The 288358-nt window shown below is 44.2% G+C and overlaps 2 protein-coding genes and 2 non-coding genes across 17 annotated transcripts; 2 read left to right on the plus strand and 2 right to left on the minus strand.

Moving 5' to 3' along the window:
- Positions 1-23058: 23058 nt before the first annotated feature.
- Positions 23059-163879, plus strand: FAT1 (FAT atypical cadherin 1). Of its 14 annotated transcripts, none has more exons than XR_013532745.1 (31): positions 23059-23366; positions 38454-41736; positions 87583-87897; positions 109315-109376; positions 112130-112459; positions 112841-113051; positions 114214-114282; positions 115181-115320; positions 119874-120149; positions 120273-120483; positions 125394-129461; positions 129965-130161; positions 132788-132941; positions 133759-133992; positions 135332-135721; positions 136884-137098; positions 137345-137482; positions 141341-141484; positions 143639-143836; positions 144221-145022; positions 145159-145290; positions 147518-147675; positions 148506-148968; positions 150279-150432; positions 150588-150698; positions 152113-152747; positions 153478-153615; positions 156933-156983; positions 158942-159001; positions 161304-161339; positions 162452-163879. XR_013532745.1 is itself a non-coding variant. In XM_035292462.3 (30 exons), the coding sequence occupies exons 2-30, from the start codon at positions 38472-38474 to the stop codon at positions 162527-162529; spliced, it is 13392 nt and encodes a 4463-aa protein (XP_035148353.3). In that variant the 5' UTR covers positions 23059-23366; positions 38454-38471; the 3' UTR covers positions 162530-163879. The 14 variants fall into 14 exon arrangements, 12 of the variants coding, with proteins under 12 accessions (XP_035148353.3, XP_035148346.3, XP_035148355.3 ...); XR_013532746.1 differs by having other exon boundaries at positions 158942-158988; XM_035292462.3 differs by lacking the exon at positions 156933-156983 and having other exon boundaries at positions 158942-159009.
- Positions 44620-44680, minus strand: LOC118152571 (U7 small nuclear RNA). The gene has a single exon (XR_004741318.1). It is a non-coding gene; the product is annotated as a U7 small nuclear RNA (small nuclear RNA).
- Positions 163880-187628: 23749 nt separating the features above from the next.
- MTNR1A (melatonin receptor 1A) lies at positions 187629-212668 on the plus strand. The gene is made up of 2 exons (XM_002745162.7): positions 187629-187840; positions 207513-212668. Exons 1-2 carry the CDS (start codon positions 187651-187653, stop codon positions 208379-208381), a joined length of 1059 nt encoding a protein of 352 aa, XP_002745208.1. The 5' UTR covers positions 187629-187650; the 3' UTR covers positions 208382-212668.
- Positions 212669-219362: 6694 nt separating this feature from the next.
- Positions 219363-219469, minus strand: LOC118152556 (U6 spliceosomal RNA). Its single transcript, XR_004741307.3, has one exon. It is a non-coding gene; the product is annotated as a U6 spliceosomal RNA (small nuclear RNA).
- Between the last annotated feature and the right edge of the window lie 68889 nt (positions 219470-288358).

Consider the following 288358-nt stretch of genomic DNA (forward strand, 5'->3'; position numbering starts at 1 on the left):
CGCCCGGCCGATAGGTAGTATTATTATTCGATATGTCTTGGTTTGCTTTGTTTTTAGCATTTGCTCATTTTTATTTTTACAGTAAATTAATTGGACGACAGCCGGCAGTGAGTGGCAAATCAAGGAAAAGCAAGTTTGAATGTGGAAAGCAGTGTGGCGATTCCTCAGAGCTGAAAACACAGAACTGCTCTTAGATGAAGCAGTCCCATTACTGGGTATGTACCAAAAGGAATAGAAATCATTCTCCCACAAAGACACGTGTGCATGTATGTTCACTGCAGCACTGTTCACAATAGCAAAGACACGGAATCAACCTGAATGCCCAACCATGGTAGACTGGATGAAGAAAATGTGGTGCATATACACCACGGAATACTATGCAGCCATAAAGAAGAATGTGACCACGTCGTTTGTAGCAACATGGATGGAGCTGGAGATCATTATCCTTTGCAAACCAACACAGGAACAGAAAACCAAATACCACATGTTCTCATGCATAAGTGGGAGCTAAATGATGAGAACACACGGACACAAAGAGGTGACTAACACACACTGGGCCTTTTAGTGAGTGGAGAGTGGAGGAGGGAGCGGATGAGGAAAAATAACTAGTGGGTACTGGGCATAATGCCTGGATGACGAAACAATCCATACAACAAACCCCATGACGCAAGTTGACCTGTGTAACGAACCTGCGTATGTGCACCTGAACCTAAAATCAAAATTTAAACGAAAAAAAAAAAGGTTTGGGGGATTTTAGTTCCTTAGGATTGACAGAAACTATAGAAAGCCTTTGTAAAAATAAAGATTCTCTACTTTATATTTGAGAAATTCTGCTTCAGTAAGATCTGAGTTGGAGCCTGGAGAATTGTACCTTTCTAAAGCTCTCCAGATCATGCTGTGGTACAATTGGGTTTCAGAAGCAATTTTCATACCCTTGCCTTCCTAGGAAAGGGGAGGGAAGAACGTAGATAAGGTTTGGAAATAATCACACCTACCCCACCTATTCTCTTCTTGGCTTCACTATTTTAAAATGGAAGGAAAATTGGGCTTCATGTGTAAGCTCTCAAGTCTATTCAAGCATTTTTACTGAAATCAAATTTTCCAGCCAAGCAAGTGAATCTGCAGCGGAAACGGAAGAAATAGCAGGTACCGAACCCTTATTCTCCCACACACCTCAATGTCTGTGTCTGTGCTGGACACATAACCAAGCTGCAGAAGGTTCTGAATCCTTATTCGTATTGTTTTGGTTTTAATCGGTGAGATGCTCAAAACCCCAGCCTGGCTCATCTGCCAACACCAACAATTGCTGGAGCTAATAACTTGAGGGCAAAACGTCACCAAAGGAAGCTACTTTGTATAAAATGTTTCACTGTGCTGTGAACGACTCCAGTCATACAGAAAAGCCTGCGGAATGGCACACTGTATCATCCAATTTTGCCAAATCTTGACGTCTGCTCCTCTTCTTTTAAGAAACAAAACATTATAGATACGGACAAGCCACTCCTCATCAATCTCATTCTTCTCACACCCCTCAGAGATGTCACCACTTTTCTGAATATAAAATATATTAGCTCAAGCACCTATAATCCCAGCACGTTGGGAGGCTGAGGCAGACGAATCACGTGAGGCCAGGAGTTTGAGACCAGCCTGGGCAACATGTAGAGACCTTGTCTTTACAAAAAAGAAATAATTAAAAATTAGGGGTGGTGGCACATGCCTGTGGTCCCAGCTACTTGCGGGGCTAAGGCAGGAGGATCATTGAGCCCAGAAGTTTGAGGCTGTGATAGTTGCAACACCAAGCTCCAGCCTGAGCAACAGGTGAGACCATGTCTCAAAAAAAAATTTATTCTACTTACATTTTAACAATTTCACTATATAGGTATCCATATGTAATACAGAATAGTATTTGACATTTTATAAAATGATGTTTTCTCATATTGCATTTATCCATCCCCTCAACGTTGTTTTTAATACTTACATATTTTGACATATATGGCCTTTGTTCATTCAATGTAACTACCTCTTATTCCGCCATCTGAATATTCCACAATGTATGTATTCATCTTTTTCAATGGACATTGAGGTCATTTTCAAACATCGCTATTTAAGCAGCGTTGCAGTGAACTGACATGCATGAGTCAGCTTGTGCCACAGTTTACTGCAGTGCGTGATCTTGGCTCACTGCAATAGTCAGCACTGTGCCTGATCTAATGTATTTTAGTAGCAACCCTCAATTCTCAGAGGCTTACAAAACGAAACATTTATCTTTCCCTCAATGGGACCATGGTTTGGAGATAGTTCAACTCTAAAACTGGGGCACGAGGGGCCGAATGCAATTGCCAACACCTGGAATCTCAGCACTTTGGGAGGCTGAGGTGAGTGGATCACTTGAGATAAGGAGTTTGAAACCAGCCTGGCCCCCATGGTGAAACCCGGTCTCTACTAAAAATACAAAAAAATTAGCTGAGTGTGGCAGTGGTGCATGTAATCCCAGCTACTTGGGAGGCTGAGGCAGAAGAGTTGCTTGAACCTTGGAGGCAGAGGTGGCAGTGAGCCAAGATCGCCCCATTGCACTCCAGCCTGGGTGACAGATTTCATAAAAATAAAATAAATAAATCAAACTGGGGCATGAGGGAGCAGAGAAAAGGAAAAGAGAAAAACAGGAAACTTCTATGGCCTAAGAATTATGTATTCCCTTTCCTGGTCTTTGAGCAGGATTGGGAGTGTTCTCCTGGAGCTCTCTCTGTCTTTACCCCAGAGCCAGCCAGGGAGAGTGAAAGAAGGAAACCATGTAAACGCACTATCAGTTAAATGTGACTTGAACTCTGAACTTCTGTGTTCCGCCTCCTACCAGTTACTTTCCAGGACCCTCAAAAAGCCACTCCATGCATCTGTCTGACTTTCACGGCTGCCGTTCAGTGGGAGAGACCGAGCCGAGTGTGCTTGCTCCATCTTACTTGGACCCAGAATCTGCTTTCTGAATTTTAAAAAGTTATCTTGTGAATGGCATTGTTGCATGGTAGATGCACCTGACAGCAATAACGTAACATACCTGAGAATGACCCTGTATGGCAGACACACCTGAATGTGTGTGTGGAGCTCTGAAGTAAGGATCCCAAAGTGGGAACTCTAAGTTTCATTCCTCATCTATGAGGAACATCTGAGCCCCAGCCCATACCATGCAACACGGGATTTATGGGGGGATTGAGGCCCTTTGTTCTGGGTTAAATGAGGATTGCCACATGGAGGTTGCTGTGGGAAGGGTGCTAAGTGAAGGTGCTGTATAAACTATATGTGTCCTGCATGCATATAAACCACATGCTTCCTGCATTCATATAAACCACGTGTCCTGCATTCATATAAGTCACATGCGTCCTGCATTCATATAAACCACAAGCGTCCTGCATTCACATAACCCACATGCATCCTGCATGCATATAACCCACATGCTTCCTGCATGCATATAAACCACATGTCCTGCATTCATATAAACCACATGCTTCCTGCATTCATATAACCCACATGCATCCTGCATTCATATAAACCACATGCTTCCTGCATTCATATAAACCACATGCTTCCTGCATTCATATAAACCACATGCTTCCTGCATGCATATAAACCACATGCTTCCTGCATTCATATAAACCACATGCTTCCTGCATTCATATAACCCACATGCTTCCTGCATTCATATAAACCACATGCTTCCTGCATTCATATAAACCACATGCTTCCTGCATGCATATAAACCACATGCTTCCTGCATGCATATAAACCACATGCTTCCTGCATTCATATAACCCACATGCTTCCTGCATTCATATAAACCACATGCTTCCTGCATGCATATAAACCACATGCTTCCTGCATGCATATAAACCACATGCTTCCTGCATTCATATAACCCACATGCTTCCTGCATTCATATAAACCACATGCTTCCTGCATGCATATAAACCACATGCTTCCTGCATGCATATAAACCACATGCTTCCTGCATTCATATAACCCACATGCATCCTGCATTCATATAAACCACATGCTTCCTGCATTCATATAAACCACATGCATCCTGCATTCATATAAACCACATGCTTCCTGCATTCATATAACCCACATGCTTCCTGCATTCATATAAACCACATGCTTCCTGCATGCATATAACCCACATGTGTCTTGCATTCATATAACCCACATGCTTCCTGCATACATATAAACCACATGCTTCCTGCATTCATATTAACCATATGCGTCCTGCATGCATATAAACCACATGCTTCCTGCATGCATATAAACCACATGCACATGATTCCTGCATTCTTAAAAACCACATGCTTCCTGCATTCATATAAACCACATGCTTCCTGCATGCATGTAAACCACATGCTTCCTGCATTCATATTAACCATATGCGTCCTGCATTCATATTAACCACATGCCTTCTGCATGCATGTAAACCACATGGTCCTGCATGCATATAAACCACATGCCTCCTGCATGCATATAAACCACATGCCTCCTGCATGCATATAAACCACATGTCTCCTGCATGCATGTAAACCACATGGTCCTGCATGCATATAAACTACATGCTTTCTGCAGTGGCAGCAGTTTCCCATCCAGCCTCCCATCACGGCACTGTCCTGTATGTAAGTCCTCCTCAATCACCCTGTATCTAATTTCTGGCTCTGGATCTCTTCTTTGGCCTCTCAAACCTGGTGCCATCTTGCTGGAGTTAATAAACACCCAGCAAGACAATTATATAAAGAAAACAGTCAATATTCTACAAATAGTTTGGCATTTTTTGGAGGATTGCTTTGGGACCTAGTTAACAACAATTCTTGTGAAGGTTTAGATGTGTTCCTTAGAAAACAAATGCTTATTACCATCTCTTCCTCTCATTGGCTTTTATAATAACACCAAGGCTCTGTTCAGTGGTGTCCTAGAACCAGCAGTGCCCAGCTCATCGCTGTGACTGTGTGAAACATTCTTCCCAACTCCACGTGCAGATGTCACGTTGATGGCCTGAGGTCAGCCATGGTGGGAATATCTATGCCGCAGTTATGAGAGCTCTCCCTTCGCCCCCGTCTCCAGAGCTGGTTGTTAAGCATTTCCCAACACGCCTCACACCTTTTTGCTTCCAGAAATAACTCATTTTCTTCTACCCCAGCCAAGTCACACAAACTTCCCATCAATACATATTTAAAATGATAAGTTTACAACAGTAGACTTGGTAGGACGCAAATAGTGGCATTTCAAAGCCTGGTCTCTGAACCAGCAGCAGCATTACCCTGGAACTTGCGAGAAACGCAGATTGTCAGGCCCCAACCGATTCCTCCTAATTCTGAAAAACAGCAACCTGTGTTTCAACAATCCCTTCGGTGGCTCCGATACCACCAGCATAGAAGAATAAAGAATGTACAGTAATAAACACCCTACATCAGTAGTGAAGTGAGAACATATATGTGCTCCTGAATGTCCTGAAGGAAGAAAACTGAATAGATATTTATCAAACAATGGGATTCTTCTTACATTGCAGAAGGCTACATTATAAAGTATTTGCAATTGCGTGAACTGAAACATGAAGAAACCGAGAGATACTATACTACGTATTGACATCTCTATAAATAATTCTGATGGATGTGTTAGCTGAGGGGACTGCTATTAGTTTATAGGAAGATTCTACTTTGATTTATGTTTTTGTTTTATTACTACTGACCTTTGTCTGATCCCATTTTGTGACAAAGTTCTTTGGATCGGAGTACCACAATATTGGTCTCTAAATGAACACTTCCACTGAGTTCATTTCCTGGCTAATTTGCATCCAAATGGCCCTATCTGAAACACCGATAATGGGCTGAAGATAGTATAAAGACCCAAATCTACGGAAGAAAGCTTATTAGAGTTCAGCTTGAAGAGTTGTACTATGCCAGGAGATCAAATTACCTATATAACAATTGTCTAATCTATGCCTTTTAAAGATACAAAGAAGACTTTTGGGTTATTGCTCAAATAAATAGAATTTGAATACATTTGACAAGTCAACAGAATGTAACTTTCTCCATTCTTTATGTAACAAATACATAAAGAATGGAGAAAGTTGAAACCTATATAGCAGTACCTGCTGTGTGTCAGACTTTACTAGGTGCTTACACGTGTTCTGTGAATAAAAGACTATTAGGAAAATCCTATTATGAACATTTTTAGATGAGAAAACCGAGGCTCAGAACTGTTAAGTAACTTGTCGCAAGTCCCAAGTGGCAGTGTAACCTCTGTGTGTCTGACGGCAAAGCCCATGTTCTTGCCATCATCATTTGAATTCTTCAGTGAAACAATCTTTCCTTGAAGTTTCCACAAATAACTCCCCAGTACATGCATGAGAAAGGGAGTCTTGGCACACGAGAAAGGCAATATGAAGCTGGCCAAGCCAAAGTCAGGTCTGAGCCTCAACTAAACTGGTAATTTCATAAAATGCATAACAACGTTTATCATGGATCATTCGGCGTTTTTTTTAAAGTGGGTATTTCAGATTAGCTTTCTATATTCGGCTATGCAATCATGTCCAAAAATGAATCAGTGCACCATGCCAAGGTAGTGATCACAGTGACACAATTAGTTATGGAAATGCTGCTTAATGAACATGGCAAGTATTCACGGCCACTCTCCTGGATCCTGCGCCTGCCTTGCTCCTCCTCCAGAAGCGTCTGGATCAGTCACCGTGTCCTGTGTGCACGGCCTGGGCAGAGCAGCGCATGTGAGGCTGAAGCTCGGTGCTCTGAGCACTGCGAGGCTTACAGAGAGACTCTTGCTTCTTTTTGAATATTCCCATAGCTAATTGTGAATATACTGAAGTTTTACAGAATAAAAATTTGAAATACAATGCAACACGAAACACAGATGGCCCGCATAGTGGAATTCAAAAACTTCACATCCTTCTCAGAAGAACATTCAACTTAACAAAAAAAGAATCGTGAAGATTTTCAGAAATGGATTCAACTGACTTGGCAGACTAAAGTCTACCAAAAGTTATCCCTCCTAATACAATCACTATATTTAAAACATACATTAAAAACCACTGTCCAAAATAACTATCCAACAGGACATATCTGGACATACAGGGAATCGAGAACGTTCCCACGGCTAAACCTGTTCCAAACACATCCACACAGTCAAAAGGCACGTTGGATCCGTTTTTACCCAAATAGGGTGCCTCAGAACTAGAACAGCTCTAGAAACTGGACGCCTTTTAAATATATTTATACGGCCTTTATTTCAGCCTCCAAAATGTACAACATAACCTCAACATTGCCTCTTCGCAACAGAAATGAACCAGAGATGACATGCGTACGTCCAGAAAGGAATGAGGACAAATAAAACAGGTAGGCCGTTTGGGCTTCTGCAGCCCAAGGGCTCGACTCATTTCCAGAAACTTTCATTTCACATCCAAACGATACGGTATCAGAGAGCCACTGCCAAATGAAGCACGCGTAAACAGGTTTTATGGCTATTTAATGGAAATGCGGTTTACCTCAGAGAGGCATTAAGAGACATGATTAGAAAGGCTTTCAAAAAAAGTCAAGAAATACTAAGAGTGAAGAAACAGAAGCTTTTATTAAACTAAAGATGAAGCCATGAGGTTTTGATGGGTTTATCTGCACACGTGCTAGGCCCATGTAGAACGCATTAACTACTGAGCCCAGGCCGGGGCGGTGCTCACATCTGTAATCCCAGCCCTTTGGGAGGCCAAGGTGGGAGGGTTGCTTGAGTCCAAGAGTTCGAATCCAGCCTGGACAACATGGCAAAACCCTGTCTCTACAAAAAAACATAAACATTAGCTACGGGTGGTGGTACACGCCTGTGGTACCAGCTCCTTGGGAGGCTGAGGTGGGAGGACGGCTTGAGCCCAGGAGGCAGAGGCTGCAGTGAGCCGAGACCACACCGCTGCACTCCAGACTGGATGACAGAGAGCGAACCTGTATCAAAAATTCATGAATAAACACTGAACCCTAAGAAAGTCGTCATTTCTGGGAGTCAACTCCAAGGGGTGGCAGCAGCAGTCCTGGAAAACTATGCTGAAAATATTTAAGGGGGGTCCTATTTTTCACGAGGTTTTTAGCCGTGATGTGAAATGCAGAGGACTTTAGGCAACTGCTGCTGGAGCTCTGACAGCCTCTCCCCAGTGTGGCGACAGGATCCGCCTACGCTGTAGGGTTGTCATCTCCACCCATCCCCTTACATGGAAAATCCTCTTGGAAGATGAAAAGCGTGCCCCTCCTGACGATCACAGTTTCAGCTACTTGGTATTAATGAATCCAAACAACTAACACAATGAATGCTCATCCTCTCAATAATCTATCAAGCGATTTCTTGATCTTAAGGTACCAGATCCCAGCCTACCTTTGCTTTGTTATTGTGACTAGAATAATTATCACAATCATTTTGGGTTTTTTTCTCCCCTCATTACGAAACGTGGGGAGGGTATGGGCTATAGGATTAGATGATGGGCCGGGCACGGTGGCTCATACCTGGAATCCCAGCACTTTGGGAGGCCGAGGTGGGTGAATCACCTGAGGTCAGGAGTTCGAGACCAGTCTGACCAACATGGGGAAACCTCGTCACTACTAAAAATACAAAAATTAGCCGAGTGTGGTGGTGCATGCCTGTAATCCCAGCTACTCTGGAGGCTGAGGCAGGAGAATCGCTTGAACCCAGGAGGTGGAGGTTGCAGTGAGCTGAGATTGCGCCATTGCACTCCAGCCTGGGTAACAAGAGTGAAAGTCTGTCTCAAGAAAGAATTAGATGATGATCTCGTTAGCACGACTCTCTTCAACAGGATCCCTCAGTTCATTAATCTGTTCCAGAAAAGTACTCTGTTGAGAATATCGTTGAAACAGCCTTGAGTCACTTAACATGACGGCACGATGATCCCCTGAGACTCGCCTCGTAGGACATTCCTCCACAGGAAGTGTGTTTTCCCTGGGCGTTCGGCTTCCCTCCCAACTTCTTCCCCATCTGCAGCAGGAAATTCCATTAAGACCAGCCATGCGACTCAGACGGTGCCATCCCAGCATGAGAACAGAAAATGGGATGAGCAATCAGTTTTTGTCGCTGTCTCTGGTGCCACTGCCTCACCCTCGACTCCCAACCTTGAGCGTGGGCTGCTAAACCAAAGGCAGGGATGGTAGGGATGGCACCTCCTGCTTGCCTCTACCTCCCACCCTTCTGCAGTCCACTCAGCAGATGGAGCTGCTCCCATCAATGCACCTCCTGCCCTTCCACGCTTCAGTGGGAGCTCAGACGAGAGACGGCGGGAGGGAGGCTAGAGCTAGTGAAGACATGGTGTTTGTTCCCCGGGAAGCTACCTGAGGCTGGCTGTGTCCTTCAGGGCACAACGCTGCTTTCTCAAGGGGGCGTCATCTGACTTTTTCTTCCCGGGTTCTGGGAACGCCTCCCTTCCCTCATCCCATCAGACTGTGTTAAACGTTCAGCAGCCACCAGCATCAAGATGCTGCCTGTTCCTCCCAGTTTCCCGGTGCTAATGGTTCTCACGCCGTGGCACTTACCAGCACCCGAAGGGCTATTAAAGCAGGTGGTTGCCCCCCACCTGCAGTATGTGGGATTCCGAAGGTCTTGGGCGGGGTCTGGATATTTGCATTTCTCACAGGTCTGAGACCACATTTGAAATTGCTGTGTTCTGTAGACACCTTTGGTTACAAGGAATATAGGCAGAGAGGGGATGGCAACTGCTGCCCAGAAGCCACGCCCACAACTGCCGAGGGCTGCTTTGGGACAGATAATTAATAGGCCTGCTTGTATCACTTAGAGTCCCATCTGGAAACAGATGGTGCTCTTCAAACAGGGTAATTCCCGACAGCCAGTCAGTGAATGTGCAAACCTCTCCAGGCCCTGGAGTTTTGTACGAAAGACCCGAGCGCACCGGTAAGATTTGAACTCTGCCCACCTCCACTCACTGAAAATAGCTGCCACAAGGCAGGTGAGCAGGTCACGTTGCTCTGCAGGCTTGCTAAAAGGCCCGAGCAGGTGTTCCGGCTGCACCCTCTGCAACTTCTGTTTTTTCCCTCCAAGAGCACTTGGTGGCCTTTCCTTCTTCATGGCACTGATTCATCTTTACTGAAAGCGTGACTCGTGACGTTAAGCAGCTAGGAAAGCCTTTTTCGTGATGGATAAAACGTTTACCTTACCAGCCCTCTGACCCATAGCCCGTTTCTCCACACCCACTCTAACAGCCATTCCACTTCCACACACGTGCAGAGCAGTCTCCCTTCCATTTCTGTGCTTGAGATTCTATCCATTCTTGCCACTCCGTTTCTTCAAATACTTGTCAAAAGGGTGTCAAACTGACACACTGATAGCTTTCCGGTTACAGATGATTTCTATGTGACTCTGTCCAATTTTCCAGCATTCTCCTTTTGTTTTTGCTTTGAGACAGAGCCTTGCTCTGTTGGCCAGGCTGGAGGGCAATGATGCGATCTCAGCCCACCGCAATCCCCGCCTCCCGGGTTCAAGCGATTGTCCTGCCTCCCCCTCCCAGGTAGCTGGGATTACAGGTGCCCGCCACCACGACCGGCTAATTTTTTTGTATTTTTAGTAGAGACAGGGTTTCACCACATTGGTCAGCCTGGTTTCGAACTCCTGATCTCAGGTAATCCATCTGCCTCGGCCTCCCAAATTGCTGGGATTACAGGCATGAGTCCCTGCGTCTGGTCTTGTTTTATTTTGACATTAGATATTTTAATAGTGATAAATATTTCAAATAACTTATATATTTTTAAGTAACGTACAAAACACCAACTACTAGAAAGCATTCCCCATCCCAGGACTAGAGTATACCCCCTTCCTGAGCATCTCTCCTCATCCTTTTAAAAAGTGAATATGCTATCTCTTTTGTACATTTCCCTAAGCAACATATTGTTTAGTTTTGCTGGTTTTGAGCACATTTTCTGGAATTTGTATTTTCCACTCCATTATATTTCTAAGAATTATTCATACTGTTACACGTAGCAACAGTGCATTCATTTCCCGTGTAAATTTCATAATGGGGATATGGCATAAATTATTCATTTTGTTGCTAGATACTTGAGTGTTTTCCAGTTTTTGTTATTACAAACAATGCTGCTATGAATTTTGTTAGAGGTATTTCCTGGTGTTCATGTTTTAGAGTTCCTCTTGGGTCTCCTAAAACAGTAGCAGAATTGCTAAATTATAAAATACATGCAGACCCATCTTTATAATGTAATATCAAATTGTTTTCCAAAGTAGTTTCACCAGTTTCCAGTCCCACCAGTATTGTATGAGTTCCTGTTGACCCATACCCTCACCACCTATGACAGGATCAGACATCTTGATTTTTGGCCAATATACTTTGTGTAAAAGGATATTACATTTCTCTAATACCTAGTGAAATTAATTATCTCAGCCAGACTTGGTGGCTCGCACCTGTAATCTCAGCACTTTGGGAGGCTGAGGCAGGTGGGTTGCTTGAGCTGAGGCATTTGAAACCAGCCTGGGCAACACAGTAAAACGCCATCTCTACAAAAAAATATAAGAATTAGCCAGACGTGGTGGCACTCACGTGTAGTCCCAGCTACTCAGAGGCTGAGGCAGAAGGATCGCGCAAGTCTGGGGAGCTGGAGGCTGCAAGTTAGCAGTGACTGGGCCATTCCACTCCAGCCTGGGTGACAGAGTGAGACCCTGTCTCAAAAAGAAATCATTTCTTCCTACACACTATATTAGTTTCTCAGGGCTGCCATCACAAATTAGCACAAGCTGGGTGGCTTAAAATAACACAAATGTATTCTCTCACAGTTCTGGAGACGAAGAATCCAAAATCAAGGTGTTGGCGGGGCTGTGCTTCCTCTGGCGGCTCTCAGAAGACTCCCTGCCTGCATCTCCAGCTCCTGCTGGTGCAGGCGCTCCTGGGCTTGTGCCTGCATACCTCAGTCTCTGCCTCTGCCTGCCCGTGGCCTTCTCCTCCTTGTGTCTCTCCCCTGGATGACTCTTGTAAGGATGCTTGTTATTGGATTTAGGACTCACCCAAATAATCCAGGATGATCTCCTTTCAAGATTCTTCATTTAATTACATCCGAAAAGCCCCTATACCCACAAAAGGATTACAGGTTCTGGGGATGAGGACACGTCCCTACGTGTTTGGTGGTCATCATCCAACCCACTACAGGTACAATGCCTATACATATTTCCTCTTCCTGAAATATAGGTTCATGAATTTTTCCATTTTTCTATCCAATCTTTGCCTGTCTTTCTTTTTTTTGAAATGGAGTCTTGCTCTATATCACCCAGGAAGGAGTACAGTGGCACGATCTTGGCTCACTGCAATTTCTGCCTCCTGGGTTCAAGCAAGTTTCCTGCCTTGGCCTCTGCAGTAGCTGGGATTATAGGCACCTGGCACCATGCTCAGCTAATTTTTGTATTTTTAGTAGAGATGGGGTTTCACCATATCATCCAGGCTGGTCCTGAGCTCCTGACCTCAGGTGACCGGCCCGCCGTGGCTGACCACAGTGTTGGGATTACAAGTGTGAGCCACCGCATCCGGCCCTCTTTTTCTTTATCTTTTCTTTTTGTTTCTTTTGCTGCTACCAGGTCCCAAACAGCAGGTTTCACCTGGCACGGGGTCCACTTTTCTATTTAGTCTTTCTTCATATTACAGACAGTCATCTTTGAATCCATTGTACTTATTAAATGAATATTCTCCCGGTCTGTATGTTTTCACATTTTCATGGTGTCTTCTGATAAACAAAGGTTCTTAATTTTTATGTAATTTGTCAATCTTTTCTTTCATTTTAAAAACATTTTGTGTTTTACATAGAAACCCTTCCATAGTCCCAAATATATTATTTTTTTTACATTTTCTTCTAAATAATTTGGCAATTGGCCTTACAGTTTTCATCTTTAATTCATCAAGAAAATTAAAGTTTATCGTGTGCAGTAATGATGCAGTTCTCCTTTTTTACCTGAATGGAGATAACCTATGCCCTCATCGTGCCTTGATGGATGTCTGGAGCAGCTGTAGTTATCCTGCAGTAACGTGACTGCAGGCTTGAGAACAGAGCCAGGGCTTGAGCTGACTGAGGGATGGGATGCCCTCAACACTGGTGTGACCATTAGCTTTATTACAGAGCACAGTTCAACACAGATCATTGTAATTCCAGCACTTTGGGAGGCCGAGGGGACGGATCACTTGAGGTCGGGAATTCGAGACCAGACTGGCCAACATGGTGAAACCCCATCTCTATAAAAATACAAAAATTAGCCAGGCATGGTGGTGGGCACCTGTAATCCCAGCTGCTTGGGAGGCTGATGCAGGAGAATCGCTTGAACCCGGGAGGCAGGGGTTGCAGCGAGCTGAGATCACAACACTGCACTCCAGCCTCCTGGGTGACAGAGCAAGACTCTGTCTCAGAAAAAAACAAAAAAAAAGAAAGAATAAGCAAATCTAGATCAACCTCCCTACTCTGCTTACCGAATGAAATACGTGCTGTCTTAGAAGGCCTAATACAGCTTTGCATATACTGAAGTCTCTCTCCAGTCAAGTTTAGCTATAATCACAGGTAACTTAGTGCCATTCGCTGTATTTTGTGTTGCATATTTATCACATGACATCATTGAATAGAGTGTTGCCAATAAGCCCTCAGGTTTTAAATCTCTCTCGTCCACCAGGTGGATGAATCAGAGTGCCCAGTGTGGTTAAGGAAATTGTGGGCAAGGCTGCATTGCATGCCTCTTCAATCAATCATGCAAATTACCCAGTTACGTGAGACAGTCCATTGGGTCCCTAATTTCATGTCTGATAAATTGAACATGTACACACGAAGAGAAATCTGAGGTCTCAGAAAACCCAGTTCCACAAAATGCATTGTTCTTTTTTAAAAAGGAAGGAAACAATTGTTCAATGTAAGTCAATCCATCACTTCTGGACCTCATAAATAACACGAGTCTTCCTTTAGAAAAGTCACAATGGGAGGAGAATACATGCCCACAGCTGTATGGACTGTATTCCCACTGACCAGATTTCGCAAGTCATTTGTTGGCTTAGAAAGTCTCTAGACACGCTCTGTCCAAAAGCGTAGGCGTTAGCCACATATTACTATTTAAATGTAAATGAACTAAAATTAAAAATGAGAAATTCAGGTCCTTGTTTTGCACTAGTCACGTGTCAGGTGCTCAGAAGTGCCATGCAGGCCAGCGAGATGGAACATTCCCATCATCGCAGAGTCTTTGGATACAACTGCTCTATATATTTCCTTCCGGTCCATGCACAGGGTTCTAACATTCGTGGTAGTCCTCAATGGTTTACCAAGTGTTTTCTCATCCTCATAACATTATTGGTAGAAAGCCAATAATATTTTATTAATAGCCAATAACAATTTATTCCAAATTTCTTTATCCATTGCTGAGTAGCAGATTCCCTCAAAACTTAGCAAGGTAAACAACAAACATGTCAACTCACATAATTTCTGATGGTCAGGGGTCTGGGCAAGGTCGGCTGCGTGTTGTGGATCAGGGTCCTTCGTGAGGGTACCAGTAAAAATGTCTGTTGGGGCTGCAGTCATCTGAAGGTACAGCTAGCGCTGGGGACCCACTTTCTAGCTCACTCATGTGGCTGTTAGAAGAAGGCTTCCTTTCATCATCATGTGGGCTTCTGGCTTTCCCCAGAGTGAATAACCAGAGACAATGAGAGTGAGGGCGGGGAGAGACCTCAGTGTCTTCTACAATCGGTATGGCTTGAATGTGCCCCCCAAAGCTCAGGTGTTGAAAACATGATCCCCAGTATGGTAGTGCAGGAGGTGGGGCCTAGGGAGAGGCATTTGGCCATGGGGGCATCACCCTCATGAACAGATTAATGCTATTATGGAGGGAGTGGGTTCCCTACAGAAAGCCAAGTTCAGTCTCCTCTTGTTCCCTCTTGCCTTCTCTCACCCTCTCACCTTCCACCATAAAATGCTGATGAAGAGAACGCCCTTGCCAGATGCTGGCCCCTCAGCCTTGGACAGTCCCAGGCTCTGAGAGTGTGAGCCAATCAGTTTCTGTGCATTGTAAATTACCCAGTCTGTGGTATTCCATTACCGCAGCACGAAACGGACTTAGACAATAACCTAATCTCAGAAGTGACATCTGTCCTTTCTGTATTCTTCTATTACACAGACAGAGGTGGATAAGAGATGAGGGAGGCGACACCAACGTGTGAGGATCAGGAGTTAGGATGGCTGAGGCTTGGTTTAGCCTTTCGGCTAATCACGCTTTAGCTAATCCCATTACCACTTAATAAGTCAAGTAATTTGCGGAGTTTACGCAGCCGGTAAATGCTAGAGGCAGAAGCCTAACCTCAGTCCTCTGACTTTTCACTCCTTTCCTCCACAGCACTCTGCCTTTACCCCATCTAGGTACCACCCCCATCCCCTCAAACAATTTGGCTTTCTAATAAACCGGTGACACAGACGGATAAAGTTAACCTGCAAATGTTCCAGCGAAGATTCAGAAGGTCTCAGAAGCTTGATTAACAACGAATGTCCCTCTCCGTTTGGCCTTTCCAGGACAAACTAATTATAAGAGAGTAGAAAAAACAGGAAGAGCTTGCCACTGACAAAGACTTTCTCCTGAGCCTGACTTTAGTGGGCTCCTCCAAGCCCCCCAGGCTGTGACCTTGGTGTCTGCCCCCGTTGCGTCTGCGCTGCCTGCCTGCAGCACGAATCCTGTGAGTCACTTTAAGCGGAACCCCCTCACTCCTGATGCATCTTCGTTTTTCATCCACAGACCCTCCCCACTTTGTTCCCTGGCCCTAAGTCCCCAGTTCTCCTGGCTGTGTTCGGAGTTGAGTTTCATCTCTCTCCCCACCGCAAGACGCAACTGCAGTGGCCTACAGCTGTCTCAGCAGGACCGAGCAGAGCCTGCCTTCCCATTTTCAGTCTATTTTGGAACAAATGTTCAGCAGAGGGGAAAAAAATAAGGGAACTGTTGCTCCTTGTTCTTGGTCTTTTACACACCTATCCACACAGGAGAGGAAATATTTCACAAATCGTTGCATAGAAAAGGATGGAGTGAGGCCGGGGCAAACCATGTTCTTTCCTAAACATGCAAAGCGACCAAGCCCACTTAAAGAATTTTATCCTTAACACAAGTGTTTTTTTTTTTTTTTTTTTTTTTTTTGAAGCAGAGTTTCGCTCTTGTTACCCAGGCTGGAGTGCAATGGCGCGATCTCGGCTCACCGCAACCTCCGCCTCCCAGTTTCAGACAATTCTCCTGCCTTAGCCTCCTGAGTCGCTGGGATTACAGGCACGCGCCACCATGCCCAGCTAATTTTTGTATTTTTAGTAGAGACGGGGTCTCACCATGTTGACCAGGATGGTCTCGATCTCTTGACCTCGTGATCCGCCCACCTCGGCCTCCCAAAGTGCTGGGATTACAGGCGTGAGCCACCGCGCCCGTCCAACACAAGTCTTAATTTGTTTCAAATGATTCTATTTCAAAGAAAGGACACAGTGTGAACAGAGTGGACCATATCACCAAATACAAGCTGACTTAGGTTTTTGGCTTGGAATTTGATATTGACAGTCAGAGGTACAAAGAAATTCAAATTCCAAATGTTCACAGAATTGAGGACAGTGGGCGCTTCCAGCTGACTAGTTTGTCCTCTGGTAAATATTGGATATCTGGATTTGGTTAGTATTCGCTGTAGAGTCTAAAAATTATTCTGGGATTATAAAAAACTGGAAAATAGACTAGAAAGGTTTCGGGTACTTGAGGAGAGAGCAGTATCAGTGGAGAAAAGTCTTTTGGCTGAACAAATAAAATTTCACGTTCTTGTTTTTGTCTGCCACGATGACAGAACAATACTCTACAGGACTGAAGAATTTTGCATCTAAAAACCTCTTTCTCATCGCTATAGACTGGATCTTTCTTCCATCTCCCAATTCACGCGTTGAAGCCCTGACCCTCAATGTGACCACATTTGGAAACAGGGCCTTTAAGAGGGCAATTCAGGTTAAGTGAGGTCATAAGGTAGGGCCCTAATCCAACAGGACTGGTACCCTCCTAAGGCAGACACCAGAGCTTGCTCTCTCTGCATGCACGGGGCTAGGCCATGTAGGACATAGAGAGAATGTGCCACCTACAAAGCGGAAAAGAGGTCACACCAGGAACAACACTGTGGGCACCTTGATCTCAGTTCCTAGACCTCAGAAACACGAGAAAATACATTTCTGTTCTTTAAGCCACCCATTTGATGGCATTTTGTCCTGGCAGCCTGAGCAGGTTAGTGTACTCACCATGAAGAGAAAGCTTCCAGAATCCTTCAATCTTATCACTGGAGTTGGGCCCAATTTCTGTTGGCCAATGAGCTGAAGTATATCAATTTATTTTTTCTTTAAAATAATTCCCAGGATTTTTTTTTTTTTTTTTTTTTTTTTTTTTTTTTGAGACAGAGTGTTGCTCTATCACCAGGCTGGAGTGCAGTGGCGCGATCCCAGCTCACTGCAACTTCCGTTTTCCGGTTTCAAGCAATTCTCCTGCCTTAGTCTCCCGAGTAGCTGGGACTACAGGCATGCACCACCACGCCAGGCCAGTTTTTTGTATTTTTAGTAGAGACAGGGTTTCACCATGTTGGCCAGGTTGGTCTCGATCTGTTGACCTCATGATCCGCCCGCCTCAGCCTCCCAAAGTGCTGGGATTACAGGCCTGAGCCACTGCGCCCGGCCATAATTCCCAGGATATTTTAAAACATGTTGCTTAGTTGAAACAGATGATGTCAACTCCAAGTAATGCTAATCCCAACACCACTCAGATTAAATAATATGGAAACTTACGTTCTCCCATCAAAGGAAAAAAAAAAAAGGTCTTTGGTTAGCATGGATCATTCAATGTCATCAAGGACCTTGATCTGCCTTCCTCGGTCTAGGCCTCATCCTCACTAATCAAGATAAGTGCTGTAGTCCCAGCCGTGACATCCTTATTTTTGTCTGCCATTATGATAGAACAATAGTCTGCAAGACTGAATCATTTTGTATCTTAAAACTTCTGTCTCCGATAATCAATCTCTCTTGTGGTTCTTTCTTAGGAGGGAGGAAGCTTTTTTTCCAGAAGCCTCCAAGAAAGTTCCTCTATCTCACTGACTACCCTTGATCAACATGCCCAGGACAAGAAATCTAGAACTACCCTGGCTGGTTTAGATAATGATCTGTTAAGGAATGGACGTTGGGAATATATCACCATACCTCATTAAAGTTTCTACATTACATCAGCTTTTGTGACTAAAGACTTCTGCCAGGAAAAGGGATGAGATTTAATAGTAAAAAAGTATAGATAGAGGAAATATTCCAAGGTTAAAATTACTAGTTGTTATGTGTAAAGCATCAATGGAGAGAAAGGAGAACTGGAGAGAGAAAAATAACAAGACAGTAGTGGTTCCAGACCCGGAGAGAGAAGAGCGAGGTCTGAATGGAAATGCTGACCATGCCACCATGTGACATCATCCTTGTCAGAATTCATTGAGAATCACTGGTGTGTATTTTTCTGCTGTTCAGCGTAAACAAGTTAAAAGCCAGATTACAATTTTTGAATCGAAAAGCAGTGCGTCTAAGCGTATGCATATATGTATGAAAACATGTAATCCAAACAAATAATGGGCGTAATTTATGTACGTATTTGTAAACACCGTCACTGATGCTCTCATTCTCATTAAAGGACCTACTTTTACAAAATTGTTTATCCACATTCGTAGCTGCAACAAGAGAGCATTTTCCTGCAGCTATTATTTGAGAGTTTTTTGATCCCCTCCTAGGCCAATTCTTAAAGCACAGGGTTGCTGACCATACTAGTCAGGATGGTCTCCATCTCCTGACTTCGTGATCCGCCCACCTCGGCCTCCCAAAGTGCTGGGATTACAGGCGTGAGCCACCTTGCCCGGCTAGAAATGTATCTTTACAGAGGAAAGTGAGGCTCCCAAAATTCGGTAATAACCAAATAAATTCAAACTGCATGTGTCAAAGACAAGATTCAAAACAGGTCTTTTAACCTCAAGTCTAATGCTCTTTCTACCGCGTAATTCTATTGAGAAAGCGCCTTACCCAGCAGTTGCTGGACAATTTGCTGCTTATTGCTCAAAAAGTTACACTCAGAATCCTTCAATTACTGAGCTGGGAAAGCATCACAAAAATCATATTTATCTTACAACATCTGTTCCCAAACTACCTGGGGATGTTTATCTTACATTCGAGGGACAGCAGGTCTACAGCCACCCCACTCCACTATGTATCTGTCTTTAAAATGGAAGTACACTTTGTACCTTTTTAAAAATGGTTAGCCATTAGTAGGTGGTCTGTAATACCTCCAAATACTTTCCCAAGTGACTGGTTATGGCATCGGAAATCTCATCATCGGAATAAAATTTTATCGTTTTAAATGTAGCTTTGCCAGGTGCTGTGGTTTACGCTTGTAATCCCGGCTCTTCGGGAGGCAGAGGTGGGAGGATAGCTTGAGCCCAGGAGTTCGAGACCTGCCTGGGCAATATAGCGAGACGCAGTTCTCCACAAAAAGGAAAAAAAAAAAGTGTAGCTTTAAGAAGGCCCTTGCTATATGGGCTGAGTGTGATGGCTCACTCCTGTAATCCCAGCACTTTGGGAGGCTGAGGTGGGCGGATCATATGAGGTCAGGAGTTCGAGACCAGCCTGGCCAACATGGTGAAACCCCATCTCTGCTAAAAATGCAAATATTCGGTGGGCGTGGTGGCAGGCGCCTGTAATCCCAACTCCTCAGGAGGCTGAGGCAGGAGAATGGCTTGAACCAGGGAGGCGGAGGTTGCAGGGAGCTGAGATCATGCCACTGCACTCCAACTCCAGCCTGAAGGACAAGAGAGAGACTTCATCTCAAAAAAAAAAAAAAAAAAAAAAAAAGGAAAGAAATCCCTTGCTAATGTAATGCCTGGGAAACCAGGAAGGATATTATTATAACATACTCCTACCCATAGCTAACCAGCACTGATTCTGATCGGATTAACTAGGTGTCTCATGTTCTAATGGCTCCCCTGGAGAGGAGCTATATTTGAATGCAAAGGGTAAAATAATTCCAAGGCATGGGGGGTGGGGTGGAGAGGACTGACACTTCCTCTGACCTCCAGGAAGGGGAGGCCACAATGGGCACACCAGCAGAGGAGAAAGCAGCAGCAGAAGAGAAAGGAGTGAAAGGAACACATCCGGGGTGGGAAGCCAGGAGTCAGTCAAGCCTGCTTACAAGTATTGGGTCCTAGGGCTGTCCCTGAAAATGACTGAGAATTGTTTCTTGCTTTAAATCTATGATTTCCCCTGGTTTCATTAGTCAGCAATGACAGAAAACAACTAAAATGCCGTGTTAATATTTCTTAATCCCTGAACCATCATTAAATCTTGAGTCTTACATACTTTCACTCTGCATGTTGTTGGTACTTGATAAACATTTGCTGAATGAATGAATCCTTCCATGATTCTGGGTCCTCCCTTATACTTCAGAAGTGACTCAGCATTGGTCACATTGTAATTTTAATACTTCATGTAGCCTTCCATAAAATAGCAGCATAAAGGTCTACACCAAGGTGTCCAGTAGAACTGTCATGATGAAATGCTCTTTAATCTGCTCTGATCAATACAAATACAGTGGTCCCTAGCCAGACGTGGTCATTGAAAGTTGTACCTAGCAAGACCAAGGAAGTCATTTCTAGTTGAAATGAAGGTAGCAGCCACATGTAGCCAGTGGCTACGTACTGCATTAGACAGCACAGCTATAGAGGTTTTGTTAAGTTTTCTTTTTCCCATCTCACTTGGAAACTAGCTATTTTGATTAATATCATCGTTATTCATAAGTTCCTATTATTTGTGATGTTTATCTTTTTGAATAGAAATAATTTGGTTTATGACAACTTATAAATTAGTATAACAAACCAAATGGACTTGAACCAGAAGCCTCTTGGGGTGAATTTATTGTGAATCATTTCGAGGACGTGCAGTATGTGGTCTATTTCTTTTTTCTTTCTTTCTTTTTTGAGACGGAGTTTCGCTCTTGTTACCCAGGCTGGAGTGCAATGGCGCGATCTCAGCTCACCGCAACCTCCGCCTCCTGGGTTCAGGCAATTCTCCTGCCTCAGCCTCCTGAGTAGCTGGGATTACAGGCATGCGCCACCACGCCCAGCTAATTTTTTGTATTTTTAGTAGAGACGGGGTTTCACCATGTTGACCAGGATGGTCTCGATATTTTCTATGTGGTCTATTTCTAATTTCAGCTATTGACACAAAAGGAGCGAGCCTGTGCAGTTGAAACGGTGAAGCAGGCGAAGTCTGCTAGGCACTGACAGGTGGGCCTCTCAAGCCAGCCTCCTTCCTCCTCAGGAATCTGGCACCTCCAGCTGCCCCTGGGGTCTGCAGGAGCTCTAAAATCCCTTCCCATACCCCTCCATGTCCTAACTCCCTAGAACCTCTCCTCCCTTCCAAATCAAAATGTACCTTGAAGGGGAGGCTTAGGCAGGAGGCTCTCTTGAGCTCAGGAGCCCTAACTTGAGTCTTGAGACCTGGGAGAACCTCGAATCGGTGGTGACGATGCTGATTTTATGGATTAAAACCTGAGACATTGCGAAGGACGGAGCAGGGGATGGCAGGGAAACTAATATTGTTTAAGTACCTACTATGTGCTTGCCAGACACTTCATATGACACTCAGTAAAAATGCTGTGCCTGCGTGAATAACTTACCTCCCTGGCAAACAGAGTTCAGTAAATTTTTTTTTTGAATGGATGAACACTTGAATACATTTTTACCACATAAAGCAGATATTAGTCCTATATCACAGATGAGGACACTGGCATTTAGATAAGAAGTTAGGACTTCAGGGCTAAACACACACAACACTCCAGTCACCTCATCTCGTTCTCTCCTTGCTGTTTAGCTCCCTGCCCGGTTTCCTCTGTCCTCAGGATTTTGCTTTTGACTTTTGAAAATCAACGACCAGCTAAACTGATCAACATATTTATACCAATGGATGCAAATATACGGACAGAACGGCCCCCTCGAACCCCCTTTTGCAGGGATCTTGAATTTTAATGACAATCTTCTGGGGACAGTGTCAGCTCACAGAAATGGCTCCCTCGGAATTTCACGCTGTTCAGGAGATATTTTATTTTGGTACTTTAGTGGCATTAAAAATATATTCCACAGCAGATATTTTCCTGGAGGCTGGACAGTCACAGAGAGACGACGCATTCTTTATAAACTAAGCCTCAACAGTGTTTGCATTTATCTAAGTAGACAGCATTTCGAGGAGGAGACAGTGATTTGAGTATCGCCCTGAGCACCGCGGAGGATTTGTAAGACACCTTAGGAACTGGCTCCTCCCCTATCCTTTCGCCCCCTCCCCTCAGAGCCTTATAAGCTTCCGAGTGCGGGCAAGACAGGAGGAGGGAGCACTGGGAAAGAATCTGAAAATAAAAACACAGCCCCGCGATTTTCAACACAAAGACCACGAAGAGCATCATGAAGTCGTGAAAAAACGTCGCATCCAGAAGTTGGGGGGGCCGCAGGGTACAAGCCGTCCAGGCCGTTCTGCAGAGACCGTTCCCGTTTCCGCTCCGCGACAGTCTGGCCGGCGACCCGCCGCGAGGAGTCCCAGCTGCAGCAGGGGAAGAGCATCACCTGCAGTCCGCGGCGTGGGAAGCGCTCGGCGAGCCGGGGAGGTGCGCGCGGGGGGCCCCGGGCGGCTCCGGAGCTGGGTGCGAGGAACGCCCGCGCTCGCCGGCGCCGGGAGACGCGGCCGAAGGAGGACGGCGGGCGTTTCACCCTCCGCTGCTGCAGCTACGGCCGGCCGGAGACTGCAGAGGCCGGGGACCCCCGCCGCCTCCGCGCCCGAGGCCACCGAGACTGCCGGGGCGGCGCGCGCAGCGGGAGAATCCGGTCCGCGCCCGGGGCGGGGGGCGAGGCGGGGCGCTGACGTCACACACACACACCCCCACCGCCGGGAGGAGGGAGCGGGGAGAGGGGCGGCGAGTCGCCGCAGCCGCAACTCCTCCACTCGGCGGCTGGCTGCCCGGGCGCGTCCCGACAAACTTGGCCGCTCCCGGGCCCCCGCGCCTGCCCCGCGCACTCCATTCTCGCCTCCGTTCGGCGCTTAAGTTTGCCCGGATCGGGAGCCTCAGGAGATGCGGCCGCCCGGGTCCCGGCGGCACGGACGGTGGCACTCGGGTTAGGGACGCGCTGAAGACCCCGGGGAGGCAAAGTTGGAGCTTCACACCCGGCTCTTAACGCGGATCCACGTCGCGCGGGGGACGCGGAGCTGCCGGGGACTGCAGAGCCCAGCACTGAGGACTCGGCCAGACCGGTGAGTTCTTTGTTCGAATCCTGCGTGCCCTTTGGCATTGAAGTTTAAACGTGAATGGTACTACCTGGGATGTGTGGCTCCAGGCGAGTGCGGGGAGCGTGTGAGTCCTGCGGGTTCTCCGCTCTCTGAGCTGCGCATCGCTCTGAAAGATTCGTAGGAATTCGTAAAATGCATCCAGGGCACTGTTCAGAAGAACTTGAGGAGCGATGCTGTTTGTGCATTATTTTGAATGTAACTTATTATAGCAATGGTGCCCGGGGAGGGTGTACCGGGGCCGCGAGATCTGCAGGGGCGCAGCGCCCTCTAGTCCGGGCAGCTGGCGCGGCGCGCTCCTTCCTGGGCTCTGCGCGGAGGCGAACCTGGACCTCCCGGCGCCCGGCGACGTGGGCGCTTGCTCACCCCGGTCTTCACTGGTCACCCGCCCGGGCCCGTTCTTTATATGATTTACGAAAATCAGCTTGGGAGGACTGGATGCAGAGGTCGTGCTGGAGGAAAGCGTTTCGTTTTGGGAACTGTCCCCCAACCCCCTCCCTAATTTTCCCGAGCCTTCGGGGACCGGGTTCTTAGGAAGGGTCGATTATTTAAAGAACAAATGTGGAAGCTGAACCACATTTCTGTCTCATTTGAACATAATTCGATGGTAGATAGCTAATAGGCACGTCCCTATTAGCTCTGGTGGCGCTTAGGGATCGGTAGCGTCGTGGCAGAGCCGAACTCTGAAATCTCCATCCCTGGCTCTCGGCGGCGCCTGCGGCGACGAAGTGCAACTTCTTTCAGGCAGTTAGATTTCTCGGGGGGGGGGGAGGGGGGGCTGGAACATCGGGATAAACAGATGTAAAACATCTAGTGAGCCCTAGTAAGCGTTATTTATTAATAAATGGTAATTTTCTCCAGGAATTCTTTTGTGCCATTAAAAAAAATCCCGTGCTTTTGTGTCAGGGAACGGTATCTTTGTACTTTTTACTGTTTTTCTTTCCTCTTTTGGCACCACTCCTGCTCCCTCGCTCCCAGGAAACCGCTCGAGTTCCGGTGTGGTTGGGTTTTGCTGAGAGTTAGAAATTGGCAAGCGGCAAAAGCCGGTTGGGCTTGGGGATCAGGTCACCCACTTTCGAGGTGTTCCATATATGAAATTGACCTGTAACTCCAGAAGCACTTGGAGCAATGATGGCGTTGGCGAACACGTCTTTGGCTGATGGCGTTCGTGTTTGCTGCATGTGTGAATCGGTGTGTTTTCTAACTGGTGGGCAGGGAATATAATACAGGGCTACCAACCGGCACACTCATCCTGCAGCTATTATTTTTCCTTCTCAGCCATCACCTGCTAGAAACCTTAATTTTTTTCCCCCAGTCACCTTTAAGATGGCTTAAAAGGTGACTGCGTTAACTTTGAACCAAGGAAATTCCGTCTTTCACACTTGACTGCCCCGCCGTTCTCCTCCCCGCCAAGCTCCCTCCACGGGTCCCAGGGAAATCGGATCTCTTTGTCTTCCCGGTGTTAAAATGTCTGAGTCGCACAAACTTTCCGAGGTCAAGTCCGCCCTCTAGTCCCGGCTGCGTCCAGCGCCTGGAGCCCTCCGGGCTTTGGCCGAGGACGCCCTGCGCCGAGCCCGCCGCTGGAGCTCTGCCCGGGCCGGGGATGGGCTCCGCGCCCGAGACGCGCAGGCTGGACGCCCGGCGCGCGGAGTTCTCGGAGCCGGCGTCTGGGCGCCGGGGCGACCCCCCCTGCCTAGGAACGTGAAGTTGTCGGCCTGGGGTCAAGCTTTGCGGGTCCCTGGGGCCGACTGCCGAGCCAAGAAGCCCGCGGGACGCGGCGGGGGCCTTTTGTCCCACAGGCCTGGGCGCCGGGGGTGTCCGCGGGGGAGGCTGGCGCTTGCAGCCGGCGGCGGGGAGGGCCTGGGGTCTAACTTGGCACGAAGAGGTCGCGGGGAAGAGTTTTCATTTTCTGGGGACTCCGTGTGGATGGAAGGAGGAAACAGAGGCCGACCTGGCTGCATTCCTTCGGAGACCTGGAGGGCGGCTGCAGCCCACCAAAGCGCCGCGGACCCGGAACCGCGCCATTGAAACGCAGATTTGGGGACTCCTCGAGGGCTCCAAAGCTGAGGGGCTGCCTCTGTGAGGCTCTCTCTTTAGGCCCCAGCTTTTTTTTTTTTTTTTTTTGAGCTTAGCTAACGTTTCCCTTTCCTGGCGGGCGCATTCCCCTGTTCCTTGCACCGCGCCTGTGGCCGGCGGTGACTAACCTCGGCCGCCCTGCCCCTCCGCGCCGCGCTAGACCACCCCGGGCGCCCTCTAGTCTCCCAGTTCGGAGCCGGCGTTCGCAGGGACTGGGCTCTTTGATCCCAGGCGGGGCGGCGTGGCCGGACCGCGGGCCCCGAACCCGCGGCGGGGGAAAGTCTGCTCGAGTTTCCGCGCCCGAGAAACGAGCGCCGGCGCCGGCGGGCGTGGCCGGGGCGGAGGGATCCGGCGCGCGGGGAGCGTGAGGCGCCGGCGCCGAGCTGGACGGCCGGGAGCGGGCGCGGGGAGCCGGGGGCGGGCGCGGGAGCCGAGGGCGGGCGCTGGCGAAGGCACAGGCACCATGTGGACGTGCGGCCTGGGCGAGGTTCCCCGCAGGCCCAGCCCCCACTCGGGGGCGCGCTGAGACGGCGGGCGAGCGCCCCGAGAACGCCGTCGCCACTTGGGGCCAACTTTGGGTGAGTTCGGTGGGGCGCGGGCTGGGGCGCGCTGCGCGCTGCGATGCCGGATCCGTGGGTGCTCGCCGGGTGCCCGGTTCGGGCCCTGGCACTCCCGAAAACGGATGAGCGCGCGAGCTCCCGGAGGTGGCGTGACTCGATCCTTCCCACTTGCGAAGTTCGGCGCTGGCGGGGGGTCCCGGCGGCTGAGCGGGAGGGGGCGGCCGCGCGAGGCTGGTGCGGAGCCATCGCTGGGGTCCCATCCTTGCTGGCGCTCCGCCTTCCCTCCGGGAGCTCGCCGGGCCGCGGCGGCCTCGCGGTCTCCTGGCGCATCCCGCCGTCCGCGAAGGACCTGTCGCTGAGCGTTGCACGCGAGAGGCCCGCGCGGGGTCCCTGGGTCCCTGGGTTCCTGGGTGTTTGCGCCCTGCAGGAGCGCTGCCCTGCGGTGCAGAAGCAACCGGTGGACTGCGGGTGAAGGGCTGCGAGGATACATTTCGGGGCGAACATCTGCACAGTGTGCGGTTTGTCAGTGTTTTCTGTCTTCTCTGGAGGAGAAACTTTTAAGATCTTTTCGAAAGACAGTGGTTTTGGTTCTTCATTGCCTTAAACAAAACCCCAAAACCTTGGCGCTTTCTTTTAGAGAGCCAACTTTCTGTTGTGTGTTAGATTTTTTTGTTCCCACTGATGTGAATTTCAAGACTCTGGAAACAAGGAAGCATTGTATGAGTTAGGAAAGTAAACTCATAAATATTTTCTATGCAGTTAAGATTTTTTTTTTTTTTCGTGTGTCTGAACTGTGGTTTCATTAAGTGGCTTTTGTTAAGCAATTCCAGGGTGCCTGAAAGAGGCGATTTTTTTTATAACTGGATATTTACAGTGACTGTTAGTATGAGAAAAGATTGAAAAGAAAATGACCTTTAGTTATTCATTTCTTTTTCAAAAGCAGATTCTTAATGCTTCGTATGTTCAAGTACAGGTTTCCATAGTTGAAGAAGGCATCTGTGTGTGAGAATTAGGTAATGGTGGTGTTTTGCCCACTGTCCTTACTGAGTTTCCTTATGCTGCCCAACACCTCTGGTTTTTACAGGGACGTTTGAAAAGGTGTTTCTCCACTTAATAGTTAATTGTCATATTTGTCTTTGCCTTTGTGTCCTGGGAGGACAGCTCTGATTCCACAATTAGAATTATTCCTATGTATTTAAGATGTAAAAATACTGAAAACATTATGTAAGTTTTAAAAACAACAATTGGTATAAGCCTTGAGTGATGCTAAACGTGGCCTTTAACAAGCTCAGGGTAAGGTTTGATTTGAATGAGGTTTCCATTTGTATACCCCCTTTTTTGAAAAATGTGTACGTTAAATGAGCCAAATTCTTTGGTACTGTGAAAAGAAGTGAGGTTGTTAGAGGACTTTATACAATCATTTTGGGTCGCCTGTATATATATTCATTTATCTCTTTAAATTAGTCACTAGAAGTAGTATCTCTGTTGGGTTGTTATCATCTTAGTAGATCATTTAAATCCATGGTCTGGTCAGTTACCCAAAGAGAATCTTTAAAAATTCTGCTTTCATTGCCTTGACGGTCCTCTACCTTTCCAGCGCCTTTCCACTTGGCTTGGAGGCCCCTTTGAAGCAGACTTTTCTTTGAATGGTAGTGGTGGATAGGATCTTAGAGAATATGTTTTAATGCTTCACCCACTTGCTTTCCACCCAAGTTTGGCTGATTTTACGTAGAATCAATAAGGCACATCAAATTAGTACATTATTATTGCACTAAATTTTGTCTCAGTGGCGTAACTTGTAGCCTAAAGGACCTGATTTAATAGCAGGGAGCCATAAGGCTAGATGTGCTGTTTTATCTTCATGAGTAGGGATTTGCAGTAGATACGTGTTCTTTTGACCAAATTATATAGAAGTTGAAGCCAAACTCTTATCTTTTGGTCTCACTTAATTGTTCAATTTGCGAGTGTTAATTTATCCTTAAAACACTAGAGAAGAGTTTTTGAAATGAGTGATATAGGTCAATTAAGATTAGGAAGTTGCCATATCTGAGGGGAACTTTCCATTTCAAAAATATATTCTCATGAGGAATCCGCATATTTTACTTTTTCAAGTTTTTAAAACCGTCTTTCTTTTTTTGTAAGTCCCAGATTTAAATACATTGCTTGAATTCTTACTTAATTCTAAGGGTTCATTATGTATGTGAAGACAAGTCTATAAAGTAGTAATAATAAAATCTTCTATACACTGCTTAGGAACATCAGTCATCATTTAATCTACATCCTTCATAGAATATTAAAGTTAGAGCTTCATGATAATCTGCAGCACAGACCCTGATCTGGCATCATCTATAGCCAATTTCCAAGCAGCGTAAGGTGGGTGGTGACTTCTTTCTGAGCTGCTGGAAATAAGCTCTCTGCAGAGCAGCCATCTGCGGTGTTGTTACTGGCCTGGTGGTTGCGCTTGGGTTTTCTGTTAATTTGAGAAGGAAGCATGTTTATTTTCCTGCGTTATCCCTCTCTACATGTTCTCCCCTACACAGTCTTGCCTCCCATTCCCCCCTCTTAATCCTTCATTCTTCTGTCCACTCACCAGTCAAACAACAGTGGACGTCCTCTGTGTCCAACATTGGACCAGACACAGCATCTAGTGCTGAGCAAATCATGTTTCCTGCCCTCAAGCAGCTTATAGTCCAGCGAGGGAGAGGACAAGCGAACAGTCTCTTATAGACCAGTGTGATAAGAGATGCATTCAGGTCAAGGTAGTTCATGGCAGCACCTCAGTGAGCTGGGGAATCTGGGGCAGGTGGATTTAGGACAAGGTGAGTTCTGAGGGAAGCCTGGATTGGAGGGGAGCAGTTCAAGCAGAGGAAATGATGTGTGCAAAACAAGTTCTAGAAAGCATAGTGTGGCTTGTAGGGAGAACGTCTGGGGACCTCAGCATACCCTGTGATCTTAAGAAAAGGGTTAACGGGCTGGGCGCAGTGGCTCATGCCTGTAATCCCAGCACTTTGGGAGGCCGAGGCGGGTGGATCATGAGGTCAAGAGATCCAGACCATACTGGTCAACATGGTGAAACCCTGTCTCTACTAAAAATACAAAAATTAGCTGGGCGTGGTGGCGTGTGCCTGTAATCCCAGCTACTCGGGAGGCTGAGGCAGGAGAGTTGCCTGAACCCAGGAGGCGGAGGTTGCCGTGAACTGAGATCACGCCGTTGCACTCCAGCCTGGGTAACAAGAGTGAAACTCCATCTCAAAAAAAAAAAGGAAAATGATCAGCTTCTTTCTTCGTCTAGGTGGAACATAGATAATCTTGACTGTGACTTAGATCATCTCATTAAAAGAGGATGATTTTTATGAGGCAGAAGTTAAGGAGAGAGAAAAAGAAGGAAATTTTAAAGAGAAAGGTGAAAATAAGCTGTTTGTGAGGAGTGGCGGGCAGGAACAAAAGAGTGATGTTTGCATTATCTTTTGGGAGGGACGAGGTGGAGATGATCCGTTAGTTTAGAGCCTGCACCACTAGGTGGTGCTATTGGCTCAAGACAGCTTGGTTGCTGGACTTGTTGCTGGTCTGTGGGAAAGTATACCTATTTGGTTTGAAATAAGCAGTAGTGTTGGCCGGGTGCGGTGACTCACGCCTGTAATCCCAGCACTTTGGGAGGCTGAGGTGGGTGGATCACGAGGTCAAGAGATCAAGACCATCCTGGCCATGGTGAAACCCGTCTCTACTAAAAATACAAAAATTAGCAGGACGTGGTGGCACATGCCTGTGATCCTAGCTACTCCGGAGGGTGAGGCGGAAGAATTGCTTGAACCCAGGCGGAGGTTGCAGTGAGCCAAGATTGCGCCACTGCACTCCAGCCTGGCGACAGAGTGAGACTCCGTCTCAAGAAAAAAAGCAGTAGTGTTGGGAAATTAGATTAGGAAATTAGATAGAGGCCAGATTGTCAAAGATCTTTAATACAAGGTTAAGAAGAATATACTTAGCAGGCTAAGGGGAAGTAGCGAATATTTTCAAACTAGGGAATAATGTCCCAAAGAAGTTTGAATAAGTTGCCTGGGATGGGGGGCAGAAAGCAGGAAGACCGAAAGACTGTGAGAATACTGTGTGTGAACAAATACACGTACGAACTAGGTGGTAGCAGCAGAAATGCAAAGGGAACAATTTTGAGAAATTGAGAAAGAAAAAAACGTCAAGGCTGGACAACTTCTGAGACAGGAAGGTTTGAGAGGGAGCAGGCTGTAAAGGTTTTAGTCTATTCTTCAGTTTCGCAAATACATGAGTCCAGAGGATTAGGCGAGTTCCTCGAATTCCCACAGTTGATTGGTGACAAAGCTGGAGTGACGGTCCACATTTGATGTTCTCCCAACCCCTTCCTTTGTGTTTGTTTTGCTGGTTGCAAACTTGGTTGATCTGGGAAGCGGTGAGATGGGAAGATGCACTGGAAGAGCTGTTATTCTGCCATGGCCAACGGGTGAAAAGTCTGTATAGTCGTCCCTTGGTATCTAAGGGGGATTTGGGGTTTTAGACCCAAATCTGAGGATGCTCAAGTATCTGATATAAAACGGGTGCTCTTTGTATTTTTACTGTTTTATTGTTTGTTTATTTGAAAGATGTTCCCAACCTGGGGTTGGTTGGTTCCATGGATGCAGAGCTCTCGTGTAGGGAAGGCCAGTCCCGTAACTTAGGTTTGTTGCTCTGTCAGGAGGAGTGTTATGAGGACTTGAGAGAGGTTAGAGCTGAAATTGTAGATTTTCTTTTTTTAACTGCATTTTAGGTTTTGGGGTACATGTGAAGAACATGCAAGATAGTTTCATAGGTACACACGTGGCAGTGTGATTTGCTGCCTTCCTCCCCATCACCTATATCTGGCATTTCTCCCCATGCTATCTCTCCCCAACTCCCCACCCCCCGTCCCTCCCCTATTCCCCCCAACAGACCCCAGTGTGTAGTGCTCCCCTCCCTGTGTCCATGTGTTCTCATTGTTCAACACACCCTATGAGTGAGAACATGCGGTGTTTGATTTTCTGTTCTTGTGTCAGTTTGCTGAGAATGATGCACTGATCCTTCATGATCTGAGCAGAGTGGATGAGATCTTTAGGGGTGGTAATAAATGCCTGTGGAGGAAGAGGTGGAAGACAGAAGGTTGTAATGCCAGAGTTTTAGGTGAGTCAGTGTAGAGTATAAAAAAGTATTGAAGAGGATCAGGAGGCTGTAATTCATTTTTCATGCCTATGGATTGCCTCTTTGTTTTTGGGGACTGTGACCCTGTGAATGATCTGGAGTGTTGGGGAGGGGAGTGAGTAATGTCAAAGGTGACATGAAGTCAGGGAGGATGAGCGCTGAGAAAAGGTCACTGGCTTGACATTAGCTTGTGATGCCATAACAGCCATTCTGCCAGGGTGGACTGCAGGACCTCCATGGAGCAGCGTTCAGCGGAGAGGGAGTTCTAAGGGAGTCAGGGGGGTGCTGCAAAACTACTTTTCTTGAACTCTTTGCCACTGTAAGAAAAGACAAGAATAAGGGTGTTCATTTGAAAGAAGCAAAGGTTTGATTGAAGTTTATTTTTTAAATTTATTTATTTATTTTTTTGAGATGGAGTCTCGCTCTTTCGCCCAGGGTGGAGTGCAGTGGTGCGATCTCGGCTCAATGCAACCTCTGCCTCCTGGGTTCAAGCAGTTCTTCTGCCTCATTCTCTGGAGTAGCTGGGACTGCCGGTGCCTACCACCACACCTGGTTAATTTTTGTATTTTTTGTAGTGACAGGGTTTTGCCATATTGGCCAGGCTGGTTTTGAACTCCTGACCTCAGGTGATCCGCCCTCCTCGGCTTCCCAAAGTTCTAGGATTACAGGGGTGAGCCACCGCGCTGGACGAGTTTATTTTTAAATAGGGGAGAACCTGTGTGTGTGTATGGATTCAGCACTAGGTGTCAGGAGTGGGAGGAGCTGCGGAAGGGGCGGGATTTTATGACATCAGAATATATTTGCTGCTAGGGTGGGTGGCATCTCCTCTTCTGAGGTGTAAGAAGAGAGAACAGGTGAAGAGAATATTTTAAGGAGAGGAGGGAAGATGCAGGACTTTTCTCCCTAAAGATTTCCGTTTTCTTGCTAAACATGGAACATTCACTTTGCTGGTCCATCATTTAGAGAAGGGTTGACCCGAATCTAATGATACAGGGAGCCCAGTTCAACATATAAAATAAAGGCTTACCAACTTGGGAGTGGAAGAAGTGGCCAGTGCTGATTACTGGTTTCTCTGCCAAAATGTCATTTAAATTACTTCTCTTTGTGGAGAAAAATACATTAGATGAGATGACCTCGGCTCACGAGAGGTAAACAGACTGTTTCTTGAGCTTCTCCTTGGGAAAGTTCGTCCTGGAATGTGGATGAGGAGAAGGTGGTTGGAGGATAAGGAATATAGAGGGGAAAGAAGAGAATAGCACAGAAACACCTCACCCTGCCAGAAGTAGACACACAGCCACGATTACCCGTCCTGTCTCGTAGGTCCCGGGAGCGCAGAACAACTAGAACCGGTCATCTTCGTAATGCCAGCAGACGTGGTTTAGAGGTTCATGTAGATAAGTAGCTTTTATAGAGGCTGCTTAGAAAACAGGACGTCTGTTTAACTTTGCTCAGGGCAAGCACACTTCAGGAATCTTATCTGGGATTGATGAAATGATGTCCATGCTGAGGTGTTCTGAAAAGGTCAGATTGTAGTTCCACAGCCACTGTCAGTAAAGACCATTCCCGGGGTTAAACTGGAACCAGTTGCTGATCATCAGAAGGCAATATTTAAACTCTGTCTTGCTGGAGTTACCAGATTATCCCCAGTCAAAGCCAACAACATATAAATGGAATTAGCAGAAATAATTAAACGACATATACCAAGGTTGCTGCTCAGTTTCTAGGGTCACAGCTTCCCCTGTTCATACTGAAAATCATAAGAAGATGGGTTGAAAGAGTTGGTACGCACCCAGGAAACACACAGGAGCTGCTCATTAGTGTTTCAGTGTAACCGTGGAAGCTTTTAAAAGTACTGACGTGGCTAGGATAATTGAACTAGAAAAATTGAGAGTTTATTTTCCTGTTGTAAATTTTATCTGGAATGTCTGAAATTTTAGAAATTATTTAACATTTTATTTAACATACAGTATTTTTTTTAAAGCCATTTATGCTGGGTGTGGTGGCGCACACCTGTAATCCCAGCACTTTGGGGGGCGGAGGTGTGTGGATTACTTGCAGCCAGGTGTTCAAGATCAGCCTGGCCAACATGGCGAAACCCTGTCCCTACTAAAATAAAATTAGCTGGGCTTGGTGGTGCATGCCTGTAGCCCTAGCCACTTGGGAGGCTGAGGCATGAGAATCACTTGATCCCGGAAGGCAGAGGTTGCAGTGAGCCAAGAATGCACCACTGTGCTCCAGTCTAGGTGACAGAGCAAGACTCACAAAAAAGGTAACTTACAATGTATAATCTCTGGACAACTTTGTGACATTGCTCTTAAAATGTCTTTGCCTGCCGGGCACAGTGGCTCAATGAGTTAAATTTTGCTGCTGCTTTCACCATGTAGATAGAAAATGAGAGTGGAGAAGAGCGTGGTGAGGAGAGCACAGAGTTCTCAACTTTAATAATTTTGTGTTTTTATCATAACGTGGAAGGAAAAGTTTAATAATGTTCCCCTGTTTCATAAAGGGCTAGAGCGATTGCTTGTGCTTTTAAGAATTGCGACCTTGCAATAAATATACAGCATTATAAACCGTTCTGTTATTAAGACACATGTACACGTATGTTCACTGCTGCACTGTTTACAACAGCAAAGACCGGGAACCAACCCAGATGCCCATCAGTGATAGACTGGATAAAGAAAGCGTGGCACATATATACCATGGAATACTATGCAGCCATAAAAAAGAATGAGTTCACGTCCTTTGTAGGGACATGGATGAATCTGGAAACCATCATTCTCAGCGAACTGACACACAAACAGAAAACCAAACACAGCATGTTCTCACTCATAGGTGGGTTTTGAACAATGAGAACAAGTGAACACAGGGAGGGGAGCATCACACACTGGGGTCTGTTGTGGGGTGGGGAGGTTGGGGAGGGATAACACTGGGAGAAATGCCTAATGTAGGTGACGGGGGTTGGGGGGGGATGGAGGCAGCAAACCACCATGGCATGTGTGCACCTATGCAACTGTCCTGCATGATCTGCGCATGTACCCCAGAACCTAAAGTATAATAAAATAGTATATATAGCATTGAACAGAACTGATGTGCTGTGTGATGCAGTGACCCACATAATGTCCTGTCTCTGTGGCATGTGAAACCCATCTTGAGATTTGAGCTTGAGGTCATCTAAATACTTGAATATACACAGTTACCTTCTTGGCACAGGGCCGTGCTCTGTTTTGTGAAGAATGTGCAGTCACGGTCATTGAAGCCTTTTACATGAAGGTCTCCCTAATGAAAATATGAAGATATTCTGATTTTTACTGTAAAAGTTATTTTTCTCCTGTATTTATAGATTTTTCAGAGATCTGTGCTAAATATATTTAAGCTTTGGACTGGGAGCCCTCCCTCAAGGCTGAACTCTTTGTTTTTGCTTTGGAAAATGCATTTTAGAAATCCTAAATTACAGTGAGTTTACGTAGTGTGATCACCTTCTAAATATCAGACAAATATCGCCCTTGGCTCGATGGTCTTTGGAGTTTAATTTCTGTAAATGGAGTCTAGGTGCTAAGGTCCTTTTTAGATGAAATGGTGTTTGAGTCTTTCCCCCCTTCAGCTTTCCTGTTTGTTTTGCATAAGAGTCACAGCCGTTGTTTTGATCAGAGTGGCTTTTATAGTAAAACCCAAGTTCATGGTTCTTGCTCACATTACTGCAGAGTTCACAGTATCTCCCCAAAAGTATATTTTTTCATTTAATAATTTATTCTAATCACAGTAGCATTCTGTTAGCCAAGTTTGCGGAGTACATTCAGGGTTTTCAAAGGTCTCAGTTATGAATGTGGACCACAAGTCTGTCCCGGCTGTAACGTGTCCCATGAGAACTGGTGAGTAGGATGTGGAAGGTAATTGGGTATTTGGGAATCCAGTTGGGGATGAGTGGGTGGATGCGAGGTCCATGGTGGGACTGAGCACCTGGGACACCATGGAGAGAACAGCCACAGCACTCTGAGTCTGGAGATAGAGATTTCTTTTTTTTTTTTTTTTTTTTTTGAGACAGAGTCTTGCTCTGTCGCCAGGCTGGAGTGCAGTGGTGCGATCCCAGCTCACTGCAACTTCCATTTTCCCGTTTCAAGCAATTCTCCCGCCTCAGCCTCCCGAGTAGCTGGGATTACAGGCACGCACCACCACACCCAGCTAATTTTTTGTACTTTTAGTAGAGACGGGGTTTCACCACATAGGCCAGGATTGTCTCGATCTCTTGACCTCGTGATCCACCCGCCTCGGCCTCCCAAAGTGGATAGAGATGTTTTTAGTTATCACAACCGGGTAATGAGGGGGATGCCACAGGCCTCTAACTGGTGGGGACTGGGAATAACACTGAACACTCTGCATTGCCCCAGAGAATCTAAGAGTTTCTGCCCAGCATGTGGCCAGTGTAAGCACTGACCCTTTGAACTGAGGGTTCCCTCTTTTCCTTCAGGCTCCTGACCATGGTCTCTTTGCCCTGCTTTACTTTCTCCTTAGCACTTAATTATCAGCACCAGATACACTCTGTTCACTTGTCTGTCCGTCTCTGGCCAGGAAATGTATTTTCCCTCAGGACTTGTTGGTAATTTGATTTACTTTTGAATCCCCAGCACCTAGAACTGCACCTGTTACATAGTAGATAGATGCTTATTAAATGTGTAAAAGGAATTAATGAATGAAAGGGGTGAATGAATGATAAAGATAATGCATACTCATGCTAAAAAATTCATGGTAGAGAAAAATGCCGCCGTAATCATTCCCACAGCTGCCTGTTTCTCTGCGGGTTCTCCGGAAGTTACCACGGTTAACAGTTGCTTGTTTCTCTAGAATTTTCTGTTCATTTTAAAGTATATCCATGGGCACATTTTATCTGCCCCTTCTCCTCTTTTTTTTAAGCAGACATAAATAGGGTCAGCTTACTTCTTCCAGCTAATAAACTAGACATATGTCAACGAAGAGAGAGCTATTACCTTTTCAATGGCTGCCTGATACTTTATATGTAGAATAAGCGAAAATACTTTAAGTGTTTGCAACAGAATCCTGTATAATACTTTGTTGCACAGTGTATGGTGGTAAAAATGTCTCCTAAAACATAATGTGTCTCCTAAAACAAAAGGCACTGCTTGCTAAACATCATCTAAGTTTTTTTTTTTTTTTTTTTTTTTAAGTCGGGAGTCTTGCTCTGTCACCTGGGCTGGAGTGCAGTGGTGCAAACTCGGCTCACTGCGTCCTCTGCCTCCCAGGTTCAAATGATTCTCCTGCCTCAGCCTCTGGAGCAGCTGAGATTACAGGCGCGCCCTACCACACCCTGCTGATTTTTGTATTTTTTAGTGGGGGTGGGGTTTCACCATGTCGGCCAGGCCAGTCTTGAACTTGTGAGCTCTGTGGATCTGCCTGCCTTGGCCTCCGAAAGTGCTGGGATTGCAGGTGTGCCTCACTGCGCCGCATCTTTATATGTATTTTTATTTCTAGTTGGTAAATCCCTTGGGATTGGGATCTTTGTCTTTTATTCTCTAACACCATGCAAGGTTCTGTCTAATAAGGTTCTCCATACCTATGGGTTGAATTGAATTTTTCGTTTGTTTTGATAAAGTTACAAGATTATTTCATAATACTCAGATTTCCCTGAATATTAGAATTGTTAATTAAATGGAGATACTTAAAGAGATAGTTTTAGGAGAAAATTGTTTTCTTATTTTGTTTAAATGATAATTGTTCTCCTGGAAGCCAAAAATGTGTCTAATTTCTGACTTTTATCTGGAGAGGAGAAGGCATCGTAGCTAAAGAACAAGTTAGGGCGGCCGGCTTGAACGTGATTCAGTAGCAATTAAGCTTTAATTGCTTTAAGCATATCAGGTCTTTTTTCCCCCTGAGGCAAAGACTTGTGGGGCAGAGTTGGCAGTAGCTAAGTTAAGATACTCTAAATCAGTGTTGCTGTACCAATTTCAACGGGGCTGTCAAACCCACCCTCTAGTTTGCTAGTCATTTACCTCTGGTGGCATTCACATTTTGTGAATATTGGTTCAAGAGTTACTTTGCAAGATTATGGCGCTGTCTTCTACCAACAGTGCTGGGGCGTTTTGTGAAGCTGCACTGATTTACAAGACGAATTTGTTGGCGAAGGGGAACAGTTGATCTCAAAATAACCGTCCTGGTTCTCTGGCCAGACCTCGGCCCTGTGGACTTCGCCCACCTTTGCATTTGTTAAAGGCAATGATTTCTTCATTTCCTCAGTTTCCCTGTCCTCCCCCAGTCACCCAGGGACTCTCCTGTAGGGTCTGCTCGTATGCTTATGAATATGTTGATTTGACCCTTCACATGTGTTAGCTTAAAAGAGTTAGCTTTTGTGTGTGTGTCTTGTCTTCTCATGGAGGGCCCCTGGGTGACAGGTGATTTGGTCAGATAGGAGACATTCTGTGAACAGCCGCGGTGAGAAAACATTGATGTAGTTGGTAGGATTTGCTTCACTGACTTAGAGAGGAAGAATGCCTTTTGATACCAGGCTGCTGAATTCTGCTTTTTTTCTGTAAATTGCCTTTCTTTGGGACTCGTGTTGGTGATAAGCATCAGACTTGATGATGTAATTATTTTAATGCCTTTAAGTCATCATGTAGAGCTAAATGAGACAATAAACCCTTATATTATGTAGCGAGTGAACGTAACCATTCCTACACAGAAATGATTTCAGGATACATTTTGAAATGAGGTTACTAGCTGTGGTTTTGGGGCGGCATGTAAAACCACTGCTGGGTTTTGTTTTTCTCTGAATTAGTTGTTAGAAGCTGTGCATTCTCAGAAACTCTATAGGGGCATTCAGTTTTCCAGGTTTTGATCATTTAACTCCTCCTGTGTAAGGAAATGTAAACAATGTTGTTACTTCCCTTTTTCACAGTTGCTTATATTTGCCTTAAAGATTCAAGTATAAAAATGTAACTTGGTTGCTACAGTTAGTAGTCTTTAATTTGATACTCTGATTTTTGAGTCATTGAAATGTGAAAGGTAGGAGTTGTTAGAAAATGAAAAGGAAGCTTTTGTTAAGTTTGGTTAATTCTAGACATGTTACAAGAATGTTGATACTTAGATTGGAAAACATGAAAAAAACTGTTGCATTTATTTATATTCCACGTATATGGAAAATACTTTTTAAATGAGAGGCTTGAAACAATTTACACACTTGGCTTGTTTTATTTCCCCAAAGTAATGATTCTGATGTCTTCTGTTTCAGATTCCTGAGAGTTGAGCGATGGGGAGACTCTTGGCCTCGCTTCTGCTTCTGCTCCTCCTCCGCCAGCATTTTGGAGCCAGTCATGGAAGCCAAAGACGTGAACAGACTCCTCCACAGTTTACACACCTCCAGTACAATGTCACCGTGCACGAGAACTCTGCGGCCAAGACGTACGTGGGGCATCCCGTCAAGATGGGCATTTACCTTACAGATCCGTCATGGGAAGTAAGGTACAAAATTGTTTCCGGAGACAGTGAAAACCTGTTCAAAGCCGAAGAGTACGTTCTTGGAGACTTTTGCTTTCTAAGAATAAGGACCAAAGGAGGAAACACAGCTATTCTTAACAGAGAAGTGAAAGACCATTATGCACTGATAGTGAAAGCAGTTGAAAAAAACACTAACGTGGAGGCCCGAACGAAGGTCAGGGTGCAGGTGCTGGATACAAACGACCTGAGGCCGCTGTTCTCACCCACCTCATACAGCGTTTCGTTACCGGAAAACACAGCCATAAGGACCAGCGTTGCAAGAGTCAGCGCCACAGACGCAGACATAGGAACCAATGGGGAATTTTACTACAGTTTTAAAGATCGAACAGATATGTTTGCTATTCACCCAAGCAGTGGTGTGGTGGTGTTAACCGGCAGGCTTGATTACCTGGAGACCAAGCTCTACGAGATGGAGATCCTCGCTGTGGACCGCGGAATGAAACTGTATGGGAGCAGTGGCGTCAGCAGCATGGCCAGGCTGACGGTGCACATCGAGCAGGCCAACGAATGTGCTCCCGTGATAACAGCCGTCACACTGTCACCGTCAGAACTGGACAGGGACCCAACATACGCGATCGTGACGGTGGATGACTGCGATCAGGGTGCCAATGGTGAGATAGCGTCTTTAAGCATCGTGGCAGGTGACCTCCTCCAGCAGTTCAGAACTGTGAGGTCCTTTCCCGGGAGTAAGGAGTATAAAGTCAGGGCCATTGGTGTCGTCGACTGGGACAGTCATCCTTTTGGCTACAATCTGACACTCCAGGCTAAAGATAAAGGAACTCCTCCCCAGTTCTCTTCTGTTAAAGTGATTCACGTGACTTCTCCGCAGTTCAAAGCCGGGACAGTCAAGTTTGAAAAGGATGTTTACAGAGCAGAAATAAGTGAATTTGCTCCTCCCAGCACACCTGTGGTCATGGTAAAGGCCATTCCTGGTTATTCCCATTTGAGGTATGTTTTTAAAAGTACACCTGGAAAAGCTAAATTCAGTTTAAATTACAACACGGGTCTCATTTCCATTTTAGAACCAGTCAAAAGACAGCAGGCAGCCCAGTTTGAACTTGAAGTAACAACAAGTGACAGAAGAGCCTCCACCAAGGTGTTGGTGAAAGTCTTAGGTGCAAATAGCAACCCCCCTGAGTTCACCCAGACAGCGTACAAAGCTGCTTTTGATGAGAATGTGCCCGTTGGTACTACTGTCATGAGCCTGAGCGCCGTAGACCCTGACGAGGGTGAGAACGGGTACGTGACGTACAGCATCGCAAATTTAAATCGCGTGCCGTTCGTCATCGACCATTTCACTGGTGCTGTGAGTACCGCGGAAAACATGGACTACGAGCTGATGCCTCGGGTTTACACGCTGAGGATCCGTGCGTCCGACTGGGGCTTGCCGTACCGCCGCGAAGTCCAGGTGCTTGCCACAGTTACTCTGAATAACTTAAATGACAACACACCCTTGTTTGAGAAAATAAACTGTGAAGGGACCATTCCCCGAGACCTGGGTGTGGGCGAGCAGATAACCACGGTTTCTGCTATCGACGCCGATGAACTTCAGCTGGTGCGGTACCAGATTGAAGCTGGAAATGAACTGGATTTGTTTAGCCTGCACCCCACCTCCGGGGTGTTGTCTTTAAAGCAGCCGCTGACAGACGGCTTAGGTGCAAAGGTGTCTTTCCACAGCCTGAGAATCACAGCTACAGACGGAGAAAATGTGGCCACACCCTTGTACATCAACATGACAGTGGCCGCCAGTCGCAAGCCGGTAAACTTGCAGTGTGAAGAGACTGGTGTCGCCAAAATGCTGGCGGAGAAACTCCTGCAGGCAAGTGAAGTGCAGAGCCAGGGAGAGGCCGAGGACGTCTTCTTCGATTCTCACTCGGTCAATGCTCACGCGCCGCAGTTTAGAAGTGCTCTTCCGACTGCTGTTCAGGTGAGGGAAAACCAGCCTGTGGGCTCCAGTGTGATTCTGATGAACTCCACTGACCTTGACACTGGCTTCAACGGAAAACTGGTCTATGCCATTTCTGGCGGAAACGAGGATAGTTGCTTCATCATTGACATGGAAACTGGAATGCTAAAAATTTTATCTCCGCTGGACCGTGAAACAACAGACAAATACACCCTGAATATTACTGTGTACGACCTTGGGATACCCCAGAAGGCCGCGTGGCGTCTTCTAGACGTCGCGGTTGTAGATGCCAATGATAACCCACCCGAGTTTTTACAGGAGAGCTATTTTGTGGAAGTGAGTGAAGACAAGGAGGTCCATAGTGAAATCATCCAGGTTGAAGCCACGGATAAAGACCTGGGGCCCAATGGACGTGTGACATACTCATTTCTCACAGACACAGATGTGTTTTCAATCGACAGCACGACCGGCGTTGTTAAAATCGTGCAGCCCCTGGATCGCGAAGTCCAGCCTGTGCACTACTTAAAGATCGAAGCCCGGGATCTAGCCAGAGAAGAGCCCCAGCTGTTCTCCACTGTAGTTCTGAAAGTATCACTAGAAGATGTTAATGACAACCCACCTAAATTTATTCCACCTAATTACCGTGTGAAAGTCCGAGAGGATCTTCCAGAAGGAACCGTCGTCATGTGGTTAGAAGCCTCCGATCCTGATCTAGGTCAGTCTGGGCAAGTGAGATACAGCCTTGTGGACCACGGAGAAGGGAACTTCGATGTGGACAAACTCAGTGGAGCGGTTAGAATCGTACAGCAGCTGGACTTTGAGAAGAAGCAAGTGTATAATCTCACTGTGAAGGCCAAAGACAAGGGGAAGCCCGTTTCTCTGTCTTCCACTTGCTATGTTGAAGTTGAGGTCGTTGACGTCAATGAGAACTTGCACCCACCCGTGTTTTCCAGCTTTGTGGAAAAGGGGGCAGTGAAAGAGGATGCCCCTATCGGTTCACTGGTCATGACGGTGTCGGCTCACGACGAGGACGCAGGAAGGGATGGAGAGGTCCGGTACTCCATTAGAGATGGTTCTGGTGTTGGTGTTTTCAAAATCGGTGAAGAGACAGGTAAATGTTTTTATTGCTCTCGTTCGATACCCTCTTCCATTTTTTATTTTTTATTTTTTTTACCACCTGCCCTGTGACAGCTCCTTCACAATTCCCGGCTGCTCTTTGGGCTCGCTATAGAAATGCATGTGGATATTTTCGGGCCTGGCTACTATATGTAGGTGTGTTTATTTGTAGTAAGCCACGAAGATGGAAAGAAAAGGGCCGGAATAATTATGTGGCGTCAAGTGAGTAAAAGCACAGGGACACCCTGAAATCGTTACCACTGATTCTGATCTCCAGGTTTGTACTCTGATCAGAAGCGCCGTCATGGTTTTGTTGTCGTGCTGAGAAACCTTCCCAGCATTTTTCAGTCAGTGTATTTGCAGGCTCATGCTTAGAACAACTGCTGCTGTCATCTGGCACGCCACTCAGAGGTGGCTGCACACCTGCAGAATTATCCGGTGCCTCAGAGATGTGTCCTGATGAAACTGCTGCCGTGTGATCTTGACTACTTAGTACCTCATCTAGGTTTTGGTGGAGAGGTGGAGGCAGGGGAGTGGCATGTTGAACTGAAAAGACCTGGCTTGCAATCCCAGCCCTTCTAGTTGATAATCGATGATCTCGGACAAGCCAATTGCTCCTTTTTTTGTTGTTTTTGTTTTGAGACGGAGTTTTGCTCTTGTTACCCAGGCTGGAGTGCAATGGCGCAGTCTCGGCTCACCGCAACCTCCACCTCTTGGGTTCAAGCAATTCTCCTGCCTCAGCCTCCCGAGTAGCTGGGATTACAGGCACGTGCCACCATGCCCAGCTAATTTTTATATTTTTACTAGAGACGGGGTTTCACCATGTTGACCAGGATGGTCTCGATCTCTTGACCTCGTGATCCACCCGCCTCGGCCTCCCAAAGTGCTGGGATTACAGGCGTGAGCCACCACGCCCGGCCTGCGAATTGCTTCTTACGGCTAACTTTGCCCTCTGCTATGTGGGGACACTTAGAATTACTGCAAGGTCTAAGTGAGGATAAAGTGAAATAACACGGGGAAACTCCTAACGTGTGTTAGGGTGATTGATGGCAGCAGTGCTTTGTTATAATACTGAAGCTTCTGAACCCGGGACCGCCGAGGCAGCGGTTCAAGCTAGAATGTGCATGTTTTGCCCTTTGTACATACCTTAGTCTTGCTGTACAGATATGGTAGTTACATGTCACTGTGACCTGACAGAGTGTGAGTTTTCCAGGGCAGGCTTTAGCTCCTGCATCTCTCTCTGTTGGCACCTGGCAAAAAGTGCCTGGCACACAGAAGCTGTTCCATGAGCGTCAGAAAACATTATGAATGTATTGGCTTTTCATGTCCTGCCCTCTGCAAATGACGGTGGAGACAGAAACAGGGTAATCACAGCACTCATCAGCAGTGGGGGGGGGGGGCGGGGGCTCAGTTTGTTTACTAATGTCATCCATGTTTACAAATCTGTGCATTTTGAAATGGACCTTTTAAAAATTACATTTAACTTTATATATTCAGGAATACCGCACACAAAAAACCCAAAAAAGTCTTTAATCATCCCTCACCCTGGGACCCATGCCCACGTTTAATAGGTGTGTAGCACATGAAAAAATGTAACTATTGTTTAGAAATTATTTTGGGCTGGGTGCAACGGCTCATGCCAGTAATTACGGCACTTTGGGAGGTACAGGTGGGAGGATTGCTTGAGGCCAGGAGTTTAAGACCAGCCTGGGTAACAGCAAGACCTCATTTCTACAAAAAAAAAAAAAAACAAAAAAAGGAAAAAAACAAAAGCTGGCTGGTGGCACACCTGTAGCCCCCAGCTACTTGGGAGGCTGAGGGGCGAGGATGGCTTGAGTCCAGGAGGTCGAGGCTACAGTGAGCTGTGATTGTGCCATTGCACTTCAGCCTGGGCAACAGAGCTAGACTCTGTCTCAGAAAAAAAAGTTATTTTGGAGGTTATAATATATTTTTGTGCTTTTATTAATGCAAGGCATTCTTTTTCTGTTGGTTGCATGCCACTAGCATGTGGCATATTTATTAAGTCTACAGACTACACATCACTATCTAAAATACCTGTAATTAGTTTGTTTCAAGAGAAGATAGCAAAATCAACAGCATTTGATAATCATCTGAAGAGTAGAATGTCTTTTTTATCATGCTGTCCAATATAAGTTAGAATTTTCAGATAGTTTCAATATGGAAAATTACCCCAAATTTAATAACTGAAGCTGAATGAAACTGTTTCTGTAAAATTTTTGAAGAACAGTTGTTTCTACTTTTTTTCCTTCTCCAGAGTAGATTTCAAAAGAAGAACTGTTACAAGTTAAAGTTGACACAGAAAATGGAACCGAAATCTTAATTTAAATTCTCTTTTTACTTTACATGAACACTGCCTTTTGGGTTTTTTCTTTCAAGTGAAGAGTATTTTTATTGTTGCTTTTTAAGGAATCATTTAGAAACTAGTATTTTTCAACTATAAATTTAAGAAATTGGGTTATTTTTACTACCAGGAAAAAAAAACAAAACAAAACATCGAAAGAGGTGGTGTCCCAAAATAGATTTATGGTTGTTTCCAGAGCCAAGGGCAGCGCCAGACGGTTCCAGCAGTGATTGGGGGTGCGGGGGCGGGGAGGTGCTGGGATTATGGGTAGGGGGGTCGGTAAGTCTGTAAGAAATGGTTATTCATTTGTGTAAATACTGAGATTTAAAGGTGAGAGAGAAGCTGGAAATTTGCAGGTCATTTATTCTGTGGGTCTTGCTTTACAAAGAAAATAAGTAGTATACAGTAGATTTATGTTTATATGCTTTTGAAAATGAATAAAAGTGATAGCATAATATTTATACATTGGACCTTGTATTCATTGCAAGATATATATATATTTAGGGGGGTAGTGGTGGGGGCTTTCCGACAAAAATTGGAAAGCCTGCTAGACAAATTCTAAAGAGCTGTAACACTTACAAAATACCTTTTTGACAGAAGAACTATCAGCCCAAGTTATTTCAGAGATTCCTGGCAGGACAGTCGGTATCACAGTGCAGAGCTTCTTTAGGAAAGAATCAGTATATTTTGTTGGCTAAAATTAGACATGCTAATTGTTCGCTTGGAGTGTTCTTAACTAATTTCTAGGGCACAGCGGAAGATATGTGTCCGGTGAAGAAATGGAGGGGCAGTTTGGGGACACCTGTGGGGCCCATTGGAGACCGCGTTGGAGTTCGCCCAGCTCGGGCCAGGTGCTGCTGCTGGATCTTCACACTCTGCTCATTGCCCGTTTCCACCAGGCTCTGACTTTGCCTAACCTGGGCACATTTAATATCGGGCTAATTAATATGAGCCTGTGCAGAAGTGCTGTGGCCCGGGGACTGACAACCTGTCCACGTTAACTGTTTGCTTCTTGCCTTTGACTTAAAGCTATTAGTGTTGGTTATTATAACCAAAAAATTTTTCTTTGAGATGGAGTCTAGCTCTGTCAGCAGGCTGGGTGCAGTGGTGCAATCTCAGCTCACTGCAGCCTCCGCTTCCCGGGTTCAAGTGATTCTCCTGCCTCAGCCTCCTGAGTAGCTGGGATTACAGGTGCACATTACCATGCCCGGCTAATTTATTTATTTTTTTTCTAAGTAGAGATGGGGTTTCACCATGCTTTGCAGGATGGCCTCGATCTTTTAACCTCATGATCCACCCACCTCGGCCTCCCAAAGTGCTGGAATTACAGGTGTGAGACACCGTGCCCTGTCTGTTACCAAATTTTTGTCATGTTTTACCTATTTCAACCTTGTCCAATATGTATATCATTTATATACTTTTAACAGAACAGAGAACCTATCCAGCAAGCTGAATTTAGTTCTATTTTAAGAGCTTTCCTTTTCTTCTTTTCAAATCTGGTTAAATTGGAAGCATCCTCTGAAAAGTAGCTTTCTGTTTTGTAGAAGCAGAAATTCTGTGGCTCCTTAAAATCTGTCACCAAATGGACAGTCCTGTTCTACGTTTTGTACACGTTTTGCAAACGGCTTTGCAGCGAGAGAAAGTGTAATGGCAGAGTGGGGCTGGCTGGTGTGGACTCCTGCAGGTCTGGCTGTGTCACTTGCCTTCCTGGAGAGGCTTCTGGGTGTTGGTGAAATGTTCGGACAGATCCATGCCACGCGACTGCCCTTCCATGTGACCATTTGTGAATTATTTGGAAAGTCGGTCTTTAGTTAGAGAGTCAGTCTCCAGGGCTCTAATTGAGATTTTCTCCTGAAATTGCTCTCCATAAGATGTACGGTGAGGGTTATAAAGCAGATTTAACAAAAGTGTTTAGTGGGGTAAAAACCTCTGAAGCACGTGCGATTTCACGTTCAGGGTTTGGTTTCCCCGACATGCTTCTCGGCACCCAGCTGCCTTAGGTACCTCAGGTGCGTTCCCTATTGCCTTGGAAGCTTCAACAGGTTTTCCTGGAATTGAAGGAGAATAGACTGGACTTAGTGTTTGTAGCTGATGGGTACTTACCAAGTTAATTATTACTGGAGCACCAAGAAAATGCGGCAGCTTTTTGTTAATGTTTAAAACTAAGGTAACGTCTAGAGAAACTCCTGGCTGGAAGGTTTTGTAGCGGTTGTTAAAGCACGTTTGTGTTGAAATGGTGTTGTCTGTTCTCTGTTGTGTATATTGTGTACAGGAGGCCCTGAAATGTGTTTCGCCTTCAGTCTGAAGAGCTTGGTTCCATGTTTGGCTGTGAGAATACAAACCAGCCCAGGAAGAGGGTTTCCCCTTCTGACTCTACTTATTTGGGGAGACCATGTTTTTTGTTAAGATAAGAGCAAATTTCTTTTTTTTTTTTTTTTTTTAAATTGGTAATTTCCTTTTTTTTTTTTTTTTTTTAATTTTTTATTGGATTTTAGGTTTTGGGGTACATGAGCAGAGCATGTAAGACAGTTGCGTAGGAACACACATGGCAGTGTGCTTTTCTTTCCTTCTCCCCTTCACCCACATTTGGCATTTCTCCCCAGGCTATCCCTCCCCACCTCCCCCAGATTTCTAAACATATTAGTGCCGTGTTACTTTTAGAATCCCAATCCTGGTTTCAGGATTGAAATTTACGTTTTGATGAAAAGACTGGGAGTGAATTAATATGGAAGGACAGCTGTTGTCACAAGATAAGTCAGTATTCATGAAATCCAGAAGGGGAGATGAGGACATTTTTCTTAGGAGAAAATGGCTGCATTCACGCGATGGGACAGGGAGAGTGTTGGCGTGCCCTTCCTGTGTCACCTGTTTGGAGGTCGGCCCTCGGCCTCCCCAGTTAGGCGGACACAAGGTGAGTGCATGTCTGCGGTGCACGCAGAAGGGCATTCTGGCCCAGGCTAGCCTGATTGCTGACCTCAGTCGGGGAAAATGTTTCTGGAGCTTCTGTGTGGTTCTGCAGAAATCTGAATATTTCAACTATTTATTATTCATTCAAGTGAACCCTTTCTCTGATTTACAGGAGGGTATTTTTACATACACCCTGGGACCCCTGTTCCTGCTGCATGTCCTCTTGTGACAGGAGATGGGATGTGGAGGAGGCTGATGGCCGGGGATCCTGACTGAAGGGTCTGCAAGTGCCTGGAGCTGGCGGCCGCTGGAAGCCTGGCCTGCCGTGGTGGGACCCCATACTGCTGTGGGAGCTGGGCTAGAATTCCTGGCAGCAGGGACTTCCATAGCGACGACGGGTGGGAGGCCTGGGTAGGGAGTTAAAAAATGTGCTGGTGAAAGGGCCTTTGTGGTGCAGGCTCCTCCCTGAAGTGGCAGCAGCTGCTGTCCCCTTGGCTCTTTTTGTTTTCTTCGTAGGAAAGCTTAAGAGAAAAGAAACTTACTTCGCAGCCGCAGGGAGACTGGAAGTTGCGTCTCGGCGGAAATGGTGTTACCAGAGTGTGCTGTTGCCGTGTTCTAGGATGATAAACTTGTGTGTGTGTGATTCTGAGTCGAGGCAGGACATGGTAATAATTTCTACCAGGGAAGGGATCTTTCTTTGAAGCAGGAAGACTTTAGGGTAGAAATAGGATCTAGCAGAAATCCTAAGGAAACTCCCTTAAAGGAAACAGAGACTCCGCTTTTTTTAGTTATTTGTATTATATTTCACACATTGATGCTTTAACCACTGACTGAGCAAGTCTAGTCCGGAAAGGCTCTGGATGTAGAACCTGGGATTGTGACTCAGCGCCTTCCGTGTCGAGGAGCAGTTCGTGATGACGCTGTGCAGTGCTGGGATGTAATTCTCAGCCCTGTGCAGGGCCAGGACCCGGAGGTGTGGGGTGGAAACAGCTTATGTCGGACAGGCTCGCTTTGTCCTCATGCTGTCAGTGGTAATGACACCGGTGATAAGTGTCAGCGTAGTCAGAATCCGGACACTGAGTGTCGCAGCTGGGTACTGTGCCCAGCATGCTGTGTGTGCCAGGGGGACTCCTACCCCTGCGTGACAGGAGGAATGTGTATGAGAGGTTAAGCAATTTGCCCAGGACTTCTTGGGTGCCACTCTCACTCTCTCTTTCTTTCTTTTTTTTTTTTTTTGAGACAGAGTCTCGCTCTTGCTAAGGCTGGAGTGCAGTGATGCCATCTTGGCTCCCTGCATCCTCTACCTCCTGGGTTCAAGCAGTTCTCTGCCTCAGCCTCCTGAGTAACTGGGATTATAGGCACCTGCCATCACACCAGCCTAATTTTTTGTATTTTTAGTAGCGACGGGGTTTCATCATCTTGGCCGGGCTGGTCCTGAACTCCTGACCTCGTGATCCACCTGCGTCAGCCTCCCAAAGTCCTGGAATTACAGGTGTGAGGCTCCGCGCCCAGGTCCTCTCACTCTTTTAAGAGTGATCTACAGATGCTATTAGGGAGCCTCTTCAAAAACTACTAGTTAAGTGGGTTTCTGTGCTAAGCTGGGTTGGGCCGGGCTGGAGAATTGAATCCTAGATGCAAGGCTTGGTGCCAAAGGAGTCTTGAATGGAAGAATTTTCCAACGTTTTTACTCTGAATGACATGTTGCTATTCAGCACAATTAGGAGGACAGGATTTTGAATTCCATTACGGTGGCATTAGACAAGATCATTGGAGCGAAGGTGTGGGTGAATCCAGGCGAGTGCTGGCAGATGTGCCGGTGCCGTGTTTGTGTGTGCAATCATGAAAGTGTGATCGCAAAACAAATTAAAAAGTATGTGATTACTTAACTATATTCTTACCCCTGGTCACCTGCTGCTTCCTAATCATCAGTAAAAATGCCACCTGTCTGAAGTGGACAGGCGGTTAATTGTTTGAAGGCTTTCCTAGTGGCACCAGGTTTTAGGTGGTGGGTAGGGTCCCCGCTAACCTTCAGAGGCAGCGTCATGCCCGCATAGCCGAAGCTAACCTGATTCCTACTTCCCTCCGAGTCGAGTTCCATGAGGTCATCGACCCCGTACATTGCCCTTCTTGGTGCCCGGGCGGCAGCAGCTGTCCTCCTGCCGTCTGGTACACGGTGAGAAAGCCAGAGCAAGCATACTCACCATCCCTTCTCCAGGGAAGTGTGCTGTGTTCTAAGGATGTTTAAGGATTTGGTGTTTGTAATTTGTTGGATGGCCTGTGTAGAGAGGCTTAATGTTCACTTAACATCTGGTCGTTTCTTTCCATATTTACCTACCATGTACAGGTATGAAACTGAAAAGATCTCAAACTTCAGGTGTCTGTTTAAACGTTGGAGTTTCTCTTATCATTTAGTCCCCACTGTTTTTACTTTTTGGATAATTTTAGTTCCCAGGGCTGGATCTGTCAAGTTTTTGTTTATTAGCGTTGTTTTATGTACTGTGTTGTTTCACAGCTACCTTTGTGGCATTTTTCTTCTTACACAGCTGACCATGTGGGTTATAAATAGTGCATGCTCACCATACAAGACACAGTGCCGCAAAGCAGTCCTTTATGTCTTTGTTACTGGGAATAAATGGACTTGGAAAGATCGCTGTTCAAGGGCACATGCCTGGGCCTGTTGAAGCGGCAGTTCTCCAGTTCCACAGCAGTGACAGGCAGTCTAGGAAACCGTGCTCATGTATACTTCAAGGGCCAGTCTTATCAATTAACTTGCCTTGCCGGTTAAGCAATCCCGTATCTCCTTGGAATACCTGATGTCTAGGTCTCCAAGTGGCTCAGCGTGGTGAATGGGATTCTTTAGAATGTCTTACCATTTCATGTTGGGGAGAGTCTGTTCATACAGTCTTTTTAGTTTTAAACCAATTGGTTTTTTAAAAAATAAAAGTTCCTCAGCTATAAGACTTCTTTCTAGTTTGTGATAATTTAACCGTGTAAGTAAGCTTTTTCTGCTTACTCGTGATCAGCATGTAATTATAGTTAACGTTTAGTGAGTACTTTCCGTGTGCAAGCCCTGTTTTAAGCTCTTTACGTAGACCGTCTTGCTCTTTACATGACTGTCTGGCTCATTAGATTGTCACAATAGTTAGTAAAATTAGGTGGTGGTATATTCTGTTCGTGTCGTTCATGTCTGTGCTCAGTAATGGAAATTATAATGCACACCCAACTTTGTGCTGTTGGATTTTGAAATACTCTTGCATTTTTTTTTTTAAAGTGCGGTGCAAGTGGATGCTGAATTTTGAAATACTCTGTTGCATTTTTTTAAAAAAGCAGTGCAGTGCAAATTGATGTGTTTAAAGTGTGATACCTTAGAAGGTATTCTAATAGTACAGACCTGATTCTTGAGCTGAGGTGTTCCGTCTGTCACACAACCCTCCTTAACCCATTTCCCTGTCTCCCGTAGCACAGAGCCCCGTCCCTCCTTAGCGCTGCCCCAACAGGCCTCCCCGCTCTCCCAGTTACCCTCACTCGTGCTTCCCTCACTGTCTCCTGTGCAGCCCTGGTGCTTCCGCCCCTGCCCCGTGCACCCCTCTACCCCCAGTGCCTCGTCGATTTCTGTCTGCCTGCCTTGTATGCAGCTTGTATGAGCTCTCGTAACTGCTTCATAAAGCTTTCTTGACAAGCCCTCTTCATTACATGGAGCTGATTCTTTCCTTCTGTGTACTTAAAAATATTATTGCAGTGTAACTCTAGTATTATTGTTCATTTACACATTGACACGCTCTTTTCCTCTCGGTTCTCAGCTCTTTGTGGGTGCCTTCTAAATCTGTTAATGCTTGAATTATGTCACAGGTGCTCTGTGAATGCTACAGTGGCCTTGTCAGCCATCGTGGGCTCTCCTGGGAAACGTTTTTCTTAGAGCCAGGTCATCTTTGCTTGTCTTTGCTGTGGGGGCACGCTCTCTATGTCCTTCCGTGTAGCCCGACTCAGTGGTGTGCGGCTCATCTGTGACTTAAATCTGTCCCCATGAGACTCGAGGACAGAGTCCAGCGTGATCCTGTCTCTTCCCTCTTCTGAACATGGTGGCTCATAGAGCAGTAAGTGGCCCTCGCTTGTTCTCCGAGCAAATAGGTTGTAACATACCGTGATTGTAGTTGTGCAGGTGAGGGAAGCCTCTTTTCTGCCACCCTGGACCGCTGTTTGTAGGCCTCCAAAACAGTGGTTCTTAATGGTTTTGGCCTCTTGGAAATGTTGAGGATCTGTTGAAAGTTGCATATTCTTTCTGCAGAGAGACAGTGAGTTGGTTCAATACCACAGGTTTCAGTGAAGTGCGGAACCCATGTTCATGGACCGCCAGTGTTCTTGGATGCCTGCGTTTGAGGCCCCCCGTTCTAGAGGTTCGAGTGGTCAGTCCTCATGGTTCTCATGAAGGAGGAGCAGCGGGTGAGGATAATGGTGATAATGATGACGATGGTGGTAGTGACGCTTTACAATCTGCAGGTGTTTGCACATACATGATATGCTGCTAAATCTAATACAGAAATGTAACCTGCTCTATAAAAATCATTATAAATGAGCTAGATCAACCTTTGCAGTGGACAGATCGCTTTTCTATATATGTGTACATGAGCCTGAAATGCTTTAGGAGAAACTGTCATTCAAGGATGTTTCCCAGTGAAATAACCGCTAGTCGTTTACACACCTGTTTCATCAGACTTTCTGCCTCCCGCTGAGGTATACAACATGAATCAAATAGAGTAAATAGCATGCAGCCATTCCTCGGCGAACACGGGGATCGGTTTCTGCGCCGCCCATGCACACCTGCATCTGTTCACACCCGCATCTGTTCACACCCGCACCTGTGCACACCTGTACCTGTTCACACCTGCACCTGCGCACACCCACACCTGTTCACATCCGTACCTGTGCACACCCGCACCTGTTCACACCTGCACCTGTGCACACCCACACCTGTTCACACCCACACCTGCACACACCCGCACCTGTGCACACCCCACCTGTTCACACCTGCACTTGCGCACACCCACACCTGTTCACACCTGCACTTGCACACACCCACACCTGTGCACACCCCCACCTGTTCACACCTGCACCTGTGCACACCCACACCTGCTCACACCCGCACCTGTGCACACTGAAGTCCCGCAGCCCACCTCCCACAGATGCTGTGGTTTCACGTGCTGTTAGCACTGGGTTTTTGATCTGCCTTCAGTTGAACTCGTGTGTAAGTGGAGCTGTACAGTTCAAACTCACGTTGTCCACAGGCCATCGGGATTCTTATTTAAGTTACATGGTTTTCTAGGCAGGCTTTAGATTGGCTGGTTTACCATGGAACCCCCTTGTCCCACCACTGGTATTCCTTTACTTCTTAAGGTAATCTGTCAGCAAACTCAGGCCTCTAATAATAAAGTTAGCTTCCTTGGCAGACACAAGTTTTATTGATTTATTTATTTTCTGAGATGGAGTCTCGCTCTGTCGCCCAGGCTGGAGTGCAGTGGTACAATCTCGACTCACCGCAACCTCCGCCTCCTGGGTTCAGTAATTCTCCTGCCTCAGCCTCCCGAGCAGCTGGGATTACAGGCACACGCCACCATGCCTGGATGATTTTTGTATTTTTAGTAGAGATGAGTTTCTATCATGTTGGCCAGGCTGGTCTTGAACTCCTGTCCTCCAGTGATCTGCCCACCTTGGCTTCTCAGAGCACTGGAAGCACAGGTGTGACCCACTGCACCTGGCCCAGTATTTTTATTTAAATGGACCTGCAGTATGTTTTTTGACCTCTGTGGAAAAACAGCCCTGCCATATGTTCTTAGTTAAAAGATTCTCCAAAATGCATTTGTGGGTCCTGGTTTGCTTTTAGCTTTCTGTTATTTTTCTGTCTGCCTCTTTATTCTCAGGGCTGCTTGTCATTAGGCTGCCTCGGACGACTGTGTTCTTATCACAGTGCTTGGCACACAGCTGGTACCGAGTAACTGCCTATATAGGGGTGTTCATCTTGTAATAGATCCTGCACGTGTGTCATGTGATGCTGTTCTTTTGATTTGTTGCCCAGCTGAAGGTGGTTACATATTTAAGTGAAAAAAGCTGAGTTTGTCATGTAAATACCAAGTTAGTTTGTTGGTTGAGGCAACAGAATGGAAATCAGTTATTTTTTAAGGATCTAAAAAATGTTTAAAAGAAGTTTTTCTTCAAGTGTCACAAGCTCATTTAGAAGATGGACGCTGATGAGGAAAGCATGAACATGAGTAATATCCATATTTGGTTTTAATTGGCTGAATGTTGGTTTCAGAAAGAAGATACACTAAATATCAGATCTACAGAGGATAAAGTGTAGCGTTTAAGGTCAGTGATTGTTAAAATATGTGTTCTACAGCTAGGCGCCATGGCTCACACCTATAATCCCAACACTTTTGGGAGACGGATGTGAGCAGATCATCTGAGGTCAGGAGTTCGAGACTAGCCTGACCAACATGGTAAAACCCTGTCTCTACCAAAAATAGAGAAATTAGCTGGGCTTAGTGGTACACACCTGTAGTCCCAACTGCTCCAGAGGCTGAGGCAGGAGAATTGCTTCAACCTGGGAGGTGGAGGTTGCAGTGAGCTGAGATTACACCACTGCACTCCAGCCTGAGGGACAAGAGCGAAACTCCATCTAAAAAAAAAATAACATATGTATGTTCTATGTATAATATATATTAAAATTATTTTAGCGTGTTTGAAAAATCTGCTTTTGCCATTTGACTTCCACCAGAATTTAAGCTTCTTGAGGGGTGAAATGCGCCTCTTTCCCGGTCTGTATCTCCTGCTTAGGAGCTGAGCCTGGCAGGCAGGCATCCAGCCAACACTTGCTGAATGTGTAAAATTTAAAATTGAGATGGATTGTAACAATATTAAAGGGAAACACTTACCTAAATACTCTTGTTGGGAAAGACCTTTTAAATTTGTTCTTTTTAATATAGTTAAGGCTGTTCTTCCACTTAGACACCCTCTTTTCCATGCCTTCCAAAATTACAAGAATAAGAACAGTTAAACCATTCAGTAGCAGTGCAGATTCCTTGTTTCTGTTTTGCCTTATCTAGAAGCAGCCTCATTTGTGAGACTGAGTATCTAAATTCTGAGGTTTTCCAGGTGAGTATACCTGAGTTACACATTGTGTTCTCGGGCTGTAGAGTAGTGATATTGCCTGTATCATCCTTCTGGATTGAAAAGTGTTTCTTTTATGTGTAAAAGATGAGTATCCATTATTCAGCAAAATCTTGAACTCTAAAAAACGTTCAGATTAGTAGAATCTATTTTTGTTAGTATCTTTATTGATGAATTTCTTAAAACTTAAGGAAATAGTTACTTCTACAGATTCAGAGTATTTTTGAAACTGTTCATTTTCTGGATTCAATTGAGCACACTCATCTGTCCTTTAAAAAGCCTGTTTTGTATTTTTGTTTTGTTTTGAGATGGAGTCTTGCTCTGTTGCCCAGGCTGGAGTGCCGTGGCATGCTCTCTTTTTGCTGCAACCTCTGCCTCCCGGGTTCAAGCAATTCTTCTGTCTCAGCCTCCCAACGTAGCTGGGATTACAGGTGCCCACTGGCTAATTTTTATATTTTTGTAGAGACACGGTTTCACCATGTTGGCCAGGCTGGTCTTGAACTCCTGACCTCAGGTGATCTGGCTGCCTCGACCTCCCAAAGTGCTGGGATTACAGGCAAGAGCCACCATGCCCGGCCTGTTTGTATTTTAAGTGTCTTGCTTACTTCTGTTGATAGGTGCAATATACTTATAAGCAAACCCTTTCAAAGCCTGGTTGAATAATGGGGGGAAATGTAGTGAGTGGGCTATTTTAAGAAAATAATATGTAGGTAAACTAAAAGTAATCTTCTTATTTTAGTAACTATATCTAAGTAACAGTTTTTTGAAACTCATTTGTTCTTTGTCTCCTTCCTTGCTACTTAGGAACTCTGATTCTAAACCTTCCGCTCATATAAATAGAAACTTAGCAGCAGCTAGTTCCCTTATCTTCCTTATTCTAATTTAAAAGTAACTCTTTAGGATGATTAAAGGGAGGAAAGGAACCGGTTGTGGAAGTTATTCACTGTGTATTGACTAAAAACCTGCTCATAACAAGTTGTGTTTGAGAGAGGCTGAGTGTTGTGAGGACTGGGGGGATGGTGGTTAGATGGGAGGCAGGTCGAGTTTGGAAGAGGGTGAGTGTTATGAGGAATGGGGAGATGGAGTTAGATGGGAGGCAGGTTCAGCTTGGGAGAGGCTGAGTGTTGTGAGGAATGGGGGGATGGAGTTAGATGGGAGGCAGGTTCAGCTTGGGAGACGCTGAGTGTTGTGAGGAATGGGGGGATGGAGTTAGATGGGAGGCAGGTCAAGTTTGGGAGAGGCTGAGTGTTATGAGGACTGGGGGGATGGTGGTTAGATGGGAGGCAGGTCGAGTTTGGGAGACGCTGAGTGTTATGAGGACTGGGGGGATGGTGGTTAGATGGGAGGCAGGTCAAGTTTGGGAGACGCTGAGTGTTATGAGGACTGGGGAGATGGTGGTTAGATGGGAGGCAGGTCGAGTTTGGGAGAGGGTGAGTGTTGTGAGGACTGGGGGGATGGTGGTTAGATGGGAGGCAGGTCGAGTTTGGGAGAGGGTGAGTGTTATGAGGACTGGGGGGATTGTGGTTAGATGGGAGGCAGGTCGAGTTTGGGAGAGGCTGAGTGTTGTGAGGAATGGGGAGATGGTGGTTAGATGGGAGGCAGGTTCAGCTTGGGAGAGGCTGAGTGTTGTGAGGAATGGGGAGATGGAGTTAGATGGGAGGCAGGTTCAGCTTGGGAGAGGCTGAGTGTTGTGAGGAATGGGGAGATGGAGTTAGATGGGAGGCAGGTCGAGTTTGGGAGAGGCTGTTATGAGGACTGGGGGGATTGTGGTTAGATGGGAGGCAGGTCGAGTTTGGGAGAGGCTGAGTGTTGTGAGGAACGGGGAGATGGTGGTTAGGTTCGATGAAATAGATGAGAAACTCAAGTGGAGTAAGTGTAGGCAAATCCAGAGCTCAGTGTTTTATTGTCTCTGGGCCAGTGTAAAGGATTGTGGAGGAAATAGCAGAGAATGGTACTTGGCCTTTTGTTGGGAATCAGACCATCCTAAAACCTCGTAGCTTAGAGCAGCCTCTGATTACTTGGGTCGCAGTTCTGTGGGTGGGCGACTTGGGCTGGGCTCAGCTGGGTGTTTCCATGGGCTGACTCATGTTTGATCAGTTGCTGTGGAGCTTGAGGGCCCTACCTCTGGGTGCTGGCTGGGTGTTGGCCGTGGGCTGGAGCTCCTAGGCCCTGGGTCTGTCGTCATCTCACCACCTGTCCTGGACTCATTCACGTGGTGGTCTCAGGGTTCTGGGAGTTCATGGAAAGCAGCACGTCCTCTGGACCAAGGCTCAGAACTCATCCACTGTCTTCTCCCCCATGCTGTGGCGCAGGTGGTTCCTTCAGCCACAGGTGGGGAAGCAGGCTGCCTTGCTGAGAGGACTGCAGAGCGTTGTGTTCACGTTCCTTCTGCCCCTGGAACTTTTACCTGACCTTGTTTCCTGTTGAGGGAATTCCTTCTGAATGTTAAATGTACATAACTATTTAAAGGCTTTTGAAAATTGTGAAAATATCGATGGTGTCTTAAAACTTTTCTGTCTTACATAGTCAGCTGTACTGTAAGTTTTTAATACTGTTCAAACATGTAATGGCATTACAGTATATCTTCAAGTTATTTTTAGCACATTTCCATTTAAGCTGGAACCTAAGCAGAGATACCAGGGGTATGCATGAAGTCTAAGGATAGGAAAGCAGCACGCCTGCATTTTCTCCCTGTTTTATTTTCTGTCGCAAAGACCTCTGAAGTTTCTTACCCCCAAGGGAATGTGAGAGTGTCAATTATTGTGCTTGCAGAGTGAAAGGCAGAGGGATTGTCCGGTGAAGGGCGGGAAGGAGTTCTTCACAGTAGACTTCGGCCTGCAGATGTTAGTTTTTCTCATTAGCACCACTTCTTGCTACTTAATTTGTCACAAACTATCTCATTCATTTGTTGCAGTGCCTTAGAGAGAGGAGTACTTGGGGGAAATGGAATTGGAAGTCCATGGAAGACTTTGGGGCATGGAAATAGACAGTGCGACGAGGAGAGGAGATAGGAGTGTTGATCTGGTATCTTTAGGTTTCACTCACCCCTCTGGGGTCTCTGCTTAAGTTTCAGCTTAAATGGAAATGTTTTAAAAACAACCTAAGATGTATTTTAATCCCACTTGATATTATGCTACATTTAGCTGATATTAGAATTGTTATGGGACTTATGTGCCACAGTTAATAGGAAAGTGCTCTGTGGTAAGCTGAAATAGAAATCTTAGGGTTGGAGACAAACTTGTAACTACATTGACTCACCAAGCATTTTGACATGACCTCTGTTTGGAAATTTGGGGAGTGGCTGTCTTTGAACACATTGACATATACATAGGAAACAAACTTGTGGCTGCCTTTAACAGAGATTTTTAGAGAAGTAATAATTAAGTCCCAGCTGCCATTCTTCTCCTCAGAGATTAGAAAAAGAACCTGCAGAGGGTTTAAAGCTTACTTCCAGTGTACAGGCTTTTTCCAAACAGCTGAAAGACGATGACAAGCTTATGCATCTCCTGGAAGTAAACAAGCTAATTCCTCTGTGCCAGCAGCTCCAGACAGTAACTAAGACTTCTTTGCAGAATAAAATATTTCTAAAGGTTGACAAGTGTATTACAAGACAAGATCCGTGACGGCGCTCTTAGTCCACCTTCTTTCACTCTGTTGTAAACTGCTGAAGAAGCCTCAGATGGAACACAGCACGTGGGTCTCAGTTAGGAATAAGGACACCATGGATGGTAAACGCTGAGAAGATTGTGGAGTCAGACCTCTGGAACACCGTGTGGTGAAGGTGACCTTTTTAGAAAGCAGATGACCCTTTATCTTTTCAGAAATTCATAAATTTTATAAAGAAAACTTGAAATTTTGCGTTATTTTCTGATCATGAAACTGATTGTGAAGCTTTCTGACAACTAGTAAATGCCATGGTAATTGCTAAAAAAAATGATTATTATAGGTTGAAAAAACAGTAGCCACTGTAAAGTATATCCATTTATTGCTTATTCCTTGTAGAAAGATTAAGCGATCTTTTTTCGTTTTTTTTTTTTTTTTTTTTTTTGAGACGGAGTTTCGCTCTTGTCACCCAGGCTGGAGTGCAATGGCGCGATCTCTGCTCACCGCAACCTTCGCCTCCTGGGTTCAGGCAATTCTCCTTCCTCAGTCTCCTGAGTAGCTGGGATGACAGGCACGTGCCACCATGCCCAGCTAATTTTTTGTATTTTTAGTAGAGACGGGGTTTCACCATGTTGACCAGGATGGTCTCGATCTCTTGACCTCGTGATCCACCAGCCTCGGCCTCCCAAAGTGCTGGGATTACAGGCGTGAGCCACCGCGCCCCCGCCCAGCCTAAGCGATCTTTAAATATCAAAACAAATTGTCTTGTTTCTGTTTTTTAATATTTTATTTTTATTTAGAGATGGGATCTCACTTTCTCAGGCTGGAGTACAATGGTACAATGAGGGCTCACTCACTGCAGCCTGCAACTCCTGGGCTAAGCAGTCCTCCCACTACAGCCTCCTGAGTAGCTGGGACTATGGGCAGATGCCACCATGCCCAGCTCATTTTTAAACATTTTTTTTTTTGTAAAGGCGGGGTCTTGCTGTGTTGCCCAGGCTTGTTTGGAGCTCCTCATCTTAAGCAATCCTCTTACCTTGGCCTCCCAAAGCGCTGAGATTACAGATGTGAGCCATCAGGCCGGTCACACCAGGCTGAATGGTCTTGTTTCTAACAAAAAAGTTCCTCATGAAATGATGTAAAGATTCTGTAGCAAGTTAGTTGACAAACTTTGTTAGAGACCGAATGTGGAGATGGTGACTTAAAATGTTATAATTTCATAAACAGTAAGTCTTCAATGTAATATATAGAAGATGATCTTAGTTAAGGAAATAAGAGTCCTAAATTGTTTCTTTTGGTGTTAGAGATGGTTCTGCATGAGGGGCACCTACTCAGCATGGTGCACTCCGTATAAACACAATGGTTCATGCCCTAGGGCAGACCGTGAAACAGACCGCTTATTAGAGATATTCCAGAGCTTGGTGTTTTAGGTACAGGTGCTCATATATGAAAGGTGAACTGATTTTTACAATTTATATTAACACAAATGTGTAAATTCTGCCACTTTTCACTGTCCAATGATAGTGTTTGTGAAATTCCAAGTGAATCCTATGTCTTTTTGAGGATTAAACATTTGTCATTGAAGTTGCCTCATTTAAATAGCTTTTTGGGGGACATCATTTGGATTGGTGGCATAATTCTAATTCGATTTGACGTACTAGATACAAATCTTTATGTGAAAGTATGTGACATTTTACTGTTATTTGTTACTTTTTAAATCAGAGGTGTTAGTTTAACAGGTCAAGGGAGCATTGCTCAACGGTACCGTCTCCATATATAATTTTACATATTTTAGTAGCCACAATAAAAAAGAATGTAACAGGCGAAATTAATTTTAATAATATATTTTGTTTAGTCCAACATATCAAAAAGTACAATTACAGCATTTAATTAGCATAAATATTAACGAAACCTCTAACATTCCATTTTTTGTGTTAAGTCTTTAAATTGGTGTATACTTCATATTATGACATATTTGAGTTTGGACTAGCCCCATTTCAAATGCTTATTAGCAAGTTTAGAGATTTATGTACAGTTTAACTGCCTTAAAGATATTTGTGAATTTAAATTTGGATGGTGGGCTACTAGATTTTTTATTTTTTTGAGGCAGAGTCTCACTGTGTCGCCCAGGCTGGAGTGCAGAAGCGTGACCTCCGCTCACTTCAACTCCTGGGTTCAAGTGATTTCTCCTCTTGAGTTCATGCGATTCTCCTGCCTCGGCCTCCCAAGTAGCTGGGATTACAGGTGCCAGCCACCACACCCAGCTGATTTTTCTGTATTTTTATTACAAATGGAGTTTCACCATGTTGGTCAGGCTGGTCTCGAACTCCGCACCTCAAATTACCCGCGTGCTTCAGCCTCCCAAAGTGCTGGGATGACAGGCGTGAGCCACCATGCAGGCCACTAGATTTTCTTGTGTGAATGGCACACACGAAATAATTGACCTAGAGCTACTTCTGAGATTAGTCATTCACTGCGATTAGTTACAACTTTCTGCAAATCACGTATCCTGGAATCTTTTGGGGTGGGTGGGGACGGGTTTCTTGCTGATTGTCTTTACTTCCTCACCTCTCCTGAGATTACCAGCATTCTAATGAATAGCAACGTTGAGATACCTGCCTCATGCCTAACAAGTATAATTTATCTCCATAGTCTCAAGTATTTGCTTTTGTTTTAAAATGTTTGTTATAGAGAAATGGACCTTTGAATTCTGCTGCACTTTCCTATAACGCAGTGCAGTAACCTGTTTTTCCGTATTTATAGCTATCCTTAGAGTTAGGGAAAATGTTGTTGAATAGTAACTGAGGAGGAGGCCACTAAAACCTGAGGGAATAAAATGGTAAGAAAGCTCCTCTGTCCCTTCATGTGGGTGATGGGAAAAAGTAGGTTTGAGATCTTCCAATGGGCTGGTGACTGCGATAGTCCTTTTAAAGAGTCAGAAGCCCATGTGGTGTCTCACCTCTGTAATCCCAGCACTTCGGGGGGCCAGGGCAGGCGGATCATGAGGTCAGGAGTTTGAGACCAGCCTGACCAACATGGTGAAGCCCCGTCTCTACTAAAAATATAAAAATTAGCCGGGTGTGGTGGCAGGTACCTGTAATCCCAGCTACTCAGGAGGCTGAGGTAGGAGAATTGCTTGAACCCGGGTGGCAAAGGTTGCAGTGAGCCGAGATCACGCCACTGCACTCCAGCCGGGGTGACCACGTAGACTCCGTCTCAAACAAACAAAAAAGTCACATGGTGCGTTAGTTCTGCTGTGGATATTAAGAGACCACCACCAAAGCAAGGCTCAGTTGCCCAGGTGAGCTGATGTGCTGGGGTCTAATGGGGCGGCGCCTGTGTGCCCCGTGTGGGAGAGGAAGAGTTAAGTGGTTCTGTGTGGGATTAGCCTGGTGTGGGTGGGTGCCAGATACCCTGGGCTGAGGGCATTCAGTGAGGACATTAAAAGCCTGTTATGCTGGTGTTGCTAAAAGTTTATTTGTTGAAGAGGCTGGTGGCCTAGATCCTGGCAAGGTTTTAAAAATGTTACAGTGAAGCAGTTCGCGTGATGTTGAGTGTCTGAGCTCATTTTGCATCTTTTGACTCGGATTCTCTCTTGCTTTGTGTTAATTAATGTGGAAAAACGTTCCGGAAGTTAATTTCAAATCAGAACTTTGTTTTCAGTTAAAAATTGTCCATGATAGGTCATTGGATGTGAATACAAGGAGAAAAAACAATGTCCAGTGATAGCTTTTGTAAAATTCTGAGTGAATCCTATGTCTTTTTGAGGATTAAACATTTGTCGTTGAAGTTGCCTCATTTAAATAGCTTTTTGGGGGACATGATTTGGATTGGTAGCATAATTCTAATTTGATTTGATGTATAAGATACAAATCTTTATGTGAAAGTATATGACATCTTAAAGTGGTATTTTACAGAGTGATTTTCCAAAAGATTTATGTAGATCAGGTCTGTCATTTCCAAGTGAAGTGAAACCTTTATTAATTAACTGTGAAGTTCCTGTGGGCTTCCAAAATCGCCAACATGTATAATTAATTCAAAACCAGACTTTCAGACTTCTTTGTGAAAAGTGGTTGCTTTTTGAAAACTTGACCTTTCTGTTGTTTCAATGGTCTGTTTATTCTTTTCAGAGTTAAAAAGGTCATTTTCAGGTTTAGAGAATTTTCCACGTAAATTTTGGGATCTGCACGCTGGGGTGATTTTTTTTTTCTGTATATTTATTTGTTAGGATGCTTTTCGTGTCGTTGGGTTTAAATGAACACAGACACTGCATTGTCATTGCTGCCATTGTGTGTCACAAATCTACCTGCTTCATTTGGCCTTGGTCAGTTTCACATCAAGAGTAGTGACTGATGTGACTAAGTAAATATGTTTATTTTGTGCTGGCGCTGGCCGGAAAGTCTGCCACAGCAGCTGAAGGGTGTGCGTTTTTTTTTTTTTAAACTCCTGCTGGGTGAACCATCACTGTGACAGGTAAATGGAATTCCTCAATAAAGCTTGAATTCCAACCCCCTTCATTTCTTCAGAGCTGTTGAATGTAAGGATTGTCTTGCCTGGAACCCTATTGATTAGGTCACGGCGTGGTCTGCAGAAAACAGAGCTGCCCTGGGGCCATCTCACTGCAGGGGATTTGCTAAAGCCCCTGTGAAAGGGCCCCGTGGGGTCTCTCGATTACCTTATGAACAGGAATCCGTTCAGGGAGCAGATACATATTAAGGACCTATCGACTTCTGCGGGCTTCTCTTTGAGTTGAAAAGCACTGGCGACCGAAGGAATAATGAAAGGAAATTATTGCCAAAGCCACGAGGTGCATCTTGCCCTGTCTCTGTGGGTGCGTTTGTTGAGTTGCAAATGTGTTTCCTGCTGGGCATCTGCTTAGCTTTAGAAGTCCCACTTAAGGTCATGAAAAGTGAATTGGGAAATGATTACATAGTGTTGGCTTTTTTCTTGAGGCTTTGAGACTTTCCTTAGCTTTTGGACAGAATTAGTGAGCTCCCCTCATTAAAAAATTGATCTTTATTTCCAATAGAAAAGCAGTATATGGTCGTGAGAGAGGCCTGGGAAAATGTAGAGTACGGTAAAGGAGAAAGCACGACGGGCATCTGCTGCTGAGAACACTGGTGAACTGCTTCCCTCACTCGTGTGTGCACACACAAACACACTTTCCCAGTTCCGGGCACTGGATTTACAGAAACGGTGAACATAAAACATATACCGAACGTGTTATTTTGTTCACTGCTTTTGGATATATCCAGAACATTTTCTGGTTGGTAAGTATTCTTAAAGAATACGACTTTTAGTAATATGGGCTGCCAGCGCAGAGGCAGACTAATAGAAATTGAGCATCTTTATCTGAAATACTTGGGACCAGAAATGTTTGGGATTTCTTTGGATTTTGTGAGATTTGCATTATCCCAGTTGAGCATCCGGAATCCAGAAATCTGAAATCCACAGTGTCCAGTGCATCGTGTTGGTGCTCAAAAGTTTTCAGATTTTGGAGCATTTCAGATTTTTCGATTTGGGACACTCACCCTGTTTGTATAGTAATACTCACTTTTTGAACATTTAAGTTCCTTGTTTGTGTGTATCTCTGTTGCCTTAGCATAAATAACAGCAGTGAAATTGCTGGGTGAAAGCTAATGAAATTCTTAAGAACTCTTTTTTGTTAATGAGAAATAAACACCCCGTCAGCAGTTTGTGAGTGCCCATTTCTCCGCATTCTTGCTGCCACTGAATATTTGGATTTAGAAACGAAAACCAAAATGATGGCAGATTTGTAAGTGAAAAGTACTGCTCAGTCGGGGAACTGTCATAACTGAAACAGTGGTTGTTAGTTTTCTGGCTGTAGTTCTGGTTGTGTGTTTAAAAATTCTGGTTTTTATAAACCAGCTTTTCGGGATCATAGTCTCTGATTTAACTTGCTTTTTCTAGATCTTTGTCCCCATTGCATATTGAGGCTTATTTCTTTACAGTAATTATTGTTATTATTATTTTTTATTATTTTTTGAGACGGAGTTTCGCTCTTGTTACCCAGGCTGGAGTGCAATGGCGCGATCTCGGCTCACCACAACCGCCGCCTCCTGGGTTCAGGCAATTCTCCTGCCTCAGCCTCCCGAGTAGCTGGGATTACAGGCACGCGCCACCATGCCCAGCTCATTTTTTGTATTTTTAGTAAAGATGGGGTTTCACCATGTTGACCAGGATGGTCTCGATCTCTTGACCTTGTGATCCACCTGCCTCGGCCTCCCACGGTAATTGTTTTGTTAAAAAGTGTCTCTTGTATGCCAGGTAAGGTTAATGGGGGATGTACAGACTGTAAAATGTGCTTTCACTTTTCATTTCATTGGCTAGACACTGCTTACTCCATAAAATCGTAAATAGTTGAATTTTTGTTTTGGCTGCTATCAGGCTTGTCAAATTAAAAAATGTAATTTTGCTGTAGAAACCAAGTATGTAAGTTCTCCCTTCCTTCCCAAGTGTCCCTATGAATTAATTCACTCACCTGTGTCCATGGTTAGTGTGTGATCAGCAGTGTAGTGATTGGAGCCAAACAGACAGACTGTTTTATGGGATTGTCTGAGAACAGGTTATCAAGGATGTGACAGGCAATAAACAGTTCCTTGCAGCTATTAATTAGGATGTTAAGAACTTGGAAGAGAGTACGAGGCAGATAAAAGGCATAGGGTTCGTGCGCAATGCAGTTGGGAAAAGAACAATTTAAAAAAACAAAGTGTTACGTAAACAGGTTTAAAGTTGGTCAGTTTAGGCAATAGATTCAAGAATTAAATATTAAAATGAGATTTGTAATTGAGGCAAAGGGTATGTTTCAGCAGATGAGGCCCAGATGTTACGAGATTACTGTATTGATTTAATTATGCTGAGGTGATTTCATTGAGCCCTTGGAAAAAAGAACACGCATTCAAATATTGACAGATATTTTATTCCTCATTAGTTTCATGTTGTGTACTTACATAATTCTGGTAGCTCATGAAAACTGCAGTGTAGAGTCTGTGATTACCAATAAAATGGTGAATGTGGAGGAAGAATGCAGGGGAAAAAAAATCCCTGCATGTTTTCTTCACAATTTGGGGGTAGGGGGATGAAAATTCACAAATAATTACGGTGCACAAGCTTTCTGCCTTCCTGCACCATGGGGACTCATTCTAAAGGCCACAGTACCAAATGGATGCCTCTTTAATCATCTGGAAGCAGAAATCCGTTATTTTTCTAAGCCACACAGTAGTTGTCTGTTTCAATGGAACAGTTGGTTGGTTACAGCTTTTCAGGCCTTTATTTGCTTACTGCCCATAGATATTCGAGTTCCAGCTTCCAGGACTGTCATAAGTGAGTCAGAATCAAAGAATGTGGAGTAGGAATCTGAGGTTGATCAATTTGCTTTGGTGTAGAGAGTTTCACAGAGGGAAGGTGTATTTCTTTATGGCAGATTCTCACAACCGGTGTGCTTACAGCTTGCTGGCCGCTTAGAGACGGACGGACTCGTCCACAAATGCATAACGTTATGGGCAGCCTCCCAAATAGAATAAAGCTCAGGACCTGCCAGGATTCCCTTTTTTAGTAGAGAGAACAGTGCTCACCTCAGTCTCTTACAGATGTCTTAACTGTCTTTTACAGTAACCAAGTGTATGTTGGTGTTATAGAAATCAGAGTTACGTTTTAATTGTAGAATATCACATACAGAAAGCGTTATGCAGGTTGAAAATAACCAGTGGCTAAGTGCTTCGAGGAGTTAAAGGAACCTTTGAGATACAGTCAGAGGAAAAGTTAAGTAGCATCAAAAAATACCGACCGCACAGTCTTTACCCAAGGAGTGTGATCAGAAACACTAAAGCAGTCCCAGGCCATCTATGCTGGTTCAAAGATCTGCTGTGACTTTTAGAAAATCTTAGTGAAGATGTTTCAGTTGAGGTGGGAATTTTTAGCCGCCTTGTATTTTACGGTCTCACTGGAAGACAGGGGAGTTTGGCTGAGTTGCTCTCATTGAAGTGGTCGTTTGACGTTCCCTGCAGTTCTGTGTACACTCAGCTGTTTGAAATTGTATTTAAGGACACAGAAATGCTTCGTTACAGCTTATTCATTCATGAAATGCCAGGCTTCTTCCTCGCCCTGTGAGAAGCGCCTCTGCCCCTGTGGAATGCGTTGTTTCATCTCGGTTTCGTGCCCTTGGAGTGCCCTTCCTGTCATGAAAGAAAGGTGAGGTGAATCAAAGGAACGCCAGATAAGGCAGGAATGTGCGCTCCTGGTTACTCCTCTGTCATTCCAGCTTTGAGACCGGGGCTGGATACTTTACCTTTCTTGCCCGAGGGGTTGGCGAGGGCACTGGCTGACTTTCTTCCTCTAGGTAAGGTTTCATGCACAAATGGGACTTGCCTGCCTACTTCCTGAATTCATGACTTCCTCGCGGGCGTAAAAGGAGTTGCCAAAACAATAAGCGATGGACGTTTGCAGTTAGTCAAAACTAAACACAGAACAGCGGATGAAAGCCACGCCTCCTCTGTTTGATGTGTGCACCCTATCGAGAGGTTACCCTTTTTGTTTACATTTGCTAAATTAAAGAAAAAAATTGTTACCTGTTTGTATTATGTGTCTGAAAGTATCCCACTGTGCTGCCTTAATACCGGTGGGGTAAAGGGAGTTGGGCTTTCTTTTCCCCCTTGTTATCCCCAAAGTTAGTTATCAACGTACAGTCATTTACTTGTGATAGGAATGTTAGTTGCTTTGGAAAATACAGGACAATCATTTAAAGTTTCTGCGCCGGGTGTGGTGGCTCACGCTTGTAATCCCAGCACTTTGAGAGGCCAAGGTATGTGGATCATGAGGTCAGGAGTTCAAGACCAGCCTGGCCAATGTGGTGAAACTCCGTCTCTACTAAAGATACAAAAAATTAGCCGGGCGTGGAGGCTGGTGTCTGTAACCTCAGCTACTCGGAAGGATGAGGCAGGAGAATCGCTTGAACCTGGGAGGATGAGGTTGCAATGAGCTGAGATTGCGCCACTACACTCCAGCCTAGGTGACGGGGAGACTCCATCTCAGAAAAGGGAAGAAAAGAAATGGTTACCCTGTTTGTATTATGTGTCTGAGAGTGTTTCACTGTGCGCCTCAGTACTGCTGGGGTGAAGGGAGTTTGGGTCTTTTTGTTTCTTTTTCCTGTTATCCCCAAAGTTAGTGATTAAGAGACAGTCATTCACTTGTGAGAGGAATGTTGGATGATTTGGAAAATACGTGGTAATTATTTAAAGTTTCCTAAAGAAATGCATAGCTTTTCATTCTTTTGAAAATGGGCTAAGCGTCAGTGCACAAGTCATGTTCAGGTGTGGGAGGCAGGTGCATCCCAGGGATTAGCGCAGTTCACGGCTCTAATAAGTCTCCTATGAGAGCCGGCAGGAAATTGGCAAGAGTGATTCACCCCCTCGCAGCTACCGGACATCCTGGCCTTTCTAAAGCATTGACTTCCCAGGGTCCGGCACGGCAGCACTCATGTAACGGTGCAGTGGATCCTTCATCTGGGATTGGATATAGTTATAATTGGAGACGAGATTCACTCTAGATGAGACATGAAAAAATAAGAGAATGTAGTTTAGTATTGTCAGATATGCATTGTTCATCATGACCTAATTGAGTGGGTAGTTAAGGCTCCCATGTAATTGAAGAATTTCTCACAGATTTAATACATTCTTCGGTAAACAAGAGAAATCCTGGCTTATTTTCTTAAGAAGGTAAGCATATGTTTCTAGTTCTTTTTTTTTTTTGAGACAGAGTTTTGCTCTTGTTACCCAGGCTGGAGTGCAATGGCGCGATCTCGGCTCACCGCAACCTCCGCCTCCTGGGTTCAGGCAATTCTCCTGCCTCAGCCTCCTGAGTAGCTGGGATTACAGGCACGCGCCATCGTGCCCAGCTAATTTTTGTATTTTTAGTAGAGGTGGGGTTTCACCTTGTTGACCAGGATGGTCTCGATCTCTTGACCTCTTGATCCACCCACCTCGGCCTCCCAGAGTGCTGGGATTATAGGCGTGAGCCACCGCGCCCGGCCTCTGGTTCTATCTGAACTGTTAATTTACGTATTCAGTTTTTTGCGTAAGTGAATTAGGTAGTGCCTGTGTGTTGGCTTGGTGGATTTAATGAAGCAGCACTGTTACTTTTCTGTAACTATTGAAAAATAGCTGAAAAGCTCAGTTTTGTTAAATATTAGGTGCAATATTCTGTGAATAAAAAAAATTCCCTCTGAAGATTTTTGGAGGGGTCACTGAGTGAATTTAGCCACTTTTACGATTTTCGTAGGGATCTCTGATACCTGAGAGTTTTAGTAACTCCAGAGATAGTAGAATGAAGCTGTCCATTCTGGTGGTCCTTGGTGGGCCCGTGACCATGGGGAGAAGTCGTTGGACTAGTGTAGGAGGAGCTGTGGAGAAATGAGAGTGGGAGGGAGAAGAATGGCACATGTACCTGCTCCAAGGGACAAGGCTTAGGAGAGATCGCCAGTGGCCTTTGAAAGCGAAACTTTAGGAGAATTTCAAAGAGGCAAGATTTCAGAGGGTGAAAGGCGGCTTCGGGGAATGCCCTTGGCATTCACTCACTTGGCAGTTGTTCGACATTTATTGACCGCCTCTAGAATGCTCAGACCTGCTCTAGGTGCCCAGGACTCCACAGTTTGCAAGGTAGACGGTGCTGTGCCCTGCCTGGAGCCTTCCTTCTGGAGAGAGGAGACATGAGGCAGGGTGGAGACGAGGAGAAAGGCACACCCAGTTTCAGCTGAGCCGTGCTGTGAAGGAAGCCAGGGCAATGTGCTAGTGGATTTTTGCAGGGTGTGCATGGCCTCCTTGGGTGGAGTGGCCACCTGGATGACAAGAACAAACAGCCAACTATTGGAAGGCCATTTTTAATCAGGGAGAGTAACAGTGGCCGCGAAACACAAGCTTGCCTGTGGCAGAAGGTCTGAGATGAGGTAGGTAAGGTGGGCGCTGGCCAGGACACGAAGCTGTGGGCTGTGGCTGAAGGTGAATGGTGGGAACACCAGGGCAGTCAGTCCAGGGCACCTTACACAGGAGTGACCCTGCCTTAACCTTGTGGGGGGACGGGGGACTCTCTGTTTTGTGGCACACGCTCTTCTTTTTTCCTGCCGCTGACCGTCCTGCTGTCCCGGAGTCCCATTGCTAGTTTTTATCCCCGTCCAAGCTTTCTGCCTGGTTCCCCCCTGGAGCCCTCAGTGATGTTTGTCATCAGTGATGACAAGGAGGAAAGAAGGAAGATGTTCCTCTGACTGTCGTGCTGCTCCTGTCAGTGTCCCCATCCTGCCACACCACTGTCCTCTTTGCTGACAGACTTTTCTTTTGGATGGAAACCCTTGTAACAGGATTGCTGTTGTAACGACGTTAGAAAGAAATCTTGAAAAGCAGTGTTTTCTTTCAGGAGTATGTTTTTATTTCCAAAGAGTCTGTCTTCACGCATGCGCTTCACAAGAAAATCGTTTAGAAGTGTTTACAACTTTTAGCAATTCAGAAGATGAGGAATAATATTTTGAAAGAAATCTTAGGAGGCGTCTGATTTATATTCCTGAATCTGGGTGGGAACCTAGGTTTTCTTTCTAGCCGTTACGTAAGGAGATCATCCAATGTCCCTTATCTCCTCTATGTGACAACTAATAATTTTATATATTTGGTGACTGAGGACAAACTATTATGCTTTCCTTTTATTTTGGTGATCGTGACATATTCTAACAGTGACTTCTGTTCAGCTTGGTTAGTCTGCACTTGTAAATCTGTAACCACGTCTGAAAAACTAGTTGTGACAAAACGTGATGTAAATAAGAGGGGCCGGGTGTGGTGGCTCAAGCCTGTAATCCCAGCACTTTGGGAGGCCGAGGCGGGTGGATCACGAGGTCAAGAGATCGAGACCAACAGGAGGTCAACATGGTGAAACCCCGTCTCTACTAAAAATAGGAAAAATTAGCTGGGCACGGTGGCACGTGCCTGTCATCCCAGCTACTCAGGAGGCTGAGGCAGGAGAATTGCCTGAACCCAGGAGGCGGAGGTTGCGGTGAGCCGAGATTGCGCCATTGCACTCCAGCCTGGGTAACAAGAGCAAAACTCCGTCTCAAAAAAAAGAGAAAATAAGAGGGGAAAGGTAGTCATGGGGGCAAAGTTGGACTAATGTTCCTTTCTCTGTCCTGGACATTTCTGATTTGATTTTTCCTAGATTATATTTTCATTTCGTATTAAACTTTGAAATGTTTCATAAAAGTAGGTCTTCATTTTGGGCTTGAGGGAAGGTTTATGGCAGACCTCACTGCCGCTTCCACGGTATTGATGCAGCCTGTGCACATTAAACGCTTTTTATCCTGTCGACTGAAGTAACTCGTTATGTGTCTCAGTGAAGAACGTCGCCACAGTATTCTGAATTTCCTTTGTGCTGCACGTGTGTATGTCACTGGAGAGCACTGCTAAGGCCAGTGCCTTGTCTTTATACGTAACGGTCACTGGTCTTTGCTCTGAGTGAGTCTAAGTTCTGTTCTGAACACTGCCTTTTATAATAACGTGGTTTCTGTTTCTGCTTGAATAAGAGCATCCTTGTAAATACAGAGCTTAGGGATTAAGGTGTCTTTCCTCTTTTTTGTTTCTTTTTCTTTTTGCTTAGAGATGTAGTCTCGCTCTGTCGCCCAGGATGGAGTGCAGTGGCTCGATCTCGGCTCACTGCAACCTCCACCTCCTGGGTTCAAGTGATTCTTCTGCCTCAGCCTCCTGAGTAGCTGGGACTACAGGTGCCTGCCACCCCGCGCAGCTGATTGTTTGCATTTTTAGTAGAGACGCGGTTTCCCTGTTAGCTGGGATGGTCTCAATCTCCTGACCTTGTGATCTGCCTGCCCTGGCCTCCTGAAGTGCCGGGATTTCAGACGTGAGCTACTGTGCCCGGCCTAGGTGTTATACCTCTTTAAGAATCTTTCTAAATCTTGGTTTTGCTTTAGTTTCTCAAACATCAAAATAGACTATAGATTAAATACCTTTATTGTTATAATAATTCTTATAACCCATAGCTGCACTTTTAGGCCAGAGGAATAATTTAGATATGAATAGTAAATACAGAGAGGGGTAATAAGTTGCTGAAGTCACATATTTATTAAAGTGCTGAGTCGGGACAGTTAACAGGCATGCTCTAAGGATGATTGATGATTCTGCACGAAGACCATTACTTTGAAGTAACAGACTTTGAGAATAAACCTATATTCCCTCTCGTTTCCCTCTCCAGCTCTGAGATAATTCAGTAATACTCTTGACTAGTGATTCGGATGTGTGACTGAGTCAGTCACTGATACCTTGGTAAGGTAGGGCTGATTTGTTTTTTAGCTTTCTTAGAATTTTGTTGGCATATCATTGACTTTGAGATTGTATCATTGACTCTTGGTTTTCCTAATGTGAGTCATTTCCCTCACCAATCAGAGGAACTGATCTCAGTCCTGTGAGATTGGGGTTAATGCAAGCATGCACCTCTCCAGTAGGGGCTACTCTGGAACGTAGGCTGAGGTTTCATAGGTTACCAGGTTGATTCAGGCTCTGCAACCTGGTAACCTATCAAGTCATTTGTTCTCTGGACCTCGGCTTCCTTACCTGTAAAATGATAGAGGGGTGCGCTGGATGATCTTTATTGCTCTTTTAACTCTTGTTCTTTCCTGGTTCTTTGGTTTGATCGTTTAGGACAACCAAACGCCGTGCTTTAGAACTTACGTTGGTCTTGGGACTTGATGAGGTGGTGTTCATGTATGTCACCTGCCTGCCACGTGTGCCTTTGTAAAGGTATTTGGGAGTGTTTTTCTTCCCTTCCAGAGGTAGGGGGGCAGTGGTGCCTAGGGAGATAAACCTTACGGAAATGATAGTGTGTAATGAAAGCCTGTTCAGTGTTTCCATGGTGGTGTCACCAACAATGAGAAATTCAGTCGTAGTCAGCTTTGTGGTTGTGTTACATGCTGTATTCCTAGAATTTATCTGATTGAAGAAGTAATAGGATGGCTTAGGCCTTGCCTCTCAATTCTGGTCCCTCTTTTCATGTCTCTTCTCTTGAACAGATTAGGCTAGTCTGTTGAATTGTATTTCTTTTTTAAAGAGGATAATTAAAGCCAGGCATATGCCAGCATGATTTCAAAATAGGCTTATCAAGTGAACATCTTTAAAATTTCTTCAGTGTTAGGTTAAATTAGCCGAGGCCTTAAATTTACAGTCATCCTGGGATTTTTCCCCTAATCATGTAATGAAAGCATTGGAAAACATTATCTTCCATTAACGGGTATAGTTAGCAGTAAACGGGTTAGGTTACTGGGTCGGTGAATTACGGGTACTTGAGAATTTGTAAAGTTATGAAGTGGTTGTTCAGATGGCACCCTTTAAAAAAGTTTTTGAGTTTCAGATTTTAATAAACAGCCTGTTACAGGAAACTAATGCAGTAAAATAAATGAAAAAAATATACGATTGCTTCACCACTCCTTTCATAAATTGCTGAAGGAACAGGCAGTTTAATCCAGGAGAACGATTAATATTCCTTTGGGTATATACCCAGTAAGGGGACTGCTGGGACAAATGGTATTTCTGGGTTGAGATCCTAGAATAATCGCCACACTGTCCTTCCGCCAACACTGTAAAAGTGTAAAAGCATTCTTATTTCTCCACGGCCTGACCACACAGAACCCTGTAATTTCCTATATGCAGGCCTACCTATATGTATTTATGTATATAATATCTATATAAAAGTAATATATTAATATGTAATACATAATCATGTTACAATATCAATAATAAACAATGTTTTTAATATGTGTAATCTATTTATATATCTATAAATGTATACAATAAAGTGATAATGGAATACATGTGTATATTACATATGCTATAATATAATGTTCTCTTACATTAATTTATAAGATACATATGTATTACTATATTATGATAAATTAATAAACTAGGTCAGGCTGGCCTCCAACTCCTGGGCTGAAGGACCCTACTAGGTGGCCTCCCGGAGTGCTGGGATTACAGGCATGAGCCACTGCGCCTAGCTGTTTATTTATCCTTTTATCTTCTCTGATACATATATTTTAGTAACCACCCTACTAGTTAATTACGACTAGTATGTTATAACGAACGTTTGTGTATTTTTGAATTTGTTTTTTCTAGTGGTTAATTTGAGTAAACGCTTTTCAGACACCTGCAACAGCTAGGTACCCTGTGATGTTTATTTTCATCCTCTGCATCCTCTGCTGTCACTTTATTAACACTGTTAAAGAAGACAATGTCACTTTCAAATGCAATGTTTATTGCTACTTTGTTAAAGAACAGCTCTCTTAATTAACAGCCTTGCTCTCAGAGTCAGTTAAGGGCGGAGATGATAGAGCTTCTGCAGTGATTCTGTTTTTCATTTTCTCTTGTTTCAATTCTTTGCCTTAATTTTTAGTAACATAGACACATGACAGTTACTTGAGACTTGGTAATCTATTTTTGTATAGCCTTTTAATGTCTCCAGTAAGAATCATGTCTTCATAGTCTCTAAACTGATGAATTAGCAGTAATCCATTTTCCACCTGTTTTAATTCTGTTTCAAAGTACTTTATGAGGCTCGTTTCCTGTTTGCTTAAAATAGTGCAGATGAGATACTTTATTTATCTGCCCCACAGTTTCCCGCAGGAAATCTTGTTTGTGATTGTTCACTTTGTGAGAAGATGCTGGGTTTTGGAGGAAGTTCATTGAGTTTTGATGCTTACCTCTCAATTTTAGAATGCTGATACGTACAGATGTACCTTTTCTTTTATGATTTCAGAAAAATGTATAAAATTAGAAGTCTTCAATTATATAAGTACGTTACACTGTTCTTCATAAAAAGAGTCTGAATTTAAAAAACAGGTGAGTTACAGGATTATATGCATTTACAAATTGATGTTTTGCCTTAACAAAGATTCTTAGTAAGGTTTAACATCCAATCTTGCCTTGCATTTGGATTATTAGGTAGGAGTGTTTGATTTAGTATGAAGTGTTAGCATAAAAGGACATCCCTGCCGTTTCTCCTGGGTGACCAGTGTCAGTGAATCACTTTGTGTTTAGGTTAGCTTGACCTAACTTCAGTTTCTGGGTTCTTACAGGTATTGGATCTGGCAGCAAATCGGGTATTAGAAGTAGCTGAATATTGCTTGTAAATAGTTCATATTGAGTTTGCAATTTTTAAAGTTTAATGATTTGAATTAAAATTTAAGAGCTACTTTGTGTTTGAAATAAAATTTAATGGAAAAAGAAGTTTTTAAAAATTTGATAAAAGCAGAGGCTGGAGTAAAGGAAAATGCTACTTGGGAATGGCTGTCGAGGGGGCAGTTTATGCCTACGGTCCATGACCACAGGGACCTAAAATCTACGTGACTTTTCTTTGCTTCAGGTGGCAATTCAGTTCCTGTAAAACACACCTTCCATTTTGTAGCATTGAATTGCGTATGATTCTTAGGTTTTATTTTGAGAGCAAGAGTTGCGGTTTTCTGTATTTATCATTTGTTTACAGGTGCCTAAAAAAAACCTCGGAAACAGGAAAGCTGGCTCTTCTACCAGCTGTGTGCATTCTAGGACTCCAGAGACAACGGTCTCTTTGGAGAGCGCTCTGTTTATACAGTGGCCAGTCTGGTACTTGACTGCAGCAGCAGGACTCTCATTCCATTCCTTCTTTAGCAAGGGAGTGCTTTAAGGAGTTTGGCTTGTGGCTCAGTCATTTCAGCTGACATTTTAATCACTGAATAGGGCCTTGTCTTCATGCTGGAACACACTTCGCAGTATGAGTGCTTGAGGCACTTGTTCTGCAGCCTCGGAAAACCTGTAAGTCACTCTGAACTTTTAAAGGTTGCTTTTGCATTTCTGAAATTCCTTAAGTTTTCCTCATATACTCTAGGTTAACCCTTTATACATGTCGGTTTAAAAATATTTTTTTGTAATTCATATACGTTTCTTCTAGAAAAATTAGAAAATATTAGCAGGAAGAGGGTAAAATTCACTCATCCATGTAACTCACCATTTTTCCTGTAGATCCTGTTCGCCCTTTTTCTCAAAGTGAATTGACATTTTTACTTTTAAAATCACTTTATTACATGTTGCATTGTAAAATGCAGGCAGGAACTCATAACTTAAGAAAGGATTTTATTTGGCCTTTGTATAAGAGATACTTATACAATTAATGGAAAATAATTATTGAAGTACCCACTCTTAAAAGACTCTGTTTCCCTTCTGCAACAGGTGCCCCTTCTTTTCCTTCCCTCCCTGCTGCTCCAAGGAGTAAGTTACTCTTTTATTTAACTGTCTTCTTGCAAGACCCATTTTTACTTTTCTTTTTGTTTCTTTTGCACCTTTTAGTGTACCTGGCACATGGTAGGAACTCATTCTGTGTCGAATGAATTAAAACAGGTGTAAATCAATAATGCCAGGTTCCAGATTAAGATCCAAGCCAGTACAAACAACATTAATCCCTTGTTGATGAAGAGGATATTATAAGGTACATTTTATTAAAATTGTGCGTGTGTGTGTGTGTGTGTGTGTGTGAGTGATTACAGTTCACTGCAGTATCGACCTCCCGTGGTTGGCAATATTTTATTTTTATTTTTACTAGAGACAGAGTTTTGCCATGTTGCCCAGTCTGGTCTGAAACTCCTGGGCTCAAGTGACCCTCCCACCTGGAACTCCTAGAGTGCAAAGTGGTGAAATTACAGGCATGAGCCACTACATCTGGCTATGCTTTTTCTTTCTTTCTTTTTTTTTTTGAGACGGAGTTTCGCTCTTGTTGCCCAGGCTGGAGTGCAGTGGTGCTATCTCGGCTCACCACAACCTCCGCCTCCTGGGTTCAGGCAATTCTCCTGCCTCAGCCTCCTGGGTAGCTGGGATTACAGGCACACGCCACCATGCCCAGCTTTTGTATTTTTAGTAGAGATGGGGTTTCACCATGTTGACCAGGATGGTCTCGATCTCTTGACCTCGTGATCCACCCGCCTCGGCCTCCCAAAGTGCTGGGATTACAGGCGTGAGCCACCGCGCCCGGCCTGTTTTTTCTTTCTTAAGACAGGATCTCACTCTGTTGCTAAAGGTGGAGTGCAGTGCTGCCGTCAGAGCTCGCCGCAGTCTCCAACTCCTGGGGCTCCGGTGGTGCTCCCCCCTCAGCCTCCAGAGTAGCTATAGGACCACAGGGCGCACCACCACACCTGGCTATTTTTTTTGTTTTTAATGAGACTTCTTTCCTAAAGAGGGGTGTTCCTTCAAACATCGGTATTGATCTGCCACAAAACTTTTACAGCTGATTTCCAGTTTAGAACTCTAGATGTACCATATTGTTAATAACAGTGTTTAAGACTCAGTTATGATGTTCTCACAATGATATTCAGTATTAGTATAATGCTGTATGCCTATTTATACCTAGTGTATTTCAGTTAATATACATTTAGCCTATGCATTTTTTTTTTTCTTTTTTCGAGACAAGGTATCACTCTGTTGCCCAGGCTTGAGTATAGAAGCACAATCTCGGCTCACTGCAACCTTGACCTACCAGGCTCAAGCGACCCTTTTGCCTCAGGCACCCAGGTAGCTGGGTCTACAGGTACCTGCCACCATGCTTGGCTAATTTCTGTATTTTTTATAAGGATGAGGTTTCACCTCGTTGCCCAGGCTGGTCTCAAACTCTTGGGCTCAAGTGATCCACCCCCTTCAGGCTTCCAAAGTGTTGGGATTATAGGCGGGAAGCACTGTACCTTGCTGCATTTTAATACATAAAGATGATGAGATAAACACAGTAACTTCCTAAGTAAAGATCAGTGTTGGATTCTTCTTTTTATATCCCTTCTTCCTTTTCTGTCCTAAGTGGATCTGGTCACATGGAGTTCATGAACTTTGTGCAGGGATCTGTTTGGCCTTCCTTTACTTGAGTTATAATTTAGGTTACGTCACTCCTCCCACCACAGGCAAGTGCACCTTGGTTGACGTGCTGACTGTTTTTCCACCAAACGGGGTTGATGGATGAGAGTCAGACCTGGCGGTTGAATCACAGCTCTGAATCCCATAGAGATAGCACCCTGTGGCTTTATGTGTGGGCTCTGGCGCCAGTCAGCCAGGTTTGAGGTTCTGGCTTCTCCGCTGCTTTTCAGGCAAAAGTTATTAGATGCAAAGCAGTAAGACGACTAACTGGTAAGGTGATTCATTAAGGCAGTGGTTAATCTATTACTGTTATGATGATGGGTAGATAACTGTAGACCAGTGACTTCTGAGCCTTAAGCCTCTGCTTCTGAATATGGAAAATGAGGAAGGACCCCTGAGCTAACAGATGAATTGTGAAGATTAAACCATATGGCACATTGAAGCTTTTGCTAAGTCTGCATCCAGTCAGTATAAGCTGGGAAGAATAATCAACACTGAAATTGTTTATGTTCTAAAATTTAAAACAAACTTCTAGAAACCTTGCCATTGGCAGGTTAAATATATCCTCTCTACCTTAGTGCCTCCAAAGGCCGTCTTGTATATGTGGTTTTATCCAATCAGTAGATGTCCAGATGATAAGTTGTGATACCCAGGGATGATCCTCTTTAAAAGGAGAGCTTATCCACAAAAGCCATCATTAACAGTATTAATGATTCCGACAGGGAAATCAGAACTTGGAGTCATTCCTCAGCAAAGCAGGACAACATGGTTTAGCAGAGCTTGCCCTGGAATGACTCTTTGCAAAGCTAAAGAAATCCCTGGGCTTGAAACATGATGCTTAAAATCTGATTATACACTTAATTAATAATATGTTTTAGTACATTTGCAAGTCAGAAAGCTTCCTCAGCTAATTTTAAAGTTACTGCAGCAATTTTAATGAAAAGAATTGATAGGTACATATTTTAATTTAAACGATCTAATAGGCAGCCTGAATAATGCAAACAGTGACAGTTGGGTTTTTGCTTTTCCTTTTATCATTAACCTGTGACCTAACTCTGGGCAGTGTGATTACAGAATTTCCCAGACCTAGTGCTTTGTGAGTAGTTACATATATAAATACTTTTGTGTTACCGAAGCTGCCAGAATGTCCATTGTCATACATCTCAGATTGAATGAAATAGAAATACTTAAAAGTGAAAGTACATCTAAGATATTTACAGAAAAATAAAACAGGAAGATTTTACACATAGAACCTGCTGATACTGGACTGCAGGTATTGTTTTATTTGACTTTTTATTGTATACATTTTAAATACAGATTTTTAAATCTATCGTTATAGAATGTACAGATTAAAAAAGTTTCTGTTCACTGGATTGATTTTATCTCATCACCTTGTTTATTTCAGATCTTTTTTTCTCTGCTCATATAATTGTGTTTGTGTGTTTAAAGTTTTTCTGTACAGCAATAACATATTTTATACTTTTATGCATTTATATTTTTCAATTTCTGTATCATGGACACTCTTTTGTGGAATTAATATACATGTCTTCTTGCTTAAAGCTGTGTATGTACCATCGTATATGAAGCCCATTCCTTTTCCCTCCTGATACAGTGAAACTCACTTTAGCCCAGGTTTTCAAATGCTGGGAAAACAGCATCTGGCAACTACATTTCTGGATCACATTCAAGTCACAACTTCTCTGCTGAAATGTGCGGCTTGTACTCTGTTGCCCCTTAATCTTCCCTCCAATTGAGAGGCAGCCAGGGACTCCAAAACATTTAGTACGCTTGTCTGGAAGCTGACTTTTAGGGTTGAATCCCAGTTCCCCACTAATGAACTGTGTGACTTCGGGCAGGTTACTTGTACTGTGTCAGTTTCCTTTCTGTGAAATAGGATGTGATGATGCTACCTACTTCTTAGGGTTGCTGTAAGGAGTGAATGAGCTGATGTGCAGTGAGTTCTTCTCTGCTATATCACGAGTAGGGCATATATGCTGTGATCATACTGCCATCACCATCGGTCATTATCAGGCCACTGAGGGTGCTCAGAATACAAATGACTTCTCACAAAATGCCACTCATGGCACAGCATTGATTTTTAAAGATTAGTCATGGTAGTCAGTAACGTGGCTTCAGTTAAACTGGAGAGAGAGAAATTACACATGATTTGCTGTATTTTTATCTGTAAGTGGGGGGCACAGAGGTGTCTAAAGTCGGCTAGTATGCCGTCCAGCAGCTTGGTTGGCCCATGAGGGAGGCTTCTTGGTTGACTTATTTTCTTTTACTTATTTTGTCTTATTTTTTTTATTACCAAAGCGTAAAATATTTATACAAGTGGTCTCTAGGAGTTAAAATTTTAGTTGTTAACATACGTACACACACATGGAACATTCTCTTTTTAAAAGTATGGAACTCGTTTTTGTTCTTCCTCTGCAAAATAAACCATTAAACATTGGTCTTTTACATATTTCTTATGTTTCACAATAAGCAACACCAGAGAAGTAAATAGTAATAGGTTATAAACCTCAGGTGAAAGGAAAGTGAGAAATGTTGATTTTAGTTTTCAGAGCGTTTCCTCCGCGTCATTCGCTGAGCAAGTAGACTGAATCACCATTTTAGAATCTTAAATGCCTTCAGCCCAGAAGACCCCTCCGTTTCTTTTCTTCCCCTGCTCTAGTCCACAGTAGTAACATACCTTTGCCTACTGATGGCAGAAGCAAGAACATTAGATGCGAATTTAATACACACGCACGATCTACTGTGTTTTTTCTAATAGAATCATAGGTTTGGATTTATGAGATAATACTATATGTCAAACTGGTAGAGTTATTTTAAATTGCAGACATGTTGCTTTTTATATTAAACTCGTTTTACAGCTTTTCTTTGTATATAATAGGCAAAATAAGTAATCTTAATTTACGGTAACTTATATTTTGAATTAGAGTATTATTTAAATCTTTAGCCTTCGGCATGTAAAGTTTCTTATACACACATTAGGCTCTCTCAAGGTATCATTCAGTTGTGGAAATATTAACATTATCAGTGTAAATCTGGTGTTGAATGAAAATAAGATTAAAAACAGGTAAGTTCAAAAGTGTTTTTAATTGAAGGATGGAAACAATCTACATATTATGAGCTGTGATAGACACCCTTTTTAATTTTTTTTAATTTTTTTGAGACGGAGTTTCGCTCTTGTTACCCAGGCTGGAGTACAATGGTGTGATCTCGGCTCACCTCAACCTCCGCCTCCTGGGTTCAGGCAATTCTCCTGCCTCAGCCTCCCGAGTAGCTGGGATTACAGGCATGCGCCACCATGCCCAGATAATTTTTTGTATTTTTAGTAGAAACAGGGTTTCACCATGTTGACCAAGATGGTCTCGATCTCTTGACCTCGTGATCCACCCGCCTTGGCCTCCCAAAGTGCTGGGATTATAGGTGTGAGCCACCGCGCCGGGGCGACACCCTTTTTTTTTTTTTTTTTTTTTTTAAATAAAGCATTGCAGAAAAATGGAGCAGGAAGTAGAGTTCTCACCTAACTCCCTGCCCTGCCCTGCCTTCTCCTGTTGTTGGCGTCTTCCATTGCTGTGGAAGACGTTACAGTTAAAGAATCAACCCTGCTACATTGTTACTAACTGAAGTCCATAATACAGGCAGATTTTCTTAGTTCATACTTGAGGTGCGGTCTGTGGTCTAGGCTCCCACATGACATTATTTGTATCTCTCTGGGCTCCTCTTGGCTGTGACTGTTTCTCATCTTTCCTTACTTGTAATGGACACCTTTTTTTAATACCTGCTTATGAAGCACTCACTGTTGACCCGGCTTGAACCAAACACATAACAATTCTTTGTCCTTAAAAAGTTTGCATTCTAATAGGAAACTTATAGTCTGCTTTTAAATTTAAATTTTTTTTTTGGAGAGGGAGCCTCGCTCTGTTGCCCAGGCTGTAGTGCAGTGGTGCGATCTTGGCTCACTGCAGCCTCTGTCTCCCAGGTTCATGTCATTCTCCTGCCTCAGCCTCCAGAGTAGCTGGGACTACAGGTGTGTGCCACCACGTCTGGCTCATTTCTTTGCATTTTTAGTACAGACGAGGTTTCACCATGTTGGCCACGCTAGTCTTGATCTCCTGACCTCGTGATCCGCCCTCCTTGGCCTCCCAAAGTGCTGGGATTATAGGTGTGAGTCGCTGCCACTCAGCTGTAAAATTTAACTTTAAAGAAGAATTGATGTCTTTCAGCTATTAACATTTAATATGACAATTCTGAGATGTTTAATCTTTGTGTAATTAGCAGGAAAAATTGAATAACCATTTATAGATTAATTGTGGAAACACTGATAGTAGATCTCTGGTGTGTTGATGGTATGTCTATTCTTTTTAAGTACTGTTTTTATATTTGGGAAAATGCTTACTTTCAAAAGAGTTACTCTGTTTATGAGGACATTGAATTGGAGAAAACAGTTTCTAGTCTGTTGTTGCCTGTAGGGAAAATATCATTAAAATCATATCTCATGTTCAGGTTTTTCTTGTGATTGAATAAAGCAGCTTTTAATACAATTGCTGCCTTAAGCAATTGTATGAAAAGTTTAAAAAATTATGTATGTGATATGTTATGTCAGAAAGGAGAGTAGCATTATGTTGCTGGGTCCTTGCTGATTTTAAGTATTTTTGAGCTGGAGTAGCTGAAGAATCAGAATTAACAAGGCTTTGTTGAAAGCTTTGGCATTAAGGCTTGACCTGGGGCCAAGGCCTGTTAAACAAAGAAAATAGGAAAATTCTAGGAGGAAAGATACTCTGTGGCCATGGGAGTTTGAATCAGTTAAATTATTTTTAGCAGACATCATAGCTGTAACCTTTTGCTTTAAAAATTACTGTGTTGCAAGCACCCTGCCCCCGCCTTGTCAGCTGGAGGAATGCTGGTCTTTCCTTATCAGGGACAGTATTCCTTAACAGCAGCAGCCAGGGCAGTGGCCGGGGCTAAGAGCTATTATTGGAAACCTTGATTTACTTTGGGACCATTTATTAGAGCAACCCTATAACCTTTGACTAATCAGGCTGTGGGAAGACAACATCAGTGTCTGTTTAATTGAATAAGTGGACATTAATGAATCCTTCCATAAAGAAGTTTTGCTGTGAAACATCTTTCCAACTGTACTGGTCAAGCTCTTTTGGAAATTACAGTTTTTCCCATTCAGTCTAGTTCTTCCACTGTATGCATATTTAAAATGAGTTTCCATAGTGACATCTGGTGGTGGTTTTGAAATCCTGGAGCGTATGTTTGGAATGATAAATATTCTTAGTTAATCACTGCAAATTTCCGGCTTCTTTCAGATTTTTCAGGTTATTAACAACTTCATTGTATTCTTGAGGTTGGAAAGCGAGGCATTCATTCCTTCTGTAATGCTTCTTTCAGGTAAAGGAATGGTTTTTGATGGCACTGCTGAGTGATGTACGTATCAAGCCTGTCCAAGCCTGTCTTCTGTGCTCCGGATTCGCGTCATAGCATCACGCAGCGGCATCGTGACCGCTCTGACTGCGTGAGCAGGGCACCCTCCTGATGGGAGTGGCCCAGTTTCCCTGTCACCCCTGTCACAGCTTTGATGCTCTTGGCGTGTGGCTGGAGGGAATCTTGCGGAAGGCCTGGGCTGTACCCCCCACCCCCACAGCCTGGGCCCGGGCACCTTCGCTGCTTGCTGCGTTTGCTTTTAGAAAGGTAGAAGGGAGGGAGCCCCGAGAGGAGGAGGGAGACCACAGAGGAGAGTTTGGGGGTGGATATACGAAGGTGCCCAAAAGACGAGTTAGTGAGTATGTGCAAATAGAAAGATATCTGTAAAAACTATGGTTTGTGTTGGTTCCTTTTGTCTCCAGGGAGAGTTTATAACCCACTCTCTAAAAAAGTACTTACTGAAAGTTGCTCGGTAGAGTGGATTAAGAGAAATAGACTGCGGTAGAGGTCTGAGAACAGCACTCTTGGATTCATATCCGGTGATATCTAGGAGTCTTCAGTTGTATTTTTGTTTTTACTGTGTTTAAGGCACCAGTTAGAAGTCTAATTAGAAGTTTCATGATGGAAATGTGAAAATCTGTCTCTCTTTATGGAATTGAGGTAACTGCTAACACTGCAAGAAGGAATCAGTCTGTAATCTGTAAATGCCAGTTGTGGCTTTAGGAAGAACTGGTGAAAGGACCTGGAGACAGCTGGTGTGTCGGTCCCTGCACAAACCAGGACTCCCTTCAAGAATGGTTTGAATCGTGGTGAACCCCCGATTAAGGAGGTTCTTCACTCTGGATTCTGAACTCCACCTGTTGGAGGTGGACAGATAATGTCAATGTTCTTTAAGAACAAGGGAGTTGAACTGGAGAGTTTTGAAGGCGTTCCCAGTCTGACTGTTGCTTCTGTGGTGCCGAAGGCTGACTCTGCCACTGGCCCTTCTCTGCACATCGGCTGGACCCCTCCTCGGCCGTCCTGGACCTTCGTTCTGCCCTCCCTTCAGGAGGGGAAGCTTCAGGGCTTGGCCTAGAGATCTCGGGTTAGCGCTGTCCACCCACTTTAGAAGTTTCTGCCTGGGGCTCTTGAGGTGTGTATCTTGCAGCTGGGTTGACAGATTAAAAAGCAGAAAACAAAATAACTTGGCATGCCTAAGGCTTCCTTCTACCCACTTTGTGCATATACGAAGGTTTTCTGTGCTTAGTTGCTGAACCCCAAAACTGACCGAGCAGAGTCCGCAGATCCTCTCCCTTCCATTATTCTGCATGCACAAGGAAGACCCATATTTTCACACTGGGAAAGTGCCTGTGGCCTTTCCTCATGGTCATAGCCCCCAGGTCCCCAGCACCCTTGGTGTCCGACAGTTGATTGATAGTGACGCCGGCACACCCGATGGGGAAGACCTGAGGTCCGGAGTCAGACAGTCTGGCTCAGCTCCGGGTCCCACCAGTGAGCTGTTGACCTGGTCCTGTTTCCTAATCACTCCAGGGCTTAAGCAAGTTTCGTAGTTGATCTAAGCTTCTCTTTACTCATGTATACATGATTTTAGGATGAAAATCATGCCCCTTCCACATTCTTTCAGTGGTTTAATGCGTGTAAAGCATCTAGTGAGGTAATTGGTGCACACAAGGGATCTGAGGATTTTGGTTGGAAGACGGGATTCTTCGGCGTGCCCTCCTTTCTCTTTGGGAATTGAGATTTACTTTATTTTACAGTTCTCCATATGTTGTATGAAATAACTTTTTATCTTACAAAGAGGTACTAATTGCAATACATCGAAGCAGAAGCGTATTTCAGCAGTCACGACGGGCATTATGAAAGTGCACAGTCATTAATTCGTGAAATAGAATATCTGACATCTCACTCATTCATACCTGACATCTCACTCATTCATACCTACTATTTTAATTGCTAATTCCACAATCGTAGTTTTTTTCCCATATTTGAATAGAGCCACTTTGCTGCCTTACTCTGAACCTTTAGTAATATCTGTAGATTACCAGGGGCTCTGACAATCCCCTCCCGATGGACTCCGTTGTCCCCCACCCCCGGCTGTGCAGCTGATGGGAAGGCAGAAGCCATCTCAGAATTGCACACTGCAGTCTGGACGATTTCGGACCAGACTGGAAATAGGGCACGAAATCATAGCTGCTTCTCTCTGTGATTGCAAACCTCATATGTGATGGTGATATATTTCCCTTTTATGTATTTTTTTCCCTTGAGATTAGAGAAAGCCGTTGTGTATGAGTGAACATTAATACAGTCCTGCTGAATACTGACAGATGAAATGCGAAGTTTGCCTCATCTTTCTGGAATTACCACGTGAAGTTTTGTTTACGCTTTTGTCATAACAGCCACAGGAGTAACAAGGAAATTGCTGACACTGAAGTCAGAGATGTAGTATCCACACTCCAGATCTGCCATTTGCTATGACCCTGGGAAAGTCCCTCATCTCTCTAAATCAGAGTTTTTCATCAGTGAAATGGAGTTAATAGCATCAGCAATCAGGACAGGCTGGATGTAAAGATTATATAAGATAATGCATGCAAGACACTTAGCATAGGGCCTGGCATTTAGTAAACACTGAGCAAATTGTTTCTGTAATTATCACCGTTTTTCAACGCCTATATGTCACATTTAGAGGGGCACGTTTTAAAACAGAAGATAGAAGCATGAATTACTGGAGGATTAGAACTCCAAAGAGATGGGTGAAAGAAAGCATCATGTACCTGTCTTCTTGAAGCTTTCTCATAATACTTCGCCTGTCAAGTGAATTTTGTTGCATTTTAATGAAGTGGCGGCACACAGGAGGAGCTGTGTGCATTTCGTTAATGTGTAATCCTCCTGGAGAGAACATTCTGTTATCCCCTGACGTCTTCGTTTCTGTGGATAGATGTGATGAGTAAGAGAAACTGGGAAAGGTTATTATTTGAGCCTACAGACAGATACAATTTTACTAATTTAGCAGACGGAATGAGTGTGCGTAGATGATGCTTGGGTTAGAGAAAAAGGGAAACCTGTTTAGTTCATCTTCAGTTGTCTGCTGTATGGGGGACCAGTGAGCTCCTTTTTATTTGGTTCTGAAGTTTCTTCCGTGTTTCTGGGAGTATGAGACACCCTTTCTGAAGGTTCAGTATGAATTAATGAAGCAATGACACATCATTGTACTGCTTCTGAATGTCAATAACGATTCATTTTATAATTTCACATTTTATTTACCTAAATTTTCTTTTTTTTTTTTTTTCGAGATGGAGTCTCGCTGTGTCACCTAGGCTGGAGTGCAATGGTGTGATCTGGGCTCACTGCAACCGCCACCTCCTGGGTTCAAGCGATTCTCCTGCCTCAGCCTCCTGAGTAGCTGGAATTACAGGGGTGCGCCACCATGCCCAGCTAATTTTTGTATTTTTAGTAGAGACAGGGTTTCACTATGTTGGCCAGGTTGGTCTTGAACTCCTGACCTCGTGATCCGCCTGCCTTTGGCCTCCCAAATGCTGGGATTACAGGCGTGAGCCAGCGCGCCCAGCCTAAGTTTTATATTTTTAAGTTGTAAGTCCTTTTGGGATATAATATCCTGTTAGATATAATTATCATCCATTTAACAAGTGAGTTTTTCTGATATTAACCTCAAATGAGTTAATGTTTACATTTGTGTGATCGATGAATTACCACAGTGTATTTTTCTCAACCGGATGTTTCCTGGCTGAGCACAGGTGAAGCTGGCCATTTGTTATTTTTCTCACAGTATTTTGCGTTTAAAGGGAAACTTCAGTGATTCCAGAGCGTCATCATTTCCAGCGTCCAGCCTGCACCGTGGTGTAGAACTCTCAAAAGTATCATTAGTTCAGACTGATCAGTGCATGAGGAAAAGGGCAGTCACATGTTTTTGGTAGACAAAGGGGGAGATTACACCATTGAATAAAAGGTGGGACTCGTCAAGAGAAATGGATATTTCTACTTCTTATCCTGCGAGGAGGTAGATCCTGGCGTGAAGGTTTGACTGGTTTCAGTGGCTGGACCAAAACATTACAGATACTCTAACCCTCTTCTGTGTAACCTATAATTTCATCTCTTGCTAGTTTACTTATTAAGAAATGTATCCTAGTGTGGATCCCAGTTGAGGACTTTTCTGTACCAACCCTGTTTAAGATAATTAAGTAACACATTATTGTGCTTTGTGTAAGGTGCTGGGATACTGGTATTTGAGAATGATGTGGCCTCTGCCCTTTTGGAGTTTATAGTGTAGTTAGAAAGTTTATATTTTTGTAGCACACGGGTTGTCTCTCCATGTGTTTGAGGTGATTAAAAGAAAGAAAAGGACGTCAACGCGCAGGAGACCGGAGCAGCACTGTGTTGTGGACTTCGAAGGTCACACTTTCTTCCTCAGCCGCTGTGAGAAGGGGTGTGTGTGCAGACCAGGCTGTCCGGAGGGTGCTGCTCCTACCTCTTTCCTTAGACAGCGGCCCCCACAGGGGTGCAGTGTAAGGCGGGGCTGCTGGGCTGTGGGGTCTCAGATCTGCGCCATGGTTCTGCTGTTGTCCCTGGCGTCCTGAGTAGCCTCCAGGAAAGTCAGCACATCTCTCAACAAACCGTAAATTTCACCAGTGGAACGATAAAGGGTTGGGTCATTAGATCATCTCTCAGTGCTCACCTGTTTTGAGACTTCAATGAGATAATATATATATATATATAATTTTTGAGATGGAGTTTCGCTCTTGTTACCCAGGCTGGAGTGCAATGGCGCGATCTTGGCTCCGCAACCTCCACCTCCTGGGTTCAGGCAATCTCCTGCCTCAGCCTCCCAAGTAGCTGGGACTATAGGCACGCGCCACCATGCCCAGCTAATTTTTGTATTTTTAGTAGAGATGGGGTTTCACCATGTTGACCAGGATGGTCTCTATCTCTTGACCTTGTGATCCACCCGTCTCGGCCTCCCAAAGTGCTGGGATTATAGGCGTGAGCCACCACGCCTGGCCTAAAATTTTTCTTTTTCTTTTTGGTTAATCAATGAGAGCTTGTAAAATTGCTCAGGTTGGCCTTGACCTCATGGCCTCGCCTCCTCAAGCGCCAGGACATCTGGCCGGAGCCACTGCGGCCCCCGAGATAGTATTTTTAAAGTGTTCCATATAGTGCCTGACCCTAATTCTAATAACAAATACTTTCATCGCCTCTGTTACGTGCCAGGTGTTCTAATCATTGTATGCATGTTCGTTTAGTTGAACATACTATTATCTCCATTTTAGAAGAAGGGAAACTGAGGCACAGAAAGGATAGTCAACTTGCTCAAAGTTACGCAGCTAGTAAGAGGTGCGTGAAGCCCTCAGTGAGCCGGAGTTGTTGACACTTTCCCGCAGGGGCAGTTTTGGTTGTCAACATGCTGCTTTACGTTTTCCTTTTTTCTCTCTAGGTGTCATAGAGACTTCAGATCGACTGGACCGTGAATCCACCTCCCATTATTGGCTGACAGTCTTTGCCACCGATCAGGGTGTTGTGCCTCTTTCCTCGTTTATCGAGATCTACGTAGAGGTGGAGGACGTGAATGACAATGCCCCGCAGACATCAGAGCCCGTTTATTACCCGGAAGTCATGGAAAACTCTCCTAAAGATGTATCTGTGGTCCAGATCGAAGCATTCGATCCAGATTCGAGCTCTAATGACAGGCTCATGTACAGAATTACAAGCGGAAATCCACAAGGCTTCTTTTCAATACATCCTAAAACAGGTATGTGTTCATGCCATTATATGAAGTGCTCATGCTCTTCTGATGGGGGAAAAACTAAGAATTTGCATTTTTGTCTGTTGCATACTTTTGTTTTTTGATAAATTGTTTAACTTTTGCATTTTTCTTAATAAGCCTTTATTTTGGATGAGAATGTAGTCTAAGTGTTCTTTTTTAACTTTGAGTTTGCTTTTATAAAGCTGTTTTACAATTTTGCTAATTAGCTTTTTCACTTTCAGGTTAAAAGCAAACATTGTTATTTCAGTGGTAGCCCCTGAATTAGTGACACATCTTAAGCTCACAGAAAATTCTGCTGCTGCTAAGAATTTGAATTGTCCCGAGTTGGCTTTTTGTGAAGAATATCGAAAGTTTATTTCACAGTTCACTAGGTTTTTAATGTTTTCGGTTTTTCCCAAAGAACAGTGCTATATCTGCAAGTGGCAAGGGATTGGAATTAGACAGTTTTCTGATTGTAAGTGACACCCTAGGCCTTTTGCTTTTTTTTTTTTCTTTTTGAGACAGAATCTTGCTCTGTTGCCCAGGCTGGAGTGCAATGGCGTAATCTTGGCTCACTGCAACCTCTGCCCCCAGATTCAAGCAGTTCCCTGCCTCACTCTCCTGAGTAGTTGAGATTATAGGCATGTGCCACCAGGCCTGGCTAATTTTTGTATTTTTAATAGAGACGGGGTTTCACCATCTTGGCCAGGCTGGTCTTGAACTCTTGACCTCGAGATCCACCTGCCTTGGCCTACCAAAGTGCTGGGGTTACAGACATGAGCCACTGCGCCCGGCCGGCCTTTTGCTTCTAACTTTTTTTTCCACTGATGTCTGTAACTGACTCCCCTGCTTCTAAGAAGATAGCTCCTTGACCTCAACATCCTCCTCCAAAATTTTTATGAACTTCTAATGTTTGCTCGTTTACTGTGCAAGTGGTAACTACATTCACCCTCCTTTTCTTGTGAAATAAAGTAAAAGATCTAAGAACTAAGTGCTGAAAAATTAGGCATTGTGAAACATGAGAAAGTCAGAAGTGTCTAAGAATTGTGAAGATGAACTGGAAGTCCAGAAAGTTCGCCTCTCCAGTGGCGGCCCCAGACCTTGGGAGAGAGACATCTAGAAGTAAAAGCCTTGATTGAGATAATGTGTGAACAAAAACACTCAAAGAGATTTTTTCCTGTCCCCTTCCCAGACCGCAGCAGTCGTCACCACAGAAGAGTTCTGTGGACAAGTGTGTGTTTTGGAGGGTCGGGGGAAGATCCCTGCACACCAAGCAGTGGACACCTGGGGTGTCCTGTAATTCAGTTCTGACGTTTTTACCTGGAGACAGTCTCAGATTCTGCAGGTGAAGGGCTCAGTTCCCAAGATGGTTCCCTTCCTCCCACCAGTTACAAGCTCAGGCTTCGGAAACTTCCCACCAGCTCCAGGTTAGGGTTCCCATGACCTGTTTGGGTTCTATTAACTTATTAGAGCTGGTCACAGAACTCAGGGAAACACTTCCATTTACTGTTTATTACAAAGGAGATTTAAAAGGATGTAACAAGTGAACAGGGGGTCAGGGTCTGCCAGGATCCCACGCACGGGCACTTCTGTTCCAGTGGAGCTGGGGGAGGGGCCGCCACCCTCCCAGCACCTGGGTGAGTTCTTTTTATTTTGAGACGGAGTTTCACTCGTTATCCAGGCTGGAGTGCAATGGCACGATCTCGGCTCACCGCAACCTCCGCCTCCTGGGTTCAGGCAATTCTCCTGCCTCAGCCTCCTGAGTAGCTGGGATTACAGGCACGCGCCACCATGTCCAGCTAATATTTGTATATTTAGTAGAGACGGGGTTTCACCTTGTTGACCAGGATGGTCTCAATCTCTTGACCTCGCAATCCACCCGCCTCGGCCTCCCAAACTGCTGGGATTACAGGCGTGAGCCACCGCGCCCGGCCGCCTGGGTGAGCTCTTGTTTACCTTCCCAGCAGCCTCCACGCGTTCGGCGTCCAGACGCTCTGAACCCTGCTTCCTTGAGCCTTTTCTGGAGCCTTCGTTGCCTAGGCGTGATTGCCGCATGGACAGCTGTGTCAACACGTTGACGAAGGCCTGTCTCTTGAGATTCTTTTGCTTCTCTCTGCAGCGTTTCCACCTCCAGGGTATGGAGCGGGTCCCTGTCTGGAATGAGGGGCTTATGACCCACAGTCAGATTGGCCTGTGTGTTGGCAGGTGAAAGAGAGTGGCACATGTTCCAGAGAGAGATTCGTTTCCTGAGGCAAAAAGTGCCACGACATCAACAAAAGACTGTAACAAGGGTTATGGGAGTTAGGAGCTAGGAACCATGGACCTAAACAAACACACACCCCTCCCCCAGCACACATGTATGTCATATCACAGGTGGGAATTCAAGACCAGAACCTACCCCTGTGTTAATTTGTTTGCTGAGTTTGACTAAGCAGTATTTTCATTATTCTGTGTCTTCTGTCTTTTAGATTAGATTAAGTCCTCTGAGAAGAGATAGAGGAGCAGGCAGCAAATGTGCTTTTGGGTGTCTGAGCCCATGGCATAGGTCTGGGTATAACATATCATTGAGGAGTAGGAGGAGAGAGAAACCCCGAGGAGCTTAGATAGCCTGGTGTTGCTGTGGGAGCCTTGAAAACCCTCAGTTCTTCCTGGGGCTCAGAAATGCTGCTGCTGTGAGGTCAGGATTAATATAACATTGCCTCTCCCTTTTAAATCTCTCCATTCTGACAACACTTAAGAAAAGATGTTTGCAGAGAGCTCTGTGCTGTTGCCATCAGCAGGAAGAAACCCTCTCCAGGTGTCCACAGCCAGGACTCAGCCCTGATGGGGGCACAGGCGTTCGGCTGGCAGGGCAGCAGGAGGACGGTCATTAGCGTGTGCACAGAGGCTGTCTGTTTTTATGAGTGGAAGTCGGATGCTGTTGTTGGCACACAGCAGTATTGATTGTGAAGCATGTTAAAAGCTATATGGTTAGCAAGGACGTCTCAGCATTCCATAGACCACCTAAAGTTGCAGAAGATGAAGAAGCAGCCATGTTTTAACGTGGGCACTACTAAATAATACAGTAAATATAGCTTCATAAGATCTGTTTCTAGATGACTCTCTTCCTGCAGCTCAGCAGAAAACTGGGGTGTGATCCTCAGCACCCAAAGTGCACATGCCTTATCTTCTCATGACCTTTAAAGCAGGCTGAGTTTTCACAGGTAGGTCAGTGTCATGGTGGCCCTTGATTGTGAAAGCTGACGAAAGTCTGTCTGAAAGGAAAAAGTGCTTGTGACTTACTGACCCGTCTCCCCATCTGGAGACCCTAAATCATGTTACTTGATGAATGGCTGAGCAAGAAAATCACTGGGCTGGAAATCAAGAGATCTGGGCCACAGTGAGGCTTTCCCTCTGGGGCCGTGGGGAGAGCAGACTCCCAGGTCCTTAGATTTTGTGACTTGCGGTGTTCCTGGACTCCTGTTAGAGCTTGCGCGTGTAGAGTGCAGGAGCGCCCAGAGTCGCTCCCAAGACAGGTGCCACAGCCGCTCCCCTTGCAGGTGTTACAGCTGCTCTGCTAATATAAGACAATCAAGATTCTAGCAGATTGATAAATTTGTGCCTTTGGATAAACAAATTTGATAGAGTAAAGGGGGCTGCTTGTTTCTTAGTGGGAATATACATCTGGGACCCTGGTGATTATCCTAAATGTTCAGCAGGCTGCAGAGTCATCGTTTAAAGCATCTGTTTATGCATCAAGTGCAGTCATGCGTTGTTGCATGCCAGGGATGCATTTTGAGAAATGTGTTATCAGGCGACTTTGTCATTGTATGGACGGCATAGAGCGTACTTACCCAAACCTAGATGGTCTAGCCTACTGCACAGCCAGGCTGTATGGGACAGCCTGTTTGAGTCTACAGCCCGGTACAGCATGATCCTGTACTGAGCACCGCAGGCACTTGTAACACACTTGTGTACCTTAACATACCTAAATGTAGAAAAGGTGCAGCGAAAATATGGTATTAATCTTTCGCAACCACAGTCGTATATGTGGTTTGATTTTATATGCAGTCCGCAGTTAACTGAAAGGTTGTTACGCAGTGCGTGGCTGTATTTATTCACCAAACTCTATTCTTTGCAAGTTCGTAGTGTACAAAAGCGACATAACAAAGAGGAACAGGTGTGTGCAGCAGTGTGGCACAGCCTGTCACAGGTCTGGTGGGAGTAGGAAACTGACGGGGTATGATCGGGAAGATGAGGCCCCTTGAACAGTGGCTGGGCAGATCGAAGGTGGTGGCAATAGACTGCTGGAGAGGAGGTGGGAGATGTTTTCATGCTGGGGACAATTTGAAGGAGTGGTGAGTTGGAGACCAAGAAATGAATGTATGGGAGACAGCTACACTTGATAGAAAGCCTCAAACACTAGAATAAAGGTTATTAGTCGTTATTTTTATGAGTAAAAGTGACCTCTTTTTGAGAGTCGGTATACAGTACCTTGCAACATTTTGGGTAAACTTAAATTGTTGCCGGGTTTTGGGGTGCACGGGAGAGCTTAGCTCCCCTGAGAGGAGGTTTTTCCAGGCTCTTTGTCTCTCACTCACCCAAGAATGGAAGAGGGGACCACACCAGGTATGGTCGTAAATACTGGTTGTAAATATTTACAGTATGCTCGTAAATACTGGACCCCAAAAAGTTTTTGCCGAAAGTGATTTATTTAGGCAGAGGAAGAGAAAAAGGAGATAGAAAAGGATGAGAAAATCTTCCATGAAAAGTGGGGATGGTGACCCAAGTATGGAATCCAGGAGGGGAAGAGCAGCTTCCGCGAGAGTGGAAGGGGACCCCACAGGGGGTAATCCGCCAGGATGAGGGAGACAGGGACTTGGAACCTGGGAGGAATTCCCACCTTCTCCAAGCCCCCTGGCCAGTGAGAAGAGTTTCTTTAAACTTCTGCTGCAGTGATAGACCTTTGATTTTTTTCCCCCGACACCCGCGAAAATTAAAACAGAAATCACTAAGTCTCCTGGATGGAGGCGCATGGGAGGGGGCATGGCGCTGGGAAGTTCTTGCCCTTAAAACTACGCCCCCTTGTGGACCCGGAAAGAGAGAGAACACATTCCCTAAAAGTCTTTTTGGAAAAGAGGAAGACATCTCTTTATTACCTTTTTCTGCTTCTCCGTTTGTCGTAGTAGAACACAGTATTTTAAAAGCCACAACCAAAATCCTTCCCGGGAGTGGGTTTAGTGAGTGCTCTTACGGATTCTGTGCTTTGAATGACAAGTCTGAGAGACCTTTTTTGAATGCTTTTTCTCTTCAAGGTTTTTACGCTTGGCGATGGTGCCCAGCAGTGTCTTTCTGCATTTCAGACCATTCTTCCTGTATTGTTGATAAGAAGTGTGGCAGCGGGCTTTCATTTTCCAAACATGCAAGTGAAAGACCATACCCATTTTCCTTTTGTGATAGATACCCTTCTGTTGACATCCCTCGTTTTTATAACATTTTTTGTTTGACTGTGTCCATTATCAGTTAGGGTAAACTTGCTGCTTGTAAGTTGCGTGCTTGCTCAAGGTGGAAGAGAGGCAAGAGCATAGAATTCAGATTGTGAATTCAGATTGTTGGAGCCTTGGCAGCCCCAGCGCCTGCAAACGAAGGCATCAGGCTTTGTGGTATGTCAGGGACGGAGGGGAAACGGGGTCCTGAACAAAGGGGGCCAGTGTGAGCTTCTAAGTCTCATTATCCGCAGACAACCTCAGGAAATCGACGCCACCCTTGCAGAGAGTTTTTTTTTCTTTTTTTTTTTTTGACACGGAGTTTCGCTCGTTACTCAGGCTGGAGTGCAATGGCGCTATCTCGGCTCACTGCAACCTCCGCCTCCTGGGTTTAGGCAATTCTCCTGCCTCAGCCTCCTGAGTAGCTGGGATTACAGGCACGCGCCACCATGCCCAGCTAATTTTTTGTATTTTTAGTAGAGACGGGGTCTCACCATGTTGACCAGGATGGTCTCGATCTCTTGACCTCATGATCCAGCCGCCTCGGCCTCCCAAAGTGCTGGGATTACAGGCTTGAGCCACCGCGCCCGGCCTGAGAGTTTTCTTAAAGTTATTGCTTTGAACTTGGAGGAGTTGATACACAACTTACAATCAGCATTTGTTAATAATTTTGAAGTGTTACTTTTAGACACGTGCATGCTTTAGAAGAGACCGCAGTCTTACTGTCTTATCTGTATGTTTGGTATTGTTCAAGTTTTTGCTACAAACCAAGTATTGCTCTTTATTTTTAAAAAACGATTTTGAGGTGTAATTGACTTACAGCAAACTGTACATATTTAAAGCCTGCAATTTGGTAAGCTTTGACATAGCTTTTACACCTGAGAAAGCATCGCCGCTATCAGGCAGTGAACGCACCCATTATTCCAAAAGGTCTCCACACGCTTCTCTCCACCCCCCGCCCTCCCTCCATCTCTAGGCAACTGCTGGCTGCCCATCACTAAATAATAGTTTGCATTTCCTAGAATTTCATATTAACGAACTCACGGGGCACATACTCTTTTTGATAAGGCTTCTTACACTTGGCATGTTTATTTTGAGATTCATGCATGTTTTAGTGTGTATAAGTACTACGTTTCTTTTCACTGCTGCATATCCTTTGTGTAAATATTATAATTTGTTTATCCATTCACCTGTTGATAGGCATTTGCATTTTTGGCTGTTTTTGGCTGTTTATAAATAAAGCTGCTGTAGGCGCTGAGTGCAAGTCCTATGTGCACAGACACTCCGTGTCTCTTGGACTTCACATAGGAGCGCCTCACTGTCTGGAAACTGTCTCGAGGCAGTGAGCTGCTGTGATCATGGGCCTCCCCTCGTCTGTTTCTGTCTCCCGGGGACACTGCCTTTCTTGGCCTGACGTCTAGTGTCCTGTAAGCTGTCATTGCATGTATTTTGTCTCCTCTACGTGGTTTTATGTTGAAGTATAAATCTGATCCCCTTACTAGAAGTGGAAGGCCAGCTATTGGTTTTAAATCAGAAAAAAAGATGCTTTTTTAAGTTTAGAAGTGCCATCAATATGTACGCATTGTAAACATCTTTAATAAGCAGTGAATCTTTTTAACCAGGGTTTTTGTGTCTTTAAGGAGTAAAAACTGAATTTCTAGGTTTAAGTGGAACCCTGGCAATATCCTGCGTGTGTTTCTGGAGTCTGTGGAAATACAGGGGCAGAGGCACTTTCTGTCCCTCCCAAACTGTGCTGTTTTTTGTGCCAGTAGCCGAATGGCCCTCTCAGTCCTCCTTCCCAGAGTGCCTTTCGTCGTCAGTACACTCTGCTCAGCAGGACCGGAACGCAGACGTGTGTTTGTGATGTATACGCACGTGAGGGTGGCACACCTCGTAAGTTCGATCACATGTTTTAAATAGGCCACGCAGTCACGTGGCACAACATTCAAAAGGTACAAAAAAATACCCACTGAAGTTTTACTTTTACCCAGCTCCCCAGACACTCAGCTCCCTTCCTTGGTGTGTTCATTGTTTTCTCCATCCTTCATGCTGTGGCATCTCGGCCCTCACTGACTGGGGAAGGACTGCCCCTTCCAGAGCGCAGGATAGCAAATGGCTGGTGCCCGACTGTGCCTTTCATTCGCAAGCTGACCAGTCCAGAGACTTACTCCACAGCACTGCCCGTGTCATGCCCAAGTCATCTCAGAGCCAGTGCTGGATAGCTGGGGACAGCTATGCCCCAGAGCCTTTGAAATTACCAGCCAGTCCTCTGCGTGTGTGCTCCGCCTCACCCTAGCCTTTCTGTGAGATCCTCAGTCAAGCTATCCCGGTTCCTTCCACCTGCATCCGACCTGCAGACCGACCCTGTGTGGTCCAGCACATCCTTTTCCACGTCCATTGGGGGCAGCATGGCCTCGTCTTGGGAAGTAACAAACTGTCTTTTCACCATCATACCCCATCTGTTGCCTCATACGTGAATAATAAAATCTGCTACTTAAAGGCAACTAGTGTTTGCATTTTCTTTCTCTTGTATACAAGCAAGAAAGAGTATGTTGGCTTTTTTCTCATCTTTTTTACACAGATAGCATACCATGCACGTGGATATGCATCTTGGGTTTTTCTGTAACACTCATAGATGCTGTGCTTTTAAGATCACCTTGGCCAGGCATGGTGGTTCACGCCTGTAATCGCAGCACTTTGGGAGGCTGAGGCTGAGGCTGGTGGAGCACTTGAGGTCAGGAGCTGGAGAGCAGCCTGGCCAGCATGGTGAAACCACGTCTCTACTAAGAAATGAAAATTAGCCAGGTGTGGTGGCGCATGCGTAGTCCTAGCTAATTGGGAGGCTGAAGCATGAGAATCACTTGAACCCAGGAGGCGGAGGCTGCCATGAGCCAAGATTGCTACACTGCACTCCAGCCTAGAACAAGACTCCATCTCAAAAAAACCAAAAAGTCACCTTTTTATGGTTACCAATGAATTTGCTGCATGATTATAGGAAGGTATGTGCATATCTGTGTACCCTTCATTCTCCATTTCACTGATCTACTGATTTTACCTTGTCAGTGTTTACTTTTTTTTTTGAGATGGAGTTTTGCTCTTGTTACCCAGGCTGGAGTGCAATGGCGCGATCTCGGCTCACCGCAACCTCCGCCTCCTGGGTTCAGGCAGTTCTCCTGCCTCAGCCTCCTGAGTAGCTGGGATTACAGGCACGCGACACCATGCCCAGCTAATTTTTTGTATTTTTGGTAGAGACGGGGTTTCACCAAGTTGACCAGGATGGTCTCGATCTTTTGACCTTGTGATCCACCTGCCTCGGCCTCCCAAAGCAGTGTTTGCTTTTTACCTCTTCTTATTCATCTTCCTCTTTGAGAACAAAGACAATAAGAAAGAATTTATTCATGACTAAAAATAAATTTATCAGAAAAGTTTAGTAGGTAATGGTATAGGGCATCCTCTTTGAATATATGCATGTGTTTGTGTCTGTGATTTCTGTGTCTACAAGTGCATCTTTAAAGGCTCTTTGATATCTACTAAGTGTATTTCTATCCACTTGAGATTTTAAATAGGTAATGCGATCACTTAATACAAAATTCAGTACTCATAGACCATAAAAATCTTATTTGATAAATACTGAATCTTCACGGAGCTTTCGTGTTTTGAGTTTGTTTCAGCTTAATGTTTCATAGGTTTTCCTTCATGAGTCCTGTAGAGTGACATTTTTTTTTTGAAGACAGGGTCTCACTCTGTCACCTAGGCTGGAGTGCGGTGGTGCAGTCGTGGCTCACACAGCCTGGAACTCCTGGGCCCGAGTTCGTTCTTTCTCAGCCTCCTGAGTAGCTGGGACCACAGACCTGCACCACCACACCCAGCTAGTTTTTATATTCTTTGTAGAGGCAGGGGTGTCACCATGTTGGTTGGGCTGGCCTCCTTCCGATCTCAGATAGCCCTCCTTTCTCGGCCTCCCAAAATGTGATTACAGGCATGAGCCCCTGTGCCCAACCTGTAGAGGTAAATTCCATGTATTCTGGAGGGTGAACCTTTCACAAAATCGCATCTCATTATAGTGAAGCACACTGCACTGTTAGAATCTTGTTGGTCCTGCTGGTTCATTCTCTTTGAGCAGATTTCCATCAGCTGTCTCATGCCTGCTCCAAGGAGACAGCCCGAGGGAAACCAGCAAAGCCTAATTTTCCTTGTTTTCCCACTTTCTGTCTTATTCTCTCAAGTCTTTCTTCATACCTCTCTTCCACCCGTCTGCTGTGTCTTAGCACACCACTTTGGGATGGGGCTGGAACAGAACTTTGGTTAGGAGTCAGAGGAACAACTGTGTCTCGTCCATTCGAGGAGCTTCCACAGACTTAACATTTACCGGAGTCCTGTGAGTTGGTGACTACAGATACCAGTAGTCTGCTGTGGTCCTTATTTACGTTTTCTTCATTTTACAGGTAATTGTAAGACTTCACAGAGGTTAGAGCTGCCGGAGGTCAGGCCACATGTGAATTCCCTGGCGGCCGCGTCTTGGTACACAGTCCCGCTGTCAGGCCCCGTGCCTCCGTGTTTGGATGTAAATATGGTTGTGGAGACAGTTTTTCTGTGTCTTATCTACTGTTTGTATTGAGGGATTCTGTGTCATGTAATAGTGGCTTTTCAGGCTAATCTTATTTCTGTGGTACCATCAGACCACAAATGGGAAACTTTCAGTGACACTAGGTGTTTAATGAACTAGTGTTTAGTTTCATGAACCATGTACTGCAGGGGTCATTAAACTGTTTGTGCAAAGGGCCACACAGGCTTCCACACCACTCCGCCTTGTCACTGTAGCCCAAAGCTGCTGTAGATGTTACAGAAATCAGTGAGCATGACCGTGTTCCAATAAAACTTTATAAATAAACAAAATAAATGAATTCAATAAAATTTGAATTTTCTGTCCTTTTCCTATATCACAAAAGCTTTTTTTCCAACCATTTAAAAAAGGTAAAAGCCGCTCTTCACTGGCCAGCCGCACAGAAACAGGTTAGGTGTGGTTTCCTGACGCCTGATGAGTCGATGTATTTGCTGGTGGGTCTAGTTAAACAATGTTGCTGGTTGTTAATTTTTTAAATTCTTTTGAAGGGATGGACTTGTATTCCTGAAGTAAAAATTGACTCCCTCCCCGCCCCGCCCCCTGCCACTGCTCTAAACAAGAATACTTAGAAAGGACTGTTTGTGTTTTGCTTCTCTTGGTTGTGAATAAGAAAATTCTTCTTTAAAGAAGAGCAGTTGGCGTATTCGTTGTCCAGACTGAGATCTCAGATGAGGTTTCACAAGCTGATTAGTAGACCGTTTAGATCACTCCTACATTGAGAAGTCATTGTTTCTCATTCGAAGATAAGTTTTCCTAGATTTTGAGTTTTTTAATACTTTTTTTTGTTGATGTGTCCTGGTAAAAACTTTTCAGACCTCCCAATTTCAGCTCCGACCATTGGCTGTGAGTGTGCCTAGCAGGTCTTCGTCATTTCCTCCCTTCTGCTTATTCTCTTCTGTGCTGAGATGTCATCCTCATGCTCAGTTTCCATTTCCCATGCTTTAGAGGACAGTGTTACACAGAGGTCTGTGTTCCTAGTCGCTTCTTGACATGTAAGTGTACAATTATTTTATGTTCGCTGTAGGAAATGTGATTTGTGACTGCGGACGGATTGGGTGGAGATGTGCAGTTTTTGTGTGGTAATCCCCAATGCATGCAGTAAAGTGACAAAATGCTGTAACAGCAAGTAGGCGTACTGGGCACGCAGCACGTGTCGGTCCAGTAACACTTTACAACGACGGTTTTCTGAACCACAGTAAGTGGCGTTTTATTGTGGCTGGAACGAACACTGAACAAGTGCAATAGGAAATAGCTGAAGCTGCAAACAACTTCCAGGACTTTCCGGTGACATTCGATAGCTGCAGAGGAAGGAAAGGACCGGTCGTCACATTACAATGGCAGGAATTCATTATTAAAAAAAAAAGTTTACCTATTCGCAGTCTCTTTGGCAAGATATGCAAATATTTTAAGGAGGAATCTATAGATTTTTTTCCTACCCCTTTCTCATGCTCATTATTATTTTATAAAATAAGTGAAGTATATTATCCCTGAAGTTTGCAAGAAGTCAAATTTCCTTCAGTACATTTCTGCCAACGTAGATGCTGACAAGCTTTTTCCTCCTCAAATCGGTTAGTTTAAATCTTTATGGGCCGGGCACGGTGGCTCAAGCCTGTAATCCCAGCGCTTTGGGAGGCCGAGGCGGGTGGATCACAAGGTCAAGAGATCGAGACCATCCTGGTCAACATGGTGAAACCCCATCTCTACTAAATATACAAAAATTAGCTGGGCACGGTGGTATGTGCCTGTAATCCCAGCTACTCAGGAGGCTGAGGCAGGAGAATTGCCTGAACCCAGGAGGCAGAGGTTGCGGTGAGCCGAGATTGCGTCATTGCACTCCAGCCTGGGTAACGAGCAAAACTCCATATCAAAAAAAATCTTTGTGATAAATTCTATCGGGGCATTTGGTTTTTTTATAGTTTCTGAATATTATTTGCTAAAATTACAGGAAAGATTTTGCTTTTGGATGCCTGAGACGAGTCTTTTTCTGTCCACTTGATTTAACCATGTGAAAGGGGTTGTGTACCGTCACCCTCTTTTTGTGACCCTGCTGCATCCGACATTTATGGGATCACTGAAGGCACTTCCCTGTAAACTGAGTTTTGCTGTCGATCTTAACTTTTAATGCCATCAATTTTCAACAGGAAACAGCTAGTGAGATAGAATTAAAACCGGAAGACACGCCTGAAGACCTCAGGGTACAAGCTCCGTGTTATGACTCCCTGTGTGACTTCAGGCCAGTCATTTGATTAATTTTATTAGTGTTTGCTTTGGAACTCTGAAAGTTTGAACCAAATGAGCTCTGAACTGCTTTCCAGCCTTGCCGGTCTATGAATAGAATTCCATTTTTGGCTCCAAGCCTAATCCTGCAGGCACCGGCACTGTAGTGACAAACAATAGCTGTTCAGAGGGCCACAGCCGACAAAAGAGCGCGCAGAGGCTGTGGTGAAACGCGGCCTTAGAACACCACCCAGATAAAGACAGCGCAGAGCAGCGGAGGATCTCCGAGCTCACAGTCTAGAGCTCTCGGGCTGGATGCTGAGTGACAAGTGAAGGAAAAGTGGTGTGTTTGCTCATGGCCCACAGGGCAGTCTGTGTTTTGCAGGAACAGAGGACGCCCTGCTTCCTTGCTGGTCCTCTTGTCTGTGTTTCAGGGGGATCCAGAGTTGGCTCAGGTCCTCATGGCCCAGGTCCACCCTTGTTCATTATTCTATCCAACAAAGAACCAGGCATGATAGTAATGAGAGATTTTTTAAAGCAGCCACATTTGGAGCGTTTGCCCTTTCACCCATTGGAAGAGAAGTCGTAGCCCGTTCAAGCAGATAAACACTGGCCTCGGTGTAGTTTCTGTCCCTCCATGCTTACCTGTGCCTTCTGCCTGCCCACTGCACAGCCCACTGTCTGCCCACTGATGGCCCACTGCCTGTCCACTGCACGGCCCACTGCCTGCCCACTGCACGGCCCACTGCTTCCCTACTGCATGGCCCACTGCCTGTCCACTGCACGGCCCACTGCCTGTCCACTGCACGGCCCACTGCTTCCCCTCTGCACAGCCCACTGTCTGTCCACTGCACGGCCCACTGCCTGTCCACTGCACGGGCCACTGCTTCCCCACTGCTTCCCCACTGCCTGCTTTCTACACAGCCCACTGCTTCCCCACTGCCTGCTTTCTACACAGCCCACTGCTTCCCCACTGCACAGCCCACTGCCTGCCCACTTGTCCATTCCTGCCTGTGTCATCTCAGGCCTGCACCGCCATCTCTGAGTCGCCACACACAGCCTTGTTCTGGGCCAATTTCATTTTATTTAAGCAGGTTGGGTACAGATCCGTAGACAGCAGTGTCCCATGGATGACGTGTTTACAGAGGGACAGTCAGGTGCTTCCTGGAGTTCCACAGTTACAGTCTGTTATTTCTGTATCTCATGGTGCTTTGTTTTACTTTAATACTTCATTTTAAAAATCAAAATAATGGGCCATAATGGGCTGGGCGCGGTGGGCCACCCCTGTAATCCCAGCACTTTGGGAGTGCCGAGGCGGGCGCATCACAAGGTCAGGAGTTCAAGACCAGCCTGACCAACATGGTGAAACCCCGTCTCTACTAAAAATAGAAACATTAACCAGGCATGGTGGTTGGCACCTGTAATCCCAGGTGCTCGGGAGGCTGAGGCAGGAGAATTGCTTGAACCGGGAGGTGGAGGTTGCAGCAAAGCGAGATCACTCCACCGCACTGCAGCCTGGGTGACAGAGAGACTCCGTCTCAAAAAAAAAAAAAAAAAAAAAAGAAAAGCAAAATAATATTGAATTATGTTGCCCTCTTTGTTTTCCATGCATCTGGTTGGTGCCTGCGGTTCTTCAGTCGCTTACCTAACTCAGAGCAAGCTCTTTCAACACTGAGCCGCAGACATTTAAAAACACTTCTAGGAGCCCAGCACACCCTGTAAAGTTCTAAAGCACTTTTACTTAAACCTCCGACCGCTTATATCTTCCTTATCTATGTACTTTATGTTAATTTTTCCTGGTGTTAGGCCTTTTTACTGTTCTTTCTTAGCTTCTGTATAAGAGAAGTTAAAGGTATGGTTAAAATAGGACAGTCTGGGCAAAGGCAGGGTGAGCGCAGGTAAGTTTAGCTGACTCAAGATAACATTAGGTAAATTAGTTTTGAAAAAACAAAATGTGATTAGTCATTGTACCCTGAGACCCGTGGTGCTGGTGACGTGAGCTCTCGAGGACGGAGAGGCTATTTTGCTTTACTGAGAATCAAAGAGTCTGTTCTGTCTTGGTCCTTAGTGCAAACAGCTTTATAGGTGGAACTTTGTGTGTTACAGGCGTTAAGATAGAATTTATAATTACGAATAGAGTTAATAAATATTTAGGGAGCTTTTCTTCTATTATGGAGGGGAAAGAAAATGAGAAATAACATACTCAGATAGAACTGGTATACAGTTTGTGTCATATTTTATGTATTCACAAATAAAAACAGAAGACATACATATTTTATGTATTCACAAATAAAAACAGAAGACAGCCCAGCTGCGGTTCCTAGACAGAGATGTTGAGGAAGTCCCATTGCAGAGCGAGGCCTCCTGCCTTCTCTGTCTTCTGAGGGAAAACGTGGCTTAACTTGGGATTATTTGTTTTATCCCAAATCGGCTTTGGGCCTCACTTATTACAGAAAGTAATAAAACTGTATTTAAAAGTATTTAAAATTGGGTTCTTCAGTGACATTAGCCACATTTCAAGCACATAGTGGCCACATGTGGCCGGTACTACCCTATTGGACAGTGCAAATTACAGAACACGCAAATCATCACAGACATTTCCGTTGGACAGTGTTTTCCTAGAACGTTCATGGCTGTGGTTCATGGATTACTGTAAAATAGAAGGGTGGACACGCCGAAATCACCGTAGGGTGGAAGAAAGCGACCAGAGTAAAAGGAATTGCCAGGTGACCCGACTTCTACATTTTCCCGTGGTCGTTTCCCTTCCTCTGCTTATTCTCTAATAGAGCAATTAAAAAGTGGTTCTAGGCTGGGCACGGTGGCTCAAGCCTGTAATCCCAGCACTTGGGAGGCCGAGGCGGGTGGATCACGAGGTCAAGAGATCGAGACCATCCTGGTCAACATGGTGAAACCCCATCTCTACTAAAAATACAAAAAATTAGCTGGGCATGGTGGCGCTTGCCTGTAATCCCAGCTACTCAGGAGGCTGAGGCAGGAGAATTGCCTGAACCCAGGAGGCAGAGGTTGCGGTGAGCCGAGATGGCGCCATTGCACTCCAGCCTGGGTAACAAGAGTGAAACTCTGTCTCAAGGGGGAAGAAATAAAAGTGGCTCCAGGTAAACTTCCTGCTGGGTGACGTGAACACGGCCGCAGACTTTCCTTCCTGCAGACCCGGGACTCTGCCTTTTTACAGTGCGGGGTCGTCCGTGACTCTTACTGTGGATCCCAAGTGCTTGCTCTCTCGTTGCAGATGGACCTGAGTCATATTCAGAAATCCTATTTTTTTTCCTTCTCTAGCTACAGTCTTTCTTGTTTATTTATTTTTGAGACAGTCTCACTCTGTCGCTTAGGCTCAATTGCAGTGGCTTGCTGTCAGCTCACTGCAACCTCCACTTCCCAGATCCAAGTGAGTCTCGTGCCTCAGCCTCCCAGCTAGCTGGGATGATGAGTGTGCCACCACACCCCACTAATTTTTGAATTTTCAGTAGAGTCGGGGTTTTCTCCATGTTGACCAGGCTGGTCTCCCAAGTCCTGGCCTCAAGTGATCCACCTGCCTCAGCCTCCCAAAGTGCTGGGATTATGTCACCTGTTTTTATCTACAGGGCTGATGTTGGAATTCATTTTTTACAGAACCAAAGTCTCCTGGTTTCTTTCGCTTTTAATGTAGACTCGCTAGATTTATTGAATTTCCAACTTCAGTACTTTGCTAAATAACGTTGAGTAATCAACTTAATCTCTCTAAGCCTGTAAAAGTGGAGATCTCTCCTCATATTTGCATATACATATGTGAAGATATGTACATATATATGTGGAGATAGCTCAGTTTTTTATAGGCTTAGAGAAGTTAACATATATATGTAATAAAATATTAAAGCATAGTACCTTGGCTAACAAGCTGTCAGACTTGAGTGGCTCCAAATAACTGTCCGAGTTTAAGGTTCTGTAAATTAGGGCAGTCGTGCTCTTGCCCAGGCTTGGCTGCTGGCTGGTGGGTCCTCAGTGGCCTCACTCACGTGTAGGGCGATGGTGGGTGGGTCGTGTGCTGGAGCAGCACAAATGTCTTCTCATCCAGTCACGTCCACACTTTCCTCCAACAGAGAGTTGCTGGGAAGAGCCTTTGCTTCCCGTTCCCTGTTTTCTGTGTGTGGCTCCTGCACCGCCATTTTTGTCTGCACCCTGTGCTCTAGTCTGTCTTACTGTTTCTCACATGTAGTCTTTGCCAGCTTCTGGCCTCCATCCTGGTTTCCTGCAAACAAGACCGTCTTGCTCCACTTTCTGAGTGGACAGTACCACACAGGTGACCGAAGGCATACATCGCTCCAGCCGTGTGGACCGTCTCCCATGACTGTCTTGCCCTCCTGGCCCCTCGACGTTCACTTTCTTGTCGACCGACCTACTGTGCGAAGTCTACTTATCTCTTGAATTTTGAGACGTTTGGAGATGGTTTTGGTATTGATTTGTAAGAAATGTCAGAGTACAGTTTTATACTGAAGCAGTATAGCTGATGTGACATTCTCTCTGTTCTAAATGAACTCATCTCTAATGTCTAAAGTGGCACTGAAAGGCCGTGAGTGGTTCGTTAATGGTGTTTATCAAGTGCAGGAAGTTTGCTTCCTTCGTCGTGCATACAATTATGGGGTGAACTGGTAACTGCTCATTGGTGAGAATGTACTGTGGCAGCTCTCAGCCCACCTACCTTTATCATAGTTTTATTATATAGAATGCAATATTTTTCTGGACCAAGAAAAGAACGTTTTTCTTCCTTTCTGTTTTTAATTTATCAGCGCTTGCAGAAGAGGAAGATAAAACACAGAAAAGAAAGCAATTGCATGTACACTTTTCTGCCTTTGCCTCCTCTTTTATCTCCTGACTTGCTTCTTGGGACCTATTACATGACATGATGAATCATTCCTTTTTTTTCCCTTACGATTTGTGAAAGTCACAGTTCAGAGTTCATGGAGAGTTGAAATACTATAGAGCAGCAAATTACACAGTTAAGTGTGATGGAGAGAAAAAAATGCTCACCTGAGTCTCAGGGGAACTAATCCTACTCCTGGCTTTGCTAACGGCTTGCTAGTGGCCTTGGACAAGAGTAACTTCTCTTTGGTTCAGGCAACTGAACTTGATAATCTTAAAGGTTTCTCTCTAGTTCCGAAGTTCTGTACAGTTTCTTTTTTCTTTTTTGAGATGGAGTCTTGCTCTGTTGCCCAGGCTGGAGTACAGTGGTGCAATCTCAGCTCACTGCAACGTCTGCCTCTGGGTTTGATTTCCTGCCTCAGCCTCTCCAAGTAGCTGGGACTACAGGCACACACCACCACGTCTGGCTCATCTTTGTATTTTTAGTAGAGACCGGGTTTTGCCATATTGGACAGGCTGGTCTCGAACACCCTAAGTATATATCTTTCTGGGATTTGGCAAAAAAAAATTGCAGATGAGCACAGATGTCAAAAATGAAAAAGTGGATATACTTATTAGGACACTTCCTACCTGCCAGGTTAATAACAAGTAGTGGGTATATGGGACAGTGGTACTTTGGAATTATGTTTGAAGTAGGTGTTTCAGGAGGGCAGGGTGGGGTAATGGTGAGCGGGAGTGAGACGCACACAGAGGCGTGAACGAACGTGAACACAGAACACATTCAGTAGATGGCTTCACGTGGCCAGAGTGCAGGGGTTCAGGTAGGTGGTTAGGCACTCAGTGTGGTTGATAGGTGTAAGGTTAAGTTCACCTCTGAAAGACACCCCAAATGCCCAGTATTTCATTGCTTCATCAGGAACTTCTGTTTTCTGTGTTCTTTGTATGAAAATCTCATGAGGAGCCCTAATTTTACCCCTTTGCAGAGTGGGTGCGCACCACCTGGTGCCGGCCCAAAGGACATTCGTGCACAGCCTCTCTCTGGAGGTGGCATTAGGGGAAAGTGCAGCCTTGCTGAGATTCTTTTTGCTAAGAATGTCGTGAATGTAGAAAGAAAGTTTTCTTGTTGCTGTTACTTGTTTTGTCAGTCCGACCTATCCTAACGTGTTCTCTGCAGGTGACCCCACCTGGCAGGGTTTCCTGCAGGACCTCGCTTTGCCGGTTGTCTCCTGTGTAGGTGGCGATGGTGGCAGAGCTTCCTGGGCGGGGAGCGCGTTCTGCGTCTGCCTTGCTCCTTGCTGTCCTCACCGGCCCCCCGGGGCTGTTGCACCCTGGAAATTTGGCTTAGTGTGATTGAGAAGCTGAAGTGTAAACCTTACTGAATTTTCATTAATTTAGATTTCACTGGCCTCGGGAGGCTCATGGTGACGATTTGTTAGTGGAGGTTTAGGTCCTCCTCCTCTCTCCTGTTTACAGTTGCACCTGAGACAGTCTCTTCCTAAAGGAAATACTTCTCCCTGTCTGCTTCCTGCGTCACTCTCTCTTTCCTTCCAGGCTTCCCCGAAGGATGTCCTCCTTAAAATCCTCGCCTTCGGCTTCCAGGACACCAAGCTTCTCTTCAGCACATGGCTTCCTAGGCTGAAGACTGGCCTGCTCTTTTCTTTTCCTTTTTTGTAGACCTACTGTTCTTTTTAGTTTCATACTCACTCCTGTGCCTGTGGTCTGAGTCACACCTGTCTGTGTGCCCACGACTCCCTCCCTGCACTTCCGACCTGTGCTTCTCAGTACCTGAGGTTCTGCCGGCACCTGACCGCCCTTCGCGGCACCTGCACACCCTGCCTGGAAATGTGTACTGACGGCTTCTCATAAGCTGTGAATTTATATCATTTCTAGGTGTAAAGTGGTTTACGTATCTCTCTTACTCTAGCACATATTTTTAACTATGGTCTTTCATAGTTTCAAGAAATTCGCATGTTCACACATTTAGGTGTTTCTTGAGGATGAGAGAGAGCTGCATGGAAAGGTGTACGAGAGCATCAGTCTCTGCCCTCAGGGGTTTTCAGGGTAGGAAAGGGACTTATTTTTAAATGAGGGGCTTTAATACCGTGGATAATGTATGATAGGAGGAATAGTAGAGTTGGAGAATCCAGCAGCAGGAAGCCACACCGGCCCCACTGTGAGTTTAACCCACTTCGTTTAAGCTAAGGGGTGAGGCAGTGACACAGGGCAGTCAGGCTGAAATGGAAAGAAAGGGGCATTACTGTTCATTGCATTGGGATGGAATTAATTTCAGTTAACGGAAGAGAAGAGAATTAATTTGAGATGTACAGAACATGCAGATAATTGCAGACCCAGGAAGGAAGGAGGTAGTCAGGTAGCCTTTGGCTTTATGTGGATTTTTTGTTTTTGAGACGGAGTCTTGCTCTGTTGCCCAGGCTGAGTGCAGTGGCACAATCTCGGCTCACAGCAGCCTCCTCCTCCCAGGTTCACGTGATTCTCCTGCCTCAGCCTCCTGAGTAGCTGGGATTACAGGTGCCTGCCACCATGCCCAACTAATTTTGTGTGTTTTTAGTAGAGACAGGGCTCCATGTTGGCCAGGCTGATCTGGAACTCTTGACCTCAGGTGATCCACCCGCCTTGACCTCCCAGAGTGCTGGAATTGCAGGTGTGAGCGATCATGCCCAGCCTTTTTATGTGGAGTTGGTAGTGTGGACATAGGTGCGGCTTTTGTTAGCCTTCTTGTGTGCTGTAAGTAAATTGTAAAGTGGGGAATTGTATTTGCTCACAACTATTTTTGCGCGGTGCTGTTGGTGCGTAATTAAGTGCTCTGTAGAATATGATTTTGCAGTGAACTAGCTGCTGTTCCGGTGATACTACCATTTATCACACCTTCTTGGTGGGCACATCACAGTGATCAGATAGGGCTGATCAAGTGGCTTCTTGTTCCTGAACTATTTAAAACCACAGTTACGGGAGGGTGGTACATTTTTGATAGGGGGAAAAAGGGATTAACTTAAAAGGTTTTCGACTAATGAAAATTAAGCTTGTGCCACATTTCAGCATCATTTTTATACCCTTTAGCAGTGTGAAGCATTTTCCTGGGGCCCTTTTAATCTGCAGGTATGGGTTGCGAAAACCCCAGTGTGGAGCTGTGACATAGTCTCCTGTTGTTTTTGTTGAAAAGAGACTGTTTCATTGAACTGTGAGGAAAATAATGTTGATTGAGATTCTTACTAACTACGTAAGGAAGAAAGAAACCTTTGAATTAAATGAAAACACAAACCTTTCGATTACAACTGTAGAGAAACATTTTGAATAGCCCTTAACTGGTAGTTCTGTGAAATTAGTTAAGATTAGAGGAGAAAATAAATTAGATTAATAAAGTCTATTCTTAAACATGAATTATTTGAGGAAAAAACCGCAGCGCTGGCAGGAGAATGTGTGGCCCTGGCAGTCATCCTGCCACGCAGGCCCCACCTGATTTAAGGCCGGAGGTGCAGCCTCCCGCCAGCACCTGTCCTCCATCAACATGGATTGGGGGCAGCATTTTAGTGGTCAGGGGAATGTCGTTTGTATGTTTGGTGAAGCACAAGAATATATTTTATAAATTGTAATTCCTTCGGGTTACAGCATATGCTGACCGTTTAGTAGTTATTAAAGTTCTCAAGAGAGGTCAAAACTCATATACATATTCTGGTTGGATAGAAAAAAATTTTTTTTTTAAGAATATGGAATTTCTTTGAGAATCATTTATTTTCTTTCATGGAAAATTAAATGAGCAAGATCACCTGGAAAATCGCATTACAATAACAGTTCTTTATGAGAGTGGATAAGTCAAAGGTAATCAATTAGAGTTTTCAATGGCCCTTTTTCATGTGGCTCTAGAAGTTTTTGTCAACTCTCCATTCATTATCTCTTGAACAGTTAACGGAGATGGATGAGATTGAAATCCTGGATAACTTCATCTCACTTTAAAAAAAACCTTTTCTGACAAAACATATATTGAAACTACTAAGAAATAGAAACTGAAACTGATTTGAGTTTTTCCACTTTAATATTTGTCCTGTATGGAATATGTTTATAAGTCATGAAAGTGAGAAAATAGGAAGTATGTTGTTTGTAGATAAAATAACTAACCATACCTGGAAATCAAATTTCTTTAGTAATCTTTGTTTTTCCCCTTGAGAAGAGTGTGGTTTTTATTGCAGTATTTTGTAATGGACCTTATTTTGTGAGGATTAACGGACTGCTGTCATTTTACAGGTCTCATCACAACTACGTCAAGGAAGCTGGACCGAGAACAGCAAGATGAACACATATTAGAGGTGAGTATTTTTTTTTATCTTTAATACTTAAAGATTCGTAGTTGTAAGTATCATGGGAAAGAATAGTCTTGTTCCCATTAACTGGTATTCTTAGCTGTTAACATTTTGTCATATTATTACCTACTGGTTATTAGGGAAAAGGAATATAAAGAAATTGTTAACGAATATAGCTCGTGTTCCCTTTACCCCCCGTGCCATTCCCAGAATACACAGCCACTGTCATGGGCTCCATTCACGTCTTTGTACATTATGCTCATGCGCACACAGGGAGCAAACACAGCTGTGGATAGTGTCATTTGGAGTTCACCTGCATTTCCATACGTGATGTTTTTCTGTAGACATCTTTTTTTCCCTTTAGTATTATGTTTTTGAGATATGCTTATGTTGGTATTTGTACTTCTAGTTCAACCTTTTTAACTAGAGGTGACTGTTTCCAGATTCAGGTTTTTTTTTGCTCTTAAACAGTTGCATTATTTTTGCATTTTAAACTGTAAATTGTTTAGTTTGTGCTTCTTAAATGCCTCAAAAGTAAAAGTAGATTGAAGTCTCAGATGTGCTCTTCTAGAAAGTTCTAATAAAGCTTCTCATTCTCATGGGTAATTTAAAATGCCTTCTGGTCCTTAAAAAACCCACAGCTTCTTATCATTTATTGGTCACCTGGGTTTTGGCTAATTAATAGTTAATAACATTGCAGAAAAAGACGATGTGTAATTTGAAGAGGGGAGGCGGCGTGTAACGTCGACGTAGATTGGTGAGATCACGGGGCGTGCCATCAGGAAGCAGCCAAGAGACGGGCAGCCCGTGGGGCGGGTCTAGAGACACCCCGTGTCCCCTGTGGAAGCTGGTGTTTATTATCAAAGCCATACTCAAAAGGGCCACTTGCTTTTGTTTAATTATCATTGCTCGTTTCTAACAGTTTTATACTTTTATAGACAAAATTCTAAACTGTCATTTTTGAAATCCTCTTCTTATATTGCTGTTTATGACGCTGCCTGCTTCATTTCATTTTATCCTTATTCAGATTTTCCTAACTTGGTCAGTCAGTCGCTTTCATAGCTGTGCAGTGCGTGTATGTCTGTGTGCATGAATTGGGAATACCCTCTAGAAACGGTGGTTTCACAGACACAGTGCGTTCCCCGTTAGGAATTTCTTCCCATATTACATCTAAGTTTTTAGTTCATAGGGTGTGTAGTTCCCTTGAATTCATTTTCTTTGTGCTGGAGCAGAGTTTTGAATTTTCATTCTGTCACTGCAAGGATTGACAGAAGGGGTGAATGCTGTCACTGACAAAAATAAACAGATGGCAAAGAGGCGAGCAGCAGTTCAATTGACATTTTGCTCCGTTCCTTGCAAATGTCACATTAATGGCATACCTTGCTCCAGAGCCCTCTTTTCTTAGTGCATATCAAAGGCTACGTGGAAGCAGATACCAGATATGTAACACTTTGAAAGTAGTATTTACACATTGATGAGACGTTTTCCCTCCAGCGTTCATATCTGGTGTATTTTCCAGTAGGGCCCTTTCAGGGTGGTGATTTGAGAACCGGTGGCATCGATCTGACTGTCTTAGAGGTAGTTTGTCTCCACTGCATGTTGAAAGCTGTGACTAGCTACTGGTCTTGAACCCAAAGTTGGGAACAATTTGGTGATCAATGCCAAAGGAAACACAGTGCTTGCTCGTGTTTTTCTTTCCTGTGTTTCTAAAGCTCATATGCAAACTGATGAAAAGGAAATGTTTTGAGAGTTTAAAATAGTAAAGCTTGGTTTGTTTTATTTTGAAAAACCTTAGGCGGGTAAATAATACAAAGCAGGACAGCCACTGAAATACTTTTGACAAGCACCGTGAGGATGTAGTCACACTTTCCTAAGCAACAGGATTTACACCTGCCAGGCTTCAGTCTACTGTAGTGTTTGTCGTATTTGGTGGTTAATTTGGAAGGACGGTGGGGCTGTGGGTGGGGGGAAAATAAGTATTACTAATATCATTACGTTTAATCTACCCATTGATATAAACATGAACCCTGGATTTAAGGGTGAAACGGTCTCTTACAAATGTAGAAACAGTCATCAGTGCGGTCCTCAAGACTCTCTGATATTTTTTCCTAAACAGAATATAAGAATATATGGATAGTGTACTTAAAATGAAAGTTATTTTACCTTCATTTTACTGAAAATCTTATTTAATAAGTTGATCTTAAATTTAAATGTTTATGTCCACTCTCCTATAAAACGTCTGTAGAGGAAAACAGCCACAATAAAACGGTGATTACTAGTATTAAAACGTGTACTGTTTAAAGGACACCTTAGCATACTTTATTGATGAGTTTAACATTTTTAATGTGACGTATGGAAATTTTATTTTTAAGTACATAGAATATATATTGTTTTTAAGAAGACTCTTTAAATGTGTAAAGCAGAATCTTCCTGTGTCTCTTCCATGACCTAAAGGTACTAAGTTTTTAGTAGCTTAGCATCCAGTTAGAGCAGTGCGAGGGGAGAGCCTGCTTGGTGAGGAAGGAGCTCGAGGGCATGGCTGTTTCTTACCCCTGCCGGCCCTTGACTTTCCCTGTAGAGATGGGAAGCCTCACCTCCGTGAGGCTGTTGTTGGAATGAGCAGGTGGTGTGTGTGTGTGTGTGTCCTCACGCTGCGCGAAGTGTAGAGCTTTACACACCTGCCAAGTAGCATTAGGAAGAAGGGCTCAGTTTTTATATAGGGTATCTTAACATGTTAATCTGTTAACTTTAAAATGCAGGTTACTGTGACAGACAACGGTAGTCCCCCCAAATCAACCATTGCCAGAATAATCGTGAAAATCCTTGATGAAAATGACAACAAACCTCAGTTTCTGCAGAAGTTCTACAAAATCAGACTCCCTGAGCGGGAGAAGCCAGACCGAGAGAGAAATGCCAGGCGAGAGCCCGTCTACCGCGTCATAGCCGGCGACAAAGACGAAGGCCCCAACGCAGAAATCTCCTACAGCATCGAGGACGGGAACGAGCTCGGGAAGTTTTTTATTGAACCGAAAACTGGAGTGGTTTCGTCCAGGAAGTTCTCAGCAGCTGGAGAATATGATATTCTTTCAGTGAGTTCAGATCGTAGTCTTGTAATTTCTTGTACGTTTTGGCTATAAACCTCATTTTGTGCTTCTCCTCTAGTGACTTTATTTCTGTTTTGGAAGCGGCAGAAGTGTTTGTGGCTCACCACCCCGTTAGGCAGTGCGACGGGTCACGTTTGGGAAGCATGGGCTTGTTTCCCTTTTCATCTGTCATTCAGGGAGCTTATTATTTATGTTGAATGTGGTCATGAAAGGGTTGTTCTTTTATCAGGCTTTCAAAACACGGTATACAAATGTTAAATGTCTGAAATCTGCTCAGTTTAAGACCACACCAGTCTGTGCTTCCTTCATTTCTGGCCCGTAATTTCCAATCTGCTGTTTTTAATGCCCTCTGCCCGTATTTTATAGATTAAGGCGGTTGACAACGGTCGTCCTCAGAAGTCATCAACCACCAGGCTCCATATCGAATGGATCTCCAAACCCAAACCATCCCCAGAGCCCCTTTCATTTGAAGAATCGTTTTTTACCTTCACTGTGATGGAGAGTGACCCCGTTGCTCACATGATCGGAGTGATATCCGTTGAGCCTCCTGGCGTACCTCTTTGGTTCGACATCACTGGTAAACATTCCTCCTGGTTTCCATTGTCCTTAGGGGTTATGCTGAGGAGAACCTGCATATGGTTTGATGAGTTTTGTGCACGTTTCAGGATTTAAAATTGGGAATAAGATCAACACGTGGATCATTTGCTTTAAACTATAATGTTTTGATTGCAAAAACTTTTTAACAGTATGCAGCATGTATTGTTTCAAATAGGTGCTCTATTCTACCAGGTTATTAAAGATTTTAGAAAGTACATCACAGGCAGAGTTACAGACAAAGCCCTGAATGTCTTGGTCCAAAAGCACAGTTTCTTAATGTTTAATTATTGGTATACAACCTACGGCCTGTTATTACTTTTAGTGAGTACGATTGGGAACTTTTGAAGTGACTATGCCTGTGTGACTCTCACATGTGAATATTTAATGAGGAATAAGCTTACAGACTTTGATTTGTATACACTTAAAGTTATTGCGCCAGTTACGAATTTTTAGTTTTATTTACCCCATTTTCAGTAGTAAGAAGGATTCATTAGATTATTTCCTCCTCCAATAAAGTTTACATGTTAAAGCCATTTCTTATTTGTCATGTAGTTCAGATGAGACATTGAGTGTAATACCGTATGCAACGTATTTTTAAAGTCTCACGTCAGACTTCGGCATCCTAGATTTCTTTCTGTTGTTTCCTTGCATATCAGTTACAAGGATGTTTACAAACGGGAATGTCTGTTGCGATTCATTCCATCTAGGGGGGACTTTATGTCCATTTTTCCTCTTCTGCTCCTTAGTTATGTTACCTCCAAGCCCCCAAAAGTTGCAGCTGATGGACCCAGACCACTGGGTGAGTCGGGCCAGGCCTTGCCTTTGGAACTTTCACGTGACATGGTTGGGCTGTTTTCCCAGTTTGGTGATTGTATGAAATTGATGGCATCGATGCCTATGAAACCATGACTATGAACATACTTTTAAGGGAAGGGGGAAAAGAGACAGTTTTCATCGTTAGCTCTAATCCCAATCGTTTGTTTGCTTTCTGTTAATTTTTATCACGTTTCCAGATGGACAGGCTGCTGCTGTGCAGTACTGACCTCGCCGTGTCACCTTGCTGTGCTTGGACCTGGTTTGATTGATTGCTCTTATTCTGTGCTTGCTTTCCATGTGTGCGTGCTGCTTTTTGGCTGTGCCAGGAGACACACTTGCTAGAGAAGTTTTTTACGTCTTTCAGATGACTTGTGACCCGAACTGTACAGCAGAAGGTATCTGCTGAGATCACATAATTTGCCTCAGATTATGAGATCTAAAATAAAAGCCTTGTTTTTCCTTTAAGTTTTTTTGTCTCCAGTGACTCTTCCGTTGCTGTTCCTTTTCATAGTGTACGCATGGCCACCCATCCCACCTGCCAACGTGTTGACACGTGAAGCTTACCCAGCTGCATGGTTTCAGGTTGCACTTAAGACGTTGTGTGTGTTTTGTTTCTTGGGTAGATGTAGTTAGATTTTATCATGACATTAGACCTCTCTTTTCATCCCATTTCATTTCATGTCTCAAAGTCAATGGATTTCAAAAGAGTTTTGTCAAAAACACACCTGACGATGCATTTGGACAATCTCAGTAGGATAGGAACTCATTTCATCAAGCTTTGCGTTTGTCAGAAGTGGGAAAAGAAATTCTTCTCAGATAGTTTACAGTCGCCAGGACTAATTGAAGTTAATGACCACTATTTTTTTCCGGAGTGAACACTGATTTTTAATAGCTACTTTGTTAGGGCAGTTCGCTCAAAGTGTCAGAAAGTGTTGTTAGTAAGTAAACTTTTAAATGGCCAATGATGGTTCGTATTACCACTGAGATACAAATGGAGGAGAAATTCAGAACCCCTGAAAAAGCAAATGGACAGTAACTCATTCGCAGTATTAGCAACGTCTTTGTTTTCAGAGCCGCCTTGCTTGCTGTCAGGTGGTCTCTTGCCTTACCCAGCATTGTCTTTGTGATTGGCCACTCTTCTCTTCTCTTTCAAGATGCCCCGCCTTGGAAGCTCTTTGCTAGTATATTAGAAGTTTTTCTCAGTGCCATTAAGTATTAGAAAGCTACCAAATAAACTACAGACGGTCATCCTGTGACCTGTTTTTACTTTTTTTTTGTCCTAATTTAAACTAGGTGGCAATTACGACAGTCACTTTGATGTGGACAAGGGGACTGGGACCGTCATTGTTGCCAAACCTCTTGATGCAGAGCAGAAGTCAGACTATAACCTCACAGTCGAAGCTACCGATGGAACCAACACTATCCTTACTCAGGTAACGGAACGGCTAATGATGCTCCTGTCAGAGGAGGATTGAGATCACGTGCCGACTTGGCTCCACAGGCAGTACGAGCAGTGGGTTCTGCCCTGCGAGGTTCTCAAATCAGAAGTTCCTGTGTTTGTATAGTTTAGGCACGTACGCGCTAGGAATTTATGTTCAGGGGAAGAAAGTTGATTGCAGATCCCAATTTAGGTTTTGCATATGGTTAAGCAGTTTCGAGAATTTTGAAAGAAGACTTCGAAAACCAAACCAATGTAGTCATACCATAAACATCTAATTTTGTACTCATTTTAAACTATATTAATGTAAACTACATCACTGTTGAGAATGAATTCAGTCATTTTCCGTAAAACTGGCTAAAGTCATGAATCTTCTAAATCGCTTTTTTTGGTTCCCCTTGGTTGCCTTAAAGAAGGCTGTATAAAGTAACTAATAAGGTTCTGATAATTCCTTTAGCACCTTTATTTGTTCCTATATGATAATTGAGGTGGCCAGATTACGGGGATTTCAAACGTAAGTGTTAAAATCCTGTCAGTGAATTTTTTGTATTTTTTTTAGTAGACATGGGGTCTCACCATGTTGACCAGGATGGTCACAATCTCTGGACCTCGTGATCCACCCGCCTCGGCCTCCCAAAGTGCTGGGATTACAGGCTTGACCCACTGCGCCCGGCATGGTGGCACGTGCCTGTAATCCCAGCTACTCAGGAGGCTGAGGCAGGAGAATTGCCTGAACCCAGGAGGCGGAGGTTGCGGTGAGCCGAGATCGCGCCATTGCACTCCAGCCTGGGGAACAAGAGCGAAACTCCATCTCCAAAAAAAAAAAAAAAAAAAATTCCTGTCAGTGAAATTTAAATTCTCTTCTTTCTTACTTTCTTTGTTTCTCCGTGTGGGCTGTTTGCAGTGTACAGAAGTATTCCTGGAGAGAATCATCCTGAGGTGTCAGGAGGGAGCAGAGTGTCGTTCATTCATTCATTCATTCATTCAACAAGCATTTCTTGCACATTTGTTACATGCCGGGCACCGTTCCGGAAGCTGAATAGTCAGAAACAAAACAGGCAACAGTCTTGCCCTGCTGGAGCTTACACTGTGATGCTGGAGCTGAGGGCTTGTTTATGACCTACTGTGGCCTAAATGAAAAGCAAAGAAGTTAAATGTCAAAGAATGAGACGCTTCTGAGTTTCGATATCGGGAGTTAGATTATGCTGTTTTAAGTCTTAAGATAAGAATTATAGTCTGATGTCTTTTCAATTAATAAGTGGGTAGATAATTTCAAGCCATTTATGAAAATATTTCTCCAAATGCTTGTGTTTTTAGTGTCTGTAAAATTGATATATGTACACTCTATGCCTTGGGTTATTCTGAGATTATCTTGTAAAAGTTCTAATGTGTTAAAATGTCACTTTTGTTGGTAGCTGTTCTCATTCTAGAGAAAAGTGGAATCTATCGATTTTCTCCCTTTACACTTAAGCCCTTGTAGTAAAATTTTAGAGCAGGAGAATGAGAATCAAAGCATGATGAATTGTGATAAATCTTAACAGGCTAATTCTGAGAGAAGGATTTAAGGGCTGTAACTGTTGACCTGTTCACAGAATCGACTACCCAGAAATCTAACAAAAGGAGCTTTGTAAACAATGGAAAAGGCCCTGTGTGCCAAGCGGTCTCATTACGATCTATCTATGAATAATTAACACTGCTCCTCTTCCCACTAATTGCATTCTTAATTAGTGCAGTTAAAAGTTGAGCATGAAATATGACGTACATCAACTAAAATTCCTATAAAACCAGGAAATACATTCTAGTTTTCTTTCTTGGGGACACAAAATATCTTACATTTCAGCCTCCTTTATACTTCTCTAACTCATCTGGGGCCATCCTCAGAGGATCTTGATGCTGTCTTAATTGCTGGCAGAGAAAGGCATTCGGACTATAGGAGAACAGTGAGCCCAGGTTGACCTGTTAAGGTGTTGGGCAAAGGGAACGATGTGTGTTTACATGATTTTTCCTCTTGAGCTGAATCTGGGTGGGCCGGCGGGGGAGCAGCAGCTGCCGTGGGGAGTAGAGCACAGAAATCAGCAGGGCGCTGAGGCACTAGGATACAGCGGGGATGAACTGAGACATGGAGGTAACGCTCAAACATCGGCACAGCAGGTTTTGTGTATCCAGGTCACGGGCCGCAGACACAAGTTTGAGAAGATTTAGGTGAGCATTGGTGGGTCAGGCAGGCAGCCTCCAGCAGAGGCATGCGGCGGGAGGCTGTGAGAATTGCCAGTGCCCTGTGTAGACGGCTCTTCTGGCTTTCCTGGCCTGCGTGTGCTGCTTACAACACTGACCGGTATCGACTCCACTCACATCGCTTTGTCTTGTGTCTCCTGGTAACTGACCAAATCCAGTTACCTTTTTCTCTCTTGCATTCAAACAGCTTTGCTTTCCTATCTTCTTCCCCTTCCTCTCGAGATCAGCGTGGTGGCCTCTGGAGCAGGTCGCTCAGTTAGAATCCTGGCTCCACCTCTTATGTACGTCTCCACAGGCAAATAGCTGTAACTCTCTGTGTGTCCGTTTTCTCATCTGGAAAGTGGGGCTGGTGGTAATCATCCTCTTGGAGTTTCCAGAAAGGTTGATGAGGTGACACGCAGGGCGATTGTTCTCCACGTTCTGAGAGCCTGTTACCCAGAGAGCACTCAGAAAGCCGTAGTTGTTGCACGTGAGCACTGGGTTGGGCTCGTGTCCCGCGGACAGTCAGTTCACCTTGCAGTCGCCTTCCTTCGTCCCTGCCGCTCATCTGGGAGGTGAGATTCTTCCGACCAAGGGCAGCTGTGTAATTCTCCCACATCAGTTCAGGAGTCAAGGCTCTGCCTATTTGAGTCTGCCTTCTTCCTGCTCCTTTACTGCATTACCCCTTAGTTCCAAGTCCTCTCCAGCCTCTAAAAGGCAGGGTAGGATATTCCATTCCACTGCTTGCCTTCATGTCCTTGACGCAGCCCTTCTTCGTACTTGCTCACCTGCCAACCACCCTCTCAAGAGCTTTCTGAACATCTCAGCCAGTCTCTGGACTCTTAAAAACCTACTCAATAATATACCAGGCATGCTTAGGCTCTGCATGTGCAGAACATTGCGTGGTGAGCCTGGTGGCTCCATGAGGGCAGGGACTGTTGCAGGCTGATTCCACACCCCCCTGTGTTATGTAGGCAAGTGTTGGACATGGAAATGCACAATCGGTATGTGTCAGTGGAATTGCTTTTACTTTCAGTTTTTTCTGCTTAATAATGGTTGAGCTTGGAGCAGGATTAAACTTCTTTGCCCAGTATCCACTATGTGGGAAAAGTAATGTTAAAATTCATAGTGGAAATGAAAGTGTAATCTAATTTATGGTATTTACCTTTATAACCATCGCTTCTGGATTATCACAGACCTGTAAAAGTGAGGCATCTGCAGTTTTAAAGGTTTACATAGCCTTCACATGAAACCTTTCCGTGGCTTGGTGGATGCATTTAGAATTCATACAAAATGTAATGTTAACATTTTATCTGACTCAGACATCCATGCTGCCTCGGTCTTCTGTGGAGCACTGACATAGCCCTCACGGAAGGCCTCTGTTCACGGCCCGCGCCGTGCACGCCGCAGCTCTGCCTGCACGCTCCTGGGACTCCGGCCTCCTGTGCCACTTGGACCAGCAGATCCCTTTGTTTCGTATGCCCCCACAAAGCTCAGCTTTCTTCTTCAGAAACTCTAAACCATGTTTTATCATTGGCAGGGATTCCCACTGTGCCACATGCATACGTCTTTTCATTATGAAAATTAATCCTCTTGCTGTCAGTTTTGTTTCTAATTTAGCTTCGTACCAAGTTTCTACGCATTTGCTTTTCTTCATCTGAAGGTTGTACTTCATGTAGACATAGTTAGAGAGTTTATTTTTTCAGTCTATTTATATTGCTTTTAGGGAGTAAATATTTGTATTTACTACATACATGTGGGTTTATGATCACAGGAATACAGGGATTTCTAAAGACATTTCTTATGTTTTCTTTTTACATGTTAAGAAAAACCTGTGATGGGGGCTTGGGATGTCAAGGATGAGAATGAGAAATTGACATAGTAGGACGGTCTGTCTTACCTCGGTAGGTTGGTAGTTGCAGATTCAAATCTGATTTAAGAAATTAGTCTTCTGTAAATTCTGGTAAAGTAAATTGTTACCTTTACATGAATATCTACAAATACCTTCTCTGTAGAGTCATAAGAGAAGTTTAGCCTCATTTCCGAAAGGCATGGCAAGTGTGAAAAGTATACAATGTTGTGTACTCTGGAGAGAGTTCGTTTCAGGAATTTGGAAAGGTCATCATTATCTTACTCGTGTTCAGATAAGTAATGCACCAGTGAGAAGTGTTGTGAGGAATCATTCTTGATTTTTGTTGCCTTTCTCCTATTTGCATTTTATTTGGCTACAGTGTCATTTTTTTTTTCAGTGTACATGACTTTTTTCATGGTGCTTTAAGTATTAAAACATCACAATTGGAACTATTGTCTGAGTCCTTTTGTCATCCCTTACAGGTATTCATCAAAGTGATAGACACAAATGACCATCGTCCTCAGTTTTCTACGTCAAAGTACGAAGTTGTTATTCCTGAAGATACAGTGCCAGAGACAGAAATTTTGCAAATCAGTGCTACGGATCAGGATGAGAAAAACAAACTCATCTACACCCTGCAGAGCAGCGTAGACCCCTTGAGCCTCAAGAAATTTCGTCTTGATCCTGCAACCGGCTCTCTCTATACTTCTGAGAAACTTGATCATGAAGCCATTCACCAGCACGTCCTCACAGTCATGGTACGTTCTGCCTGCTCTCCTGCCAGCACGTGGTCCTGAGGCCTTTGTGTGTTTGAGTGTGTGATTCTTAATGAGTTACAAGGAAAACACCAATGGGATTTGATAATGTGTTGATTCTTTCAGGTCCGAGATCAAGATGTGCCTGTAAAACGCAACTTTGCAAGGATCGTGGTGGATGTCAGCGACACGAATGACCACGCCCCGTGGTTCACCTCTTCCTCCTACAAAGGGCGGGTTTACGAATCGGCAGCCGTGGGCTCCGTTGTGTTACAGGTCACAGCTCTGGACAAGGACAAAGGGAAAAATGCTGAAGTGCTATACTCGATCGAGTCAGGTATTTCTGGAGCGTTCAGTGGAGTTTTAGATTGGCAGTCGTTAAAAGTCTGTTTCTGCTTTTCCACAATCAGTTCTGGTATTGAAGCATTTCTGTGTATCTGCAAAAATTGCTTAAGTTGATCTCTAGATGCAGCTTAGAGAGTTTGGGACGTTCTTGGGGACTTCACCACATTAGCACAGTTCAAGGCTCCGAGAAGCTCCGGAGTAAAGGAAACCTTATTTGACCAACTCATATTTCTGAAATTATTTTAACCACACTTTCTTCCATAAACACACTTAGGAAGATGCGTGCCTGGTAATTTAACATTTTACTTTGGGGTCAGAGAGTATTTTCTCTTGAGCAGAGCAGGAAGTTCCTTGATGGTGTTGACTCATCTCGTAACTGGCTCAAACCTCAGAAAGGTGTGTCATGCCCTTCCCACCCCTTCCAGATTTACCTCGATTTTCGCCACTCACCTTTAACAGGTGAATTATGCTCATGGAATTGGGTTGAGGACTAGACCCCAGAGCTGGGGCCTGTTGGGGTGGGGTTTGAGGCAGCAAGGGCAGAAAAAAACCAGCTGGAGTTGTGGGCCTGGATGGTTCCCAGACCCAGAGGCCAAGAAATCCAGAGTCGGGGTAACAAGGGGGGTCACCAGGGAGCAGTCCTGCCATAGCAGGATGTTTTTGGTCTCTTCTGTTTTCCGCTGCCATTCCCTCATTCATTCCCTCATTCATTCATTCCATGGGCTGATGAAGCTGGCTTCATGTGCCAGGTGCCCTGTTGGGAGCATTCATCCTTGTGCACGGTACTTGGGGTCGCCATTGGGTCCACAAATGCATGTCTTGTGAAAGTTCCACGCCTGATTGAAACGGCTCTGCTTTAAAGCATGTGATTTGTACAGTCAGTCACATGGTTTTAGGACTCTCCTGTGCGTAGCAATGAAATGTTGAGAAGATAGTTTACAGTTTTCCATTGTCCTCAGTGCCATTGTTAGCACAAGGAATATAGTGCCTTTCAGTCTTCTTTGCAATGAGTTTAGATAATTAAAATCTGCCATTGACCTTGTGTATTTTTTTAAGTCTGTAGGTCTGCATATTTAGAAATTGTCTCTCGGTACAGGTATCGATTAACTATAGATCATGTAATCAAAATCTGAGGAAATGGAGAGTAATTTTTAAAAACCTACTGATGTGTTCTAAGCGGTGAAACTATGTTTATTTAGCATATTTGAAATTTCATTTATTTCCCTTAAAACAACCAAATTGAGTTGATGAGTCACAGGTAAGGTCTCATGCAGTGCCTGTGATTGCAGTGTTAAAATGTCTTGTAGTGTAGTTAGGGCCTTCAGTAAAGATGAAGTGTTTTTCCACCAGTTCAGAAGTTTGCGGTTAAGAACACGATGCGTTCCGTTGGTGCGTGCCTGAGGACTTCAGTAAAGGAATTCTGTCGCAGACACAGTGACTGGGTTTATGTGGGAGAAGATGTTAAACTTACCCTTAGCTTTCACATAATTTTCAACAACTGGGTGGTTAACATATTATTGTTGGTGTCTGAGGAAAAGCATGTGCATTCTTTGAGTGCCTCTAATGACTGATGGGATTAGTGATCTGGTATTCTGAGAATGGACTCTCTCCTCAATGAATAGATAATACCAGTGGCCTATTCTGGTGTAGAATTCGGACTCTGAAGAAGCTGTTTTTATAGCTTTGGTAATATAAAAGGACATTTAGGAGACCAGTGCTATTAAAATGCAGTATTGTGTGGAGGGTGTGTGTGGTGTGTTGGGGATGCAGGTGGGCATCTGTTGGAACAGGACAAACTATAAAATGTTCATACAAATGCCGTTCATTTAAGTCTGTGCACAATTACCTGCTTCTAATTTGTGTCCGATTACATTTAAAGTTCAAAAAGGCTAGTTATAAATTCAGTACATAACCCTGCATATTTAATGAGCAGCAATTAATTGAGCAAAAGGTTCGGGCTGATTAGGAGTCTTCAGGGAAAAAGGAATTAATTAAGAGATATTTTCAGTAACAGTTGAGTTACGTGCTAGAGACACGTCAGTGCCATACCCTGGTCTGTGTGGTGTTTTCTTCCTTGTATGTTTGTTTAATGAAGTAGATTATTAGAGTACTTCTTCAAAACCATTTTCACACCTGGAAATAGAAGACACTCCATAAGTAAATAAACTTACTGATTAGAATTGGTTTTCCTCCTCAAACTTAAGTTAATATAATTGCCTTGAAAGTCAGTAGAGGGTGCCGTGCCACTCTGCCAGTCAGCGGGTCCTCACTGAATGTCCATGGTGAGTCGGCAGGGAAAGAGACAGACCCCTTCACGGTTCTGTGTAACACGCTTAAGAGCAAAATTAGCTCATTTGTCTAGATAATTGCCCTGTTCACATATAGAGAACAATTTAAAGTTGTTAAAAAATCACGGGTATTGTAGCTGAAGTCAGTGAATAGTCCCCAGCCTAGTACAGACCTTTTCTACCAGCTTATGAAGTCGCTCATCACCACATGTGCCTCAGCGTTTGGTGAATGCACCTGTCGTCAGGCCAGGCAGGGCACTCTCTGCCACTCAGCAGCCCTCCTTGTTTCTCCATGTCAACATGGTGTTGCTTTCCCATCTGCAAATGTGATGATTTCTGCCTGAATCTACATGTATGTGGGATCCACATATCACATCACGAGCTGGGTTCCTGTTTAACCTTGTTACCGGCGACATGCTCCAAGCTGTGTTTATCAGTCTGATGCCCCAGATAATAAAGGATGTTTCTGAATCTCGCGTGGCTGATAGAGAGCAAGGTTGTAATACATGCTGTAGAGGAAACGCAGGGTGATGAGACAGAAACAGTCGTGCCCAACAGGGAGGCCAAGGAAGGCCTCGCCATCACACTCTCAGCAGAAGGCATTCGGACGAGGCCTGAAGGAATGGATGGGTGGAGAAGCAGTAAGGATAGCGGGGGAAGACTCTTCCAGGAGAGGACGTGTCAGATGCTGGGGCTCTGGGATGAGTGTGCCCTCAGGATGGAGGACGGAGAGGATGCCCGACTGGCTGGAGGGCAGGGAGCAGGTTCTGTGGTTGATTCATTCCTCCACTTGAGCCTTGAAGCTTCATTGGCAAGATAAGATTATCCTGTACAAAACAAGAGAAAAATAGTTATAGAAGAATGAATATGAAGTATTTTGGGTCAGCTAGTGAAGACAGACCGAGGGAGGTCTGAGGGGCAGGGATGAAGACAGTCGTCGTGGCTGCCACAGTCTCCTGTGTCAGGCTGGGCAGTCAGCCAGAGTTTTAGAAGGTGAGGGTGATGCACAGGTAGGAGGAGAAAAGGATCCTGGAGTTCTGACGGCTGCCGAAAACGCAATCGGGAAGGACCTGGAATCACTGACTCATACATGCAGACAGGCTGGAAATCGGTGTCTGAACAGCCTGGCAGAGGCAGCAGGACCTGGGTTCCACTCAGAGCTTCAGGGCCCCACAAAAGCCTGGGCCTCTGCCCTGTTGCAGACTGAGGCACTGGGGCCTAGACACAGAGCCGGGAAGGCTTAATGAAAACCAGGCTGGATATGGTCTCTGAAAAATGGCCGTGGATCTTTGGGAAAATGTGTTAAAGGAAGGAAATGAAGACTGTGGAGGAAGTGTTGACTGCTAATGATGTGGAGAGAGAAATGCTTGGTCAATCCCCTGGTTTGCAGCCCACACTCAGTAGCTGTGGTCTGTGAAATGCCACACTCGTGGCAAACCTAGGGGAAGAGTTTGAGAAAGCAGTTAAGTGGCAGCTGAGCTTTGTTTTGGGTGAGTGTAATAGAATAGTTCATTTGGGAAAAATGAATTCTGTGTGTGACGAGGATGATGAATTCTGGATGCTTGTTTATGAAACAGGAAAAAGGATGGTGGGCTCGTGGATGGATTAAACCTAAGAGCCTACAGCACCATCCTGATTGATTTATCCAAAAGGGCTGTAGAGAGCTACTCATTTCTTTAAAGATTCAGTCGATGATACAAAATTATAGGTTATTCTGGAGTTGTGGTTGCAGCTAAAGATATGTATAGTGTAGCCTGAAAAGGTCCAAAGAAAAGGAGGTGAAACACTCTGCTTTCGAGCAGCGTCTCAGCGTCCGTGCTGCTGACACTTGGAACCAGATGTTTTTTGTTATGTAAGCCTGTGCTGCGCTGTGCACTGTAGGGTGCTTAACAACCTCCCTGGTCATCACGAGATGCCAGGAGCGCCCTCTTTCTGCAAGTAGTGACAACCAGAAATGTCTGCAGGCATTACCGGAATCTCCTTGGAAGCAGAATCCCCCCTAGTGGAAAACCACTGACCTGGAGGATGAATTGACCTGAAAAAGATCAGAAGGGAATGTGGTTACAGTCTTCAAAACCTATAAAGTGGGGTGGGTTACACACATTTATTCATCAGCAGACAATTGTCTCTTGAAGCTTGATGTAAATTTCTTACTGAATTGAAATCTTTCACAAGGAATGTAAATCTTAAGAATTTTTAAGTCGTAACTGTTGAAAATAGATGCGGTCCAGAACTGTTTTGAGGGACTCCTGGACGATGACTGAGTCAGCTGCTTTATGGAAGGATAACCTTCCATGACATATTCCCGTGCAGCCAAGAGAGAGGGAGGTTTAGCTTTAAGAGCAGAGTGATATTTCTTCTGTTTTTTTGTTTTTCGTAATTTATAGACAAAATTCTGTAAAGTGTACGTGGTTTTAGATGGATAAAAATATACCTGGTTTTAGGTGGGTAAAAATAAGTTGAAGGCTCCATTCAAATGTTGGTATCCCCTGAGTTTCTGCTTAATTTTGGAATCTGATTTTTGAGGATACCTTTGTTTCTGTTTCTCTAACTAAAATACTTCTCTTTCTTCTTGTATTCTTCTCTAACATGTATTTTTTTCCTCTCCTTGCAGGAAATGTTGGAAATTCTTTCATGATTGATCCTGTCTTGGGCTCTATAAAAACTGCCAAAGAATTAGATCGAAATAACCAAGTGGAATATGATTTAATGGTGAAGGCTACAGATAAAGGCAGTCCACCAATGAGTGAAATGACTTCTGTGCATGTCTTTGTCACAGTGGCTGACAACGCCTCTCCTAAGTTTACATCGAAAGAATATTCCGTTGAAATGAGTGAAACTGTCAGCATTGGGAGTTTTGTTGCCATGGTGACAGCCCACAGTCAGTCTTCAGTGGTGTACGAAATAAAAGATGGAAATATAGGTGAAGCTTTTGATATTAATCCACATTCGGGAAGTATCATCACTCAGAAAGCCCTGGATTTTGAAACTTTGCCCATTTACACACTGATAGTACAAGGAACCAACATGGCCGGTCTGTCCACTAATACGACAGTTCTGGTTCACCTGCAGGATGAGAATGACAACTCGCCAGTGTTTGCGCAGGCAGAATACACAGGGCTGATCAGCGAGTCCGCCTCAGTGAACAGTGTGGTCCTGACAGACCGGAACGTCCCGCTGGTGATTGCAGCAGCCGACGCTGATAAAGACGCTAATGCTTTGCTTGTTTATCACATTGTTGAACCGTCTGTGCACAGCTATTTTGCTATTGATTCTAGCACTGGTGCTCTTCACACGGTGCTCAGTCTGGACTACGAAGAAACAAGCATTTTTCAGTTTACCGTACAAGTGCATGACATGGGAACCCCACGCTTATTTGCTGAGTATGCAGCTAATGTCACAATCCATGTAATTGACATCAACGACTGCCCTCCTGTGTTTGCCAGGCCATTGTATGAAGCATCTCTTCTGTTGCCGACGTACAGAGGAGTGAAAGTCATCACGGTAAATGCCACGGATGCCGATTCGAGCGCATTCTCACAGCTGATCTACTCCATCACCGAAGGCAACATTGGGGAGAAGTTTTCTGTGGACCACAGAACGGGTGCCCTGACCGTGCAGAACACGACTCAGTTGAGGAGCCGCTACGAGCTCACCATTAGAGCTTCCGATGGCAGGTTTGCTGGCCTTACCTCCGTGAAGATTAACGTGAAGGAAAGCAAAGAGAGTCACCTCAAGTTTACCCGGGATGTCTACTCTGCGGTCGTGAAGGAGAATTCCACGGAGGCCAAAATGTTAGCTGTCATCACTGCTGTTGGGAATCCAATCAATGAGCCTTTGTTCTACCAGATCCTCAACCCCGATCGCAGATTTAAAATCAGCCGCACTTCGGGAGTACTGTCCACCACTGGCATACCCTTCGATCGTGAGCTGCAGGAGGCGTTTGACGTGGTCGTGGAGGTGACGGAAGAACACAAGCCTTCCGCCGTGGCCCACGTTGTCGTGAACGTCGTTGTGGAAGACCAAAATGATAACGCGCCGGTGTTCGTCAACCTTCCCTACTACGCCGTTGTAAAAGTGGACGCCGAGGCGGGCCACGTCATTCGCCACGTCACCGCCGTCGACAGGGACAGTGGCAGAAACGGGGAAGTGCACTACTACCTGAAGGAGCATCATGAACACTTTCAGATTGGACCCCTGGGTGAAATTTCACTGAAAAAGCCATTTGAACTTGACACTTTAAATAAAGAATATCTTGTCACAGTGGTTGCAAAAGACGGAGGGAACCCGGCATTTTCGGCAGAAGTCATCGTGCCGGTCACTGTGGTGAATAAAGCCATACCTGTGTTTGAAAAACCTTTCTACAGTGCAGGGATTCCAGAGAACATCCAGGTGCACAGCCCTGTGGTCCACGTGCAGGCGAACAGCCCGGAAGGCTTGAAAGTGTCGTACAGCATCGCAGACGGGGACCCTTTCAGCCAGTTCACCGTTAACTTCAACACCGGTGTTGTCAGCGTCGTGGCTCCTCTGGACTTCGAGGCCCACCCAGCGTATAAACTGAGCATACGCGCAACTGACTCCCTGACGGGTGCTCACGCGGAAGTGTTTGTGGACATCGTGGTGGAGGACATCAATGACAGCCCTCCTGTGTTCGCTCAGCAGTCTTACGCGGCAACCCTGTCCGAGGCATCTGTCGTCGGAACGTCCGTCGTTCAGGTCAGAGCAACAGATTCTGATTCAGAACCAAACAGGGGCATCTCATACCAGATGTTTGGGAATCTTAGCCAGAGTCATGATCATTTTCATATAGACAGCAGCAGTGGCCTTATTTCGCTACTCAGAACCCTGGACTATGAGCAGTCCCGGCAGCACACCATTTTGGTGAGGGCTGTCGATGGTGGAATGCCCCCACTGAGCAGCGATGTGGTCGTCACGGTGGATGTTACCGACCTCAATGATAATCTGCCACTCTTTGAGCAGCAGATTTACGAAGCCAGAATTAGCGAGCATGCCCCTCACGGACATTTTGTGACCTGTGTGAAAGCCTACGATGCAGACAGCTCAGACGTAGACAAGCTGCAGTATTCCATTCTGTCTGGCAACGATCAGAAACATTTTGTCGTTGACAGTACAACAGGGATTATCACACTCTCAAACCTGCGCCGGCATACCTTGAAGCCGTTTTACAGCCTCAACATGTCGGTTTCCGATGGAGTTTTTAGAAGCTCCGCCCAGGTTCACGTGACCGTAACAGGTGGCAATTTGCACAGTCCTGCTTTTCTTCAGAATGAGTACGAAGTGGAATTAGCCGAAAACGCTCCTGTGCATACCCTGGTGGTGGAGGTCAAGACCGTGGATGGGGATTCTGGCATTTACGGCCACGTGACTTACCATATTGTCAATGACTTTGCCAAAGACAGGTTTTATATAAATGAGAGAGGACAGGTATTCACTTTGGAAAAGCTGGATCGAGAAACCCCAGCGGAGAAGGTGATCTCAGTCCGTTTGATGGCCAAGGATGCCGGAGGAAAAGTTGCCTTCTGCACCGTTAACGTCATCCTCACAGATGACAATGACAATGCACCACAGTTCCGAGCCACCAGGTATGAGGTGAGTATCCGATCCAGTGCCGCTAAAGGGACTTCAGTCATTAAAGTTCTCGCAAGTGACGCCGACGAGGGGTCCAATGCCGACGTCACCTACGCCATTGAAGCAGACTCTGAAAGTGTAAAAGAGAATCTGGAAATTAACAAGCTGTCAGGTGTCATCGCTACAAAGGAGAGCCTCATCGGCTTGGAAAATGAGTTCTTCACTTTCTTTGTTAGAGCTACGGATAATGGGTCCCCATCAAGAGAATCTGTTGTTCCCGTCTATGTTAAAATCCTTCCACCAGAATTGCAGCTCCCCAAGTTTTCAGAACCATTCTATACCTATACGGTGTCAGAGGACGTGCCTATTGGAACAGAAATAGATGTCATCCAAGCAGAACATAGTGGGACGGTTCTTTACAGCCTAGTCAAAGGGAATACTCCCGAAAGCAACAGGGATGAGTCCTTTGTGATTGACAGACAGAGTGGGAGACTGAAGCTGGAGAAGAGGCTTGACCACGAGACAGCTAAGTGGTATCAGTTTTCCGTACTGGCCAGGTGCACTCAGGGTGACTACGAGGTGGTGTCTTCTGTGGACGTCAGCATCCAAGTGAAAGATGCGAATGACAACAGCCCGGTCTTTGAGTCTAGTCCCTATGAGGCATTTATTGTTGAAAACCTGCCAGCGGGGACGAGAGTAATTCAGATCAGGGCATCTGATGCAGACTCAGGAACCAATGGACAAGTCATGTATCGCCTGGATCAGTCACAGAGTATGGAAGTCGTCGAATCCTTTGCCATTAACGTGGAAACAGGCTGGATTACAACCCTAAAGGAACTTGACCATGAAAAGACAGACAATTACCAGATTAAAGTGGTTGCATCAGATCATGGTGAAAAGATCCAGCTATCCTCCACGGCCATTGTGGATGTCACCGTCACCGACGTGAACGACAGCCCACCACGATTCACAGCCGAGATCTATAAAGGGACAGTGAGTGAGGATGACCCCCCGGGGGGTGTGGTTGCCATCCTGAGCACCACGGATGACGATTCTGAAGAGATCAACAGACAGGTTACTTATTTCATAACAGGTAAAAAAAATTCAAACCAAATGGGTTAATTTAAAATTGAATTATTTTTAGAAGTCTAAATTATAAGATGTATCGTGTGGGAATTGAAGGGGGTGTAAGGGATGATTTTAGTTGAAAATATCTAAAATAATAAGGAGAAGTCACGTCTGTTGTGCCTCATTTCAAGCTTGTTACCTGAGCAGAGCTCCCAATTGTGTCGTGAGACTGTTTTTTATTTTTGTGATTCATTCTTTTGAATCTTAGTATATAACAAGTATAATTAAAAACATCTATAGTTTTAATGCAGGCTGAATTATTGTTTGGTAGTAGTAATGCTATGTTTATACATTTTGATGCTGCTTTTGTGGTAAATTAGAAAGCCCATATATGCCAAATCAATTATTTTAATATTCAGTTCTTCAGAACAATAACATTTTACATATTTTGTGCAGTTTATTTTTTGAGTTACTTATTTTTCTCCTTTCGACAAATTTGACTGTCATCTTCCTCCGTTGATTTAATAGGAGGGGATGCTCTGGGGCAGTTTGCTGTTGAAAATGTACAGAATGAATGGAAGGTGTATGTGAAGAAGCCTCTAGACAGGGAACAAAGGGACAATTACCTTCTGACCATCACCGCAACTGACGGCACCTTCTCATCAAAAGCTATAGTTGAAGTGAAAGTTCTCGATGCAAATGACAACAGTCCAGTTTGTGAAAAGGTAAGCAGCTCTTCCCTTCAATTTGTCTGTTAGAATTTAAATTTCTCCTTTCAATAGGAGCATCGTTTGGCGCTGTGGTGTAATTCGCGTGTGTTTTATAATTGCTTACTGATTGAGCAGAGGTGTTAAATGGTGTAGGACTTGGAAAAGCCTCAGAACTGTTTGGGGGAATGCCAAAGAGATCAGAAACCTCATTCTGAAAAGCTAAGTCATGGACAGGACTATAGTTGTGTCTAACACTGAAAGTGCTCTGTGAACTTTTCCTGGGGGGACTCTCTTACTGTGGGGGTACACCTGTTTTGGGGGAAGGAACTGACCGGAAACAAAGTGCTGATTTTCCATTAGACACTGTTTTGGGGGCACCTGCTCTTCTGTACACTAGAGAAGCTAAGAGGTGGACAGCGAGCTTCCTGCATCTGCAGGGCTCACCTTTTAATAAGAACCAAGCGTAGACATAGGCAGGGCTGCCCCCTCCATGGTGAGGGCCATGTGGCTCAAGCAGGGGCGGTCCCTGGGGCCAGAGAAAGGGCCGGCACAGCTTCGGGGGCTGGTAACTGGGTTTCTGGAGTGGGTGGGGAGGGGCTGTGTGGTTTGAGGACAGATTGTGGGAGTAGACACTGAGTTTACCAGAAGTGGAGAATACCCCTTCGGAGTCATAGAAAAGGGTGAACTGGATTATAGCGGGCGGTGGCGGTTGTCCCAGGGGATTTGAACTCTATCCTAGAGGAAATAGGGACATTGGAGCCTTTTATATTGGTAAGGCAGAGGTGACATGAGCCAGGAGTTCCTTAAGAAGCTTAGTTTGGAAGTATAGTGTCCATTATTTAGATAGGGAAGAGGGCGTGCAAGGCGGCCCTGGAAAGGCAGAGGCGGCGGAAGGAGTGAAAGGACCAAAGCCACCTCGAGGAAGACCATCTGGTGTGACAGCCAGCAAGCATGCCATCAAGCCCAACTCTGTGTAAGACTAGGCGGGGTGAGCAAGGCCATGGCAAAGAGGAGTCTGAACAGGCACAGGTTTGAGAGGAGTTCCATGCTGAGTTCCACTTCCAATTGGCTAAAGTAATGGGACATTCAGTTGACTGTTTTTTTTAGACATTGAGAGATGGCGAGATGTTGGACGCGTATTAGGGAAGGGTGAGGAAACTGGGCAGTGTCTCTGGATAGCTGAAAATTGGATTCATTTAAGAGGATACTAACAAAAAGGGAAAAAAAAGAAGAGAGATTTTCTAAGGGCGAAGGGGCTGAGCTGGAAGGAAGAGGAGGACACCAGTGCAGTGCCACCCAGGGCTGGGGAGAAGGGGACTCTGGGGACACAGGGTGGCTAGTGGAGCTGGGACGTCTGGGATGTGACACAGACCATTTGGGTCCCGCGATGGTGTGCAGGTGGCGGTCTTGGTAGCATGATGTGAATGGACGCCTCGTGGCAATTCAGAGAGTGCAGCAATGAAGAAATGACCTGGCCAGGGAAGAAGGCTGAGAGTAAGGAGGGAGGAGGAGTGTGCTGGGCCAGGGGAGGGCGGGGTAGAGGATGTGATTGTGAAGAGGGTGGAGGAGTTGGAACTCCGCAGATTCTGTGAGTCTGAGATGCTTGTGTCTATGGAAGGTGATGGGGCTCTTCTCAGGGAAAGACTTTTAAGATTGAAGAACACTTAAATTCAATCAGGAGGGCAAGTGGAACTCTGAAGGTTGAGGAGTTAATCCCAGTTCTTATTTGTACTTTATATTTTGAGGTGGGGTGAGAGATTCTGTGTCTTACAGCAACTGTCTTTGGGTTTTTTTTTTAGCAATTTCATGTTGAGATGCGATGCCGTGTCATCCTCGGGAATAAGACGGGGACACTAGATCTTTTCAATTCATCGTGTTACGAAATACCCCTCCCAGGGTCCTTTTTCACGGAGGCCTTTTCCAGCAGTACTTCACCTGTAGTTGAGTTCAGGTTAAGAACATCAACAGAATCTTAATCTTTTTATCTTAGGTTTTAATTTATGGCATGGAGTTCTAAATAATTGGAGCTGGAAACACATGTTCACTGTTTTTTAGCATGGGGGCAGATGTGACAGAGAGGGCACCAGGATCGAGCAGGGCGGTGGAAGGGCCCGAGCCTTCACGCTCCCTTCCGTGACCTTCGGGAATCTGGGCTTTTTTCCCATAACATGAAACTTGCTTCTCTCCCAACTGGAATTATTTATGGTAGGAACACTAAAAAAAAGTAACACAAAAAAGTAAATTCCTGTATTTGGAAAAAAGGCAGATAGGATATAACAGGTGTTTATTCTCTGCAATGTTTAGGTAAATATGGAGTGCTACTTACATTTTCCATTACTGCTTAGATTTTCTCCTAGGGATCTGACTATGAAATCAGCTTAATGACGTATGATAGCATTTTATAGGTTAAACGTCCGGTGAGACTCTTTGAGGGACGGAAAGTTGGTGACTGCTCCACAGAGCCTCCTTGTTTCACATGTGTTTTATGTTTTATGGGAAAAATCATTTAAAAGCTCTTTTTTATCTTTAGTCCTTTCCCATGTTTTCTGTGGTCAAAGATGATTTCTTTTCCGTTGTTCCCTTGACATTCGTGCCGCCTGCTAATGTTTTTATGTAACGATTTTGTTTAAACTCTTTGCAGACTTTATATTCCGACACTATTCCTGAAGACGCCCTTCCTGGAAAACTGATCATGCAGGTCTCTGCTACAGACGCAGACATCCGTTCTAACGCTGAAATTACTTACACGTTACTGGGTTCGGGTGCCGAAAAATTCAGACTAAATCCAGACACAGGTAATGGTGGAGTTTGGGACAAACTGAATTGTGTATTCCAACAGTATCATATATGTGGCAGATTTTAGAGCACACACAAAATGTGAAATTACATCTTGCCCTTTTCAAATTTATTCTAATGCTCTGAAGTTGACAGACCATAGAAATCTTAACAGCAGTTTAGTGCATGAAGTTTGCGGTGAGATTTTTTTAAAAAAAAACAGCAAAAAATCACCTAATTGAACCAAGGATTTAACATTTAGAAGGCATTTATACCACTTGTTTAAAAAGAAAACCTCAGAAGTTAAATTATAACTCAAGTTTTCTGCTTTATCCATTTTATTTAAATAGCCTATTTTCTTGATCTTGTGACCATAAATTTGTAAGTTAGCATAATTTGTAATTTTCATAAATAAAATGATTCACGATATCTCATTTATTTCAAAATAGTTGTTTTCCTCTTGTATTTTGGTAAAATTGGGATCAAGGACGTTTTCTGTTAGGCCTTTTCATTTTCCTCCTAATGAACTAATTGTGAACGTGAATCTAATTTTTGAGTCGATTTAAGCATTTTTTAAATTTGGTAGATGAGGTAGTTGTGTTTTGCCTGTGCAATCTCATACACACGGTGAGAGGCCCTGGCCTCAGACCTGCAGGGCCTGAAGAGCCGGAGCTCACTACCCCTGGCAGGTGTTGAATCTGCCATTGATGATACTGGTCACAAGAGGAAGTCTCTTACTCAGACTAAGCAACTGAAAGAGAAAAGGGGAAGACAGAAGACGTACAACCACAGATCACGGCTTAAATTACAAGTGAGTCCATTGGTTTTTGTTTGCAGGTGAACTGAGGACGTCAGCCCCTCTTGATCGTGAGGAGCAAGCTGTTTATCATCTCCTCGTCAGGGCCGCAGACGGAGGAGGGAGATTCTGTCAAGCCAGTATTGTGCTCACGCTAGAAGATGTGAACGATAATGCCCCTGAATTCTCCGCCGATCCTTATACCATCACCGTGTTTGAAAACACAGAGCCCGGAACCCTGCTGACGAGAGTGCAGGCCACAGATGCGGACGCAGGTAGCTTCGGGGGATGCTCTTGCTGTGCCCGTTCACCGACATCCCAGGAGCCTGTTTCCAAACACATCCCAGATGCAGCCTGTGCCACGTTAGCACTTGCATATGATTAGGATGCAGCACTGTATCATCCTCGGGAATAAGACGGGGACACCAGATCCTGTAAATTCATCATATTATGAAATACTCTTTTTTCTTTTTCTTTTTTGAGATGGAGTTTCGCTCTTTTCACCCAGGCTGGAGTGCAATGGCGCGATCTCGGCTCACCACAACCTCCGCCTCCTGGGTTCAGGCAATTCTCCTGCCTCAGCCTCCCGAGTAGCTGGGATTACAGGCACGCGCCACCATGCCCAGCTCATTTTTTGTATTTTTAGTAGAGACGGGGTTTCACCACGTTGACCAGGATGGTCTCGATCTCTTGACCTCGTGATCCACCCACCTCATAGCCTATCCTTGTTGTGGAAGGAAGTCTTTAGAATAATTCATTAATTTGTGATGAGTACTTGAAGTTCCAAAGTTGCGTGTGCCCAGTGAACCTACTGCTGGCTGTGAGGTTATCTGTGCTGTGACTAAAATTCTGGTTAGTGACTATATTAACTGATCTTCATATCCCATTGAATTAATTACTGATGTGTTATTTTGTAAATAAACCATTAGTGACAGAGAGAGGTTTTAGCACCATTGGAACATAATGGAAGCAAATGCTTCATTATTATAGGGTTACAAATCTTTCCAGATTTTTTTAGAGAAAATTGGAGTATAGAATATTTATAGAATTTTGATAGCAGAGAGGAATTTCTTCAGTCATACCACAGGTTGAGTATTCCTTATTTAATGTATTTGGAACTAGAAGTGTTTTGGATTTTTTTATTTTTTTCAGATTTTGGAATATTTGCATTATGTACTTATCAGTTGCATTTTTTTTTTAAAGTGTCAGGTCTGCACTCAAAAAGCTAATAGATTTTGGAGCAGTTCAGATTTTCAGTTTAGGGTTACTCATCCATCCTGTGATACTGAGAAATTTCAGAGGAATAGCAAAAACGTTGCTTTTCAGATCTTTATCACTGAAGCTAAAGGACAGGTTGATTTGATTTTAAAGGGTTAGGTACTGTACTGTTGGCGCCTATATAAAATATCTAAGAAGCCAGATTCCCATGACATTATATTTACATTTGTTTTAACCAAGGAACTTGTTCATCCAAAAAGTTGTTTTGAAGATCATAGTCAAACAAATTAGCATTTTCCCTTCTAAAATAATTTCTGTGTGTTTGCCTTTTTTAAAAATAATGTGTTCAAATTTTTTTAATTTAAAGCCCTTTGACACGAATTTATGTCTTGATAGGATTAAATCGGAAGATTTCCTACTCACTCATTGACTCTGCTGATGGGCAGTTCTCCATTAATGAATTATCTGGAATTATTCAGTTAGAGAAACCTCTGGACAGAGAACTCCAGGCGGTGTATACCCTCTCTTTGAAAGCTGTGGATCAAGGTTTGCCAAGGAGGCTGAGCGCCAGCGGGACTGTGGTTGTATCAGTTCTAGACATAAATGACAACCCCCCTGTGTTTGAGTACCGTGAATATGGTGCCACGGTGTCTGAGGACGTTCTTGTGGGAACTGAAGTGCTTCAAGTGTATGCAGCAAGTCGGGATATTGAAGCCAATGCAGACATCACCTACTCTATTATAAGTGGAAATGAACATGGGAAATTCAGCCTAGATTCCAAAACAGGTAACCTACCGTGTGTCTGAGAGGAAACCCTTCATTCCACCGAAAACACTAGACTTGCCTGTCACACGGCCTTATGCTAGTGACGCTGTGTTGTCGGGGTGTTTTGAAAAGGTAAACCGAGTTTTCTTTTAGTTTACAGTGGGATTGGATGTTGTTTGGAAGACTTCAGATCGTAGTTCTACTTAATACATTTTGGGCACGTTCATTAAAATACAAGCACATTAACTTAAAACGGAAAACTAAAGCGTCACATTCTAATAGTTGAGTTGAGATGGAAGGTATCCCAAGTGAGTAAATGTAAGAATGGAGGATCGTGGAGGTCCCTGTGTGGTCACACTCACAGAAGGTGCTTCCCAAGGGAAATAGCAATTCCAGCCTCTTGGATTTTAGTTTCTGTCGTGGGCCTCTGATAATGCATTAAGCGGACTTCTTTGTCCTGCTGGTTGTCTATAGCAGTTGGAGCATTTGAGTCACGTGTAGGGAAAGGCTGCCAGCAAGCTCAGGAGGCGTGGAAACTCGTGACTCCTGCTGCGGGGATGCTTCAGAGCCTCGCTAACCTGTGGTCTAAGATAGTCCTAAGTCTTCAAACGCTGTAAAAAGCTGCTCCATTCAAATGGTCTGTATAATAAATATTATAAAATTATTTTTAGGACTGTAGGACTATAAGGATGTGAAAGGAAATATGTTAAAGGAATTGTTAAAAAGGGATCTTTAAAAATGATAGGACATAAATAAGGGTTATCTAGAAATTAAATGAAAGGATATAAATCTCCATTTTCAAAATACAAGAAAGAAAATGAAACTAAAAGACACCGTAGAGTTTTTATGTTTTTATTTTGTTAAAGTAGAGTGAAGTCTAGTGAGCTATGATGTGGAAGGGAGATACTGCAATCATTTTTATAATAAACAGCTGTAGGTAGTGTTGACTGGGAAAGCAATTTAAATATGAAGAATATCATCAAAATTAAGATAAATAAAGATCCAGGGATGGGCAAATTCACAGTTTTTAATTGTTGAGTTAAGAAAATAGGAAACATTCATAAATGGTAAGTAAACTTTAGAAGTGAAAACTAAATGTACTCACACGTGTTCACCCGTTTCAGTCATGGTAGGAAAATGTGGCATCACAAAACGCCGAAAGTAGTTTTTATTTTCTCTACAGGGGCCGTGTTTATCATTGGGAATCTGGATTACGAAAGCTCTCATGAATACTACCTCACGGTAGAAGCCACTGACGGAGGCACACCTTCACTGAGCGACGTTGCCACCGTGAGCATTAACGTGACAGACATCAACGATAACTCCCCTGTGTTCAGCCAAGACACCTACACGGCGGTGATCAGTGAAGATGCCGTTCTGGAACAGTCTGTCATTACGGTGTGTTTTTATCCCCTTACCATGAAAACTACATATCTTCTGGATCTTTGCGAAAGATTGTAGTAAAATCAATCTAGTTTTTGTAGTGGACTTTGTAAATATTTTGGAGATTCGAAAGTGTCATTTGTTAGGCCGACCAATTGCTGACTTTCCTGCGGATAATTGTGTTAAAACAGCTAAGCTTCGTTCAGGAGGCTTGTTGCCCTTCCTTCGCTGCATCCTGAACAGGAGTGTGCTGTGTTCTAGGTCATGGCTGACGATGCTGATGGACCTTTGAACAGCCACATCCACTACTCAATCATAGATGGCAACGGAGGAAACTCATTCACAATCGACCCCGTCAGGGGAGAAGTCAAGGTGACCAGACTTCTTGACCGAGAAACAGTAAGTGAAAAAGTTTGATTCGCATTGTTTACAGATCATCGATAAATAGAAACGCCTTGTGTTCATGTCTGCTGGACGTGGTGTGACGTAGGACTGACCTTCTCAAGAAACGACAGGCAAAATGTAAATACTTGAAAGGCGGGGTTACACCACGAAGGTCTCAGTGTGAGAAATGTGTTCCATGCTAGTATGAAGTCTGCGTAATAAAGCTTTGTATTCAGGAAGAAACTATTATTGGTTCCATTGTTCTGAGACACTTCATAAAGCTAGAAGCTGGGTTTTAAGTAATATTTGGAAAACTGTAGACGTTGAGAGAAGGGAATTTCCTATGAGGAGCTGCATGAACACAGGCATGCAGATAGAAGCCAAGAAATGTATTTAGGGAACTTTACCCAGTTGTCTTGGAGTAATCATACCAAGAAAGAAGAGTGAGATAAAATAGAAAGGTATTTTACACACAGGTTATGGGCCGCATAGAAAACCAGGACCAAAGGTTTGGACCTGGTGCCACAGGCAGTGGGATGGGAGTGTTTGTGAGCTGAGGAAGGATAGTCGCTCTTCTGTATCTGCAGGTTCTGTATCCTTGAAGTCAACCCACCATGGATTGAAAAGTATTACAAGAGAAAAATGCAGGGTATGGTGGCCTGCTCTGATAGTCTCAGCTGTATGGGAGGCTTAGGTGGGAAAGCTTACTGAGCCCAGGAGTTTAACACCAGCCTGGGCAACGTAGTGAGACCCTGCCTCTAGAAAAACAAAGTAACACAATAAAAGATAACGATACAACAATAAAAAATACAAAAAAAAAACCCTACAATATAAAAACCATTTACATTTCATTTATATGAGGTACTATACGTAATCTAGAAATGATTTAAAGTGAATGGGAGGGTGTGCACAGGCTATATGCAAATGCTACACCACTTTATATCAGGGACTTGAACATCCGTGGATTTCGGTGTCTAGATATCAAATGAAGAAACTATATGCAAAGGAAAAATTAGAATCCACAAAGCTCAGATACGGCCCCACATAAAAAGCAGTGGTATCAGAAGCAGCCCGATTTCTTGGTCTTTCTTTGACTGGGTGGTACTGTTAAAGAGAAGCGATGAGGTAGAAACGTGGAAGGAATGGGAGAGGCTAATGCATGTGGTTTTCGATATGCTGGCTTTTAAAGGGAAATAGCATATTCAGGTGGAATTACTCAGCCAGTATTTAGAGATTTTAGTCAGATTTAGAAACTGGTAAGCTGTAAATGTAGATATGGTACTTGCCCTTGGAGATGATGATAGAAGTGACATGAGGGATTGAGATAAATATGAACAAATGAGGAGAGGCAGCAAGGCTGAACATCTGTGTACCCACCCACCCATTTATCCAGTTATCCATCCATCCATGCATCTATCCAGTCATCCATCCATCTACCCATCCATCCATCCACCCATCCATTCATCCATCCACCTATCCATCCGGTTATCCATCCAGTCATCCATTCATCCACCCATCCATTCATCCACCCATCCATTCACCCACCCATCCATTCACCCATCCACCTATCCATCCATCCATCCATCCATCCATCCAGTCATCTATCCATCCATCCATCCATCCATCTACCCATCTATTCATCCATCCATCCATCCATCCATCCATCCATCCATCCAGTCATCCATCTACCCATCCATCCATCTATCCATCCATCCATCCATCCATCCATCCATCCATCCATCCATCCAGTCATCCATCTATCCATCCATCCATCCATCCATCCAGTCATCCATCCATCCATCCATTCATCCATCCATCCACCCACCCACCCATCCATCCATCCATCCATCCAGTCATCTATCTACCCATCCATCCATCCATTTATCCATCCATCCATCCATCCATCCATCCATCCATCCATCCAGTCATCCATCTATCCGTCCATCCACCCACCCGTCCATCCATCCATCCAGTCATCCATCTACCCATCCATCCATCCACCCACCCACCCACCCGTCCATCTACCCATCCATCCATCCAGTTACCCAACCATCTATCTAGATATTCATGCAGTTATCCATCCACCCATCCATCTCCCCACCCATTCACCTACCCACCCATCTGTAGTTGTCCATCCATCCACCCATCCACCCACCCATCCATCCATCCAGTCATCTATCTACCCATCCATCCACCCATCCATCCATCCATTTATCCATCCATCCATCCATCCAGTCATCCATCTATCCATCCATCCACCCACCCGTCCATCCATCCATCCAGTCATCCATCTACCCATCCATCCATCCATCCATCCATCCATCCATCCACCCACCCACCCACCCATCCATCTACCCATCCATCCATCCAGTTACCCAACCATCTATCTAGTCATTCATGCAGTTATCTGTCCACCCATCCATCTCCCCACCCATTCACCTACCCACCCATCTGTAGTTATCCATCTATCCATCCACCCGTCCACCCACCCATCCATCCATCTACCCACTGACCTATCCACCCATCCATCCATCTAGTTTATTCACTCACCCAACCCCACATCTGTTCACTTACCCATCCATCCACCTCACCCGTCTATCCATTTATCTGTCCATCTACCCATTACCCATCTCTTCAGTTAGCCATCTGTCCATAAACCCACCCACCATCCATCTAGTTATCCATGTACCCATCTGTGTAGTTACCCATCTGCTCATGCACTTACCCACCCACCCACCCACCCATCTATCCACTTGCTCATCCACCCAACTGTACAGTTACTCCTTCATCCATTGTCCAGCCATTCATCTATGCAGATTCACATACAGGAAGGGAAGTTGGGCAGGAGCTGCCTCGGAGAGGTAGGCATGTGAAGGAGAATCGAAAGAAGCCTTCGATTTGGGAATCAGGACACTGGGGATGAAGGAGAATGAAATGTCAGAATAATGGGTGTATCTAAGATTAAAGGAATTCGGGGAGAGAGTGATGAGATATCTTACTGAAGTCTCAGTTCTTCAACTTCTCTTCTGATGTGTGAATTTTGAGAAGGGACTTTCTAAGGATTTGGGAAGCATGCTTAGGATTGCAGCTGTGGGGCAGAATAAATGTAGTGTCTTTGACTAAAGACCCCAGATCCTTTAATTTACTTCTGTCCATTGTGAGATAGCAAGGGAGCTGGCCGTGGCGTTTCCCAGGCTTATGTGCCAGCAGAACTCTGTGGTCGGAGCGTGTTGCAGGGCTAGCATTCTGCAGAACACTCTGGGATGGAGCCTGCTTTTCCTGGCATCGTCCACCACCTGTTCTGGGAGACAGAGCTTTATAGGGAACTGCCCTGAAAAAGAAGCTATCTCACTTGACTTTATTTCTTTGTAAGAGACCACGACTTAGATAATTCTAAGGGATTTAGACAGCTGAGAGTGTGAAATTGAGGGGGAGGGTGATTGGGAGTGTCCCGAGGCTTTGGCTCCGGAGGCAGCTCCTGTCTGTCTACTCCCCTGAGAGCAAACTTGGGGCCCTAAAGAAGGCCGCTGCCATATTACTGAAGCACCAGCAGTTGAGATGTATTAGCTTTCTGTTCTCATCATTTGTATGACTTCTATGTCTTAATACCCGTTAATAGAACTGCAGGTTTTTAAAGATAACACACTTGTACAAAACAAGTACGTTTTCGGGAGGCATCCGAGGATCTAATCATTATTGGCAATTCTTGCTGTTGGGAAATGTGTGTGACTTGCAGTGCACTCACGTGTAGGAAGTTAGGGAATCACACACGTGCAGGGGGATCTTCAAGACTCTCAGGAGGGCACTCCTGATCGGAGCTCTGTCCATCAGCCTTGGGAAAATGAACGTCCATTCTGTCTTTTCCCTGGAAAGATTTCAGGTTACACGCTCACGGTTCAAGCTTCTGATAATGGCAGTCCACCCAGAGTCAGCACAACGACTGTGAACATCGACGTTTCTGATGTTAATGACAACGCGCCAGCCTTCTCCAGGGAAAACTACAGCGTCGTTATCCAGGTGGGCTTCCGGTGCCAAGGGGGGCTTGCGGTTCTTTGAAAGGAGCTTTTCCATTGGCCTCTGTTGCTTTTCTTTCTTATCCAAAGATTTATTTTTAGAAAAATGGGAAAAGTACAATTCAAGGAGTCTCTGTGAATAATAAAAGATGAGTGATTTAAAGATAAAAGCAAGCTTCCGTCACTCCTCTTCCTGCGCTTTGATTTTTGAGGTATTCTCACTGCTCTAGGATTCCTAAGAGCTTATTGCTGAGTGAGACCTGCTGCTGCTGCTGCTTTTCCTCTGCACTCTCCTCCCCCTTGGCCTTCCTCTTCTCTCCTGCTCTTCCCCTAGCCCCCCTCCCGTCCTTCCTTCCCACCCCATCTTCTACTCCACTTTCACCCCTGTTCTTCCTCCTCCCCACTTCTCTTCCCTCCACTTCTTCTCCACTCCTCCTCCTCCTCTTCCTCCTCTGTACTCCTACTTTTCCCCAGTCCTCCCCCACTCCTCCTCCCCACACGTTTTCTCCACCCCTCCTCCTCCCCACTCTCCTCCTTCCCCCCCTCCTCTCCCCTCCTCCTCCCTCCACCTTTTCTCCACCCCTCCTCCTCCCCACTCCCCTCCTTCCCCTCTCCCTCTCCCTCCTCCTCCCTCTACCTTTTCTCCACCCCTCCTCCTCCCCACTCTCCTCCTCCCCACTCTCCTCCTTCCCCTTCCTCCTCTCCCACCTCCTCTCCACTCCTCCTCCCTCTACCTGTTCTCCACTCCTTCTCTTCCCAAATCCTCCTCCTCCCACTCCTCCCTACTCCTCCTCCTTCTACATCCTCTCCCTCCTCCTTCTCTCCGTCCTCCTCCTCCCCCTCCTCCCTACCCGTCCTCTTCCCTCAGCCTCTTATCTATTCTTCCTCCCTCCCACTTCTTCCCCCACTCCTCCTCCTTCTCTTCCTCCTCCGCACTCCCACTCCTCCCCCACTACTCCCTCCACTCCTCCTCCCCTTCTTCTCCACCTCTCCTCCCTGCCCCCATTCCCCCTCCCCACTCCTCCTCACTTCACCCCTTCACTCCTCCTCCTCTTCCTCCTCCTGGCATCTCCCGCCTCCACCTCCTCCCCCCACTCCTCCCCACTCCTTTACCTCTTTCCTCCTCCTCCTCTTTTCTCTTCTGCCTCCCTACTCCTTCTCCCTCTACCCCATCTCCACTCCTCCCCGCCAACTCTTCCTTTTCACACTCCTCCCCACCACTTCTGCTCTCCTTATTCCTCCTCTGCCCCCACCTCCTCAGCACTCCTCACCCCTTGACCTCATCTCCACTTCTCCTCCCTCCACCTCACCTCCACACCACCCCCTCCCCAATCCTCCCCCCTCCTCCTTCCCACACTCCCTCCTCTTCACTTCGCCTCCTCCCCACTCCACTCCCTCTGCATTTCACTGTCTCTACTCTTTCTCCTCCTCCCTCCACCTCATCGCCACTCCTCCTCAGCATTCTTCCTCCTCACTCCTCCTCCTTCCTCTCTTCCTTTTTTTTTTTTTTGAGGCTGAGTTTCGTTTGCTCTTGTTGCCCAGGCTGGAGTGTTATGGCACGGTCTCAGCTCACTGCAGCCTCCACCACCCAAGTTCAAATGATTCTCCTGCCTCAGCCTTCCCAGTAGCTTCGATTACAGGCTTGCACCACCATACCCAACTAATTTTTGCATTTTTAGTAGGGACAGGGTTTCATTACGTTGGCCAGGCTGGTCTTGAACTCCTGATCTAGGTGATCCACCCGCCTCAGCCTCCCAAAGTGCTGGGATTACAGACTTGAGCCTCCGTGCCCGGCCTCCTCTCTTCCTCTTCTCCTTCAGTCCTCTTCCTCTCTTGCATGCCTGCTCCTTTCTGCTCTTCCTCCTGTCCCCCTCTCCTCCTCCTTTCTGCTCCCCCTATTCCCCACTCCTCCTCACACAGACTTTCTTACTACATTTCCTTCCTAGCCTCCTTTTTCTTCCCTTTTTGCTCCACCCTTTTCTCCCTCTTCCCCACCACCATGCTCCCCTCTTCACCTCTCTTCCCTCTTCCTTTCGGATAGAGGAAGTAAGGCTTTGTTTTGTATGTATTTTATATGATTGGAAACTCATGTGTCCGTGCCATATAGATTTGGTGTGTTCCAGGATTTGTGTTTAATTCTGTTTCTGATCTCGTGCAGGAAAATAAGCCGGTGGGCTTCAGCGTACTGCAGCTGGTGGTAACAGACAGGGACTCTTCGCATAACGGTCCCCCCTTCTTCTTTGCTATTGTCAGTGGAAATGAGGAGAAGGTGTTTGAAGTTAACCAGCAGGGAGTGCTCCTGACTTCAGCTGCCATAAAGAGGAAGGAGAGGGATCATTACTTACTGCAGGTTAAGGTAGGAGTGTCTTTGTGGTTTGGTTGTGCATTCACGGAGAAGAGCTGTGTGGCCTGGTTACCTCCTCCTGCGTGAACAGCTTCCATTTCATACAGAAATCCATGGAATCGGGTCCTCGTGTTTTTCCACCCCTTCATGTTTATCCTGCTGCGCTCTGAAGGAGCTCATGGTCGATGTTGTCCTGGTCACTGACAGAGCTAGGTTTCGGCGTGAATCAGTGACGTGCTATAAAGAAATCTGTCCTTTTCCTTGATGGGTTTCTCGTGGAGAAGCGGGTATCTACTAGTCAGTCATTTTTTGGGAACCTGAGCAATATAAATGTTTTTGTTAAGAAGTTATAAACAGTGCCGTAGACAAAGGTGATCTTGTTCCCTTTTCTCGTAGGTGGCGGATAATGGAAAGCCTCCGCTGACGTCTTTGGCGTACATTGGCATTACGGTCATTGAGGAGAGCATCTATCCACCTGCGATTTTGCCCCTGGAGATTTTCATCACAGCCTTTGGAGAAGAATACTCAGGTGGTGTCATTGGGAAGATTCACGCAACAGACCAGGACGTGTATGATACTCTCACCTACAGTCTGGACCCGCAGATGGACAAGCTGTTCTCTGTTTCCAGCGCCGGGGGCAAGCTCATAGCACACAAGAAGCTGGACGTGGGGCAGTACCTTCTCAACGTCAGCGTAACAGACGGGAAATTCACCACAACGGCGGACATCACCGTGCACATCAGGCAGGTCACACAGGAGATGCTGAACCACACCATTGCCATCCGCTTTGCCAATCTCACCCCGGAAGAGTTTGTCGGTGACTACTGGCGCAACTTCCAGCGAGCCCTGCGGAACTTCCTGGGCGTGAGGAGGAACGACATCCACGTCATCAGTCTGCAGCCCTCGGAGCCTCACCCACACCTGGATGTCTTACTCTTTGTGGAGAAATCAGGTAGTGCTCAGATTTCGACAAAGCAGCTTCTACACAAGATTAATTCTTCCGTGACAGATATCGAGGAGATTATTGGAGTGAGGATCCTGGATGTGTTCCAGAAACTCTGTGCGGGACTGGACTGCCCGTGGAAGTTCTGCGATGAGAAGGTGTCTGTGGATGAAAGTGTGATGTCGACACACAGCACGGCCAGACTGAGCTTCGTGACTCCCCGCCACCACAGAGCAGCCGTGTGTCTCTGCCAAGGTAGTGCACGCGAGCGTGTGAACACCGGTGTCACCGACTGCTTCCTACAGCCTTCGATGGCTACACATGAAAAGTCATTTTCCTGAAATTGCTATTAATTATCTTTTCCCTTTCTCCCTTCTTATCTTTGAAAAAGAGGGAAAATGCCCACCTGTCCACTACGGCTGTGAAGATAATCTGTGCCCTGAGGGATCTGAATGTGTGCCTGACCCCAGGGAGGAGAAACACACCTGTGTCTGTCCTGGCGGCAGGTTTGGTCAGTGCCCAGGTGAGAGTTGAATGGTGGGGCATACTTTTATTGTTAAAAGTCAGATATATTGGCCAGGCGCAGTGGCTCACACCTATAGTCTCAGCACTTTGGGAGTCTGAGGCAGGCGGATCATGAGCTCAGGATTTCGAGACCAGCCTGGCCAACACAGTGAAACCCCGTCTCTACTAAAAATACAAAAATTAGCTGGGCGTGGTGGCAGGCGCCTGCCATCCCAGCTACTCTGGAGGCTGAGGCAGGAGATTCGCTTGAACCCAAGAGGTGGAGGTTGTAATGAGCTGAGATTGTGCCACTGCACTCCAGCCTGGGCAACAAAGCTAGACTGTCTCTCAAAAAAAAAAAAAAAAAAGAATACAAAAATTAGCTGGGCTTGGTGATGTTCACCTGTTATCCCAACTATTTAGGAGGCTGGGGCAGGAGAATGGCTTGAATCCAGGAGGGCAGAGGTTGTAGTGAGCCAAGATCGTGCCACTGCACTCCAGCCTGGGTGTCAGAGCAAGACTCTGTTTCAAAAAAAAAAAATCAGTTTCATTGTTTCTTATAATTTTTCTCTTTATTGGAGTCTAAAAATATTGCAAAGTCTGTTTATTGTAACAGGTCAGATGTGGAGATGAATAAAGAATGGCAGTCGTAATTTTTGATTCCTCTTTTCACAGCACATTGTTGATACTTGTTCTTCCCATACCTTCGATGATTATATAAATGTATAGCTGGCAACACAGCCCCATACGTAGAAGTTTAATTTTCCTAGAAACTCAAGAGTGGTCATGTCGCACACAGTTCTCTGCCTCTCTCCTTTCCCTCCACTTAGCAACATGGTAAAGCGCACCTTTCATACCATTCCCAGCCGGTGCCTGTAACCCTCATTCTTTTTGACAGCTGGAGAGTGTTTTCTGGCATGGCTGTGCTTCTTCAGCATTGTTCTTATGTATAAAGATTCAAGCTGCTATGTTTCTTTCAGTTAAAAAAAATCTTTATACATGTACTTTACATATAGATGCTTTCATTACGGTGGATTATAAAACTAGAACTTGCTTTGTCAAAAATTAGTGACATTTTAAATTTTTTGATACCACTGTATTAGTTTCCCAAAATGTTGTATTAATTTCTATTTCTTCCAGTTATGTAGGAAGGTCTCACTCTCCATTCTCTCGACATCATTGAACATTTTCAGTTATAAAACGGATTCCTGCCATCTACCTGATGGGTGTGAAATGATATCTAATTATTATCGTAATTTACGTTTCTCTGGCTGCTCTGAAGGTTTTCGTCTTACTTGTTCATTTCCTATCAGTTTTGCCTCTGCTGTGGCCGCGTGTGCCTGTTGTTTGATGGTTGGGGTTAACTGTTCTTAGTATCAATGTGTAGCGTTACCTGTGCATTAGGAGTATCAGCATTCACAGTGGGACAGTCTCCTCATCTTTATGTATTTATAATGATAGTATCTTTTGATTAGTTAAGTATGTCTCTTGTCATTTTGAAATTCAGTTGTTCCTTAGTTTTATATAATTCTATTTGCCATCTCTGGAGATTGATAAGATGTTCATCTTCTTTGGGGAATGGGGATTGTTTTATTTTCTTGAGAAGGTTTCTTTCTTTTTTTTTTTTTGAGATTGAGTTTCGCTCTTGTTACCCAGGCTGGAGTGCAATGGCGCGATCTCGGCTCACCGCAACCTCCGCCTCTTGGGTTCAGGCAATTCTCCTGCCTCAGCCTCCTGAGTAGCTGGGATTACAGGCATGTGCCACCATGCCCAGCTAATTTTTTGTATTTTTAGTAGAGATGGGGTTTCACCATGTTGACCAGGATGGTCTTGATCTCTTGACCTCGTGATCCACCCGCCTCAGCCTCCCAAAGTGCTGGAATTACAGGCTTGAGCCACCGTGCCTGGCCGAGAAGGTTTCTTAAATCACCTTGAGGCTATGTATAACTATTTTCTGAAATTTTCTCCTAATAATTTTATACTGAACATTTTTATATTTAACCTTCCATTATCTTAGAATTCATTTCTCTGTGATGCACTAGTCAAATTTATTCTTCCCAAATGGAGAGCCAGTCATGCTGTGCTTCTCATTAAGGAAATAGACATTTTCCCACAGAACTGGGTATTAAAATGTTATCATCTTAAATAAAACCTTCAATCAGTCTCTAGCGGTGCAGCGGAATTATACTTTTAAAAATATGCTTAAACTTGGTTCTGATTTATTTTTTCCTCTTTGTGACCCACAGGCAGTTCGTCTTTGACATTCACTGGAAACAGCTTTGTGAAATATCGTCTGATGGAAAATGAAAACAAGTTAGAGATGAAACTTACCATGAGGCTCAGAACATATTCCACGCATGCAGTTGTCATGTATGCTCGAGGGACTGACTACAGCATCTTGGAGGTATGTTTCTATACAGTGTTGCATCTCAGTGGAAGACTTAAAAAACATAAATTCCATTTTGTGTTCAGATTGTTCATTTGAAAAGATAAAGTAAGTGAAATGGTTGAATTCCACATTTAAATAGTTCATTGACGCCTGTACAAGTTTTAGACTTTGTGGGATGAAGAGTTCTTTTTGGTCTGCCACGACACAGAGATTTAGCTACACATGGCAGTTAACATTAATAATGTTGGCTGGGCACAGTGATCCACGCCTGTAATCCCAGCACTTTGGGAGGCTGAGCTGGGTGGATCACCTGAGGTTAGGAGTTCAAGACCAGCCTGGCCAACATGGTGAAACCCCATCTCTACTAAAAATACAAAAACTTAGCCAGACATGGTGGCGCGTGCCTGTAATCCCACCTACTCTGGAGGCTGGGACACGAGAATCGCTTGAACTGGGGAGGCAGAGGTCGTGGTGAGCTGAGATCGCGTCACCGCTCTCCAGCCTGTTCCAGTGATATTTACCTTGCCCACCTTTTTTAAAAACACAGTTCAGCTTTGACTTTTGCTATTACCCGATACTGTATGTGTTCAGTTTATAGTTAATGTTAATTATTCGCTCCCATGATGCTTTGTGGATGTACGTTGGAACTAGAACTTGATATCCCTAAAAGAGACATTTTATTATTCATGCAGTGGACAAATGAAGCTGTGCTCTGCAGTACTTAAGTGCAAGGCCTTACCTTTCTGCCCCCATTCCCAAACATACCTCTCCCATTGATTTGCGATCAGGTGCCGTACTTGAAGGTTCTGTGAGACTCATGCGAAGAGTAATTGTTTTCATCCTAGATTCACAATGGAAGGCTGCAGTACAAGTTTGACTGTGGAAGTGGCCCTGGAATTGTCTCCGTTCAGAGCATTCAGGTCAATGATGGGCAGTGGCACGCAGTGTCTCTGGAGGTGAATGGGAACTATGCCCGCTTGGTTCTGGACCAAGTTCACACTGCATCGGGCACAGCCCCAGGGACTCTGAAAACCCTGAACCTGGATAACCACGTGTTTTTTGGTGGCCACATCCGCCAGCAGGGAACAAGGCGCGGAAGAAGTCCCCAAGTGGGCAGTGGTTTCAGGGGTTGCATGGACTCCATTTATTTGAATGGGCAGGAGCTCCCTTTAAACAGCAAACCGAGAAACTACGCGCACATGGAGGAGTCGGTGGATGTGTCTCCCGGGTGCTTCCTGGCGGCTGCAGAAGAGTGCTCCAGCAGCCCCTGCCAGAATGGAGGCCTTTGCCACCCGTCACCTGCTGGAGGTGGGCCCCGTCATGCTGTCCTCTTTAAAGTGCTGCACATGTATACATTTAAGGGGAAACATTTTCCTGACTTGGGCTAGCATGGTCCCTGAGGCAGGGGAAAGGAGTGTGGCGGCCATGCCCTGGCTCCTAAAACCCCTGGCCCAGGGCACCGCATTCCTTCATCCTGAGAAAAACCCTCAGCCACGCTGGCTTTGGAGGGGCGGGGAGCACTGTGCTGTGGCGTGCGCCCAAGGCAGGCAGCTAGAAATGGCCTGCCACAGACTTCACAAAGTACAGTTGACATTCTTCATACTGCTTTGGACAGACGTCATGATCTCCTTTTTTTTTTTTTTGAGATGGAGTTTCGCTCTTGTTACACAGGCTGGAGTGCAATGGCAGGATCTCAGCTCACCACAACCTCCACCTTCTGGGTTCAAGCAATTCTCCTGCCTCCGCCTCCCGAGTAGCTGGGACTCCAGGCACGCACCACCGTGCCCAGCTAATTTTTGTATTTTTAGTAGAGACAGGGTTTCACCTTGTTGACCAGGATGGTCTTGATCTCTTGACCTCGTGATCCACTGCCTCAGCCTCCCAAAGTGCTGGGATTACAGGCGTGAGCCACCGCGCCTGGCCGATCTCCTTTCTTAAATCTTTACATGTTTGAGAGGCTGAGGCAGGAGGATCGCTTGAGGCTGGGAGTGAGGCAGCCTGGGCAATATAGGGAGACCCCATCTCTACAAAAACTTGAAAAATGAGCCGGGCATGGTGACGCACATCTGTAGTCCCAGCAGCTCAGGAGGCTGAGGTGAGAGGATCCCTCAGAGCCCAAGAGTTTGAGGCTGCAGTGAGCTGAGATTGCACCACTGCACTCCAGCCTGGGTGGCAGAGCAGGACTCCATCTCAAAAAATTTAAAAATTAAAGGATAATTTGTAGTCTTCAAAGTGCTTTTCACATTCATTATTTTCTCATTTAATCCTTAAATGCTTGTGAATTGTGAATAAATTGAGATGTTAAGTGGGTGCTGAGTACACGGTCACTCGAGTAAAGAACCGTGTTTTCCTTCTCTGCGTGTTTCACCTAACGATCTTAATGCACATCATGATGGACTAAAGGTGAGTGAGTTCGCTCTTCAGTTCTGTGCGCTTCGGCTGTACCAGCAGTGGAAAGCTTGTTGATGTAGCCAACATTTTCCCAGAGAGAGTGAGAATCTTACTAGCTCTTACAGATCTTGGAGAACTAAATCTTAAAGTTAAAAAGCAATGTAATTAAGACCAGGTCTCTGAGTCATTGAGTGACAGGGCTTTCGTGTTCCTTTTTGCCAATGTAGGTTATTACTGCAAATGCAGCGCCTTATACATAGGGACCTACTGTGAGATAAGCGTCAACCCGTGTTCCTCCAACCCTTGCCTCTATGGGGGCACCTGTGTCGTCAGCAACGGAGACTTTGTTTGCCAGTGTAGAGGGTTATACACTGGTCAGAGGTATGTGTATTTTCCTTAACTTGCGTAGTTATCTGTAGTATAGAATTCTTTTTAAACATGTAACAAGTCTACGCGTTCATTTGCTAATGTCTGTTCTGCTGTATTTCGTAGCGACAGAATCCTGAGGTCTGTGTCTGCTTTTCCTCACTCTTCAGGTGTCAGCTCAGTCCGTACTGCAAAGACGAACCCTGTAAAAATGGCGGGACATGCTTTGACAGTCTGGATGGCGCCGTCTGTCAGTGTGATTCGGGTTTTAGGGGAGAAAGGTAAACGGTTTCTTCCAAAATTTAGATCCGTGCCTTTTCATCGTGTCCTGTTGACCGGCAGATGAAACAGACCCAGTGCTTTGAACTACGTTGCTTCCAGTTTTGATAATCCTCGTATTGGCTACTTATATAGTTTATAATCTTTTCACTGGTTAAAATGAAATATCAAGCACAGGAATATAGTATATATAGAATACTTGAAAAAACCTACCTCTGTACTTTAAAGGGACAGTAAGGAATGGATGGGTTCTGGTAGACGTGAATATTTGTGGGAAGAATGAGATGATTGTGTTTTCAAAGTGGCCGTCTTTGAAGCTGAGTCCGTCCACCTCTCAGCGGTAGCAGTGTTTCCTCTTTTTCATAACAGACCATGGCTAACATTTATGTCGAATCTAGAAATCTTTTTTACCTCACTCGTTGCCTTATGTAATCTCTATCATAATCCTCAGAGGGGGTTGTTATTTTCCAAGCGAAGACATGAGACGTGGGGGGTACTTGATGTGCCTTGGAAGAGGTGGATGAGAGGTTTCAGCGTCAGATGCCATTTTTACCTTAGCCTTTTCACCAGTTCCATTAAAACATTGCTCAGTGTTACCTGGGCCTCGTGCAGTGCACCGAGACAGACCTTCAGCATCAGGCTTCTCCGAAGGCCTTTGGTGTGGCCTGCTTGCAGGGATGCCCATGCAGTTTTGCTCTGAGAATGGTGGTAATCTTGAATTTTGCCATCAGTCACATGGCCTTAGTTCATAAGTTGATTTCCCTAATTCTAGTCAGTGAATTCTCTTAATACATTTGACAAAAACATATTAATAACCAGAATTTTCATGCGAGGTGGGTGTGAGGGGTGGTAAGTAGATAACTTTCATTAAAGGTGAAGGAAGGATTTGAGGGACACGTGGACCTGTACACGTGGAAAATATGCCCCTGCTTGGAAAGGCACCGAAGGGTGAGGAGTCCAGGTTTCCAAGACAGAGTAACATTTAAAAACGGAAAACATCGTTTACTGTCATATTACCGAACAGGAAAACCTTAGAAATTTAATCCAGGCTATTGGAAGGGTTCACAGCACAGCATTTATGAAAGCACACATTCCAAGTTCTGAATGATGGCGTGGTTATCAGAACTCAGTGCAGACTACTGTGTAGCCAGTGGGGTTGATGCAGCAGTCTGTAATATTGGCTCAATACGTTTCCTTCCCAAATACACATCAAAAGCATATTGTCACATGATTAGTTTCTCCACCAGAGGTCTTCTGTCGTGGTGGTTGATGGTACGTTTTTTAGTTGTTTTGTATCTGAGTTTGATTTTCACAGATCTTGTCAAGGAGGGATTAGTCTTCAGTGTCTAAGGATTAAGCCTGGTGTGTGCGCAGGTGCCTAGGCAGGTCTCTCCTCATTCCTGACTTTCTTGGCAGGTGTCAGAGTGACATTGACGAGTGCGCGGGAAACCCCTGCCGGCATGGGGCCCTCTGTGAAAACACACACGGCTCCTACCACTGCAACTGCAGCCACGAGTACAGGGGCCGGCACTGCGAGGATGCTGCGCCCAACCAGTACGTGTCCACGCCATGGAACATCGGCTTGGCAGAAGGAATCGGAATCGTCGTGTTTATCGCAGGGATATTTTTACTGGTGGTGGTGTTTGTTCTCTGTCGTAAGATGATCAGTCGAAAGAAGCAGCGGCATCAGGCCGAGCCTGAAGACAAGCACCTGGGACCCGCTACGGCTTTCTTGCAGAGACCATATTTGGACTCCAAGCTGAATAAGAACGTGTACTCAGACATACCACCGCAGGTGCCTGTCCGCCCCATTTCCTACACTCCAAGCATTCCCAGTGACTCGAGAAACAATCTTGACCGGAATTCCTTCGAAGGATCTGCTATCCCAGAGCGGCCCGAGCTCAGCACCTTCAACCCCGAGTCTGTGCACGGGCACCGAAAAGCAGTGGCCGTCTGCAGCGTGGCGCCAAACCTGCCTCCCCCGCCCCCTTCCAACTCCCCTTCCGACAGCGACTCCATACAGAAGCCCAGCTGGGACTTTGACTATGACAGTAAGAGGCATTTTTGCATCTCACTAAAATGTCACTTGAGGTAAACAGTGAGGTCACAAGTTCTGCTCAGTCCAAATGTGGACTCTTCATTCGAGACAGCCAGGCTCAGACTGACCCCGTGCTGATTCAGGACGCTGTTTGGATGTCCTCAGTACTGGCTGAGCACTGTGGCAATTATTTTAATTAAGAAATTGAATCTAGTCATGTTTTAGTTGATCTTCTGGCGAGATCATTTCATTTTATAATTGTTAAAGGTTCTTGTCTATAATTTTTTGAGCTTATCTATATGTCAAAAAAAATCGGGAGCCGTTTAATGTTAGGATTTTTAAAACGATGGCCAGGGGAGGTGGAAATACTTACGTTAGTGGCCTAACATATATTCGATGCTTAAAAAAAAAAAAAAAAAAAAAGCTGTGTGTATTATTTTAAAACAAAATTTTAACACCCTTTCTTATCTAATGACATTCATAGGCATGCTTATGGGGAATTTCTGTTTCATGAATCTCGAAGACGTGTAGGTGTTTCTGTTTGAGGTGTTTTTTTATGTCTTCATTTGAGTTTTTAAGGTTTTTCTTTCAGTCATTTATTAAATAAACCTCAGGCTGTCGCTGGGTAATGCGTGCTGTGTGTCGGGATTCAGCGGTGAACAAAACAGTTTTGGCCTAGGGACATACTGTTGGTCATCCTTTTCTTTTCTTTTCTTTTTTTTTTTTTTTTTTTTTTTTTAAAGCTAAAGTGGTGGATCTCGATCCCTGTCTTTCCAAGAAGCCTCTAGAGGAAAAGCCTTCCCAGCCCTACAGTGCCCGGGAAAGCCTGTCCGAAGTGCAGTCCCTGAGCTCCTTCCAGTCCGAATCGTGTGATGACAATGGTGAGTCCTCCGCGGAACCGCTGTGCCGTGCGTGCTTCCGTTACTGTGTTCTCTCACATGGGGACGCGCTGGCACCCTCGGGAAGCCTCGCCGTTTCCGTTTTACTCGGACCCCTTTTAAACAATACCGTACATACGTGCATGAATGTCTGCTGGGAAAGGGCTGGACTGTGGTTAATGAATAGCTACTTGCACTTGTCAGTAATGGAGAAGAACACGCTCACTGAAGGATCATTTCTGATTGATTAACCTCGTCTTGGCTGTTTTTCACAGCAGTAAACCTTACCCCAATTTCGTGGTTTTCAGAAGTCCTCACAGCTTTTTAACAGTGCAGCGTGCACGTGCACGCGTGCGCACACACACACATGCACACACGCCCGTCTAAAAAGAGGTGATAATCCGAAAGAAATGTTGGTTTAAGTAGCACCTTTCATATTAACTGAAGGATCATTTATTGCTAATTGACTAATCTTGTATTGAGTTTTCTTCACAGCAGTAAAAATTACCACAGTTTTGTGGGGTTTTGAGAACTCCTCACAACTTTCTTAACCATGCCACACATACACACACACACTCTCTCTCTCTGTCTCAGACACACACACTGTCTGTCTCTCTGTCTCAGACACACACACACACTCTCTCTCTGTCTCAGACACACACACACTCTCTCTCTGTCTCAGACACACACACTCTCTCTCTCTCTCTGTCTCAGACACACACACACTCTCTCTCTGTCTCAGACACACACACTGTCTCTCTCTCTGTCTCAGACACACACACTCTCTCTCTGTCTCAGACACACACACTGTCTGTCTCTCTGTCTCAGACACACACACACACTCTCTCTCTGTCTCAGACACACACACACTCTCTCTCTGTCTCAGACACACACACACTCTCTCTCTCTCTGTCTCAGACACACACACTGTCTCTCTCTCTGTCTCAGACACACACACACTCTCTCTCTTTCTCAGACACACACACTGTCTCTCTCTCTGTCTCAGACACACACACACTCTCTCTCTCTGTCTCAGACACACACACACTCTCTCTCTTTCTCAGACACACACACTGTCTCTCTGTCTCAGACACACACACACTCTCTCTCTGTCTCAGACACACACACTGTCTGTCTGTCTCAGACACACACACACTGTCTCTCTCTCTGTCTCAGACACACACACTCTCTCTCTCTCTCTGTCTCAGACACACACACTCTCTCTCTCTGTCTCAGACACACACACTGTCTCTCTGTCTGTCTCAGACACACACACACTGTCTCTCTCTCTGTCTCAGACACACACACACTCTCTCTCTCTGTCTCAGACACACACACTGTCTCTCTCTCTGTCTCAGACACACACTGTCTCTCTCTCTGTCTCAGACACACACACTGTCTCTCTCTCTGTCTCAGACACACACACTGTCTCTCTCTCTGTCTCAGACACACACACACTCTCTCTCTCTGTCTCAGACACACACACTCTCTCTCTCTGTCTCAGACACACACACTCTCTCTCTCTGTCTCAGACACACACACTGTCTCTCTCTCTGTCTCAGACACACACACACTCTCTCTCTGTCTCAGACACACACACTGTCTCTTTCTCTGTCTCAGACACACACACTGTCTCTCTCTCTGTCTCAGACACACACACTCTCTCTCTCTGTCTCAGACACACACACTGTCTCTCTCTCTGTCTCAGACACACACACTCTCTCTCTCTCTGTCTCAGACACACACACACTCTCTCTCTTTCTCAGACACACACACTGTCTCTCTCTCTGTCTCAGACACACACACACTCTCTCTCTCTGTCTCAGACACACACACTGTCTCTCTGTCTCAGACACACACACACTCTCTCTCTGTCTCAGACACACACACTGTCTCTCTGTCTGTCTCAGACACACACACACTGTCTCTCTCTCTGTCTCAGACACACACACTCTCTCTCTCTCTCTGTCTCAGACACACACACTCTCTCTCTCTGTCTCAGACACACACACTGTCTCTCTGTCTGTCTCAGACACACACACACTGTCTCTCTCTCTGTCTCAGACACACACACACTCTCTCTCTCTGTCTCAGACACACACACTGTCTCTCTCTCTGTCTCAGACACACACTGTCTCTCTCTCTGTCTCAGACACACACTGTCTCTCTCTCTGTCTCAGACACACACTGTCTCTCTCTCTGTCTCAGACACACACACACTCTCTCTCTGTCTCAGACACACACTGTCTCTCTCTCTGTCTCAGACACACACTGTCTCTCTCTCTGTCTCAGACACACACACACTCTCTCTCTCTGTCTCAGACACACACACTCTCTCTCTCTGTCTCAGACACACACACTCTCTCTGTCTCAGACACACACACTGTCTCTCTCTCTGTCTCAGACACACACACACTCTCTCTCTGTCTCAGACACACACACTGTCTCTTTCTCTGTCTCAGACACACACACACTCTCTCTCTCTGTCTCAGACACACACACTCTCTCTCTCTGTCTCAGACACACACACTCTCTCTCTCTGTCTCAGACACACACACTGTCTCTCTCTCTGTCTCAGACACACACACACTCTCTCTCTGTCTCAGACACACACACTGTCTCTTTCTCTGTCTCAGACACACACACTCTCTCTCTGTCTCAGACACACACACTGTCTCTGTCTCAGACACACACACTCTCTCTCTCTCTGTCTCAGACACACACACTCTCTCTCTCTGTCTCAGACACACACACTGTCTCTCTCTCTGTCTCAGACACACACACACTCTCTCTCTGTCTCAGACACACACACTGTCTCTTTCTCTGTCTCAGACACACACACTCTCTCTCTGTCTCAGACACACACACTGTCTCTGTCTCAGACACACACACTCTCTCTCTCTCTGTCTCAGACACACACACTCTCTCTCTCTCTCTGTCTCAGACACACACACTCTCTCTCTCTGTCTCAGACACACACACTCTCTCTCTCTGTCTCAGACACACACACTCTCTCTCTCTGTCTCAGACACACACACTCTCTCTCTCTGTCTCAGACACACACACTCTCTCTCTCTCTCTGTCTCAGACACACACACTCTCTCTCTCTGTCTCAGACACACACACTGTCTCTCTGTCTGTCTCAGACACACACACTCTCTCTCTCTGTCTCAGACACACACACTGTCTCTCCCTCTCAGACACACGCACACACGCGCCCTCTTAAGAAGAGATGTGATATTCTGAAATGTTCGGGTTCAGTGGCACCTTTGTTATTACAAGGTTTTATTTGTCTCCTCCCCAACCCCACTGCGGCCCAGCTCCCATTTGGATCGGAGCGTTCTGACAGAGCACAGTTTAAGAGACTGCTAGTAAGTCTGATTATATTTCTAATGAAGAAGGTTTGGCAGTGGGATCTTTGCTACCAGTTCTGCTGATCTGCTTTCCCGAGGGTACATCGCACTGGTGACTAGCTGTGCCACGGGGACACATACCAGCAGAGAAGGTTGTCAATATTCAGTAGCACGATGGCGTATTTCGTGGAAATCTTTGAATCTCAGAATTAGTAAATTTAATGATCATGTTTTTTCTTGCATAAACATGCTACATGTTTACGCATTTCATATATTTTGTTGGCGGAAAAGGTAACCCACTAATGATTATTCAATCCAGAGGAATATAGTCCACGATACATTACATACATAGTCCATAAATCCATGTGGTTCCTTATCTGCTGCAGAGTCCTTTTCAAACTAAAGATAGTTGTAAGTGTGTGCTGCTGTTTCTAATTTCAAGCTCATTATATACGGTATCAAAATATGCCTGTGTTTGTTAGGGTGGGAGTAGTACATGGACATAGCTTTGCTTGTTAAACCAACAAGATAGAATTATGTCTTTTATCAGTCTTAATTCTAAAAATTCTTGTTTCTGGTTTATCTAATAATTTGTATCTTGGCCCAAAATGCTCTTTATAAATACATTTCAGAATTTTACCAGCATTTTCTTTCTAGTTCTTTTTGTTGAAACATCAGTCTTCTTACTAATACTCCCAAGTGCATTTAATAAGTTAGGTCAAATTAGCAATGAAAAGTAGCTTCCAGATAATACAATGCAGAGAGAAAATGTATTTTCCTCATTACCATAATTTAGGAATTATCAGTCATAAACTTTTGAAAGTCTGCTGAGAGTCTCTTCCTGCATGTATTCCTAGTTTCCTGCGGCCATTGTTACAGGTCACCACAAACTTTGTGGCCTAAAACAGTATAGACGTGTCTTCCTGTAGTTCTGTGACTTAGAATCCAACCCCTGGGTGTCACAGGGCTAAAATCATGCGATCCGTAGAGCTGCACTCCCTCCCAGAGCTGGAGGGAAGAACCCGTCTTCCTTCCTTTCCTGGTTTTTCGAGGCTGCCGCGTCCGTTGGCTCTTGCTTTCTTCCGTGTCTGAGAGACAGCAGTGTTGCCTGTCACTGAGCATCCTTCTGTCCACACTGCTCCCTCCAGCCGTAACTGGGAAAGCCTCAGTTCTGAAAAACTGCCCTTACGATGGCACTGGGCCCACCCAGAGAACCCAGGAAATCCCGCATCTCAATTTCCTCACCTGAGGCACGTCAACAAAGTCCCTTTTGCCACGTGTGGTGACGTAGTCACTCGGACGTGGACTGTTTGAGGGCCAGCCTCTACCTGCCACGTGCCCACATATTTACCTTGGCATAGTTCTGTTAAACTCATCTCATACACAAATGAAGAGGGAATTGACACGGGAAACAGCCGGGTAGAGTGTCCTCCTCTGCTGCTGTGTTAGCTCACCAGCCATTAGTCCGTCTGCAAACAGACAAGACGTTTGCAGGGAGAAGAGTCACAGCAGGGACAAAACCATTTTTGTTTTGGATTGCATATGTTTCTCCTTAAATTTCTTTTTTCTGGGGACAATGTATGAGTGATTAAACAGCCTGAAGAGTGGCATACCAAAGACTGTAGCCTTTGAACGTGAAATCTTGCCTGTGAGATATTAAAATAAGAATTGTCTTGGCCTGACACCATCCGTAGTTGTAATTGTGAAAAAATTTAAAACTAAAAATTTTTTTTTGCCTAAATGCCAATGAAATATGTTTACATTATTCCTTTGATTAATAATAAGGAAGATACAGCTTGATTAGAAAAGTCTGAGGCATACAGCTCACGGTGAGGGGGTCATGCATCGTTATGTCATCACGTTAAAGCAGTTCTGAGTTGAGGTACCAATGGTATAATACAGCTTTCTCTTTCATGCACTGTTTTCTAACTAACTGAAGACGTTCCTAATTGACTGCTTTTGTGCCTTTTTGCAAGCTTCCGTAGTGACCGTAGTGCACCTTGTCAACGCTGTAGTTGACACGGTGAGCACAGAAGGTACAGTTGTAAGTGCCCGTGCTTCGTGTCTCTGTCTTGAAGCAGCCTGTCCTAGAGCACTGCCGCCTTGCCTGTTGTGGTGTCACAAAAGCCAGTTTGTGGTTTTGAGGGGGTTGAGTTATTTTATGCAGGTGTGTTGGTTCGTAATCTGGGTGCTTTGCAAAGGTATTTCCATGTATGTTACGTCTTTGTTACTTCTTACCAGTCATGGTGATTTACACCGGAAGTAACCAGGAGATCTTGAGAGCGTATCTTTAGGTATAAAAAGTTCAGAAGTCATTTTAACTACCCCAAATTTTTTTGAAACAAAAATTCTTCTGTATATGAACAGGAATAAGACTTGAATAACATAAAGCTGTCATAATTAACCTGTAACTGACTCTTTACTTTTGAGTTTTCCCTGAGTATGATCAAAGAAAATCAAGGCGTATTTTCATATCTGCTTTAGTGAAAGTTATTTAATGTGAAGCTTTATCTGCTTAGAGTTATAAAAAAGGACATTGACCACCTTCCCCAAATTACTGTAAATTAAAACAACGCTTTATCAGTGCACAGAAATGAATCACATGGGAAAGGCACAGGCTAGTAGTTCTCACTCTGTGATGTGGATCAGATCACCTGCAGGGCAGTTAAAAGCCCAGTTGCTGGTTCTCAGCACCGGCATTTCTGATGCAGCAGGCTTGGGCTGGGACTGGAGAATTTGCATTTTTCAGCAGTTTGCAGTTGGCTCTGGTGGCACTGGCCTAGAGACCCCACTTGAGAACTGCTGACTCACACGGGCCATCGAGTACACAGACATCGCCGTCACAGCGCTCAGGGGTCCCTTTTGCTGGGACAAGACGCTGTCGAGGTTGAGGAGGAGGAAGGATAGAGCACTTGGCCCCATTTGCTCTCAAGCGGGAGAGGCTAGCTGCCAGTGTCTATCCTTCAGTTACCGACGATGCTTTTCCTACGAAATACCATGTTTTTACTTGGTGAAGAAGAAGCTTACCTCTATTTTGCCTAGTGAATTTTTAGTTTTAACCCAATGACCTTCCAGCATTTTAAATATCGATGGAGTTTAAAGAAACAGTGCTTCAACCGTTCCTTCATGCAGTCTCCTTCACTGAAGAGTATTTTTTGGCATATCCAAGAAGTGCACCTTGAATCTCAGGCTGCAAGCTGGTACTCGTGCCTGCGGAAGAAACGTTGGTGATCCTTTTTGTTTGTTTGTTTAAAGGGATTGCTACTTTTTCTTAGCAGACTTGAAATGGTTCTGTAGATACATGTTACCTAAATGCTGCTTTATTCCGTTTTTAGAGCCATCACAGTCTTTTAAAATGACTGAAATTTCTAGAGGTGAACTGTCAATCAAATATTTGTCCCAAATTAGTTTTGTATGTGCCTTTTGAATAACACTTGTTATTCAAAACACTTGTTGAATGCATAGAGAGAGGGCCTTGTTGAAAAATCACTGAAGTGACCGTTTTTCTGCACGGTGTCTGCTTTCAGTTACAGACAGTTTCTAACGGGGCTTGACCTGCATTATCCTGCTGAGTCCCTGCAGTGGCCCTCTGGGATTTTCACCCTGTTTCATAGAGAGGACCTGAATGCTAGCGGGGGCCAACACAGGTGTCTCATGGTCCTGACTGACAGTGGGATTTACAGGCACTGGGTTGCACTTCCTGCTGGACCTCTGTGTGTAGATGACGTGTCCTGGCAGAGCAAGTGTCATTACAGACGGGGGATAAGTGCAGCCAAGCTCTCTCTAGGGAATGGTTAACAGTGTAAATATTAAATCATGTTCAAAATACATAGTTTAGAGAGATTTTCAGCTTGGAGATCCGTCTTTAAGTATCTAAGTTTGCCTATGAATTCCTCTGAATTTAATGTCCTCTGAAGGTCGCAGTATGCTGTCAAGTACGTGCGTTATGTAACTGTAGATGGATTCGGAGTATCACCTGTGCAATCTGGTCAGTTTATATTTTATTAGAGCCTGTTTGTTTCACTTACTCCTAAGAAAATTCGTGTTTTCAGGCTTTGATTGTGAGATGCAAGGAAAAGAAAGTAGTATTTGATTTTTCTGGCCAAATCTCTGGTTCGTCATCACTCTGTCTCCTTCCTCCACCTCCACATCCCGTTTTATTTGTGGTACAAGCATGTCTCCGCCATTTGGGATTTTCGTAGACCGTGGGCCGTGCTGTGTGGCTGACTGGGCCTCTGTCAGTAGTTTACGTTGTTCTGTGTACGTACCCTTTGTTGCCTTTTCAGCTGTCTGTTTTAATAACAAATGTTTTCTTTCTTTCTATTCTGCCACCAAAAGAATCTTTGGCTGCTCCTGACCTCAGCAAGTCAAGAGGTGACTTATGCATGCCAGTTATTCATTGACACTCACTAAAAACAATGGGGCAGGCTTTGCCCCAGGGCCTCCCGACTGCACTTGGTTGCCCAGCGTCTGCAGCAGTGACTAAGTGTGTGTCTGCATGTGTGTGTGCATTCTAAGCCAGGTTGCCTAACCTTCTCCCGCCTCTCAAAGGATTTTTTAAATCCTGAAGAGAAAGAAAAAAAAAATTTCCAAAATTGGAAGTTTTTTTTTTTTTTTTTTAAAGATAAATTGTGGTGCTTTATACAGTCTAAAAGGATCCCAGTCCTTTTGGAAAGTAACACAGATTGGTCGTTACGTGTGTCAGAGGCTGTGTTACAGTCTTGTCATGCTTGTTCAGTTGTATTTTGCTTGATTTGGGGCATGCTTTGAGGCATACCTATATTAAAATAATTTATTGTCTGGGGGATGATGAAAAATAGTAATGTTAATATTAAACTCCCTACATTATTATGAAGGAAGCTTATTTTCTAAACTTTAGCATGTTAAAGGTTACGTTGATTACTTAAAAAAGTTGCATTGGCTGGGCATGGTGGCCTGTACTCCTAGCACCCTGGGAGGCTGAGGTGGAAGGTCGCTTGCGGCCAGGAGTTTAAGACCAGCCTGGGCAACACAGAACCTGACTCTACAAAAAATAGAAATGAAACAATGTTGTAAGTTGCATAATCAGTATTTTTTTAATGAGAAGTAGTGAAACTGGATATTTCACTGATGTCCTGAGACTAGGTCAGTGCTTTATTCCTGCATTACAGAAGAAACGTTAAAAGGATGGTTAGAACCGCTGGTAGAAAGACGTGTGTGATTTAGAGGCTGCCATTCCCCTTCCCTCAGGACCCCTCTTGTTTCCTCGAATGCTAGTTGTGTACATGAAAATGTAAGTCCACATTTTAGAGGTAGAGCCTAGCTCATGGTGTCTTTAAACTGGAAGGGGTCCGGGGGTGCCTTCAAAGGAAAGATGAATTTCTAAGGTAGGGAACTCTGAATGGAGGCATCAGTGCATTTGCACCTTTCTTTGAAAAACTGAGCTCTTTCCACGGCACAAAAGCTTAGGAGAAAACACATTGACATCTGTTTTCTTTTCTACCCAGGGTATCACTGGGATACATCAGACTGGATGCCAGGCGTTCCTCTGCCCGACATACAAGAGTTCCCCAACTATGAGGTGATTGACGAGCAGACACCCCTGTACTCAGCAGATCCAAACGCCATCGATACGGACTATTACCCTGGAGGCTGTGACATCGAAAGTGATTTCCCTCCACCCCCGGAAGACTTCCCCGCACCCGATGAGCTGCCACCATTATCGCCAGAATTCAGCGATCAGTTTGAATCCATCCACCCTCCTAGAGACATGCCTGCCGCCGGGAGCTTGGGTTCTTCATCGAGAAACCGGCAGAGATTCAACTTGAATCAGTATTTGCCCAATTTTTATCCCCTCGATATGTCTGAACCTCAAACAAAAGGCGCTGGTGAGAACAGTACTTGTAGAGAATCCCATGCCCCTTACCCACCGGGGTATCAAAGACACTTCGGGGCGCCCGCTGTCGAGAGCATGCCCATGTCTGTGTACACCTCCACGGCCTCCTGCTCCGACGTGTCCGCCTGCTGCGAAGTGGAGTCGGAGGTCATGATGAGTGACTACGAGAGCTGGGACGACGGCCACTTCGAAGAGGTGACAATCCCGCCCCTGGATTCCCAGCAGCACACAGAAGTCTGACTCTCAACTCCCCCCAAAGTGCCTGACTCCAGTGGACCCTGAGATGATGTGATGACCCGCGCTGTTTGCAGCAGCGCCGCCGAGCTTTTTTTTGGCGAGCTGATGGGCATGGCTGCGCTGGGTCCTGCACCTCGGGACCCGCTCCTCATTTCCGCTGTCCTAACTCCCGTCATCCGTGAGGTTTTCATCGGCTGTGCCATTTCCCAGCGCCTTTTGGGATTTACATCTGTCCGTGTTAAAATCATGAAACGGAAGTCAGGTCTCTCATCTCATCAGCATGATTCATGTATTTATAGAGATTTGACTGTTTTAATTTTCCTGTCTCTTTGTTTTGTAAATTTTATGTACAGATTCGATTTCTCATGGTTTTAACTAGATTTCCGAGATGTTCTGTGCATTTGTTTCAACTGAATTTTGGTGGTGTTAGTGCCATTATCTGGCACCCTGATTTCTTACTGTAACCAGGGTTTTCCTCTGTCTTTTTCCATACTGCGTCCTCTGAAGTGTGACGCTTCGTTAGTACATTTCAGTATAGTCATTCATTTCTAGCTGTACATAGGATGAGGAAGAGACCTGACACATGAACATGTCTTACATGGGTTGCTGTATTTAGAATTATAAACATTTTTCATTATTGGAAAGTGTAATGGGGACCTTCTGCATACCTGTTTAGAACCAAAACCACCATGACACCGTTTTTCCAGTGTCTGTATATTTGTGATGCGATGGTCTTGTAAAGGTTTTTAATGAAAACTACCCTTAGCCAGTCTTTCTTACTGACAATAAATTATTAATAAAATACTGGAGCTTTACTGCCTGCCTTTCCTTTCCACTTATACTCCTGTTCAGGATTCAGTGGCTGAATTGAGATAGAAAGATGGATACCGATGTGTTTGCTTTTAGTGCACAAGGCGTAAATGTGACAATTCTCTCTACGCTGACCAAAGCCACGCTGTACATGCGGAGGGAGCCACCAGGGGGCAGTATACCGCAACTTGATGGGGCTCAACACTAAGCCACAGAAGATTTTCAAACAAAACCAAGAAAAATTTAGATATTTTCAATTAGTATGAATTTATTGGTTATAATTTTACTGCTTACATGTTTTTCACCTTTGCCAATGTTTTGTATCAAAAACAGTTTCTACGAAGCTTTATACCTTTGTGTTGTCAGCTTACACAATGCTAAATGATTTAATGTGAGCCCCGGAAGCTACTTTTTATATATTTTATGCAGTTAAAATCCACCCCTACTTCCAGCACCTTTGTTGAGTACTTACTGTGTACCACAGAGAATTAAATTTTCCTAGAACTTTGGAGAAACATGTTTTCCCTTTAAGTAAATGCCTTTATTTTCATCAAATAATATAAATATGTAGTTTAAAAACATCAAAGAAAGCTAAAATGTACACCACAACAGCAGTCCCATGCAGTCTGCTGTGCCCACTTGCAACTCTAAGCTGTTTTTCTCAGGCTTCCTTTCACATGAGGATTTGAAATGTATGTATTATGCTTTCTGGAGTCAGTAAACCTAGAAATTGCCTGTTGTGATGCCGAGGAAGACCATCTCACCTGGTAGACCCCCACTGATCTTGTTTTCCTACCGTTAGTTACAATATCATTTTCGGATTAATGCACATACAGTGTTTCCATCGTTAACAGTGTTCACTGCGGTGCCAAGTAGTGTATGTTTATTCTCATTTACTTAGCAACTTACTCTTTTTTTCTTAACAATTGTCTTTTTATTTTACTCATTTTTTAAACTTCTGACTATTAATTTTTTCAGTAAACATTTTTCGTTCAATAATACTGTATCATTTTGCCTGAACAGACAGGCAAAAATCCTCTGCCATCTTAGAGATTGCATTTGGTGGGGACAGGTGGTAGGAGGAGATGATGGAGAAATACACAGGCGTGTTTAGAGTAGTGAGTGCTAAGGAGAGAGATGGTGATTGGGAAGGAATGTGTGAGATTGTGATGGGAAGGGGCGGGGAAGGGGGTGCGATGGGAAGGGACATTCTGAGAAGACAGGAGGCCTCAGTGGCAAGCAGCATTTGAGTCCAACCCTGAAGCTGATGAGGAAGAATACCACGTGGTTCTCTGGGGAGTGAGTGTTCCAAGCAGACAGATCAGCCATTACTGTAAAGAGGGGGGTGTGAAAACCCCACAGGAAAAGCGTGCAAGTGCAGTCTCTTCCGTGCGTGGTTAAACCGAAATCAGCTCCTTTTCTTCCCCTTGGACATTCTCCTCAGAGAGAGTCTCAGCTTGGTGGCCCAGTCTCCATTTATTGTCTTCAGCATCTACAGTTCTGGAATATTCCCGTTACCATGGACTCCATCCTCTTCCTCTGACCTGACTCTTATTTTGATAGAGCATATCCTCTTATTTTTTGAGAAAGAGTTGAATGGGAAGTGATTTTTGGTGACTGTGTTTCTGAAAGTGTCTTTATTCTACCCTTTTTTTTTTGATGGAATTTGGCTCTGTCACCCGGGCTGGAGTGTAGTGACACAATCTCAGCCCACTGCAACCTCTGCCTCCCAGGTTCAAGTGATTCACCTGCCTCTCAGTCTGCTGAGTAGCTGGTATTACAGGTGCGTACAACCACGTTTGGCTAATTTTTGTATTTTTAATAGAGATGGGGTTTCACCATGTTGGTCAGGCTGGTCTCGAACTCCTGACCTCATGATTTGCCTGTCTTGGCCTCCCAAAGTGCTGGGATTACAGGCATGAGCCTCCGTGCCCAGCTCTATTCTACTCTTATACTTGATAGATTGGGTGTGGATTTCTGGTTTGGAGGTAAGTTACATTCAGAATTCTGAATTCATTGAAACACTGACTTCCAGCTTCAAATGTTAACACTGAAAAGTCCGGTGCCATTCCTCGTTCATAAATCTTTTGGGATATTCTTCTGGGGACATGCTACTTCTCCACATCATTGTGAGGTTTCCTGGTGATGTATCAGCCTGGGCCTTTTCCAGGGATTGCTGCTCAGTTTTTACTATGGAAACCCATGTTGTGGAGACCGTTCTTGTGCTTTTTTTCTTTAATCATTTCTCCCCCTCTGCTTCCTCAGTTCTCTTTTTAATTTCCAAAGGAGGTGATCTCAGTTCTCTTTTCAAGGCACGTAACTAGAGATTGCGTGACTTGCAAAATGAACCCTCTCATTTTTTATTTAACTCCTACTGTCCGTCTTTGTTTGGTTCCTCTCCTGGGATTCGTTCCACTTTTATCATTTGTTCTTTCTGTTAATAGTTTTATTTCTGCCGTCCTCTCTAGTGTTTAAGAGTCTGGTCTGGTCCTGGTTGTCCCTTTTCCATGCTATCCCGGCACTTGTTCCTGGTGCGGAGTGCCCCAGTGTCTCATTTTTGCTAACTGTAGTATTCTAGCATTTCGCCTGGTTTTCCCGGGTCTGCTTTTAAATATTCCTTTGAGTGGGCCTTGCTCTTGTTGACTTCCGTCTCATGAGGCACTCACGCTGATCGAAAGCCTTCACTCCTGGATTTCTCCATGACATTGTGGGCCAGCTTGCTGTTTCCATGTCTTTGTCTTGTCTTTATATAGAGAGTGTCAGTTTCTCCCAAGGAAGGACCTTCTGTTCCCAGCCTGGGAAATACTGCTTTTATTTTGAAGTTGCCAGATAAGAGGACTGGGGATGTGTCATTATTCCCTTACTCCTCTGGCTCTGGGTTATGAGAACATTCCTGCTTCTTTCTCTTTGTGTTTTATCTCTGAGGCTGCTCAGGATGGAGCTGAGAATCTGCATTCCCACAGCTTGAACACACACGGTTTAGACTCAGCATCCCTGCCACTCACCGCATGCTTCATTCCTTCCCTGGTAACAAAGGGGCTCGTTCCCGGGGCCTCCAGGCTCTGCTGCCCAGTCCTTTTCTGCATCTGCTGTAGCATTGAAAATTGAGTTGCTTTTTAACGTTTCCCCCTTTTCCTGTTTCCGATTCATTTTCCTTTTTAAAAATCATGTTTTATTTACTTTAAACAATATTTATCGTTTGCTTGATTTTCAGAAGAAAGGGGTCAGAACATAGCACTCCGCCATTTGAACTTGGAAGCCTGGGATGTACTTGCAACCACTGGTCCAGTGTTTGGATGGACCGACGTTGGGATGTCCGCGTTCTGTTGGTCCACAGCAAGTGACCAGACATTTAGTGGCTTAAAATAAGCCCCAGTGATTACTTCTCATTCTGTAGATCAAAGCCCCCAGGCATGGTGTGACCAGTTCTCTGCTCAGCTTCTCACGAGGCTGGAATCCAGCTGTCGGCTAGACTGTTTTCATCTGAGGCTGGGGGCTCTTCCACGCTCAGGAAGTTCTTGGCAGAATTCAGTCCCTGCAGTGGGAGAACTGGTCTCGTTTTCCTGCTGACTGCAGGACAGAGGTTCTCTGTTTCTTGCTGGCTGTTCGCACTTTCTTGACAGTTTTTCTCGAGTCAGGTCGTAGCTCCTCAGCCCTTTCACATGGTAGCTGCCATCTTCACCTGCTCCCAATCTCCTGACCTCAGCAAGGGCCCGATCCCTTTCTAAAGGCTCAGTGATTTCGTCGGGTGCTCACCCAGGACATAAAGTCTCCCTTTTGAGTAACTGAAAGTCAGCTGGTTGGTGACCTGGCCATGGGAATTCCCATCACATTCACAATTCACATTCACCATCGAAGGGGGTTACACCGTGTTCCCCAGGATGGGACAGGGTACTTTGGGGCCATCTTAGAATTCTACCTGCCCGGACTGGTACTATTTGTTGGTTCTTATTTATTTCTAAGGAAGAATTCCCCTATTTAGCAGAATTATTTTTTAAAAGTTTAAGTTTTTAAAATGCCTTGGGTCTGGGTACAGTGGTTCATGCCTGTAATCCCAGCACTTTGGGAGGCTGAGGGGGCTGGATCACCTGAGGTCAAGAGTTCAAGACCAGCTTGGCCAACATGGTGAAACTCAGTCTCTATTAAAAATACAAAAAATTATATTCACCTTAGTGGCATGCGCTTGTAATTCTAGCTACTCGGGAGGCTGAGGCAGGATAATTGCTTGAACCTAGGAGGTGGAGGTCTCAGTGAGCCGAGATCGCGCCATTGCACTCCAGTCTGGGCAACCAGAGCAAAACCCCATCTCCAAAATAAAATACCTAAATATAAATGTTATAAAAGATTTAAATCTCTTTAATCCCTGGGGGGAGATGGGGAGATGTTGATTAGAGGTTACGAACTTTCAATTACAAGAGGGACAAGTTCTGATGTCCCTGAGTTTCTCCCGGATTCTGTGAGGTACGCACGCACTGGACTTCAAAACCACTTCCTCTTTGTCATAATCTTTATTTGCTACCCTTGGAAATTACAGTGCAGCTTAAAAGAAGCCATGCACAGGTTAAATGTCCATTAGAAAGAATGCTAATAAATATTTGACCTTTTAAAGTTCTATTTTTCTTAATTCTACCTCTAAAATTTAGGGTTTTGTTGCTGTTGTCGCTGCTGCTGTTTGAGGTGGAGTCTCGCTCTGTAGCCCAGGCTGGAGTACAGTGGCGCAATCTCAGCTCACTGTAACCTCTGCCTCCCGGGTCCTGGTTCAAGCAGTTCTCCTGCCTCCGCCTCCCAAGTAGCTGGGATTACAGGCACATGCCACCACGCCCAGCTCATTTCTGTATTTTTTAGTAGAGACGGGGTTTCATCATGTTGGCCAGTCTGGTCTTGAACTCCCGACCTCATGATCCGCCCGCCTCAGCCTCCCAAAGCGCTGGGATTACAGACGTGAGCCACCGCGCCCGGTCTGTTTTTTTGTCTGTCTGATGGGAAGAATACATTTAAGTGATTGTGCCTGTCACATTCATTTTCATTATAGATGGTGTGGAGCCATCCTACTCAACCTGCTGAAAAGTGAGGTAGATTTTCCTGGTGCCCAGAAACAGCAAATGTTTTTCCCGAAGCTGCATTAGCCTTTGGGGGCCACTGTTAATACCCAGAAGCATTAAGACTGGACGCTGTCTAGGGCTGAAGGCACTTTCCCAAGGAAGCTAAGCGTCAGCCTGGGATATGAGGGATTCATTCTAAAAGGTAGTGCTGGAAGAAGGCTGTACCGGGCCTTCATTGCTAATGTGGATGACATAAACTCAAAAGCTTTGGTTTACCCCTTTTAAGGAAAACACTGGAATAAGCTCTAGGAAAGCAGGGATTTGAGTTGCCAAATGAACTGTCATAGAATTCCGCCTACTTTAATGCTGATATGAATTGGCAACTAAAACCTGAAATAGGGGCTGGGCATGGTGGCTCATGCCTGTAATTCCAGCACTTTGGGAGGCCAAGGTGAGAGGATTACTTGAGGCTGGGAGTTTGCAACCAGCCTGGGCAACACAGTGAGACCCCATCTCCAGCAGAATTTTAAAAATTAAATTTCAAAAATTAGCCGTAATCGGCCAGGCGCAGTGGCCAGCACTTTGGGAGGCCGAGGCGGGTGGATCACAAGGTCAAGAGATCAAGTCCATCCTGGTCAACATGTTGTAACCTCATCTCCACTAAAAATACAAAAAATTAGCTGGGCATGGTGGCGCGTGCCTGCAGTCCCAGCTACTCAGGAGGCTGAGGCAGGAGAATTGCCTGAACCCAGGAGGCGGAGGTTGCAGTGAGCCGAGATCACACCATTGCACTCCAGCCTGGGTGACAAGAGTGAAACTCCATCTCAAAAAAAAAAATAGCCGTAATCCTCAGACATATAGGAATCAGGGCTATTTAAAAAATATGACACGAAAATAGTGTGCAGGGTATCAACAGAGATTACAGGAAACTGAGCATGTGGATTCTTGTGATACCTGAGAGTGTAAGGAAACGCGGCGAGTAAGCCGAGCTGTGAAATGCCACCCGCGGGAGCTGACTGAGCACCTTTAGGGAGCTCCCAGCACGACACCGAGGTGCAATCTGAAGTCCCGAATCTCGAGATGGGGTGGCAGAAAATTAGTCTCACCGTCTCCTGCCAGAAGGAGAAGGAAGGGTATCGTGGGAACTGAGGTGACAGGAGTGGAGAGGGCGGAGTTGGTGGCACGGTGGCCGGGCTGCAGGAAGGAGGGAGGGGTGTCCACTCTGCACGGGGCTCGGTCAACGTGAGCAAATCACAGGCCTGCGTGGCTGCTTGCTAAAGTCAGCAGCAAGTTAAGCCAAGCATGTTGCTGACAGTGCCTCTACGTGGGTGATTCAGTGGGAAGGTTTGTGGCACGTTGGTCCCCGCATGCTTCCTTCTAGCAGGAGGTCACCGGACCTTTACCCCGGGCCAGACACTCCCTCCCCTGACCCCTCTCTTCCTGGTGCCTTCTAATAATTGGGAGATAAATCTCTTATTAAGCAGATTTTTTTTTCAAGTTTAGAGTTCTAAAATATAACCATTATAAGAGATTGAACTCTGTCATCGCTGTGGTAATGGGGCGATGTTGGTTAAAGGATAAGACGAACAGGTTCTCAGGTACAGCATAGTGATTACACTTAGTAATAATGCATACTTGACATTTACTTAAAGAGTAGATCATAAGTGTCTTCCCCACGGAAAAAAAGGTAATTATGGGAGGGGATGGGTATGCTAATTACACAGATGATGTCATCATTTCACAACATATATATATATATATACACGTTTAATATAAAAAAGTATATATACATGTTTTATATATACATTTTATATAAAAAGGTTTTTATATAAAAAACCTTTTATATCTCATGATGGAGCAGGCATGTTGTCTCTTCATTTTGTCAGTCATCTGCCCAAGAAGAAGTCCTTGGTGGTGTTGTATATATTTTAATTTTTATAAAAAGGACATCCATACTGGATTCCCGAAACATGTAATTTACAGACATATAAAGTAGGAACTAAATGATTAGACACATTTTCTTAAGATTTCTGGAATACAAGCAATCCTACGTTTTAAAACTGCCATCTAATAAATTATCACGTTTTTATTTTTATATTTTATTTTATATTTAAGTTGAAAAAAGTAAACTATTTTGAAAAATACAGGATAATAACCCTATCACCTGGAAACTTTATTTTGCATGCATAATCTGATTTTATTTTCTGAATGTGGTTTACAAAATCACTATCCTGTATCAAATTTTGTGCTCTGCTTTTGTCACTTTAAAGTATGTGTCCTTTTCAGAGAAATGCCATTTTAAAGAGCTGTATAGCATGGACACAGCGGCTCACATCTGTAATCCCAGCACTTTGGGAAACCAAGGTGGGCAGATCACGAGGTTAGGAGATCGAGACCATCATGGCCAACACTGTGAAACCCTGTCTCTACTAAAAACACAAAGGGTTAGCCAGGTGTGGTGGTGCATGCCTGTAGTCCCAGCAACTCTGGAGGCTGAGGCAGGAGAATCTCTTGAACCTGGGAGGCGGAGGTTGTTGTGAGCAGAGATCGAGCCTCTGCCCTTCATCCTGGGCGACAGAGTGAGACTCTTTCAAAACAAAAAAGATAAATACATAGATTCCTGAATTCCAAGCATTATCCGATTATCTCAAGGGCTAATATAAAATTCTCAGAATGTCTAATGACTATCCCTTTGCTTGTTTTGATGTTCATGAGCACCACAAAAGTTTCGGGATAAGGGGAGAACACGGAGAGGAACAGGTACTGGACCCGGAGGGAGCGTTGCCCTTCCTACCTGTCAGCTCGGGACACACAGTTCCACGTCTTCTTCAAATTTGAAATGTTAGCGCACCTGCAAATTAGGATTACAAACATCATCTACACTAAGTATTTCTCCTAACGCTATCCCTCCCCAATCCCCCACCCTCTTCTATCCCTCCCCTAGCCCCCCCCCACCCCCAACAGGCCCCGGTGTGTGATGTTCCCCTCCCTGTGTCCACGTGTTCTCATTGTTCAACTCCCACTTATGAGTGAGATCATGTGCTGTTGGTTTTCTGTTCTTGTGTCAGTTACAAACACATTTTTAAATGGTGCTCCTGTTTTCTGATTGTGTTCTTAAAATTTTTATTTTAAATGAGGATTTTTCTCTTGAAAGAAGAGAAATGAAAATACACTTTTAAAAATTAGACATATTTAAGGTATATGTGATGTTTATTTACATATATACACAAACACGAAGTGAAATGTTGACTTCAGTCAAGCAAATTGACATGTTAATTACCCTTTTTGGTGTGTGTGGTGAAAGTACCTAAAATCTACTCTCGTGCTAAATTTTCAGCATACATGATGGTTTGGTTGAGTATCTCCACCCAATCTCACCGCAAATGGTAAACTTCGGTGTCGGAGGTGGGGCCTGGTAGGAGGTGACTGGGTCATGAGGGTGGAGTTCTCCTGACTGCCTTAGCACCGTCCCCCCTTGGTAGTGTATAGTGAGTGAATTCTCTCAAGGTCTGGTTGTTTAAATGTGTGTAGCGCCTCCCCCTTCCACCCCGCCTTCCTCCGGCTTCAGACATGTGAGAAGCCTGCTCCCCGCTCACCTTCTGCCACGGCTGGAAGTTTCCTGAGGCCTCCCAAGAGGCAGAAGCTGCCATGCTCCCCGTACAGCCTGCAGAACTGTAAGGCTATCAAACCCCTTTTCTCCATAACTCACCAAGTCTGAGGTTTCTTTACCGCAGTGCAAGAACTAACTAATGCACATGACAATTCTTGTTGCCCAGGCTGGAGTGCAATGGCACAATCTTGGCTCACTCAACCTCCGCCTCCTGGGTTCAACCGATTCTCCTGTCTCAGCCTCCTGAGTAGCTGGGATTACAGGCGCCTGCCAATATGCCTGACTAATTTTTTGTGTTTTTAGTAGAGACGGGGTTTCACCATGTTGGCCAGGCTGGTCTCAAACTCCTGACCGCAGGTGATCCGCCCACCTTGGCCTCCCAAAATGACAATGTTTTTAACTGTAGCCTTCATTCTTTAGGTTACATCTCCAGGCTTACTGATCCTACCTAGTGGACACTTTGTACACCTCAGCCTCCGTCTCCTCATTTCCTGCCACTGCCCCGCCCCTCCACCCCCCACCGAATGGTCCCAGGTGGCCACAGTTCTGCTTTTTGTTTCTGTGTATTTGACTTGTTGTTAGTTTGTTTAAATTTTATATAAGAGGGACAATGCGGTATTTTCATTAGTGGGTCTAACTTATTTTGCTTAGCACAATGTCCTCAGGTTCATTCTACGTTGTACTATAAATCACGGGATCTCCTTTCAGAAGGCTGAACAAACATTCCAGCCTGTACACACACCGCAGTTGCTCTATCCGTTCATCCATCATGGTCACACACGTTGTTCTCACATCTTGGCTCTTGTGAATGCTGCCGTGATAAACAGGCACAGATGTTTTGAGGAGGTGATGATGTCATTTTGCAGAGCGGAATTGCTGGGTCATGCGGTTGTACTATCGTAACCTCTTTAGGAGCCTCCATACCGTTTCCTTAATGGCTGCACCAATCTCCAGTCCCACCAGCGGCGTCCTAGGTGTCTGCTTCCTCCACACCCTCACCCACACTTGTTATCAGGTCCTTTTTATCACAGCCCTTCTAGCAAAAGCTGATGTGGTCGTAATCTGCATTTCCTGTGTGATTACTTGTGTCCAGTGCCTTTTTATACACCCATTGGCCGTTTTCATTTCTTCTTGGAGAAATGTCTATTTAGGGTCTTTGCCCATTTTAAAGAGGGTTATTTGGTATTTTGCTATTGAATAGTACCAGTTCCTTATACTTTTCAGATATTAACCCCTTATGCAATATTTGGTTTTACAAATATTTTCTCCCAATCTGTTGGCTAGGTTTTCATTTTGTTGGTTATTTTCTTTGCTGCGCAGAAGCGTTTCCTCTGATGGAGCCCTACTTATTTAAATATTTTCTCTATTATTGCCTGTGCTTTTGGCGAGATATCCAAAAAATCCTTTCAATCTCAAGAAGCTTTCTACTTATGTTTTCTTCTAGGCGTTTTATGATTTCAGGTCTTACATTTAGGTCCTTAATCCATTTTGAGTCGATTTTTTTATATGGTATAACATAAAGGTGTATTTTCATTCTGCCTGTGGATGTCCAGTTTTGCCCTTCCCATTTATTGAAAAGCTCATCTTTTTTCCATTGTGTCTTCTTGGTTGCTTAAGTGTACTTCAAAATAGATACTTTAAATTAGTAACGGACAAAAGAAAATTTTATTCATAAGCCTTATGAAAAACAATTCTCCTAATTCAATAAACTGAATAATTAAAACACAGGAATTTGATCCCCCTTCACTAATGGTGAACAGAATGCTTCACAGTAGATACTTAGGGAGAAGATTTTGAATGTCTGAACAGCAAGAGTCATTTGTGACCAGCACCAACTAAAAGCTCTTACTAAATAGAAATTGTTTTTAATAATAATTTCTTCAAAATGCTGAGTTTTGGCCGGGTGCAGTGGCTCACACCTGTAATCCCAGCACTTTGAGAGGCCAAGGCAGGTGGATCACAAGGTCAGGAAGTAGAGACCAGCCAGGCCAATACAGTGAAACCCCATCTCTACTAAAACACAAACATTAGCTGGGCGTGGTGGTGCACACCTGTAATCCCAGCTTCTCGGGAGGCTGAGACAGAAGAATCATTTGAACTGGGAGACAGAGTTTGCAGTGAGCCGAGATTGTGCCACTGCACTCCAGGCTGGGTGACATCATCTCAAAAAAAAAAAAAAGCTTTTAACTTCTAGTCAGTGGGGAATTTCACAAAATTTAAAACTACATAGAGGTCCTTGAAAACTGAGATCATACCATGTGCTTGGAGCTACCACTCACACTGAATGCAAGGCAAGGTCTGTTCTTTTTGTTAAAATCTCAACAACAAACTCTGTTGAGTCTCTGCACACGCTCTGTTCAGTAATCCTTAGCTGCAGCCCTTCCTTGGGGGTCTGGTGGCTGAGACCACGCTCTTCACCAGGTCTCTCTGCTGTGCCTGGTAGCGTCCCAGGTCCACTGCTGAGTTGGACTGTGGCCACACCCATGTTTGGGTAGCTGCAGTCTCTAAGTTTATTTCATGGATCAAAGTTTATTCCACTCTCCCTGTTGGCCAGGGTGATGCTTTTTAAAACCATGGACCCTCAGGGTACACTTTCAAACCCCCAGGCCTTTGGGCACCAGTGGCAGACAGGGACAGCCGGCTAAGTTCAAAATTAACTAAGTTCATAATTAACCTATGTTCAAAATTAACTATTGAACTGTTGTACTCTGCAGTCATTTCTTAGCTGGGAGATGTTGAACCAACTCAGTTGGTTAGCTCAGTTTCCGCAGCGGAAAGGAACATCACTGATACCTCACAGGACTTTTGTGAGCAATCAACACTAAAGATCTCATTGAGAGCTGTTCTCTTCTTTCTCTCTCCCCCCGACCACCCTGTGCTTTCCTCCCCCACCCCTTTTCAGACAGAATCTGGCTCTGTCACCCAGGCTGGAGTGCAATTGCGGCATCTCGGCTCACTGCAACCTCCATCTCCTGGATTCAAGCAATTCTCCTGCCTCAGCCTCCCAAGTAGCTGGGATTACAAGCCCCCATCACCATGCCCAGCTAATTTTTTGTATTTCTTTTTTCTTTTCCTTTTTTTTTTCTTTAAGAGAGATGGGTTTCACTCTGTCGAGCAAGCTGGTGTGCAGTGGTGCCATCGCGGCTCACTGCAGCCTCGAACTTTTGGCCTCAAGCAATCCTCTCACCTCAGCCTCCCAAAGAGTAGCTGGGACTACAGGCATGCCGAGCTAATTTTTAAAGTTTTTTTGTAGAGACAGAGGTCTCAGTGTCGCTCTGTTTCAGTGGCTGATCTGAAACTCCTGTGCTCAAGTGATCCTCCCACCTATGCTTTCCAAAGTGTTGGGAATACAGGCATGAGCCACTGTGCCTGGCCGTACGAGAAGTGTTCTTATGGAATGCTTATTACATACTAAGCGCCCTACAATTGCTAACTCTTTTAATTCATCCGGAAACCCTCTTCAATATCCCCCATTTCCCAGATCAGGAAATCGAGGCACAGAGAGGATAAGACTTTTGGAAGGTCACAGCAGAGGTCAGTGTTGACATTGAAACTCCAAGCTCTGGCCCTGGCCTCAAAGGCGGTTCCCTCAGCCCTCCACCAGGGACAGTCCCTTGGGCAGTGAGCCAGAGTGCAAAGGCAGAGCCCCTCCCACCAGGGACTTTATTGCAAAGTAGATCTGCGATAAACGTTTTACCATTTCGTTACTGTTTTCCCCCAACCCCAGCCCAATCTTCAAACGTGAATTTTAATACGTATTATTAAACATTCATTTTAATACGTGCATTTTAAAACACGCATTTTTAATAAGCATTATTTAAATGTGTCCTAAGAATGTTTGTTTTGTGAGTGCCCTTTCAGAACGCCGCACTTTTGCATTTTCCAAGCGGCCGGTTTAGATCACTTGAGGAATCCTTCTCTGGTCCAGAGGGGCCTGGGCACTGAGTGCTTATTATTTCCACCCAGTCGGTGCGTCCACACTGGAGATTAGACGCCCTGTGGGGTGCGATGAAGGCTCAGGGTGCTGGTCACAAGTGACTCTTGCTGTTGATTCAAAATCTTCTTTCTGAGTATGTACTGTGAAGCATTCTGTTTGCCATTAGTGAAGGGGGAACAAGTTGTCCCTGCTCTTTATGAGGACTAAGATGAAGGTGTACAGGGTCAAACTCACCACGTCGTAGGGTAACAGTGAAAAGGAGGCCGGGCATGACCAACTCCATTTGCTCCTCACCCGCCTCGCCCTGCAGTGATAGCTCTTAGGCGAACTGCTTTTGCTGATCCCTGCACATAGGCCAAGCTCACTGTGGGAGAGACGGCGTGTACAGTTTAACATGAAAGCAAGGCTGCTAGGAGCCTTCCCAAACTAACCCCTGCAGAGATGAGGAGGGCTACGCACACGTAGCAATGTTACATTAAGGATTTACAGGTGCCAGGGTCAGGCTTCACACTCCCTCGGACCCTCGCTAGTGCCCAGATGTTTGTGGTCATTGGTCACCTGTTGGCCTCAGCTCCCTCCCTCTTCTCCCTCGCCCTAACACAAAAGGAGCCTGAAAATTCGCCTTCACTCCAAATGGTTCTTTTTTTTTTGAGACGGAATCTCGCTCTTGTTACCCAGGCTGGAGTGCAATGGCGGATCTCAGCTCACCGCAACCTCCGCCTCCTGGGTTCAGGCAATTCTCCTGCCTCAGCCTCCTGAGTAGCTGGGATTACAGGCACGCGCCACCATGCCCAGCTAATTTTTTGTATTTTTAGTAGAGACGGGGTTTCACCATGTTGACCAGGATGGTCTCGATCTCTTGACCTCGTGATCCACCCACCTTGGCCTCCCAAAGTGCTGGGATTACAGGCATGAGCCACAGTTCTTTTTTTAAAAAATTTATTTATTATACTTTAAGTTCTGGGGTACATGCGCAGATCGTACAGGTTTGTTACATAGGAACACACGTGCCAAGGTGGTAGTTTGCTGCATCCATCACCCCGTCATCTACATTAGTTATTTCTCCTAATGTTACCCCTCCCCCCGCTTTTGTTTCTTTTAGATGGAGTCTCGCTGTGTTGCCCAGGCTGGAGTGCAGTGAGCTGTGCGATCTTGGCTCACTGCAACCTTCACCTCCTGGGCTCAAGTGATTCCTTCTGCCTCAGCCTCTCAAGTAGTTGGGATTACATGCCTGCGCCACCATGCTCAGCTAATTTTTGTATTTTTATTAGAGACAGGGGTTTCGTCGTATTGGCCAGGCAGGTCTCAAACTCCCGACCTTGTGATTCACCCACCTTGGCCTCCCAAAGTGCTAGGATTACAGGCATGAGCCACTGCGCCCGGCCAGATGATTCTTTAGGACAGTAATCCATCATCTTCCCAGTTTGCTGACAGTTCCAAATGAAGTCGCCTCCTGGGCCTCAGTACCCTGCCTTCTGACTTGCTGGCTGTCATGCAGACAGCAGTGCCAGCCTGGACTCCGTGGCACTAGCCTGTGCCCTCTCATTCTCTCACCAGCTTCATTCAACAAAATCAAAATCACACTCTCCTCTGCATCTCGGCTCAAGGCGCGGGTGCTGCTGAGGCCCCGACACTGTTCCTCCCTCTGCACCTTGTCCCATCCCCTCGTTCTTTCATCCAGTTTATTCAGTTTGGTTTATTCTGTGGGTTGCAGTGATGAGGGATTAGTTGAGCTCTGCCCTGTGCACGTAAGAGTGAACAAAACTGTGTTAGCAGCAGACATGCCCTTTAACTGAGAAGCAATGGTTGGGTTTGGTCAAGGAGTGACGCGCGAAGTAGCGATAGGGTTAACACATACTGAACTGTGGTGTTTACGGCTTTTTTTCTCCCCGCTCCTAAAAAGCCCTCACATATGTAAGTGCTGAAATAACAGTTGCATGATTGGAGTAGCAGAGAGTAAATCAGAACCAGAACGTCTTCCTAATCGCTTACGAACTTCCCCGACGCTAACTGGAAATGAAAGCAGCAGGATTCTCATCAGTCCTGCACAACCTCAGGCGGGACGGGAATCTGGGGCAACTGAAATATTTGTGAGTAATTTGCAGTTCCAGATAGAAAGACAAACACAACGTCTGCTCTCATGGATTGCGGAAGCTCTCATGCCTTCACAAAAAGGAAATATGAAGGTAGAGCGAAACCACTCCTCCTTCAGTCAACATGGATAAAAGAGGCAAGGTTGACAGGCTTGGCATGTGAACGCCTCATCAGAGAGGCGGACGGGGAAATGATTGTCCGTGGGAACTCCGCCGGTCGCGCTGTTCAGGCATTTCTAGCTCCTGCAGAATTTGCATGTGGCGAGCGCCAGATAATGAGTGCCCTTCTCCAGCACAGACACACACGTTGCGATTCAGATGCTTCTCTGTGTGGGAAAACCCCTAATCCGCGCACTCCCACTTCCTGGGTCCCTAACGTTCCGACTTACTGAAATTTCCCAGAAATGCTCAGTAAATATTTGATGTGAAATCACTCTCGCAAGACAGCTTGGGGCCTGATACCAGCTGTGGACTGGCGTCCCTCACTGGGGCTTGAAGGTGAGTTCTGGGCCTCAGGACATGAACGCGTGGGTCGTATTCAAAGTGACTCTGAGGAGGACGAAGCTGATCTAACTTTTGACAAGTCTAAATCCCTATGGCTCTGGGCTATGGGCTTTTCGCTTGTGTGCGCTGCACGTTATTATTGGGGTACAGTGACAACCCTCACAGTTGATTGTAGCACCCTCTCCTAGATTACAGTAAAAAAACAAAAAGTCGTGATGTATTTAGCTCTTTTGTCAGTAATGTCTTTGAGGAGCAGCAAGTCCATTGATGAAGAAATCAGTCAGCTAATTTTCCACCTCTACTTGAAAAACACATCCCTGACTACCAGTGGACAGTGACAGATTAGTCTCCCTCTCCTGCTGGGACCACCTTATTCCTTTCCCTGCAGTTAAAAAAAAGTTCTTGTAAAGGTGGGGTCTTGCTATATTGCCCCAAGTGGTCTCAAACTCAGGCTCAACCAATCCTCCCACCTCAGCCTCCCCAGTCACTAGGAGGACTGCAGGTGCACACCACCACACCCAGCGAATTTTTAAATGTTTTTGTAGAGATCAATTAATTACCGACAGTAATGTGCTTCCTATATCATGTTCTTTAGGGATGTTAAGTGTGATCTATTGTCTTACAGTTTGGACCGCAATCTTCAAAACCAAGAAAAATCCAACAGGCTTTCCACGATTCGTACCTTCTAAGGCAGATTTTAAAGGCCACTTCCACATGACATCTTATTCTGCTGGCATCAGCCCTGCACCCACACTGTGGGCACAAACACGGAGAGGGAAGGAGGGAGAGAGAGAGAGAGAGCTTGCACCCTACACATTTTGACGTGTGGCATTTTCATTATTATTTCGTGATTATTATTGTTATTTCAATAACAAAATATTTTCTAATTTCTGCTGTGTTTATTCTCTGACACAACGATTATTTAGAAGTGTGTTGTTTAATTTCCAAATAGCTTGGATTTTTCTGGTTATCATACCTTTATTTTTTCTAATTTGATTCCACTGTAGTCAGAGACTATGTTCTGTATGATTTTTTTCTTTTATTTTTCCTTTCATCAGACATGTTCTCACTGTCACCCAGGCTGGAGTGCAGTGGTGCAGTCCTAGCTCACACAACCTCAACCTCCTGGGCTCAAGCAATCCTCCCTCAGTCTCCTAAGTACCTGGGACTTCAGGTGCATAACATACTGCCTGGCTAACTTTCAAATTTTTTTGTAGAGATAGGGATGGAACTCCCTATGTTGTTCAGGCTAGTCTTGATCTCCTGGCCTCAAGTGATCCTCCCACCTTGGCCTCTCAAGTTACTAGAATTACAGACATGAGCCACCGTGTCTGGCCTGATTTCCATGAAAAATTTTTTATTTTTATTTTTTGTAAAGACAGGGTCTCACTATATCATGTTGCCCAGGTTACTTTTAAACTCTTGGCTTCAGGCAATCCTCTAACATCGGCCTCAAAGTGCTGGGCTTAGGGGCATGAACCAACATACCTGGCCCATTTAAAAATCTTTATTGAGACATTTTTTGTATAGTCCAGCATATGTTTCTTCCTGGTAAATATTCCAGGTATAATTGAAAAGTCACACTGGTTGACAGCATTGCTCAGCTCTTCTATGTCTACTGACCTTTTTCTAGTTTTCTATGATTGCTAGGGCAGGGATGTTATACTTTCCATTTATGATTGTGAAAGTGTCTATTTCTGTCTTATATTCTGGCCATCTTTGCTTTATGTATTTGAAAGCTTTGTTATTGAGTACATACAATTTTTAAAACGATTGTTCCTTCTTGTTGAATTGAACCTTTTAACATTATGGTGGGTCTCTCTTTGTCTCTGGTCATACATTTTTATTTAAGATCTATTCTACATCAAGATCCATTTTCAATCTGATACTGATATAGCCACTCTGGCCTCTTTGTGCTTCCTCTTTCCTTTACATATCTTTCATATGGTTGGAATTCGTGTCTCTGCCCAAATTCATGCACATTTGTAATCCCCAGTGTTGGAGGTGGGTCTTGGAGGGAGGCGATTGAATCACGGGAGTGGACTCTGCTGTTTTGATAGAGTTCATCTATCTTGTTGTCACAGATCTGGTTGTTTAGAAGTGTGTAGCACCTCCCCCGATGTCTCCTTCTCCTGCCTCCCTTCACCTTCTGCCATGATTGTAAGTCTCCCAAGACTTCCCAGAAGTCGAGCAGAAGCAGCCATGCTTCCTGTACAGCTTGGAAACCGTGAGCCAGTTCAGCCTCTTTTCTTCATAAATGACCCAGTCTCTGGTATTTACGGCACTGTGAGAACAGACTAATGTAATTACATTCAATTTACCTTTGTCTCTAGAGCTAAAGTTCATCTCTAGAGATGGGCTATTGCAGGGTCTTGTTTCTTTGTCTTTGGAGTGTTTTGCTCCTTAATGATTAAAGTAATTATTGATAGAGTTGAGTGCAGGTCTGTCGTTTAACCATATTTTTGTTCTTTTGTTCCTCCTCTTTCCTTGACTTTTACATTTTGTTTGATCTTTATTTTCTTTTTATTTTTGAGACAGGGTCTGACTCTGTCACCCAGGCTGGAGTACAGCAGCACAATTACAGGTCACTGTACCTTGACCTCCTGAACTCAAGCAGTCCCCCTGCTTGCAGTCCATTACGGCTATTACTATACTTCTTTATATAAACCACAGAAATTATGCAACCTTCTAGGCCCACCTCACCATGCTTTATTGTGGTTATATTTAATGTATGTATATACATTAGGAGCCCATGACAATGTTATCATTTTCGTTTTTAAATATTGTGTAGTTACAAAGATTCTAAGAGGAAAAAAGAAGAAAAATACTCAGATATTTAGCCTTTCTGGTGCTCTTTATTAATTTCTGAAAGTCCAAGTTTCCAGCTGGTGTCCTCTCGTTTGGCCTAAAGCAGTCCTTACACTGCAGGTCTGCTGGTGACAACTTTTCTTTATTTTTTCTGCAGATGTCTTTATTTTGTTTTTGTCCTTGAGTCATATTTTCACCAAATACAGAATTCTGGTTTGACAGATTTGTTCTTTTACTACTTGTTTCTTTTAATTTATTTTTTATTTTTGTAGAGACAGGGTCTCGCTATGATGCCCAGGTTGGTCTCAAGCTCCTGCCTCAAGTCAGTTTTCTGCCTCAGCTTCCAAAGTGCTGGGATTACAGCATAGGCCATTGTGCCTGGCCTCTTTTATCACTTTAAAGATGGTGTTCCAGCCGGGGGCTGTAATCCCAGCACTTTGGGAGGCTGGAACAGGCAGATTACAAGGTCAGGAGATGGAGACCATCCTGGCTTACACAGTGAAACCCCATCTCTACTAAAAATACAAAACATAGCTGGGTGTGGGTGGCACCCACCTGTAGTCCCAGCTACGTGGAAGACTGAGGCAAGAGATTCGCTTGAACCCAGGAGGCGGAGGTTCCAGTGAGCCGAGATCATGCCACTGCACTCCAGCCTAGGTGACAGAGCGAGACTCTGTCTCAAAAAAAAAAAAAAAAAAAGACGGTGTTCCAACTTCTTTTGTCCTCATGATTTCTGTTAGTAAGAGTTATGACATGGCAAATATGTCCATGCCCTAAGACTCAAACCTGCGAAAAGGTTACATCACATGGTACAATGGTTTGGAAAGTGTCTCCAAAAGTTTATGTGTAGGAAACTTAATCCCCAATGCAACGACATTGGAAGGTGAGACTTTAGGAGGTGATTAGGCCATGAGGGCCCTGCCCTCATTTATGGATTAATGTCATTATGGAGGGAGTGGGTTTGGTCACAGGAGAGCAGGTTTGTTACCACAGCGAGTGTGGCTCTCTTCCTCTCTCACATCTACTCCCTTGCCTTCCGCCTTCCACCATGGGATAACACAACAAGAAGGCTTTCACCAAATGAGAATTGGATTGGTGACCTTGGATTGCCCAGCCTCCAGAACCATGGGACACACATGCCTCTTTCCTTTGTAAATTACCCAGTCTGTGGCCCTTTGTTATAGCCACACAATGTGGAGTGAGACCAATGGCAAAAGGGAATGTCGGTTATAATTAAGGCTATGGACCTTCAGATAGAAAAATTAGCCTGGGTTATCTCGTTGGGCCCAATCTAAATACATATGCCCTTAAAAGAGAGAACTTCCTCCAGCTAGAGCAGGGGGGAGGAAGAAGAAGATAAAGTCAGAGAAATTTGAAGTGTGAGTGGGACTCTGCCCACCATGTTGGCTTTGAGGATGAGAGAAGGGGTCATGAGTCAAGGAATGCAGCCAACTTCTAGAAGCTCACCCTTACCACCATGTGACACTGGATTCTGCCAGCAACTTGAATGAGCTCAGAAGAGAATTTACCCCTAGAACCTCCAGAAAGAAACGGCTCTACTTATTTGAGGTTTTATCCTCATAAGACTCTTAAGCAGAGGGCTCAGCTGGGCCGCTTTGCACCTGACTTCTTGTCTATTTAACTATGACATCATAGATGGGTGTTGTTTTAAGTCTCTGAATTCATTTAATGAAGGTAATTCGTTATGACAGTAATAGAGCAGTTTCTGATGAGAAGTCAGCCATTAGTTGGATTAACTGCTGAGCAGCACGTGATATGTGACTTTAATTGCTTTGGATGTTTGGCTTTTAGCAGAGTGACTCTCGTGTGCCTTCGTGTGCTTGTTTTTGCTTATGCTGCTTAGGATTCATTTTCCATGTGCAAATTTATGTCTTTCCTAAAATTCAGGATAATTTCAGTCATAATGTCTTCTAGTGTTTATTCCTACAGCTAGTATTCTAATATAATCTATAAGAACTGTAAGCTTTGTTCATTTTCAAAAGCATCTTTTCTCTGTGTTTTTCATGTCGGGCAATTTCTGTGGGTTCATCTTTCAGTATACTCACTCTGTCATTTCCCTCTGGCTGGGAAGCCCACTGAGGAAAGATTTCATTTCAGAAATGGTATGTTTTTAAGTTCTAGAATTTCCCCTTGGTTCTTTTTCACTGTTTCTGTTTTTCTCATGAGGGTTCCCATTTCTCTGTTGAGATTCGTTAGTTACAACATTTCGTTCATTTAGGGACTGGATTTCATTGATTTTATTGTATCTTAGTGTGTTTCAATTAATAGATAGGTAGACAGATGATAGATAAAGAGTTGATAGACAGATGATAATGTTTTATATTTTTAATACTTTTGAGTCCTACCATGGACATTATGGATGTTAAACATGATGGATGTAGGTATTCCACATGCTATTATTTTTCTCCATTGAGGACTCTTTTCTTTCTCAGCAGGTCGTGTTCTTGGCTAGGCTTGAACTGTAACTGTTTTCTGCGTGGCAGCTCCAGCCTCAGCTCAGGCCTTGGGCTCTAGTTGCTTCTTTTGGGTCTATTCCTCGGGTGCTGGGCTCAGGGACGCTGCAGTCAGTCTGGGCATTCCCTCTCGGGTCTTTGTTTTCTGGGATTTCCCCATTATTTTCAGTGTTCATGGCTTCCCAGCTTCCCCTTTCTCATTCCCCAAGGAAGAAAGATCAGGAATTGTGTTAGGTGCACCCCGCCGTTATGTATGCCACCCCTTCTGTGGGAGTTCGCCATCTATGGCTTTGTATTACATCTACTGATTTCACAAATTTGTGTATCAAAACCCCAAGTACAACAGGCTTACCTGTGACAAACAATGAAGGGAGAAATAACTCTGTGTCCTGACATACGTGGACACTTGTCCAGTTGTTTTCTATTCGTAAAATGACTAGCACCGGGTGTGCTGTTTTAAAACATTCATATCTAGTGCCCAGGAATGCTTTATCTCCACATTTCAAACCACTCCTGGTACTACCAATGTTTAATGTTTTCTAAAGTGACAGCTGGAATGGACACTCTCTTTTATTTTTAATTTTTTTACTAAAAGAGGTTACATAGAAATTTTTAGTTTTTGTCTAATTATGACCTTTAAATAGATTTCTATTTTTTTTCCTGGATTATTTGAAAAATTACTTTATATAATTGTCTTAGTCTGTTTTCCATTGCTATTAAAGAACACCACAATACCTGGGGCTGGATTATTTTATTTTATTTTGAGGCAGGGTCTCTTTCCATCGCCCAGGTTTAAGTGGTAATTTTTTTAACAAACCCACTCTCACCTTGACTAATCCAGTCCTAGGAGAGCGAGAACTCACTCATGCCTGCAGAATGAACCCAGTCAGACAGAGGGTATAACCCTCTTGACCTGATCACCTCTGAAAGGCCCCACCTTCCCCTGGGGACCAAATTTTACACACATCAATTCTGGGGACACACTGAAACCATGACAAAAATGAAGATCATTAATGCTTTGTCTCTTACACATGTCACAAATCATTTCCCCAATTTATCTAGCTTTCACTTGTGTGGTATTTTTTGAATATAGGACTTTTAACATTTCGTTTTTTTTTTTTTTTCTTTTTTGAGATGGAGTTTCAGTCTTGTTACCCAGGCTGGAGTGCAATGGCACGATCTCGGCTCACTGCAACCTCCGCCTCCTGGGTTCAGGCAATTCTCCTGCCTCAGCCTCCTGAGTAGCTGGGATTACAGGCACGCGCCACCATGCCCAGCTAATTTTTGTATTTTTAGTAGAGACGGGGTTTCACCATGTTGACCAGGATGGTCTCGATCTCTTGACCTCGTGATCCACCCGCCTCGGCCTCCCAAAGTGCTGGGATTACAGGCATGAGCCACCGCGCCCGGCCAACTTTTAACATTTCTATAGTCAAATCTATCATGGCTGAGAAACTTAGAAATGAGGTTTCTTGCTTGGCAGTCAGAGAGCCCAGAGTTCAAATTCTGCCTCCACTTACTACGAGCTGCATGAGTTTGGTGCACTGCTTAACCTCTCATCCATAAAGTGGTCGCAGCAGAGTCAAGCTTTGTGGAATTGTTAACACACGGTACAAACCATAGGTGTCAAATCCGGATGCCAGAGATGGGAAGTGAGAAGCGTTGTCAGTGGTGCTGTCGATGGCAGCTGCTACCTGTTCTTTCCATGGTGAGGATTATTTCCTGCCTGCCTTTTTTTTTTCATGCTCAGACCGTGCTTCTCCACCTCAAGTGCTTTGTGTATTTACCTACATTTTCTTTAGCGCATTTCTATTTTCATGATCTACCCCAGTCCCACTGAAGTGTTAACTTTATAAAATCTTTATTTTATGCGCTTTTTCAAATTCTTTATGAGCTCAGTGCTATTTTAGTTAGTTTGTTTGTTTGAGACAGAGTCTTGCTCTGTCTCCAGGCTGGAGCGCAGTGGCACAATCTCTGCTCACTGCAAACTCCACCTCCTGGGTTCAACTGATTCTCCTGCCTCAGCCTCCTGAGTAGCTGACTGCAGGCAGGCACCACCACGCCCAGCTAATTTTTGTGTTTTTAGTACAGATGGGGGTTTCACCATGTTGGTCAGGCTGATCTCGAACTCCTGACCTCCTGATCCGTCTGCCTCAGCCTCCCAAAGTGCCTTTTTTTTCTGAGACAAGATTTTGCTCTGTCACCCAGGCTGGAGTGACTGGTGCACTCATTGCTCATTGAACCTCAAACTTCTGAGCTCAGAAGATGCTCTCACTTTGGCTTCCCAAGGTGCTAGCATTACAAGCGCGAGCAACCGTGCCTGGCCTACTTATTATAATTTTTAATGCACATTTTGATAGTGGTAGGTCGTACTTCTATTCATCTTATTAAATCCTTTTCCTGCACTTTCTTTTTACTCTTTCAGAGGGACTTCCGGTTATTGGATAGTTTTCTTGGGCTGGCATAAAGTATATGAGGAAAACGACAGTTTCAATCTTTGAATCTGGGAACACTGCGGGTCTCTCCGTTTGTTTACATGTCCTTTCACGATTTTCACGAAGTTTTCTCTCACTGCACACAGCGGGTTAAGCCGTTCCCTCGCACTTTTACATTGCTGCCAGGTATCAGACCCATCTGATGGCGCATTCTTTCTCATTTTCACTGGTACCTAAGAAAGTACAGACATTTTTATCAGCTGCAAGTATTGCTTTTTACATTTTTTCTTTAAAATCTCATTTCACCATCGGAAATATCTAGCACCACGTTAAACGGTGCAATACACAGCAGAAGAGCGTCCTTGATCTTTTCACGTTTTACTCATTATGAGGCTAACGAGGGAGACAGTATCTGTTCCCATTTTGCAGATAAGGAAGATAAGGGAGCTGGGGCACCGGTGACTGGGGAACTCGTCCCAGTCCCATGTCGGATTTGAGCCCGGGCAGCCTGGCCCTGCTGGGTGAAAAGTCCCACTCCAGAGAAGAAACACAACGGGTGGTCGCGCTGTGCCCCCACCGCGAGGAGAGGCCTCTGGGTCACCGTCCCCGGGGCGCGGCGGCTGGGCCCGGCTTCCCGCAGCGGGGCGCTGTCGGCCCGTGGTGCGGGGTTCGGGCCGCGGGCGGGGAGTCCCGGTGGGCTCGCTGCGGGCACCAGTTGTTCTCTGGCCGTGGCGCGCGGCGTCCAGGGGCGCGGCGTGGAGGGGCGCGCGGGATGGGGCGTGGGCGCCGGGAGCGCCGGGCGGAGCCTTGAAAAGCTCCCGGGAGGCGGCGGCCCCGCGGCCCAGACGCGCGCAGGGACCATGCCTGGCAACGGCAGCGCGCTGCCCAACGCCTCGCGGCCGGTGCCCGGCGGGGACGCAGCGCGGCCGGTGCCCTCGTGGCCGGCATCCGCGCTGGCCTGCGTCCTCATCTTCACCATCGTGGTGGACGTCCTGGGCAACCTCCTGGTCATCCTGTCTGTGTATCGGAACAAGAAGCTCCGGAACGCAGGTAGGGCCCGCGCCGCGCCCCTGGTTCGCGCCCCGGACGCCTCGGGCGGTTCCGAAACGCCGCGGGCTCGGAGTCGCTCTCCCTCCGGCCGGCCCGCTCGAGTGCCTTTCGGTGACCCGGAGTCGCGGCCCTGCGAGGTGGGACCCTCCGCCGGAGCCGGGCCCTCTCCCCTGCGGGGACGCCCGGGTCTGGTGTCCTGTCTCGGGTTTACCAGAACGAGACGCGTCGGCTCCAGGCTGCGGGAAGTTCCTCAACAGCCTCTGCAAGGTTCGAACCGACCCGCGGCTTGGTCCGACACGTGGTTTACTTTTCCTAACTTTGTTGAAATGTGGAAACGCAGAAGCGGGCACCACGACGGAGCAGCCGCTGCGGTTTTGCCGCTGGGAGTGGTCGGCAGCCACGAGCCTGCGGTGGAAGGAGGCCCCGAGCAGGCCGGGTACGCGGGGGACACTGTGGACGCAGAAGCTGCACTGTCTCCTGTTCTGTGTGACAGGAGGGGCTGCCCTTACGCGGAATATGCAACTACCGATAATTCTGTGCTTGACTTAAACTTGCTTTTTCCTCTGAGCAAGGAATTGAACTGGTTCGTTCTGGTGGGAAGCTGGGGACACTTTGCTGTTAGGATACCGGATGTTCAGACTCTGGGTGATGATTAGATGCTCGGCTCTCTGAAGAAACTAGTCTTTTATTTGGAGAAACCTTTGGGAGAAGGGGTGGGAAAGAAAACACGCACTTAAATGTCTGCCAAGATCAATATTTTTGTTCTAAACAGGGAATTGAGAAAAGCTCTCATTTTGTTGAGCTCCTTTTGGGGAGGCTCAGCCTTGCCGTTTTTCCCTGTAATGATCTTGCCGTTTTCAGTTTGAAAATTAGTTAATAAGCACCTAGTGATATGAATTGAGTTTGGGTTAGTAAATTGAATAAGCTCACTTCGTAGGTGATTGACTTAAACTGGAGGAATTCTGCCTTCAAGAAGAGGCTCATTCCTTCCTAGCAATAAAAACGGCTTTCTTGGCCGGGCGCGGTGGCTCACGCCTGTAATCCCAGCACTTTGGGAGGCCGAGGCGGGTGGATCACGAGGTCAAGAGATCGAGACCATCCTGGTCAACATGGTGAAACCCCGTCTCTACTAAAAATACAAAAAATAAGCTGGGCACGGTGGCGTGTGCCTGTAATCCCAGCTACTCAGGAGGCTGAGGCGGGAGAATTGCCTGAACCCAGGAGGCGGAGGTTGCAGTGAGCCGAGATCGTGCCATTGCACTCCAGCCTGGGTAACAAGAGCGAAACTCCGTCTCAAAAAAAAAAGGCTTTCTTTGGACCAAACAGATTGTGAGCACTGGGATAACTGAATCCCAGGGCCGCCTCGTGGTCTGGCGCTGTTGTTAACTCACCTTACAGAGGAGAAACTGAGGCTTCACGTTGTTCACAGGGACTGGAAGTGCGAGCAGGGTTCAGTTCCTGGAGCGGATCTCCGGGCTCAGCCTCATTCCTCGCTGGTCTCCGGGCTCAGCCTCATCCCTCGCTGGCAGCACCTGCAGCCCTTGGGAAGTTTGAATCCTGCAGAACGTTTCATTTAAAAAGTGTCCACAGCCGGGCACCATGGCTCCTGCCTGTAATCCCAGCACTTCGGGAAGCCGAAGCGGGGGAATCACCTGAGTCAGGAGTTCGAGACCAGCATGGCCAACATGGAGAAACCCCCGTCTCTACTAAAAATACAAAAAAATAGCTGGTGTGGTGGCGCACACCTGTAATCCCAACTACTTGGGAGACTGAGGCAGGAGAACTGCTTGAACCTGGAGGCACAGGTGGTAATGAGCTGAGATTTTGCCTATGCACTCCAGCCTGGGCAACAAGAGTGAAACTCCATCTCAAAAAAATAAAGTGAAATAAAATAAAAACCAAAAGTGTTCACGCCTGAACAGTTTTACTTCTTGTGTTTTCTGAAGAAGAACTTAAGAAAAGGGCTCCTTACACACACTTTGTATTTTATTTGCTAAGGCATATCCTTAAGAGGACGGTCTATAACATACTTCATTCCTGTAGCTACCTGGAAGACCCTTAGTGAGCTTAGTGAGCTTTAGAAGCTCCATATTTTTATAATAGGGACTTTTCGTTTATAGGTACAGCTGCAGCCGTTTGAGGGTTTCAGAATGGATGGTGATTTGGAAAGTCGTAAGGGTAGCTGATTCAAATGTAAGTTTCGGCAAAGCTTGGTAGAAGTTTGCATGATTTTTCAGCTGAATTAATTTAGTTGGTTTTAAGAATGAAGGGATGGGAAGAAGAGAATGGAAGAAATGAGAATGTGAAGGCATCTACAGTTTGAGCTCTCACTTTCCTTTGGAAAGCCCGGATAATTGCAGTGATTGATGCCACCTTCCTCCTCTCAGGGGAATGTGCTGACATTTGACTTCCCAGGGAAGAAATGAAAAATGGCTATCAATCTGTGTGTTGGTGACACTGGACAGTCACAGCTGAGGCAGGCTGCAGACAACCACTGGCATCTGTGGTGCTGACAGAATATTCACTCAGCCCTTGTCAAAAATGTGATAATAGAATTTATCTGCTATGTCACGTCTTCTGAGTAAGTTTGATAGCATAGTGGACGATTCTGGCAACGCAATGCTAGGACTCGGTCCTTGCTGTGCACCTTCTGATTTCAGAAATCAGTGAAGCTAAATACGAAACTTCATTCTCCCTGCCGAATTACAGATGATACCTGACTGTTTAGCCTCACAAGACTGTTGCAATGACTTGAGTGAAATGGCGCGTATGAGAACACTTTGAAAAGGACAAAACAAGTAACACCGTGTCGGGGTGTTTTCTGGGTACACCTCACAAGGGTGTGCTCTGTTTGTTGGAAACCATTGTGCCAAAGACCTATGATTCGTGCACTTTTCTATATGTACATTATACTTAAATAAAACTTATTTTAAACAGTGTCAGGCAAGAGTACAATACCATCTTGTCTATTCAGAATTCAATTATCTGGCCATCTAATGGAAGTAGAATACAGCCAATAAGTGGAAATTAGCAAAAGTGACAGGCTCTCACCCACAGCTGATTTGTTCTAACTTTGAGTCCCATCAAACAGTGATACCAGTGTCTAGGTCCCTGTAGATTATGAGCAGGAAATTAGGAGGAAGATTGGCACATTTAAAGAAATGGCATATAATAGCAAGCAGCATGGGTTGAAATAGACTCATTAAAAGCAAGTTTGAAACATAGAACAAGCACGACCTTCTGTGCTTACATTGTGAAGATGCAAATAACCCTGCTCACGACGAACGGCAGTGCAGGGCACTGACATATGTATTAATCGTCACCTGATCCATCAGGGAGAGGTGTCATCGTGTGTGGTGTGCTCTACTTAAGACAGAGGTATAATACATTTTAGAAAGATACCTGTCAAAAGCAGTTTATTATTATTTAATCTGTAGGCACAGGAGGGTTAAATGTCAGTAAATGTTAAAAAAAAAAAAATTGTTTCCCAGAACGGTCCTCTGGCTGGGTGGCTGACACTGGGCCTGTGCTAAGCCTCTCTTACACAAAATTCAGGTCTCTATAGAATGTTATATTGATCCATTCTACATTACCAGAATACACAGAGTATGGAGCAAATTTGGACTTTGGGCCTCAGATCTGATTCAAATCTTGAATGTACCAGGGCTGTTTTAAGATGCCACTAGAAGGATAAACTTAGATTCTGCCCATCAGTCTACCTACCTACCCATCTACCCACCCATTCATACACCCATCCATCTACCCATTCACCCACCCATCCATCCATCTATCCATTCATCCACCCATCCATCCATCCATCCACCTATCCTTCCATCCATCCATCCATCCACCCATCCTTCCAAACATCCATCCACCCATCCATCCACCAACCATCCTTCTATCCATCCACCCACCCACCCATCCATCCATCCACCCACCCATCCATCCATCCTTCCACCCATCCATCCACCCACCCACCCATCCATCCATCCTTCCACCCATCCATCTATCTACCCACCCATCCATCCATCCTTCCATCCATCCACCCACCCATCTACCTACCCATCCTTCCATCCACTCATCCATCCATCCACCCATCCTTCCATCCATCTACCCATCCTTCAATCCATCCATCCTTCCACCCATCCTTTCATCCATCTACCCATCCATCCATCTACCTATCCATCCATTCATCCACCCATCCATCTACCCATCCATCCATCCACCCATCCTTCCATCCATCCATCCTTCCATCCTTCCATCCATCTATCCACCACCCACCTACCTACCCATCTACCCATCATTTTGAGGTATAAATAATAGTATTATGATGTTATTACTAGTATGCATCTGGTGATTTGTTCTTTTTAGGTTATTTTTATTTTTTAAATGTTCATATATTTTTAAGTGTATGTTTTTTAAAAACCAAGTAGATGATGTGAATGGGAAGAAAGTGAAATCAGCCAGAAATGGTTTAGAATCAAATTCCCATTTGTGACATTATGCAAAATACACAAAATATTCCTTGTCTGAGTTTTCCCTTTTGTAATAACCATTATCTCTCTGCAGAAAGTAAGCTTGAGATTTAAAGACTTATTATTTCAATATTCAGCTGTTCTCTAACTTTAAGTGAATCAACTCTAGACACTGCAGTAGCTTTCTTGGGCAAGCATGTTGCCATTCAAAACCTTACGACGTACCTTGTACTGTAGAGATGTGGACGATGGTTATAAGCTGAGCCCATGCTTCATGCCATCTCCAGTCTGAGATTTCCTGTTGGCACTGTTGCAGCTTCCCGCCTGTAGCTTTCCACACTATTTGATATTATTGATTCAAGGCCATTTTTTCCTTTTAGAGACATTTTATTGATTTTCCCCCCTTGTATGCTTAGCTGTTCTTCAGATTTCTATGACTTTTTATCCTGGTTTGTATAGTACATTATTACGGAACCCTAAGTTTTTACAAATGTGTCAGAGTAATTCCCAGAATTCCCCGTAAAGCTTATGACAGTAGTTTCAGACTCTCAAACACATGATTGAATTTGGGTCTGACCTTTGGTTCCTCCAGCTATTTATTTCATAAGAAAGTGTTTCTGGCAGGAATTTTCAATGTTAAATTAATCACAGATAAGATAGAGTTTATGTTCACTGGCTTCCAGCATCATTTTTCTCTTGGCAATTTTGGAAGTTAACCAAGGATAAAATAGTCCTAGATTAAAGCTCCTGCCATTTGATGGTTTTGTTTTAAAAATATCTGCATTGAAAAGTATCATGCCTTGGAAGTCACTTTAAATCTTCATAGAGTCTTTGGAGCTCATTCTGCTCCTTCTTCATTAGCACCGTTTCAAAAGAATAACCAGTACCATGCTGTTTTGATTACTGCAGCCTTGGATAGTTTGAAATCCGGTAGTGTGATGCCTCCCACTGTGTTCTTTTTACTTAGAATTGACTTGGCTATGCGGGCTCTCTTTTGGTTCCATATGAAGTTAAGGTGGTTTTTCCCAGTTCTGTGAAGAAAGTCAATGGTAGTTTGATGGAGGTAGCGTTGAGTCTGTAAATTACTTTGGGCAGTATAGCCATTTTCACGATATTAATTCTTCCTAACCATTAACATGGAATGTTTCTCCATCTGTTTGTGTCCTCTCATATTTCATTGAGCAGTGGTTTGTAGTTCTCCTTGAAGAGGTCCCTTATGTTCCTTGTGAGTTGTATTCCTAGGTATTTTATTCTCTTGGTAGCAATTGCGAATGGCAGTTCATTCTTGATTTGGCTCTCTTTAAGTCTGTTATTGGTGTATAGGAATGCTTGTGATTTTTGTACATTGATTTTGTATCCTGAGATTCTGCTGAAGTTGCTTATCAGTTTCAGGAGATTTGGGGCTGAAAAAATGCTCATTGTCACTGGTCATTAGAGAAATGCAAATCAAGACTACATTGAGATACCATCTCATGCCAGTTAGAATGGTGATCATTAAAAAATCCGGAGACAACAGATGCTGGAGAGGATGTGGAGAAATAGGAACACTTTTACACTGTTGGTGGGAGTGTAAATTAGTTCAACCATTGTGGAAGACAGTGTGGCGATTCTTCAAGGACCTAGAAATAGAAATTCCATTTGACCCAGCAATCCCATTACTGGGTACATATCCAAAGGATTATAAATCGTTCTACTATAAGGACACATGCACAAAAATGTTCACTGCAACACTGTTTATAATAGCAAAGACCTGGAACCAACCCAAATGCCCAATGATGATAGACCAGACAGAGAAAATGTGGTACATATACACCATGGAATACTATGCAGCCATCAAAAACGATGAGTTCGTGTCCTTCATAGGGACCATCATTCTCAGCAAACTGACACAAGAACAGAAAACCAAACACCACATGTTCTCACTCATAGGTGGGTGTTGAACAATGAGAACATATGGACACAGGGAGGGGAGCACTACATACTGGGGGTCTGTTGGGGGGGAATAGGGGAGGGACAGCGGGGGGTGGGGAGTTGGGGAGAGCTAGCATGGGGAGAAATGTCAGATATCAGTGAAGGGGAGGAAGGCAACAAATCACACTGCCGCGTGTGTACCTATGCAAGTACCTTGCATGTTCTTCACATGTACCCCAAAACCTAAAATGCAGTTAAAAAAAAAAGAATAACTAGAATAGCTGAAGTGAATGGAGCATCCGTACAAGGTGCCTGGAGTTTTCCCTTTCTTCCTAAGTATTTGTAAGTTGCCTCACCGACAGAAATACCATGTTTTTCTAAAAAGGAAATTCACATACTTTAGAATTTTCTAGTACCAAAGAGGCGATGAGTGGATTGTTGTTAAAGAAGCGATTATGCACGCACAGAACTCTGCCTGTTTCATTGGTGCCCTCTCTGCTCAGGAAGACAGTGCCTTAATCAGCAGCCTCATTTCTGCCCCTCTCAAATAATCAAGTTGACCAGAGACCTGAGGGCTGTATGTGACATCTCAGTGATTTTTAGTGTTACAGTGTGCAGATAAGAAATAAACTGGATTTTTCTGAATGAAGTGCTCAAATACTTGTCTTTCTACAGAGCCGTGCGCTGTTGGCAATCAAATTGGAGGAATCAGTCTCAGAAGAACAGACACAAATGAAATGCAGCCATGGTGCTGAATATTACTCCGGTTAGTGGAGGCGAAATTGAGTTGTTAACGATTTAAAAGCGTGCCCAGTTGCTTTCATACCGAGTAGTTCTGGTGCTTATTGAACTGAACATTTATTTGGGTAAATACTTCCTGCATTCCTAATGTATAAGGCAGAATGTAAATGGTTGGTAAATTTTTGAGGGGTTGTCAAAATCCAAGGTCCTACGCTGAGCTTGGGTCAAACGTGGCACCTACTTTCAAAGAGATTACTTTCTATCAAGGCACTTTAGAAATTTGTGTTCTTTTTATTTCCAAACAAAGATAAGACATGGAGTACAAAGGTATGAAAATAGGAGCATATTTACATAGCAGAAAACCTTTTCAAGCGAAATGCAAAAGTTGGTTGGTAGATGGTCGCTGGAGCTTAAAGCAATCATAAGAAATTTTTAAAGTTGTTATCTTAGGATGAGAGAACAACATAATACTAGGGAGGTGTGGAAACTAGTCCACATGTGAAATAGCAGCAGACTGAGACAGAATCAGTGAGGGAATTTCAAGGAAACTGATCAGTGATAGAGACACAGCATAACTATGTGAGAGTAACACACGGGCATTATGTGTTTTGAAGAAACACCTGCTGGAGAACTAGCTTGCTAACTTACATTTTTGTTTTCTCACAGTTATTAAGTGGTGGATTATAAAAATGTATGATCAGTAATTAGTATTTCTTCTTTGATTTTCCGAACACATTTAGGAATATGAAACACCTGTGGTCTCCAAAGGGATAATGTGCTTCCATCCTTCATGTGTTCATTCCCTTCTTCTTTATTTAAATATCGGTTGGTTGCCTCCTGTGTTCGTCTATAGAGTAAGGAGCTTAGGACACGATTTTGTTTCAAGAGAAAATTCTGGTTCATTCATTTTTATTTTAAGACATAGTTTAAATTCCAACTTTTAGGATTTTTTTGCCAGTTAGTTTTCATTCTATGTTTTCCTTTTATTTTCACTTTTCTTTTTAGCTCCTTTAGTTGTTCCCTCTGAGTTTGGAGTACTTTCAACAATTCTCATTTGTGTTATGTCCATGTAGGTATTATATAGTCTTTTACCAAGTACGTTTTTTAAAAAGATTGTTTTACGTATATATAATAGATACATATCCTTATGGATGAAGCATTCCTTATCTATGGAAGATCAGTGCTGTTATGGATAATGTTTTTTGGGATATGTTCCCTCTGAAGCACATGGCCTCTGGAACCAGATGCCTGGAGTAAACCCCTGGCTCTGCCACCCCACTGGTGTGAAGTAGGGCACGTGACCTAAGTTGTTTAGTTCCCTCCCTTGTTAATTTGGGACAATACTGATATTGTAAGGACTAAATGACTTGCTGCATACTTAAAGTGAATTATGACTTAAATATAACATTCCCAGAGGCAGAATGAATTCTTTTTGTTATTTAGTATTCTTCGTGTAGAGTTATAGTTCTGATGGGTAACTATATTTTTATTTTTAAGATAGAGTGCAATATTTCACATTTATAGGTTTTTTGTTTTTTTTTTTAGCTAGAGTTTTCACTCTTGTTGCCCAGGCTGGAGTGCAATGGTGGGATCTCAGCTCACTGCAATCTCCGCCTCCTGGATTCAAGCAATTCTCCTGCCTCAGCCTCCCAAGTAGCTGGGATTACAGGCATGTGCCACCATGCCTGGCTAATTTTGTACTTTTAGTAGAGATGGGGCTTCTCTATGTTGGTCAGGCTGGTCTTGAACTCCAGACCTCAGGCTATCCACCCACCTAAGCCTCCCAAAGTGCTGGGATTATAGGTGTGAGCCACTGCGCCCAACCTGTAGGTATTTAAATACTCTAAGTACATAAAAATAGAGTTAACATATTTAACTTTTTAAAAACTACTTTTATGAGAATATTATTTAATACTTTTGCAGTGTTAACTTCTTTTCCTCTCATTAATTTAACTTTGATATATAAATAAGCACTATTATGATTGTACCATTTTTACTAAAACTCTTTTGGATTTAGCAATTTAGCATTACTGTTTAGTGCAATTAATCTATTTATTTAAGAGTGTTTTCACTGAGTCCTTCAAGGTTCAGAAAAGTGCCTAGGGAAAAAAGACTCCTACCATAAAGAGAGTTCATGTAGGGTTTTTTGGATTGCCCATTAATGTGGCTGAAGTATTATGTTTTTGTTTTTGTTGAAGTTTCATCCTAAATTCTCTAAGATGAATAAATGTACAGCATGAGTAATTCGTCCTCAGTTTAAGGGTGAAGGCGGAACCAGTCAGGCTGTACTGCAGTTGTTTGACATGTTACAAATGCCTCATTAAACCGCCCTTCTCAGAAGGTAGTAACCACATGTAGAAAATAAGCAGAATTCTTTGCAGGATGTTCACCTTTAACACGGACTGAAATCCAGACTGGAAGAAGCAGGGATGTGTATGTCTTAATATGATGCTCCAGTGTCCTTGGTCTCTTGTGTATACAGTGTATACACAACACAGTGTACAACGTCAGGTGTGCAGGGTATAATACTGTGTGTGACATAAAGCAGTGCTGATTCTATTAACTTTCTCCACAGCAGCAGATAGTCAACACTCAAATGAGAGACCAGGATGGGGGCCTGGAGACATAGAGGGGTGGGGAGAGAGGGAAGAGCCAGGAGGACACGTGGAGTCCAGGAGGCAAGGGAGTCCCGAGGTGCTCAGATGGAACAGTGTGTTCAAACAACAGCGAGTCCCATGAATCAGCAGTGGGGAGACAGCGTGTCCCGTGAACAGGGTGTGAAGAGAACAGTGCATCCCGTGGACAGGGTATGGGAGGACGGTGCATCCCATGGACAGGGTGTGGGGAGGACGGTGCGTCCCGTGGACAGGGTGTGATGCTGATTGTCACATGAACAGGAAGCACTGTGGATGGTGTGTTGTATAAACAGGGTGCATGGTGGGCAATGTGTCCCATGAATAGAGTGTCATGTGGACGGCATGTCTCATCAGTGGGGTGTGATGTGGACAGCGTGTCTCATCAGTGGGGTGTGATCTTGGTGGCCTGTCACATGAACAGCATATTATAGTTTGGAAGGTTTAAGGAGTGAAAGGCCGGGAGAAGGGTCACCGAGAATGTCACTGAATCCTGTGGAGCTGCTTAAGCCTGGATATTGCAGGGGGATGAGTTGTCACGTGTGGCTGTGGAGAGCCATGTGTGGAAGGTGGAGGGGAGCAGTGAGGCTGATGGCAGGAGAGGCAGGGGATGAGAGGAGGTTCGTTGGCTATGGAGAGACACCTGACTTATTGCAGGGATCAGGGAGGATCCTGCCTAGCCAGGACGTCATGCCAGGGAGGAACCTTCCATGAGGCTGCACGTGTGGTTACCAACACGGGAATAGAAATGAGACACGAGGGAGTGACCCTGCAAGGGAAGATGGGCCACATGCTCTCAAATCCTCACCACGGCCCTAAGCAGCTTGGTCTAGTCCATATTAAGTGACTGCAGCTGTGAGAAGCTGTGACTTACCCGAGGTCACCTTAGCAGGTGGCACGGCCAGGATTTGACTTGGGGTTTTGTTTCGAAACTCATAGTGTACGCTGCTTCTAGTAATCTGAAAAGACAAGTTTCTACAGGATAGTCCTTTTACATTGAAGAATCTAAAACACTGACTGTGTGCTTTGATGCCTCGAAGGGAGGCTCTTCCCTTTCCCTTGTCCTGCCAGAGAATATTCCATACACACCTGCAGTGCTCAGCTTTCCATGGTCATACAATTAACATGTATGCACATGGAATTTTAAAAATTACAGACCACGTTTGTAAATAGTTCTTTATTAAACCAGACTGGTCTTGGGGCGAGTGATGCTTCAGTTCAGGCACCCTCAGTTTCATTTAGTCTTCGTGAACAGGAATTCAGGGGGCCGCTGATCTTGCTTTCCCCAGGCTTAAAGTCCAGGCTGAAATAGGAGTGCATGAAGGAGGAGTGAATATTGGCCTACTGAGAAAACCAGCCCCTTAGTGGATACGAGCAGAAATGCAAGCGATTTCTGCTTCTCTGAGGGTGCAGTTCAGAGGCCAAGGGTACATGAATTCATTCAGGAAACGATTCCCAAGCACCTGTTATGCGCCAGGCTCTGGGCTCGCCGTGGGAGAGCAAAGGCTCATGTCCTCAGTGAGGACCTTAGTCTCAGAAGGAGAAAAGCTGCCAGGCACGTGTGTGTGGTTTCACGTTGCTTTGATATTGGGAGCAGATGCACACGTAGTGAGGATGGAAGCACAGAAGAGCAGTGCCAGGAAGCACCTACAGTCTGTGACCCCCACCCAGTACAGCCGGCTTGCTTCTCTGGAAGGCACCATCATAAATAGCTTCTTTTTCCCATCAAGAAGCCAGGAGCTCTTTAGGAAACCACCCAGCTTCATTACAGAGCCGAAGGTCGGTTTTAGGTTTGCTGGAAGCGGAACTCGAGACAGAGGCTCCTGCTTTGCTTTGGGAGCCCTCTCGGGGGAGCTTGTAAGAAAAGAGAGAAGCAGACCAGGGCAGGGGAAAGAATCACTTAGGGATGGGATCTCAGGTAAACCTAGACTTGGCCTGATCCATAAGTTGGGGCCTCTGGGCATCAAGCCAGCAGAGTTTCCATTGCTTGAGGCGAAGGGACAGGTCATTTCTACCCCTGTATCAGTGGCTCTTTGTCACTGAAGGCATTCTCTGGGGGAGGGTGCTGTCCTTGACAAATGCAGATGCCCAGCACTCACAGCCACTTTCAGGAGACATTTGCCAGCCTGGTGAAGGCAGCCTGGGCCAAGCATTAGCAGTGTCTATGGCACCACACCTGAAAGGCAGGGGATGAGCAGAAGCCGCCTGGAGCCCAGGCTTGCTGTGGTAATGGGCTCTGCCAAACCTGAAGTTCCAGGGAAAGGAAGCAAACATTTCGGTAGGCTATCCCCAGGGTAATTTGAGAAGGTAAGCTGCCATTTCCACCTGTGATTTTCTGATCCAAGAATCCTGGCCATGGGATGAACAACTCTACATTAAGCACTGACTTAGAGAAGGTACCACACGTTAGGGGTCTGTACCCTAGGCTCACCCACCTGCTGCCATAACTGAACCTTCAAAAACCATTCTACCGATCTGCCAGGTCAGCTATTTTGAGATGGGAAACCTGTTAAGTGAGTGAATTCCGAGGACATAGCCCCGTTACTATACTTCATTTGCAGTCAGATGAGTTCCTTAGTCAGAAGCGATACTATGAGGAATACGGTAATAATGGATAAGGCATCCTGTCAGTCTATGGATGTTAGGAAGACTTAAGGGCTTGTAAAGGTATACAAGGCAAAGCCATATTCAGAGTCTGCTTCTCTTCCAGTCAGAACAAACCACTGCTTCTTTGATGATGGAAGTGGTATGTAATCCAGCCACCAGCGGCATCTGGCTGATTTCCCCTGGGAACGGTGCTCTGTTGGTGTTGATCTGCACTTTTGGCAGGCTGGACACGCAGCAGTGCGGCAGTGGCTGTGTCTGCATCAGTTTTCGTGAGGAGTAATCTGTTGCTGAGCTCGTGATAACTTCTATCCTTGCTGCTGCGACAACTTTGTGAGCCCATTGGTCCAGGGCTGGTGGCCAAGGACAGATAACTGATATCCACAGGTTGTATCATCAAGACACAAATACTGTCACACGGAGTGTCCATTCTGAGAGGTCTGCATGCCTATGCCTTCTCCAGAGCCCAGTAACCGTTTATCTAAGCACATTTCTTCAAAGTCCTTGCCCATCTAGCTCAGTGGTCCCCAACCTTCTTGGCACCCAAGACTGGTTTCATGGAAGACAAGTTTTCCACAGGCCAGGGTGGGGGAATGGTTTCAGGTTGAAACTGCCCCACCTCAAATCATCAGGCCCTAGTTAGAGTCTCATAAAGAGAATGCAACCTAGATCCCTCAGATGTGCGGTTCACATAGGGTCACACTCCTATAAGGCTGTAATTCTGTCTGATCTGACAGGAGGGGGAGCTTAGGTGGTAATGCTCAGGCGCCATTCACCTCCTGCTGTGCAGCCTGGCTCCTGACAGGTCACGGACCCGGTCTGTGGCTAACGGTCAGCTGGATTAGGCATCCCCAACCTGATCAAGCTGACCATTAGCTACCACCCATGAATCCAACTGAACGTTAAGCCACTGTCCCCATCAGGCTGGGGACCCCTGATCTAACCACTGCCGCTTAATCAATGCAGATCTGAACCCATGGTGTGCTCTCCTTCCAGGAAAAATGAACAACCAGCGTGAAGTTCTGTTTCCTGGGAGGGTCTTCCTCCATCCTTGTTTTTTCAGGGCCATATTGGATTGGGTCTGTAGCGTTGAAACCGTCCAATTTCAGATAGTGTCAGTAGGTCATGAAAAACCAAATGGAAACCGGGCAAGAAAGTTTCTTCTTTCTTATTCAGCTGATCGGGGGCATGTCCCCATGAGGCCATAGGAGCATGCTGAGGGAATGAGGCAGGGTGGTGGGAATGTGGACCATGGGCCTCTGAGCCACTTGCTCATGTGTTTCCCTGTGCCTCCATGAGCTGCTGGAGCCAGGCCTTGGATGTACAGCTTCTGTTTGATGCTGTGATGGGGAACTTTATGATTTGGTAGGTCACCAGCACCTGGTCCTTGAGAGAGCTTTCAGATCACATGGTCACTTGGTGGACCGTGTTCAAGCATTCAGACTCTACTAAGGCCAAGTAGGAAGTAAAACATTGTTTCTTAAAAGGGGAATCGTTATCAGCCGAGGACAGCACAGATTTGCTGAGTCTGTGTTATGAGTCGTCTGAATGTGCCTGCTAATGCCTCCTTACAGCCTTCCTAGCTACTGCAGTGGCCCCTCCATACCTGTGGCTTCCACATCTGTGGATTCAACCAGTCATGGATTGAAAATATGATATGTGAGGAATGTGCAGCTCAAAGATATAGAGGGCCAACTTCACATATTCACAGGTTCTACAGGGCCAGCTGTGGGACTTGAGTGCATCATTTGACCATGTCCCCACTCAAATCTCATTTTGAAATCCCGTGTGTTGTGAGGGACCTGGAGGGAGGAATTGGATCATGGGGGCAGGTCTTTCCACTGCTGTTCTCGAGGTGGTGAATAAGTCTCACAAGACCAGGTGGTTCTATAAGAAGGAGCTTCCCTGCACAAGCTCTTGCTTTCTTTGCCTGCTGCCATCCATGTAAGATGTGAGTTGCTCCTCCTTGCCTTCTGCCACGATTGTGAAGCTTTCCCAGCCAGGTGGAACTTTAAGTCCATTAAACCTCTTTCTTTTGTAATTGCCCAGATTTGAGTATGTCTTTATCAGCAGTGTGAGAACGGACTGACACAAGCATCCATGGATTTGGGTGTCTGTGGGGAGCCTGGAACCAGTCTTGCTGATACCAAGGGGCAACCATATGAACAATTCAAGCACCATTGGTGTCTTAGTCGGTTCCTGCTGCTGTAACAATCTAGACTGGGAAGATGTAAATAACTGAAGTGTGTTTCTCACAGTTCTGGAGGCTGGGAAGACCAAGATGAAGGCACCGGGCCATTTGGAGTCTGGGGAGAGTTGTTGTCTGCTTCCAGGATGGTGCCTTCTTGCTGTGTCTCCTGGCGTGGATGAATGCTGAGTTCTGACATGGTGGAGGGAAAAACAGCTCCTGGCACCTCTTTTATAAGGGCACTAATTCTACCTGTGAGGGCTCCACCCTCATGACTTAATCACTTCCTGAAGGCCCCACCTCTCAATACTGTCACACTGGTGATTAAGTATCAACACATACATTTAGGGGGAGACGTATTTAGATCATAGCCATTGGATAAGGTGGCTGAGCAGCCTTCCAGGCTCCAGTCAATGCCGACAGTCTTTTGAGTCACTCAGGAAATGGGTTGGTTTGGTACGTCTTGTCCCATCATATGGGACCAACCAATCATATGGTTGGTATTATTTTGCTTTTTGTCTCAGTGGTTGGAGAGGATGCAAAGACATCATTTCACCTTGGAAGGTGGGTACAGGTGTCTCAAGGAATTCTCTTTCCCCTGCAGACTGACTACCAGTGTCCCTTAACCACTGGAAATAGGGTTTCTAATACTTTAAATTTAGTCTATGACAGAACCAACTGCAGGTAACCCAAAACCAATACAGAGAAATCCTCCTGAAGGTTCTCGTTGGTCCACTTCCATAACCAACTTCTGTATCTGTCTGGGTTCAATTGATCTGAGAAGCAACATCGCTAGAGCAGCTGTGTGAGCTGATTGAATAGTGAATTTGAGGCTGTTGCTTCTGTCTGTCAGTACTTCTAGACTGTCTTCTCCTGCAGTCTAGAGTCCACGGAGTTGAGAAGGAAAGCCACATGTCAGGGGAGACGCAGGGGAAGCTAGAACCTGGGAGGAAGGACTGGAGCACTGGAGGATGGTCAGAAGTCACCTTGTGAATTGGCCTCTCACTTCTTCCAAGCTAGGAGGAGGTGCACAGGAGATGGAGAAGCTGTGGGCACACTGCTGCCGCCCACCGTCCTGCCGGGCAGTGGATGAGCCCAGAGTGCTGGGCTTGCAGTGGCGTCTGGCAGTCGACACAGACATTCTGAGCACAGACGACGCTGCTGCTGCCCTTCCGCCTCCAACATCTCATACGATTGCCTCTTGTGGGGAATGCTAACCCAGAGCTGAGAAACGAAAGTTGACACAATATAAATCCACTGTACATTTATTAACCCTTGGCCGGGTACTGTTCAAGGTGGAGGGAGGTGTCTGGGACAGGCAGCGTCCTCACCTAGCTGAGAGCCGAGAACTGGGAGATGGGGAGAAGTAGACATAATTGCAATAAACAGAACAGCAGTACCGCGTTGCCGTGGTCATTGCCAGAGGGGACTCACAGGGCCAGTTCTGAGGAAGGCACTCCAGGCAATCTGGCATTTCAGTTGTTTGTTAACTGATTTTATTCATATCTACGCCATGTTTAACATCCGATTTAAAGTTTTATTCCTGGGAACAAATATTTACTATGCATTCTACAGGTGGTGCTTGAATCAGCACGAGGCTGGTGGCTATTCATCTTGTTGCCAGCATACTGCCTTCTAGGTGTTTTCCTCCCTCATCTTCTCTTTATAATGTTCTAGTTCTAATATGCTTTTTAGAATTATGCCTGGGGCGGCCGTAAGCCAGGACTTAGCCACAGGGCTCAATTTCTGAGTCGCATGTGGACGTAGGAGTACAGGAGCTTTCTCAGGGAAGTAACATCGAACAAAACTAACCAGTTCACAGCACTGGTATAATCTCGACTCTCATCCAATTTAATTCTACGCTTTTCTTTTCTCATCTTTAAAAAGTAGGAATTATCCAGGGAGGTCACTAACACATCTCTCAATCTTAACATCGTACGATTCCATGATTCTGCCACAGTAAGGATTGGAACTAAATCCAACAGAGAAGAAATGAGTACCCATTAACAGACACTATTTTACATTTCAGAATGCATTATTAAGCTTATTGCTTACAGTCCTGGATGACTGTAAAAATGGGTGCATTGTCCAAATGTCTCGAGTTAGATAGATTTGAGGATGGGATAGATGAAAGTATAATGTGTATGATTACGATTAGATGATTTAATGACTCTTATCTGGTGAAGTTCCTAAAAGCAAAAAGGCAATTCCCTTTCCCCTTCTGCCCCGGATGCCACACACACCCCGGACATGCACACAGAAGCATCTGCTAAAGCTTTATGTGAGCCACCTGACAGCTGCTCCTGGGTGGAGGCTGTGGCTTCATTCATTTCCACCAAGCATTTGTAAAATGGGATTAATTCAAAGAAAATTAAACTAATAGTTTAATGAATGTAATTACTTGAACAGTAATGCAATGTAATTACTATAAAATAAATGAAGGAGAGTATTACAGCCACGAAAGAAATTTATGACCTCATTTGTGATTTTATTTTTAAGCTCTTTCAAAAATAAATCTCTATTAGGGCCAGTTTGTCATCATGACACTGTGGGCAAAAATGTGCGGTTACAATGACAGTTTAATTTGAAACAGATTTTCACATATTATAGATACTTTCAAAGCATTAAACATTTTGAGCTGAGAATCTATTAAAATATGCCTCTTAGGAATTTAAATGTTTCGACGCTAATTGAAAGTGATCTGTGGGAAAAATAAACTTGCCTTCGTAACTTTAATTTGGATGAATACAACCGATTTTTAAAGAATTTGCTTTTATAATACTTTATCTGAAATTCCTGACTGAATGGCACAAATGTTACCTTTCTTTCCTCATGACTGCTATGGGCTGTTTCATTTCACATGTTGAGAGGTGACACTTTAACTCATCAAGGGTATGAGCAGAAGTCACTGTATTAGGTACAATCTAGGAGGCAAATATGAGGAAATGTACTCAGGGTCCACAGTCCGGAGATGCAGGGAAGCCTGGCTTTCAGGTGAATAGGATAGGGGGTGAAAGCTACTGTCCCTCCCCCTGGGGCTCCCTCCATCCTTGTCTAGCGCACCCCTTTCCTCACTGCTTCTAGCTCTGTGTGTACTCTGGTGTTGCTGCTTACTCTAGTGTAATATTTTTGGCACTTCCTGTCTCTCAATTCCTGTTTCCCTCCTCCTGTGTGGAGGCTGTGGCTTCATTAATTTCCACCAAGCATTTGTAAAATGGGATTAATTCAAAGAAAATTAATATATGCATTTAATATGTAAGTTGAATTGAATTTATTATAATTTAATCTGAGTAAAAAGCAGTATATAAAGAGCTTTCAAGCTCTTACCACTAGGTGAGCAAATGAGCAAAGGCTTCTGGTATTTCTATTTGAGATAGACTTGGGAGAACAGGCAGCATTTAGAAAGTTGCTGTGAGGAGCAATTGGAGGCAGAAGGAATAGTAAAAAACAAAGGCTGAAGAGCCTTGAAAGAAAAAACCGTCTTTGAAGAACATCTCTTAAAATTGGACTAATGTACCTGGGAGCAGTGGCTCACAGCTGTAATTCCAGTACTTTGGGAAACTGAGGTGGGTAGATGGCTTGAGTCCAGGAATTCAAGACCGGCCTGAGAAAAATGGCAAAACCCTGTTTCTACAAAAATACAAAAACCAGCTAGGTGTGGTGGCATGCACCTCTGGTCCCAGATACTTGGGAGGCTGAGGAGGGAGGATTGCTTGAGCCCTGGAGGCGGAGGCTGGAGTGAGCCAACATCACAGCACTGCACTCCAGCCTGGGTGACAGAGTGAGACTCTGTCTCAAAAAAAAAAAAAAAAGAAAAGGTGACTAGAGTTATTTTTTCTATAATTAAATATGTGTTGTCATATTAATTTAGAAAAGTATCAAATAGACCAGGGTTTAAGTTTTGTAACATAAGTTCTTCATAAAAATCTAAAGAGAATTTCTGCATTTTCCTTTGGTCCAAGGTGGGGGAGTTGTAGAACCTGAACGTTTCTATGGTGTAAGCCACTGTCCATGGTACTGGTCACAGATCATGACATCTCACGCTCAGCACTACCTGCGGAGGAAGATGCTCATTATCCCATCGTCTTGGCGAGGAAACGGAAGCTTGGTGAGGTCAAGTAACTTGCCCCAGTTAGACAGTCAGTAAGGAATGAAGCCACGTTCTCATCCAGGCGGCTGACAGCAGAGCCCTCTTTCTCTCAATTCCTGTGTGTGGGATGATCAGAAGCTAGAGGCCCGTTGAGAGCTGCTGAAGAACTAGAGAGGGAGTGAAGACTTGGAACTTAAGGAAGTTGTGGCTGGCTGAGAAATAATGTGATATGAGATTTCTCAGGTGTAGAAGGCTCCAGAACAACAGATGGAATGCAAGTATTCTGATCTCAGGACTTGTAATTCAAGAGAAGAGAAACCAACCTTTTGAAAGATAGCCGTTTTGAGCCTGGAACAGGCCGTGTTCTGGGGAGGTGGGAACGTGTGAACCTGGGACTTGATATGATGGGTGGTAGTGGGCTGGCTTCCTGCTGGAACGGCCTCCAGTTCATCTGCAGAGCGGTAGCTGCTGTGACATCAGGTCATCAGAGTTGCAGGGGTAGTTCCTTGTTTAACAATTGTAACAGAAAACCCAGTGTGAACTGGTATTCACTGCATTTTCTTTTTTGTTTCTTTTTAATTTTTATTTATTTTTTATTGTACTTTAGGTTCTGGGGTACATGTGCAGATCATGCAGGATTGTTGCATAGGTACATACATGGCAAGGTGGTTTGCTGCCTTCATCCCCCCCATCACCTATATCTAGCATTTCTCCCCTCATTATCCCTCCCCACTCCCTGCTGTCCCTCACCTAGTCCCCCCCAACTGGCCCCAGTGTGTGATGCTTCCCTCCCTGTGTCCACATGTTCTAATTATTCAACACCCGCCTATGAGTGAGAACATGCGGTGTTTGGTTTTCTGTTCTTGTTTCAGTTTGCTGAGAATGGTGGTTTCCAGATTCATCCATGTCCCTAAGAAGGACACGAACTCATCGTTTTTTATGGCTGCCTAGTATTCCATGGTGTATATGTGCCACATTTTCTTTATCCAGTCTATCGTTGATGGACGTTTCCTAAACATTTCTCTTTCAGGAAATATCTTCGTGGTGAGCTTAGCGGTGGCAGACCTGGTGGTGGCCGTTTACCCGTACCCGTTGGTGCTGACCTCGATATTTAACAACGGGTGGTACCTGGGGCCCCTGCACTGCCAAGTCAGTGGGTTCCTGATGGGCCTGAGCGTCATCGGCTCCATCTTCAACATCACCGGCATTGCCATCAACCGCTACTGCTACATCTGCCACAGCTTCCGCTACGACAAACTGTACAGCAGCAAGAACTCGCTCTGCTACGTGCTCCTCATCTGGCTGCTGACGCTCGCGGCTGTCCTGCCCAACCTCCACGCGGGGACCCTCCAGTACGACCCCAGGATCTACTCCTGCACCTTCGCGCAGCCCGTCAGCTCTGCCTACACCGTCGCCCTGGTGGTTTTCCACTTCCTCGTCCCCATGGTCATCGTCACCTTCTGCTACCTGAGAATATGGATCCTGGTTCTCCAGATCCGACGCAGGGTGAAGCCTGACCACAAGCCCAGGCTGAAACCACAGGACTTGAGGAACTTCGTCACCATGTTTGTGGTGTTCGTGCTCTTTGCTGTTTGCTGGGCTCCTCTGAACTTCATTGGTCTGGCTGTGGCCTCCGACCCGGCCAGCATGGTGCCCAGGATCCCAGAGTGGCTGTTTGTGGCCAGTTACTACATGGCGTATTTCAACAGCTGCCTCAATGCCATTATATACGGGCTGCTGAACCAAAACTTCAGGGAGGAATACAGGAGAATCATAGTCTCGCTCTGTACAGCCAAGATGTTCTTTGTGGATAGCTCCAATGAAGTGGCAGATGGGGTTAAATGCAAACCATCTCCACCAATTACCCACAGGAATCTGGTAAAGGTGGATTCCGTTTAAGAAAGCACCCCCTTCCTGGCCAGACGCACACGCTGCTGGAGGCCTGGCTCCTCTCCGCCTTTGCTTTCCTGTTGACAGAAGTCTAGGAAAACAGAGTGATGGAGGAGACTTCCAACCTTCACCTGGCTGCTGCCATGGTTTCTGAGTTAAAGTGCTGTCCGCTTTCTGAACACATCTCCAGTCTGCCGGTCAAGACGGTTACATGTTGACTGAGGAATGATTCAGGGCTTGGGGGAGAGTCAGCCGCTGGATGCATTCAGGTGAAGGACTGTGCGGACATATATCGGAAGTGCCACAAATGGGCAGTTGCATTCTTCTCCACTTTATGAAGATTTCTAGTGGAAAAATGAATAGAGAACTTTATTTATAAATGGATCAATTTTTTTTGTAAATGAGACAACAAAAGGAAAGGCTGAACATAAATCAGTTAATGGCTCATCAACGATTACAACCACAACCAACACCACAAACTCTCGGTTGGCAGAATTAGCATTGGGTAGCTATACCTGTGCTCATAAATGTTTGCCGCTCTCTGATACAAGTTGTGCATGCAGCCAGATAAATAACTAAATTATGGGCTGAGCATGGTGGCTCACACCTGTAGTCTCAGCACTCTGGGAGGCTGAGGCCGGCAGATCACCTGAGCTCAGGAGTTCCAGACCACGCTGGGCAACACGGTGAAACCCCGTCTCTAATAAATGTAGCAAAGCTGTCACATACGGGAGCAAATTACTGATTTGCAACTATATACATAAAACAAAAGTTAACTGGATATACTTGCTAATGATTCTTTTCATTAAGCATATTTGGAAAATACCAAATTATGGCTGGGATGTGTGTGTGTGTGTGTGTGTGTGTGTAAGTTGCCTACAAAACTTTACCCAAGTTCTAGTTCTTATCAAAATCAAACTTACATAGTAAAGGTAAGATTTAGGCCAGTGTTGCAAATTTCAGATACCCAAACCCTAAAAAGTGAACCAGGCTCAACTGAATGCTTTCTGCAGTTTATTTTATGCTCTTTTCTTGATGCTTGGTATGAATTGCTGTGTTGCTAAGTGTACACAGTGTGATTCCTTTGTTCTTTATGGAATTTTATTTACTTATTTCTGTATTGTACTATGTTTGAATTGTATGTCAGCAGACATAGTGAATCGAAAACTGTGCCCTTCAAAAAGTTGCCAAGAGTATCTTACTTGAAAATCAAGTGTGTAACTTTAAAATATTCAAGTGATTTTTCACTATCATCAGATAGTTAAAATATTGCCAATGTAACAGCTACTCATAAAGACCAAAGTCCCAGGTTTCCCCTACTAGAATCCCCATGTAGGAGTCTCCTAATCATTCATTCAAGGTATTGTCTCTGTTCCTCCCTGTAATATCAGAAAGTAGAGTGCCCTTAGCTCTGTGTTTCTTTCCTCTTGAAAAACTTAAATGTGTAATCAGTTGTGCTTGATATTTTTAGTGTATAAATTATTCTGTAGTCTGTTTGGAAGATTAACTCTTTCAAGACCATTAGATTAGGACTTATCAAGTGATCTGTTGTGTAGTTCCAGTGGGTACCTGGGTAGTATCGTGTAGTATCGCTGGAGATGTGCTCCTTATTTAAGGAAGCAGACTGTTTCATGAAATCTACTAAGCTGCATTAATCAGCTGTCAACCCGTACTAAGTATCTGCAGTCTGTCAGAGTCGCTTGTTTCCAGCGTAAATATCTTTGTCAGTCTCCCCTCTGCCTATGGGAATACTAGTGGTGATGTGAGGGTTGACAAGAAGATAGTGACATCTGCCATGGCGTATTTGCAAATTCTAGGATGATTTGCACTTGTCTATAGCTGGGATTTTAATGCCTAGACTGGAGGCTTTGTGAGGCCAAAAATAGTACCTGTGTTATAACAGAGAAAAATGCCCCTTTTCAAAAGCACTCAGTGGGATTTGAGACTCTGGCTAGGCAAAGCCTATGCAAGGCCACTTGATGTGGAATAAGGCTCAGCATCTCTTACTGTCTTGTCTTTTATCAGTTGCTGAATCCTGTGAAATTATAAGCATTCCATAATTTAAATACCTACATTAACATCCAGTTGGATTGCATAGATGGAAACATTTCACCATTCTAATTTACATAGATTATTTGAATATTATCACTGGAGAGCTTGCTTCAGCCATATTCTCCTATGGAAAATCTAAATCACGTAGGATTACCTTCTTTTGCCTTTAGTGAATGTAACTTTTAAACACATACTGTTATGTTTTTCTTATACCTGTTGGAACAGATTAACTGGGGACATACTCACTATACCACATTATGTAAGCTTCATGGTCGTATAAAATATGGTTTTTCTTTGTTTAAAACTAAAGCGTTAATAGATACTATAGATTGAAGAACAGAATAACTTCAGGTTGCTCTGTTGTGGGTCTCATTCCCAAGTATGTGTGTATGTGTAAATCACTGACATGCATAAGCAATCACATATTTTTCTGACAAAGCAGCAGAGCAGCTTGATTTTAAATATGCTGGGAGGCAATTTGACAGGATAATCAATCGTAGATCTTAAACCCATAGTTGCTTAGTGACTAAACACATTCAACGTGAATGTCACGTAATGAATTTCGGTCATGTTTTGGACTACCTCTGATTCATCCCCAAATACTTCACTGTGAATAAGCAAATGCATTTGGAATATGCTTTTCAGTCAGTTTAAAGGACTGAGTTATTATATTTGGGGATTATGTGAACATTATAAGCAGTACAACATAATTTTCAAAATTTCTTGTTCCATCCTTTTACTTTTTTCTGCTTTTATGCTTATAATTAAAGTATCTCCATTAAAAAAGTGACTGTGTACAGTATAAAAAGTCCTCTAATCTCGGCAACGGTAGCACCTGCTTTGCTATACTGATTACAAGTTTTTGGAAATCTCCAGAACTGTAGGGGAACATTTAGGGAATAAATGAAAGTGATTTTAGTTGTGTCAAATATTTATGTTGCTGATAAGTGCATACCTATTTTACCAAAGGTCTTTAGAAGACCAAAGATTGAATGTCAACTAAATTTGTAAAATACAGGAAAAGGCCAAAAGGGAGAGAGAGCTAACCAAATTCTTACTATCCACATAATGTAACGATAATTAACAAGGTAAACAGTTAGTAATGCACTAAATGATTACCAAGAGACTGTTGCGGTGGTTGCAGTGTTTAGAGGCCTGTGATTGCAGCTCCTGTGCTGTCAGCGTACTGCGTTCAGGACATCCCTAACCGGGGTCACTTCGCACTTGTCTACGCCCAGGAGAACAATGAAGCTAAGTGTGCCGCACCTTGCTTGAAAGTGGTAAAGGAAATTTTAAATCAAAGGAACTACAAAATCATAAAAAAAAAGCTAACGATTTTAGAATCGTGACCCCTAATCATATATATTACTGTGTTTCTTTCTTCTTTGGGACAGAAACAGTTTAATAGAAACAACTATTTAGGATTGCTTTTTACTGTTACAGAGTTTAATGTGAGAGAACAAATTTGTGTATGTTGCATGTGTGTGCGTGTGTGCATACTGTGTATTTTAGCCAGCTGCTTTTTGTTTCAGTTGCAATGTTGTTGATCTTAGGGAATATGAACAGCCTTTGAAGAGATAAAAGATCATTTAGATGCTGTGTGTGTTGTTAGTAATAATGAAAAAATGCATTGTTCCTAGAAAAGAGTACCTTTATTATGAGGACACATTTCTATGTTCTGATTACAGGACAATATGAACACGCCTGTTTTAAAACAATTGATTACCATTGCTTTTAGAAGGAAACACTTGTCTTTGTCCTTTTTTGTGATTATCTGGTGCTCTAATTCCCGATAGAACGGTTATATTGCAGTGTGTGAAGCAGATGTGTCTAGTTCAGTAAGGAGAAGTGGAGAAAATTGCTTAGAATTAAGAAAATGAATGGTACCTTTTCTTTCTATCATGATGTTCAGCAAACCCGTAAGAACTCTTGAGTTTTGGTGCACAAAGGGACTAGTGATTATCCACCACGCACCATCCTAATCAGTACTGGATGAGCCTCAATGCTTACGACACAAGAGTAACAATCAATTCAACTGCTCAGCTTGCATAGGAGACCGTAACTGATTTCCACCTAGAAAACTGTATCTCCCTTAACTCTCCAACCGTTGTCCTAGAGAATGTGTTTGCTTAGACAATGTTTGGAAAACTCAAAGTAGTTAAATATAAGATGTTAACTTGAATTCTGATATTGTTTTACACTGGTAACTATTTTCTTGCATTCTGGATATAAATTTTAATAAAAGGTGAGGAAGCTTGTTTTTACAAAAGATGATTTAATTTTGTATTTTTGAAAATATAGCCCATGGTGTAGTATACTTGCATGTTTTTACCTTTTTTTACTCATATCTGTACCTTGTTACTGCCAAGGATGAACTTTAATGGGATCTTTGCTTATATATTTTTGTTCTAATAAAAGTTCTATGTGTATGTATGTACACAAGTGTACACATAGAAATTATAAATATGATTTATGTCATTATTTTCAAGGTGGACAATTTGTTTTTCCTCTTATTTGTTGGAAATTAAACAGAAGTTGGTTAAGAATGGAGGGTTGCTGTGTGGTGGCTCACACCTGTAATCCCAACAAATCGAGAGGCGCAGGTGGAAGGATCTCTTGAGGCCCAGAATTTGAGACCAGCCTCGACAACAATGAAACCTTGTCTCCTAAAAAGTAAAAAGTGAGCTGGTAAAGATGAGACACACCTGCAGTCCCAGCTACTCAGGAGGCTAAGGCTCCCTGCTTGAGCCCAGGAGTTCAAGCTACAGTGAGCTATGATTGTACCACTGCACTTCAGCCTGGGCCAGAGAGTGAGACCATGTTTCTAAAACAACAGCAACAACAAAAGGGATGGAGAGTGGTTTTATAATTACTTCAGCTACGCATCTGTTTATAGACAATTGGCCTGTCTCTTTGGTTTTGGCATTTTTCTCAGCAGAATTTAAATTAGTTATTCATATGTGTTCAGATACATACCTACATTATTGGAGGATTCACTTAAGGTGGTAGCAAAAATATTAAAGGAAAAATAGCAGAGAAAGTTATGGAATATAGTCTCAAACTCTTTCAGAAGGCTTAAAGGTTTTTCTATAGTTCTTGGCTGAAGGCAGCCAGAGTCTCTTTGCAAGAACCAGAGAGATTAAGGCACAAGTACAAAAAAATGTGAGGAGTTAACCTAATGAACTTGTCTACTCATGTGGTCTTCAAACTAACTTTTGAGCCAGATGGCTCTCTCGGGGGAGATCGACCAAGGATATTACCCGCTAACAGTGTTTGCTTTAGGCATCAGAACCTGTCCTTCGATCTTTAACCTCTAGTGGTGTTGACTCAAGCCTTTATCAATTAAAATTTACTGAATAAATTTGAGTCTCACTGGCTGGTGAGGGCCAGTGGTTGCAACTGTTTACAACACTCCCCAAGGAGTCTGTAAGCAGCCACAGACACTTGGCTGAACTAGCAAAGCATCATATCTGCATGTCAGTGTTCTTTATTCACTAGTCACTGAGTCAAGGTCTGCAAGACAGACCCCTGAAAGTAGTGACCCCAACACATTATAATAAATATGTATATATTATATTGTTATATTCTAGTCCATCATGGAATAGAACTGAATATAATTGAACGTTGCTCCATTTTGATATAGGTGACCAACAAATGCTATTCTAAGTACAGATGTGTTGCACAAATCAAATTTTGTTTCTGCAAAAAAACAAAATCCCCCCAGAAAACATGATTTCTTGGTCAGTGTGTATGCATGGGATGGAATTCTTTATTTCTTGCAACCTCTGGAAGAAAAAGACAGGCTATCTTCTTGACCTTTGCACAATCATGTTGTAGAATCATTCAGGGGACATCAGGGGCCATGCTAATGCCAATCCCTTCATTTTATAGACTGTGAAAATAATATTCACAAAAATTAAGTGTCTTGTCAGTGATCTCTTAGAGTTAGTAGAAGAGATAAGACTGAACCATGAACTCCTGTATTCACTAAAAATTAGATAATATTGGATCCCTCAGTTTTCCAGAAACAGTGCTAGGTAATGGGCAGAAAGTGATGAACAAGCATTTGTTGTCCCAACTACTTACCATGTATCAGGAGGGGGATAGAACACCCGTAATTAGAATGCAGTGCACCTGCTAACATCAGCAAAAGAGACAGGTAGATACAAACACACACCACCATCTAGGAAGTAGTCTTCCCTTCCTAAAACTCAAGTCTGAAGCTGATTTAACTAGAAATTTTTGGGAAATGCAGGGATCAAGAAAGCATCACAACATCACAGGAGGCAATCAGCAAAATCCAAACTCTACCAAAACCTTTAGTACAAAGGAACCACTCTCACACATATTTGAAGGAAAAAAGATATGGGGGGACCAAAGATTAAGAGATTTGTCAATTACTTTGTAATGAATGAATGTGTTTAAGACAAGCTATGCTTTTAAATATTATATAGGGGCCAGGTGCAGTAGCTCAAGCCTGTAATCCCAGCACTTTGGGAGGCTGAGGTGGGTGAATCACGAGGTCAACAGATCGAGACCACCCTGGTCAACATGGTGAAACCACGTGTCTACTAAAAATACAAAAAATTAGCTGGGCACGGTGGCACGTGCCTATAATCACAGCTACTCTGGAGGCTGAGGCAGGAGAATTGCCTGAACCCAGGAAGCGGAGGTTGCAGTGAGCCGAGATTGCGCCATTGTACTCCAGCCTGGGTAACAAGAGTGAAACTCCATCTCAAAAAACAACAGCAAAAAAAAAATTATATAGTACAGAGGAAAGTGCAAGTGCTAAATATTGACAATAATATATTATTATTAGATTTTTTTAAAGAATGTGATAATGGTGTGTTTTGGTTAAAACCAAAATGCACTGTCCTTTGGAGACACATAATGAAGTATTTGTGCACAGATGATACTGCATCTGGGATATACTTCAAAATAATTAGGGTGGAAAGGTGAGGTGGGTGGGTTGATAGAGGAAACAAAATTTGCCTTGAGTTGCTTATTTTGTAAAGGGGTAATGAGTGCGTGGATGTATATTATATCTCTGGCTTAATGACTTGTAAATTGCTTCTGAAACCCTGCTGTTGTTACTCAAAAAGCCATTAAATTTTTTTTTACAAAAGAATCTTTTCAATAATTTTAATGAAAAAATTGATGTGTTCCATCCCAACTGAAAATACCAAGATTATTAGTATTAAATGGATGTAGATTTCATGACATTATCCAATTATTTATCAATCGTGGAAATGTTTCAGATTTATTAGTTTATTATTCATTATTGTATTTTCGTATATTTTCTGGCTGCCTTTTTTTTTAATCTCAAAAATAATCACAACTTGGGTTGTCAGTTTCTGTGAGAAGGGTTTTTTCTTTTTTTTTTATTTATTTATATATATATATTTTTTTAATTTTTTATTGGATTATAGGTTTTGGGGTACATGAGCAGAGCATGCAAGACAGTTGAGTAGGTACACACATGGCAGTGTACTTTCTTTTTTCTCCCCTTCACCCACATTTGGCTTTTCTCCCCAGGCTATCCCTCCCCACCACCCCCTCCCACTGGCCCTCCCCTTTTCCCCCCAGTAGACCCCAGTGTTTAGTACTCCCCTTTCTGTGTCCATGTGTTCTCATTTTTCATCACCCGCCTATGAGTGAGAATATCTGGTGTTTCATTTTCTGTTCTTGTGGCGATTCCTCAAGGCCTTAGAAATAGAAATTCCATTTGACCCAGCAATCCCATTACTGGGTATATATCCAAAAGACTATAAATCGTTCTACTATAAGGACACATGTACACGAATGTTCATTGCAGCACTGTTTACAATAGCAAAGACCTGGAATCAACCCAAATGCCCATTGCTAACAGACTGGATTGGAAAAATGTGGCACATATACACCATGGAATATTATGCAGCAATCAGAAATGATGAGTTTGTGTCGTTTGTAGGGACATGGATGAATCTGGAGAACGTCATCCTCAGCAAACTGAGAAGGGTTTTTTCTTAAAGGACCAGAATAATTTTTTTTAAAATAAAAGTTTAATTTTATTATTTCTAACACTTAAAGAGTTCTTAAGTTTCCTTGCTAGATTTATATTTATATGTGCTTACCAGTGCCCAGAAGACCAGCTTAATAGGAATTCCTTTAAATTTAAGACTTTATTTACCCTCTCTAGAAGTAGGTGAAAATATACCAATCAGCTTTATCAGAAAATACTTCACATTCGCACCACAAACTAGTCTCATTCAACTTGTAGGCAAACTAGGGATCTTTGAGAAGGCTCTTCTCTGCAGGTCATACATAAGCCATCTTCCCAGGGACTGGCTTCTTCATCTCAGTACAAAAAGCCACCCACAAATACAGTACAGACAGCAACTCCAATCAGGGATCAAAAGTAAACACAGCTATTCATGTGAATAAAACTCCTGCATGGAAAACCAAACTAAGATGAACCTCTTAGAATTGACAGTTGCTTATTCTAAGCAATTTTTAGAGTCTTTTAGTATTCTTCAGTTATAACTGTTGCTATGTGCTGTAACTTTCTCTCCCACTTATTGTAGTATTTTATTTATTTATTTATTTTTAAATTTTTTATTGTATTTTAGGTTTTGGGGTACATGTGCAGAACATGCAAGACAGTTGCATAGGTACACACATGGCAGTGTGTTTTGCTTCCTTTCTCCCCTTCACCCACATTTGGCATTTCTCCCCAGGCTATCCCTCCCCAGCTCCCCCCCCCCGCTGGCCCTCCCCCTTTCCCCCCAATAGACCCCGGTGTTTAGTACTCCCCTCCCTGTGTTCATGTGTTCTCATTTTTCATCACCCGCCTATGAGTGAGAATATGCGGTGTTTCATTTTCTGTTCTTGTGTCAGTTTGCCGAGAATGATGTTCTCCAGATTCATCCATGTCCCTACAAACGACACGAACTCATCATTTCTGATTGCTGCATAATATTCCATGGTGTATATGTGCCACATTTTCCCAATCCAGTCTATCATCGATGGGCATTTGGGTTGGTTCCCGGTCTTTGCTATTGTAAACAGTGCTGCAATGAACATTCGTGTGCATGTGTATTGTAGTATTTTATAGCTTCCAACGAAAGGAATGACTTAAAGAGTCACCATCAAACACCTACAAGCCCACCATTCGGCTTCACCTTTTTACTGGTTTCACAGACTTTCAGACACAAGCAGTGGTGCTGCATCTGGGGTTGCATGAGTTTGCTAGGGCAGCCACAAGTGTACAGATTGGTGGCTTATGCAATAGCCATTAACTTTCTCACAGTTCTGGAGGCTAGAAATTAGGGCATCAGCAGAGCTGATTTCTCCTGTTTTCTTGGCTTGTAGACATTCTCTTCTATACAGCATAAAAAAAAAGACAAAGTACTGTTATCAGTTTAAACATCTGGGTTTAAATCTATTTTAACTGAAAAAGGATGAAAAGATTGGTCTTAAAGGGTTTTTCTAAAAATTAACCAATGAAATGAAATGATTGGTCTTGAAGCCAAAAGTGATGCTCATCATTTCCATCCTTCACCACTCATCCTAAATCCCCTCACCTCTGGGCAGCTTTGGCGCTGATTTAGGTTTGCTTACTTGGCAGAAAAAAACAATATTCGCCCCTGATTACCAGGTCCTTGTGAGACTAAGGTTGCTGCAGTTGAACATTTATGGTTATTAATGAACATGCAGCAATAACGGGTTCTCTGGCGAATATCCTAACTTCCAGATTTTCTCCTTCCAGCCCAATTTTGTACCAGTGGCTTTGTTCCCACATGACGGAGTCAGTAAGACCCTACGTATATCGTAAGTCATTCTGTTGCCTAATGGTCTACTGGTATGAGGAGCTCCAAATGACCAGAGAACGTTAAGTCTGGAAGAACTTCTATGTCTTTCTACGGCGAGCATCTCTCTCCTGGGCTGTCGTGCAGCCATGCCTGAAATTTCAGCATGAGGAGCACCAATTCCCCGAGTGGGTCTCTGGATCTAACCATGAGAATGAACATCCCTCTTTCACTGCTGGCTCCTGTGCTGTCGGGGTCGACAGGCAGACTCTGATCTTTTTTCAATCTTCTTCAATCTTTTTCATTGGTTAATTTTTAGAAAAACCCTATCTCTAAACTGATTATATATGGAAACTGAACAAATGGGTGTCCTATATTTGAGATAAAAGTAATTTTTCATCTTGTAAGCTTGTGCTTTTTCTCCACTGATATGTAATGAATGCCACCTGGATTTACTGGTTGCAAGCAGCACACTTTGATCCGTTCACAGTCCTGTGGCTCGGGAGTTCAGGTGGCTTAGCAGTGTCCTCTGGCCCAGGTTCTCTACGAGGCTGCACTCTACGAGATGGCCAAGGCTGCGGTCGTCTCACAGCTGAACATGGGGGGTTGGGGGACACGTGCACGTCCAAGCTCACTCATGGGACTGGTGACAGTTTTCTAGTCCTCTCTGGCTGGTCCAGGGACATCATTTCATTGTCATGTGGGTCTCTCTGGAGGGTACTCACACCCAAGAAAAAACCACGTTCTTTTGCAATCTGCCTCAGGAGAGACCTTACTCTGCCATATTCTGTTCATTAGAAGTGAGTCACTAGGTTTAGCCCACACTGGGGGAGGAGCTCCCACAGGAGCTTGACTCCCAGGAAAAAGGGGTTACTGGGAGCTCACTGAGAAGCAGCCTACTACATTTGTTCCTACTTTCAATGCCTAATGAATCATGGATCCGTCAATTCTTCAATTTCAAACATTTTCCTTTAATCACCCCTTACTATCCATTTCACTGCCAACACCTCCATCTCTGTCTTCCCCACCATGAAATAGATTAGTACCAACTTCCTTAACTCTCCACGAGCCCCCGCATGGCCCTGGTTCCCTGCTGCTCCCTAGTATTCCCGAAACACCCCGTACCCTTTCCTGTTCTTATTCATTCATTTACTTATTCGGAACACTTCAGGAATCTGCAGGCCATCCTTGCACAGGGGCCCTGCCCATCTTCCCTGGACCGCTCCAGTTTTAGTGCATGTGCTGCAGAAACAAGCAGGCTTCCTGTCCTTGCTCAGGAGCGCTCGAAGGCTCCCTGTTGCCTGCTTCCAATGGTGGGTCATGCTCCGTCCAATTCATGCCTCCCATCCCAGCTGAGTGGGGCCTTCGCCGTGTTCCCTTCTCAACATGGCGAGCTTGGGCTGTCACGTCGCCTTTGCCTTTTCCTCTCTGCTCGCCACCTTCTCAGTAGAGCCGGCGCTGCTCACTATCGCCCCCACTGGTTGCGTTGTGCTTCAGTCCCACAGGCCGCTCGAAGTCACGTTTACATCCGTTCTGGCTGCTTTAGGGGTTCGAATCTGCCCATGCTTTTCTCCCACCAGGCTGCAATCTATGTAACTTCCTGTATTTCTGTCCATCCGCGGCATCTAACAATACTGAGCACATGGCGATTCCTCAAATACTTGCGACTTCAGTGAAAATAGAGCTCTGCACTTCCTGGCTGCTTCAGCCAAAACAAAGCAAAAAAATTAGCAAAAAGCTTGGAAGGAGAGGCAACATCAAAGCCAAAAGAAGGACTATTTTGAGATATTTCTGATAATCCTATCTCAAAATGTACAGATGGACATATTTCTAATAATCCTATCTCAAAATGTATAGACAGACTATGGTTATTTTTAGTAAGCTCATGTTTTTCTATTATTTCTTGTTAGTCATTCTGTTTCGATGATGGACATAGAGAATGGTTTCCCAACAAGAGATGATTTTTGTCCCCAAAGAGATATTCGGCAATCTCCAAAGACATTTTTGGTTTTCACAGCTCAGGGGAGGAGGGTTGCTCCAGGGACCTAGTGGGTAGAGGTCAGGGACACTACAATGTACAGAATAGCCTCCAACAGCAAGTAATTCCTTGGCCCTAAATGTCAATAATGCGGACATTGGAAACTCATCTTTATCTTGAGCACAGGAGCAGTGTAGCAAAGGCAGGGCGAACCTGGATTCTGTAGCCACACTGTTTGTGTTCAGATCCCAGCTGTGCCGTTCACTAGCTGCGTGACCCTGGACAAGTTACTCAGCATCCAGCTTTCTTCATGTTTAAGCGATGGAAGTAATAGAACTCACCCTTAAGTGTTACTGAGAGGGCTCGATGAGTTCATAGTTGCGGAGTCCTTCAAGCAGTGTCTGGAACATCATAAGATCTAGAAAACCTGAGCAGGTTCTCATGGGCAGAGTGGAGCCTCACTTGCCTGCAGCGATCCCTTGTGGCTGAATGACAAATTCATTGTTATTACCGCTGGTACTCACCAGCATCTGCAAGTTGGAAATGGTAGCTATTTTCATTCAGCGTTAATGTACCGACTGAAATTTTGGCCTTTCTCTGAGAGGATTTAATTTATGTAAAAACAAGGAGGTGAACTGATTCTTTTAAATAAGAGCAGACATGTAGGTGACTAGCACGCTCATTAGATTTCACACAAGGAGAGCCACACCCATCGTTGGTCACAGGCAGCCAGGTCCAGCACAATAGAGAGACCACTTAGAGGTGGCCGCACCATCAGGACAGGAGCAGGGCAGAAAAAAGACACTCCATTCTGAAAGGGACCATGTTCTGTGACTTGCTCCAGATTTTTAATTTACAAAGCAAATTGTGTGTGTGTGTGTGTGTGTGTGTGTGTGTGTGAATTACTCAGGTTAACTTAACATCTGAATTGCAGTCCGCATTGTGCTTTTGCAAGTAGATGAATTTCCCCTGTATCATAACAGAAATTTTTTACGTGTATGTTTTATGTTATGATTCTTTTTGGGAGTTATAATCGTAGGAAAATTGGGAAGACTAAATCTAAAAGGTGTGTTAAAAAGTAGATAACTTGCATCATTTGGTAATATATCTGGTTACATCTTAGTCTCTTCTAATTCAATGTAAGAATAAAATTGTAAAGTAATTGGCACCTGGCTGCCTCTGCTTTGCATTTAAGTCTCTGTGCTAGGAGACAGGATGGGTATATAATTTACACATAGTTAATTTGCTTCTTAATTATTTATATCAGTTTCCCACTGTCCGGTAGAAACACAGAGAGACTCTGGGTCCAGCTAAAGTACGTCTGACTCCTGTCAGAGTGCAGTGAGAAGAGAGTGTCCTGTGTGATGACGTTTATTATTTACTGGTTTAAGGAAAGCTGTCCTTGGCATTTTAGTGCATAAGCACACTACAGCATGACTATAATTATCTTTAAAAGCATATATTGTTATGTGATATTGGAACATCAGGACATTTTGCTGTCATAAGAGTTTGTCCTCACAGGCATTAAGTGGTTTTCTCAGCTATGAAGATCCTATGATCATGGGTGGAGACATAGTTTGGCTGTGTCCCCACCCAAATCTCATCTTGAGCTGTAGTTCCCATAATCACCATGTGTCATGGGAGGGACCTAGTGGGAGTTAATCAAATCATGGGGGAGGTTACCTCCATGCTGTTCTCGTGATAGTGAGTGAGTTCTCACGATATCTGATGGCTTTATAAGGGGCTCCCCCCCGACTTAGCACTGCACTTCTTGCTGCCACCATGTGAAGAAGGACGTGTTTGCTTCCCCTTCTGCCATGATTGTAAGTTTTCTGAGGTCTCCACATCCCTGCAGAACAGGGAGTCAATTAAACCTCTTTCTTTTATAAATTACCCAGTCTAAGGTATGTCTTTATTAACAGGGTGACAACAGGCTAATACAGGTGGTAACTGGCAAGGAATGTGCCTCACTAGTTTTAAGATGGAGTTGATTTTAAAGTGGTGTCATCCAGACTCTCCAAAGCTTCTGTTTCCCTAACAGTATAAAATAAAATATCTCTTGTACTCCCAAATGCCCAGTCCCATTTAGATATAATCGCTGCAAATAGTTTATTGGGGATTTTAAATACATTTCTTGTGGATATAAACTACATCCTTTTTATAAACATATACATTCATAGGGATTGTTGAATATCCGTTGTGTCACTTGAGCCATCTTGAAGCGCATTCCCTATCGACATAGACAACTACTGCATTTTCCAGTGGACACCTAAGCTTTTCATTATGTGGATATTCCACGATTTTAAACCAATCCTCTACAAACAAAACTTTAGATTTTCTTCTGGCTTTTACAATTACTAAAAACGACACAGTGACCTTACTTGTACCTATTCCTTTCCTGGCTGCGAGTGTATATGTAAGATAAATGTGCTGAAGTAAAGTCGTATTTGAAGTTGGAAATGATAGTTTTATTCAGCATCGTATTCAAGTTTCTATGTTTTACACCTTTGTCTACACATCAGTCTTTTCAGTTTTTGACCATGTGATCTGCAAAGACGTGTTAATGGCAAAAACCACAATTACTTTTGCACCAACCGAATGCATCGTTTTTGTTTCCATTTTAGTTTACACAGAATCCGTCCACATATTAACTAGCCATTTTCATGACTTAATTTTCTGTTGCATTTTACTTTTCTAAATTAACACTTTTCTGTCACGTGTTTCAAACTTAAGAGAAATGTTATGTTTCGCTTCATGTGTGTCCAGTGCGTGTCTTGTCTGCCCTGCTATCTTTTCCTTCCAATGTCTTTAATCTTTCTGCCTTTTTCTTCTTTGCTAGTATTTCAGGTCTCCGCTCTCTGACACTGATTTTGCTGGCAGCTGATCACTCTGTTCACAGCTATTTCCAATGGCGTTTTGTCCTTTTCTTTCCTCTTCAGTTTCCCTTTTGACCTATTTTATCTTTAATTTTTGTTTGATTCCATGTTTTGTTTAATTTCTTTCAGAGCGCAAAACGTGTTGAATATAAATTCTTTGTAATTTGTATATGATACTCCTTCCTGCAATGTGTTCACATATATACAAGAAGCAATGACTCTCTTGTCCTGCTATTTTTCCAGAGTCTTGCCGTATCACCCAGGCTGGTATGCAGTGGCGTGATCTTGGCTCACTGCAACCTCCATCCCCCAGGTTCAAGTGATTCTCCTGCCTCAGCCTCCCGCGTAGCTGGGGTTTCAGGCACACACCACCATGCTCAGCTAATTTTTTATATCTTTTAGTAGAGATGGGGTTTCACCATGTTGGTCAGGCTGGTTTTGAACTCCTGAACATGTGATCCACCTGGCTTGGCCTCCTAAAGTCTGGGATTACAGGTATGAGTCACCATGCATGGCTGTCCTGCTAGTACTTTAAACCCAGCAGCACAGCAAAATTGCCCTGGAAGAATATCTATCTATCTATCTATCTATCTATCTATCTATCTATCTATCATCTATCGAGATGAGACCTTGCTATGTTGCTCAAGCTGGTCTCAAACTCCTGGCCTCCAGCCATCCTCCCACTTCAGCCTCCCAAAGTGCTGGGATTACAGGCATGAGCCACCATGCTTGGCCACCTGGGAAGACTTTTAAAAAACGCCAGTATCAAGGGCCCATTCCAAACCTCACCCTGATCAGGCATTACCTATAGCTGAGTTCCCTCTGGAGACTGAAGCACGGAGAATTTTGAGAAGTTTGCCTTGGCACCCTGGCTATGCTACTACCTTGCCAGCCCCATAGTGCCATGACACTGTGCAGATAAATCTTGTGTTGTTCATTAGCAGTTTAGCTTTATGGATACGTTTTCATTTTGGTGGAAAAATACTTAGAAAAGGAATATCTATCTGAAATCTTGTGTCGTTCATTAGCAGTTTAGCTTTATGGATACGTTTTCATTTTGAGGGAGAAATACTTCGAAAAGGAATATCTATCTGGCTTGTGTAATAAGAGTATTTTTAACTTAACACTAAACTGCTTATTCTGTTCCCCCAAATTATTGTATCATTTTATGTCTCATTTTTCTTAACACAAGTTTACAAAGAGTTTTCGTTTTTTAATTCTAGAAGATTTTATAATTTTAGGTGTGATATTATGCTAGTTGTCTATTTTGAGCTACATTTTGGATACAGTACAAGGTAAAGTCCACATAAATGTTGGAATCCAGCTTGTCATTTTCTACCAAAAAAAAAAAAAGCCTTACTTGGATTTTCATTGCTTTTCCAGTGAATCTATAGATCAATTTGGGAAGAAATAAAAGTTTAACTGTATTGAGTCTTCTTATTCATGACATGGTATTTAGCTTTGTTTTTTATGTGTGCTTTAATTTTCATCATCAATATTCTGTAACTTTTGCAATATTATATACACATTTATGTTGGATTTATCTCCAAATAGTTCATGCTTTTGATACTAGTGTAAATGATGTTTTCTAAAATTTGGATTTCCAATTGTTTGTTGCTGCTACATAAAAAGACATTTGATTTTTATATATTGGCCTTGACTTCTACAACCTTGTTAGATTCACTTATTCCAGAAGCATTTTTAAAAGATTATTTGGAATTTGTATGCAGTCAGGCAATACATGTAGTTTTGTTTTTTTTAAGTCCATGTGTTTTTCTTTTCCTGTCTCTTGCCTCATTTTACTGTTTAAGTTTTTAAATACAGTTTGAAATAGAAGTGATAAGAGTTGATCTTCTTGTCTTGTGCTAATCACGGTTATTTTGAAGTTCCTGTTTGATTGTTTTAGCATCTTGTTCATCTATGAGCCTTATTCTGTTGATTGCTTTATCCCTTGATGGTAAGTTGGTAAGTTGGATGTTTTCTTGCTTTTCACATCATATGTATGTATTTTTTAACTGCCCATCAGACATTGTGTGCAGAAGAACAACAGTTAAAAAGAGATGTTTAAAATGTTTTATGTCCAGAAATAGGCATACTTCTTCTGCCAGGTCAGAAGAAGGTGGGGAAGTTTGGTGTGATTTGGATTTGGGTTTTGTTGCTGCTATAATCACAGTTAGTTCAAACGTTAAGTTCTTTCAATGGTGGGCTCTGCTACCTTGTACTAGTGAAGGACCTGGTGTGCTGGAGAGTTTTTCTCAATGTTATTGTTCACCTTCGTCTTTTGGCAGATGTCTCTCTTTTCATTGGGTTCCTCCCTCTCTCCCAAGGGCAAACTACCGTTGTTGCTTATTTTCCCACAAAATATTTGAGTTGTGGAGGGGACGCTTTTTGTTATCCTGGTCCAGCCTCAATCTTAGGCTAGCCCTATTAGCCTGGACCTCAGAAATGGGGTTTTCTCAGTATTTCTGCCTTTGTCTCATAGTCAAACTCTGCTTGCATCTGTGGGGGTTCTTTGGATAAAGCTTCCTGCTCCTCACTCACTAGCAGCAGACCTCTGTTTTATATTGGTGCATGATCCAGGAACAAATGGCTTTTGCTTTTAACCACCCTACCCCAAACAAACAAACAGAAAATCTTTTCACAAGCCTTGGGGAAAAAAAGGATTACCTGCCCACCCACAGTGGCCTAATGCTTTTGTGTTGTATGAAAAAGGCCCAGAAAAGAGGTGGGGATCTATGTCTGTGTGCTACCACATGAAGCTCGCTCTCTGCTGTTCTGCCATGTACCATTCTTCTCCATAAGCCCCCAGTGGATGCCCATTAGGAAGACCTTGGGAGTGAAGATTCCTCATGTGTATGGGCTCTGTTCACACGAATGAAAGGCAACAATTCTAAAAATGGATAACATCAACCCCAGCACTTTGGGAAGCCAAAGAGGGTTGCTTGAGGTCAGGAGCTGGAGATCACCTTGCTACAGAGTGAGACCTCGTCTCCACAGATATAATTTAAAAAGCTTAGTCGGGCATGATGGCATGCACCTGTAGTCTCAGCTACTTGGGAGGCTGAACTGGGAGGATCACTTGAGCCTTGGAGGTTGAGGCTGCAGTGAGCAATGATTGATTGTGCCACTGCACTCTAGCCTGGGCAATGGAGCAAGACCTTGTCTATAAAAATAAATGAAAATACAAATAGGTGATACTAATTTTGTATTTATTATAACAGTTACTATTCGAAGGCTCTATCTGTATTAGCTCTCACAGTAACCACATGGATTAGGTATTACTGTCATCAGTTCCCTATCTGGAGTTAGGCCAAACTGCAGGTTAAGGACACAGTTCTCTACAGGACTGTCTTCACAGCAGACACCAGCTGCAAATTTGGGGCCTCCAGAGCCATCCTAACTTCTAACCAGCTGACTACCAATTCATGGGTCTCTACAGACTCCCTGAGGTTCAGCAATTTTCTAGAACAGCTCATGGAACTCAGGAGGGGACTCTACTTATGATGGCAGTTTTATTGAAGTAAAAGGATGTGGTTCAGAACCAGCGAAAGGGAGAGACGCACAGAAAGGGATCAATGAGGGTTCCAACTGTGAGGCTGCCCTTGTCCTCAGGGATATGACACTCTTCCGGTTATACTCATCAGTGTATGGCAATGCACAGAGAAAACTGCCAACCAGGGAAGCTCCCTGAGTTCTTGTGGGTTTTATTGAAGTTTCATTATATAGGCATGATTCATCGAATCATTGCCCATGTGTCTTAGTCTTTGGCCCCTCTCCTCCTCAGAGGTCAGGCCACTGAAATGTGGTTCAAAGCCCGTAATCCACTTATCACATGGTTGATCTTTCTGTCTTGACCAGCCTCCATGCCAAGTCATCATGTTCACATAAACTATCAAGCGTGGTCCAAGGAACCCACCATGGATAGCAAAGTAGTGAAGATGGTGAGTTAAATATTTAAGGAGAGAAAAAGGGTTGGAAGTAGAGGTAGACATCGAATGGAGAAAGAATGATTTTTTAAGAGAGGTTTATGGGGAGGCCTGAGGAGAACAAACCAGCAGAGAGGAGAAAGAGGGTTAATGGGTTGAGTATGATCCTGGAAGATGGTAAGAGCACAGGAGGGTGAACAAGGGCAGGGGCCCATGGAGAAGAAAGAGGGCAAGGGGAGTGTGGGGGCAGAAGCAGGAAGATCTCTCTGACCTCCCACTGTTCTACTCCAAAGCAGGTCCTAAAATAATTATGTGACCTTCCTCTAAAACAGATCGTTAGACCCCTGCTCCAGTGGGTCCTCCCCCTACACCTAGAGAAGAGGAATGAAGACCCAGAGATGCCAAGCAGAATATGAACAAAGTGGCCTTGCTAAGGTCTCCCCAGGTTATGACATGAGCTCATGTTCCCTTTGTCCAATCATCCTTCTACAGGACTGTCCACTCTTCACCAATCCTAAGCATAAAAATACGGTTTTCCCTGTTTCTTTGGGCCTTCATTTCTAAAGGCTCCGGTGTCATGTAAAACTTTGGTTGAATCATGCAGATTTCTGCATGATTTTCTTTTGCATATCAGTCTTTTGTAATGGGGTCTCAGCCATGAATGTCGTGGTGGGTTAGGAGAAGATATTACTTTTTCTCCCATACAGAAGCTGAGCAAAAACAGATAAATGAAGTCAGGGGTGAAGGCCTGCCCAAGGTGAACAGCACAAACACAAGGGCTCTAAGGACGACTGTGGATTCCTTGTCTGCACCGTGCGGCACAGATGGTGACTACAGGCTTTGTCTCCACTGCACAGGTGTGAGAAGACTGGGGGACTGTTAGGGCAATAGAGGCTGGGGGCAGTGGCAAAAAAGTAACTCAAATATGGGGCAGGAAAATGTAGTCAGAAAAAAGCTAAAATGCTAGGGAACAGTGGAGTAGATTAAAGTTTTTAGAGACGTAGAAGAGAGAGTGAATGGCATGAGAAAGCGGTGGGGAGGAAAGAGTGGTGCAATTTCAGATTTCACTCGGGGCCAGACAAGGTGGCTCATACCTGTAATCTCAGCACTTTGGGAGGCTGAGGTGAGAGGATCAACTGATCTCAAGAGTTTGAAACCAGCCTGGGCAACATGGTGAGACTTTGTCTCTACAGAAAAGGAAAAAACAATCAGTAGGAAAATAGTTACTGAAACACCAGGGTTTGGTCTAGGTCCTGCTGCTCACTACACAGAAAGCCAATCCCTGAGGTGATGAGTGTTGCCAAGGAAGAAGGCTTTACTCAGGTGTGCAGCCGAGGCGATGCCCGCAGAGTCTTAAATCCATCTCCCTGACTGACTAAAACCAGGGGTTTATGTAGCAGGTGAGAAATGTAACCATGTGTGAGAAAACAGGAACTTGGAAGGGACAGGAAAGCAATCATGCTGAATGAGGGATCCGGAATCTGGCGTGGGGATCTGGTTTCAGTTCTTTCATACTTTTTGTGAGAGGCCTGAAGGTCATTTCCTGAGGAATTACAAGCTCTCCAAGTGATCTGGATGCTTTCAGACAGTAGGAGAATCACTGCCTTAGCAGAAGCACACTCAATGGCTTGATCCCGGCATATCTGCAGACTAGAGCTCGGGCACCTTTACAGCTTTAGGGCCCTGGGCCTGTGCAGGAAGACTCTGGCCTATGTAGGGCTACCTGGTGATTCCAGAAGGTAGAACTGTGTGCTGAAGCTACTGGTGACTTCCGGATCATGGCCATCAATCCGCAGGTCGTCATCTTTAGGCAGATAGTGCAGGGTTCCTGCTGCCTTTGCCATGGACCGGCTGCATGCTGTGTTTGGTAAATCATTCACTTCCACAGTTGTGGGTGGAGAGAGGGACTTGTATGAAGAGGATAGTCACAGGTTTCACAAGGTTTTCAGGATGGTATCTAGATATCCAGATAATCCTTTTCATTGCAATAAGCAAATTGGTGGAGGGCAGTCGCTAGTAATTGATTACCTCCATATCCTAACCCTCCAGGAACTGCATGAAAGATTGATGAACTTGTTTTTTTCTTTTCTTTTCTTTTTGAGATGGAGTCTCACTCTGTCGCCCAGGCTGGAGTGCAGTGGTGCAATCCCGGCTCACTGCAACCTCTCCGCCTCCCAGCTTCAAGCAATTCTTCTGCCTCAGCCTCTCGAGTAGCTGGGATAACAGGCACACACCACGCCCAGCTAATTTTTGTATTCTTAGCAGAGATGGGGTTTCACTATGTTAGCCAGGCTGGTCTCAAACTCCTAACCTTAAGTGATCCACCCACCTCAGCCTCCCAAAGTGCTGGGATTGCAGGTGCGGCCTCGTTTTTCTTTTATAGAACCAGATGATTTGGTCAGACGGACCTTCTGGACAGCATTCAGAAGCTTCCTCTGGCCAAGGGACCGGGGAGGCAAGCAGCTTCATCATAGGATCTCCGCTCCGCATCCCACCTTGCTCATAAGGCCTCAGTTATGTTCACAGGCAGATGGGACTTCCAAGATTGTCTCTCCCACCCTCTCGCTTTGGCCAAATCGAATAAACCTTTCTCTGCTCCCAGGGATCCTACAGCACTGGCACCCTAAAAACAGCGCCCAGCCAAGCCTAGGTTAGGCCTCCACTCAAAACAACAGCAACCTTGAAACTTTACAACTTGGTCAAACTCGACTCACTCTTGGAACTAGATGTGGCTATGATTGGTGACTGTGGTGCCGCTGGGGTCCAGGAACTCAGAAGGGCTGCATGTTTACCCTGCACCTCATGCCTGCTCACCACGGCCTTTCTAATCAAGAAACGACGTCCAAGTCAAACACGGTACAATGAGAATTTCAGTTTAACTCATTCCTGTTTGAGCCGGCGTCTAGTAGCTACCAGACCTCTCCAGTCAAAGCCTGGATTAGAAGACCCACAATGGGGCTGGCGCCAACATAGCACCTCTTGGGGTCACCAGGAAAAGAAGAAACACAAGTTCGGAATGCAGATGAACACAAAACAGGTGTGTCCTCTGAGTTCAGGCATAGAAGAGGTGGAACTTAAGACAGTGTCATAGACAGTCCCGTCCAACAAGGAGCCAGAGTCAGGCCCTGCCTCAGCAAAGTGTGTGGCAGGCAGTGGAATGAGAGCCAGGTAGGAGCACAAACAACGGGGAAGCTGGAATTTGTTTCTCTTAAACTGAATAGTCAGGAAACTTTCAGGGTTAACTTTTCGTTTTTTACCCTCCTCCCCACTTTTTTTTTGAGACAGAGTCTCACTCTGTCACCCAGGCTGGAGTGCAGTGGCATGATCTCGGCTCACTGCAACCTCCGCCTCCTGGGTTCAACCAATTTTCTGCCTCAGCCTCCCAAGTAGCTGGGATTACAGGCGTCCACCACCATGCCTGGCTAATTTTTGTATTTTTAGTAGAGACGGAGTTTTGCCATGTTGGCCAGGCTGGTCTCAAACTCCTGATCTCAGGCGATCTGCCCTTCCCAGACTTCCAAAGTGCTGGGATTACAGGTGTGAGTCTGTAATTTTTTCAAACTGTAACTGAAACTCGTCCCTTTGTCCTATGGTCTTAGGAGACATCTGTGAATACACCCTTCTCACCTTCAGCTGTAAACAGTCAATTAGTTCTCAACTAATGTTGTGTTTCTGAAAGACCCAGAGAGGAATTTTGTCTTCATTTAGCTCTCAGTTTTGCTTTTGTATACTTAGTTAATTTAGCAGTATATCGATTTGCTAAATTAACGGTCATTTTAGGGAACTATATCATCAGGTGTTTCACCATAGCCAAATGCAAATTTATCTGAAACTAGTGGTCACTAACTTTACTTGAAGGAAATTGAGCTTGGCTTTCTGAAACATTCCACATGACCACCCAGTGGGCTAGGAAGGAAACCTAATATCCACGGAAAGGTCCGGCCTCGCGGGTGGTAAAACCAGCCTGTCCTGGAACCCAGGGGGTGCAAATTGTTCATCTGGCCCCACCACTGGCCACCTATGCAATTGCATTAACTCACCTAACCTCTGCCGGCTCAGATTTCTTAACGTATAAAAGTACAAGATTTAAACTCCTGCCTCATCCTGTCATTCCCTGAATCTCTTTTTGGGATTTGGACTCAGTTATAGGTGAATTTGTACTCCCTCTACTGGCGGATGAAAGCAAAACAGTAATGTATGCGGTGGATTTACTTCATGATACAATGTATTAATTTGGAGAGCTGTTGCAATTTTGGATTCCATAAAGTGAGTTCAACGAATTGTTGCCTGTCATAAGGAGAGTCTTTGGAGCGATGATCAAGGCAGGATCTGGAGTGAGAGGGCCAGAGTTCAAATCCCACCCCAGCACTTCTGGAACCCAGTGGTTCCCTCATGAACTCTCATCTGCTGGTTCCTCAGCCTGAGGAGAAAGAGAAGCGCTAATTATACTCCTGCACTAGTGTAACGCAGTAATACGTCAGATACCACGGACAGTACTTCATGCTCGTTGGCCATATATTTTGCTGGGATGACATAGATTGAAGAGTTTCTTTAGAACTCAGCATGTTTTATCATACGGAGTATGTTTTATTTCACAATAATGATAATGCTATAATAGCGCACAATAAAATTACTTATGCTAAAATAGTGCATAAGAAAGGAAACGAAATTCAAGAATTTCAGGCACAACTCTGACAACTTAGATTGAAAAGCTCTCATGTCGGTCATGCAGGTACACTGCTTGTTTGAAGTGGTTTATATTGGCTTCCAGCATGTTTACATTGATGGTATCTTTGATATTCCCTGTATAATATATAATTAAAGCCTGGGCAATATGGCAAAACCACATCTCTACTGACACACACACACACACACACACACACACTAGCCAGGCATGACAGTAGTAGGTCTTTTAGGCTGACTGATGGCGCCGTGGGTGCCCTGTTAACCTCTGTGACCTGCACGGTCACTCCAGATGAGTTCCTGGAAAATCTGAAGTAACTGGAGGACCATGAAAAAGGAAGAATTGAGCAACCCCTGCGGCTCCTCCTTAACTCGGAGACAGTCTCTGTTTTCCTTATTCCCGCCCCAGCTGACAAGGCCATTGGACTTTGTGACCGATCTTGGTCAAGCTCGTGACTCTAGACCCTGTGATCCCCTCCCAGCTTGCAAACAACCGCCCTAAACTGTAACTTCTGTAACTTTCCACTGCCCGCCCCAAACCTATAAAACCAACTCCTATCCCACCGCCCTCCGCTGACTCTCTTTTTGGGCTCAGCCCACTTGCACCCAGGTGAATAAACAGCCATGTTGCTCACACAAAGCCTGTTGCGGGGGGGTCTCTTCATTCAGAGTGTGCATTTTAACAGTGGTGGGCACCTGTAGTTCTAGCTATTCAAGGGCCAAGGTGGGAGGATCACTTGAGCCCAGGAGGTTGAGGCTGCAGAGAGCCATGATTGCACCACTGCACTACAGACAGAGTAAGACCCTGTCTCAAAAAAAAAAAAAAAAAAAAAAAAAAAAAAAAAAAACCCAAAACAAAAAACAAAACTATAAATATACCAAAAAGATGAACTAAAATTTCTCTATTAGTTTTCTTTATAGCAATAATTTATGTTTTTAGTAGGTAGCATCCTAGGTTAGAAAAGAACATAATTTACATATTATATTCCATTTTTAGATTTAAAAAAATATCCTTCAGATGCATAGATTCTAAAAACGGTTGCATTTTATATGAAAACTTCAATTATTTAATCCACTATAATATTTTTCAGTTTACACTGAATTACAGTATAAATGTTTAAGCTTTTTTCATTATGGAATTTGAGACACAACAGAAGAGAAAATAATCTTATGGACTCCCATAGACCTGAAGAACCCTGGAATATTTCACCTGAAACATGCCTTTTTGGCAATTGGAAAGTGCAGTTACAGGAAAGGGTTTACTGAGCTGTCCTTTCTTACCTAAGGCAGGCCACAAAAACTCCTGTGAAAAGATTCAGAGAAGCTTCTGCCTCCCCTATCTGCCTGAAGACAGAGACAGAAATAGTGGCTCACTTATCAGTGCAGCAGCAGGGCCAGAGGAATCTGGGAGCAGGCTTTAATACCTTTCCACAGTTGTTCCACCTTTGGGAGCCTGGAGCTGCTTGCTCTTTCACCTGTCCCTTCTAAATATCCTGTTCTTCATTAGAAATGCTATGTAAGCCAGGACCCTAAGCCACTGTTAAATACAGTAAGTTTCAAGTTTCTCTTCAAAGAATCAGTATGTCAGTATATTCAGTTTCCTCGTCCTTTGTTCTCATTGGAAAGTTTAACTTCCTATTCTCTGCCTGCTTGCCCCCAGTTTCAGTAAACAACCTCCCTGACAGCTCTAATCAGTTCACATCTGTTCCTCTGGTTACCTGTACCTATCCCTGTTGGCAAAACCACATGTCACCCTCATGCATCCCCCTGCTAACCCACACATTTAGAGTCCTGACTCATCCTAGTCACCTGCTCCATCCTGAGTCACCCCCAGTCACCTGCTCTGAACCAAGTCACCTTTAGTCAACAGTTCCATAACTGTCTTTTCTGCTGAAACTGCTCACCAGGCCACTCTGCCTCGGACCTCTGCTCTCTTTAAAATAGACAATCGAAATTAGCTTAGACTGTGCAGTCCAAGCCTAGCCAACAGGGGAATGACACAGCAGTTGGGGCTACCTGTGTCAGGGATAAGAACCCCTTCCCCTCCCTTGTTCAGGTGTGCTCTTGCCATTGCTCCATCCATGAGACACACCCTTCTATAGAAGTAAAATCACCTTGCTGAGAAAGTTCATGTTCAAGTGCTATTTCTTTAGTCCACTGAAAATTAATTAATTAATTAATTAATTAATTATTTTGAGATGCAGTCTCACTCTTGCCAGGCTGCAGTGCAATGGCATGTTCTCAGCTCACTGCAACTTCCTTCCACTTTCTGGTTTCAAGCAGTTATCCTGCCTCAGCCTCCTGAGTAGCTGGGACTACAGGCATGTGCCACCATGCCCAGCTAATTTTTTTTTGTATTTTTAGTAGAGATGGGGTTTCACCATGTTGGCCAAGATGGTCTCGATCTCTTGATTTCATGATCCACCCGCCCCAGCCTCCCAAAGTGCTAGGATTACAGGCATGAGCCACCATGTTCAGCCAAAAATTTATTTGTAACACCACCTTTCTGAGAGGTGCTTTTGAACTCAGTTTTCTCTCCCTGGGATAGGCACATACATGGAAACAAAAATGCTTGTTTTTCTCTTGTTAATCTGTCTTCTGCTAACAGGAACCTGTCCCAGTTATGAACATAAAAGGATTGAGGAAATAAATTATTTTTTCTCCTCTGAAAGAAAGATAAAATCTCAGGACCCCAAATCTGCTATGCCAAAGTGGAAAAGTTAAGCTTGAAAACTGAGTCATGTAAAAAGCCTGCCTTTTGTTTTGTACCTAAACCAATAGCTACAGATAGAAGGCCACGTGTTTTCATGGGGAACTCCTTCACTCTGACTGCGTAAATTAACAGTTTATCTTCAAGAGTATGGGAAAAGAGGAGACTGGAAATTGTCCCCCTGTCAACCCTGAGATGAATGTGTATTTAGTTGCTTCCTCTACTCAGTGTTTGCCTTATCTTATGGAATGTGCAGATGTACAGAGCAGAGATGAATGCATGATTGACTGTTCATCTACCCACTTTTTTTCCTGTGGTGTCAAAAGAATGTGACCAACCCTCCCTCACCTTTTCCCTCTTTTCCCCTCCTGCCTGCTTTTCCCCTTTCAATATTAGAGCCCTCAAGATCCTCTTTGGAGAAAGGGTGGCCCACAGATCCCACAGTGACTTGTGTCTCTTTTCGCCAGGTGCTTCCTCAACCTTGGCAAAATAAACCTCTAAATGGATTAAAATCACCTGCGTCATTTTCTGCAGTTCACCCTCCCTTCACAGCCATCAGCCACCTTCAGCAATCACTGCCGTTTGTCCACTCTTGTTTCATCTGTTTCTCTCTCCACCCATCATCCCACCTCCAAAATTATTATTATTATTATTTTTTGAGACGGAGTTTCGCTCTTGTTACCCAGGCTGGAGTGCAATGGCGCAATCTCGGCTCACCGCAACCTCTGCCTCCTGGGTTCAGGCAATTCTCCTGCCTCAGCCTCCTGAGTAGCTGGGATTACAGGCACGCACCACCACACCCAGCTAATTTTTTGTATTTTTAGTAGAGACGGGGTTTCACCATGTTGACCAGGATGGTCTCGATCTCTTGACCTCGTGATCCACCTGCCTCAGCCTTCCAAAGTGCTGAGATTATAGGCGTGAGCCACCGCGCCTGGCCCTCCCAAATTATTTAAAGGAAATTCCAGACATCATATCATTTCATCAAAAAACACTCTAGCATATATTCCTAAAGCATAAGGATTGTTTCTTTCATGTCAACACAATATTAGTAATATCCTTAACATCAACAATAATGTTAACATAAGCAAATATCTGATGAGTGTGCAAATTTTCTCAATTCTCAAAAATATTTGTTGTATATTTGGTTTGTTTGCACCGGGATCTAAACAAGGACCACATATCACATTTGCTTCATATGTATCAACTTGCTTTAATATGTAATTTCCCTCCATCTTCTTTTTTCTTTGCTGTTTTTTGGAGAAAACTAATAATTTAAATCTCAAAATATTATGTCCCCAAGGCATCATTTTCCTTTATCACCTACGTGTGTATTTTTTGCCAGACAAACTCTCACTGCTGCCCAGGCTGGAGTGCAGAGTCTATCCGCAGGTGTGATCATAGCCGTCTTCCCACCTCCGCTTCCTGAGGCGCGGAGACAGCAGACACGGGCTATGGCACCCAACTCTCACTGGCATTTCTGAAACTAGTTAGTAGGTCTGAGTCCTTGATTAGAGTCAGTTAATTTTTTTTTTCTTTTGGGTGCATATACTTCACGGGTGGTGGTGTCTCTTTCTATTTTTTAAGACGGAGTTTTGCTCTTGTTACCCAGGCTGGAGGCGGGTGGATCACAAGGTCAAGAGATTGAGACCATCCTGGTTAACATGGTGAAACCCCATCTAGGGTTCCAAGGTTGTCCGGGTCCCGGCTGTCTCTGCATGTCTCTGCTGTACATGACCAGTTGGTGCTCACCGTTAGGTGGAGTTCATTTCCACTTCCCACAATCGAACATTTCAGATACAAGATGGTCAGTCAACAAGGCTGTCTTCTAGAACATCCTTCTTATTTGCCTGAATGCTGTCCTTTGTAAATGATAACTTAGTCAGCACAGCCAAATATTACATTAGTTTTTTATCCCTACAGTGTCAACAAAAAGAGCCAAACTCTGTATGTAAGGAGGTTTATTTTGAGCCAAATGTGGGTGACCATGGCTCGATGCACAGCCTCAAGAGATCCTGAGAACATGTGCCCAAGGTGTTTGGGCTGCAGCTCGGTTTTATATGTTTTGAGGAGACGTATACAGTACACATGAGGTTTAGTTCCAAAAGGTAGGACAACTTGAAGCAGGAGCTCCCAGGTTGTAGATGAAGTCGAAGATTTCCTGAGTGTCAGTTGGTTAATATTGACATAATAGAATAATAGAGTGAACAGAAGCGAGTGTCTGGGTTAAGATAAGGGGTCGTGGACCCTGAAGGTCTTACAGAATCTTATAGATGGCTGCCCTTAGATACAATAGATGGTGAATGTCTCCTACTCAAATTTTTAAAAGGTGCTAGACTGTCCGTTGCTTGAGAAGTGTATGTGGAGGTTGCAGTAAGCTGAGATCACTCCACTGGACTCCAGCCTGGGTGACAGAGTGAGAGTCTATCTCAAAAAACACAAACATAAAATAAAAAGTAAACAGTGCTAGACTCTCAATTTCTTCAGAATTGGGAGGGCCCAGAGGGAAAGATTTAGTTATGTTAACAGAGATTCTTCACAAATGCAAAATTTCCCCCACAAAAGACTTTGCAGGGCCATTTTAAAATATGGCAAAAAGCTCCCACATATCCTTGGATAAAATATTTTTATTTCCTTCTTTATCTGTCATGTGATATTATGCCAGTGACAGATCAGAAAGTGAGCCACATTATATAGGGTGAGATAAAGCCCATCTAATGAGATGTTATGCTTTGTAGGAGTAATTCCCCAGCACCCTTTGATAGGAATTTGGGCAAGAGAGAGAAAAGGTCAGAGTTGAGTTCTCAGTTGGAAACGTCTCATAAATACATTAATGTTTACTTTTGTCCAGAAAAATACCTGTGTTTTCTCAAATATCCTGTTATTTTCTACATCAGAGCCTTCCTTTTCCTGGTGAGCATTCACAATCTTGTATTATTTCCTTGGCTCATGGTACATATCAAAATTATTGATTTAATATGTCTTTCTTCAGATCTCCTGCCCGCAAGGCCAATAGTGTTTGCTGTTAAAGTTGGCTTTGGAAAGATTAAATGATAGGAACAGTAAATATTTCCATTATCTCAATTTTCTATTGATACACGTTAAACATGTATTTATACAAGACATCATATAAAGGGAAACTTGGAAATACTTGGCCTTGAGGAAAAGAGCACACGCCATAGTTAACCGAATGTCTGGAGACTGTTGGGAAGAAGCCTTCTTTCTTTCAAAGATGTATCAGTGCTGTGATGCGTTGCTCCTCACTGATTGTTACAGATACTTACTTACATGTACACAGACACAAAGCAGTTTCCTCAGAAGCAGTCTTGCAGACTGAGATTTGGGTCCAGGAAGTTTACTGGGGAGTGCCCTGGAAATCAATGCCTTGGATGGGGTTCAGAACAGACAACCTCAGAATGTGGCACCTTGGCATAGCGAATATGTTAAGCTGAAGGAATCTGAGAAACGGCAAGAAGGTCTCTCCGACCTGTCTCTGTCCTTCTTTCCTGAAGCAGGTGATAAAACCCTCACGTGACAGGTTCCTTCCTATACCTGGAGGACAACATTCTTATCTCCAAAGACACAGGGGTACTGAGAGGGACTGGCACACATGGGCCCTGCTGAGTGTCCCCCGTTTACCATTCTTAGCTCACACCCCTCCCCGTCACATTTCCTCGAGACTTTCCGTTCTTCATCAAGCAGCAGAATCACACTTCAATTTCACCCCTTCTTTGGGTCTTTATTTCCTCATGGACCTCTCATGTCAATGCCACGTAAAACTTATATTAATTAAATTTCTATGCTTTTCCTCTTACTAATCTGTCTTTTGTGAAGGGGTTCCCAGCTGAGAACTTAGAAGGATAGAGGGAAAGACACTTTTCTTCTGCACCTGAGGGTGACAGGAGGAAGCAGGACCGAGCCCAGTGACCTCACAGCAGCTGTGGGAATGAGTGCTTGGGGCGCATCTGGGATTAGTTTCACTGTTACTTTTTAGAAAACTAGCTGAGCTTCCCTAGTTCTGTTTCTTTTATTTGTATGTTTGTGATTCTTTTTTTTTTCTTTCTTTTTTTTAGACGAAGGCTCACTCTGTCGCCCAGGCTGGAGTGCAATGGCACCACCTTGGCCACCCTGGAGCATCCCCCTCTTGGGTTCAAGTGGTTCCCGTGCCTCAGCCTGTGATATGGAGTGGCTGGGATGACAGGCATATGCTACCAGGCCTGGCTAATTTTTGCATTTTTAGTAGCATCCAGGTTTTGTCATGTTTCCCTGTCTTGTCTCAAATGTCTGACCTCAAGAGTACTGCCAGCCTCAGCCTCCCAAACGTCTGACCTCAAGAGTACTGCCAGCCTCAGCCTCCCAAAGTGCTGGGGTTACAGGCGGTCTTACTGATATATTTGTAACTAAAATTATTCTTTATAAAGCACATGTCATGTTTAATTGTGGCCCTGAGATAGACCACAATTTTAATTTGATAAGAAATAGTAAGTTATATTTGCCGTGTTGTACTTTGGCCAAAAAAACAAAGTGTTGATATATCTGAGAAAGTTAATTTAAGAACGAGAATATGGTGTGTGATGCTCCCTCCCTGAGGTCTGTGGGAGGGAACTAAGGGAGGGACAGCAGGGGGCGGGGAGTCGGGGAGGGATACCCTGAGGAGAAATGCCAGATAGAGGTAATGGGGAGGAAGGCAGCAAAGGACATTGCTATGTATGTACCTATGCAACAATCCTGCATGTTCTTCACATGTACCCCCAAACCTAAAATGCAATAAAAAACATAAATATATATATATGCAAAGTAAAAGAAATGGAAGGAAATGTGCCAAAAAAAAAAAAAAAAAAAAGAACGAGAATACAAATCAAAATAGATTTCTGTTCATGTTTCACTTAACCAAAAATCACAGCCGGTTCGTGTCTTCGAGATGCAGTTAATGATTCAGAATCTCCTGTTCTCATGCGAACGAGAGTGAGAGCAGGAAACGCAGGGAGGCATGTGATTAGCAGGCACTCCTCTCACGTTTTGGGAGGAGCCGTTGGCTGGAGGTAGGCTGAGTACCGTGCAGATATGGCCACCTGCCTGAGCGGAGGCCAAGGCAGCAGCAATGCTGTTACCTCGTGCAGACATGGTCTCCAGCATCAAGGGATCATCTGTTGTCTCCTTGGTTTGGTTTCTCCTGGGTTTTTTTTCATTCCTTTTTTTTGAGTCAGAGTTTCGCTCTTGTTACCCAGGCTGGAGTGCAATGGCGCGATCTTGGCTCACAGCAACCTCCGCCTCCTGGGTTCAGGCAATTCTCCTGCCTCAGCCTCCTGAGTAGCTGGGATTACAGGCACGCACCACCATGCCCAGCTAATTTTTTGTATTTTTAGTAGAGACGGGGTTTCACCATGTTGACCAGGATGGTCTCGATCTCTTGACCTCGTGATCCACCCACCTCGGCCTCCCAAAGTGCTGGGATTACAGGCGTGAGCCACCGCGCCCGGCCGTGTTTTTCATTTCTTTAACAGAAAAGACCACTGTTCTTTATTCTTTTTTGGGGCGGCGGTGTAAGGGGGTGAAGTAGTTTAAATCTATATGAGCTTTTCCGATAGTAGTAAGATACACTGATAGTCACAATGTGAAGATGAATTTCTTTTCTAAAAGTTGTCTGGCTAGGCACAGTGGCTCATGCCCATCATCCCCAGCACTTTCGGAGGCTGAAGCAAGAGGATCGCCTGAGTCCAGGAGTTCAAGACCAGCCTGGGCAAAAAACAAGACCCTGTTTCTACCAAAATACTTATACACATAGATATGTATGAAAAATAGAATCTAATTGAAACAAGATGATTCTAAATATATATATATGTGCTAAATATATACAATATATTTAATTTTAAATTTTCTTGTTTCACTTAAATTCTATGTCAATGACGGTTTTTGTCTTTATTTCTCTAAAAATGTGTTCAGGCTCATCAGTGTGTCTATTTCAAGCATTATGTAAAGTCCAGTTGCCATCTATTCCTCTTCATAGTTTCATGTGTACTCTTTACACTTGAAATTGGGACATATAAAATGTGTAGACGTAATTTGGTTTTTAAAAGTCATAAACCTACTTTCAGTCTGCTAATGCAAATGTAGAAATGTGGCCCCTTAGAATTTACTAGGTAAAGACTTATTAAAGACTCCCCCAGATATAGGGCCTCATGAAAAAGAATCCCAAAGCACTGACATGGAATTAGATTTTAAATACTGTATTTACATTTTCCAATCTTTTGCTTTTTATCAGCACTGACTCTACCATTAAAGAATGTCGTCCGAGCTAATTAACATGCTCCCATGGTTCATTTCCCAATAAGATAACTAACTTTCAAAAGATTTTGTAGACCTTCAATCAGCCTCTCTCCTATCTTCCATGCATAACAATTTTGGCATATTGAGAATCTTCAATAAATATTTCTGAAGGAATGACTTTCCAATGATATTCTGCCAGACTTAATGCAATAAGGAATAAATTCTATCACACTCTCTCTGATGTCATGCAGAAAAATCGAAATTCGAGGACATGCTGAGGTGAATCATTTCCATTCAAACTCATAAATAAAACCTAAGTTAGATTTAGTAGATACTGGCATAGTTATGGAGTGCTAATTAAGATGATTGATTTTTACCAAATGAATGAACTGAGTATCAGTAAGCCACACACTGGAGTGTGTAGAATCTCAGTGGTACCAAGACAAGGCTGCCTGGTAACATTTAGAATTTATAACTTGTCTTTCACTCCATAAGTAGAGAAGAGGTTCATTATAAAACATTCATAATAGTGAGTGATTGATTGGTCTCAAATAAGGAAACAAGAGCAGACCCTAATGGTCAAGATCATTGCCCAAAGGGATAGGAGGCTCTGAAAGAGAGGATGGAGAAGGGTAACAGAATGTGCCACCCCCAAATATGCTTCTTGGGCATGGGGATTCTTTTGACTAAGTAGTTGAGAGCCAGTAGATGAAGGAAAAGTGCTTTACCTTCCCTGTCTGTGCGAAAAACAAACCTTTCCTTTTATAAAGGAAATTCACACTTACGGAGGTGATTTCCATTGGGAAAGACGCCTCTGTACCTGGAAGACAGCTCCTCCTAGAGACGACCCCCCTCCTTTTCTTTTTTTAAAGACAGGGTCTCACTTTGTTGCCCAGTCTGGAGTGTAGTGATGCAGTCTCAGCTCACTGCAGCTTTGGCTTCCCGGGCTCCAGTGACCCTCCCACCTCGGCCTCTGGAGTAGCTGGGACTCAGGCAGCACATCACCATGCCTGGCTAATTTTTTAATTTTTATTTTTGTAGAGACAGAATCTGCTTATGTTGCCTGGGCTGGCCTTGAATTCCTACTCTCAGTAATCCTCCCACTTCAGCCTCCTAAAGTGCTGGGATTATAGTAATGAGCCACTGTGCCTGGGCAAATAATATTTATTTACATTTTTATTTTTAGTGAGATCTTCCTCTGTCACTAACGAGTGGAGAGCAGTGGCACCATCCCAGCTCACTGGAACCTCAAAGTCCTGGTCTCCAGTGGCCTTCCTGCCTTAGCCTCCTGAGTAGCTGGAACTATAGGCACACATCCCCTCATCTGGCTAATCCTTTTCTTTTTTGTAGTGACAGCTTATCACTATGTTACTCCTAGGCTCAAGTAGTCCACCCGCCTTGGCTTCCCGAAGGCTGGATTACTGGCATGGCCACTGCATCTGGCCACAGAGACAACTCTTTCCACCTAAGACTCACCTGCATAGCAAGACAGCCCGCATTTGCCTGCATTTCCTCTCTCTCCTTTCTATAACTTGCCTTCCCTCACTCAGAAGTCCCAAACCTGTTTTCATTTGTTTGGCCTAAAGTATACAGAAGCCTCAATTATATGACCACCTCCTTGAGTCTCATTTCTTTGTGAAACACCCGTACGTATGTGTGTAAAAAAACTTCATTTTTCTTTTGTTAAACTGTCAGTTTGATTTGCAGGTCCAACCAGAAAATTTAGGAGAATGGAGGAATAAAGGGTTTTTTCCCTTTCAAATGGAAATCTCCAAGATACATTTTTCTTTATAATTTTAATGCACCTAAATGAAGGGAAATTTATGTCTATGCAGAGCAGCAGTTATATAGATGTCAGGAAAATATAAACATCTTTTGACCATATAGAACTCTTTTTGATATTTGTCCATGCTGATGAGATTTGCCTTTAGACAAAAGCACCCTTTTAATTAAAAAAAAAAAGTTTATTTTTATTTTTTTGAGATGGAGTTTCACTCTTGTCACCCAGGCTGGAGTGCAATGAAGAGATCTTGGCTCACTGCAACCTCCACCTCCCGGATTCAAGGAATTCTCTTGCCTCAGCCTCCTGAGTAGCTGGGATTACAGGTGCTCACCCCCATGCCTGACTAAATTTTGTATTTTTAGTAGAGAAAGGGTTTCAGCACATTGGCCGGGCTGGTCTCGAACTCCTGACCTCAGATGATCTGCCTGCCTCAGCCTTTCAAAGTGCTGGGATTACAGGAGTGAGCCACTGCGCACAGTCAAGAGCACCCTTTTATTAATGCCACCCTTATATTAACTTTATTAAAATATTGATTCATCAGGAACACTCAGGTGAGCAGGATGTAGGACAACAGTTATGATGGAAGCATCAGGGAGCCTCCTCTGACAGCCCCACAGGAAAACGCGGAGGCTGTGTGCTTGTCAGCAGCGGCATCACCACGTTCCCATTACTTTCTGCAGCTCTGAGATCCCTTGAAGATTTCGTTTTGCTCTAGGCTTCAGCCAGTCATGTTTTCTTAGAGAGGTTTTATTATGTTAGCTGGCTCCGAATAGTCACGCTTCCCACTTGGAGGGGATAAGAGGAAATTTCCCTTTTGTCCTCCAAAGGTTCCCTGAAACGTCAGTTGACAAAGGGAAGATTGATTGGAACAATAGCATATACATTTTATTTCATTTTATTTTTTATTATACTTTAAGTTCTGGGGCACATGTGCAGAAAGTGCAGGTTTGTTACATAGGTATATATACATTGTATACCTATGTATACCTATGTAACCTCCTATGCTGTGGAGGTTTGATGCATCCATCTACATTAGGTATTTCTCCCAATCCCCTGACCTCCTGCTATCCTTTTCCTCGCCCCCCACCCCCAAAAGGCCCTGGTTGTGAGATGTTCCCTTCCCTGTGTCCATGTGTTCTTATTGTTCAACACCCACTTATGAGTGAGAACATGCGGTGTTTGGTTTTCTGTTCTTGTGTCTGTTTGCTGAGAATGATGGTTTCCAGCTTCATCCACTTCCCTCCAAAGAACATGAACTCATCCTTTTTTATGGCTGCATAGTATTTCATGGTGTATATGTACCACAATTTCTTTATCCAGTCTATCATCGATGGGCATTTGTGTTGGTTCCAGGTCTTTGCTATTGTAAACAGTGCCTCAGTGAACATACGTGTGCATGTGTCCTTATAGTAGAACAATTTATAATTCTTTGGGTATATACCCAGTAATGGGATTGCTGGGTCAAATGGAATTTCTATTTCTTGCTCCTTGAGGAATTGCCACACTGTCTTCCACAATGGTTGAACTAATTTACACTCCCACCAACAGTGTAAAAGTGTTCCTATTTTGCCACATTCTCTCCAGTATCTGTTGTCTCCAGATTTTTTAATGATCTCTATTCTAACTGGTGTGGGATGGTATCTCAATGTGGTTTTGATTTGCATATCTCTGATGACCAGTGACGATGAGCTTTTTCTCATATGTTTATTGGCTGCATAAATGTCTTCTTTTGAAAAGTGTCTGTTAATACCCTTTGCCCACTTTTTGATGGGGTTGGTTTTTTTTTCTTATAAATTTGTACAAAATTAAACAGCCCTTTATGATAAAAACTCTCAATAAACTAGGTATCAATGGAATGTATCTCAAAATAATAAAAGCTAGTTATGACAAACCCATAGCCAATATCATACGGAATGGGCAAAAACTGGAAGCATTCCCTTTGAAAACTGGCACTAGACAAGGATGCCCTCTCTCACCACTCCTATTCAATATAGTACTGGAAGTTCTGGCCAGAGCAATCAGGCAAGAAAATGAAATAAAGCATATTCAGTTAGAAAAAGAGGAAGTCAAATTGTCTCTATTTGCAGATGACATAATTGAATATTTAGAAGACCCCATTGTCTCACCCAAAATCTCTATAAGCTGATAAGCAACTTCAGCAAAGTCTCAGGATACAAAATCAATGTGCAAAAATCATAAGCATTCCTATACACCAATAACAGACAAATAGAGAGCCAAATCATGAGCAAACTCCCATTCAGAATTGCTACAAAGAGAATAAAATACCTACCAATACAACTAACAAGGGATGTGAAGGACCTCTTCAAGGATAACTACAAACCATTGCTCAAGGAAATAAGAGAGGACACAAACAGATGGAAAAACAACCCCTGCTCATGGATAGGAAGAATCAATGTTGTGAGAATGGCCATACTGCCCAAAGTACTTTGTAGATTCAATGCTATCCGCATCAAGCTATCACTGACCTTCCTCACAGAACTGAGATCTGCTGGACTGCATCATCACAGGGTGAGAGGGGAGGTCGGCTCAAGACACAGGTTACAACAATCCAGCTGATTAAATGGGACGCAGTAAAGAAGCCAGCCCAAACCCTCCAAAACCGAAATGGCAATGAAAGTGACCTCCGGATTGAGGTCATGTCTTTTGTGGGAACAAGGCTGGGGCTGGAGGCTATCATTCTTAGCAAACTCACACAGGAACAGAAAACCAAACACTGCATGTTCTCACTTAAAAGTGGGAGCAAAGTGATAAGAACTTATGACCGCAAAGAAGGAAACAACAGACTCCAGGGAGGGAGGGAGGAGGGAGAGGAGCAGAAGAGATACCTGAGTGATGTGGTGATAGGTACAACAAACCCCTGTGACACATATTTGTCCATGTGACGAACCTTCACATGTACCCCCAAACCTGAAATAAAAACTAAAAGCCAACAAATTAACCTCTGGTCATCCTCATGATAGGCTAGTTGTAATGCATCAGCCTGCTAGAAGTCATTGTACCAGCACCTGGACAGTTTACAAATGCCATGGCAATGTCCAGAAGTTACCTTATGTGGTCTAAGAAGGGGAAGGACCCTCGGTTCTGGGGGATATTCCCACCCATGTCCATGAAAACTCATGAATAATCCACCCTTGTTTAGCATGTGATACAGAGATAACTGTAAGTATACCCGGTTGAGCCGCCCATGCTGCTCTGCCTGCGGAGTAGACATGCTTCATTCCTTTACTTTCCTGATAAACTTGCTTTCACTTCCTCTGTGGACTCACCCCTAATTCTTTCCTGGGCAAGGTCTAAGAACCCTCTTTTGGAGTCTGGATCGGAACCCCTTTCCGGTAACAGGAATAGTGTCCCCAGGTTGACTACTGTGTTCCATGGCGTCACAAGGACCAGGCATGTTCCGGCAGTGTCTGTGGTCTTCACAGGTAACCCAGGGAGCAAGTACTTTGTTCTGCTTCTTCACTGGTCCCTGAAACCCCACAGGAAATGTTTCTCATCACGAGATTGACCTGCCAACTTGAGGGTGAGAGACGGCTTTCCTCCCTGGTAAAGAGAGATAGATCTCCAGATTTTGTGTGTAGAGAATGTGTTTGAAATACTTTCCACTCACTGGTAGGACTTTGGAAAAAAACATCTTCTAAAATGGTTTTTCTTTGATCCAGGAACTCCGTTTTTGTTTATTAAAATATTATTGTAGGCCGGGCATGGTGGCTCACACCTGTAATCCCAGCACTTTGGGAGGCCGAGGCGGGCAGATCACAAAGTCAAGAGATTGAGACAAAACCCCGTCTCTACTAAAAACTCAAAAATTAGCTTGGCATGGTGGCACATGCCTATAATCCCAGCTACTTGGAAGGCTGAAGCAGGGGAATTGCTTGAACCCAGAAGGCGGAGGTTGCTGTGAGCTGAGATCGCCCAGTCTGGGCAACAAGGCGAGACTCTGTCTCAAAAAAAAGAAAAGAAAAGAACACACACACACACACACACACACACACACACATATATATTATTGTCACAAAAATTTTTAAACATACAGAGAATAATACGATGAACACTCACCAATCTAAGTCATATTATTTTCTGTGTCTAAAAGCCAGACTACTACCTGTATGTTGCCATCTAGCTATATATTGCTTCAGATTCTAATAAATAAAATACTGAAACATATAGTAAAACTCTTTTTTCTCATTCCCAAAACAATTACCCTCCCTTCTGCACCACAGGTAATGGCAATTGCAGACTGGTGGATGTGCTTCCTATTTGTTTTTATTTATTTATTTTTAAATTTATTTTATTTTATTTTTTTTGAGATGGAGTTTCGCTCTTGTTACCCAGGCTGGAGTGCAATGGCGCGACCTCAGCTCACAGCAACCTCTGCCTCCTGGGCTCAAGCAATTCTCCTGCCTCAGCCTCCTGAGTAGCTGGGATTACAGGCACGCACCACCATGCCCAGCTAATTTTTGTATTTTTAGTAGAGACAGGGTTTCACCATGTTGACCAGGATGGTCTCGATCTCTTGACCTCGTGATCCACCCTCTCAGCCTCCCAAAGTGCTGGGATTACAGGCGTGAGCCACCGCGCCTGGCCTTGTTTTTATTTTTATTTTTAGACATGGAGTCTCGCTCTTTTGCTCCAGCTGTAGTGCAATGGGGCGATCACAGCTCACTGCAGCCTGAAACTCATGAGATCTTCCCACCTCAGCCTCCTAAGTAGCTGGGACATCAGGTGTACATACTCAAAATCAGCTAATTTTTTTTTATTTTTTATTTTTGGTAGGGATAGGGTCTCCCTATGTCGCTCACGCTGGTCTCAAACTCCTGGGCTCAAGCAATCTCTCACCTCAGTGTTCTAAAGCACTGGAATTACAGACATGAGCCACCATGCTGGCCCTATTGGTATTTTTATATCTTTACTATTTTTACATATAAACCATACATAATATATTTAGTATCTTTAATTTTTTTTTTTTTTTTTTTTTTTGCCAATCAGTTTGAGCTTATGAGGTTGCTCAGGTTAGCCTTGAACTGATGACCTTGCCTTCGCGAGCGCCATGACCTCCGGCGGGAGCCACTTTGGACCCCTAGTATCTTTAATTTTATGGAAACAATACGATACCTGTATTATCTGCAACTATGTTTTCACTGAATATTATGTTTCTGAGATTACTCATTTTTGACACATAGGATGCTAATTTATTTATTTAATTGCTGTATATTAGAACATTGTATTATTTTATGATAATTTATTCATTCTACAAGTGGATATTTAAAGTACTTATACTTTTCACTATTACAAAGAATGCTGTAATGAACATTACTGGGGAAATTTAATTTAAACCAAAACCTCCCAGTCTAGAAAACCTCTTCACAAAGGTAGCACAGAAAGGAACTGGTTTTAAAAAAATGAATAGGCATTAAATCAGAATGTGACATAGATCCCAGACAAACACAGAGATTGCAAAGACAGAAAGACAGCTCAGCCTTTTGTATAACCGAGAAGATACAATTTATTACATACATGTTCTCAAGTTACACAATAACTAATCCTCAAGTGAGAGCATGTGATACCATCATTTACTACGAACAGTTCCCCCTAAATTCACCTGGTAATCACTTTGAAATGATGGAAAAATAAACATTTATTTTTATGACAAGAGGTAGTTTTGCAACTAGGAGCCAGGCATCCCTGAAAGACAGGCTTTTACCCTCCCCTAGAAATTGGGCCACAGAGGCACTGTCTCACTCAACATTTACATTTCAAAGAGGTGATTTCCAGGGGCTTGAGAAAGCCATTCCTGGGTCATAAAGATGGCAAGAGGCTTATTGGGCTTTGAAAAATGACAAGTTTTCTAAAATAAATGTTCTAAGAAAAGGGAGAGGGAGAAGTTTCTTACCTTTTTAACAGGGAGAATTAGGCTACCATTTTTAATCTTTATTTGTCCTTGCTATATGATTTCACGTGTCTTATTGCGCAGATGTGTAAGGTCTTAATATAACATGCATAGAAAGTAAAATTGTTCTTTTGTAGAACTTGTACCTTTGGGGGGTAACTTTACAGACATAATAAAAATACTTTCAGAATGGTTTTTCCAGTTTGTCCTCCCGCTAGTGATGGATGAGTCCTTCCATTATTCAAAACCTTCACAATACTTGATAATGTTAGACTTGGTAACATTTTTTCTTTTTTTAGCCTCAAGTTGGTAAAATAAAGATTTCATAATGTTTACAAAATGGATGAGTGAATATGGTGTCAGCTTTAAATTTTAATTTCCCTGATTATTAGTGAAGTTGGGTATCTCTTCGCTGGCCTTTCTTTTTCTCTCTGATTTGCCTATTTGTTTTGAGGATTTTTCTGTTTTAATATATTTTTATTTAATATATTTTTCAAATTCTGACAAATCCTGAGCATTACCCTTCTGTTAATTATATGCTTTGCAAATGGTCTGCTGATCTGTGGTTTGTCTTTTTGAGGAAAGCTTAAATGATTTCCAATGTGATGACGATACTTAATACAGCTGTCCTAACAGTGTAATAAGAACTCTGGGCAGAAATGTTGTAATTAAGCATTCATCAGGCTTCGCTTTGACACACTTCCTCATAACTGAAAGGACTGTCGCATCAGGTACTGAGTGCTGGCATCCCTACTGCTCCTATAGGTGGGATTTCTGACCTTAGAATCATAAAGCTTGTGTTTGTTTTTTGCTTTTTCGAGACAGAGTCTCGCTCGGGCACCAGGCTGGAGTGTAATGCAGTGGTGTGCTCACTGCAACCTCCGCCTCCCAGATTCAAGTGATTCTCCTGCCTCAGCCTCCCAAGTAGCTGAGATTACAAGCACGCCACCATGCCCAGCTAATTTTTGTATTTTTGATAGAGACATGTTTTCACCATGTTGGCCAGGATGATCTCAATCTCCTGACCTCATGATCAGCCCGCACTGGCCTCTCAAAGTGCTGGGATTACAGGTGTGAGCCACTGCACCCAGCCCAAGGCTTGTGTCTGAGAAGTGCTTAAGCAGATTCTGAATTCCAGGGGAATAGCTGACACCATCAGTTTGAAGATCCCACAGAGGAACCACATCAACACGAGAATAACTGCATCTTCCTCTTCTTGTCCCAGTATTTCGCCTTGAACTCTTCAACCAATCCATAATCCTCACACTTCAGCCTACTCGAAAATTCTTAAAAACCCCACCCCCAAACTCCCCAGGGAGATGAATTTGAGTTTCCTCTCATCTCCTCACTCAGCAGCACTACGATGAAATGCCTTTCTCTGCTGCAGCCCTATATCTCAGTGTGTTGGCTTGACACATGCACTGGGCAATGGACTGATGATGTTTGCAAGTGTCCCAATAAGCTGACATAGAGAAACTATGTCATATTGAAAATAAATACTAGGACTCCTCCAAGCTTACTCATATGGCTGTTGGCAAGCATTGAGCCCTCAGTGTGGGTCTCTCCAGAGAGGTGCTTCATGGCCTGGCTGCTGACCTCCCCCACAGCAAGCAAACCAAGAGAGAACATCAGAGAGTGCCCATGATGGACACCACAGCCCTCTTCTAGCCTAACGTTAGGGTAGTGTCCCATGACTCTTCCAATACTCCATTCATTAGAAGTAAGTCACCAAGTCCAACTCACAATCAACAGGAGGTGATTCTATAAGGTCATCAATACGAGGAGGGGTGTCCCATGACTCCTCCAATACTCCATTCATTAGAAGTAAGTCACCAAGTCCAACTCACAATCAACAGGAGGTGATTCTATAAGGTCATCAATACGAGGAGGGGTGTCCCATGACTCCTCCAATACTCCATTCATTAGAAGTAAGTCACCAAGTCCAATTCATAATTGACAGGAAGTGATTCTATAAGGTCATCAATACTAGGAGGGGTGTCCCATGACTCCTCCAATACTCCATTCATTAGAAGTAAGTCACCAAGTCCAACTCACAATCAACAGGAGGTGATTCTATAAGGTCATCAATACGAGGAGGGGTGTCCCATGACTCCTCCAATACTCCATTCATTAGAAGTAAGTCACCAAGTCCAACTCACAATCAACAGGAGGTGATTCTATAAGGTCATCAATACGAGGAGGGGTGTCCCATGACTCCTCCAATACTCCATTCATTAGAAGTAAGTCACCAAGTCCAACTCACAATCAACAGGAGGTGATTCTATAAGGTCATCAATACGAGGAGGGGTGTCCCATGACTCCTCCAATACTCCATTCATTAGAAGTAAGTCACCAAGTCCAATTCATAATTGACAGGAAGTGATTCTATAAGGTCATCAATACTAGGAGGGGTGTCCCATGACTCCTCCAATACTCCATTCATTAGAAGTAAGTCACCAAGTCCAACTCACAATCAACAGGAGGTGATTCTATAAGGTCGTCAATACTAGGAGGTCAGGACTTTTGGGGTCATCCTAGAAGCTGCCTACTGCAGCAAACTTTTGAGCATTTACCATCTGTGAATGTTTTAATCCCATTCTCACATCTGATTGTTTGGTTCATTATAAAAGTCTAGGCTACAAGTCATTCTTCCTCACAAATGTAAGGAATTTCTACAAAGTTGTTGAGAAGATGGCCGCCCGCCTGATTTCTGATGTGACTTGTTTCTCTTTATGGAAGATTTTAGCATCATCTCTATATTCTTACCCTTTTTAAAATGATGTCCTTCACTTTGGGGACATTTCTTGAAATTTTTCTTGATTATTTTTTCTTCCGTTTTCTGATTTGTAAATTTTCTGTTGGACAGATGTTGGCTCTCTTCTCCTTTCTTCTCACATCATCTCCCTGTGTCTTTTTCCTCGTCGTTTTGGTCTGTCTTTCATGCTGGAAGATTTTTCATGTGTCCTGTGATCGATTCTTGGCCATTTATGGTTGAAGATGAACCACTAACAAGCTGATTGGATGCTCTGTAGGTGAGAGCTGAATTTGAGGGCTTGAGGATTTCATTGGGAGGGCCACAGTGTAGTGAACTGGTAGTGTCGGAGTCCCGGGGGAAAAAAAGGCGATGTTTAGGACAATTTTTAGGAAAATTGAGTGAAATGGCAACTTACAATGATGTGGACAATTGAAACTACGTTTGCAAAGAGCATGACAGCAAGGTAGTAAGTCTATCATGGCTGAGTCCATCTTGCTTCGAGCCTCACAGGCTGCCTGTCCTCGCTCATTCCTAGGCATGGGCCAAGATAATTGATCTGGCTTGGCTCTGAGTCTCCACCCAAATCTCATCTTGTAGCTCCCATAATTCCCACTTGTGGGAGGGGCCTGAGGGAAGACGACTGAATCATGGGGGCGGGTCTTTCCCATGCTGTCCTCATGATAGCAAGTAAGTCTCACAAGATCTATGGGATTTTAAGGGGGATTTTCCCTGCACAAGCTCTCTCTGCCCGTTGCCATCCACGAAGAATGTGACTTGCTCCTCCTTGCCTTCTGCCCCGATTGTGAGGCCTCCCCAGCCCTGTGGAACTGTGAGTCCAATTAAACCTCTTTCGTTTGTAAATTGCCCAGTCTCAGGTATGTCTGTATCAGCTGTGTGAAAATGGACTAATACAATAGCCATGGGAAGAACTTAGTTTCTGGTTTAACTTTGAAGCAAGGATTCTAATAGTCCCCCCAAGACCGACTCACCTTTTTTGGGAACTGAAACTGCCTCTGTAGGACTAATGAAAGGCCACTGTCTGAGCACTGAAGCCATCGTTAAGAAAAAGGAATGGCCACAAGATTCTTGGTCCCAGCTCCTCAGAAGGCTGAGGCAGCAAGACTGCTTGAGCCCAGGAAGTCCAGGCTGCAGTGAGCCATGATTGTGCCACTGTGCTCCAAGAGTCGTAGAGTACAGCCCTGTTTCTACATTAGGGAAAAGAAATCAGGGAGACTCTGGCTGCCTGGGAAAAGCTTGAGACCGAAAGAAACTAGGGTGCTAGTGGGGTGCTGATTCTGCTCAGACCACAAGCCCAGAGGCTGGGCCTAGGTCAGGGTTAGCAGAGAGCAGGGAAGCAACTCTAAATACCAAGAAATATTTCGGGAAACAGGCATTAATCTGTTCGTGTGACTAGTGCTGATCCAGTTCCTATTTTTCAATAATAAACGTCTTCATCTTCCTTCCCACTCGTCATCTCTGTGAGGACAAGCTAAAAAGTTCCTTTTCTCTTTCTTAGTTAACTTTTTACCTTTCTAGAAAGAAGAATGATGGTCAGCAGATGGTATCATAACGTGATAATAGAGCCGTGGGAATTGTTGAATGTACAGTAACATAGTGAATTAATCTTTGTCTTTTCTTACTAGCTGAGAATTTCCTTTTACATTTTCATATGTATCCCCCCAGCATGTTGGTCCAGCAGAGATCAAAGAAGCTTATAAAATTGAAGGCAGTTTTTATACATGATAAAACTACTGGGAATTATTCAAAAATCCTTTGGGATTTACGAGCTTAAAGACCAAAACTATAAAACAAACACGAAGATTTTAATAAGGATGGAAGTAAGATAATGCCTTTTTGCCTGGGTTAGAAGAGTCAACCTAATCTGTTTACTGGATACAATGTTTTTGGGTAGCTTTTCTTTTAATCCTGTGCATTCTGATGTGTTGAGGGAACTAGCCCCTTGGAGCTCTTGGCTGAAACTGCTATCATCTTTGCTAAACAATCTGTGACACCAAAAACGAAAGGCTGACCTGAACAGATTTCCCCCCACGGACCTAAGTTGCACCTAAAATGTAAGAAATGCAACTTTTATAATGATATAAGACTGTTTCCTGAGGGGCCAGCGTATTAGCAGAAATGAGTTTTTATCAGGGTAAACTCCTTACTGCTCCTTTTATACCTAAAAGTAGGGACGTGTCTTGAGAGAGCAAGAGGTGGAAATCGCCTTGTCTGAGGCATGGATTCTAAAGCTGGAGTGTCTGGAAGTAGTGAGATGGTACATGTTTTGTGGAGGAGTGATACCAAGTATATGGAGTTTATGTGAAGTTTAGTCCATCTGATTTTTAAGTTATGGGCTTTAGACGTGATCTTGTGCCAAGGTATAGGCTGTATTTTTTTTTTGAGACAGAGTCTCACTCTGTCGCCATGTTACAGTACAGTGACATGATCTTGGCTCACTGAAACCTCCGACTCCCAGGTTCAGTAGATTCTCCTGCCTTAGCCTCCCAAGTACCTGGGATTACAGGCGAGCATCACCATGCCCGGCTAATTGTTTTTGTATTTTTAGTAGAGACAAGGTTTCGCCATGTTGGCCAGGATGGTCTCGATCTCTGGACCTCGTGATCCACCCTCCTTGGCCACCCAAAGTGCTGGTATCACAGGCGTGAGTCACGGCACTCAGCCGACATTAGCCTTCATGTCCACCTTCCTTGACCTACGTGGATATATCAAAAGAACATCTGTAACAGATTAAAAAATTAATTAAAAGTGAAGCTAAAGAAAAGACTAAGCCTCTGGCCTAGAGGATTAAAAATGTGTAACTGAGGGTCAGCCTTGTCTTTGAGCTGATCAATCCGATTGGCCACCTAGTAGTCTATCAAAAACCTCGTCCTTTGTAAGTTAGCAAATTGAGAAATGACTAAAGATACCACACACTTTTAATAATGTACCAGCCCTATCTCCAAGTTCTCACAGAACAAACTCCTGGAACTGAAGTTACCTTCCTGAGGAACACCTTGTGTTGCACAGTTAGAAACAGAGAGCACTTAGTGTGCAATTTGTGTATTACTTGCTTTCATATAAATGGAGATTTGGAATGTTTATGCTTAAAAACAAGTTGTGGGCCGGGCGCGGTGGCTCACGCCTGTAATCCCAGCACTTTGGGAGGCCGAGGCGGGTGGATCACGAGGTCAAGAGATCGAGACCATCCTGGTCAACATGGTGAAACCCCGTCTCTACTAAAAATACAAAAAATTAGCTGGGCGTGGTGGCGTGTGCCTGTAATCCCAGCTACTCAGGAGGCTGAGGCAGGAGAATTGCCTGAACCCAGGAGGTGGAGGTTGCGGTGAGCCGAGATCACGCCTTGCACTCCAGCCTGGGTAACAAGAGCGAAACTCCATCTCAAAAAAGGAAAAAGACAAGTTGTCTTGCAAAGCAATACTTTGTGGCTCTACTACCAACTTACTTACTTGGTGTTTCATCATCAAAAGAATTTAAAGGAAGCACTAGCTTGTCTTCAACCTAAATAACCATCAATGACAAAATAAGGGTATTTAAAATTTGAGACCGATTTGGACTCGTCATACCTTTTTATTAATAAGAGGGTCTATTAATTCCCTCTGTTGTTTTACCTGCAAATGTCAATGAGTTTATCCAATTTTTTCCACCAAGTTCCCTTTTTTTGCGTATTAGTCCAGTTGTTTTAGTGTTTCATAAATGTTGTGGGATTAGTTGCACTGCTCATGACTATCTGGAGTATGGATTTAAGGGGTTCACAGGACAGAGACTCACTTGTTTTATTATGATGGCTTTAGTTGTAACTAAATGTAATTGGTACCAGATGAACACATTACGAAAGAATTAGATTAAATTATGTGACTGTAACTCTACTAGAACCAAGGCCATTTTCAGCTATGAAATTGCCTGGAATTGAAGCAGGGGACTCTAACAGGTTGTCTGATTCTTTTTCTTTTTCTTTTTTTAAGCATTAAAAAAAAAAAAAAGAAACCAGAGGGAAAATCTTTCTCTTGAATAGAGAAAAGAAAAAAATAAAGGGATATACTACTTAAGTTCTGACAGCTGATTGATATGGTTTGGCTCTGGGTCCCCAACAAAATCTCATATCAAGTTGTAATACCTGCATGTTGGGGGAGGGACCCAGTGGGAGGTGATTGGATGATGGGAGTAGTTCCCCCATGCTGTTCTCGTGATAGTGAGTGAGTTCTCGTGAGACCTGATGGTTTGAAAGTGTGGCACCTCCCTTTTTGCTGTCTCTCTCCTGCTGCCATGTCAAGAAGGTCCTTGCTTCCCCTTCCCCTTCCACCATGATTGTAAGTCTCCTGAGGCCTCCTGGCCATGCTTCCTGTACAGCCTGTGGAACTGTGAGTCAATCAAAACTCTTCAGAAATTATCCAGTCTCAGGTAGTTCTTTATAGCAGTTTGAAAATGGACTCATACACTGACTTTACTTTTTCCACAATAATATATAACCCAGAAGTTCTCAAATTTTAATGGACATAAAATTCAGCTGGGGAGCTTATGCAATGCAGTGACAAGGTGCTGCTTTCCGGGTTTTGGCTCAGTGGCACGGGCAGGATTCAGGAATGTGAATTTTTAAAAAGCACTCCTATTCTGCAAGCAGCTGTCCAACTACACTTTGAAGCATTGACTGTGACACTAATCACCTATACGTTCCTATTCTTTCAGAAAATATTACTATACAAAGTTCTCATATGGCTATACAAGACGTGACTGAGATAACGTGAGAAAATGTTGAGAACATTTTAGATTCTTGTATACATGCTTTCATAATTTCACAAAATTATGATGTAAGTATTCCCACATTGATATTCAACTATGAGGGTTCTGTGAGTGTCTCTTGCCATTTTTTATAATGGAATTTAGGGCTGCTTAACTAGATTTTATGCACACACACACATACGTACAAACATCTAAATATAACATTAATCATTGTTCATATTAGTTGCTTGTTTTCTATTTTTTTCCAAGTAGGCCTTTCAGCTCTCAGAACACGTTGACAATATTCAGTCATCAATACTGAAAAGGATAACCAGGAGACCACAGGGGAAATGAAACTTCAGAGAAAGATGACTAGCATGCCCAGTACTTCGTCAGTGTGTGCGTGGGGGTAATTTCTTTGTCCTTTTTTTTCTTCAGGGACAGGGTCTCGCTTAGTGGCCCAGGCTGGAGTGCAGTGGCATGATCAAAGCTCACTGCAGCCTCAAACTCCTGCCCTCAAAGATCCTCTCATCGCAGCCTCTGGAGTAGCTGGGACCACAGGCATGCACCACCATGTCCGGATTTGTTTATTTTTTGTAGAAATGGAGTCTTGCTATGTTGTCCAGGCTGGTCTGGGACTCCTGGCCTCAAGCAATCCTCCTAGGCTGGCCTCCCAAAGCACTGGGATTACAGGTGTGAGCCACTGCACCAGGCCAATGTATGTGTGATTACTGATACAGGCAAGAGCCATAGCTATCCTGTTCATACCCAACAACTGACTACTTAGTCTCGGTGCCTTGATGCCAAAAGGTACAAGACTCTGAGCCTAGATAATAATACAGTATGATAGAGGACTTAAATGCAATTAGATTTAGGTTTAATTTCTCTTCCATTGGAAGATTAGCTAAGTAAAACCATTGGAAGAGGTTTGTGCTAAAATAGAAATTTCTAAACAAGGACTATGGCTGGTGTCCTTCCTCCCAGCTTCTTTTAAAATAACTCTGGGCCAGGCGCGGTGGCTCAAGCCTGTAATCCCAGCACTTTGGGAGGCCGAGGCGGGTGGATCACAAGGTCGGGAGATCGAGACCATCCTGGTCAACATGATGAAACCCCATCTCTACTAAAAATACAAAAAATTAGCTGGGCATGGTGGCATGTGCCTGTAATCCCAGCTACTCAGGAGGCTGAGGCTGAAGCTGAGGGAGAATTGTTTGAACCCAGGAGGCAGAGGTTGCGGTGAGCCGAGATCGCGCCATTGCACTCCAGCCTGGGTAATGAGCGAAACTCCGTCTCAAAAAAAAAAAGAACATGGAGGCACAAAGCTGACCTGCAGCTTGCTCTGTGTGCTTCCCCGCAGGCCCTCTACTATGGTCATGTGAGGTGAGTATGATGGTATTACAGAGACAGCGTGTAAGTGAAAACTAAATGGGGAGGCCGAGGTGGGTGGATCACGAGGTCAGGAGTTCAAGACCAGCCTGGCCAAGATGGTGAAACCCTGTCTCTACTAAAAATACAAAAATTAGCCAGGTGTGATGGCGTGCATCTGTAATCCTAGCTACTCAGGAGGCCGAGGCAGGAGCATCATTTGAACCCAGGAGGCGGAGGTTGCAGTGAGCTGAGATCACACCACTGGACTCCAGCCTGGGTGACAAAGTGAGACTCCATCTCAAAACAACAACAACACAACAGCAACAATAATAACAAAAGCTAAACAAGCCTACATATTCTATACCAAAGGACTGTGGAGATCACTAAGGACCAGGTAATACCTGGGAAATGTACGTAAATGTTTTATCTTTAAATACACCGAATGACTCATGGAAGTCATATTTGAATGCCTTTGCTCCTGCTGTCTGTCCTACCGTCCTCTTCTCTCCAGCTTTGGCACCGTCAGCGACACCCTTATTTATCCTCAAGGCACAGTTTAGACTCGTCTTCCTTCCCTGAGTGTGCCTAGATCCTGCTCAGAACGACTTGTTCCTTCCTGATGTTTGTATTTCTATTATTGCATTATTGAAATTGCTTTATAGCAAATTATTTTCATAATTATAAGGAGAACCAGGGAGTGTATTTTATTTTAACAACTCCAAAAACAATCCCTCGGTAACTGCTGTCTAAAAGGCATTTTTCTAGACGGTGCACCGATTCTGAATGGAGAGCAGGGAAACACTGAGAGAGAAGCGTTCATAGCTGGGCTTTGAAGTTCGTGCTGGGCTTTCTCAAAATGTTGTTGAAGAACCAGGGAACAGAAAAGGGATCGTCATTTAAGGAGGTAGTAGGAGATTGGAGAGGGAAAAAGCTGAGCACATGTCTGATGTAAAAGGCGGGGATGTATCCATGATGGAAAAAGGGGGACGAATGAGTGCAGTGAGCACGTGAGGAAATCTGGTCAGATGATGAGGTGACAGAAAGACAGCTCACATTTGGAAAGAAAGTAGTTTGGGCATTTCCTCGGCTCATGTGGGACAGGGAAGGGAGTGAGGATGGGCCTAGCTCATGATTTCGAATGCTCAGTGGTGATTTGCTGAGTCAGGTGTATGAAGAGCCTCTGAAGTTAAGAAGTCGGGTCCAGCCAGTGCTGCGATCTATTTCATATTGTGACTAAATAATTCTCCCTCCTAAAGCCGTCCACTCAGAATCAAATTCAAAAACACTATCTAGATTGTACCGGGACTTCAAAATTGTTTAAAATTGTAGGCATAATACATTTTTTAAAGTAGGCAATTTAATAAGAAGTCCTTTCAGTTACATTGACTTTTTTAGTATAAAATATGTCAAATACAGTAAAAGAAATTACAGAAATTCTATCAATATGCAATTTTGCTTATATATGACGATGTATTTAGTTAAAATGGTAGTCCCTTTGATGACATACCGTAAAAGAAAAATCAGAGAAATAGAAGAATCAGGTTACCGATGAGAGTAGAAGACTCAATATTATTTCATCTATTCAGATAAGTAACTATAGCTTAAAATAAAATACAAAATAAATAAGATATTCAATAAATGGGCCAGGCGTGGTGGCTCATGGCTGTAATCCCAACACTTTGGGAGTCTGGGGCAGGCAGATCATGAGGTCAGGAGATTGAGAACATCTTGGCCAACATGGTGGAACCCTGTCTCTACTAAAATACAAAAAATTAGCTGGGCATGGTGGCACATGTCTGCTTGTAGTCCCAGGTACTCAGGAGGCTGAGGAAGGAGAATCCCTTGAACCTGGGAGGTGGAGGCTGCAGTGAGCTGAGATTGCAGCAGTATACTTCAGCCTAGTGACAGAGAGAGACTCTGTCTCAAAATAAATAAATAAATAAATAAATAAATAAATAAATAAAGATATTTCATAAGCTGTGCAGAAGGAGTAATAAGGAATTCTTTAAAGAAATCTTTTTTACTGAATATGATTTTTTTAACATTTAAAAGCATGAAAGTGGATATAATGTGCTTATTAACCAGTATAAGGTTTTCCATTTGAAGAGAAAACATTAATATAGACATTTTCAGAATGAATATTTGTTTGACATTAATATTTAATTTATGCACACCTCTCCTTTCAGATTTATTTATTTACTTATTATTATAAAGGTTTGCTCCTTTTCACTGGATAGGGTATTATTTTGACATCCTTTAGTACAATTCTTAACAAACAGTTTCAGCTGTGGCGCAGAGCAGACCTTGCTGCCTAGTGGAAGGAGCCTGCGGCTTGGTACACCTGGCTTCTGGCCTCAGTGCTGTTAAGCCATGCTCTTGGGAAACTGATTTGGGTGCTCTGGAGCTCGGTTTCTTCATCTACAACACGAAGGGCTTGCTGATCTGAAAATCTCAACCAAGCCCCAATCCTTGAGGGGCTTTTATGAATATCCCAAGACATGTGCAGCCTATTTCAATGACTTGAGTTGCTAATGGTTTATGTTGTTCTAGGGCTAGAGATGCTGAAAGTATTCCAATGTGTGGGAAAATCTAACACAAGAAAATCGCCCTATCCAAAACACCAATGGCACCCACTCTGAGAAGCAGGAGAGGTGGTTTACAGCACTGGGTCTGGAGTGGGCATGGGTCATTGTCCTCACCCTAACCACTGCCACCTTCAGCCAAGATTCTAAACATAATGGAGGAGAGCGGAGGGTGCATGTATTTGAGGGTCTCTGTTTTCTCTGTGAATCTGAGTGTGCTGTCCACTGAGAGCAGGTGTGGAAGGTGTGAGTGTAGTTAGTATGAAAGACTTGATGTACTTGTCACAGAGAAAGAGACATAAATCGGAGTTGTAGGCAGCTTCCAAGACTTATTCAAGGTGGAGGGCTGTGAATTTACTGACTGTAATCTGGACTGTTTTATGGTAAACATAAAACAATGTAAGGAAACTAAACTGGCTATAAAATTCTTTTTATTTTGTTTTATTTTTGTGTGAGACAGAGTCTCTCTCTGGTGCCCAGGCTAGAGTGCAGGGGTGTGATCTCAGCTCACTGCTGTAACCTCTGCTTCTCAGGTTGAAGCAATTCTTCCATCTAAGCTTCCCGAGTAGCTGAGATTACAGGCATGTGCCAGCTAATTTTTGTATTTTTTTAGTAGAGAAATTGAAGGATTAGTTTACTAACAAGAGCAGAAATTCAATATTAATTTATCTATTCAGATAACTCGACTACACCTTAAAATAAAACATACAAAAAAGATATTTGATAAATGGTGCAGAAAGAGTAATAAGGAATTCCTTAAAGAAAACATTTTTTACTGTATGTGATACTTTTTAACGTTTAAAAGCATCAGAGTGGATATAATGTGCTTACTAACCGGTACATATTAACAGGTGTGAGCCACTGTGCCTGGCCCAAAATTCATGATTTTTCCCAACATTTCTTAATATCCTTGGGGGAGGAGTGGAGAAGAGGAAAGTTAAATCGACCCAGGGCTGAGGTTTTGTGTGACGTCTGGAAAAGAAGGGAAAAAAGGAACTGAGGATATTTTAAGAGATTCATTGAGGTGGTTGACCCTGGAGTCTCGACCGGATGAAGGATGAATGAAGAACTGAAGAAGAATCAGATGAAGTAGGATGGCAGGAGTCAGATGTTGAATCATCTAGATCCAAAGGCTAATGCAGTAAACACTCACAGTCGCATTTTTTATCCTGTGGATTTTCTACTCAATTTGATTCTTGGTTGAATTTCATTGTACAGTTGAGAATTTTCAATATTATTATGGTAGATTGCATCAATATTTGAAGCCTCCATGTTATTTCAGAACCTTGGCATTTCCTCTCCAGCAGAATCTATTTCCTATTCCCTTAAGTCAGGGTAGTCTTCTGTGACTGCCAGGAAACATGGCGTGGTAGGCAGCAAGGGCTGATGCAGCTCCCACCTGATGCTCTCCTTCGTGGCCTGTGACTTGAAGCCCTGGGTTGACATGTAGCAAGTCAGGCTATTCTGAAGCCACCATATTGGAGCCACCATGGAGAGAGAACAGACGAGCCCCAGCACTTCCAGCTCACAGATGTTTGAAACTTTCCGGCCTAGACATTAGACACATGAGTAAGGGAGCCCTCTGACCATCCAGCCCCCGGCCCCCAGGCTCCCTTACTGATGCCGAGTAAAGCAGAAGTGAGTTATCCCAGCCAGCCAGGTCTGGGTCATGAGCAAAATAAAGTTGGGGTTTCTAGGGACACTACATTTGGGAGGTTTAGTTATACAGCAATAAGTATCATTATCTCCCTTTAGCTTTTCATGTTGAAAAATGTCTGATCTCCTTGTAACTGTAAGGAAACTAAACTGGCTGTAAAATTCATGGGTCATAAACTCTACACATTGCTGTCCATCCTCTGGCACTCAGTCTGACTGTGCTTGTTTCTTGGGTAGCCGGATGCTTTTCCTCAAGCCCCTGTCTGGCGTTCTGGATCGGGATGGATGTGGAATCGTTTTTCTCTTCTATTCCATTTTTGAAAACGATGCTTTAGTTTTCAGGAACATCTGTTGCTCGTTTGAACTCTGTTTCACATTTATTACTGATTATTTCCGTAGTTTTTTTACATTTTATTGTACATGACTTCATTACAGCTGTCGCTTACTCATATTTTAGTTTTTTAATTCTTGTTTGTTGTTTGTTGCTTTTTATCTTTATGACGTTTTTATATTTTGCTTTCCTTTATTATTGGAGTTCCGTCAGTTCGTTTAATCTTCCATTATTTTCTAAAATCTTCTCTTATCTTTGTTTCCAAAGGGCCAGCTAGGTAATCTTCTACTGCATTTTAAAAACTAAGCTCTTGGCTTTGTGGCTTCTTGGGAGTGGAGCGGAAGAGTTGTCTTTGAAAGGAAAGAGCTGTTAGAATTCTTCTGTTTCCTTGGTAATTTCTCTTGCATGGTATTTTTTTTTAATCTACCTTTTGCTTTTATTATATTTCTAATTACGACCTCTGTAGTAGATTCCATGTGGGTTCATTTTCATTATTCATTATTCATTTTAGTTATTTATTATGCCTGTATTGAATAAATTATTAACTAAACAGAAATGAGAACAACAAAGGCAGGGACAGAGGGGAGGGGAGTAAGGGAGAGGAAGTGATGTGAAGCGCTTCTCTTTGGATTTGCCATCTCCAGAATACTCTTAGTAAATCTGTCATTTTCTTGTCATTGGTAACTTTCTCTCTTTCTCTTTCCTTCTTCTTCTTCTTCTTCTTTTTTTTTTTTTTTTTTTGAGACGGAGTTTCGCTCTTGTTACCCAGGCTGGAGTGCAATGGCACGATCTCGGCTCACCGCAACCTCCACCTCCTGGGTTCAGGCAATTCTCCTGCCTCAGCCTCCTGAGTAGCTGGGATTACAGGCACATGCCATCGTGCCCAGCAAATTTTTTGTATTTTTAGTAGAGACGGGGTTTCACCATGGTGACCAGGATGGTCTCGATCTCTTGATCTCTTGACCCATGCCTGGGATTACAGGCGTGAGCCACCACGCCCAGCCTTCTCTTTCCTTCTTTCTTTCTCCTTCCTTCCCTTCCTTCCTTCCTTCCTTCCTTCCTTCCTTCCTTCCTTCCTTCCTTCCTTCCTTCCTTCCTTCCTTCCCTCCTTCCTCTTCTTTCTTTCTTTTTCTCTTTCTTTCTTTCTCCTTTCTTTCTTTCTTCCTTCCTTTCTTTCTCCTTTCTTTCTTTCTTCCTTCCTTTCTTTCTTTCTTTCTTTCTTTCTTTCTTTCTTTCTTTCTTTCTTCCTTTCTTTTCTTTCTTTTGTTGTTGTTGTTTGTTTCTGTTTTTAGAGGCAGGGTCTCACTCTGTTGCCCAGGCTGGAATGCAGTGGTGTAATCTCAGCTCACTGCAACCTGGACTTCTGGGCTCAAGTGATCCTCCTGCCTCAGCCTCCCAAAGTGCTGAGATTGCTGTCATGAGCCACTGTGTCCAGCCTTCCCCTCCCTGTCAACACATAGGAGGTGTATGTGGTTTGCTGTAATAGCTCTTAGCCATAAATCCTTGGTGTTGAGGTCTGGAGGTCACGGAGTCCCTCGTTATTTCACCCTACTTCCACCTTGGTGATCACTTTCAGCGGTGGGCTTTGGGGAAATCTGTTTATTGAGCCCTGAAGAAAGTATGCTGACTCTCAGCGTCCCACTTCCTTCAGATTTCTGAGCCTGTGAAGGGTATCCTTCAAAAGGTGGGTTCAGGATTGCGTTAGTCTCTTTTCATTGATAGATACTTTTTCATCCATTCTTTCTTTAATGATTGGGATACAAAGATTTTAAAAAAGGAAACAACCTCTTTGTGCACTGTCTTTAACTAGAAGGTGCTGGAAATCGTTTGCTTTTAGGTGTCCTTACACTAAAACCAGTTAAGAACCACACTACTCCAGAAAGTCAAATTCACCCTCCCTGCGTCCCACAGTTCACTCCCACAGAGAGAATAGCCACAAGAGCTTGTGAAATGAGAGGGAAACACCAACGCTGTGTGCCACATGTTCCAGCCCTTCCAGAAAGCGTGGTTCAAGTCTCGCCTCAACCAACACTTTCTAACCAGGTTAAGTTTTTTCATTTATAAAGTGAGAATCAGACCATGAGAATCAGACCACATATTCTTGTCGGAAGAATTAAATCACATTATAGGTCAGTTGTAGACTACAAACACTCTACAAACGTAGTTCACGATCATAAAAGCAATGGGAAATTCTGCCACTAGCCCAGAAGCCGGGGAAGAGCCAGTGTCTGCTGTTACCCCACTGCTTTTCTCATTGACTTCAACGTTGTTGGGTGTTCTACCTACGGCAGAGGAATTTCACTCCAGTATTCCTGTCTGTGAAACAACTACTGTTACACGTTTCTAGAGTTTCATTTTGTTTTTAATCCACAAACTATTTTTTTTTTTTTTACAATTTCTGGATACCCAGCAGGGGTATATATTTAGGGAATGCATGAGGTTTTGATACAGGCCTGCGATGTGACATAAACACGTCAAGGACAACGGGGGTGTTTATCTTCTTAAGCATTTATCCTTTGGTTTCCAAGAAATCTACATTCCTTAAGTGATTTTAAAATATACAATGAAGTTATTATTAACTACAGTCACCGTAATATGCTATCCAATAGTAGGTCCTATTCATTGTTTATATATTTTTTGTAGCCATTAACAATCCCTATGCCCCCTCAATCCCCCATTACCCTTCCTGGCCTCTGGTAACCAACCTTCTATTCTCTAAGTCCATAAGTTCAATTGATTTGGTTTTTAGATCCCACAGACAAATGAGAACATGTGATGTTTGTCTTTCTATTGCTGGCTTATTTCACTTAACACAGTGATCTCCAGTTACATCTATATAGTTGCAAATGACTAGATCTCATTCCTTCTTTATGGCTGAATAGTATTCCACTGTGTATACGTACTACATTTTCTTTATCCATTCATCTGTTTACTGGCACTTAGGTTGTTTCCACATCTTCGCTATTGCACACTGTGCTGTAACAAGCACGGGAGTACCGTATCTCCACACTACCGATTTCCTTTGCTTTGGGCATATTTCCAACCATGGGATTGCTGGATTATACGGTAGCTTAACTTCTAGTTTGTTGAGGAAACTCCAAACTGTTCTGCCTAGTGTTTGTATTGATTTACATTCCCACCAACAGTGTACAAGGGTTCCCTTTTCTCCACGACCTTGTCAGTATTTATTATTACCTGTCTTTTGAGTGTAAGCCATTTTAACTGGGATTAGATGATATCTCATTGCAGGTTTGATTTGCACTTCCCTAATGATCCATGATGCTGAGCACCTTTTCATCTGCCTGTTTGCCATTTGTACGTCTTCTTTTGAGAAATGTCTATTCAAATCTTTTAGAATGACACACCAGTTCCGGCTCACTGATTCATCCACCATCACTCCACCTATAGACCAAAGTGATTGTAATCAATAAATAGTGTGGATGCTCAGAGCTCGGGGCCTTCGCTGCCTCCTCCAGAGTAAGAAGTGATGGCCTCCGGTCCCACTCTCTCTCTTAACCTGTCTTTTTCTCATTCCTTTGTCACCACCGAACTCAGGGTAGCCACGGGTGATGTACGGCTGGCTCCTTACATTCTGGTACCCAAAGTGTGGGGCTCATGGATTCCCTACAAACTAGCAAGTCAGAGGCAAGAAATGCTAAATTTGATTAAGCTGCGAGGGCCACAGTACCTTCAAGGCCTGCCTGCGGTTGGAGTGGTGATCATTTCTATCTTCTCGCCTGTACAGCTTGGCCCAGAGAGCTGCCTGAGACTCTCTAAGGAATCTATTCAAACAGCTGCGTCTGTGACCTTGACTCATCTCAGATTCTGTCCACCCAAGATGGGTCCTGGCCCTAGGAATGTCAGACTGTCTATTATTTCAGCTTGCTCCAGGTTAGGGAGAAGCCGCTGGAAGGCTCCTACTGACCGTATGTTGCATTTCTAGCTTTGATGTCTGGGCACTGATTTCCCTAGTTTAACTATTTGCTCAGTGTTAAGGCTGTGCTGTAGAAAGCTGTGTAACTGGAGCACTATGCAGGCCTGTCTGTGTGGTTGTCAGAGAGAACTGGCCTGCCACACAATGGTTGGTGTGAGTTTATCTTTAAGAAAGGCCAGGATCATGCTGAGTCATTCGACACATGCCGCAGAGACAGCACACCAGGCTGTGCTGGGCATCCAGTCCCTGCAGGTCAGTGAGCCTAGGAGATGCCTGGCCAGATCTAGGGGTCCTGTTACAACATTTGACCTGTGTGACCCCCATCTAGAGCGATTCCTGACATCACATAATTCAAGGGACACTATTTTCCCTGACAACTGCCTGGCATCTCACTGGAGATGCGTGTGTTTTCCACGCTTTTTCTTGTGAAGTGGCTGTGTGATTTGGATCTTGCTAATCAGGGGTCCAGGGTGTGCTCTCACCTCCATAACTTAGCTCATGGAGAGATTCCACGCCTGTCAACTTAGGACACTGAAGTCGGACTTCAAAGTTTCCTTCCAGCTCTGAAACTTGAAGATTTTATTTATTTTTTTTTTCAAAGAAAGTGTTCACTACACTAAAGGTTTTTCTAGGGAAAATAGTGCTGAACTGGCTCTCTGGGAGGGTGGGCAGAGGAGAGGAAATAAACTCATCAGTTGCAGTGTTTGCCGATTACCGGGGTGTAAATGCTCATATGCTCAATTTCAAGCTGCCAGAATGAAGACACTGGATGTGGAATTGGGAAGTTCAGTCTCCAAAGGCAGGACAGACTAGTTCCAACACACCACTGGCTGAATCTCACCAATCATTTTAGTGAGCATTTTTAGATATTTTAAACTTTATGTGTGTATTCTGGGAATATGTACTCACATTCTTTCATTAGGCCTGTGTCATTAACAATATTCATCTTCTCAAAGGCTGAACTGAGTTTGCACATCTTATCAACAGGTATTTACTGAACATTTAATATTACCAGGCAGTGTCCAAGGCAGTGGGATTCATCCATGAACAATACGTACAAAAATCTCTTACCTAAATGGAGCTGGAAGTTTATATCTAAAGCATTCAAAGATTCTGTCGTGAAAGAGAAGTTAGAAATCTTTTAGCTGCAAAACATAACCCAAAATAAAACTCACCTTTGGAATAAGAGAACTTATTGGTTCATAAAATCGCCAAGTCCAGATGCACACCTGAGGGGACTCCTCATCCAGCTTGCGTCTGTGTCACTCATCTTACCTGCTTTACACTGTGTCCCTTGCAGGCCCATGAGGTCCCCACCTGTGACTTTAGGGGACACTTCATCCAGCTTGCCTCTGTGTCACTCATCTTACCTGCTTTACACTGTGTCCCTTGCAGGCCCGTGAGGTCCTCACCCGTGACTTTAGGGGACACTTCATCCAGCTTTTGTCAGTGTCACTCATCTTACCTGCTTTACACTGTGTCCCTTGCAGGCCCATGAGGTCCCCACCTGTGACTTTAGGGGACACTTCATCCAGCTTTTGTCAGTGTCACTCATCTTACCTGCTTTACACTGTGTCCCTTGCAGGCCCGTGAGGTCCCCACCTGTGACTTTAGGGGACACTTCATCCAGCTTGCCTCTGTGTCACTCATCTTACCTGCTTTACACTGTGTCCCTTGCAGGCCCGTGAGGTCCTCACCCGTGACTTTAGGGGACACTTCATCCAGCTTTTGTCAGTGTCACTCATCTTACCTGCTTTACACTGTGTCCCTTGCAGGCCCATGAGGTCCCCACCTGTGACTTTAGGGGACACTTCATCCAGCTTTTGTCAGTGTCACTCATCTTACCTGCTTTACACTGTGTCCCTTGCAGGCCCGTGAGGTCCCCACCTGTGACTTTAGGGGACACTTCATCCAGCTTGCCTCAGTGTCACTCATCTTACCTGCTTTACACTGTGTCCCTTGCAGGCCCGTGAGGTCCTCACCCGTGACTTTAGTTACAGTCTCCAACATCACACTCGGGAGAAGAAAGCGATTGCTTTTCAGGAGCTGCTGCAAGCCAGAGGAAAAAAGCTCTTCTTGTCCAGAAGCCCTAAAGCATGCCACTTTGCCTGGGGACTGTCTGGACACCTCCAGGCAAATCTGTCTGCAAAGTGTTGAGATATGTTGATCAACCAAAGCCCGTGATGTCTCATCCCTGTGGCTGGAGGTGGAGCTTCTCAGGAGAAGCTATTTTGAAAAAAAAAAACAACAATAAACAGATGCTAGATGGTAAAAATAGCAAATGTCAATCACAGGTGCCCTCTGCACACCTGCAATGTGTTATCATACCCCCCAAATTGAACAGAGCTTTACCTTGTCTCCCTTTCTGGCCAATGACAAGAAAGGCGTGGCCTCTGGGTCTCAGAGGAGCTTATAATCCAGGCGATCTCGTACCTGGCTAAAATAGTCAATGTTTTAAAAACTACTGACTGGAGGTTAGCACATTTGGAATCCATTATAATTAACCTGCTTTCCCAGATAGTCACAGTGAAAAATAGAGAAGACACTGAGCAAGGATCAGAGGTTCTTCTTTTCACATTTAATTTTTTTTTAACAATCCATGCAAATTTCTTGCTGTCATTCAGGATTTTTTTGCCCCATGAATCAACAACATAAACTCAGAGTGAACGGTTTTGAAGGCAAGCCAGAAGAAGCCTGACAGTAAACACACTATATGGATGCTTGTGGTGGTTTCTGCAGAAATAGGTAAAGGCTGAAATGTCTGATGTTTGAGAAAAATCACTGTCTTTAAGGAAGGGCGTGGGATATGAGAAATACATCAGTATGATCTGTTTCTGGTTAATAATGACATGCCATTAGTTTCTAAGTTTTAAGGTTTTTGTCCTCCAAAAATATCTACACGTAACTGATTTTATATAATATTTTTCACTTTTAAGTGAAATCAACAAAATACATTTTGGCTAAGGCTCAAAAAAACTTGAGGCATCATTAAAATTTATTAATTTCCCTGCTTCGGATGATCATGAGAACATCAGACTGACAGAGATAGTCCTTGGCGTTTAGATGTAATTATCCTTAAGTTACCAAGTACAAATCTCGTCTGAATATGATTATCTGCTTCTTAACATGATTAACTTTCAATCTGGCTTGTGACGTCACTAGTCTCATCTAGCATCTAGACGTACTTTTATATTTTTAATCTAAATCCCGCCAGGGTCTAGCTGTAACTTTATACTGTTTCTCCTTGTCATCTCCTCAAGGGAAGTTTAGGATAGGAAGTGACTTAGAGATTTCAGTTTTGATTCCTGATGACACGCAGTCTTTTCTGTAAGGAAATTCTACCCCCTGTCCTTGTTGGGTAGGTGGAGGTTGCTTGGTTTGCGTCCCTTTGATTCACAGCTGCTGTGAACAGAGGCGTTTTATCTGCTGCTGCATCAGAAACTGCTCTAAAACTTAGTGGCTTAAAACAACCATGGTGTCAAATTGCATAATTCTTTGGGTCAGAGATTTGGGCAGTGCTTCTTTGGTGATGCTGTGGCACACAGCATTGACTCGGGACAGTGGATGGCATTCAGCTGATGGCTGATCTGCTCTGAAGGGTCCAAGATAGCTTCATTCCCATGTCTGGCACCTTGGCAAGGGCATCGGAGGGCAAGACTCAGCTGGACTCCTCTCCCATCTGTATTGTCTAAGAGCCTTTTCACAAGGTCTTTCTGGCCAAGTGGCAGCTCATGGTTCCCAGGGTGAGACTGTTGTTCCACCAGAGACCCAGATAGAAGCTGTGAGGCGCCTTCTGGCCTCACCTTGGAAGTTCTTCTTCCGGGTTACTTCTCTTGTATTCTGAGCATCAAGCAAATCTCGAAGGCAAGGCCAGTTTTAGGGAGAGGGAGATTAGACCCCATCTTTCAGTGGGAGCAGAAAAGAGTTTGCACTGGTCTGTATTCTGCCACAGGCAGCGAATCCTCAGGTTGCTAAGGGCACAAAGCCACATTGAAAAGGTAAACTGCAAAAATCCCATTTATCTCTCAACAATCTGGGACTGAGAAAAATGCTGAGGGGCCAGTGCGCGGTGATAAAGTGGGGCACGTGTGACCGTGTGAGGCTCGGGCAAGCGGCTGTGGCGAAGAACCCACTCGGAAGGAAGGGAGGGAGAGCCCTAGGTGGGGAGCAGACGATCTTGCGAGGAATTGCGCGGCTCCCGAGGGAGAGGGAAGCAGAGCTGGTACCTGCCTAATTCTCCAGGACCGTCGATCCTCTTTTTTTTTTAAGATACACCTCGCTATACTGGAGCTTACTTAGGGGCCAGGATTTCTTGAAACCAAAGCTTCCCTGAATCACGTCTTCACCATCTGTGTACCACGTGTTTGCTGAGTAAGTTTTGACTTTTTTTTTGAGACGGAGTTTCGCTCTTGTTACCCAGGCTGGAGTGCAATGGTGCGATCTCGGCTCACTGCAACCTCCGCCTCCTGGGTTCAGGCAATTCTCCTGCCTCAGCCTCCTGAGTAGCTGGAATCACAGGTGCACACCACCATGCCCAGCTAATTTTTTGTATTTTTAGTAGAGACGGTTTCACCATGTTTTGACTTTTAAAAGAAAATACTACATACTACTGCATGTTTTGCCATAACAAAATCTACTTTTACTTCTCAAAGTATTCCTGAGATGGAATAATAATTAATGAACCCTACAGCCATAACATGCGGAAAAATCACAGATTTAGTTTATTCGACGTTAAAATATGTGGGTACACATTGAGAAACTCAGCTGGTGTGTGTAAGGGTGTTTCTACTCAAATCTGGGTGTTTGAGCACGCGTTGTTGGCTGTCACCTGCTTCATCCTTCCACGCTAAGCGTGGGTGACCGGAGAACAAGGAGGACAGTCTAAACGCACACGCACAGGACATCAAGCCATGGCCTCACGAGCCCAGCTGCACCTTGTTTCAGCTGTATGATGGTTATAAAAAAATGTTAGAGACGGATTCTTGAAGACATAAGCTGTAAAACGTTAGCGCTCCTTACATCTCATAATCTAACGTTCCACTTTGCTTTCTTTAAAAGCATAATGCGATTTAGATTTTTTAAGAAGCTAAAACTTTAAGGAGCTATGTAACCAATGGGAAAAATTTAAATGTCTTCTGAAAAGCACTGGGTCTATTTCTGAAACAGATTTTAGTCTCCAGCTAAACATTCATACTCGCGTCAATATCATATTCAACAAATTTGCTTTCACTCTGTGAAATTCTATAGAATAATGTGATTTTAAAGTCACCTGAGTGGTTAGACCTGAGTGTTTGAAATTGGGTTTTTTTCCTTGTGAGAAGCACAGAGGTTTATATCCCACATATAGCCAGGCTAGTGAGTATGAAAAACTGTTATGGATCTTGTTAAGCTGATATAAACATAAGCTGATCATTCCGGCCAGAACCAAAGTGGACTTACGTAGTAGAAAAAAGTAAACATAGCACGGCCCTAACCCTAACCTTTTCTATTGAGTGAGAAGTGATGATTTTCCCATTTTTTTAAATGACAGAAACTTATAGGCGGGTCAGTCACCATTGCTGGGAGCGTTCTTTCCTTTTTTGGAGTCTGATATATGCACAGAACAAGGGGCTACCTCTGGGTATTTGTAAGTAGTTGTCTGGGGAATTGTGTAAGCAAATTTTCAACACTGAATGACCCCATTTTTGTTGCAAGAAGAAATGAAGACATACCTGTATTTGTATATTGTTGCTTCATTTTCACATAAGAAGGAACCATTGCTTTTTCTCCAGCTCAATGCTCAATGTTGATGTTCAATTTCAACCATTTAATGTGTTTATAATTTTGAAATTTTTTGATCTTAAAAAAAAAACTTACAAAAAGCTAAAGAATACATTGTTCCGGCTGGGTGCCATGGCTCAGACTTGTAATGCCAGAACTTTGGGAGGCCAAGGTGGGTGGATCACTTGAGGTGAGGAGTTTGAGAACAACCTGGCCAACATGGTGAAACCCCGTCTCTACTAAAATACAAAAATTAGCTGGGCATGGTGGTGGGAGCCTGTAATCCCAGCTACTCGGGAGGTTGAGGAGGTTGAATCGCTTGAACCCAGGAGGCGGAGGTTTCAGTGAGCCAAGATCACGCCATTGCACTCCAACCTAGGTGACAGAGCCAGACTCCATCTCAAAAAAAGAATACATTTTTCTTTCACCCATTCGAAGAGATTTTTATAGAATGAATAGAATGTGTTATAAATCAATACTTCAATCCTAGGCTGGGAGGTCAGAACACATCACAAATGACTTGGGTACCTTGTCCTGCTCTGTTATTTGTTCGTCTGAGACAGGGGCTTGCTCTGTCGCCCAGGCTAGAGTGCAGTGGTGTGATCCCAGCTCACCGCAACATCGCCTCCTGGACTCCGACGACCCTCCCACCTCAGCTTCTCAAGCTGCTGGGACTACGGGCAAGCATCACCATGTCGGGCTATTTTTTTTTCTTTTGTACAGACTGGGTCTCACTATGTTGCCCAGACTGGACTCAAACTCCTGGGCTCAAGCAATCCTCTCATCCCAGCCTCCTAAGGAAAAAACTGCTAGAATGACAGGCAGGCATGTGCCCTGCCTCAAATCCTGCCTTGAAGCACAGCACGTGCAAGCAGGTAACACTGTGTTCAGAGCCCTGTCTGGAAGAGAAATCACTGCTGTCACGAAGCCTGAGTTTTCATTCTGATTTATTATATACCACCCCAACTTAACATTGAAAGAAATACCTATCTTTTCCTACACGAGAGCAAACTTGGAGGTGAAATTAGGTTTGATTTGCCCCATCCTTAGTTTATCACTTTCTGGAATTTTTTTTCCATGCACGTGTATGTTGAGAATTGGCCCATGCAGAAGAGGATGGTGTCTTTTTTGCTTCGAAAAGGTCCTTTTCTGCAAGTGTAAATGTATTTAAAGCAGAGGTGTGCAGCTACCATGGAGGCCTGGCCCTCAGAAGATGGGGCCAACCCCTGCAGCAACAGCAAATGCAGGAGAAATCTGTAGGGGAGGCTGAAGCCCTGGAACAATCCTTAACAGATAACGGACTCTAGCCACTGGGAAGTACATGAAAAGGAAAATTTCTGTGGATTATGCTGCTTCTGCATCTGCCTTTTGGGCAAAGATACTGTCATTTTTCACCCTATGATTTGACATTTAATTAAACTGAATGTTACGCTAATATCTGTACCATGCTGGGAGCACTGCAATAGTTTTCGAGAATTGTCCTACAGCTATACAGATGATCCCTGACTAATGATGGTTTGACTTAATTTTTTTATTTTAGGGGTGGTGCAAAAGTGATACACATTCAGTAGAGACCATACTTGCGCTTTTGACTTTTGATCTTTTGCAGGGCTGGGGATATGTTGACTAATTCCCCTCCCAGTTCTGGGCAGGGGCAGCGAGCCACAGTTCCCAGGCAGCCCCGTGCTCCTCAGGGTGGCAGCCGATACCACACAGTGGGCTGTGCTGTCTGCAGGTTTTTCGATATTGTATTTTCCCATCTCATCATTTCTACAGACACGCATTTGTGGCTCCTGCTTCTGATGAGAGGAAGGCAATTATTTTTGAGATGAAACTCAAGATAACTTTCCAGTATCAGTAATGGCCATTGCACATGAGTTAGGACTCCTGCATTTCCCCATCGTGACCATCTTATCCTTCAAAGGCATTTCAACTTATCATATTTTTGACTTGGATTCATCAGGACATAACCCCATTGTCAGTCGAGGAGCATCTCTATATAGTCTATTAACCAAAAGCTGCTCCCACAGAAAATATTTTCAATAAATCAAATTAAAACATTTCTAAGTGGATTTCCACTATGAGCATTGCTGCATAAATCAGCATCTCCCCTTTCTCCTCCTGGAAACCGTAAAAGAAAAACCTCCATTTTGAGCCAAACTAGGAGATAGATGTGTTCCCTCTAGCACAAGATGCATGCACAGGATACTAGAAACAGCTGAGATCTTGGCGAAGCATGCTAGCAAGATTGAAGAGTGAAATAATGAAGAGCTGCAGGTGAGCTAAATTGTACCAGATCTTTGGAAAAGTCAGGAAAAGCACATCTCCTAAAAACGATGGGAACGTATGGCTGGACTGAAATATACAGCCAGATTCCTTGTTAGTAACAAAAGCTGGAGAAACAGCGCATAAGGGAGAAGCCTTCTTGAGCTTGGTTTGACTCAAAGAGTTGGAGGAAATGAAATATCAGAAAAGAGAAAGAGGGAAAGACAATCACTGGCCACACCTGCAGGAAGCTATCTGTTTCTATGGCGGCAGAGAGCAGAATCTTTTACATTAAAATCTGAAGGTTCCCTTGACCCTTCCTTTATATAGGAAATTTCCACAAATTCTGTCATTCAATGATGGGGAAAAAAAAAAAACAACAGCAGGCAGGAAAAAGCTGGGGCTTCACTGATGCAAGATACGACATGAGGCCGGGCGCGGTGGCTCACACCTGTAACCCCAGCACTTTGGGAGGCCGAGGCGGGTGGCTCACGCCTGTAATCCCAGCACTTTGGGAGGCTGGGGTGGGTGGCTCACGCCTGTAATCCCAGCACTTTGGAAGGCCGAGGCGGGTGGATCACGCCTGTAATCCCAGCACTTTGGGAGGCCGAGGCAGGTGGATCACGAGGTCAAGAGATCGAGACCATCCTGGTCAACGTGGTGAAACCCCGTCTCTACTAAAAATACAAAAATTAGCTGGGCATGGTGGTGTGTGCCTGTAATCCCAGCTACTTGGGAGGCTGAGGCAGGAGAATTGCCTGAACCCAGGAGGTGGAGGTTGCGGTGAGCCAAGATTGCGCCATTGCACTCCAGCCTGGGTAACAAGAGCGAAACTCGATCTCAAAAAAAAAAAAAAAAAAAAAGATACTACATGAAAAATTTCGAAAGAAAGCAACAAAACTTCGTAGAGAAATAACACTCACCAGAAAACACGTTGCCACAGCATAGATTTTTAAAGCGACTGTTTCTCTATGATTAAAAATAAATCTTAAGTAACCTCTGTGCAGGAGGATCACAGATCAGATATTTGAGAACTTAAGGAAATGACAGAATAACGGTAGAGAAAACATGAGCCTAGATAACTGAGAATTATCACTTAAGAAAAAAGGAAAAGGAAAAGGAAATTGAAAGGAGCACTAGGAAGAACAGGAATGAAGATGCCCAGATGAACAGAGATGCCAGATGAGAAAAGTGAATTCAGTGAAACGGGAACAAAGGAAGAATTAAAAGGACTAGGGAGAAAAAATAGATTAAAAGAATGAGAGTTGTAATAAACAAAAAATAGAAATCTAAAGAGAAAACAAAATAAAAATTATTATTTACATTTTAATTCAAAAAAATGTTCCTGAAATTAAAAACAAGCAACATACTGAAAGGTATACTATGTCCTGGAAAAATAGAACTGGAATAGTCAACACTGAAAAGTATTTTAGTAAAATTATTGTGCTTTGAAGATGAAGAGTTCTGGAGTCGGCAAGGCCAAAACAGCAACATGAAAAAATTGAAAAAAAGAAAAGAAAATTAAGTGCAAGCAGGTAAAAGATTCGCCTCTCGTTTCCTCCTGGCAAAATTTAACTAAGAGGTAGCAAAGCAACGGTGTGGTGGCTCACGCCTGTAATCCCACCACTTTGGGAGGCTGAGGCGGGTGGATCACGAGGTCAAGAGATCAAGACCATCCTGGTCAACATGGTGAGACCCCATCTCTACTAAAAAATACAAAAAATTAGCTGGGCATGGTGGCACGTGCCTGTAGTCCCAGCTACTCGGGAGGCTGAGGCAGGAGAATTGCCTGAACCCAGGAGACGGAGGTTGCGGTGAGCCGAGATCGCACCATTGCACTCCAGCCTGGGTAACAAGAGCGAAACTCCGTCCCAAAAAGAAAAAAAAAATACTGAAAAGAAAGTTTAAGGCAAACTGTCCTATTGTGTAAAAATGTCAGCAAAACACCCTTAAACATGCATTAATGTAGGAAATACTGTTCTCATGGGTTATTCCTTTAGGAAACTATTGGAGAAAGACTTTCAGTCAACCAAGAGATGACAAGGAGAACTATGACGAAAGGATTTGTGAAAAATCATTAACTATATTCTTGGTAGAAATAAGACAAACAAATGCCACTCATAAAGCAAACCCCTGAGCTACGTGAAAGAGGCATGTCTAAAATGAAGTGATTCAGACATGTTGGAGACGAGGAGATGCCTAGGGGTGTGCAAGACTGCAGAGGGAAGCAGAGAACACAGCGTTAATGCCAGGCTAGGTAGAACTCATGCCAAAGCCGTAATCGTTTTTAATTGAATCGAAAAGGCAGTCGATTGTATGATTTATCATCACGTTGTTTCATTAAAACAATGTACGTGATCAAGTGAACTGTGACAAAGTGCTTTCTTATCACCCAAGGTTTTTACTTCCTACTTACTGAAATAGGTAGACATTAACACAAAGATTTTAAAAATGATAGATCACTATTGTACATTCATAAAGAGGAATATATCAGTAAAACACATTGGGTTATTGCTTCCAGAAATTCTTGACTTAAGTGACAGTTCATTTGAATATATTGTTAACTCAAATTCATTAAAGTCCTTAATTTTCTACATGATATCATCCTCTGCGCCGTCAAGAGCAGTAGCAGTGCAGCATTTCCTAAGAGCCCTCCATGATTGATTTCAGAATATTCTTCCAAGCCATTGATTCCTGTACAAACAGGGAATCGTTGGCACATGTGGTTGGGGTAACGTTAGGAGAGGTTTATAAAGGAACTATTTGCATAGGTATAGACAGGGTATAGAGTTCACTAGCTCAGGGGGTGGGGACCCCCTACCACTCCTAGCTTGAAGAGTCCAGAGGGAAGCTGGGACGTCCGCCTGCTCTTCTTTCGAGATAGCTCTGCCACCAAGAAAGAGTCCCACTATTAGGAGCTTCCCTACCCACCCCCCTTGACACACGCCTCCCTGTGGCATGAGCCAGGGGGAGAACACCCAGCTCTCCTTCTCTGTCTCCTGCTGGGATGCTCTGCTGGCTGAACAGAACTCACAGCCAGCAAGTAAAGGATCCCATTAATCAATGCAGTCCTTCCAGGATCCTCTGGGTCTGAGAAAGGAATGTCAGAACTAGCCACTGTGGAACTGTGACTCTTGGCTTCCTCTGCACATGTCCCATCCTTCTGCTGTCACAGCCTCCCACTGTGCTAAGATTTATTTGCCTACTTGTGTGATTCCAATTCAGACTGTAGACAAGGACTGTTTCCACCTTAATTCTGCATCCCGAGGGCGCAGCAAGGGCTGCACAAACATTTTGGCATGATGAGTTGGCTCTCCGTGCCTGCGTGTCCTGCTGGCAGACTTTGATTCAGTAATGCTGGGTGAAACCCAGACATCTGAGTGCTATTACAGTCACTTCACAATGATGCCCCGGTTCTGTAAGCATCTGAGAACCACTGGAATAAATAACCCATTTACATCCAGAATGTGCATCGCAAAATATGTCACTTTCGCATAAGGATTATTTTGAGTTAGAAACACTTGAAAAACAGCAGATATAAGAAGTGCATTTCATTTTCCCTCTTTCTTCCCCAAAACAGAAGATAAAAACGCCCATGTGAAAGATGCCCTCCCTGCACCAGGAGAAAAAGCATTCTGTGACCAGGAGCCATAGCCAAGAGCATTCTATATAAACAGACCATGGTAAAGTAATGCTTATCTTCCTGTGGCCTCTCCTGTAATTTAGTTACTTTTCCACAATTCCCTCGTTTTTGCTCAACCTAATATAAAAGCAGTTATATATTGGGTCTTCATTTTCTTATTCAGGCTCCCGTGCCGTGTAAAACCTCTGTTAAATGTGTGTGCTTTTCTCCTGTTAATCTGCCTATGTCAGTTTCATTCTCAGGCCCAGCCAGGACCTAGGGCACAGGTAAGGGTTCACTTTTCCTACACAGGTGGTTGTAATATTATTATTACAGGCTGCTTGGGTTCTCAAACCACTAAATACTACATCTAGAATTATTATTATTATTTCTTAGACAAAGTTTTGCTCTGTTACCCAGGCTGGAGTGCAGTGGTGCAATCTCAGCTCACTGAAACCTCTGCCTCCCGGGTTCAAGTGGTTCTCCTGCCTCAGACCCCCAAGTATCTGGGACTACAGACATGCCACCAGGACCAGCTACTTTTTGTATTTTAGTAGAGGGGGTTTCACCATGTTGGCCAGGCTGGTCTCCAACTCCTGGCCTCAAGTGATCTGCCTGCCTTTGTCTCCCAAAATGCTGGGATTACAGGTGTGAGCCACCACACCCAGCCTAAATCAGTTAATTTGATTAATAGTGCTGTTGGGTTCCTATTAATTGAAGGAACCCAACAGAACTATTGGGGAAAGGGAGAAGAATGCCTTTATTCCTTAGTTTATATGAGGAGGGCTTTCCCCTAAGCATCCTATTTATTTTGCCCAGGTTAGGAGGAGCAACTTATTTGACATGTGATTTGGGGAATGTATTAGTCTGTCCTCACATTGCTATAAGAAATATATGAAACTGAGTAATTTCTAAAGAAAAGAAGTTTAACTGGCTTACAGCTCTGCAGGCTCTACAGGAAGCCTGGCTGGGGAGGCCTCAGGAAACTTAATGGTTGAAGATGAAGGGGAAGAAGCACATCTTCTCCTGGCTGGAAAAGAGGAGGGAGAAGAGAGATGGGGGAAGTGTTACATACTTTAAACTACCAGATCTTGTGAGAACTCACTCACTATCACAAGAATAGTGAGGGGAAAATCTGCCCCCCTGATTCAATCACCTCCTACCAGGCCCTCCTCCAATACTGAGACATGAGATTTTTGTATTTTTCAGAGATGTAAGATTTGGGCAGGGACACAGACCCAAACCCCATCAGGGGAGAAACCCCTGTCTTTCTTGCTGAGAGCACCGTGGTTTTCTGCTTTGCTCTCCCAGCTCTCTAACTTAGGGTTGCAGACCTACGGTTGGTCAACATTGCCTCTGAATGGTGGGCAGAGCCTGTCTTGTCCTAGAATTCAGGGATAGAGCTTTACTGTGCCCCAGATTCAAGACAGTCTCAACAGCCCTGTTAGTGATAAAAGCTGACCTGGGCATGGTGGCTCACGCCTGTAATCCAGTCACTTTGGAGGCCAAGGCAGGCAGATCACCTGAAGTCGGGAGTTCAAGACCAGCCTGGCCCACATGGTGAAACCCCATCTTTAAAAAAAAAAAAAAAGCTGACCTTATCTCCGCCGGCTGGATTTTTTTGTGACTCCCTCAGCTGGTTCAGAATTTAGTATTGAGTGAAGCATGTCTTCCCCCTTCCCTCCCTCCCACCTCCCTCCCTTCCTTTCCTTAGGGTCACGGGGCTCAGTTAATCACAGCGCTAGGCCTGTGGCACATCAGCAGCAGCAGATTATACAAGGACTCTCTCTAACTGTATTTCTCACTCCTTGACCACCCCACAGTCCCAACAAACTCTTACTACTTTATGTAAATCCAGAATGATCTGTACCTTGCCGTCTTCCAAGCGGGCATTCTAAGAGCACACCAGCTTGCACCTGCTCCCTTTCGTATGTGCCTCAGTATCTCCGATAACTAACCCTCGCTGTGGGCTGTAGCAGGTAGCACATTCACTCCACGTCACTTTTTAGGCAATTTAAGTCACTTTTATTTTGGTTCATTAATGACCATTGAGACAAATTCTATATGCCTGCTGTAAAATGATGTATTTAAAGTCACTTCTTGTGAATTTAGGCTTAATCCTGGATGCAGATACAGTAGCTTTAATTTCCTAACTAGAGATAAGAGAAAGCGATCCTCATTTCACAGATGCGATTTTACTCACCGTTGAGTGTTTCCACGCTGCCTTACCAGGATCTGTACCACTCCCCTGCCCTGCAAGCCACAGGTCCCTATTTTACTCACCGTTGAGTGTTTCCACGCTTGTCTGACCAGGATCTGTACCACTCCCCTGCCCTGCAAGCCACAGGTCCCTATTTTACTCACCGTTGAGTGTTTCCACGCTGCCTTACCAGGATCTGTACCACTCCCCTGCCCTGCAAGCCACAGGTCCCTATTTTACTCACCGTTGAGTGTTTCCACACTTGTCTTACCAGGATCTGTACCACTCCCCTGCCCTGCAAGCCACACTCCTTAGCACTGGTCAATGTGCTCTGCCACGTGTACTTTCTACGGCTCAGGCTCAAGGGACTGTGGCCTTGTCCATCCTAACATGTCCCATGCATGAAGTTGGATGTTACTTACCAGGTTCACAGAAAGACCACATGGTACGTGTGTCTGCAGCTGCTCATTTGCCCTCTGTCCTCCCTCTCCCCTCAGGGGACGAACCAGCAGAACAAACAGTGTCCCGGCTCTGAAGGTCCTGGCCTGGAGGGAACCAACGTCCATGTCTTTACCCACTGGTGTGTCTCCAGGATGGATGTGGAGGCACTTATTCTCCTTGACCACGGCTTCCCTGGTTAGGGCCCTGGGTTAATCATATTCTAAATAGGAAGACAGGTGAGTTGAGGGATGGAGCTGGGTGCCCAGACAGAAATGTGCAGACTGCAAATGGCCATGGCTCCCAAGTGCCACAGGGATCCCTGCTTTCACAGTCCTGTCCTCCCATGTTTCTCTTCAGATGGCTTCACAGAGCCCAGAGTTCCCCTGTGAAAAGTGTGATCACTCCCAGTGGATTCATTCACTTCACAGCCTTACTGTTGGAGATCTGCTTGATCCTGATTTAGCGCAGAAGAAAGCACTAAATCTGAGATGTTTAACACCCAATTCACATCTCCTCAGAAAGATCTCGGGATCTCGCCTTTTCTTTTTTTTTTTCATCAGGTTTTGTTGATTAAAGTGTACAGATGTGTGCAGCAACAGGATTTTTAGGCGCAGCGGTTAGAAGTCATGTTCTGGCTTTGCATCCTAGGAGACCATCATGTAACACGAGTTTTTTCTTTCCTTTTCATTCCAGAAGGAGAAAGTCATGACAATATTCTTTCATAAATGCCCATTATTATGCTATGACAGTAACAGGGTGTGGTATGTGGAAATAATGAAACCTATTGCTGCCTCTTCCCCGGTTTCTTATAGAGTTTCTGTGCTGAGTTTCTCCTGCCAAGTTAGGTGCTGGACTTCCTCCCTCAATCACTCCAGTTGCCCAGGGAGAGAGATGCTTTCAGGACAGTCTCTTCTGCCTGTTCAAGTAGTGCCACTTCTACTCTTTCAGAATTTGTGAGTACACAGTCGCCTTTCAAAGGGAGAATGAAATGCACAGGAGAAAGAAGGGAAACTGAGTAGCTTGTTTGAACACTTTAACCTAAAGCTCATTTGTGTCAAATAAAGAAGCATCTTAGGGAGTCACATGGCAGGTTCTTCAGAAGCTGAAAGGGTACCTACCACTCCAGAAATCCTCAACCGCCCTTGATGAGGCTCTGGCAAGCAGGAATACTATTTCAGTTCTGTTGGATGTATCGATTAGATCTATTTCTAGAACTTTAGGGTGCCCCAGTCCAAGGGCAACATGTCACCTCAAAAGCAAAGCACCACAAATGACAGGAATAATAGGAGAGACATTTAAATACACCGATTAATGTCAATGTGTTTGTTCATTGTAGTTTTTCCAATCGAGACTTCACTAAATGTGTGTATTTGAAAGCCCTGAGGGACTGTGATCACCCAAACACCCTGGTGTTATTAATGTATTTGACGTCAGGAAAAATTAAACTCCTACAATTCCTCTATGAAAATGATTATGTTACTGTTTGAAAACATCATCCTCAATACTCTTCTATTTCTATGTTTTCACAATATTTAATATTTTAAATAATGCTTATAATGTTCAGCTCATTTTCAGGACTCTTAGGTAACTAAGCTGCTATGTGGGCGATGCTTACTACAGGAAGGAGAATGGGAGAAATCTAGGTTGTAATAAATCTACTTTTCATTTTCTCTTATTCTTCGTCTACATGGGGGTGTTTGACAAGGGAAACACTTAGATGATTCAACCCCCTCAGCCAAAACAAACAAGCAAAACCTCAAAACCCCCAAAGTTTGAAGCTTTTCATTCAGATCATGTAGAAATTTTAAATTTCTATATAAAATATAATCTTAGCTACAGTTCGGGAAAAGCAAAGAGAAAACTAACCTGCTTTTGGAGATATGTAACCAAACCACATGAGAAAATGGATTCTTTGAATAAATTCCCAGTTTGGAGAATATAATTCTTTTTTTCTCTATGACAATTTGCAATGTGAGTTTAAGACAACATTTGATAATTTCTGGAAAACAACCTGAACTTTTACTCAAGCGGTGATTTGGCAGAGAAAATGGCAATTCATCAAGACCTCCCACCGCAGCCCCAAAAGTCCCATCTGAAGTCAGGAAGGAAAAGCCCCCCCTTCCTTTCTCAGCCCACCAAGTCTTAAGGGAAACAGGGCCATTGGAGGGAGTCTTCACTGGTGTGTTTTTCTAATGTGAAGAATAACGTATCTTGGAAAGAAGTGGAATCAGGAATGGGGTATCCTTACGAATCAAACCTCCCCATCCTAATCTTCCTCACCCTATTCCTTTTGTTATAAACGACCTTACACTCACGCTGGGCTTGTCTCTGTTTCCCAGACATCCATGGCCTTCTCCAGAGGCCACAAGTTGCTTAGAATCCTTCCCACTGCCAACCTCCCTCTGCCATTGTCTTGCCTTGCTGTCAGACTTCTTTTCAAATTAGGAGATCCAGATCAAAATCTCACCTCTTTGGTGAAACGTTTCCTGATTACACATTTAGTTAATTGTTCCTTCCCTTGGCTTTCAACTGGCATATATAATATATATATATATGTAGGTATAATATATATATTTCCATAACGATGCATGTGCCGTGTTGCTTTTTTACATGTGAGTCTTCACCATGCCATGACCAACTCAAGGTTAGTATTTGCCTAGTTAACTTCAGTGGCTGGCAAACTTGGTGGCATAGAACATCTACCGGAGTTTATATTAAATGAAGGGATAGTTTTGCAACTGGTATGCAGAAAATGCATGAATTGTAATCACATTTCACCTTTGTTATATACTTGTTCCTATATTCTGATAAGCTTCATCCGAAAAGAGACACAATTCCTTTGCTGCTGAATGAAATCTCAGGGCAGGCCCCACGAATTCTCTACTCTAATATAATAGACTGGCTTGGTTTGGTAACTTGGCTGTCCAGAGGTCCTAGATCTTTTATTTGGGGTTAGGATGGGTAAAAGAAAACTTTGGTACTTGAAGAAAGTTATTCGTTGTTTTCATTCTTAAAGAACAATAACAAATGTACAGATTATTGCAAATGATTATTGCAAAAATAAGTAAAAAGCCAGTCAAAAAGTAAAATGAAGAGAGGCACACCAACCACTCCAAAATTCTGAGTCTTGCATTATTTTTTTTCCCATTTTTGAAAACACAAGAGCATTGAATCAAAAGCTGTATATAATTGACTTTCTACTTCCTTTTTGTTTTTTTAATGTATTTTACATTGCTAGATGTACAGACTTTATACAGAAGCACAACCTTATCATTTTAAAATAAAAACAGGGAAATGGTTTAACAACAAAAGCCCAGAGAAAATTTTTCCTGAACCATTTTGGAGCAAATTGCTGACCGCGTGACCCATCAGTCTTCAGCACTTCAATCTGTATGTCCTAAAGACAAGCATATTCTCCTCTGCATCTAAAAATGAGAATGCAACTATCAGAAGCAGGAAATTAACACTGAAACTTTTAGTTTCTACTTGAGCAGAGTAATTCAGATCGGAAGCATGCCTCATGTCTCTTTAGCCCTAAGTTTGGAGTAACTCCCCAATCTTCTTTCTTGACTTCCATTTTTGACGGTTACAGTTATTTCGCTGTGTGCCTCAGTTTGTTTTCTCTGATGTTTCTGCGTGATTAGGTTCTGGTTCTGGTCTCTGCTTGGACGCCGTGTTCTCACACATGCATCCTGTCTGTTGGCACAGAGCTAATGCGGGTCATTTCATCACTTGATTACCCTTTGTGATTAATATGTATTCCATAGTACAGTACTTCAAGACTGTATAAATATCCCACTTCTCACTAAATTTTCAATATATTAATTAACTGGTTTTTATTTAAATAACTCCTAGTTTCCTATTTTATTCAATGGATTATGGTTTATTATTATTATAATTTATTTTAATGATCAAATTATCTCCAATTTGGCAAGCAGGAGTCATTAAAGCTGGCTTCTCTGTCTTTTTTTTTTTTTTTAACACGTCTCCAACATTTTTTGAGCACTTCGTCTTTTGACACAAGGAATTCCAGCCTCAAGTTGAACTTCGTTGCTCCATTCCTGGAATCCATCATTTCTCCAAGAGGTCTGTTTCTTTTAGTCTAGAATATTATTTAGAAGCAAGACCTGGGTGTCAGCTGTGCTTATTGATGTTGGGGTGACACTGCTCCCAGACTCTCTCAATGCAGAGATTTAGAAAATATCTATGTGTATACAGACATTTACACCCATGTGTCCCTATGTGTACCTGTCCATCTGAGCCTTGAGTTCACACAGACAGCTCCAGTTCCAATCTGACATCATCAGTTTATTCTAGTCACTTCCTTTCCATATTTGTGACTCCCTCCATTATAATACAGTGATCCTTATATTAAGAATCATTAGAAATAGGTTTACTCATTTGATCAATTTTCCTGTATATAATCAGTCCCTCACCTCTTGCACTAAACTGTTCAGGAAGGAAAGTGAGGAGAAGAGAAAGAGGAAGAGAATTCTACATCTTCTCATCTCCATTTAAAGTAGAACTTCCCTCTCGTCTATGCTCAGGCTAGAAATGGGTGGCCACTGGCCTCTGGTTAAGAGACAGGGGAAAGAGAAAGGAAGCTCGTTGGCTTACACCATCCCTCTTCTCTCATTTCCTCCCCTATCGCTACTGGTTTTATGGCTGCCCCTGTAGAAGTGGGGAAGGTAAGGTGGTGGGGCAGAGTTAAGATGCTAAGACATTGCTTTATCTGTCTGTGCCTCCATCATCCCTGCAACTGGTAGATGGTTAAATCTTCTCTCTCATGGATGTGTTGGGGATGCTTAGAATATCCACAAATGTTCCCTCCAATGGCAATTCCTACGACGTTGGTGACAGTCCTTTCTTCTCATTACCTCCAGCCCCCTACCCATACCAGAATCTCAATGTTGGGGTCTTCTCGCTCTTTTGCAGAAATTGTCTTGGAAAAAACGCAGAATGCTCCATCTCTCTAGTTTTCTTGTTGTTCATCTTTGGTCTCCAGACATATCTCCTGGATCAGTAAGTCTTGGGAGAGAAAAATGTCCATGGAGCTGTGTGGAGTGGCCATATTTTTCACCTTCTGTGTACCCAGTATGGGAGTCAACGCCAATCTTTTGCACCTCCCAACTGTGGAGAGCACATTTCAGAGCTCTCTGGGTGTTCCCGTTGAAGATTCTTGAGAGAAAGAAGGCAGCTCTCAGCAAAGAAATGTATTTTCAAACATTGCTGTTCTCTCCATTTCCCGGTCATTTTTGTATCTTGAATCTGGCTGAGAGATCCCCATTTTTCACAATTTCCTTTTGGAATTGGCACATGGAGATCTGCCTCAAACCCACTTTGGTGTCTGAAATTATGGAAAATTCAATGGAAATAAGGCTAAAACAGTCCTGTCTTCATATAGGGCTGAAAAAAAAATGAATAAACTGCTGTTGAGTGAAGAATCTAGAAACTGAGAATAAGAGCAGAGATTTCAGTCTCATCTTGCAGAGGTGACATCTACAGTCTTAATCTTAGGCCAGTTGCCCTTTCCCCCAAAGCTTATTTCTGTGCCTTGTTTACATGCATCCAGGATTAACTTTTCATCATTGTTACAACTTCTCCCGCGCTCATTCGCTGCCCCGGCCATTTCCCAGAATTGATCTGCTGAGCACCCGCTCAGAGCCTGGCATTCGTCTGGGTTTTTCTGGTCATACATCGTTAACCAGAATGGAGTCTTTGCCCTCATAAAGCTTGCATTATAATTAGAGAGTAAGACAGTAAAAAAGTAAGCAAAACACATTTGTTATAATGTCAGGTAGGAACAAGTGCTGTGTAGAAAAATAAATCTCCATGGCTCCCAGTGGATGGAGATGAGCAAGTGCCGGATGAATCAGGATGGTGGAGAAAGGCTTGCTGACAAGGTGATGCTGGGTGGCTACGTGACAAGTTAGGACAACCGGCCATGAGAAGCTGAGAAAGAGTGCCAGGCAGAGGTAAGAGCAAGTGCGAAATCCCTGTGGCAGGACAGAGCTTGACATGATCCAGGAAGAATCAGAGGTCCCTGTAGCTGAAGCAGTGTTAGCAGTAGGCAACGTGGTAGGTAAGAGCCTTTAGGGCTTACGTGCCACACCGTGGATTTCCATCTTATTCTGTGCTTGAGGGGATGTCACTGAAGGCTGTCCTGCTCCCCCCACCATATTGATCAGGCTGGTCAGAGAACGTGCAGAGCCTGACACCACTTCCTCTGTGGGGCTCAGCCCCTGTGTTCTTCCCCTTTCCACTGCAAATACTAGATGACACACCGACCACCTGCCCAACCTTATATTCCCCTTCCCGCTTCCCCTTATCCAGTCTATTTCATCTGCTGCAGCAGACTTATTATCCTGAAAATTAACGAGCCTTTCACAGATGTCCCATCTCTTTGGGTATTTTTCTTCTTCAACTTGGCTTTCAAGACATTCCACTGAAAAGGTTCTAACTGTCCCTTCCACTCCACCTCATTCCTGCCTTCATACCAGTATTGATGGTTACTCAGTGCCGCAGAGACAATCCCTCAGCCCCACTGCCGTGCACCTTCATTTATGCTGTGAGTACACTCATGCACATGCACACGTGTGTGCAGAGCTCACTTTTCCTTACTCGTGTTTAAGACTTACTTTCTCACCAAGTCATAAGTGTCTTCGGAGAGCAGTCCTGTCTGCATATAATCCTATTCGGGAGGGAATAGTAACAACTCAGCTGCAAGTGAAAATGACACTATTTTTAATTCTTTCATGTTAGAAAAATGATCCAAAGTTGGCTTACCTCAGTGTCTGCAGATGGTGAACGCGAGGTCCTATCTAACAGAATAACGAGATGAATGGAGCACATGGGATTCTGACCACTTTAGGCTTTGTGTATAGCCAAGAGAAAGAATTCAAATCAGCATATTCCTAAATGTGCATTTTCAGTTGTTGACTTAACTAGCAGACAGTAAAAACCAATTTCAGGATTGACCAATACATCTATTTCTCTGTATGTTACACTGACAATGCAAAAAAAGACAAGGCTTCCAGAAAGAGGCTACCCTTAGGGCAAGCTGGGAAGAAATAGGCCATAAACAGGGCAGGGGTAACAGTGTGCATGAGTGTGTGTGCATGTAGGCGTGAGTGTGTGGGGACATGGATGTATGTGTGTGCATGTGTGACTGTGTGCATACATGTGTGTGTGCGTGAGTGTGTGCCTGTAGGTGTGTGGGGACGTGGATGTATGTGTGACTGTGTGCATGTGCACGTGTGTGTGTGCATGTGTGACTGTGTGCATATGTATGTGTGTGCGTGAGTGTGTGTGCATGTAGATGTGTGTGGGGACGTGGATGTATGTGTGTGCATGTGTGACTGTGTGCATACATGTGTGTGTGCGTGAGTGTGTGCATGTAGGTGTGTGGGGACGTGGATGTATGTGTGACTGTGTGCACGTGTGTGTGTGCATGTGTGACTGTGTGCATACATATGTGTGTGCATGAGTGTGTGTGCATGTAGGTGTGTGTGGGGACGTGAATGTATGTGTCTGTGTGCATGTGCACGTGTGTGTGTGCATGTGTGACTGTGTGCATACGTATGTGTGTGCATGAGTGTGTGCATGTAGGTGTGTGTGGGGATGTGGATGTATGTGTGTGCATGTGTGACTGTGTGCATACATGTGTGTGTGCGTGAGTGTGTGCATGTAGGTGTGTGGGGACGTGGATGTATGTGTGACTGTGTGCACGTGTGTGTGTGCATGTGTGACTGTGTGCATACGTATGTGTGTGCGTGAGTGTGTGTGCATGTAGGTGTGTGTGGGGACGTGGATGTGTGTGTGTGCATGTGTGACTGTGTGCATGTGCACATGTGTGTGTGTGTGTGTGTGTGTGTATAACATAGCAGGCCGAGGAAGCGACACATGTAAAGACAGAGAGACATGAGAATATGCTGGAACACGTAAGTGGTCTGGTCTCGGTGGTGATAGTGGTGTGTGTGCACCCAGGGCTGGGGAACAGATGAGACCTGGCTGGAAATGCTCAGGAGTTTGGCTGTCATTCTCAAGGCCATCCAGGGAAGGATTTCAGCAGGGAAATAACACAGTTAGACCTGAATTTGAGAAATATTACGCTATGTAAATAGAAAAAAATTGAGAGCAAAATGAGCTTATTAAATAGGAAATTTATAACTAAATATTCTGAAGCTATGTTTTCAAGAACTAGTACATAATGAAAACAGGACAGTTTTCTCAAAATGAAAACCATAAAATGTTTTTTTTTCCTACCTTGAATTTCTTGGGCACAGACAATGAGGTAGTTGAAATAGTTGGACCATATGATTTTCCACCAGTGTTTTGAAAGGTGGATAACACAAAGATATTTTTT

This window comes from Callithrix jacchus, chromosome 3 (genome assembly GCF_049354715.1).
Source record: "Callithrix jacchus isolate 240 chromosome 3, calJac240_pri, whole genome shotgun sequence".
NCBI lineage: Eukaryota > Metazoa > Chordata > Mammalia > Primates > Cebidae > Callithrix > Callithrix jacchus.

Excerpts from the sequence above, each read along its gene's own strand:
- FAT1 (XM_035292455.3), top strand. The coding sequence starts at position 38,472 with ATGGGGAGACTCTTGGCCTCGCTTCTGCTTCTGCTCCTCCTCCGCCAG. Across the intron at positions 87,898-109,314 it reads TTCAATACATCCTAAAACAG|GTCTCATCACAACTACGTCA; the intron begins GTATGTGTTCAT and ends GTCATTTTACAG. Across the intron at positions 150,699-152,112 it reads TCGGGTTTTAGGGGAGAAAG|GTGTCAGAGTGACATTGACG; the intron begins GTAAACGGTTTC and ends CTTTCTTGGCAG.
- MTNR1A (XM_002745162.7), top strand. The coding sequence starts at position 187,651 with ATGCCTGGCAACGGCAGCGCGCTGCCCAACGCCTCGCGGCCGGTGCCC. Across the intron at positions 187,841-207,512 it reads CAAGAAGCTCCGGAACGCAG|GAAATATCTTCGTGGTGAGC; the intron begins GTAGGGCCCGCG and ends TTTCTCTTTCAG.